We start from the raw sequence: 288,358 nt of genomic DNA, 5'->3' as shown, positions 1-288,358 counted from the left end.
TTTCAGTTCTAGTTAATTTAATTCGTTTGAAATATATTATTTTTGAAAGCAAACAAGTTTTCTTAGCTCTTTGGTCGCAGCGGTTGGCCATATCATGCCCTTTCACGACCCACGCATGAATATTTTAATTCGTCCTAAACCGCTCGTGTTTAATATGAGACACGCCTTTGTGGGATAAATTAATAATATTTTACGACACTATTTTGCATACGAATATATTTTTATATTAATCTATTCAACATGTTCACAGTGTTCGTGGTATTTGTTTTATATCTTTAAACGTATTTATACGTTATAAATAAAGTCCTGCTCAGGACGTTCGTTTATTTTTTTGCAAAAAATATTTATTAAGGGTTATACAGATAATGTTTTTGTTTCTCAATAAAAATACAATTTAAAACACGGAAGCTTTAATAAAAATCTCAGGCCAAAATAAATTATGCCACAATATTAATAAAAGGAAAATAAAGAACTCGCTACATCGTTATCCTAAAGATAATAATAATTTCGTTGTCTTGTTATAATTTACAACTCTCATATTTTTACGTTTCAACAAAGTGGGAGATCAAAAGCCAACCTTTTGTACCTCTATATTTAATAACTCCTTAATTCGGATCCTTTATTTCAAATTTCAAAATCCTTTTAACATTTCTGTGCGACAAAAACATGTTATTAAAACTTGAGCTTATTTTATTATGAAACATGCCCTATTTTATTACAATTTCATTATTGAAATTGGTCTTGATTATTCAAGACCATAAAGCCTTTAATATAATATAATCAAATTGTTTTAGATAATAATCCTTTATTAAAATAAAATTAAACAAAATTAATTATTTCTAACTGAACATTTTGCAACTTTAATCCTGAACCATTTCATAGAAACATGTTAACCCAAAGTAATATTCCTCATCTTCAATCTTTTTTTATTGATTTTAGTCCGCATTTTCCTGTTCAGTGTAACCCCCGCTTACAATTGAAGTTCTTTAGTTAGCGCAGTAGACAGCGGGTAATAGAATTTAAAGGGCGAACTTCAGCAACTATGGAAATTGTTGCCAGAATTGAGTTTCGACTCACGGACTGAGGAGCGTTCCTTTATGCGACTCTTTTAAGCTATTAAACGACATTTTATAGCACCTAGATGTGATTTTTTTGAATGTATTTTTTTTTTTCAAAAACAAAGAATGTGTACTAAACAAAAATTATTAAAATCACATTCTATACGCTTTACCAAGTTTTTTTTCTGTTCTTATAAATATTCTGTGATAACGCGTACAACCTTTGTTGTTGATCTTAATGGTTCAATGTAGTCATCTTATTCGTCTATGGAATTGGAATCAGGTGGTCCAGGTTGATACAAAACCATAAATAGCATAATAAACGCAAAATGGAAACATGACTTCTATTTCTTATTGAATGAATGCTTAAAATCTTTTACAACTAGCAAGTCGGTTGAAAAACTAAATGTTTCAACAGCCCATTAGTTTAACGGTCAATCGTTAAACACTCCAGTTATTCACAATATGAATTTACCATTTCAACATGCATGGCAATAAAAACACATAATAAACTGTGGGTTATCACTACTAGCTGTCTTGTGAACAGTTTATGCCCGCGTTATTTAAGTAAAGCCCGATGTTTATGAGCCATCATTACTATGAAAATTTGGCCCAGCTCCTCCAATTTTCGTGGAATCCACGTTGTAAAATGTTGAAAATATATAGCTTTATCAAAGCCAACGTAAGGCCAAGCCGGCTGTAACGAGCTGAATTTCCTACAAAGGCGCTTGGCGAATGCATTTAAATCGGCCCAGTTATCATTTCTATCGCAAATATATCACAACCTCAAACTTATTGTGCTGTATTTTCTTCTTGAATTTATGTAAACGAATATTTCTAGTAAACGATTTGTATTTTTTTACAATAGCAACGATATCTATAAGATATCGATAAGAACTATGGCTTTGTAAACACATATTATATTTAGGTGTTAGTTATGAAAAAAGTTAACAAAAAGTTAACAATTATGTATTTTAAACAAAAAAATAAAAGTTATGATTAAAAAGCCCAAACTCTATAATTTATCAGGCACGTCATTAATATGTTAATTAATAGGTAGCTATATCAAACACTTTCGACATTTTAAAAGCCATCCATTAACTTAAAAGTATCCTAAAAAAATATCTGAAATTGAATAGCAATTGAAAATTAGCAATCAGTGAACAAATCGATACAATATAAGTCCTTAATCTGGTACGTTTAACTCGCAATGTCCAAAGGGTCCGAGCTCACAAAAACATCATAAAAGTTTCGGCCATAAACTGCCGAGCCACGCGAACGAACACGGACTGAAACTGTAATTTTTCTGTTGACATAAATCCCATCCCTTTGGGAATAGGAAGCGATGCGGAAACACTTCACAAGGCTCTCATGGGTGATGTTATTTATAACCTTCCGCACTGTATCGCGATCAAGTTCATAGCCGCTTCAATTGGTAGACTTAATACGCTATTAATGGGACGCAACTGCATTCCCTTGCTAATTTATGTAGCAGCTTTATCAAGCGATGTTCACTAGTACGTTACACACTAAATTAAATGATCTCACGCTTTGTTAAATAGATATTACACGCTAGCAGCGCCAGAACGTTCACGAAATGATGAAATAATATAAAAGAGGAAATATTATAATAAACAAATACTTTTTATCTATTCCAATGAAAGGACAAAAAATATATTCACATTACACAAGGCCTAAAATAATATAAACAAAAATCAAGTTGCGTTCCTTTACTTACAGGAAATTACAAAAATGACAAGTAAAGAACCTTTTCAATGAAAAAAATAAACTCTTTATCACTGTGTATTATTTGAAACGTATTTGTAATGTATTTATTATGTATTACATATATTACGTGAATAAGGTCCACATAATTATAATAAATATCTACGCACTGTCTCAAGGAGAAGTCGTTAGAATGTTATCAACATTAAGACGCAATTTGCATCCATAACGTAGAGAGTACAACGCATACGCCATTTTGGATGCAAGCCAGTTCAAATAGCACATTAAGGTTGATCGCAAATTTATTTCTTTCACCAACTTAAAGCTAGCTTTATTGTTAGTTAGAACTAAACCAACGCAGTTATTCCCAAAGTTTGTACACAAAATTCTTAATACACCAATGATGTCAAACGTTGAGGAGCCTTAATATTACGCCTTTGTATTCGAGAACTAGCTTTGAGAACTTAATATTCAGTATCTACCTTACACCAGACCTTCTGAAGTAGTATCAAGTTCAGAAAGTCACTCGCCAAGTCAATGTTCGGGAATATTTAACGAGAACTATGTCTTAACTGTTGAAGCAGTGCGTTTAATATTTATATTATTTTGGAAATAGAGAGGCGAGATTGTGGTCAAGCGCTTCCCTATCGACAATAAAAAAAATTATTTGGGTAATAAATTATAAACAATAAACATGCTCTCTAAGGAACTTTGTTCTTTCATCTACGATACGGATACTTGCAAATTATTAGGAAATTGCGACCAAGTATTTTATAATTCTGAATATAAGAAAATTATGGTATCATTATTTTGTATTTAACTCCCATACATTGATATCAGTTTAATTTTTATTTTTATCGTAAACAATGTATAAAAGTATCATATATTTAAATGAGAATGTTTTTCCCGGATATACGAGTGCTCATATTATTATCCTTTACGTACACTATGAATATAATGCAGAGGTTGGGAGGCCAGGAAATTGCTTGAATTTGACAAGTCGAGAGAGGAGCTTTGCGTCAAATGGTACGCGTTATGAAGCGTGATACGTGAAACAGAGTGAGTAGCTACGAATAGAATGTATAAAATTATTTATTTATTTATTATCCTTAAAAAAGGTTCAACGACTGAAACATATTTATTCAAATAAATCTAATCACAATTCCATCTAAAGGTAAAAGAGAAGTACTTTTAAGTACAAAAACATCCATACATTATCATAATACATGAAACAAAATTTGCTTCTAGTTGCTTATGAATTCTATTTCCCAAATTTATAGTAACGAATAACTGTATTACTGAAAATTAGCAGCGATTTATAAATACGTTCAATAATGAATATTACAGTAGCAACTAGCAACACACGTTCGTAATTACCCAATCATTTAATCCGAAAGAACGGAGATTAAAACATCCACTCCCAATTAATACGCGGGATTAACATGACGAAACAAAACAATAGAGTACAAAGGGCTGTTTATGTGATACATTATAGCTTCCCTCCACACTACCGACTCATTTAATCACTGTAACTGTGGCTAATGTGCGACATTATTCCGGACGAAGAAAGCAAGGAAATATGGCGCGGACGTGATGTTATACAAAATATTACATGATTGTTCGCTGGATAACGCGATGTATTCAGATATGTTATCTTCCTTTCAAATTTGTATTAATGGACGCTATTTTTTATGTCGCTTTCAACGTTTATACTGTGTGTAAATATATCTAGACTTTTATATATAAACGTCTTTGTTCACAGAAGATGTCTTGATAAATAAATATTGTATTATTAAGTATAAAGAAAATATAACATGAAATTTATTTATAAAGGTTATTTAGGACTCGTAATTTTCTCTAAAGATATCTAATAAAGTGAGACGATTTACCATCAATCTTTTTTAACGTCACGGACAGCCTTTCTCATTATCGATAAAATAGGTAAACTGCCCACGGACCTAGTTTCACCTGGAATGTACCTTATAGTAATTATGGTGTACCTTATGGTTTATGTCAGGTAAATTCATAAGGGACTGAAGAATTACATTACTCATTGGCTTGTGTTTCATTTTATCTATGTTTTTAGAAAATTTGTCATGGAATCTGCAGTAGCAGTAGAAACATCCCATATCTAAGCCGTGCATAACAACACTGCACTACTACGAAATGCATACAGTAAAAGCTAAATGTGATAACAGCTAAACCGTAAAACGTAGATACACCCCATCAAAAGCAAACAAAGATCAATCATCAATAAGGTGTCCACAATTCACGAGAAATTGATAAAATGGTAATATTTCAATGTTTATGAGGTGCGATGGTGATCGGCATTATGCTCAGGCCGAGCCATGCAAGAGACGGTGTTCGAGCGGCCATTAATTACAACGAACGTACTGTCCCGTGAAATATGAACCTGCAGCGATATCAAGCCACCATTGCACTGATGCCGATGAATTATTTATGAGGATAACAGAAAACGCATATGAATTTAGAACGCAGATCCCTCTCAGTATAGAGAGGGCTTAATTAATTGTTGTTATCCATTGTCCTCGGCTTTGTTTACCCATTTGTTAGCTGAGACTTATAATTATTGTGATATTTGCATGTGTGCAGTGAAATAATATGAAGCAGGAAGAAAAATACATTGTGCTCTACATAAGAATGTAATATCGTACAACGATGAAGCTGATGACCGATATTCCATAATCCCAAGATAACCGATCCCATATTTTAATACGGCTAAAATAACCGCAAATTTTCTTGGATACTTATATGGACGGCATGAAAAAATCCTATGCATATAAATTACACGCATAAACGAAAAACCTCATTACAATATGGAGTCGCACCGAATGTACAGAACTATAAACCCACGAACTTGCGGTTTGGCTTATATTATGTACTTCTTGTGACTTCTTGACTCCGAATTGCCAAGAAAAGCTTTTGAAAACTCCCTCTGGGAAACACTGGAGCCAAAGGCAATGTCGAAACGTGGCAGAACGTATAGCAGTTTGCCGAAAATCGGTAAAACTTTTATGGAAAGATTTATATTTATTATAACTGGATATTTCTGTAGTGAAATATTGTCAGAATTGTCCGAATAGAAAGAAAGTTTTTAGAATAAGCTAGCTGTACCTGAATATTATAATTATACCGCAATATTTCTGTAAAATTAATGAAAGAGAGTCTTCCTAGAAAAATATATACCACTTCGTAGAAATACCAAACAATAAATACATTCACGATTATTGCGGTAAATCTGAGCATCTACTTGTTTTCTTGTATTTAATTAATTTCTAAAATAGGTGCTTCATTAGCGCAATTATACAGGATTTTGAAGAAACCCATCAGAATTGATTAATTTAAATATTAATTAATTACGATTATCCTAAAAAATATAGCTTAAAAAGTCACGAACATTTACTGGGTTAAAATTTATAAAATTTAATTTATAATTTTAGAATACATAAAATTTCAAAATATATATAATTTCTCTATCCTAAATAGCTTCACAATCAACAAAGCTATGGAAAGACTGAATCTTATGAGGCTTAGCGTCTTCTGATATCAAGTTAACTGACTCTAAAGTTTCGCTAGTTGAAGATTAGACGAGACTCGGTTGGGATTACTTCAGTTCAACTATACTTTAACATACGATGTACTATCGCGTTCACAGGTCACTTAATAAATTTATCAATTGGGTAGTGAGTTAAAAGGATAAAAAACTACACTTATCATATTTATCGGCCTAGCTTTCAGGTCAGGCTGTATTTCATGTTATACAACTGCAACCATTACTTAAACTATCTTTCGTTGCACTTAAAAAAAGTTCCATATATTTATATTTTTTGGTTTTTATGGCATTCAATTTCTATTCTTTATAAATTTATAAGTTCCATATATTTATGTTGAAATGAAAACATTTCCCGTAAATACATTGGTAGCTATTAGCATAACTAGCATAACTATGCTATTCTTATAACCACGCTACCTAAAGACAAAGAAAATCGGTTTCTAAATATAAGTTTTTGTAGTGTAGTATTTTATAACCTTTGTCCAGAGGTGCTTTGGGTTATTTAAAATGCATCAGAAAATTATGTCACGCTTGCAAAGAGGAAAATATTCCGTCCTTATAGATGACCAGTGTAATAGTGATACTCTATTTATATCGACAATCTTTATTATAGTTACAGTTATTTACTCTTTTCTATATTACATTAACAACTAAATTATACACGCGTGGATAACTCATTCCTCCATCCCATAGGATATTTATAAACGTCCTTCACCTTACATTAACCAAAAATATGGCTCCTGAATTTGTCAGTATTAACTAAAGCCTCAAATATATTATTATAAATATTTTACATACCACCGTTGTTTCTGTAACAAATTCAAATATTCAACTAAAATGGCAGTACAATTATCTTTATTAAAACAAATCAATAGACCCGAAATTTTAAACAAACCACCCCAGTAATATTTTATGATATCTCTAAGAAACACAACGTTATCCAATAAACAATAATCTTGTAATTAATAACAAGCTGATGCTACAGAAAATTCCTGTTGAACATTCAAAGAAAATACTTTTGGTTATTTCTTGGTAAATATTATGAAGCAACTTAACAGGCAATATTTGCTATAGATATATTATAGATTATAATAAAATCTATTGGCTGAATAGATTATAGATTATAAAAAAAATGTGTGCGTGTACTAGTGTACACACGTAAGAAGTGAAACTTCTTTATGACCTTATTTTTCAAAAAATAATTTACTACTTATATGCAACTTTACAGAAATACGTCGAATCACGCGTGGTAGGGATAAGAAAAAGATGGCGCGTAACGGAAAAATGTCAGGCGTCACGAAAATGAAAAAATGTTACACTAAATTTTTTTCCAACCCCGATAAAGAAGTTTCACTTCAAAAATCGATTGGCTGTATACTCAAGATACGCTTTGTTTGTTTTGTATTTTATTTAAGACAACAATAATGATAATTAAAAGTGAAGTCGTTCCCATTTCGTTTCGCCAAGTTTCATCATAAACCAGCTTTAAAAGTATGCTTCGTAAAGGAACATTTTTAAAGGCGGACACATTCACAAAAAACTTTTCCGCGTTTTCATTAGGGAAAGTTGTGAGTGTTATAAATTTTAATGATTCTTGCAAGCTTGTGTAATGAGCCTCACGATTTCTCGCCCCTCATAAACGAAGCGACTTAGGAGCTGGATTCATCTCTCATAAATATTGATTGTGAAATTTTGGTGATTAGTCTTATTGAATGGTTTAGTCAAGAGATTTATGCGGACTCGTCATTTAAAACCTCTAAGTAAAGCAATAGAAACGTTAAAATATAATGTCTTTAATAAAATATTACGTGAAGTTAATGATTCAAATGAAATGAAAAACATTTATTTATACACACACATAAAGATTGAGACAAGAATTCAAATTTTAATTTTAACATTATCCTTTATTATAATATTGTTTTAACCTAACTAATTATAAGTGAGCTACGTTATTATATATTTAAGTCCATTAATTGTAAACCAAGTCAACACTTGCGCAATAAATTGTAACGTTAATGGTAAAGGCAAATATCTCGTGCTCTTTACACAGTCCCGTCGCAAGCAAAGAACACATTTCATTAGCGGTCAGCTCAGACGTTCCGTTTACTCAAACAATAAATTTTCATTTTTACGAAGGGACAAGTGAAAGAAGAGATAAATAGCGGCAAAGATTTGCGTTACGAGGACATAAAGAAAGGCGCTCATGTGCATTAGCTTTGCTTTGAATCAGGGAATATTTGATTTAGTGGGACTGGCGGTCCGGTTTCCTGGTTACTAGATTTTAGAGAATTATGATACTGTCTGCAGGAAACTATATCGCTTCTGTTTTAGTGCTTCTAGTATAAAGTGGAACAATGGAATTATCGTTTTAAGTGGCTGCTCTGTTATTTAAGACTTTTTTGAATTGCTGATAGTCCACTCATTATATACATTTAAAAAAGAAAGTGAACTTGCGCATCTAATTTTTTGATATATTGTAGGGGATGCCTAGAAAAGCTTAACTTGAGTTTTTCGACCAAAATTTCCTATGAGCGTTCGCCGCCATTTTGAAAAAAGGGGTAAATTTGGTTTTTCGGCAATAACTCGGCTATCCGATGAAATTCGGAAATCACTTATAAGCCACTTTTTGTTCCTTTTTTTATGCTCTACAAATTAAGTCCTGACCATTTTTACCGTATCGTGCATCGTTATCGAGATATCGATCGATAAAGTAAAAAATTCAGGACACATTTGGTTTTTGCTTTATTTTTTTTTGGGACATAATATATTAAAAAAATCATAGAATTCGAATTTGTAGAGAGAATTCGAATTTTCTTTTAGGAGTTTTTTTAAGTCGGACAAAAATTACGATCTCCAGCGCGCCGCAAAGTCAGTGAATTCACGCTCACCGTCGAGCGAGCTGCTCGCTCGGTTGTGTTCGCATGGCGAATCGAATAAAGTATATATTTTATTAAACAAATAATTTGTTTGTGCAGTAAAAAAAAGTTGAACTGTACATTTGAGGGAAAAAAAGTACAAAAAACACGGTAAAATGAATGAAAAATTGTCTTAAGAAAATTTTATAATTGAAAAAATGCAAACACACTCGTCAAAACAGATGCCAGGTCTTTCAATATTTTTTTTAATACAAGATAAACGTGTATGGGAAGAAAATTTTTTTTGTTCACTTGAGACACGAACGATAGACTTTTTTGTGGATCTTGTGGATCTTTGAAAAATAAAAAAAGGAACAAAAAGTGCCTTATAAGTGATTTCCGAATTTCATCGGATAGCCGAGTTATTGCCGAAAAACCAAATTTACCCCTTTTTTCAAGATGGCGGCGAAAGCTCATAGGAAATTTTGGTCGAAAAACTCAAGTTAAGCTTTTCTAGGCATCCCCTACAATATATCAAAAAATTAGATGCGCAAGTTCACTTTCTTTTATTTGCCTTTTTTTCCTACGAAATGAGTGGACTATGACAAATATCCCAAATATAGTTATGTTTCTATGTTTCCATTCTACATATTATATTCATGTGATACATAGTGTTAAATTAAAAAAAAATGTGTGCGTGTACAAGTGTAAACACGTAGGAAGTGAAACTTCTTTATGACCTTATTTTTCAAAAAATAATTTACTTTATGCAACTTTACAGAAATACGCGTGGTAGGGATAAGAAAAAGATGGCGCGTAACGGAAAAATGTCACGCGTAAAGAAAAAATGTTACACAAAATCTTTTCCTACCCCGATAAAGAAGTTTCACTTCAAAAATTAAAGCCATCTTGGATAAAAACCAACCATAACATACACAAAGTTTTTGCTGAACTTAAAAAATCATTTTTAAAAGAGATCATGAACTTCATCGAAGTCATAATAAAAAGGTCTTGCGATTGAACCGTATATCAAAATCCATGCGCTAAAATCGCTTTAAAAATGTAAAGTATTCGATTTGGTTTGGGTCGGTTACACCTTTCAGCGCTGGCCCAAGGGGGCCATCCACAGGCTCCACTGCATTACCCTTCTATGGCCATTATGTATCTTCTACCTTTGTTTTAGCGATTTTTGTCGAGATTGGATCATAAAAGTTTATAACTCTTTGTATTTTTAGTAACCGGTTTTGCATTATGATTAAAAATTATGTATAGTGTTGGAATAGGTGTAGATAGATAGTAGTTACTGAAATACAATGTTTTGTTTGTGGGACCCTAAAAAATACAGATTGTTAAAAAATATTGTTATTCTCAAACAAATTAAGATTTTGATATGATAAACAGAATAGTTGGCAATATAATTCATAGGTACTTACTTACCTACTTTTTTTATGAACTTCGTTTGCAATAAAATTAATAGAACCCTATGTCAACATCAAGAATCTAATTCTATACAAAGACTACTATCACAAATCCATAAATTATAATATCATAGACAAGTGATAACTAACTGCGTTAAAAACAACCGACTTCAAACTTGCACTTGCAAAATTTACAAATACCTACAGACAAAAATGCTCATAAAATAAAAACTACTGGGCCTATCCGAATAAAATTTTTATGGGACCAATTCGACACCATCCCGCATCGAACAAAAAAGAATCACGTCAATCGGTTCAGAAACCTCGGAGTAATCGGTGTACACTCTACATACATAAAAAAAACATACCCGCCGAATTGATAACCCTTTTTTTTGAAGTCGGTTAAAAACAATTAATATCACAAGCGTCATTACATAAGACACTTCCCCGTAATGATTATCCAAATAATTATAGAATGAACGAAGGCGTGAAAACGAGCAAGTCGTCTGCGACATGTTCGATAATTCGTATAACCAATTAAATTACTTGTTCATTAACCACATAATCTCGTGGGGTGGATCTTGAACACATTTACCAATTTGGGGAAGAGGTTTAAAATTATAATATAACTAGCTTCGGGATATAATCAGTAGGTACCATAAATTTCTGGCAAGCTTCCCCAAAAATCTATATGAATATTATAGCTATAGGTATAAAAAACTATGCTTGTTTTGATAATGTTTTTGTCTTATGTTAAATATATATAATATTATATATAAAAATGAATCGCTAAATGTGTTGGTAAGCGCATAACTCGAGAACGGCTGAACCGATTTTGATAATTCTTTTTTATTATATTCCTTGAAGTACGAGGATGGTTTTTATGTAGAGAAAATGTAAATATGTACCACGGGCGAAGCCGGGGCGGACCGCTAGTTGATAAATATAATGTACTAGCGGTCCACCCCGGCTTCGCCCGTGGTACATGTTTCGCAATAAATGGTAACTTATATTCTTTCTCAGGGTCTAAAGATTGTCTGTGCCAAATTTCATCAAAATCGGTCCAGTAGTTTATGCGTGAAACCCATACTTACATACATACAAACCTTTCCTCTTTATAATATTAGTATAGATTAAGAATGATTAAGCTGTACTTTAAGCTCCTATTAAAGGAAATAAATCTCTAATTTTGTTTAATTTCCGAGAGGAAATATTTTAATGACAAAGTTTGTTTGTCTATTCACGTCTCAATGAAGCATTGATTGATGTTATTTTCTGCACTAGGACAGTAAGAAAGATGGAACTATTTTTGGCCTCTTCAACCCGGCCTAGACAGAGTCCCCAGCTGGCTTAATAGATTTTATTATTATTATGTATTCATTAAAGAATATTCAATAAATTTTAAGCTATAGTTCCTTTAAGTCAAATTGATGAATGTTTACTTTGAAGATTATAATATAATAAGTGCCTTTTAACTCCTGACAACTCAATCGTGAACCAAATTCTAACGTCATTTGATATTCAATTCGATACACCGATTTAACTTGGCCGAATTTGCTTTGCTAATGAATTTGCTGATTATCTTTTAAGCCGCTGCCGAAACTTTCACGCTTTTGATAAAGTGTAATATTTTATTTTCCTCTTGCAAAATAAGGGTCTATAAATTAAGTGCTGAATCGGTTAACCTTTGCATTCGATTTCTATAAAATGAATTTTGGCTCGAGGTAAGTAAGGCGTCTCAGTAAATAATTTACGGCATGTAAATTATTCTCAATTTCGTTTGGAGTAAGAAATTCTTAAATCGATTTTATAACGTTTTAACTGTGAACGACGAACGTTTATCTACAGTTAAAGGTATGCTTTCAAATATTTAATTGAATAATATTAAAATTGCCTTTTTTAATGCACATAATATTATATAATAATGTATTCTTCATAATAATTAAGAATCTCCTCAGTTCAGTTAATAATATGGAGTGGGCATTAAACATTAATTTAATAAAGCACATACGTACAGTAAACATAGTGCAGTAGCTAATTACATCTGAGTGGTCTCTAGCAGAACAATGGGCAGCTGGCGCAAGTAACTTAAACTACAATTAAGGGCAACTTGCCAACTAAACAGTTTAGATAAATTAGCGACCCTTTTCTAAAATGTCCGCGTTGGTCATTAAGAGAGACCTTGAAAAGGGTACAACTCTAGGGTAGTAATGTCTTTGTTTATTGAAAGTTGATATTATTATATTATGATGCGGTTGCGATGTGACCCGTAAGTTTGGTGGATCGATCGCGAGGGGTGATTATAGCCAGTGCTTTTTGGATTAGTATTAGCAGTCGTTAGCCGTATTAGCGCGTATAATCGTGTAGTTCAACAGATTTGGTTTGAGGAAAAGGAAGCAATAAGTAGGGATTTGGAAAACTCGTTCTGGGACGTTTCACGTTTTTAATCTATTACCACACACGATAATCCTGAGGTTGAAGCATATTTCAGGAGTAGTTTCATTTGGCAGATTGTTTCAGAAATACTAGATAATCAAAAATTTTTCTTTTATGGTATTCTATAATTTTGACATACACATCTAGGTACATAATATGAAATAGAGTAATTATAAAATACTAGATTTCCGCCCGCGGCTTCGCCCGCGTTTGCAAAGGAAAACCCACATAGTTCCCGTTCCCGTGGGATTTCCGGGATAAAAACTATCCTATGTGTTAATCCAAGTTATCCTCTATATGTGTGCTAAATTTCATTGTAATCGGTTCAGTAGTTTTTACGTGAAAGAGTAACAAACATCCATACATCCATACAAACTTTCGCATTTATAATATTAGTAGGATACTCATACAAGAGTTTATTTGTCAATAAGTTTTCATAAGAATTGAAAATATAATAATGCTCTACTTACTAGATTTATTAGGTATAATATTATAGAATATCCCTCAGCGTTTCCTTACATCGGTGTTGACTCAAAGAACAAACATCTATATTCTATCATTGTGTTTACCGACTTTTCTTACTACTTATATGAAAATATCTTATTCTTATCTATAATAATATTATTTATTTTCAGTTTCGCTAAGTTTCTTTATATGAAGAGATTTGTAAACCCCTTTTTATAAAGCGATGTAGATATCTTGTCACTATAACGTTTACATAATTATTTTAAAAAGTTGAGAAAACTTTAGAGGGAAGCAGTTTTCTTGTACTTTTCTTGTCCCGTTTTAAAATTTCCTTGGATGTAAAATTCATGAAAAAAGTTAGTTGAACATTTTTAGTATGAATCTTTTGCATTAATCTATATATTTTTTATGTTTATAGTATACGTATTTATTTAGCGTTTATACGATTAATCGAAGATATGATTAAAACAAGCGATAACTGCGTTAATAAAAACAACCGACAACGAAAATTTTTATGGGACCAATTCGACACCATCCCGCATCGAACAAAAAAAGAATCACGTAAATCGGTTCAGAAACCTCGGAGTAATCGGTGTACATACATAAAAAACAAAAAACATACCGGCCGAATTGATAACCTCCTCCTTTTTTTGAAGTCGGTTAAAAATATTTGATTAAATTCAAATCTTGATGACACTGAATAATGACTACAATAATATTTATCTCTTATTTTTAACTATACCTATATATTAGGAATCATTAACAATCAATGGTAAACAAGTTTAAAATATCCCAAACTTAATCATAATAAAAAATCCACTAAAGTACTTATCATCTCGTTATATATTATTAGGTACCAATAGATATTAACAAGCTTTTCAGGTAAAGAAAAAGTTCCCTAAGCAAACTCGAGAGATCTCGCAGGCTTATGTTACAGAAAACTTTATAAGAACGGTTAAATTTCAGATCCAATATAAACTGTGTGTAAACTAAAGTTTCGACTTTAATCATACTTGCTGTTTTAATCTTGTTTGTCCACTAAATTGATGGCTTGAAAAACAGGATTTATTCACAAGACCAATCATTATCCAGATATTTTGATACATGGTAATAAAACGGATCAATTCTTCTTAATACTTTGGTATGAGGATAAGACTGTCGATGTTCATTGCGTAGTTCATAACGTGTTCATGTATTTATGTTCGCTAATATTTTTATTTATGTTTTGCTTGAATGATAAATCATAACATTCCTACGACGACGAAATATTCAGATATGGCCAATACTTACAAAATATAGGTGTACCTATACCTGTACTACCTGTACCTATTGGTACATACCTTCATAATTCTTCTGATTTAGAAATTCATTATTTTCACACATGTAATTTTAATAACAATCAAAATCTTAAAACATAGTATTATTATAAGTATAAAATATTTTATTGATAACCAGCGGTCCGCCCCTGCTTTGCCTGTGGTACATATTTACGTTTTCTCTACATAAGAACCATCCTCGTACTTCAAGGAATATTATAAAAAAAGAATTATCGAAATCGGTCCACCCGTTCACACGTGATGCCGTGATAACGCGAAACGGGTTTCATTTTTATAACTATACTAGCAGTCCGCCTCGGCTTCGCCCGTGGTACATATTTACGTTTTCTCTACATAAGAACCATAGTCGTACTTCAAGGAATATAATAAAAAAAAACTAAATAGTTTGGAAAATCCAAAAGTGCACGCCTCATAATCTCATCCTTTACAATAAAATTGATTATTTATAAAGAGTACGTGACTATAAATATAAAAATGAAATAAAATAAAACATTTGGAAAAGTAAAGAAAGCGGTACCGTAATAATTGAGCTATTTTTCTTGTGGCCCCACCTAGAATCCATATAGTGTTAGTACAATTGCGAGCTTACATACTAGTGTTAGTAATAAAGAATGTTTTTTTTTTTAACCTAAAATAAACATAAAGTGGCAGGTCCGGGTGGGCTTCCCGATGATGGCGGCAAATCACTAAACGACTGCGTGCAGCCGTATCCAGCGCGCCAGCATCGGAGAGTCCCACCGGTCCGCCAGCGCGCGCAGGATGGTGTTGGGACTGTCGCGCGTGCGGCGCATGATAGATGCGCACCGTTTACGCATGATGGCCGCAAAGCCGTCTGTGTCAGCCGCCGCGAACATCGCGGAGGCGCTGCAGTGGCGCGGCAGCCCCATCAGCACCCGGAACGCGTTATTGTATTGAACGCGCAGATCGCTGTATGTCCGCTGTGTATAGTTAACCCACAGGCTGCAGGTGTAAAAGGACTGACAGTACGCTTTAAAAAGTGCAACTTTGACAGTCCCCGTGCACCGTGAAAACCTGCGGGCCAACATGTTGCATCGGACAGACAGCGCTCTGCGCTCCCTTTCAATGTCCACACTATCCTTAAGGTCTTCGGTGACCCAGTGGCCCAAATACTTAAATTGCTCGACTTTGTTTAGAGCTGTACCACTCAGAGTGAAATTCGGAACAAATGTGTATCGCTTGTTGTCCGGCCTGAAAATCATTATTTCACTCTTTTTCGCGTTGTATTTGAGCCCATGAGCCACTGCGTAGGATTCACAAATTTTTAAGAGCCTTCGTAAGGCACCAATCGACGGGCTCAGCAGCACCATATCGTCTGCGTAGCTGATGTTATTCATGCAGACTCCATCTATATGACACCCTATGCCGGTGCTGCTGAGCTCATCGATCAGTCGGTTGACGTACAGGCTGAAAAGCATGGGGGAGGTCAACCCCCCCTGCCTCACCCCGCATTCCAGCCCATACTCCCCCGAAAGAGAGCCTGCCCATCTTACAAAATTCTTTTGATTGTTATACCAATGCATAAACAATTTCACAATTTCCCTAGGTAGACAAGTTTCATTCCTTAATTTACCCCATAGAATATCGTACGATACAAGATCGAATGCTTTGGATAAATCGAGGTAACATGCATAGACTGGAGTCTTTCTACTCGTGTAATACTGTACAGTCTGCTTGAGACACAGGATAGCACTCTCGGTGGAAAGCCCGGGCCTGAAACCAAACTGAGCGTCGTTTAACGAGACGTGTTTATCCAGGTGCTGACCAAGCAGACTGTCCAGTACTTTGGCGACCACTGTAGCTAGTGAGATCGGTCTATAGTTGTTTACATCCGATGTATCACCAGTTTTATTTTTGATGATTGGTACAACTATAGTACGCATTAGATTATCGGGCAGATGGGAGTGGCCTAAACACATGGTAAAAAACATAGCAAGCACTCTGGGTAGGTGTACACCTGCGTGCTGCAGGTGCTCGATGCTAAGGCTGTCGTGACCCGGGGATTTACCCCTCACCATGCCTTTGATCACCGCACGCACTTCCTTCGTAGTAAAATAAACACTACGCTCACCACCTTCCTCAGCATCGGGCCCCTGCCGCGCTGGCCCCAGAGGTGAGTCCACCCTGAAATGGTGGGAGAACAAGGTGGCGATCTCACTTGGCTCGTGCACTCCCGCCACGCTGACGGGGAGGCCCGGCTTATGATTCATTTTATTGGTGTTTTTCCAGAACTGACCAAATTTCTTGTTTGAGTGAAGTTCAGCAATAATATCCATTTTTATTTGTTGTTGGTTATTCTGACACCACTTTAATTTTGATTTAAAAGTGCGCCTTGTTTCACACATATCATCATAAAGACGGCCGGCCCCGGGCTTACCCCCATACAACCAAGCCTGAAAACATAGCCGAGCCTTCTCGTGAGCGCCGCGGACGTGCCTATTCCACCCGGTAATGTATTTACATCTACGCTTTTCGGTAACATTATAACTACTAATAGCGGCCTCCGACAGAATAGAAATAATCTCGTCATACATGTTATCTAATAGGATTTTATGATTTTGGTTACGACACATATCATCTGAGCAGCTTCTTAATTCTGAAGGAAAATTAATCTCACGAAGTCTAGAGTGACATACAGTTTTAAATTTCGTTATCTGAGTTGAGTCACGTTCGCCCCAGACTACCCTATTTATACAAGTAGTAGGTATAGAAATCTTAGGTTTAAGCAAATTAAAGTTACATCGTATAGATACAGGGTAATGATCAGACCAATAAGTATTATACAACACACAGGCCGCGGACACGGATTGCCGCGCGGCACTTGTCACAAGACAGTGGTCGAGCCAGCGCCGACAGCCGTGCGCATCACTTACAAATGTATGACTGTCCGCCGGCATAAGTTCCAGGTCTACACAGGACCACGATTGTTCCGCACAAAAAGTTAAAAGTTCGGTAGCAAAAGACTCACCGGGGTGCGCATTGTAGTCCCCTAACATAAACACTGACTGCACATTGTGACTGTCAATTATGGCTGTCATTTCACTGAGACACTCTGTGAATTCCACTAAGTTTTCATTGGATTCAGTAGGCATATACACAGAAAATATCAAGATGGAACGATCACTGAGCTCGATTTTTATCGCGGCGAGCCGCACACTATTGCACTTCACTACGGTCACCGTCGGAAACGCAACCTTTCTCCACAGTAGGGCAACTCCGCCGTAGGGCCTACCGCGTAAGACCCCTGCCGAGGTATCCACTGCAGAGGTACCCGTGCAGGCGAAGTCGTCGTCAATCGCGGCCAGGAAACCGAGGTCGTGCGGCATTAGCCACGTCTCCTGCAGCGCCACAACATCCGCCGAGCGACAAAGCTGCCGCACACATTCCACTGATCTCGTCACGTTTTTGCAGTTAAAACTTATCAAGTTGATGTTATTCATAAATTAGACTTGTCAATATTCTCGCTCGTCACACGGACATTTCCCTTATCACGTCTGATAATGTTGATAAATCGACGATAGGCTACCCCCTTTGGCCAGAAGTCATCATTCAGGAAATTTATTAACGAATGTTTAGGTACGAATATTTTGTATGATTCGTAATCCTTCGCTAACTTCATGCCCATTTTTTCAATTGTAACATCAATGTTAGTCTTCTTCCTTATGTAGGTATGGATGTCACACACGGACACGCCCTTCGCCACATTATAAATGTACATGGGAACCTTAGTTTCCGCTGCCTTAAAATTACTTCCAGGCTCAGACTCCGCTTTTCCTCGCTTCCCAACGAAACGGTTTCGTGATCTTTTGTTTTGGACACGAACCCACTGGTCACTCGGGGCCTGTGTCTTCCATTGGCCTTCTCGAACAATCTCCGCCAGCGATTTAGGAGCGACAGGGCCGGATCCAATTTTTTCGACTGGTGGTGGTAGCGGCTCAGTACATGCGGCCGGACTAGGTAGCATCAGCAGCGGGGCGGGGGACAGGGGAACGCGGCCACCGGCCTGCGCGGGGGACAGCGGCGGCGGCGGCGGCGAAGCTCCGTCGGCCACACCGTGCACCGGCGGGGGAACGGGTGCGGACTGCGCGTGAGGAGTCGCAAGCGACTCGATCAGCTGACCCGCGATGTGCGTCATCGTAGCCGTTTCTCGAAGTTCGACGGTCGAATCGTATTGCATACCTTGCGGCAAAGCTTCACTGCTACCCTCCGCTATTTGATTATTAATAACGGATTTTAGAGGAGATTCTAACGCAGATTTTTGTTGAAAATATTCACTACTGCGTTCATTGCACTCTAACGGCAATCCCATGGGACCACTATCGCACTCATAACTTGTGAGTCTTGCGACATATGCACCTCTTTTGGTGTTTACAATGCGCCATCCTGATGAAAGATATTGCACCTCACTTCTCAACTGGTCCATCTGCTTAACTGTAGCATAGTCTTCTTTTATGCCTATATATTTATATTTATATTTATGCCTTTTGCCAAGTCACAATGTACCTAAATGCAACAAAGGCGTCCGTTACATTAACGTGCAATCAGTCACCATCGCTTATTCATAGATCAGTAAGAGGATTGGCAAACACTAGGCACCACTGCAACACTAGTGCAACTAGCATGTGAACTTCATAAGAAATTTTCTAAAGAATATAAAAAAATCATAACGAGGCGGGATTTGAACTCGCGTCTTTTTGCCATACCGGCGCAACGCCTAGCTTCTCGGCTGCCGTAAGCCCACCTCAGTAATTGTGAACTTCATATTATAAAACGTTTTTTGTGTATATAATAATATTATATAGGATATTCGAGCTGTAAACAAATTCCTTGTGAATTTTTAAAAGTATTTTAATTAAATGTTACGGCGTTTATAGTGAATTCCGCTTCAGGAGGAAATTTAAGTACCTACGACGCAGTTGACACATTTTTTTAAATAACGATTTTTCTAAAGTTCATTATAGTCTATGTTTTCAGTAATTTGGCGTTTTTCTGCAGTATATTTTAAACAATATTTCTTTATACATTTGAATTTTATCATTAAATCTATAAAATATATACTAGAATCTAATAGATCAATTGAAAATGAGAGCAGAAAGGTATGAGAACTATTTTAATATTTTTATTTTACCAGGAGAATATTCAAGAATAACAAATGCCCACGTCTAATTATTACACTTAAAAAATTGCATCCATAAACAAAGCCGCAGCTTCAAAGGCGGTGCAATGTTCACGAGAGCATCATTTGTTATCATACATAAGAGTGGCTAGATTATACGGCGTCATAGAAGGTGAGATGAAAATACTATAAAGTGAGGGCCCTTTGAGTTCGGGTCTTGAGACCCATCTCAAAGCCTTGCGTCTAATGGCCTGTGCTGACGTGTTATCTCACTGAACTACTAAGAGCCCCATGCTATAAACGCGTAATTTTGTACGAGCTTATGAAATATGATTGAATATGACGAGAGCTTAAAAAGTATACGTTGCTATACATGGCATTTTTAATAATATTTAAAAATTACAAAACGCAATGTTACCTACATAACTTATAAATGTAACTTTAAACATAATATAGAAGCAACAACGTTGACAAAAATTCTTGTTGAATTTTTTGACACAGTGTTTCAACGTCGTAGGGTTTGTTTTCCATCCCAGGGTACGATTTTAATACACTCTATGATGAACTTTGTATATAAATGCATAATCTAAATAATTCATAACTTCATCTTATTCAATACGAAGACCTTTTAATAAAAGTTTTCTATTCAGTCTCTATAAATCTTTGTATGAAAAAGATCGGACATGTCACCAACCACATCGCAGACTTTAACCTTAAATTAAGATATATCGCTGTGTCGTGAAATTTTTATTAAAGAAAGAATAAAGGAAAGAAAAATATAGTCACTTGTTATCAAATATCATTAAATGTGACTGTGTGTAGGATGTGACTAATGACTACATGACTTTATAAGGAGCAAAAACGTCGTAATAGCCGCGTAATGTTTTGAAAAGTTTGATATTAAATTACATAATATACTTTTCGCATCGAATAAAAATATCGAATATATTTTAAAATAGTTGATTTAAATCGTTGACTTGGTACTGATGGGTCAGACTCAGACAGTGCGCCAGAAGTTTACAATATTTCAAATATACAGCAAAACGATTTATATTTTGAGGAGTATTGAATATATAAGTTTTGATAAATTTCAAGCGAATCGTATTTCTATGATAAAATCATCCAAGGATTAAAATTACGTATCTCTATTTAGTAGATAAGCTGTGTTGAACCTGTTAAGTGTTTTTTCTTATAAAAACCATTCAACCGTTTATAGTAATGTAGACTATTGAAAACTTTTAGTAATTTATTACAACTATTAAATTCCAATGATAAATTGAAAAGTATAAAAAAATGTTACAATATATGGAAACATTTTCATGAAAACCATGACATCAATCAAATTGATTTTTATAAGGAAGAGAAACGTAATACCCAAATAACAATATATTTTGTCAAACCATAAGATGTGATAGTCATTAATTGATAACCGACTCCGCCCATGACGCATGTTATTTAATGCCATTCTCATATTTCGTAACCCGAGTTTCATTATACATAATATTATAGGCTTAGATTACAAAATAAAGTACAGATGGAGCATGACAACCGCCCGTCGCCCTTGTCAAAGAAAATACGAAATCAAAAACAAATACGTCGCTGCACCAGTGCTATAGCGCATAAAGTGTCATGCAATACGTCAAAGAGGGTTTGTAATTTTGGTAAAAAAATGCCGTCTTGTGATAATAAAACGCTGTAAAATTTGTTCCCGAAAACAAAAAAAAGATAAAACATCGTTTCACAGGTTTTCTGTAGATTATTTGGCTGATTTATTTCTTTAATACGAATAATAATTTTACAGATATGAAGGAATACAAAACTTCAACGTATGTTGCCAGTATTTTGAAAATGAATTTGCCATTTTTATTGGTTAAACGGTAAAATGGTTAAAAGATCTTCAGGGTAATGCTGTTGGATTTTTTGATCGTGAATGTGATTATTTGTATAGTGCACTAAAGGTTCATGATAATTATTAGATTATTTTAATAAGCATAATACATTATTTGGTTACTTTTATAAAGCTTAAAAACGTCATAGTCGTTTTCGCTAGCGATTCAATTTATGTGAACTCCATGATGGATATGATGAAAATAAAATGTCCCGTATTCTCGACTTAAAACTACCGCTATTCGTATTCATATATTATGAAAAATAAAAAATAATATAATTATTATAGTTAATATTGAAACTTTTTTTATGTAATTTATTTAATAAAAAAATGAATACAATTATTTTGTCCATATTATATAACTTTAGTAGGCAGGTACTTTATGTAATAAAAGAATTTAAATAAAAATTAAAACTTGACTTCTCATTTATGTATATAGCCTACGTCACTACCGCCACTAACATAATAATTCAGATCATTGCAATGAAACCTCACAACTCAAAATCGGTCCAACGGTTTATACTGCAGGGCGTGTCAAAGAAATATTATACATACATCCATAAACTCGAAAAACATAACCCTCTTTTTTCCGTAGTCGGGGAAAAATTTGGGAAATTTTTCAATATCTGGCAACATTACACGCACACAGAAGCACCGTGTACATACAGTGCAGCGGCGAAATGACAGCACACATAGCTTTATTGAAAATGACGATAAATTATTCGGTTTAGTTCGGCAACGCTCCATCTGTCTTTTATTTTGTAATCTAAGATTATAGGCTTTATATTTTACCCTAGTCAATGTGACGTAATCAATCTGGGAGTAACATACATACGGAGAAGGACTTGAAAATATGTATTGAAATAATCAAAATCATATTCGCGCTATACTGCATCACACAAGTAATAAGCATATTATAATATTAAGTGAAGTTCATAGAAATGACTCAATATCTCCTTTGGTTTACATTTATATAGAGATTGTTTTGCAAAAAATGTTAAACAAAACACAATGAATACGAACTTGTGAATCTTATTAAGGAAATGCTGCTTTAATCTCTATACACGATAAAAATGACATGTTAACCCGATAAAATTTACAGTGTGCATTAAACTATTCACTAACATTCATAATATTCTTAAACACATATGTGGGGATGAAATAAAAAGCCAAAATCGCCCAATCGATTTATTTTCCAGACACCGGTTACATATCAAAAATACATTTCAACAACCCTCCATTACAATTACATCGTACCAAAAAACACACAGTCAAGTCATAGACAACCAAAAATCTACAGTCTACAGATAACATATCCACAGATTAAATAATAGAAAAACACAGACTAAAAATAAAACTAGTAATCATGAAATACATCTTAATATTTTATCCTATTCCCACACATATTTTATAATAATGCCGATTTCCTCTAAATAGATCCTTTTCTGATAAAAATATGAAAACTAGACACACACTTCTTTCAGGTAAATAATTTAATTAAGTATTAGCTCACATACTAAATCCATTCTTAGAAACACTTATAAGAAGAATACTACAGCATTGTTGACACGTAGAAAACTTAAAACTATGTTATCATACGTTACATCCTCTTGTCTAGTTACAAAGCCGAGTGAACATCTTCAAACAAAGGCGGTTTCAATTTTCAGTGTCTCGTTTTATAATTCACCGGATCCCATCAAGCTGTTAACCTGTGCTCTGGGGTTTAAACATTCACACAGAACACCTTGTAAAGTAATTGTACGACGAAATTATACCAGCTACATTTCCTGGTGTGCAAAACTGAGATGAAGTTTTGCTTGAGAAAGCGAATGTTGTTAATGGCCTTTGAATGAGTCAAAAATATAATATGGAATGTCCCTAAAGTTACTACAGGTTTATCTTTTAAAGGTTTACTATCTATATCTTATACCTACTTACTATCGATATCTTTATATTGTTAATTGAAGTAAAACTTCTTTATCGGGGTTGGAAAAAAAATTAGTGTAAATTTTTTCGTTACGCGTAACATTTTTCCGTTACGCGCCATCTTTTTCTTGTCCCTACCACGTGTGATTCTGTAAAGTTGCATATAGTATTTTTTTTTAAATAAGGTTATAAAGAAGTTTCACTTCTGACGTGTGTACAGGCACACATTTTTTATTTTATGGCTTTAATTCAATTTATCTACAACTATAATTCCTTACGTATTAAAAAAATAAGGTCAATTCGAATGAAATCATAATACGTATCTAGGTAATATATATGATACAAAATAAAAATGAATTGCCAAACATGTTGCTTTCGACCAATTCGCTTTTGTTCATAAGTTGTTTAGGAGAGAAAATACGAAAACGAGATAGTATGGCAGAACAAAGTCTACGGGAGCATATGGTTTTATTATATTTCAAATTCAGTAGATATTTTCAGTAATATATTAAAAATAGTTTGGAAAATCCAAAAGTGCACGCCTCATAATCTCATCCTTTACAATAAAATTGATTATTTATAAAGAGTACGTGACTATAAATATAAAAATGAAATAAAATAAAACATTTGGAAAAGTAAAGAAAGCGGTACCGTAATAATTGAGCTATTTTTCTTGTGGCCCCACCTAGATGTGAAACTGCGCAGGTTTAAGGGACTGACTACCAACTTATTTTTTTAAACCTTGGCTTATAGTATAAAGAATCGAGTTTATAATGGTGAATTTTGAGTACACTATAAAAAAAAATAAAAAAAAAGTCGATATTTTTTTGTTTATTTAATAACAATTAAACCACATCGAATCAGACCCTGAAAAATGAAAGGGTTCTATTCCTGAGCATACTCAAGCGTAAGAGAAAAAAAAGACTCGATTAGTAAAGTATTTCGGTCGCTATCGTGTTAACAAGAAAAAGGATCCGCACATACAGACACACGGACGTCCAAGACAGAACTTTTTTAAACTGTTTTTTAACTAGTTTAAATAACAAAAATGACATCAAAAATATCATGAACGTTAAAAATAGTGTTTTTTCTTAATATGTGTGTGTATGTATTATCTTACAAGTGCAATGTATGATACATAAAGACATTTTAAGTTTGAAAAATCAGATGTTTTGCGCGAAGTGACAGTAGTACCCACCTCAACGCTTCGCTTATGAGGCGTGCAATATATTATTTGTATAAATATATAAAATTAAATATAATTTTTTGTTGATCGAAGACGCAGCGCTAAAACCAAGCTGCAGAGGGTCGTGGCTTATCGTAACGTATCCATCGAACATCGACTTTTTATGTAACATTAAATCATTTTTATAGCGCATTAAGCTTGTTAAGTTACATAAAAACGACAAACAAATGCGTATAGGTATTATATTTTAACATTATATAAAACACTTTTATAGGTCAGTTTTGTAAGCGTAAGGTTTACATAGGATTAATTAAAAATATGTATATTATTAACTAGCTTCCGCCTACGACTTTGTACGTGCATCCCCGTTTTTTCCCGTTCCCGCAAGAATTTCGGGAAATCATTTCTTAGTGGATGCCTACGTCCTAACATCTACCTGCATGCCAATTTTCATTCCGATACGTCCAGTGGTTTGGGCTGTGCGTTGATAGATCACTATATCAGTCACCTTTGAGTTTTATATAAATAGACAACGTCATCGCTATTAAAATGTGTAACTTTTAATAACTTGTTTCTAGTACAAAGATAGAAATTCAAAATGAGTAATGTTTGGTTTTTATGAAATACATTTTCGATCTACCATAATATTTTCTGTAAAAAAGCAACGCGTGTGATTTTGCTACATTTTCGAATTATTCTGTCCAACGTCATAATCCGAGAGGCTTTGGTCATATATCATTTTCTTTGATTCCGCAGATGAAATATTAAATCTATTCTGAGGAAGTAGCGAAAATTCTTTTTCTTTTCATCAAATAGTAACAGTGTCAGAAGGTCAACCCTTGTCATATAAGCCAAGGTGAAACAAAGCAATTCATATATGCAGCTATTTTTTATTTATAGTCTTTTTACTCCCTGAGAAGGTCTTATATTGAATTATGTATTTAAGATATTATATGATTTCTTAATGATATCTGTGTTGATATTTATATACTTATATTAATTTTCGAATTGATTCCTTTATGAAAATAAAGAGTTCCTTAACATAGAGTCGTTTTATTTTATCCCTTACAACATCCTATCTTTTATTTACAGATCCTTTATTCTGAAGAATTGCAATTTGAGAAATCACAAAACTAAACAGCACTATAAAAATATAAATACGAATAACATACATAGAAACAATACTTTACATTGACAAAAATTGCTACATTTAATTCAAATTGTAGAACAGCTAGCCTTTTCCCATTCACTCCATTCAGTGAGACACTAATCAGATTATACATGTGAAGACGCCGTAAACAACAATAATGACGCCTGCACTGCGCCTGTCTCAAAGCAAATTGAATCGAGGTGCCAGTAGTCGGAAGTCCCTCATTTCCTTGTATTTATTGTCGCCCTCGGTAAAGGCATTAAATTTTCTTCAACGCTCCATCTTACAACTGTTTCCGGACGTGAAGTCCGGTCCTATTCGGGACGGCGGGAATATTGTCTCCCTTGTACGAAGTTATCATTTACGACCGTAAATATTACACTGCTTGAATGAATACGCACCAGTGTGTTGTATTTTATCAAATGTTGTCCAAGTTCTCGCAGTTTCGCAGATTATATATGTGTTGAAAAGCTATTTAGATATATCATTCTAAATGGCATCCCAAACAAGATGGAAGTTAATAGAGACAATTTGGGAGATTATTATTATTATTTAATTGGTATTCCCAAATAAAAAAATGTATATATCTCAATTAACATATAACATTAACATAATATGTATATATTATATTCTTAAATATACCACTATACTTGCAGATTTTTTAGAATAACTTACACTTTAAAAAGTGACAACTGCTCAACTGCTATAAAAGATTACGACGCATTCGTACACAAGAGATCGCTGTGCTCTGAACTTATCTTGAATAAATAAACACTGTTTTGACTTCCAACTTTCATCCCAAAGGTGTTCATTTTGTAAGCCAACGAAACCAGCCTTCAAGGATTCTGATAACGTTTAAAAGGTTTATAACCCCCTTAAATAAAGTTAATAGCTCCCAAGAAGTTTTTCGTTGTACCCCTTAGGGCCATTACGAAGCATTACGATACGATTTATTCTTCGTTTATAGACTTAGGGCCGAGCCCGGGATTTGCTTTGCAGAAGGTGTCAACTAAAGTTGTAAGAATCAGATTTATCGGTGCCATAGCCGATAGCGATCTTCAATGTACTTTGTAGCCAATACTCTGGAGAGTTCCACTAACATAGTGACATTTTTAAAACTCATCGATCTTCTTTTGTGAAACATTTAGGCCAACAATGCACTTACTATATTTCGCTACTTGAATGATATACGAGGCGGTGATCACCTATATCGACTTTGTAGTCCCTTCGACTATACTATGGGTAATTTCATATAATATATTTTATTACTATTATTATCTAAGTTATAGTAATAACATCCTAATAGTCACCATGACTGGGATGGTCACGATACATACCGTGTATTGTGTAAATCCTTATAGCTTTTAAAGCATTAAACCATCAGTTAGGGTATTTTTTAATTGAATGTAAAGCTATTAAATATTACACTAACATTATATTTTTCCTATCTAAATTATTCAACGAGTATTACACTAAACACGGCTGATTCTACTCGTCTTAAAATATAATATCATTACACATAACACATTAAACTTAAATAATAACAAGTACCGACTATTAAGCAAAGCCGGCAAATCCTGCGTAATCGTTTACCTATACAATAACAATCTATTCGATTCACCAATAAGGCTTACTGCGCCCATTTGAAATATAAAATTAATTGTCAGCCATTTTTCCGCACTTAACGGGTACAGGTGACGTGATGGATTCCCGCCCGTATTTTTGCTGAGGGGTATTAACCGATTGATTGGCTGTTAAATCGTGTAATGCATGGTCGGTGAGCGTGATCGGACGGATTTTAAATAATTATTTTTCACTGCGTAAAAGAACAATGCTATTGTGTAAATACTGGATGTAATATTATTTTTATGATACATAGATAATGACATTGATGTTGTGAAAATGTATAAATTCGCTGGAACTACACAAAGAAATATTTTCATATAATATTATGTACATGAATATATTTATTTCAAGCCAAAAGTACACATAATACGTTTTATTTCATTTATAATTACTCAGCACTTTTGATTTAAATTTAATTTTTATAACAACTTCAGTGTAGTCACCTAAATATCGTCATGGCATGAACAATTTAGGTTATATGCATAGTATATGCATAGATACGGCTAAGCACAGTATTATTTACAAATATGTACATAATATATTTTAGGCTGCATACCAAAACTGTAACTGTAACTTTGCTTTACAAAGAATATAGCTTGACATAAAAACAAAATAATATTAATTTGAACTCAAGGAAGGATACAACAAAAAATTACGGTTTGCAATCCGTAAAGCAACCTGAAAAAGCCTCTTACATTTTTGGCCTTTGAAGTACGTTTCATTTCCTCCTAAAATATTGCTGACCGACAGTGATACTTCCCCGTCATCGAGATCTCTCTGAAGAATGCTCCACTCCGGTTTTTATCGCCTTGGACGTATTAATTATGTCCTAAGGGCCTGTCCAAGACAATCGGAGAATGGATGTCTCGTACATTGTGGCAAAAAGTCGCTGCTACTTGAATTATTTTTGTATAACTCTCCCCACTGTATGTTGCCTGTCTCATAATTTTGATCAATCTTGAACCAAATTGTAATAGAAATTAAAGTCTTTTTATTTCTTAGGAACAGAGGAAGATTTAATAGAAATTTCATGCAATGCTTTTTTGTCTCAAACTCGACATTATTTGAAGACTTGATAACATACTTAAATAAATTCATTGGTTTTTTTACGAACATTTTTGTTACCTTTTAGGTAAAGGTAACAAAAAAAGTTCCATTCATTTCATTGTTTCTTTTTAAAAACGAGACAATAAGATTGCAGTAGGCACAGTATATGAAATCAAAAAGTTATTGTAACTAAACATTGAAAATATTTGAGCAAAAACATGCTACAAGGTAAATAAAAAGATATTAAAATAAATTAAAGGGTTTACCAGATTATGTAAAAGCATATCCACGAAAATTAAAGAAGGCAAAGGTTTCAATAAAACTTCGTATAAGTCCATGAAATCCGCCTTTGTCAGCTTAATCTCTTGTCCGGATTGAGAAAAATCAAACAGAAAATGTTTAAATTACAGCCAAAAACTCCAGAGGTTCTCTTTGAAAAGTTTAAGAAAAGTTAATGATACAATTATTACATTAACAACTTTCTCATATCCATTCAATATATCTTCCTACGTGAAGCATTTTTGATTTCATGACACTTCTTTAATCATCAACTATTTTTTTACCTCCACACTTATCATCGATGGTTTTAGTAACTCTAAAGGAACCAACATTATATTGAAATTTATAAAAATGGAACCATATTATTATTCCGTTGTTTTATAAAAAAAAACCTTTGAATAGAACATAACAGTCTTTGTACAAATACACTTCCAAGAACACACTCCGTTTATAACTCAATTAGTAATAAATTGTGTTAAATTTACTTGTAATTGTCTAGTAAAATACAAGAGGTTGGTTATAAAATATAGAAGGCTACGCGTGTCCGAGCAATATTGTTCATGAAATACAGCCTGAATCGCTACACGGCACATTTTCTAGACAACGAGTAACTTAATTATTTTCCCAGTAACGAAATAACAACGAAATACGAGACAAATTAATTAATTCAATTTAGATTGTATTTCATATTTCAATTTATGTAAATATTTTTATTTATATTTTTTTACAAAACGAACACAGAAAAGATAATATCATGTAAATGGCTAAATTACGTGTCACATTACTAAAATGCCGAGTCAGGAATCCTTATGTAGCCCCGGGTAACCCTTCATAAATTCAATCGTTATGCTTTTTATATTCATACCACGTTATCTATGATTTATTTACTAAAGATATACTTAGAAAAGGAATTTTATTCTTCCATATTGTCAAAGAGATATCGGCAAGTCACGCTTACCGTCGATCCCCGAAAATAGTCGTTAAATTTTTGTCCATCACTATAGGATAAAAGTAAATTTATTTTCAATAGCGGTCGGCTTTCTGTAAATACCATTATTCATGGCGTATCGCGGACGCCTGAAAGGGATTCGGGCCTTGAATAAGGTGTGACTTCATCATACTTGCTATTTACTGAAATCTCTGGATTAAGCCTTCCAAATATTCCTCCAGTTAAACTTGCCAAAACAATACGACCAAAATAATACTTCGTCGCTCGTATTTATGTAGCTTTTTGAAACAATTAAATAATGAAGTTAAATTTTGCATTTAAAAACTTTTCTTCGCTGAGACTTTTAGATTATAATAATAATATAAACATTTAGGATAAATTAATAATGGGTTGAATTCACATAATATATAAATGTCTAGGTATACACATTCGGTCTATGTGTATATGACTATATGAGATACACATCTCGAAGTTAATCAATTTTTAGCTTTTCATTTATCTGAACATTTGACCCAGTACAACGATTATGAGAATTTATGGCCGTTTATCACAGCAATCTTTTGTGGTTACGCAATATAGGTTTTCGAATTTTTTACTTTCAATATTCGTATAAGCCTTTTCTGATAGCTTTGTGCATTTACTATGATTGTATTATTATTTGTATTAGAGAGTAATATAGGGTGGTAAATACTCAAGAGTTAGTAATCTAATTTTTCCTGAATGCCTCCCATACTCCCACATAAGAAGGGGGTATAGGGGGTTCAAAATATGAAAATTTAACCCGTTTAGCTACGTAGGTAAACTTCTAATAAATACCGAATAAACCCACAAATAAGGAAGTGGCGTGATTATGAGAAAACAAGGAAAATTATGTCGTGATTGATGGGTATCGTTAATATGAAATGATGCAGCAAGTGTGCGCTCGACACCGAGCCCTCGTCTTAACGCATAATCGATGATCATACCTTACTGGAGATTATAATAAATTATACTGAAAAATATAAATATTATGAACGCATAAAAAAGGAAAGGGACGAAGCTTCGTAATCTACGCTACAATCTACGTGGAAAGAGTTAATATGTTTTTATTAAATGTAGCAAAAGGGCGTTCCTAGTAAACGCCTGTCGGCTGTCCCCTTTTGATAGAAAATAACGTGCAATTTAGACCGACTTATGAGCTTAAATAAATTGTCATTAAGGCTTAAACAAACTAGAAATAACAAAGCTAATAAGTAGGAGCGCAATAAATTCACAACACAATAAACGAGGACAGGAGAGCAAATATTAATAAATTACACTTGCAACGTTTGCGTGCTCTGGAGATAATTATTATTGCATTGAATTATTGGAAATTGGCTTTGTAATTGTAATATATCTGCTAAATTTTGCAAACATATTCAAACTTCCGTACACTACGCCACTAACTACCACAATACCGCATAAACAACAAATGAAAGTTTTAATATAAAAATAAAATGAAAAATTTGAAATAATTCATCCATACTAATATTATAAACTAGCTTCCGCCCGCGACTCCGTCCGCGCGGATGTCGGTCTTCGCGTGGATGGTTATTTCTCCATTTTGAGTACCTCTGTCAATAACATCTTATAAATATCTATTGGACCCAATTCCCAAATACGGCTAGGCCTATAATAATACGCAACGTGTGTTCGCGGTTCTACGGAACAACGTCTATGGATAAAACTGAAAAATTAAGATTAATTTTTTTCTACGTATTTTTCCAGGATAAAAAGTATCCTATTTTACGCCCAGGATAATAAGGTATAATTATACCAAGTTTCATCGAAATCGAACCGCTAGTTTTCACGTGATGCCTTCACATACAGACAGACAGACAGACAGACAGACAGACAGACAGACAGACAGACAGACAAAAATTTTTTTAATCACATATTTGGGTTTGGTATCGATCCAGTAACACCCCCTGCTATTTATTTTTTCAATATTTTCAATGTACAGAATTGACCCTTCTACAGATTTATTATATGTATAGATGCGGAAGTAACTCTGTCTGTCTGTCTGTTAGTCAATCACGCCTAAACTACTGAACCAATTTGCATGAAATTTGGTATGGAGATATTTTGATACCCGAGAAAGGACATAGGCTACCTTTTATTGCGAAATATGTACCACGGGCGAAGCCGGAGCGGACCTCTAGTTACCTATAAATTTAATAAAATACTTTCAGTAAATAAACAAGAACTGTTAACATACGACGTGTTATTATATTAGCTCGTTTTACTTGGCTTCAAATACATTCTTACAATCCGTAGTATACTTTCCGATCGGTAATTTTTCCCTTTTACAACTTAATTTTTATATTTTTACATAACATTTTTATTTCTTCACCTCAAAAGTCTCATAAATTTGTTTATTCGTTGTCCGTCGCTTCCGACCATAATCTCATTTACCTGTTTAAAATGTTTTCATAACGAATAGGTTATAAAATTATCAAGGAACTTCGTACATTTCAAATTATCTAATAGAAATCGTTTACGATGGTCGGAAATGCTTCGAGTTTATAGCTGTTTTATTTTATTAGTTCACTGTCTATCTGCGAAACGTTAATATTTTTTATTTTCACTGCAACAATTTCCGTGGAGGCAATGGAATGAAAATTCGCCCACGGCTTTATGGCGCCATAAATTTGAGAATATCATAAGCACGTGGGAAAACATCACTTCGACAACCTAATGGTGTGAGAAATGGAAAGATAGCTAATATCTCTTCAGGCCGCGGGAGACAGAAACGGTTTTTTAATTAAACGACGAATGATGCTTGTAACGAAGTTTTTAATGTTACATTTTTAATGCCAATGACATCTTTACATTAAAATGTATTTTTGCACATGGTATTCGTGATAAAAGGTCAAAGACACCTATGACTAGTAAGTTTTAGTTCATAATTCTACGTAATGCAATCAGTAGAATTATTATATATATAATCGTTTTCTGTGTAAGCATATAATATTTTGTTACTATATGTACAGTTACTCTAAGGTTCTGTGCTAAAAGTACACACTCATAACGAGAGAATAATTTCCTCATAACATTGTATAACCATTTAGCCGGTTTAAAAACAAAAGATCTCAAAGAGCATCGAGGTCGAACCGAACTGTTAGCCACAAACGCGATAAAGAAGGCAATTTCCTAAATAGGGCTTCTGAGGATTTCCCTAATGTCGGACAAAAAATGGATTGCCACTCGCGAGCGATATAAGTTTCCTTGACTTCGCTTCGGCGTCAACTTACAAGCGTCAACAATTACTAAAAGGTTTTTAATGCGATCGAAAGCAATTTTATACGCGACATTTTGTTATAATAACATTTGATCCGAGACAAGCCCCCAGGGCATGCGGGAAACGGGGTTAATGAAGGTTAAGAAGCTATTGTATTCAAAAACTGATGAAAAATGTACATCGTTTTCGCATCCTTGTTTTGAAATTGTTTTTAATAATGTTGTTGTTGCAATTTAAATTAGACTTTATTGGCAGAAATCGTAAATCTGTTCGAACTTAACCTATAATATCGTTGATTTGTTAATACTGTTATGCATTTCGTAGTATAAGCGATCGCTGAAAGCTTAACACATTATTTCAATTCTTCAAATGTAGCAAATAGTTTTAAAAATATTTCTGAAACTTATTGTATGTATTTTATTCTGCTATTAGCTCCGTAAGAAGGAACATATTTGTAAAAGATATTACTGTAATATGAGGCCAAAGTTCACTATCTGCCAATCTCTATTACTCAGTAGCTTTGCGTCTGAAAAAATAAACTTGACTTATAAAACTTCGCGTAACTTTGTCAAAGCTGAAGAAATTCTATCTGAAATATCTTAAGGGAAGCAGACAAATAGCTACAAAATATTTACATCGAATTGACCTTCTTCGGAACGGAACAATCAAGGTCGAATTTTCCGATAGTACAGAGAAAGTGAAGGATATCACGTAGCTTTAGGAATGTCTTGTCGATCGTCTTTGATACCGTTACTTGCAAAAGCTATAAATTGTTTGTATAAAAGCAACACAGGGTAAGCAATATTGAGTACCTATAAAGAATTTTCCTGTTACGATTACACTTATAGGAGGAAAAAGGGAAGATCGAACAAAGTTCGTGAAAATGCGCTGCAACATTACGCCCGATCATGCCTTTTTGTTTCTGTTTCGATTATGTTATTGTAATTTGGTGTGTTTACGCAATAACAAACCTAAAATTAACCAGTTAAAAATTTGTATTCACACACACACAGAATGAATAATATTATTTTTGTTAAATTAATGTTCAGTATAAATATGTCTATTCTCCGTGATAAAATAATTAATTAAAATCAAATTGAGTCTTAAGTAATCAAAAATTTAAAATATAACTTATAATATACAAACATGAACAAGTTTTAATGATTGCGGCATAATTATTTCAAATCCTGAGCTGTAACTTTGATGTGGATTTCGAATGATACAAGTCAATTTAAATTCATAAATCAGTAATGAACTAAGAAAGTTTGTAGTCGATGAGAGCCACAAGTTTAACAAATTACAAGTATTGTACAACTATAAACACTGAAATTGAGCAGCTTAAAATTCGTACATGCATTGAGATAGGTATAATATATTAAATTATCATTTATGTTGTTTAATGTATAAAAATCTCCATCATAATATTATATACCTATATACAAAAATGTACGTATAATTTAAATATGTTAGTTATGTTATATGGAATAAAATATTTCTAGCTTTTCCATATCTGTAATACTTTTTGCTGTACAATTTCGCACTTCACGTATTAAGCGACTGAGCGAATCATGAAGTGTTATAATGATGTACCCTTATATGTGGAATTTAAAATAGGTATATTTATGTACTTTTTAAATTCTTGCTCCTACTTAAACTGTGTAAATCAATTATAACTTTGTAAAAAAATACTAAATCTTAATGTTTAAACTAGACAACATTTAAATACTTAGGAACAACCGGAAGGCACTGGCTTTCACATAAAAAAGGACCATTACAATGGGTAAAAATAATATTAATAAAATACAATGGAATTGCGAATCTCCTCCTTTTTAAGTCGATTGAAAAGAATACCTTAACAGTCATACTCAAAAATACGAATGTTTCACAAAGTGGCATGAAATAAAGTAACCTTAAAAAGGATTGTATCTTTATTCAACCCTCAGTTCAAAGCGATATATCGTGGCACAACACATCAAATTGGATTGAAATGTCCGACTCGCGGCTCCGTGAGGAGGTAATAGTATTATAGAAGGGTAACCTAAAATGATTTACAGTATTGGTGTACTGAGGGAGTTATCTGCGGTTATAGAATATGAATTTATGGACTGTTAAAACGGGGACTTTACCTGGATCATTTTTTTTAAGGTTGTCGAACTAATTTCCGTGAGTAGTTTACGTTTTACGATACGTCCAACTTTTTCTCTTTCAAAAATTATCTATTGTAGTAGAACAGTAGTAGGTAGCAGAGGTAAAATCTTGTATTGTTAAATGTTTAAATAATCTATATCTATATCTAATATTCTAAAAAAAATTATCTTACAAAACATAGTATTGGGATAACATACCACGTTTATGAGTAAAAATTTAAAATGAGCCTGTCCGCAATTTATTCGGATATCTTTATCGATAGATACATATTATTATCGAATCAAAATTTCAATTAAATATACTGTTATATTATATAGTCACCAACATTTCAACTCTCCCTAATTACGCGGGCATTCCTTGTATTACAGGTACAATAGTGACGACCTTGTTTTAAACTCATGCCATCCAACAGATCCAAGTCTATATTTATTTAACTTTAGGTTACCTTTGTATCATTTTACGGTGAAATAATGACATTATCCAAAGTCCGAGGGCGATATTGTAAATTAAGATTTACATAACCAAAAAGTTCTTGAAAACACAATTACAGAAGTTTTCTCTTCGAGTTGTGAGCGAAGTAATCGCATTTGTGAGCGGAGGGTTGCACGGGAAAATTGTCTACGCTGTAACGAAACCACCGACAGCCCTTACTATTATAGCTCTATGTAAGTTCTATTTTTTTTACATTAATATTTACGTAACTAATTAAATATGATATCATTGATTGGTTCTATGTTCATCACTCCGGAAATAATAGCAGCATTAAAAATATTATAAGCATTACCTGAAAAATTAAGTCGCATAAATATGATTTCATGATATTATTTATATAACAGTAATTGTTATTTGTTCTAGATAGTATGTGGCACTTTTTGAAATAAAATTGATTAATTTATCGCAATAATATTGTGTCGTCTTGGGTTTCAATTCTCGATACATTAGTAGGAGTTAAGCTACTTACAAATGAGGTCTCCGAGGTTCCCGATAATCACTTTTATTTATCGAAAAATTGACTTGTCGTTTCATTTGATTTCCTTTTATTCAATATTTTCATAAAATTACTGTACACTCAAGCAAATAGGACAATTGTATTGTTTTTCATGTAACAATGAGAAGAAAGAACGGGTTGTTGTTTATTCAAAATGAGCTTATTTTGTATATTTCTTTGCCTCACCTGTTGATTAGTGCAAAGACATACAATAGACTAATAATTAATGCTACATTATTCAAGGCATAGCTGCTGCATTTATGATGTAAGAAAATCGCGGCTTTAAATTCTACGAGTACAAAAGATGAGGCATATTCTTCAACATTACTTAGTAAAGTTTATTTGTGAAATTATAAAAACAGGTTGCATTGAATATTTTAAACATGTACCTATCTAGAATAACGTTAAATAGAGTGAATACGTGATAAACGAAATAACAAACTTAAAAGAGATACGTTAAATGTTTACCACAAACAGTCATAGGGCACAACGCAATAGTTTGAACCTTCCAACTTTCCGCAAGAGAAATTGCTTTTGAATAGTAAACTATTCAGTCTGTTTTCAATCGCTCTCCAATCGACTCGTCGCCGTGGTGACAAAGGCCTCGGTTACGTGCAATCAGTTGCAATCGCTTATTCATGGCTCAGTGTGGCTCAGTGGCTGGATTGCCTATCTTTGATGTCATTTATATTGAAGTAACAGCGATAAACCGTACGCTGTCGGCTTTGGATGCGTTAATTGATTTCTACTTTTCGTGGTAGTACTTTTTATAATGATGATATAGGTAATTATGAATAGTTTTATTATAGCAAATCACCTGTCACGAATGAGAACTGTAAGTCTACGGGCTACGAGTTTGCTACGTACGTGCTACGGCTACGAGCTACGATTTATAACTCGTTTTCCCACAAACAAATTATTGTTATGTAATTTGATAAATAAATCAAAAGCATATAACTCTCTTATTAAAATAAGGCCACAACCTCGTTGATTTCGTTACAAGTAATTCTGAAACATTTTATTACTAATAGAAAGTTTCCAAAAGATTCATAATACAAATTAGTACACTCACACTTGCATTACACACACAGCAATTTATATGTACCTACAACAAATTCATCCGATATAATGTTCAGTAAACAACGAATAATCACATTTAACGATAACAGCTACATTGATAAATGGCTTCCGATTACAACGATATTTCGAAGCTTTGTTTTGAAGCTCTAACAACATGGACGTTGAAGTTTACATTTACACCAATTTTGTATCTATTCCACTTTTTACTGATAGTCTATGAATGGTATTCTATGAAAAATATTTTTATTCCTCTTTTACATAACTGATCCTTTTAATATGATAAATATGAATAACATTGAAAAGACCTACACAGTTTTGGTGGAATTCCGTATGACAGATTAAAATGATAATATGTAAACTTTAGACTTTTTTAAAAGGGCTTTTTTATACTTCACCATTTACAGCTTGTAAAAAGTTTTACAAGTTATTTTAAAAGTCTTTAACTTATCTGTAGAAATAAGGTTTTACATCAATTACTGACCTCATAACCACTTAACTGTATTCATAAAAGAATTTAGTTTAAAAATGATAATATTATTTACCTCTATTATATTTTTACATTAACTCTTCAAATATTAGTTCATAATATTTTCATTAAAAGAAAAAAACTTATCCCTGTTGGTAAATTTACAATTTTTTTTGTTAAAACTGAACTCCAGGATTAACAGTTGTTCGGTATATTACAAGTAACATAGTTACAAAGTTTCTAAACAAACTTCTACTGAAAACTTCAAAGAGATGGTACTTCGTTATTTTAACCTTCATTTAGCCATGTTTTTGCTTCGTAAAATTCAACGATACAAAATCGTGGACAAACATGGTGATTAGAGTGAACTTTATGATGTTGTATAAATTTTTGTGAAATAATTTTACGAGAATTTTTCTAACAAGCATTACTAGGAAGATTTTTTAACGTTATTTTTTATTGAAATATTTTAATTCCATTGAATATGACATAAAATATTTTTTATTAAATAAACATAATTTCAAAATTCACACATTCACCTAAGAGTTTTCTGAAAGGCGAATTCAAAACGCGTATTTAATCTTTTACAAAATAGATATAAAACGGAAAATAAAACACAAAGAAAAGACAGACAGAGATTAAATATAACTTTAATATAATCTTTCTATTAAACAAACAATACACTTAAAATTTTCTTTGTTCCTGATTCTGAAAGGATTTAAGGTGCTCGACTTTCCATACGGGTCCATAATATTTTCACCGCCGTCATTCACATAGTGACCTATTTAAAATACGTTTGTTTTGACGTACGAGGGGACCATTATTCTCGTCATTTCAAAGAGGCTTTTTGGATATTTCATTTATTATACCGAAAATGCCGTCACCTTCATTAAAATTTTAGTAAAATGAAACAATTTTTTGCAAGAAAATTTCACATTTACACTCCAATTAAAATATGTAACCAATAAAATAGGATGCGCATTTTTTTACGACTTACCTTACACCTATACTACAGACTACGTTAGTTTGATATGTTAAAAAAGATTATTTTTGTAGGGTTTTTCCGCAGTAATATGAGACAAACAGCAACATAATGTAAACAGCTAAGACTAACCCTCTACGTGCCTGATGAAAGGTCCTTGTATTTACTGGTATTTTGAGAATAAACCGAGATCAAATTATTTAAACTCTAAGCCGAAGACCGAAAATATACCTACAGAATATGTAAATTATGTTTACGATTATTAAGTAGTGTTTACTCAACTTGCAAATAAAGTATACATGACACATTATATTGCTTACATTGTTTTAATTATACAACACTGACTATAATGAAAACAATGTATACAAATTCGGAGACTATTAAATTTCAACTAATGCAAATTTTGCGGGTACATAGTTTATCACACAGCGTTAGCTTGACGTGATCTTTAAAATTAATAGCCCTGAAGAATCTTTAGTCGGTGCTAAGATTCACAATGACTAGACAACGTCTGCTTGATAGATTACCCTCTTGTATCCAGACTTTATCTGTTGTTCAATATAATTGCGAGCTCGGGTAGCTTTAAAGCGGACCAGTACATATTTGTATGTAAATTGCATTTACAATCGGGAACAAGTTGAATCGTTAGTCGCATTAATGTCGTCGGGTAGTGAGATTTCAAATCAGTGTTAAATGACCGTATTGAGCGAGACTTTCTTGAGATTATTTGACCGGTGGTTGTTTTAATTGAAGCGTTGCTTGTGATAAGTGCATTAACGTTCACGAAGTAGGTAGTTCGTTTTTGGGCAAAGAGCACTTATAATAACAGTTTTCTAAACAAACATCTTCTGTTATCAATGCAGTTGGTCAACTGTGAAATTCATCTATACTCCGATCTTTGTATATTTTATTTACCATGGCACTAACATTAACTAATTATTTACAAAATAAAATATGTTAACCCCTCAATATCACTCAATTTACGTTCCTTATCTCTGTAGCTTTACTGATTTCCTGGACAAATGTCAATAGCTTATAACACCATGTTTTTATCGGTGCAAAATTATCTCCAAATCACTTGAATGGATCTTGAAAGAAATACAGCATTATTATTCATACCGAGCAAAATACATTCAAAGCCGAAAAATCGGCTTACAAATGAAGACATTAAAGAAATATCACAATGGCGATATAAAAATACACAATTTCCCGCTATCAAGCTTCAAATTAGGCTGCTACGAAAAATGGCTTTCAGTAAACGAAAGCCTTTTCAGAGGAAACATAAATTCTATCAGATTCTTTCCAGTGAAACGCGATCTCGTCTCGTTTTCGGATATAACCTAGGTTATCTTTTACGATGGCTATTTCCCCAAATCTTGGAATACGAGGTCTGCGAAATGTTCTAGGCGAATGCACGTTTGCGAATGACATTTAAATTAATATGCAATTCGTGTAATCAAAACTACATGTGATTTAAATCTGTAAATCGTTTAACGTAATCTGAAAATTATATAGGCTTGAAATCAGTGAAACGTTCATTCAATATAACTGGTTTTGCACAAGCTTCTAATATTGTGAATCTATTCATGGTTATTCAATGTGTAATTGAATCAAAACTGTGTTATTATCCATAACCTACCATCAAAATAGTGTTTTCGGTATTATATTCGCATTTTGTAATTAACAATATTTTGCTCTTTATCTACTGAAAATAATTTATAAAAGAGGAGTTTTAGAAATAAAAATGTAGACCATTTATTAAGTTTCTGATTAAGTTGATAATTTAATAAGGAACATATATTTTCTTTACAAACATATATACCACATTATGTACTAAAAACCTTTTTTCTTCCTTTCCTACTAAGAACCTCCTTGATAACGGTGCTAATTTTCTTATATCCGCGAAATAGTTAATATTTACTGAGATAGATTTACTTAGGATAAAGTATTACGATATAATCAAAGGAAATAAATAGATGTATGATGATAAAATACCATCGGATATACAGACCGTAAATAACATTATTCATAGCATAAGCCTTGCTTCGGATGGATATTTCGTTGAATTATGTATAAAGTTATTTAGGTAAACGTTTGTCGTGCGAAATATTGCTTGTTTTCCATTTTCTTTTAATGTTCTGACGATGTAGTGTTGCCGTCTTCCATAATATATTACTTTACGCATATTAAGTGGAAGTCATAAATAATAATCTATACATATTAATCATATATGCATAATTAAGGCGTTGTAGCTCAGATTTCCAATAAACAGGGTCGCCTCTACATTGTATAATCTTAGGTTATTTTGTTTTTGTTGTAAAATTCTCATTAGACACGACAATATTTTCACATCGTAGAGAGTTGTTATCGACAAGGCGAGTACAATAGCTGGGTATAATTATTCAATTTGTAGCCTCTACGCCTCTTGGCTTAGGTGGAATAGCCCTCATTTGACTTTGCGCCCTTTGTTCGAGAGGACCGCGCTGATTTCAACCTTTGATTGTGCCCTTTTACAAAATTCCCGTGATGTCATAAAGCGGACCCTACAATTGACGACTTTTCACGTTATTACTTGGGTTTCACGCCTTTCTTGTGTGTTTCAAACAAATTGTTACCACTTATTTTGCTACGTTTACCTACCCAAATACACGTATTATACGTTGTAAAATAATAGTTTTTAAATGAAACAAAAAAACTGAGTAAAATATTAATAAAATAAAACTTATTATAATATCTACTCGTAAAATTATATCATTAGTAATAAAAAGTTTACTACAGAAGTTGCCAAGAAGTAAGGAGCACTCCGTATGCTAAAGACTGAAAACATAATAAAATTGTGCAACATCCGCTGTTTTCATTTTTCAAACTCAATTATCAGTTCATCCCTCCGAGATAGAAGACTGTGAGCTTCGTTATCTCGTGGAAAGATTGCATAGTAAGCAACCTGTTGTAAGCGACGTGCAAACATAATCCCTATCCAATAAACTTGCATTACTTACACGGTGGAACAAAATGAAGATAAAAGCAGTCCTCTATTGGGCGTGACGACGTCGTTGTTATAAAATATAGCTCTTCCTTAATTAAAATTCTTTGCGGATAACAATATTCGAGCCCGCAGCTGTTCGATGAAATTAAAAATTAGGTTGTTAGCCGTCTTAAGTGACGTTATTTATACGACCGATTCTTTTCAAGGAATGAATGGACCTTTGTTGTGTGGATATTTGCGAAGCGAATTTTTAAAAATATGCATTTATTATTTAAAAGCATACATAATTATGTTCACAGAGCAGATAAAAGTGGAAATGTCAGTGTAAGTGTGTGTATCCGGTTATCAGAAATCTTGCATCATCACTCTACACAAACAAAAATGAAATCGTATAAAGTTAAAGAAATAATTTTATAGTAAAATTGTTTTACAAATTGTCCTTCTAATCATAAATCATAGCACGTATCTATCGACTATGTCTGCGATTATATTACAACACAACATATAAATATATTGAATAAACATAACGATGTAATAATGTATTACATATCCAAAGATTTCTTTCGTAGCCGGCTCAGAGATCAAGACATGACAAATTTGTTTACAAATTGTAGCCACAACAGAAAAAGGCAGGCACGTAAGATGAATGGGCGGGAAAAACGTTTGCATTTCATTATACCAGAGATACCATCGAGCTTCACCATTAGTTATAAGCATGTATTTTTGTGCAAATGTGATTATATTATCAACTGACTTCAAATGGAACATAATGAATAATGCGTGGTATATTATTGTAAATTCGGAAAAATATTCTTATGCATGTATAGACTCTAATCTTATTAACCGTAAAATTGTAAACAGCGTTAGCTTTCTGAAGTTGTATACTGAATTAGATTTAAGCATTTATTTGATAAAGTACAATTTCTGTTAGAAGTTAAACTATGCAATATAGTACATATTCGTGCCTCCGAAATTATTAAAGCTATTTAAACAACGTGGATATTATTAGAAATATGAATTCGCACTTAAACCAAATTCAATAAATCGTACTAAAATGAAATATACTTGGTATACACTGTCAAAACTTTGTAACAATACTTCACGAACTACTTCACGTAGTGTCAAATAACTTTTCCAATACCATTAGCATTTTTAACTGAAATGTTCTGAAACTTCTTCTATTTAACCAGGCTGTTGATGAATATAATGATTTATGCGTCAAGTTTTAATTATTTCCTAAACTAATATAATTATATACCTTCAGTTATACTCTTACTTTGTAGGTTTGTAGGAATAATCATTTCTGAAAATTATTTCACTAACAGAAAGTGAATAAAACTTAAAATAACATGTTTAATATAAAACGTAAGTAGTAAACGTATTCAGTATAATATACTTAAAAACAAAGCAACCCTTTAAACAACAGAGGTCACCTTTATTGTAATTTGTGTTAAAGTCCTACGAGCCAAAATAAAATAAAAAGAAAAATTTACCGACCACTTCCTATATGTTAATTTAGTATACACTCGGGTCGGGCGACATACGAAATTTCCAGTGCTTGTTTAAAAATATTTTGTCAGCAGAATATTTTTCTTTGATACAAGCCTCCGTTCGCAGTGTTACGTGAAAATAAAATTAAGTGGCGAACGCTGAACACACTCTTGATAAGTCATGAAATTTAATTTGTTGGGTATTTCATAAAATGAAAAGTTATTTGGTTAATGTGAAGTGAGGTACAATCTCCAAGTAGGTCACCCAGTAGTTATTGGTACAACATAATTATACGTTGAACAAATTGAATAATATATGAGGGTAGTTCTAAGCGTTTCTTCAAGTAACATAGTTTATAAACAACCGTTATATTATGTTAATATGCGTAATATTATTAATTCACTGCTTTTTGCGGCTGATTTTTAACCGACTTCAAAAAAAGGAGGAGGTTCTCAATTCGGCCGGTATATTTTTTTAAATTGTCATTCCTACAGTTGACAGATAATAAATTAAATCAAAATTATCTTATAGCACAAAAATCTAACACGTAAGCGTACCTTTATAACATAGAACTGAGATTAGTATAAATAAAGCTTGAACTTTAACTACCTATATAATATGTCTATCTCCATTTCCTGAACCCATTCACGTCTAATCTAATGGGAGTAAGGAGCGTATCGAAGCATTCACAGATGCACTATAAAATCGGCCATGTTGTAGCAAGATGGTACAGATTAATTCATATGCACACGGGCTATGTACTTACTCTCTATACTTATTAGTATTAACAGATCGTAGATATGAAGTTTGCTGGTCGCATGCTTGGGTAGAGGTTTCTAATAGATTGAGTTTACCTGGGGGGTAAATGTATCGTAATTATTTGGATGAGATAGTATTAGGTACCACAGATAATAAATACCTACTAGTAGCATTGCCTACAAACAATTATTATTATTCTTTATTTATTTATTTATTTATTTATTTAAGATTTCCAACAGAGGATACAGATTACATTTGTTACATCTAATTCAAGTACATGATCTTCTGCACCTTTAATTACAGGAAATTACAGCATTCAAAATAATTATTACAATTACAATTCGTCAATCTATTAAAAAATATTAGTTAAAAAAAATTAAAGAAATTTAATAACATTAATTATATAGGTATACCAAGAAAAGTATCACAATAAATTAGAAATTTAAAATTACAATAATATTCGTCAAATTATGAAAAATATTATATAATCAAAATTTAATGAGCACTTAATTATACATACATATTAAATAAATAATTATTATAAAAAAAAATATATCATAATACCGTTCAATAGATATATGTATAACGATTCAATAAATCGAATATTTTAGAGTTGAACTACACATACACACAATTGAAGCAAATATTTTGAAATTCATAACTTACCACATATCCTTTTATTGTCTCGTTTTCACAACCAGCAAAAAATATAGGTAAATAAAATGTTATCCACCCAATTCGAGATAAAACGCTGACTCGATAAGGTTTCAATTACCAAAGATAAAAGGAGGTGAGGGACCTCGTCAGTTGGTCGGTTTACGCGACTTTTATGCAGCTATAGAGAGCAAGTCGCAGCTGGTTCGTTGTTATGGGTTCACTACATATAGAATAGCGACGCGAATAACAATATCTAGTCAAATACAATAATTCTTATCAAAAGCTTTATTGTAGAATGTTATATATATGCATTTTACTTAATATTATGCGTAAACTAGATTTCCGCCCGCGGCTTCGCCCGCGTTTGCAAAGGAAAACCCGCATAGTTCCCGTTCCCGTGGGATTTCCTGGATAAAAACTATCCTATGTGTTAATCCAAGTTACCCTCTATATGTGTGCTAAATTTCATTGTAATCGGTTCAGTAGTTTTTACGTGAAAGAGTAACAAACATCCATACATCCATACAAACTTTCGCATTTATAATATTAGTAGGATATTAGATAGATTGCGCATCATACAGTTTCATTTTCATCCTTTAGGATTTCTCGCAGCCCGCTAACACTCCGCTTCCTACAACCACAGTAACATGCAGAACATGATTTCGTTTCTCGCTCGCTGCGCCGCAGTTCGCGCCGCTCGTGCGCATGGATAGCTAATACCCACCCAACCCGGACACTTGGACTTTTATTGAACCCGTGTACCGACTACTTGACGCTAGAATAGTTTATTGGAACGTGGGAAATCGAATGCAAAAGACTGTAAAGTGTTCGAGATATGTGACCGGGACGCTCGCGGGAATGCAAATAATAGAAATTGCGGAGATGTTTATGCGTAATAGGTAATGCAAATGCAATACTTTTATGTTTCTAGCATCTACCGAGACGTAATTGTGGTAAATATTACTACTGAGTGCAGTTTACTTCACAAGCATGAAGTTAATCTTAATACGTAGGTAAATATCTGTGGTAAATATAATAATGTCATCTATCTTATCTTTCTAATTTTTTATCAAGAAAACAAATCGAAAACGGTTTGCAATATACATTATACATATACACATACAATCTCCTCCTTACTATTGAGTATTGACTAATCAACGGACGCTTTAGTGAGATAACAGCATTACTGCATTCAGTTACAACAATACTCGACCAGAAAAGCACTCTCGACGTACACGAGGCGAATATCGTGCCCCATTCTCAATTAGGATGAAGTTTGGGAGAAATTACATTAACAACAAAGAGGAAACGTTTTAACCTAATGGCTGGCCTACGACGCGTCCCTGTCGTCATTTAGGCGCTGAAATAAAAAGTCCAATCCAATATTGCAGCCTTTATAGGCTTTCCTGACTCGCAAAACGTTTTTACAATAAAAATATCCGACCACATTGGCTAACATGATTCGTAAGTGCTGATTTCTTACAGCTATATATTTCATCGCGAACGATTTAGGTAGAGCTTTCGTGGGATTATTGAGGTATTATCCTGGTAGCAGTGGTGGCTCAGTGGTGAGACCTTGGACTTCGAATCGATAAGTCCGGGGTTCAAGACCAGGCGAGCGCGCAGGAAATAAATTGATTTTTCAATTTATCTGCGCATGTTGTAACATCACCACTGCTCGAACGGTGAAGGAAAACATCGTGAGGAAACCGACATGTCGAAGAATTAAAAAGTTCGACGACATGTGTCATCCGCCAACACGCACTTGGCCAGCGTGGTGGATTATGGCCTGTAGTACCCTCATAGGAGGCCCGTGTCCCAGCAGTGGGAACGTATATGGGCTGATGATGTGATCCTGGTAATTGCTGCTTCATGTGGGAAATAATGGAAATACTTCAAGACGCTTTAACATTGAATGGATTTCTATTTCCGCGAATTATTTACGCTTTAATCTGAGAAAAGACTTTTGAATAATGTTCAAGCAATTATTGATAAAAGATCACGGTGATATTTTCATTTTGACTTTGACTAAACTTACCTTTTTGTATAGCTACTCAATAGTAAATTCAGTTAAATATTTTTCTTTTGTATGGTTCGTGTTGTATAAAAAAAATAATGACGTCGGGCCGTTAGAAGTAAAGTTTTCACTGTTGGAAAATTACATACAATAATTTCTCTTTTAAGTCTCGGAGCTGAGCTGCGAGCTTCATTTAAGTGATAATATTTTCTACCTTTAAAAAAAAAATTAATTGCTTATTATTTCGGAATGTATTAACTATCGTTATAAGAACGTAAAGCAAAATCGATACATCATAGAATTACAAAATCCACAACATTTACAAAACGAGTAAACGAGAACATCAAATAGGAATACATAATGAAATGTGACTCGAATCCCCGAGGGAATTACAAATAGTAAAATAATACAGCCGATCACATACAACCTGTATTGTCAACAACTGTAGCATTCTAAACTGGCCTTTATACAATGTGATGTAGAACACAAAATGCCGTGGACATAAAACATACAAATTAGCATATTATAACAACAGTATAAACGCAACCGAAAGATCAATTACTTGGCTTATTTTAATGGTAATAACAGAGTTAAAATCCGTTCGAAATTGTTGGAAAAATCCTTGCTATTGGCACAAGGGATGGTATTTGCTACCGATTCGAAACACGATTATAAAGGGAGAGATTTATGAATATTCATAGAGTTGATGTTCAGCGCTCAACCCGCACGCCTATCAGCAGGGATCACTTGTCTTAGATTTGTGTATTTCATGCTCAAATGGAATATCTAATATTGATTTTCCTTCGACTGACTTATAATTGTTGGATATCGTATCTTTAATAATTCTTATAAATATAAGAATCATTAAACCAGAATGCTTTCATAATTCTCATATTTATTTAAATCCGAAAGATGAATAAAAACTTTATATATATATATAATATATTGATTGTTTTCTTGTCCTTGCAGTTAGCTGTGTACAAATCAATTATCCCAAAACTTCGTTTTACTTAGCAATAGCTCTTATATTACATTAAACTTCCAAATATAGGAGGTAAATAGTAAGTAACAAATAATGAAGGCCTTGAATTCTTGGCTCACTTCATTAATTTCATGAAGTTTCGAAATCTACTTAAGCAGGCTACGGGGGGTCGCTATAAATCTTCAGTCACGTTTTCTATCTCCCTAGATGCAATTCCTTGCTATTCCGACTACTAAGCGGGAACTGAATAACTCGAGCCGAATATCAACTTAATGAACCGAAAAACATCGATCAAGTACTAATCATTCATGAGGGATTTAAAAATGTAAAGGTTCCTCGCTTTTATAGGGTCTGGAGATGACTTTTGCATTTTATATTTTCTTACAGTTTTATAAAAACTCTATTCAAATAGGAAAAATTGGTAACTTAATGGTAGGTAGTTAGGCATCCATAACATAGAAACGTTACTAACCTAAAGTAGAATAGTTATGATAATGAAGGTAAGACAGACTCCAGACACTATAATTTTAACCTTTTGTACATCAATCAACCATTTATAGAAAGCCACAAACGAGTCCATTGACCTTTTGAATGTATAATTGAAACATTAATTAATAGTATTAAGCTATCACAAGAATTTCACCTTAAAATAACGTTAAAGCTCGCCAGCGGATTAGATCTCTTCATCGCCGTTACAAAATATAGGCGACGGGGGTGCAATGAACAATAAATTTTTTACAAAATATTTTCCACAGCAATTCGAGTTCATGTTACAAATTACGCCTCTCCGTACTAATTGGTAACGCCTAATTGGTAGTCGCTACAGAAAAATTACTTTCATCAACGAGCGAAGAGTTTCATAATTACTGCAATTAGGAGCGATGCGGGGTTTGTTCAGGGGCACGGGTGTCGGACGTGTCGCGTGTACGGAATTATTTTTGTAACGATACACGTTCGTTTCGAATTAATTTCTATTTTTCACATGTTGCGTCCGCCGGCCGCGGGATTCACGCTGTTCGACACGAGGAGTGGCACGTGAAATGAATTCCTATATTTATACGCAAGGGAGTTTTATGAGCTGTACGCTTAGCTCTTATTTTTACTTTTTTTTGGTTTCAGCAAAGTATGAATCTATGCTATCTTAAAAATCTGTAATGTTAGGTACATAACGTGAAGACTAAAGTCGCTAATTTTATCCGGAAGTAACTTCAGAAAACTTCTATTCCTAAATTTTTGAAAGTTAAGCTAACAAAAATTCAAAAAGGTAATTAAAATGAAATTATTATTTATTGATAACATTGAAGTATTTATTGGCAGGTGAACATTGTATATTGGTTGTGATAATACCACTGTGAAACAAACCACTAAACCAAACATTCGCCACTGGATTGTATTTGAATTACATAATATGTCTGAACATTCTTGAAATTCTACTTACACCAAAATTCCAATACCCACTTTAAATGAAACGTAACTGCGATATTTTTATGAATCTATATCAATTTTAATATTGTATTATACCATATATTTCTCCCTCACTGTATCAATATGTCTTCGCGACAACGTAATAAAAGCCATCTACGGAGAAAACGACGAAAGAATACGAGTTGTTCTTGGAGTTTGTGGGTTCTGTATAGAATAATAATAAAAAAATCGAAAACTATATTATTGCTATACGGTCGTAGAGTCAATGATTGTAATCGCAATAATTGCATCGATGTGGGATCAATCGCAGTTAAACATTCCAAGTTAGAAAAAACTGTACATCTTGAACTTTTATAAAGTTGTATTCATCATCATCATAATCAGCCCACATACGTTCCCACTGCTGGGACACGGGCCTTCTATAAGGGTACGTATTAGTAATATTTTATTAAGTTATTCAAAAGACTACAATTAGTCATGACATTATGTCCTTTTGCCCATTCCGAAGCCGTATCTTAAATATAATTTTTCAATTTATTCAGATAATAACTGTCCACTTTCACCTTGTTATTTAGATTTCTATGACTTTCACCATACAAAAATAAAAGAACGTAACAAAAGTTTCAAGTATTCCTTTCAATATTTCAGATTATCTACGATACCCTAAAAATAACTAATATTTATGCGGGATAAATAAAATTAAAGTTATATATCGTAGCGTACTTGTTAGCATAAACATTAATTTCAGCTGTATTATAACTTACGTAGAAAGTTCTACACACAAGAGGGTAGCAAAATTAATGTTTCACGCCAAATGAATTTATAAAGATATTACACATCTAAGTTACACATATTAAAGTTGAATTGCAGTTTTGTGCAGCGAATATAGGTTATGCAGACAGTTGGTTTCTAAATAGTGCTTACGAGATATTTAATTTGTTAAAACTATTTTTCTCTGTAAAACAGTGAAAATCTTTGTTTCCTGTGTGATTATGGGGCATAGGCTTGGGCATAGGCATTGATTAAAAATCTATTTTTTATAGTTTTAGTAAATGGTTGTCTGTTTGTAAGTTTATGTCATGTCACATGTGTTAAGTGTCATTTTACTTGGCAACATTCAGCAACATTATACACTTATAAATATTCATTATGATGAATGTCAAACTGAAACCAATAAATATTAATTCATTTTCTTATTATTATTATATAGAGAATAGAGATCATCGGTTTTCATCATGTTATTTAGATTTCTATGGTTTTCATCCATGTTACGTCACCGGTTCTTTTCTATCACGGTCATATTGTATTTTGATCTCTTTAATAATAATCGTTTATCCTTTCGTTTAAAAGGTAATATGGTAGGAAATATAATTTTCCCTACCCCATTCTTGAATTTATATAGTTTGAAATAACAGACCATAATCTTTTAATATAAAATGCGCATTATAATGTTCTAAAACTAATTCTATAGCGATGGAAAAGCGGTAGGTACTTACAAGTGACCAAATTCATTTCAAAGTATGCCGAACTCCACTTGCCGCTACGTTAAATACTAAGCAAAACTAACTTTCTGTATAATACATGATAATACTACTAATAGAGACACAGCGAAATTAAGAGAAATAGTCCATCCTCTACACAATATACAGAACTAGTTAGAAACCAGATGTCGTCTAGATTTTATTGGCGACGAGTATAAGCTGATAGAAGTAGTATGTACTATGTACCCCTTTTATACATTCATTCGTATTACATAGGTACGTATATTTTAATTTAATATTTTTTTTTATAATAATATGGTGTTAGTTGATAGTTTTATCTGAACTCCCGAGATTTATACGATGACGACGAGTTTTTAGTTACCTACCCGTATAACCTAGATCCTAGACCATAATTTGCTCGCTTCCACTAACCAATATTACTTAGGTAGGTACTGTTTCAAATTTTTTATACGGTATAATTCAAATGTTGCATAACGCCTAATAGTCGGAATCACTTCTTCATAACAGGAACAAAAACGTTGTTCGTTTATGAAACTAAAAGAGAAGTACATGAAAAATGGACGAAACAGCCGAATTGAAAGGCTTCAGGGTAAAATAACAGAGGCTCTTAGCCGCTATTCCATATGCACTGTTTACCCATAGAGCTTTTATAGTGGAGTTAGATATGCTATGAGCGTGGAATGACGTAAAAGGCAAATGGATTAGTGGCTTTTAGCCAGCTGCCAACAGCCACGGGGTGGATGTGGAAGTATGATGATGAATTCTAATGTGGTCGCATCCTTATTTTTTAAACATATACGCCGTATTTCGTTTCTAATATTACTTTCCTTTCTACTTTTTCAGATGATAATTTGATGCCGAATCAAATAGGTAAGTTAGGCACTTGGAAACTTTCGTTTATTAACGTTTTATGTCGCTACCAATTATTCAAGTACATGTTGAAGCAATTTATAACAAAATTAATACCTACCCGTTATATCAGCCAAGTGTGATTAACGATTTATTCATATTATAAGAGATAGGTACATATGAGCATCTAAACTAAAGCACAGCAGCCAAACTATAATGGAATCTGAGTCACTCTAATAACGCGAACGTAAAACAAATATAGTGAGAGATACTAGTTCTGAATGAGTTAGTTAACTCCTTTGTTCAGTCATAACAACTAAATATTACATATCATACTTACAGACTACGTAAACACCATGCAAATATAACTTTAATACTTCGTATTTATGAAATGCTACTTCCAAATACTGTAACGTTTAAGAGGAACAAAATGTTGTTTTAATAGCTTTAAAATAAACTGTTCTATCATAAAGTACGAGTTTAAATAAACTCATTTACAAGTAGCTCAACAGAAACTTTACGGATGCATAACAGAACTTTGCATTCAAGATAAGTCACTGTTGCAAAAGTAAATTGAAAACTAAAACGGGTTGTGCTTTGTTTCAAAATCTTCACTCCACTATTCATATAGCCGGGGAGAGAATAATCAATCTGAAGGGTAGGGTACAATTTGCTTGGCGGTTGCATGAAAGCATCGTGCCCTCCCACGCCTTTCTGAGCCCGACGTAGACAAGTTTCCTCTTGGAACAAGAAGCTAACTAGCCCGAGAATGCTGCTGTAGATAATGTTGTACGATTCGTCTTGTATTCAACCTTCACGTAGGTTCAAATAAGCAAGTTCGATTCAGACGTCGTCGAGCGAGCAGAACGTTTAGACTTTAGATCTGTTCGTCGCAAATAAATATTTCATTTCCTTTAGGCTATATTTATATAATATTATTATACAACAGACTGTGCTGCCTTTTAAGACTATAATTTACTAGCGGTCCGCCCCGGCTTCGCCCGTGGTACATGTTTACGTTTTCTCTACATAAGAACCATCCTCGTACTTCAAGGAATATAATAAAAAAAGAATTATCGAAATCGGTTCAGCCGTTCTCGAGTTATGGAATTACAACGAAAAGTGGCATTGATTTTTATATATTAGATTACACTTGAACGAGGAATATAAATAACTCAAACAAAATAAAGCCTTTATTTAAGCTTGAACAGTATAACGTTTTAAATTTCGTTTTATAGTTGAAACTGCGATTTTTGGTTTGTTTAGAGTATTAAAATATAATTAATATTATTATGAGATATTCATTCCAATAGTATATAGGTAGGTAGTACTCTAGTAGAACCAAAATATAATATGCAAATAGGTATTTTGAGGATCCTTCGTTTACTCTTACCAGTTCTATATCTAAACAGTCGTAATGCTGTAATGTAGAAAAAAATCTTCTCATTATTATTGAAGATCAAACAGAAATTCAGGAATATATACTATACTACAAATTTCATAATCAAAAGACATTTAATTTGTTATAATGACTTGCTAAATATCATACTAATTACTTTCTAATTGCAGTAGCTATCGGCTCTCCTTAATGTGCTATCATTTGTGTTAAAATCTCTTTAAAGTATCATTTGCAAATGCTTGAATAAATAAGACACTTTTTATTGAATCGTGGCTTAAGTAAAGTTGCTTTTCAAAGGGCTGGCGGTAAGTCTCGTTCGCCGATAGATATTATTTCCTGCCCCTCTCGACGTAAAGACCTAGTGGCTTCGGAGTACCGTTCAACGGGAGCAAACTGAATTAGAGACGTTTTTCTCCATTTTGTACCTCCCGCTCTCTAAGGAGCGACGAAGTGTTGAATTATTGGACTTACTTTATTTTATAAAACGATTTCGCCTCGAAGAGATTTCTGTTTACTTTGCCACGAAACGCTTTTCACCATTTCGTTTCATATTCTATTGATACAAATTGATAGTTAAAACGACTTTCATCTGATGTATTTGATCCGCTCGACGAAGTTAATTTGACTTTTTTTATTTGCGTCTTTGATAAATAAAGGATCGAATAATTGAAAATTCGAGAATTACTCTTCTGAAATCAGCAAGTTATTTGTTTTAATTTAACGAAAAATAATTTGAAAGGCCAGCTATTTTCGTTGTTTTTCTTTGCGTGTGCAATTTTGCGGCTGTTTCCTTTTCATTAAGTCGTACGCACAATATTGCTTGCTCGTCGTAAACTTACTCGATGCCCGGCTGAGGCGCAGTTAGGCCCAGATTCACAATCGTGACTTTACTTTAGAGCAAAAGAGTCTTCACAAAGTAAACTTTGTATGGCCGAAGTTTACTTTCAACATATTTAATTTCAGAGAGAATTGCTTGACTTTCCTTAGAAAAGTACGGCCCCAAAGTAAAGTACAGGGTAAGACGTGTAACTGTTACTTTATACGCATAATTTATGTTTTTGAGAACATAATATTATTAAATTAAGTTATATTTTCATAAAAAAACATATTATATAATAATAACATTATTATTTTATATCAAAAATGAAATGTTTAGAAAAAAAACCATTATGTAGGAAGATTATAGTAGAAATATCAAAAACCGGTAGACACCGCAAAATTCGTCAGAAAAATATTATAATAATGTTAAAAGACAAACGAAACAATGCAACGATCAACACATCAACAAAAAAATGTACTCGACATGACGTTTCGATCTATAACCCAACCATATTAAAATGTGTTTCTGTTCTAGGAAATTGGTTTAAAATGAAGGCCTACATGATTTATACGCATAGTCATGTAAAGTTTACTTTGAGACCAAAGTCATGATTATCGGCTCCTTAGCCTTTACTAAGTAAAGTATAGTTTCTGGAAAGTAAAGATGAGCTTGACACGACTAAGAAATATATTTTTGGGTGAAAGTAGATCTTTCCATCAAAGTAAAGTTAAAGTGCGATCTATGAATCTCGGCCTAAGACATCCCTTACCCGAGTAATGAGACCTGCTCAGAAGTACGCTTAATGAAATGAAAGAACTTATACGGGGTTTCTCTGTAATGTACAGGAAATAAGCAAGTCTACTTCATTGCTTTGCAAGATTGCTTAATTTTAAGATCTACTGGTTATCTCCTTTATATGGATATTTGTAAAATTCTCAAATTTAACGAACGAAACGAACTATTAATTATTACACTTTCATCTTGACACATTTTAGGTAGATAATAGATATGTAAACCAAGATGTAAACCTAAGTCTTCAAGAAAAATTGTTATGTAGGTACATTTCCAAAAATTTAAACCAAAAGTGTTTTAAACATTTTTACGCAAACGTTAAACACAATTTAAAAATCTAATATTCAAATAACGTGTACTAAAATTTTTCACAGTGCGGCGAATACGATACAGACAATAGCTTCATCTCCGCGTAAAATTGCGGTTTACACTCCATATCTCAATTTTATTTTGCAGTTGAACACAGTTGCAATGTTTTAGAGGATTTTTATACGAAAACAGCTGAAATAATGAAGCGCAGCCGTCGAGTGAATTAAAACTAATGGAACAGTTAATTTCTCATGAGAATTACTTCCACACCGACACAGAACTTTGCCGACACCCTACTGTTTTGTTGCTCATCGTTTGAGATTTTATGGTACACTCTTAAATCTGAAACGAATGTAAATCATACACTGGGTAGTTCTTTCATAAATGGTACGATATTTTTTTTTACGAAATACGTAAAATTATTTATAACTAGCGTTCCGCTCCCGCTTCGCCCGTAGTACGTGTTTACTTTTTCTCTCCATAAGAATCATCCTCGTACTTCAAGGAATATTAAAAAAAGAATTAACGAAATCGGTTCAGCCGTTCTCGAGATTTGTTGTTGTGTTGTGTTTGTGAAATGAAAAATACTTACTTTACAAACTCTACAAAAAAATCCCAATTAAACCAGGTTCAGATAAATTGAATTTAAATAAATAGAATTTTGAGATATTCACTTTTTTAATAACTCAGGCCCCGGAATCACAGACACAATAGAAAATCTATTGTGTCGTGGACCGATCGGGCCGCTTGGGGCTCAATGGGTCAAAGATACTAATATCGATAAAAACAGGACGAAATCAATGTCAATGATATTAATATATAGGATTATACTACACCTGTAACCAAACATTATAATATCACTTACTCTTCGCTCCAATATTCTCCACAGACTACATTTGCAACAACATACATATTACATACATTATATTAATTTCGCAATCTCATAAGGCTCCGTAGTTGGAGCACAAAATAACCCTGAAACTAAAGCAATATTCAAGGCACGTTCGTTCCAACTATGATAACTGGAGGCTGAGGAAAGGAGAACGGTAACGCAACAAAACTTATATTTTCTTTTCCTATGTTAAGAAACTAGTGCAAGGGTTGAACCGCCTTTGTGAAAATAAGAAAACAACTTTTTTAAACTTGGAAAAACTTGATATTATAAAAAGTTGATTAAAATTTTATATCAAAAATATAATTTTAATTGAATGTATTCTGAATGATTGCATTCCTATATTAATTTTAAATCCTAATTTTTTTTGTAAAATCGTCTTATATTTTGTAGATTGTGATTTTCGTATTTTCTTTTTTTTTTTTAAACGTATAGACCCAAAAGAATGTATAAATCGTATGCACACGCGCCTTGAAATCGTAGTAAATAATATTCGATGGCGCATCTATACATGGGTAGGTATTTTCTCATAAATAAAATTAAAAAAAATCCTTAACTCTTACCGCCAAGAAGAGTTGTAGGTACCTTGATTCTCCTTGGTTATACAGGTAGGTACGTTAGTAGCAGCGATGCTCTCATCAAATCAAGCATGGGAAGCAACAAGCAACTTCGCAACAGAGGTATTAAAATAGCTACGAAGCAAGGAGCAAATGCGAAAAGCTGTTCCCCCCCCCCCCCTTCCCCGTGAAATAAAGCCTAACGGTCATCCCGCGGGGATATGGGCCAGAAAAAGAGGGTTGTGTTAGTCGGTATGGATCACGATTCACGACCGACACACCAGGTCGCAAATCATGACCTGAGATACAGTACTCCCAAACTGATATTGCGCATAGAAAAATTCCTCACTGTTCGGCAACTGTCATATTCCCCGAGCCTCCGAAGATGATATGTATATAGATGAGTTTAGTGGTTAAATGTATTTTCTTCATGCATAGTTTACGGCCGGTAGTTAATAGCGAGGATAAGCCACACGATTTAGAATAGGTATATATTTGTTGTATTGATTTACTCGGAAAATTCTAATAAGTATACTTAGACCTATTTAAGTGTCTTACTGAAGCTGGCGTAATGATGGATGTATGGAATGTTAAAATAAGACAAATTTTATATTAAAAAAAAAATGATTTTCAAACACTGGCTTAACTAGGTACATTTAAATTGTAGAAATCGAAGCATTAAAATCTCAGTTCAAAGGATTTACAGAATCAGGGATTATCTCTATTTCTGATATCGTAGAATGATCAGAACTTTCATTATGCTTTTATTAATTTTCACTTTCCCCACTGCTATCTGCTACCTGTGTAAATAATCATTTTATCGGAAAATTCAACTTTGAAACAAAACTAAGAAGGGTACCTATATAACAGCAGCATGCCATGGGCTCAAGGTGGGGCAACAATAAAAAAATAATATGTAACTAGCAACTGTATGTACCCAAAGTACCATATCCAGGTCTTCGAACCTCAAATGCCGGTGGCACGGCCGGCGGCTGTGCCGCCGGCATTTGCGAAGGCATTTGCGAAGGCATTTGCGAAGGCATTTGCGAAGGCATTTGCGAAGGCATTTGCGAAGGCATTTGCGAAGGCATTTGCGAAGGCATTTGCGAAGGCATTTGCGAAGGCATTTGCGAAGGCATTTGCGAAGGCATTTGCGAAGGCATTTGCGAAGGCATTTGCGAAGGCATTTGCGAAGGCTTTTGCGAAGGCATTTGCGAAGGCATTTGCGAAGGCATTTGCGAAGGCATTTGCGAAGGCATTTGCGAAGGCATTTGCGAAGGCATTTGCGAAGGCATTTGCGAAGGCATTTGCGAAGGCATTTGCGAAGGCATTTGCGAAGGCATTTGCGAAGGCATTTGCGAAGGCATTTGCGAAGGCATTTGCGAAGGCTTTTGCGAAGGCATTTGCGAAGGCATTTGCGAAGGCATTTGCGAAGGCATTTGCGAAGGCATTTGCGAAGGCATTTGCGAAGGCATTTGCGAAGGCATTTGCGAAGGCATTTGCGAAGGCATTTGCGAAGGCATTTGCGAAGGCATTTGCGAAGGCATTTGCGAAGGCATTTGCGAACGCGCTTGCGAACGCGCTTGCGAACGCGCTTGCGAACGCATTTACTTTATTCTGTGTAATATTTTCTGAAAGTTTTTTTTTTCTAAGGCCCATATTTTTTTGAGTTGTAACTCACGTGACACGTTCTATAGAACGTGAAACGTAAAAAAAAGTGAAATTGGATAAGATAGTGGGGTAACTAACTGTACTACACTCATTTTTCTTACAGTTCATGTAACATAGAAGCCTCAGCTATTTTCTTTTTTCGTGTGTAATTCGTTATTCGAATTATTCTTATTCAAAACACCTTATTGTTCACCTACCACATCACGAAATAGATCCAAAATGTGTCCCTATCTCCAGCCGTTTGGTCGCTGGGCGTATGACAATTATTTGTTAATCAGTCATTGTAGAGGTAAATAATACTAATGTTTTGGTCTCATTTTCTGTATCGACTGTCGACTTTCGAGAATCGAGTGTGAATTTTCTTACGGATATCAAGCTTAGTAGTTAGTACCTGGATAATTCAATTTTTAGATTTGGTTAGGTACCTTCCAGGTCAAAGCCTGGGTGGGGCAAGCGCCGCACCCTGCCCCACCGTGGCTACGCCCATGAACAGCAGCTATATTTTATAATTCCATATTATAGAGATAATACGTGCGGTCACCACCAATATATAAAGACGACTGACGGATTTTTGAATTTTTTGAGTTTTTGACTGGCAGGCTACCGTCACATGTCGCCTGAATTGTTTTCGATTGTGTATGACTCTGAATTGACACCTATTTCTTTTGAACAAGGTGCAAGATGCAAGTGCATTGTTTAGGGCACTTGCGATTCAATGATTCGGGGTGATTCGGGTGTTTCTGGAAATACGATGATTAGCGAAGATCTGCATGCGCATTATTAATTTTGGAGTACTGTACTTAATAGTATTTTTCCCTCTATAATAAAAAAACATAGTTTTGGTCGTATGTATTAAAATAACTGTACAGAAAAAAATAATTTATTGCTGCAAATTGGTTCATCTTTACTATTATCTACCTTAAAAATATAAATTTTCACACTTCACATCCACTTGAAACTTATCATAGGAATACTATTAATTTATTACTCTACACCTTGCTCTACACCAACTCTACACGACACTGTTAATAAACACTGTAGACTATAGTGTGTAGGTTTAGGACAAGGTTTAGGATATTTTAAAAATACGACGGTGAGGACTTCAAACCCATGTTCTAAACTACAGCTTTTATCGTATTATGGAACGTAAACTTGACATGAGCGAACTGTCATTACTACAACCGTGTCAACGTCAAGTGTCAACTAAACCAGAACTGAGTTTGAGGAAGAAAAATAAAAACGTATTACTATTTGCGAAGGTCTTAATTGAGGTAATATATTGACGATATACCAGAGATTCATTGTATAAAACGAATATAGTCGACCTTGCAATGTATCTATGAACAGGTTGTATTGTTAATTTGTTAGTGAACATATTATAAATCATTGAACAGTGTAAATATAAAATCTGAAGGATACTTTTAGGTAAGTAGAAAGCCTTGAAAAGCTTTTACTTATTTATTTTAATTGGCATTGTTATTTATTATAGTCACACATTACACAGATTTTAATAAAGAAATACACAGTATTTTTATACAAACATTTGCCACATGTTTTTGACCCGAAGCTCTTATAATACTCGTATTATGATCGCTCATATCCGTGGGAAATTCCAGACTATTACTACAAAGTGCTTTGAATAATAATTATTATTATCTATAAAACATTTCTTGTATTTTTTTGCTTCATGTTATAGGTAACAGCTATAAACTGGTTTTATTTTGAATGTTTATGAGTAAACAACCCAAATAAAAATACTTTATCAGCTTCATGCGGTATTACACAGAGCTTTAATATTTTTTGAATACTGTTAGCCCGGGAAATATATAATACTCAATACATTTGTTTCTATATGAAATTACACTTTAAAATTGTATAAAATGTATAATATACTTATATGCAATATGCAAAAGGTTATATTAATCTTACAGCATGATCTCAAATTGATCCATCCTGTGCTTAACAATGGAAATAACAAATTATTTAATACAAACTCTTGAATATACTAGTTTTAGATTGGCCAATTGTATTTTTATACATCTAACTATATGTACACATATGATTGTGAAGTTATTTTTGGTCAATAGCTAGTAAGTACAGTTACCTACATGATTTTATCATATAATTTTTTTTTCAATCAACATAGATTCATACACTTAATAATCAACATTTATTATAAGAGCTATTTATGATTAGTATATTTAATATTTACAATACTTAAATATGTTTTTCTTTTCACTTATTTGATATGGTTGATTATTCAAATTCCGGGCCATCTAATAGCTGTCAGTGGTTTAATTTTGAATCTGAGTGTTTTGAAGTGATCACCTCACATACGATTCGAGAGCATCACTTCATATCTGTAAAACTGTAACCTTATAACCGTTTTTACATTTATTGTTTACCTGTTTCAATAGATGGTCATTAAAAAAATGGTATAAAAAAAGTCTACATTTTTACGTACTAATATTATATAAAATATTGGGATTGAGATGCTTTTCCATATAGTTATAAGATAATGCTTTAAAGTGTTATCAATGACATTGAAATACTCAAGGCTCATAATATCTTAGTACATTTACGTTGTGAATTTACTTACTCTGTGCTTTTTTCGCACATATCGTTTTCGCTCTTAAATTTCACAAGTGTTAACTGTTGTCATCAAATTAAGTGCTACTAAATAATTTAAAAAAAAAAAAAAAAAAAAAAAAAAAAAAAAAAAAAAAAAAAAAAAAAAAAAAAAAAAAAAAAAAAAAAGTTCGACGACATGTGTCATCCGCCAACACGCACTTGGCCAGCGTGGTGGATTATGGCCTGTACCCTCATAGGAGGCCCGTGTCCCAGCAGTGGGAACGTATATGGGCTGATGATGATGATGATGATGAAATAATTTAAATTAAATTTCAATATATATTATCTGCAAACATAAACAAAGAAATAAGTTATTTACGTAAAATATTATACTGTTCTACATTTGATGTATGATCTCATGTACAAAATACCGAGCCTTATCTATTAAACTCGCTCAGAAACTAAACAACTTTACTTAATTTCATTGTATTATTAGATAAATACGTGAGTGGTCACATCATAATAGTACAGTACAGTGTTATTACGATGTGTAAGAAATACAAGTGAATAGGTGAATCAAGAAATATTTATATAAAAAATACAAAGACCCTTTATAACCCTTCCAGTGAATTCGAGTAGAAGTAAAAACGTGAGTAACCGATGAACATAATTCAAAATAAAACTAGTGAAGTGCAGTAGGTGGTAATTTATTTGGCAGAAGTTCTATTCTAAGCGAAATTTTTATCTAACACCGTTTCGTGAGCATGAAGTGTGAACGTTGAAGATTTCCGTCGATATAAATCCTAGTAACGCGACGCCGTTGCCTTACCTAGCGCTCTCGCGAGAATTTGTGAGGTGTACATGGACTAAGATGCATCGCGTCTGGAATTCGAATATAGGAGATCTCATGAACATGAATCCTACCGTGTTCCTGTGTAACCTTATACCTAACTCTCTGTCGTAATGCGCAGTTCGGAATATTTAAATGTAAAATCGAACGTGTAAACGGCCGAAAAATACACAAAGGTTCGTCAAGAGGTATGGCATGTGAAACGCGGAGTTGACAGGCAGGCCGTTAACGTTACGGACTCGAGTGATATATGAGCTGCGAAGTGGCTTGGTTCCGCATCCGAACTGTGCCTGCAAAAAGATAAAACGATTCCGAAATACGATTCACAAGTGGGGCAGAGGAAATGAAAGTTAGCGAGTGTGACTTTTTATTGCGTCTTCTCTGCGATCTAAGAGTAATTTTTTATCCCACGCCCTGTGTCTACCGTATATGGTCCATTTAACATTTCGGAAATACCACGTCTGAAGGAAAAACAAAGTACAACAGTACAAGATAAGATTCAATAATAAAACAATAAGAAAGGGAAGGAAGGAAAATAAAATATTTTATTTCAATTAAGTATATTCAGTTTTATGGTTCAAATTCTCTTTTTAAAATGGCTTCTATTTGTAACGTTTCAACCAGAAAAATAACCATAATTTGTCTTGCTCCATGTCACGATATAAATGACAACGCAGCATCTCGTGGGTTAACTTGCCAAGACTTTTCCGCAAAATGGTTTAATAAAATTGCACGTTCCCTATTACGAAATTGTTAGAAGTTCCTTAATGTTATATTATGCTTGCTATTTACATACTTTATACGCATTTAATATGTCCAAAGCTTATGCGGTGTATAATCAACGAAAGTAATTTAACTAATTACGAATATAATGGCATTTTAAATTGAATATCTTTAAAATCATTAAATATAATATCCTTTAAAATGTATGAATACGCATACCGTAATGTTTATTTGTCATACCAACAAATAATTGCGTGCAGATAATGGTCTTATGTACTTCACAAATTAAGGGCACAGTCTATTCAGTGTAAAGCTGTGACTGACCTTTTACCTTCGACATTTGACCGCACCCAAATACAACCCCTATCACGAACAACTTGTTTAAGTTAATTTACTTATCGATTCGGTTGGCCACTGGCCTTTAGTAAATTTTTTACTTAGTTGATAATAGATTGGTACCTACCGGTGTCCCTTAGACACATACAACCCAAACGAATAGATTAAATTCTTCGAATAGGATCACGGGCGGCAGTTCGAATCCTTACTCGTGATCGAAATTTTTCTATTCTTTAAAAATTTACAATAGTTAGTTAGTTAAGTACCTATTTAAAATTTTTTAATTAACTTTATATTTTTTTTTAATTATATAACATATTTACGATGTGAAAGCACCCAGCTCCAATATTGTCACGAATTGCAGAACTCCAGATTAGCACAACACAAAGTCCCATCATAGTTTTCAATAAAGAGTAACAACTTTTGCTATAATCCGGCAAACGTTTACTCACCTCACTGCTGCAGTCAGTAACGAGGTTATACGATACACTTTCGGGTGAAATTGCTGAAGGGAATGTAGCTGGGTGTCATAAAGTTGCGAAGCTGCCGCGGAGACGTGTGCAGCGTTGAAATACATGTGTCGACGGCTTTATGGCAACACACTTTGTTTCGTCTTGCCGCATTGATACTCTGCACATGCTTCGTCAATAGCATATTGTGTTAGTTTTCTTATATCTTAAGTAGTCAATACAGATCTATTATGTTAGTAAAAACAATATATTGTTTCCAAAAATGTAGTGCGTAGGTACTTACGAAATCTTTATCTCTAATCGCTACGACATTTGAGAAAGGTCAAATGTAATGGAGATTAATATATCAAATTGGTTGATAATACATAGCCCTTCATAAAACGCAGTTCTATGAAGGCAATTAATCAGAGCTATAAATATAAATATATTCATTCTAACATAAATCACTTGATTGAGCTTATTGTCGCAATCGACAATTGTATTGCAACAAATACTTTATCACTAAACTGCATGATACATTCCCAAAGTATCTATTGCTTACGGAACTTTAGGGAGCACCTAAAATTATAGATTATTAAATGATTACATACTGCATACAATATATTTTATATGAAGCATTAACATTATAATATGTCGCATGTAATATTAACCGAAATGTAACGACTGAACACTAGTAAAATGTATGTGGTTAACGAGCAATTTCTTTCCAGATTAACTATGGACTGGAGGACGGTTTTAATGACGCTGGCGTTACTGTACCATGTTGATGGCTTCTCAAGTAAGTTGCATTTACTGCAAATTTGTAACTCTGCGGAGTCGTTAAAATGTACCCCTGTTATATTCTTAATTGAAGAATGTTGAGTTATATTTCGTCATAATACGATTAACACGACTAGAACGACCGTCGGCACAAAAATTTGATGGTTACATCATTGGAAGCTTTAAGCAGATTACATATTATATTATTAACTTCCTTATTTTCAATACCGTCACGCTTTTATGTTTCAAATATGTATGTACCTACTACTTACATTTTTTTAATAAGAGATATTAGATAAGTAATAAGGATGACATGTTACATCCGTCCATGGGTGGATGTTTCAAGTTTCAGGTAAGATTTTGTAAAAAGTAAGGAACAACGGCTACTTATTTCTCGACTAGGTTTCCGCCCGCGGCTTCGCCCGCGCAGTCAAAGAAAAACCCGCATAGTTCCCGTTCCCGTGGGATTTCCGGGATTGCGTCATTTTCCCGGGATAAAAAGTAGCCTATGTCCTTTCTCGGGTATCAAAATATATGTATACCAAATTTCATGAAAATTGGTTCAGTAGTTTAGGCGTGATTGAGTAACAGACAGACAGACAGACAGAGTTACTTTCGCATTTATAATATTAGTATGGATTTCGTGGAATATCCGTAGAATTTAATTTTACATTAATTATTGTTATACATTTAATATAGTAGACGAACATTTTCTGTAAAAAATAATAATTAGGTCTATGTTAGAAATTCTTCGAAGACGTACCGAAACCATGTGTGATGTGTGTGTGTGAAGTCCCATGTCCCCGAGTGGGGTAAGGGGCAGATGCATTGTTGACTATACATCTGTTTCACTGATCGATTTTCTTTAGAGATAAGTAGGTGATCAGTCTTCTGTGTCCTACCAGACCGAGACATTTTTTTTTTCTTCGTCTCCACCGGGAATCGAACCCAGGACCCCTCGGTGCTACGCTCACGCGTCAACCACTGTACCAAGGAGGCAGTCCGAAACCATAGATCTTTATAAATAATATGTATAATGTCACCATTTTCAATATCTATTGTAATTTTCTTTTCACTTTAAAAAATAATCATATGTTATTGTTTTGCTATATCTATAGGTTCTAAGAATTAATAATTTCCTGTTAGTACCTACGTTTAGGTACTATACATAATACATATACTAGCTACATAATCATTATACACATGGTATGAGGTTGGGTTCGTACTGCTCTCGCGTGACCTCTGCCGCGACCTTCGCGTTTATATCAAACGACTTTGCACTATAAACAACAGTCTAGTTAAAGTTTTAACCGGGAAGTATCTATAAGAATCTTTCAGAGACGTGCTCTTGGCACATGCTCGTGAGATATACTCAGCTCGAATCCATTAAGTAATGCACACATAAACCTAGCTCCTTGAAAGTGTAACAAAACAATGAGTTATGATCCGACCTTATGATATTTTTTATATCTTTTTATGGCCTCTAAAGAAGCACTTGCCGAGTCGCAAATTATATTCCATACCTACGATTCCTCATCCTTGCACTTTGCTTAAAACGTTTTCGTGGTACAGTGTTTGCTTTTTTATGTGGTTATGGGAACGAATTTTATTATTACTGCGAGTGATATTACGTTATCGTAAACTCGTATTATATTCCAAATGGATTACTAAGAAATATATTTGTCATTGATTTACAAAGGAATCGTCTACAGGTAAATTAGCTTGGAGAAATTTTTGCGTTTGTAGTAGTGTATGGTCAGCAAATAAAATAAAACAACATTTTATTTTTAGTTTTTATTTTATATATGTATATATTATATATTATATATATGGGATTTTAAATTAAACTATATGTGTTTCTCCTCTGAAAAAGATGAGACTTTAATTTAATATTTGCACATTTAACATACGTATAACTTTTACAAAATGAACATGATTTTACAAAATGACAATGTTACTAAAATGAAAAATTTACTAACCTGAAAAAGAAACGACATTTAAAGTTTAATTCTTTAGTTTGAGAAGTCAAAGGCTTGCCTCGACCATGTTTTAACACTGGAGCCATTTTGAATAAACAATATAAAGTTACAACACTTACACACAAATTAAACACTTCAACAAATATTATAACAATAATAACAAATAATAACAACAATCAACAAATACAAAAATCGATTAAAATACGTACATAATAATTATAATTTTTGAATGAAATGTGTGCTTTATGTTCTAACGGTACCAAACAACTGCATTTGGCACCTGCGGACAGCGTAAACTGGTTTATTCTGGTTTTGTGCGTGTTTCCACTTTCCACTATCAAGTGTCGATTTATTTATTTGTTTTGTTTCGTAATTATTATGGTCAAATATTAATTATGAAACAAATTATAATGGACACGATATTTTATTGTTTCACGGTAGTCGCCTTGTCGTTTGCTCAAGGACGTGAAATTGAATGATATATTTTTTTTATAAAGTCAAAACCATTTTCTTTCAAATTAAAAGTTGTTTTTATTGAAAACAAAAGTGTTGCTAGGAATAAGTATAAAATTAAATAGTAATGTTAGGATATCGAAACATTTTTTGTATAGGCCAGAACGATATAGTGGAAACGCGCTCTAAGATCTGAGTAATATACACACCACTACATATGCAAAAATTTCTCCAAGCTAATTTACCTGTAGCTTGTGTTTGATGACGAAGTTATAACGTTGCAGTTGTTCGCATTCTTTGAAACGTCATTATGATTGCCTTATACTGTTGCATGAATCATAATAATATATTCTTCCTTATATTGTGAATTTCCGATGAGTTTGAAATACCTTTCACTCATGTAGAATAAAATATATTCGTAAAATACGACATTTTTATACTTTTCTGGCGAATAACATGAATTTAGAATGCATGATAAAAACAAAAGAGCGCAAGTTATTTGTGAATATATTAAAACTATTCGTATGAAGGGCACGTGAAAAACAATTCCACGGCAAAAAGTTTTCTAGTTCGCTTGGCGTATATTACGTGTGATATTGACTCTCGAACATGACGCTACGGTGAACCCAATCTAAGTATATAATCTTGTATATGCAAATGACCTTTTCCCTTTACAACCGAATTCCTTACCCAGTCACGCCTTACGGGTTATAAAAAGGGCAAATTTTTCTCGAGACCACATATAAAATATATTCATGTGGGTCAATGTATTTTTATTCAAACTTGTTGTCACGAAATAATAATATGTTTTAGTGTATCTTAAAATTGCATATTTTTTTACGAATGCAAAAATTAGCATTTACCATCTTCTACCTGCTATCAACGCGAACCTGATTTACATTTGAGGTACAATTGGTATACTATTATCAATTGTATATAAAATATATATTATTTATTTACTCCCGATGCACGTGTTAAATTTAATTTCAAGTAAAAAAATTAAAATCTTTTCCCAGAATATGGTAGAACATGCAGAGACATCGGATGTCTCAATAGCGAAGTTTGCGTGTTAGCTGAAGACCCGTGCTCTTTCGGACACTCTTCAAACTGCGGAACATATCCTACATGCAAGAAAAAGTCTCAAGTCGAAGGTAAATTATTTCTCGCTTTATAAGTCCACATTGACTTAAATTTTTGTTTATTAAATATTTACTGTTGAAACTTTTTCACCAGGAACTCATTCGGAACCGGCGCAACCCAAACCTAAACCGCCACAAACACCGACAAGAGACTTTGACTCAGTGCCCAACTACCCAGCACCCGCACCGCCTCCGTCTAACAACGGGCACGGTGGTAACTCACCATACGGTGGCAACTCGCCTTATGGCGGTAGCTCACCATACGGCGGTAGCTCTTCGAACGGTGGTGGCTCGCCGTACGGCGGTAGCTCTTCGAACGGTGGTGGCTCACCTTACGGCGGTGGCTCACCGTTCGGTGGCAACTCACCATATGGTGGCGGTTCATCTGGTGGAGGCGGCTCGCCGTACGGTGGTCACAATAACCCAAGCTCCCACTTCGGTGGGGGTTCTTCTTACGGGGATCGATCCCCATACGGCGGTAGCTCTCCATACGGCGGCTCTTCGAATACCGGAGGCAATTCCCCATACGGCGGGTCCAGCAGCGGCTCCCTTGGCGGTTTCGGATCGAATGGCAAAAGTCCCATTGATAGCATATTGAACACAATCAACAAGTTCGCAAACGGACAAGGCGGAGCAGGTGGTACCGGAGGTCAAGGTTCCATAGGAAACATCTTGGGAAATATTCTAGGTAATTTTTCTAAAAACGGAGGACTGAGCAGCGTTTTCAACACGAGGCCCATTATGGAGAATCCAAACTACTCATCGTATAGTTCAAATTCGAGGAGTTCTAATGCCCAAACTTATCCATCAGGAAACCAGCCCGGTTATCAGGCGCCCAACCAAAATAAGAATTACGGACAAAACTATGCCCACCGCAGTGGAGCCACAACAAACAAACCAGTGTCTTATGGCTGGAACATCGGGTAAATCTTAAACTCGTTATACACGTTATAATCTTAGTGGTGTGGCTTCACTTGGTGTAATTTTATTTAATACGAAGCATGTACTCTGCTTGATCTTTAATTTGTGCAAATAATGAACTAAGCTATCGCTGTATAATAATCTTTCCACAATCTTATTTCTTGTACACGCTTTTCAAATATTAATAACGCAATTTTACTTGATCCTTCCTTAAATATTTTGTGAATATTTCTCGGTACCAAAAATGTGAAGTTTTTCATGGAAAATGTACTAATCTTATCTTATTTGCTCTTTTTAATCCAGTGACATAATATTGTAAATCTTCGGTTATTTATTAACCTGTTCTGACACAAGATAAATAACCAACTCCAACAAGCATGCCTCATACCGATAGAAGCTGGTAGGATTATAGTGAATTATAATTTAAGCTTTATATTTTAATTTAGTCACAAGCATTTTATATTGATAGTGTAAGGAAAATGTAAATACACAGCAATTATAGAGCACTGTAGTATTGTTTAGTTGCTATACATTAATACTCATTTTGTGAAATATTATTATTAACGTAGGTACTCAATAGTGATGAGATCTTATTATTTTATCCCTAATTATATTTCAGTGTGGCAATGACGTTGACGTACCTGGTACACCTTTACATCAAGAATGTGATATAAAATAATCTCTAATTAATTATTGATAAAAACTCCACTAATTATGTATGAATAAGGTGCTTTAACTCCACTAATTATTATTGTTGTTTGAAATATTTTTTTATAAATCATAATATAGTAAGTATGTATGTTATAACTTCGTTTTATTTTAATCCGTTTTTTATATTCGGTGTGTTTGTGTATGATAGAAATTTAATAGAAATGAAGAATTCTGTATTTGTAACAGAAATGAAACATTCGGTAAAAATGTTTATTGCTGTTTTCTTATACGAAACTAAACTTGCAATTAATATGTTACAATTATTTACATGATGAGTACCGTGATAATGTTGATATTTAATTTAGAGATTCAAGACCTAGTTACATAACAGTAGGTAGATTTCATTGACCTCATATAAGTAAACAAATAGGTATACTGACTATCGCTAAAGAAATTTCATGAGAATGTGTCCGTAATCGCTTATGACCCAATAAGAGATTTGAAAAGATTTCCAACTTTGAAAATGAGGTCCTCGATATCTTTTAGTTTTTACATATTACAAAGTTGCGGCATCTAGGTTTTAAACTGTAGTTAATTTACTACGTCATATCCCATAACTAATTTTAGTATCGCCGAAGACTAGCGCTATGCCAAGTATAACCATAGTATTGTATTAACTAGGTATACTTGCAAGCACTTAGAAAATCAAAATAGTACTTGATTTAAACAATACATGAGTTTTATGGTGACCACTTAATATGTAGATAGGTAAATTACATGCGTAAAATTCTATCTTTGTTTGTTCCCAAGGTAAATATTGTAGGTATCAAGGCACATTCAATACGTGGAATTATTTGATTTACTATAGTTCCGATTCAATACTCGGAAGTATTGTTCTAGCGATAATTATAATAATTAGCGAATGTGACAAAAATAAGTTTACGCGTGACCACCTATACGTGATTCACGATATTAACTCAATATGTGAAGTTTTAAACTGCTCACACTTTGTAGAAGATAAGACTATTTTATAAACAACACGTAAATAAAAACTTACGTAAACACGTACGAACAATGCTTTACACTTTACAGTTTACTCCATTTTAAATTATAGTATATGTGTGTAGTGAATAAATTATACGTAAATGCCCGTTTCCAAATCTTTATTTGAAAATGTATAAATATATACATCACGTATTATTTAAAATACATACCAATGAAGTTATTGATTTGACCAGAATGTTTACATTAATTATTAAATGCAGATAATAATTGATGATTAATAATGTTACGTAATCAAAACTAACCGCGATATTGCGCAGTTTAATTCATAAGATTTAAATAGAAATGCATCACAAATAAATGCATAGAATACACCCCAAAACTTTAAACCCACTTACCAACTAATATCAAACAAATTATTCCATAAATTACCTAATATTCAGACTAATTGGCACTATTTTTTTGTTTGTCATTTTCTCTTGGCTTTTTGGGTTTATTAATTTTATGGAATTGATTTAACATAAGTCCCACTATAAGGAATGCCAGCCATACTCCGTACCAATAGAAATAAACGGAGGAATAGTATATCCAAATACGATCGAAAGTGAGTAAGAGGAATGCCGCCGCTTGGTACGATTCTGAATGTGACCGTAAAAACCACATTATGAAACCGATTATCTTCTTTTTCTGAAACAAAAATATACAAGGTTACGAATATTACTATAAGTATTCATGAAAATCAATTTATTTTAATGAATGTTAAAACTACAATATACAGAAACATCTTCCAGACGCATAACTTGGATGAATTCTAATTATAGTGTTTTATTCTTTAATTAGAGTTTGGAGCATTGTATTTTAACTTTGAAATAATAGTTGTTTAAATTTTACATTACATTTTCAAATATGTTTAACAAAGGATTTAAATGAACTCAGTACATAAATACATACCATCCCTGTAGCTTCCTTATAGTAGAGTTTATAGTAAATGTCTTCCGCCATAAGATAGAATGGACAGAAATAAATGCAGAAGAAGTAGCCAGCATGGTACCCATGCCAAACCACAGATACAAAGAGAGCAGCATGGATTCTGAAAAATTAAATATTATTAAAATAAAATATATTGTTGTCCTAAATGATTATTCAAATGAATAAGTCAATTAAATCTTTGTCACAAATTTAAATTTTAAATCTAGTTAAATAGAATGATAACCATAAATGAAATTATTGTGATGTTGCATTAACAAGAAACTACTAGATATTGCTACTGTAACTAAACTTATTATCTTTCTAATAACATTCCCTGTATGCAATGGGACAATCTTGATATACTAGATTTTTGATAAACATTTTTTTTTCTCAGATTGTTTCAACCATTTAGGAACTATAACAAAAAGATGAACAAATGTTTTTGATTCAAACACATTGCCTTCCTTTTAAATGTGTGCATCCAACTTACTTCAATGGTTTGATAGGAAACCGTTTATAAACCACCATAGCCACCCAGTACTGAACGGCCTTGTTCCATACTTTCATGGAATCCCTCAATGTCACAACAGACTCGCAACCCCACACCTCCATTGATTCAACTGTGTTGAAGTCATATTGCGCTGCTTTTGCCTCATCTTCAGACCTATGATTATTGATATGCATTTTCAAAATCACAATAATGTGTATTTACTTTAATTAATCCATACTAATATTATAAATGAGAAAGTAACTCTGTCTGTCTGTCTGTTACTCAATCACGCCTAAACTACTGAACCAATTTGCATGAAATTTGGTATGGAGCTATTTTTATACCTGAGAAAGGACATAGCCTACCTTTTATTGCAAAATATGTACCACGGGCGAAGCCGGGGCGTACTACTATGTAGTTACAAATAAAATAAAATTTTCTGTCAAATAGAGTATTACTCCTGCTAAAAAAATACTAAAAATATGAAAAAAAAATAGTGTTTATTTAGTATATTTACAATTAAACACACTCACATTTGTTTCAACTTCAAATATCCCACAGTAGGTCCATGGCCAGTTCTGTTCCTTCCTTGCACGGGGTACGCTCCAAGCCCTGCTGAAGTACATACACTTTCCGCTAATGTCATACCAGAGTAAATGCGTTGGCGGAATGCAGCAAACAGTACCCATGGGTACATCATTCTATAGAGAAAGTTTCTGTTATTGTGCTCTTCTGTTAGCACATACTGAAATAAATAGTATTCACTGATTTAAAAGCCTTTTTATGAGTTTTGTATTGCAAGTTATAGTACAAAAATAATATATCATATAGTTAGTTATTATTTGTATAAATTGATTCTTACTTCGAGGGGCCAGATGTTGGAGAAAGCCAAATAAAGTGACACATAAAGAGGTACAGCCTTCAGTGTATTAATTGTGAATCCAAAGCAATCCACATACTTGCTGTATGGTAAGCGGAAATAGTCATCAAATGTGCGATATCTGTAATATGGACCTAAAAAGAATAAGATCAAAATAAATGTCATGATGTATGGGATAGTACATTACCTAGTAAAGAGTAGGGATAATACAATTATTTCTTAAATATGTTCATATTATGCTATCAATTATAAATTTCTGAAGAATAGAACTAGGAACTTCACCTGTCAATAATCCTATATAGTTGAATGCATAATGAAAGAGGTCAATAAAATCAGGATTAATCAATTCAAGGAACTCGTCATCTCTTTCCTTTATTTCCTTAGTTTCAGTATCTTTTTTCTTAGCTTTTGCAACGGCTATCCAAGATCCATTCATTTCAAATGCAACTCCAATAACTCGCAATACAATTATCATTTCAATTAAATTTGTTTGACCCGAGGATAATGCAAAGCCGAATTTGTCAGCCAGGCGGAAGAAGAACAAATAGCCGAACATGAAGAAGAACGTTAGGATGTGACAATATCTGCAGAAAAAACAAAAATATTTAAGAGATACATGTATTAATGTTAGGTGAGATTTAATAAAACATAGTTAACAAAAGTTATTCACAATTATTATGGAAAAAGTATTAGAATAATAAAAATGTACTCACTTTATTGTAGCTGCCTTAATGACAACAATCCCTAGAAAAGCTGAGAGAATAGGGTGAACGGCACTGTAGCCTGACACTATTATTATTAACAACAAACCTAATATTGAACCACCCCATTTTTTGGATTCAACTGTTTTAAGCTTTCTATAATATGGTCCGATTAGGACACTAAAAAGTAGGAGCGATAAATATATAATATCATTTTTATTTTTCTGAATGAACGACCACATTATATTTATTTTAGAATTATTTTATTGTATCCTTATTTATAGTTAGTATTTCATGTTAAAAGACTACACAACAATTTTGTTTATAAAATAAATTTCCAAAACTGTCGATTTACATTAAAAACACTGTTTTGACGGTCAAACTTCAAAATCAAAATCATCAATATTGACAGTATAGTGTGTACACTGTACCACAGAGTAAAACGTGTGTACGGCATAGACTAAACATATAGTGTCCTGTAGTGTCGACTGTCGTACTGAAGAAGCTATATATCTAATGCCTCCTCCACACTACTCGCGAAGTTCCTCGGCGAAGTACTCGGCCGAAGTTGACTGAAGTCCGCGGTGCTACACTACACACTCGTTCAACTTCGCGAGGAGCGCATACAGTGCGAAATAAAAGAGATGAAATTAATTAATTTGGAACTAATTTTTTTTTCATTATCTGGCAACCCTGAATTATCAATGCAGCTGTCAGGGACTTTTTGGCGGGAAGTCAAACTAAGCGGGAGGTTTAATTCTTACTGCGATTAAATTTTTCAACATTTTGTATAAATACTGTAAATAATTGTGTATATAGTTAATTAATACGCACCAAAATATATTTTAATATTATGGGAGTCGATTCTGACGGAGGCGAAAGCCCCGTTGAAAAAGAAACGAAAAAAAGAAAATTGACCACGACGAAGAAAGATCTAGATTTCAAAACTTTTACCAAACCGAATTATACGAGACAGTTTCCAGATAATCATAGCACAGACTGTGTAGTATACGTAGAATCTCTCGACAGTGAAAAAATTGGTAATAAAAATCCAATAGCGCTTACTAAACTCTTCACTGAGCATGTTAAAGGTGTTGCTGGTGTGCACAGAGTCAATGCTTATAAACTTGGTGTTACATTTAAAAAAGCAGTATCAGCTAACAATTTTTTAAAAATGGAGAAATTTCTTTTAAAAAATAAATTAAAAGCATTTGTGCCGGCGCACTTAACAGAATCCACTGGGGTCATAAGACATGTCCCCACAGATTTAACAAATGAAGAGATATACAAGATTATCACTTGTGATGCGGAAGTGATTTCAATAAAACGATTCCAGAGAAAAGTAGATGGAAAACTGACACCATTAGGTACTATTGCAGTAACCTTTGCGACTACGACACTGCCACAATATGCTTATATACAAATGTTCAGATACCCGATCCAGCTGTACATCCCACCCCTGTTACAATGTTATAAATGCCTTAAGTTTAATCACTCAGCAAAAGCTTGTAGAGGTACTCAAATGTGCTCTTCATGTGCTGGACAGCACTCATACAAGGAATGCGATGTTGAAGAAATTATATGCATCAACTGCAGCGGTCATCACTTAGCAATCTCGAGAGACTGCCCAGTAAAACAAAAAAAAATAGAAGAAAAGAAAAGTAAATACATGAACCTCAGTCGATCATATGCCACTGTGGTGAGTACCATACCCACTATCCCTGATAAAAGATTCCCAGCTCTTAATAAACCGGTTAAGAGTGGGCATAAAGACAGAGAATTTCTAAAGTTATGGGCCCCGCCCTAGCGCGCCATGCCGCGCGCAATCATTCTTCCATCATACACGGCTCACCGTACTTACGTAAAGTTCATCGGACGCTAAATTAAACACAATATTCTTCGCGCGTTCAACGCGTATTTTCGGTAGTTAGTATAAGGTGAAGTTGAAATCATGGCAAATTATGTAATATGATAATTTATTATTATTTTTTAATTTTTATTTATAATTATTGATGATAATCTATACGTATATAATAAAACAGTAAAAAAGTGTATACGTATGTAATATATTCAAAAAAACGATATTAGGGAAACAGTATAGAGCACGAATCCGTAAAAAATTCTGTCTGTTTGTTTATGTCTGTTTGTTTGTATGATTTGAATGAATGTTAAATTGTTGTGTTTATACTTTATAATTTATATTATATTTATTATATACTAGCTTTCCGCCCGCGGCATCGCCCGCGCAGTCAAAGAAAAACCCGCATAATTCCCGTTCCCGTGGGATTTCCGCGATAAAACCTATCCTATGTCCTTTCTCGGGTATCTAAATATCTCTATACCAAATTTTATGCAAATTGGTTCAGTAGGCGTGATTGAGAGTTACTTTCACATTTACAATATTAGTACAATATTAGTATAATATTAGTACAAGGTAAATTAGCTTGGAGAAATATTTGCATATCTAGTGGTGTGTATATTACTCAGATCTTAGAGCGCGTTTCCACTATAACGTTCAGGCCTATACAAAAATGTTTCGATATCCTTACATTACTATTTAATTTTATACTTATTCCTAGCAACACTCTGATTTTTGTTTTCAATAAAAACAAGTTTTTATTTGAAAGAAAATGGTTTTGACTTTATAAAAAAAAAATAATTATCATTCAATTTCACGTTCTTGAGCAAACGACAAAACGACTACCGTGAAACAATAAAATATCGTGTCCATAATAATTTGTTTCGTTATTAATATTTGACCATAATAATTACGAAACAAAACAAATGAATAAATCGTCACTTGATAGTTGAAAGTGGAAACACGCACAAAACCAGAATAAACCAGTTTACGCTGTCCGCAGGTACCACGTGCAGTCCGTGAGTCGCTTGGTACCGTTAGAACATAAAGCACACATTTCATTCAAAAGTTATAATTATTACGTAATTGTTAAATTTTGTATTTGTTGATTGTTGTTATTATTTGTTATCATTGTTATAATATTTGTTGAAGTGTTTAATTTGTGTGTAAGTGTTGTAACTTTATATTGTTAATTGTTAATGTAAAAGTTATACGTATGTTAAATGTGCAAATATTAAAATAAAGTTTCATCTTTTTCAGAGGAGAAACACATATAGTTTAATTTAAAATCCCATATACAGGGTTATTTGTAAAACACCGGCAACCTCGCAGGACAAGATAGCTAACATCATAAGTAACATTTGTTCTACGACTTTTGGCTGTTGGCATAACGAAATAAATTATTTTTAAATGATTTTTTAAGCTTTTATTGTACTCTCCTAACGTTTGTAAGTCTATGTTCTACTCATCATCGAAAGGACAACCGCGACGCGACGCCCCCTTTCCCCTCCCGTTCGCTTCTTGTTTACGTAATTTTTGTGATGCGCGTAGAGTTTATAATATTCAAACGGAAAATGAAATGAACATTTATTTTTTTATGAAAATAAAATCTAACAAAATATCAAAAGTCGTAGAACAATTATTAATGTTGTTACTTATGATGTAAGGTATCTTGTCCTGCGAGGTTGCTGGTGTTTTACAAGTAACCCTGTATATATAATAAAAACTAAAAAATAAAATGTTGTTTTTTTATTTGCTGACCATACACTACTATAAACGCAAAAATTTAGCAAAATTAGAAAATCCCCGAATTTGCATTCGCGAGTGTATTCATACTTAGGGTTGCCAAACAGTTTTCTACTGTTTTTCACTAAATTATACTTTTTACTGTTTAACAAATAAAAAGTATTTATACAAAAGACTGTTTTCAGCATCAAAGTGCAGACACATAATATAGACAGATATAATGTGTTACATTTAGACGCTCACAATTTTTTTTTATTTAGTCAGAGGGCACACACTACAATAAATACTGTTTAATATTTTTTTTTACACGGTCGTAAGAGACGCCATGGACCGGTGGAGGCAAATCATCCGCTCCAGATGCAACCCTGATGCTGACCACGATCCTCAGACATGAGGGACCGACAAGAGAGAGAAAGAGACCTGAATAATGAATATACGTACTTTATTTCTTGTAAAAAAAGTTGGCAACCCTATTCATAGTGTTTGTTTATAATATAGGAGTGACAAGGTCGCCGTCGCGTCGCGCGCAATTGCTGCTATCACCGTCGCTTGAAACCGGCGCTCCAAAAATGGATATTCCATCTTTTGATTCACGCGCAGGACTGTCGCGAAATTTCTCTTATTGGATTTCGTATGTAGGCATTGTACTGAATGTTGTTTCATATGAGCGCAATCGAGAGCGCTCCGTTTCGCGTGTTACTTATGAATGATATATGTATTTTATTTGTAACTAGCGGTCCGCCCCGGCTTCGCCCGTACATATTTACGTTTTCTCTACATTGAGAACCATCCTTCATCCTTCAAGGGATACAATAAAAAAAGAATTATCGAAATCGGTTCAGCCGTTCACACGTGATACCGTGACAACGCGAAACGGGTTTCATTTTTATATATACAAATATTTAGACGAGTAAAGTTACTTATTTTATTTAATTTTACGATAGATTTCAAATAATGAGCAGGTATAACTTTATAATTTACTAGAGGTCCGCCCCGGCTTCGCCCGTGGTACATATGTATTTCGCAATAAAAGGTAGCCTATGTCCTTTCTCGGGTATCAAAATATCTCCATACCAAATTTCATGCAAATTGGTTCAGTAGTTTAGGCGTGATTGAGTAACAGACAGACAGACAGAGTTACTTTCGCATTTATAATATTATAGTATGGATTATAATAATTATTTATGGGAGTTCACTGCACCAGTGATTATTATAATACAGATTGTGAATATATTATATTATATATATCTACTATTCACAACCTATTTACGTTATTTACTGGAACAACCATAGGAATCTACAAATAGGTAGTAGGTAGGTAATCATAGTAGTAATGGTAATAAGTAATTAATAAAAAAATATACTAGGTACATATAAATCTTTCTTGATTTTATTGATGTATATGTCTATGAATGAAATATTTGTATCCATATAATATATACCTATATATATGTTTGTATACCTAAGATCGTCGCGTCAATACTCAGCCCACGGAAACGAATTTATGCATTTGCATAAATTCGTGTGAGTGTGATTAGATATTACATATTTATGTAATATCTAAACTCACCTGCATAAAGTTTCTGAAATGAATCGAAAGTCGTATTTTTTATTAATACATATTAATAAATAATAATTATTATTATTTATTATAAATAATAATTAGGTATTTAATATTTATTAATATGATTACAATACTATACTTATCTTCGAAAATTAGTTAGATATCATGTAAATACGAATCTCTTTTAGTTCTCGTTTCTGAAGTTTCAATTTTCTTTTGTTGTTTACCATTTTCAAAAAAACAATATTAAAACAATATTATTAAAAAATCGGCGCGCGGCACAGCAATTTGAGCACAGTCTACTCGTCTCAACGGAGCGATAGCGTCTGATGTATGAAATAGAATTATGTTTGAAGCTCCTAGAACGTGCGATGCAAGATGATTTCTTGCGTAATTAAAAATATAGTAAGCGCCAAAAGTGTTTTATCGTGATTAAATCAAAACTAAAAGTAATTAGACAAAAGTGGTATAACAAAGTTCTCACAAATGTTTCAATATAATTGTTTATGAAAAAAATAACATAATAGGCATAACCATGTCAAGTAAAAAACGTCAAAGTGTGAAATTTAGAGGTAACTTCGTGAATTATTTCTATCGAGTCAATTTCAATATTTTATGTTTTTGATCAAACAGGATAATCGAAAATATCATCAAGTTTTACATATATTTTATTTTTTATATTTGGTCTTGAATATTACACGTATCAACTAAATGTTGATTGGTGATTTGACTTTAGTCGCGTTCTTAAGCCGATTGACACAGCTACTGGCACTAATTCAAAATCACTCAACCTTGAGCAAATTGTAGATAATGAAATAATTATAAATGCATTAGTCAAGTCTCTCATAATGCTTGGTAATAGCAAAAACAGTACTCCAGTAACAAATAAAACAATTAAAGATATTTTATTAAGTAATTTAATAACATAATGGATACATAATATTTAAAGATTTTACAATTTAATATACAAAGCTTACAAAGCAAAAAAGCCTTATTAAAAACATTTCTCTCGGAGCATGATATAGATATTTGTTTATTGAACGAAACCTGGCTTAAAAGTACTAGTATTATTCCTAATTTTACACCATATAACTTTATATATAAAAACTCAGTAAATACGCATAATGGAGTAGGTATATTAATTAAACAAAATTTAAAATACAATATTGTACAAACAACTTTTTATGAAAGCATTCAAAACATTTGCATATCAATTGATACATCTATAGGTAAATTACATATTCTTTGTGTATATGCTCCTCCAAATAGTAACAGATTTGCCACCAACAAAATGAGAAAGGTCTTACTCGAAACTCCTAAGCCGTGTCTTGTCATGGGTGATTTAAATGCACATCACATTTTATTTGGATGTGCGACTAATAATAATAGAGGTAACAGTTTATATAATCTTATTGATGAATTTGATATGTGTATTCTAAATGATGGTCAGGCAACAACTGTTCAATATCCCAATAGAAATGCTTCTGCAATCGATTTATCCCTGGTCACTCCCTCATTGGCTCCTCTGTGTGAATGGCATGTCCACGATGATCCAATGGGTAGTTATCACTATCCAACTATGGTTGTTATGAATGTGAAACCATCTATATATGAAGTACGTCCTGTGGATGAAAAATATATTTATAGCAAGGCAGACTGGTCTAAATACATTGAGATAATATTAATATGGAGCAGACACCACGAACAAAATTTGTGCGCCAAGCGCGGCGGCGCGGGGCGCGCGAATGACGGCTAGACGGTCATAGATTATGCGATGTCACTGACTCACCGCTATAGAGGCGACACTTTGTTTCATTCTGTATATTTTATTGGGTGCCACTCCTTACATGCACGTTGACTTGAAATTTTCTTTGTACTTACTTAATATTTATTTTAGGTATAAACTGACTTTACTACGCGGGGCTAACAATATCTGGCATATAATATAGGATGATGTAAATAGTGACGTCATATGGAATAATTTAATTTTTTTCGTGTTTTAGGTTCAGTCAGGGCTATGGGAAGTTTTATTCCTTACAAATTGAGCCTTTTTAAAAAAAAAAATAATAATTTTTCCGATTCTTCACGGCCCAGACATGGAAACCTTGAATAGAAAAAATATTAATTACTTATCTCTGAACTAGCGGTCCGCCCCGGCTTCGCCCGTGGCACATATTTCGCAATAAAAAGTAGCCTATGTTCTTTCTCAGGGTCTTAAGATTGTCTGTGCCAAAGGAGAATGCCCATGAAAGTATGGACCACAGTACAGTGTTGCGTCAATGCCAGAGTGGTTTTGGAGGGTTCTTCGATATTCAAAAGATTTTTACCAATTGATTTTTTTGTGATAAAAACAGGGGTTTTCAAGATATTGAGAAAAATGTGAAATAACCTCAAAACTTAAATAACCCCGATTTAGTTAGGCTTATGTGTGATTTAGGTAACATTTTATCGTCCAAAGGTTACTTTTCGATTAACATATTTAATCTATGCGTAGAGCTTATGCCTTCAGACAAAGTCTATCTGTTCATCGGCTAGTGTAGGTAGGCACCAGAAATCTTCCGGGACGGATTTCAAGAAAACCTAAATATATACTTAAAAATGCCAATTGAGTTTTTATTCGGTTTACATGTTGTTGTTGTTGTTGTTGTTTGAATCATTTTTTCACTACATATTCGAAGAAAGAAACAAATAAGAAATAACTGGTTACCTACCATGTCATAATAATATTTTTTTTATATATACATATTTATATTATTTTACTTCACTATCTTTGTTAAAACAACCTACAGTGTATAAACAATACCTTAAAGAGTGATTTTATGTTAATTGATTTTTTTTGTAATTCAATGAAAACAATAATCGATATTAATACATTTAGCTATTTACCATAGTAAATGTAATAAGTTACCGCTTGGTTACCGTGGTAACCGGTAATGGACACTAAATCTATAATAACGGATCTAAACAATTACATGTCTTATTAGATTTTACAAAACATTCCCTGTTCAAAATATATTTTCCGATGGTAAGAAGGCCTCTAAATTGCCGAGATTTTTTTTAATAGTATTGTTGTCTTGATGCATGAGAAAAACCAGTACCAAAAATGGGCATTCTCCTTTCATCAAAATCGGTCCAGTAGTTTATGAGCCTATTAATTACAATCAAACAAACAAACAAAGTTTTCCTCTTTATAATATTAGTGCAGATAAATAAATAATAATTCAATTATACGTTCAAGTCAGTAGCTTATACAATATCAATTAAAAACTTGATTAAAATCAATTAACAAAAAGAAATTGGTGATTGAGTAATTGATTTTCATATTTCATGATTTCACCTTTTTTCAATTAACAACCAGTCTATGCTTTTCTAAATATGTAAAATTATTATTTTATACTATAAAAATATACGCCAGCAAATATTACTAACAACACTTATTTCATGCCCAATGTCATATCTTAAATTTTTAATCTATGACAAAATGTCGCCCGCCAAAAATTTTGCTCTAACTAAGTTTTAAAAATTATTATCTAGTTACTTACTGATGAAAAGTTATTCCTTTGCACTTTTCCGTATTCTTTGTATTATTTGTGCAATATCGTAACACACACGTAGGCATATTTGATGCGTTTCACTTTAAAACAAATAAAAAATGAGCGTGACGTTCCCGCCAATGAGCGAGCAAGCGACTGAGTGCAGTTACGCCACATGACGTATGTTGAGTGGAACATATGTGATGTAGGCGGTATCGTCTCCATATTAATATTATCTCAATGTCTAAATATCATGAATTATCAGAAAACTGTTTTTCAAATTTAGATATAGATAACACAGAACCAATTGATTTGTATAATAGTTTTGTAAATATTTTGTATGATATTAGAATGTCAACTGTTCCAAAACAAAAACCCCAACAATCTTTAAAAGTAATGAGGAAACCTGCACCTTGGTGGAATAATAAATGTGAGGATGCAGTCAAAAATTCTAAGTTAGCCCTTAGAGAATATAGACAGTCACCAAGTATTCCTAATTTTATTAAGTATAAAAAACTTGATGGTCAAAAGAAAAGGATATTAAAAGAGGAAAGTATTAATTCATGGCAAAACTTATGTACTAGTTTTAATAGAATGACACCTGTTTCTCAAATATGGAGTTATGTAAAAAGATTTAAAAGAATAGGTTCTTGCCATAATAGGAATTTCAATGATGACTGGATTCCAAGCTTTTTAGATAACATATCAGATTCAACACAGTTAAATGAAGATAGGTTATATGCCATTTTACATAAATCTGTTGAAAACTCTAAAAATGCATTTCTCAATAGCAAATTTACCATCAATGAACTGTACATTTCAATTAAAAGTAGGAAAGATACAACACCAGGGTTAGATAGTATTCCATACTTATTAATTAAAAAGTTACACCCCAATGCGCAAGAAATTTTATTAAATATATACAATAAACTTTGGTTAAATTTAGTAATACCAGACTCATGGAAAACTCAATGTGTAATCCCGATTTTAAAGCCAAATAAACCTGCGAACAATCCTCTATCATATAGACCTATTTCTCTGTCATCATGCTTGGGCAAACTTTTTGAAAATATGTTAAAATTACGTTTAGATTACTTTGCTGAGACACAGCAAAAATTACCAGACATACAGTTTGGATTCAGAAAAGGAAGAAGTTGCTCTGAAAGCTTTGTATCTCTTATATCAGACCTTAAAAAGGCAAAATTGAGTCACAGTAATGTTATATGTGTCTTTTTAGATGTTAAAGGTGCATTTGATAATGTTAATATTGAGAGCTTGATAAATGTATTGCAAGAGTTGGAATTACCAAGACATATTTTAAACTGGATTTTAAACTTTTTATATAAAAGAACTCTATTTGTAAAATACAACAATAAATTACATGGACCTAGAACTGTAAACAAAGGGACAATGCAGGGAGCAACATTATCACCTTTATTGTACAACTTATACACATCTCAGATCCTTAATTTTGTAGACACATCAGAAGTTAAAATATTGCAATTTGCTGATGACTTGCTTTTATATCCACTCAAGTGCGGGATGCCATTTTGCAAAAATCGGGTCATGTGCGGAACCGGCTCCCGGTGCCGCCGCAGTTGGGGTTTTTGGCGGTCCATTATTTTTTTAAAGTCGATTATCTCAGATTCCTTTAACAATAGCACATTTGCAAGTTTATATATTGATAGATAATAAAATACTCTATGCCTTGTCAAAACATGGTAATATTTAAATAAATAAAAAACAACTTGTAAGTCAAAGCAAATGTACCCTTGTAATTTTTGTTACATTTTGTCTGCTAATAAAAAATTAAAACAGCTGTTCAGTGAGATTTTAATATATATTGATCCTTTGTTACACTCTTCTTACGAGAAAATAAAAACATCATACCCTCCCATACATTTTTTTTACACATTCCCTGTTTATTTTTTTGTACAAAAAACTACCTACTCAATGTGTCATCAAAAGTGGGCCACTTAAATCATGTGGTTATGTTGTTATCTTGATTTATAGCTAGCCTGTTTTTTCCTTAACATGTCATATAAGTTAGAAAGAGGAAGGTTATTAGACCGTTTTATAAAGCGAACGCAAAACCAACGACTGTTGATCGACCGGGAGCCGGTCGCAACGCACATGCCCCTGAATGTGGATCGACCGGCTCCCGGTCGTCCCGCACTTGAGTGGATATTGTGAAAATCAAAATCTTAATATAGCTGTTGAAAATATGAATACAGCATTAAGACAATTGCATTATTATTATAGTTACATATTAAAACTTCAAATAAGTTCGGAAAAAAGCAATGTTCTTATTTTTAGTAAAGATCCTTTTGCACACTCTACTGTAAATATTAAATATAATAATGAAATCATTCCTAGTACCAATCAACATAAATTTCTAGGTGTAATACTAGATGATAAATTGAAATTTGATAAGCATATTAATTACATATGTCAGAATGCTATGAGGGGCATAAATATCTTAAGAAGCTTAGCAGGAACTTTTTGGGGATCTGATCCAAAAACATTGAGTATGCTATATAAAAGTATAGTCAGAAGTCATTTTGATTATAGTTCTTTAGCTTATATGAATGTTAGTAATACATTATTAAGAAAATTGGATGTGATACAAAATATGGGTCTGAGAATAATTAGTGGAGCCATGCGCACCACTCCTATTAATTCTATGGAAATTGAGAATTGCATACCTCCATTGTGTCTTCGACGATTACAGCTGGCTGAGAGATTTTGTTTGAAGGTGTTATCTTGTAATAATAATATTGTTCTAAATAATATCATTCATCCAATTCTACAGTCAGCTGGTACTCTCAACATCACGGCTAATACAATTATCTCAGGTAATTTGCCTGAAATTATAACAATAGTGAATTATGTAAAAAATCTAACACAAGATATGTACATTAGCAACAAATGGCCAATTTACAAATTCCCTTATGATACATTACTTAATTTTCTAGATATAAAGTGTGATTTAGATTCTGTTAATAACAAGTTTGAATTCAGACAATATATATCCAATAAAACTGATTTTTACATTGTATATACCGATGGCTCTAAGAGTGATTGTCATGTTAAGGCTGCATTTTATGACCCACAAATGAAAGTAACTAAATGTTTCAGAATGCCAAATAGTTGTAGTATTTTCACAGCAGAAAGTTGGGCCATTCTGGCTGCTTTGACATATGTAAAATGTAATGTAATTAATTTAAATATTTTGATAGTTTCAGATTCCAAAAGTGTGTTATCTGCTTTATGTAATTGCAATTTTGTATATAAACAGAATTATATTTTGTATAGGATTAAGGATTTATTACGAATTATTGGCAAACATATAGAATTTGTATGGGTTCCCTCACACAGTGGCATAACTGGTAACGAAATTGTAGACGAGGCAACACGTCAGGAGCATGATGAAGACCTGACAGGATCTTTCAAAGTTCCTTTCACGGATTATTATCATCACTTTAAAACTTTAATGAAAAATATGTGGCAAGATTACTGGGATTTGACCACAGAAAACAAAGGAAAATGGTATGCAAATTTACAGAGAAACTTACCAGCAACACCTTGGTATAATGATTTCAGATACACTAGTCGAAAGTTTATAACGATCATCAACCGTTTGCGGTTTGGGCATTGCTTGGTTCCAGCGCATCTTTATAGGATGAAAATAATTACAGAAAACATTTGTACCCATTGTTCCCAGGAAAATGCAGACATAAACCATATTATTTTACAGTGTCGAACGTTTGGTATTCAAAGATTGACACTTGTCAGTGAAATAAGTGATATCGCCCAAGAACATTCAATTAGTGTTCCCCGCCGGGTCGAAGATTTATTATCTAACAAAGATTATTTCATTCCATTATATAATTACATTGTTAATACTGTAGAGAAAATTTAATTTCTAATATTGTTTTGAGAAACGATCGAATATATATGTATAATTGTATTGTAAAATTAGTAAATAAGTTAAAATATTAATGTTAGTTCTGTACATATCTTATTATAATTATTTTATTATTTTTTAATGTATGTTTTTATATTATATTGAAATGTATATAACTTTAAGATTGCGACTGAAGGACTTGTATCCATGGTTATGAATAAATTATTAAAAAAAAAAAAAATGCAGCTGTCAAGTTGAATAAAAATTTGTTGTTTATTTGGTGAAGTTGAGATAAAATTGTTATTTTAAACAAGAAATTTACTCAAAAAAGGAGAAATCATGAAAAAGGTTAAACGTAGCGGTGTCCGTGATGCCATATATAAAGTTTTCATTCGGTGTTTCTCATAATTTCAAGCTGAAAAACGAGAAAAATATTTGGAAAACGTTTACAGACGTACAGCAGATTATACCGGTGAGATTCCATTTATTTTTGCTCAGTACTACGTAAAATAGAATATTCCATAAGTGACGAGTGTTTAATGTACGTATCTATGGCGATTATTACGTTTTTGAAATTTAATTTGAGGTTATTTGTATGTAAACAAAAACTAGTTTTTATAGTGCGACCAGCACAATTTGAGTCAAGAAGTTATATCCAATCCAACCAGCCTTAAATAGTATAGTGATAACTATTTTCATACAGCTATCTATGAATCCTTACTTGCTACTTACTAGAGTGGACGCAGGGATCCAAAGTGAGTCTTGGCCTCCGACATAAAAAAAAATAGTTTTAAGCTACTAAATAAATATGTTAAATGTACTATTTGATTTTATTCATCTTAATTCGTTTGTTATAGGGGTTTCTGAAAGCACAGTACGCAGGATAGTGGAGCAAGGGAGTAAAAATGAAGGAGAATATCTACTAAAAATAAATAAAAATATGTAGTTTTCAAATCACCTTGTTTTTTTTTACTTGACGGACCCAGAAGGAGCGTAATGTGTTTGAGCCTTAGGTTTGAGCTGTATGTATGTGTGTTTGTTTGTTCGTATGTTTGATTCTATTTGCGCCTCTGCAGTCTAAATGGCTTGACCGATTTCTATAAACTAATTCCAAATACATTTAAGTAAAATTTGACCTAGGTAGGTCATTTAAAATACTAATGTATTTTTGTCTTAAATTTACACGATGATGAATGAAACAACTTTAAATCGCGGTATTTATTACTTTTTATTTTTTTGATTTTTATTCTATAGTATCAAGATTGCTTGCGTCGCAGTATCAGTGTTGCTATATGAGCGACGGTGGCGCCCTCATTTTTTTGTCATCTCTTTTGTGTCGCACTGTACGTTCATATTCAGAACGAACTTCAGGTAACTTCGTGCCCTTTGACTCGGGCGCAAAAACCGACAACAAACGGAAGTCGGCCGAGGCAAGGTAAAGTTGGACGAAGTAAGCCGAAGTGCCTCTCTACATTATTCTATTCGTCTAACCTCGTTCAACTTCGCGAGTAGTGTGGAGGAGGCATAATACACTGGAGTTTGCACTATGAACGTTGACTTGTCACGGGAAGGTATGACCTTGAATGACGCCTGGTTGTTTTTTTGTCCCTTTCACACCTAACTTGGCAAGTTGCACCGAACTTGGCAATCTCCAGTGTATTAGATATAAGCTTCTTGGTCGTACTGAAAACGCGTTTTTACAAGGTTTTTACTGTTTTGTTATAATTATGTCTGTGGTTCTGTGACTGCAAACAAAGACGTTTAAATATACTAGACTGTGCGCAAATACCGGTCCGAGTGAGAAAGTTTTGACGTGACAACGTTTTATAATTCGATAACCGGCTGCACGCACGAAAAAACATGACTCATGCGGCGTTACCTCGCTCTGAGGCGTTCCATGTAAGGCTTGAAGTGCAAGCGAGAGCGCGGAACGAGCGACAAAGAAGCACAATCGGCTTTAAGACGTTGTCACGTTCAACTATCGCCAGTAAACCGACTACAGACAACCAATTTTTTTGTTCCAACTTTTATCTTTCTAACCTAGGTGGCTCAACAAAATACATGGTATATATCCAGTACATAATAATATTATATTGTTGATGATACTGCTTAATTTAATGTATGTAAATATAAACTAAAACATAGTGTACATAACATAATATTGTACCGTAGAAGTGTAAATACCGTGAGTTATACTTTTCATTCATAGCTGAATAATACAATTTTTATCGTAGCTTTATCTCTTACGTGCTTGAAGATTTTACTTTTAAGTCTTGAATTTAAATATTATATTTTACTAATATATCATTAGTGGGATGGTGCAAAGTCACACAAAATTCATGGTCACCCTACTACCATTTCTAGTTCTCTATCTACTATTTCTAGTGACCCAATGAATAAGGAATCACATGGAAGTGACATACCTACAAAAAAAGTGTGGCCGGCGCCATATTGAATGGAACAAAACATGGCGGTGTTTAGTGCCGAGAATATATCGATAAACATTAATATGTTTATCGATATAAAAATAATCTTTAATATAAAAATGAATCGCAAATTGTGTTGGTAAGCGCATAACTCGAGAACAACTGAACCGATTTCGTTAATTCTTTTTTTATTACATTTCTTGAAGTACGAGGATGGTTCTTATGGAGAGAAAACGTAAAAATGTACCACGGGCGAAGCCGGGGCGGACCGCTAGTATTTATATATACATATTTTTTGAAGTTATACTTCTTTTGGCGCGATGGAGAAAAATAATGAGAATGAAGTATGACGATGAGTGCTCGTGACGGTAACACCTAAACAGGGTTACTTGTAAAACACCAGCAACCTCGCAGGACAAGATAGCTAACCCTGTATAATTTAATAAATCCAGTTCAATTTTGACTTGGATATTGGAATGTAGTATTAACGGAAGCATGCCAGTAAAGAGCAAATGTGGTACAGGAATGCGGTATAAAATCTGTTGCATGCATTTTGCTGCTATGGTATTACAGCCATGCGAGATGGCGCATGCTCCGGAAAAACAGAATAATTTAGTATTCGATTGTTTTATTAAATTACTAGCGGTCCCGGTGAACTTCGTACCACCCAGTCAGTGAATGTGCTGTTTGTTACCTTTTAGCTGAACTAATTTCAGTTTTGAGGAATGTAATATAATGATACAAAATAAATACTAATATAGGTATATAATAGTTTTTTTATTACGATGAACAACACAATATACAGTAGGTAATAGAAAAAAAAAAACAATAATTACTTAATAACAGAGAAAATTATAGAACTAAACTATTTCGTGCAGCCTGTGATGCACTCGGATTCACTCTGTTCATTTTTGAGTTCGGGATTTGAGGCTCAACCGGTACCTGGAAATGAAATGTCACAGTTTACATTAACTAACATTGTTCACTTTACATTTTAACTAACATGCAATACATTTTAATTAAAAGGGCAATGCTGACGCGACGGTTTGAAATTAATATTAACATTAGGGCTTGCAATAGCGGAATTTAAATTTATATTTTTGGTTTTATTTTATGGCATTCAAATGCTTTATAAATATAAATTTATAAAGAATAGAAAAATAAATTAAAACACCCCATGTATTTAAAGTAAATTTCACTTTCCCTCAGTCAATAACATTTCAACAACCAAATATCACCCAAGTTTGTACTCAAAAAATCATATAAGTAAAACCATCTCAGTTTGTTCACAGGCCCTCTTCAAAATAGGAGAAACGTTAGAATATAAATGACAGCCCTAAATCTAAATAAAAAGACCAAAAGTAAATTGGAAGACATCACGTGTCTACAGATAAAAACCTCACCCTGTGTGAATGCAGCGGCAAACATACTGGTATAGCATCATCGTGCAGACTAATCACATCCATTGTTCTATTGAAAGCACTTTCGGGGAAATGTAGGGAACATACTATGATATATCCTTTACATTTGGCTTGATATTTTCAGTTTCAATTGCTTCTAACCATTTTCCTTTTCTATTTTCACTTCTTGGTAACCTATAAAAAATGAATTTTTAGGTTATTATAATTTTAGTCCTGACCTGACTTATTTATAAATACATTTTTAAAGTACTATAAAAGCGACTAATCTTAATCTTACTTAAGTTAAAATTCATATTAGGTAAATTTAAGTGTTTTATTTTTCCTTCTGCTGCTCTTGGCAAAATTAATTTGTTAATTTGGAAGTGTATTCACCAAAGCAACTATTCTTAAGATTAATGACACAGCCTTGGGAGACGCACGTCTTCATCGAACATTTTGCTAATGTCGATATTATAAGCCATCACTAGCACCCAAATTCATTATTTTACTAGAACGAAAATATACAAAATAAAGCTATATTTGGTAACAATTTTGCACTGAACATAGTCTTTGAATACTCCTCAATTCAATATACATGAAAATAACTAAATCAGCAAAGAAATAACTAATATTTCAGTCAAAACGTATACATACCGGTGCAAAGACAAACTTTTCTGGTTTTCATTCTTTCCGGAGCCACATCCCACAATACTGCGCTTTGGCATTATGCCACTATTTGTCCTTGACCACTCTATATGTTTTAGACACAAATGTTTGTCACAATCACAAAAATATTCAATATTTTTCAATGTTTACTACGGAGCAATGACAGAGCATGTACATCGTAATAACGAGAACATAAAATGGCGACCGGCCACAGTAGGTATAATTGCTCTTAGGTATTTGAGCTAACTTCAAATGTCAAGCGGTATAGAATTAGCACTGACTGACGTAGGTATAGCGATATTTTTTCACATATCAGAATATTCATTAGTTAGAAAGAGACAGTATTAGTTTTATTATTTCGGTATCGAAATGCATGATATTTGTATAATCAGTTGTTTGTATAGAACAATATGCCCTGTCCATAGGATTCCTTAGTCATTGTAGTGACCTGAATTATCTGTGTGTGTGACAACTGACAGTGACAGTGATTGATGACTGATGTCGACTAAGAGCAATAAAACTGTCGATGTGTCTTTACAAGGTCTTTAGCTTAGAGTATATATACTATCTATAGAGTGCGAACAACCAAGTGGGAACAGTAGGCACAGGTGGGAACAACACGACGTTCCTGCCGCGAGCGCTCGCAGTCGTGGTTGAGTGCTCACGAAGTGCGTTGCTCTGGATTTTTTTTCATATTACGAATAAACATGGTGAAATGTGCTGTTCTATCTTGCAAAAACGATACTAGAAAATACACAAAATTGAAATCCACTATCACATTCCATCAGTAAGTCGATTGTTATACTTATTTTTATGAAAATAAATCTAGCATCGCGGGGGTGAAGGGTAGGTGAGAGGCGGACACGCGCAGGCTTGCTCGCGCGCCTCACTGCCGCCACGTGATCGTAGTGATGTGACCTGACCAACGCTGTACTCGATATAAAGTTTACTAGAAGAACTATATTTTAACAAATTATTTATTTAACTTAAAATTTAAAACTCTTTTAAAAATGTATTATAAATATATTTGTGGTGTGTTTTGTATGATACACTTTCTAATATTATGAATGCGAATGTAAATGTAAAGTATGTAATGTTACGATATATTTTCTGAACCGCTAAATTGATTTTGAAGATTTTGATAGTAGAATGGATAAAATTAAATAAAAAAATTATTAATATTATTTATTATATTATCATTTTAAATTATTAATTATTTCTTAATATTTTTTACCATTTTTAAAACATTATTATTATGGTTTGATTTATTATTAAAGAAATAGCACTAAACCTGATCTTTTATTTTATTAACTTTATTATTTAAAAAGTACTCACGTTTTTCTGATATTCCAATTAAACATATTTTTTTAAAGTACTTATAATTAATACAAGAAAATTTCATATATAATATTTAATATTCAAATGGAATAAACAAACTTTATTCAGTTGGTAGACAAATTTAAAATTACATATTTATACTTTATTCGTATATTTTTCCTATAATAACTTATTGAACATAAAATTTACTTATGATACATATTTATTTACATAACTTATCGACAGTTCAACACGCAATTGATACCTACCCATCCCTATTTGTCACACACACATCTATATAGTATCTATAGCTCATCTGCCTACGATGCGCAATAAGCAATTTGTGTAATACACTCGCTCTATACTATTGTAATATATACTCTAAGGTCTTTAGTCTTTACCATAGAGTAATATAATATATACGGTCTTTACTCTTTAATCAATATTGTCAAAATAAACAAAATTGAATTTGATAGTGCCAATAAAATTAAAAAAACAATTTAATTAATCTGGAATTGTCCCATAATATATATCGCGAGTAGATGAATTAACATGATAATAGATTTATAAATAATCAAAATGAAATCGAATCTTAAAGAAGAACTGAAAAAAGAAATAATACAGGAATTAAATCTGAAACTTGGGGGAGACATCAATAATTTACAAGCGGCATATGAGTTGGAAAATGACTTAGTTGAAAGGAGGGACCGTCTTGAAAGCTCAGTAAGTAAATAAAATTTTTCCAAATCCTTTTTGACTCAAATGAATATAAATATACATATAATTTCATTTATGGGTATGTTTAGCTTAATGCCGCAAACGATGAAGGTTCTACAAAGCTGTCGTCAGCTATTACCAAAGCAGAGCTCAATTCAAAGCAAATTAATAATTTGAAAATAAAAAGTGAAGAATTTAAGAAAAGAGCTGAAGAATTTCTCAATAAAACACAACCTATGATGAAAGAATTAGACAAAAGGTTTACAGCAATTGGAAAATTAGAAAAGGTGTTAGATTATCTCAAATCTTATGCCAAAATTCAAGATCTAAGGTAATAAACATACATTATTAATTATTATATATTCTGCATATATTCATAAATACATCATTATAAGATAATCTGCATTATTTGCTTTTACATTTCTTCATTCTTAAAGGTCATAATTATAGAAATAGACAAACAAGACCTTACCATTCTAGTCTAATACTAAAATCTTCCTCTTGAATCACCTTATCTATTTAAAAAAACTGCATCTAAATCTGTTGTGTAGCAGGAAGCGACTTTGCTTTATATTATGTAGTAATTTTATGGGCCAAACTTACAGTCAACAGATGAAAAGTTGTAAAGATGATGAGCAACTGGTGCTAATGTATAGTGAAATGAAGAAATTGTGTCTGCAGTACAAGAATTCGCACCAGGCCACTTATGCCAAGGAATATACTCATTACTGGCACAATATTTTAAAAGAGAACTTGACAAAGTAAGTAATAATAAATAGTATTAATACTTAAATTATTAAATATCTGTACATCCTTTTTATACTTATATATTATATAAAAATTTATTTGAATGAGTAAAGTGTAAAAATCAAAATTACAAACTAAACCATAACCATATTTATCTAGCCTAAGTATTTTTTTTCAGGCATTATGATGATGTTTTAAAACAATTGAAGTGGCCATTCACAACGGGTGCTGAAAACTCGCCTGTACCAAAAGAAGTTATGAATAAATTTAAAAATTTAACTAAAAATCTATTTCTAATTCAAGAACCTGAGGATTTAATGGCCAAAGTGACTGTTACTGGAGATTTTTCTGCAGGTAAATTAGATGGATTATAATCATTTTGCGAATTGACATAAAATGTTATTAACTATTTAATTTTGGCAACATTATTGATATTATTGTGTAGTTTTTAAATAAATTTAGGCTTCACTTGTTGCTACTACTTTCATTCTGATTATATGATGTCTTCAATCCGTTCATAACTCAAAGTGCACTCAAATAACTTATAAATAATTATTAAATATATAACTATTTATTTCAGTTCAAGATCCCTGCCTACCAATAAGAGTCCTTCTCCGGCCTTTAAAGAAGCGATTCACGTTCCACTTTACTGGGACACGACAAACTGCAAGGATTGATAGGCCAGAGTGGTTCCTTACTCAAACATTGACTTGGATTAAAGATCATCAGGGCTTTATAAAGAACAATGTACAGCCGATAGCTGATAAACTAGAATTGAAGAATGTTAATGCTGTTGTGAGTGACAATAATAATACCAATTTTAGATATAATTCTAATATCTCAAAAAATTATAATAATGCACATCAAAACCTTCTCTATCTGCCTTAGCATTTGTTTCATATTTTTTGATAACTAATTTCAAATTATTTACGCATGACTGATATATAATAATCTGTATTCAAGCAGACTAAAGATGATGTTTACTGTTAAAATCACTTGTAATTGGCTAAAATCACTACATAGTATAAAACAAAGTCGCTTTTTCTGTCCCTATGTCCCTTTGTATGCTTAAATCTTTAAAACTACGGAACGGATTTTCATGCGGCTTTTTTTAATACATAGAGTGATTCAATAGGAAGGTTTTTTTAGGAAAATTAGTGTATAATTTATTGGGTTTAAAACAAAGCGGGCGAAGCCGCGGGCGGTAAGCTAGTAACGGATATAATATTAATTTATGAACTTTATACATCAAAATATCTTTATACGTACAGGATGAATTCAATGAAGGCTTAGTTGCATTAGCTGCTGAGAGGCTACACACTGTACTAGCACTCTACCATACTCAAGCCGCTAAAGGAGATATTGTTGATGTGGACGCAGCATTTGCTCATGCCGTGGATGAAACTTTGGGTTTTCATAAAGAACTATCGGAGATCACAGGATTTGAGTCAAACAGTGTATTATCGGTATTGACTAAAGCTGAAACATTTGTGCGATGGTTGGCTGTTGAGAAGAAATGTAAGTGTATAATTTTTTTCAGTTTTTAAGTTATCCTAATAAATATATAATATTTTTAAAGACAGCCTTTTCGAATAAGAGAAAAATTAAATATTAATTTATCTTTAGCTTTGTCAGAATAGAGTAGAAGAAAAAAATTTTTTTTATAAGATCCAGTTCTCTGAAAATTTTAAATAGTTCCTAATGCCTTGATCACAGTTGTTACATTTCCAGTAAAACAAATTAACATTGCTTAAACTCTCAAAATACTGCTGTAAATAATCCAATTCAATGTGCCATTATTTTTCTAAAAACAAAACTTTTAACATTACCGCATGTAAAAACAAATTCGGAAATAAATACATATTGAATTATAATTGCAGATGCTCTAACAAAAATGGATGAAATGCTAGACACTGAGCAATGGATAGAACCGGTAGCGGCTGGTGTAGGTGCGGCGGTCGGTTCGCTTGTTTGGGTGCCACGGGGTTCTGATTGGTTCATATCCTTGTTGAAGACTATTGAGGATAGATATGCTACTCTACCGCAGCCGGGACATCGGTAAGTTAACAAAAGATGGAAATTATACTATTATTACAATTGACAATAAAGTAACAGTTATAATAAAACTATGTAGCTGTTCCGCGCAAGTTTAACCGCAGGCAACATATAACATATTCTTATATTATATTATTCTTTCCAAATCCATTCATCGGTCTACTTGTGTAGCATAACAAATATTTTTACTTTCTTACAAACTATTGTGTTTCCGCGCAAACGTACGACATAGATAGTATTTTATACCTACAAACAATTTCTTATTAAATGGCCATATATTATTCTAGCATACAGTTCCTGGAGCTACAACTGGAACTAATAGAAGAGTGGCGTGTACGTCTCACACAAATAATGAGTGCAGCAGCTGACAATCTAACGTCGGATTGCTTCTTGGTGGCTGGACCACACCCCCTCACCGCTATCATAAACGCGGCTCAACATTGCAGGACTGTGCTATTGCAGTGGGAGCATTCCTTGGTAAGTATTATAGAAGTAGAAGAATTTAAGAAGAAAAAGAAGTACAAAAAGGTCTTGTACAAGATATATCATGGAAAATGTGCTGAAGAACTGCACAGCTTGGTGCCGGTTTTTCCTATTTACCATCGCGTGACTCGACGCCAACTGACCTTCAAACCTTCTGTTTCAAATAAAGTTTCTTAATTTTTTAGTTTAATGTTCTTTAACTTATTACTAATCGGATATAATTTACTCATAGGCTTTGATATTAATTTGCCAATAATTACATTGATGTATAAAAAACAACTAGAGTCACAATCACGTTCAAAAATTGTCTGAAGCAAAACTCTGCCTACGCCCTTATTAGCAAGTGTTTTCTACTGACCGATACGATTGAAATTGAACATTACTGTCATCAATACTACATCAATACTATGAAATAAATGTACATTTTCAGCACTACCTCCAACTCTACTACTACAAGCGGCAGTTCCAGCAGTTCACGCAGCAGCAGCACGCCAATGATGAAGGTGACTCCATCACCTCGGATGATGAATACGATGAAGAAAATTATGGGGACTATAGATATGGTGAGTATTTTATTAAAAAAAAATGTGAACTGCTGTAGTCCATATTCCAAATGATTGGCTAAAATAAATATTAAAATGAATATTATTGAAATGTATTAATTTGTGTCACTTTTTTGTTTATATGTTTAAGATGGTGAAAATGATGGTGTTATGTGCTTAGAAGAGGTTGAAACAAGTGCCAAAGATATGGCCATAAAGGAAGTTATCAAAAGACATTCGATCATCGATGCGAATGGATATGATGTGAGTGAAATCATTATTTAATGCTAAAAAAAAAGAAAAATACCGCCAACTAATAAAAACTACTATAAATATTTTCATTTTTTTTCTCGACAATTATGTCAAATGATGCTTTCATTATTTTATATCTTCATCTCTATCTCGTTTAAAGGCAACTTCCTCACAACAACTTAATATTTGATAATTTTATTTGTATGATTCAATTTCGTGTCTTAATTTTTTTTTTAATAACATGCACTCAATTCTCTAGCCACTTTTATTCAATTTTGAAATTAATCAAAATACTTAACTACAATCTTAATTTCATTTCTTTATTTGATTTCAGACGACGCCAATAGCGAACCCCGCAGTAACATTTGATGAGAATGACGTTGGCGTGTTTGGTGACGCACCAGCACTATTGTTGCATCTGCGACAAGCTTCACTCGCGTCGCTCATACATTTTATGATCCTCGAGTTTAGAGCCGACATCCACAGTTATAAGAAGCAGAAGTAAGAATTATATTTATAGAGTTAAGTTTTAAGTGAAAGTTAATTGTAAGTATCTTTCTTTTTAATTTATAAAATTAATGGCAATTTATACTGAAATCCAGTGAAAACAATTAGATGACGCAGTCGTGTTTGATGACGCACCAGCACTATTGTTACATCTGCGACAAGCTTCACTCGCGTCGCTTATACATTTCATGATCCTCGAGTTTAGAGCCGACATCCACAGTTATAAGAAGCAGAAGTAAGAATTTCTTAAAATGTAGAAATTCTTGATAAAGTATTTCTATTCTGATAGGAAATTTGACAGTATATAATAAGTTTAGTGCTAGTCGGACTTGCGACACTAAGGGTTCCTTACAAAATAAGATGCACCAAAAATAGAATGGCTCTCTGTCCAATTTCTGACCGTACATATAGATTATAGACGATGAGGCGGAAAGCTAAGTATAAGGAATAGGGTTCCGATTATCCTTTCGCTACGGAACACTATAAATGACACAAATATAAATAAATACTCTCCTAACAAAAATAAGATTTTTTTTTTGGTATCATTACTTGTTTTTACAAACATTCCCCTCCCTGTATTACTACACAGTACTGTGTGGCTAGTGTGAGTTTTCATCGAGTACGAAACGTTACTATCGCGTCTGCGTCACAGCGAAATTTGTATGGGGAATCAAAGCTTACCCATACGTCCGCTAGGGGCGCTGTTCGATTTCCCATACTAATTCGGCTGTGACGCAGACGCGATAGTAACGTTTCGTACTCGATCAAACTCACACTAGGGGTACTGAACGATTAGTATATGTTTCTAAACCATTATTCATTAATAAGAAATATTACATTTGTCAGATGGCACGCAATGCTAACAGTAGAAGACCGAGCTCTCTCGATGTCGGGTGCTCTGTGCCGGCCGCTGTCTACTCTGTGCACGCGGCTAGTTACAGTCTCTGAAACATTAGCGCCGTCTATAGCACATTTCCTGAAAACTGAGTTGGGTCTGCAAGTTGATGAGTGTTTATTTAAAGTAAGTATTTTTATTCTTTAATTATTTGAAATTTTTTGAAAAAAATACTTATCTGGTTCGGAATTCTATTATATTGTGTGGAATTAACTTTTATTGTTATTTTACAGGTTAAGTTGTTCCGTCAAATTTATAGCATTTATAGTTAAGACGTGACTTTGTTTCCAAGACCCACTATTTTTTTAACTATGCACATAAATATAAGGATATTTTACAGATATATTTATTTTATTTTAAGATATTTCATTGATTAATTACCCGTTCACAGGACGTGGTATTGAACAACTGGTTCAACACGGGCGGCACGTTGCAGTTCACGCACGACGTGACACGGAATATCATACCGGCTTTCTCTTGTGTGGGAGATAAGCCTGTTGATAATAATCCTGTGCCGAGGTTAGTTATTTGATTAATTATGATATAAAATAACATATTCAGATTATGGTATTTTTTTATAAACATTTAATTCAAATTTTTAGGCAAGCATGAAGCAGCATACAGGTTCAAGAAATATATCCGGCCTGTATTGTCAATTTTATTTGGATATTTCATTTAGAATAACCTTACTATAATTTAAATTACAACTTATGGTACTATTGGAACCATTCGAATAGTAATAATGACAAAATATTTATTTGAATTGAGCAACTAGAATATTTTTTAACCAACGCTCCTTATAAAAGCATCCGTAACCTAAGTTTCTAATTTAAAATTTACTAAAATTTTCTCTAATTAGAAAAATTTTAATTAACAGACTAGCCGAATCCTGCACGCTACTAAACTTGGACTACGACGACGCTCGTCGCATACGCACTGGTCTAGCTAAGAACGACCCTGACGTCATTACATCCATCATGGCGATGGGCGTAGTGACTGTAACAACACACGAAGCTTTGCAAATCCTCAACCAGAGGACTGACTTGGCAGATGCGTCAACACCCACTTCGGTTATGGAACTGTTCTAAAGCAGAGAAATTACATATGGCCAAGTCAGTTGATCTTTCTTTTCTCTTTAGTTCTGGATAAACACGATTGACAATTTTGTCAAGATTTGCAAATCCTTAACCAGGGGACTGACTTGGCTGATTTTTCATCACCCAATGTCACTATCATTTACGCCTTTAGTACACCTACGCATTCGTATGCGGCAGCGAATCTCTGCGAAACTACTGCGTAGCGAAATATCTGCGGAACGTTAGTAAACAGCAATGTTTTCGCAACTTTTTCGCAATGCGTCTGTGTAATGGCCATTTCGCAGTTCCTTGCGAAACAATACTGACAAGGACGCAACTATTTCATCTATCTATGTGCTAGAGTGAGACATATCATAAGCGAAATCCTGCCACACTACTGACAGTTTTTTCGTTGCTTCGCTGCCGCACGCGAATACGTAGGTGTACTAACGCCCTTAGTTATTATACTGTTGTAAGGCATGGGGTATTATTTGAATACGAAAATGGTACTTATATTACAAGAAATAAGGTTTTATGGCAAAGAAGTATTAAACTATTAAGCCAAATGTAAGCGAGCGCCCATCATACAATGAGAGGTCTTCATATAAATAATTTTATTGTAATTCATAGTTGTTTTTATTTATATTTTGTACATATTTTTATTTGTAATTATATAAATAGCTGGTGTTTGCTTTCTTGCTATTTTAGCATATATATATTATTTATTTATACGTGGATCATAAATTAGAAGGCAAATGTCTTTGTTTCCACTGTAATTTATTATTTCGAAAAAATGCCAGATGCCAAAGGAATATGTTGGATTTTGGTCAGTTAAAATATTTATATGATAATCTGTTATCGAACTTAAGGAATACTGGGTTATTTGTATAACGACGCATTTACATCAAACGAACATAGAGCTACTGCAAGAGCATTATTTTGTGATCTTTTAGTGTAAACAAAAATTGGTATTCAGTGTTGTTCAGTATAAGAACATTTCATAGAATTTTTTCGAATTCACTAAGAACAACGAAATAATGCTCTACGCCTGTTTACCTATACTAAAATGGGGTAGGTACCGTGAGGTTAATAATAATCTAATGAGCATTCGCTCGTTTGATGTAGATTCACCGTTATATGCGTTCTGGAATTATTTCGATGTATTAGCCAATTTTTTATGTCCTGTATTATTTATTATTATTTAGTTGCTGGTTAAGTATTGCTATTTTAAAAATTTTAATTTTCATAAATGTTAGTGGATGAGGTGAGAATAAAACATATTGGTAAGATTTATTAAAACATTTTTAATGTTCATAAATTATAATGTATTCAGAAATGTCTCTGTATATTTATGTTCTTTAAATATTTAGCTATAGTATTTGTCAGTGTTTACATAAATAGTAAAAATAATATTATTCACAAAATACAGATCTTCAATGGCACAAATGCACTCAGATTAAGTATAGTTTGTGTACATATCTAAATAAAATTTGTTCACAGCCTTTCCTTGTTTTATTTCTGATAAACGTGAACAAAATTAATGAATATTTTAGCAACATATTATAGGAAAAGTTGCATTTACAGGAAGTAGTCTTAATAATTATGATCTAAATAAATTCAATTATTCTAGCTTCGCAAACCAGTATAGATTAATTATTGAATAGTTGTAAATTTATTGTGCTGACAATAATGTTTGTATTAGCATATTTAACAGGAGTTCTAGGCGAAGCATTTATCATAATTTAACATCATCGTAAAAACACGAATTAAACTTATCAAAAAGACTATAATACATCAACGTTATAGATAAATTACAAATATATACATAGGTATATAGTCAACTTTTTCATATTGAACATTAATTTGTTCAACCTTAAAATAATATTAGCAAAGCCAAGTTACACTGACTTTTAACATATAACTATACACAAACAACATTCAAAGCCTTATGTAATACTATTTACAGCCTTAAATATGAATTGCAATTGTAACAAATTGTAAAAAGTTATAGAAAAAATAAATTATTTCACTAATCTATTAACTAGGTGTCGAGAATTATTTATGACGCAACCATGTTTATAGCCTCATCAAAAATCTATAGTTTTTTTTTTAAATCTGCCTTCAATGCCCATAATTCAATAAAGACAATTATAAAATGACAAAATCACTAAATGGGACATCCAAATCTTACAATACAATCCAATTCCTATCATAAATATTACACTAATATTATCACATAGCACTGGCTGTGGATTCAGAGAATCGCCAATTTCAATACTTGTTTTGTACTTGACACTTATTTGAGTCTCAACCACATAAACTTATAGTTTATTATAACTTAATCTCATTCGTGGATGCTGTACCCGCTTCGACCTTGTTGACCTGTTGTTTCTTCGTGTCTTGCGACGAACTATTCCACCATTGCTCATCACCAGACGCCCACGCAACAAACACTAAGTTGGTGACGATAAATACCGCTAAAGTTATCCAGAACACTAAACGCCATTGGATTAGGGTGCTCTGTGAACAAAGAAACAACAATGATACAGGGAATCTTATAAATGGAAAATTACAATTCACGTTAATAAGTCATCTTTTTTTTTAAATAACATGAAAATAACTAAATTTCTACTAGTCTAGAGTTATGCAAAATCGCAACCAAGGATCCTGTAAACTGTTAAAAATCTAGCAGATAATATTGAAATACTTGTTAACTAGTACCTAGATATCTTACAATTAAATTTACAATCTAGCTAATAGTAGGAAATAATCTGATGAACTTCTGCCACTATAGGTACCTACCTACGTATCTTATCTATTATAGGTACGGTATCTTTAGGTATTAAAAATTAAAATGCGTTTTATTCTACTTACATCAGGTGTTAGCAAGCCAACCAGGAACGGTGCTATGATGCCAGTTATCGCTCCTATGCCATTCACAATCGCCATGATTGTACCCGCGTAATTGCTGCTAAGGTCCAACGCATTAACTTTCATCCCTGGATAGAAGGCTCCCATCAACCCCATGGATGCCGTGAAAAGAATGACCACTGTTTCGGTATCGCAACCGGAGTACGAAGCTAGGATCATACAAATTCCAGGACCGACGGATGCTGAAATAAAAATGTTCAAAAATAAATACCTATTGCAAACAGTCAAACATGGAGGCAAAATGAACAGAAATAGTTTAATCGACAAAGCTCTTGTGTTATCGTCAATATACGGGAAATTGTTATTGCAAAGCAGCTGGGTGGTCAAAGCCGAAAAGACAGAGATAGAATTCAGAAGTAAAATATTTCTAGTTATCCGGGGTTGCTTCGTACGTAGTGCTCGTAAATTCATATTAAAAAATAATTCCCATTAGAGATAGAGACCGTTTATAAAACCATTTGTTACGTTCAAGATCTAAAGGACCAACTACTATTAAATTAATGTAACTCATGGCTGTGTTCTAAATCAGTCAGTCAAATCGCATGAAATCAACCTTGTGGGGATAATGAATTATTGCATCTGCCGGAACACATCAAGAGTAAGGTGTTATGACACGCTTTCCCCTTGTGATTAGTATTCCCTGGACATTTGCGGATCTTAAGCATTGCATCGTATGCAATTATAGGAAAAAATTATTAATTTAATTACAATGCGAAGATGCAACTCAATGAAGATTGTGGACATTGAAGAACTTTAAAAGAAAGATAGGTACCTACCATGTTGCGAATAAGATAAATTTCTTGAAAATTCTCTTATTTTTATTTAAAAAATGTTTTAAAGTAAATAAGAAGAATCTTATCTACTGCATAAGCAAATTTCGTATCGATGACTAATTAATATAATATGTTTGGAGTTTGGATTATTTTTATGTTTTACGTAAAAATGTAGGCTCACAGGCTCATTCGAATCAATCATCGACTTACAAGATATGTCTATAATAATTAATAGGTTCCCGGAAAATTATTATTATTATTAACATACCCATTTTAAAAGTTGTTTGAGCTTAATCAACAAGTAGTTCGCCTCAATAAAGGAATTTTAATGTACATTTTATTTACATTCGTTTGCGTCATACTAAGTATTTACTTAGGATTTTGTATTGATAAAATTTGGAAGTAAGTATTTGCTCATTGTAAAGTTCGACTCGACTGTTAAATTAAAAAAAAATGTTATGCTAACATTTGCGGAATAAAATACCTATTTCGTTAAACATTTATCCAAATCTACTTACTTCTCAGTTATCAACAAAGACATACTAAAAATATAATATACTAGCTGTGCCGCGCGGTTTCACCCACGTGGCTCCGCTCCTGTTGGTCTTAGCGTGATAATATATAGCCTATATTACTATTGGATAATGTAGCTTTCAAATGGTGAAAGAATTTTTAAAATCGGTCCAGTAGTTTATGAGCCTATTCATTACAATCAATCAAACAAACAAACAAAGTTTTCCTCTTTATAATAATTAGTGTAGACAAACTGCTTACCGATAGTGGTAAAAGTCTTCCTAGCGTTCGTAACAGTGAGCCATTGCTTCTTGACCATCTTGTCACACATCCACCCAAAGATGATGGAACTTATCCACATGACCAAGTACGGTAAAGCAGCCAATGTACCAGTCCTGTGAATATCGAACTTCAATACTCCAGTCATGTATTTCGGAAGGTCTGTTACCATTGTGAAGTAGCCGTAATCGTGCCCAATCTGAAAATAAAATTTAGTTAAATGACGCACTCGCAGTCAATTTAATTGTTCTAATCACTACGTTTAATACGTAAAACCTTTCTATCTGTCTGTCCTTAAGAATGCTTAAATTTTTAAAGTACGCAAAGGCTTTTGATGAAGTTTTATGTAATAGATAGAGTCAAGAGGAAAATTTTAGTAAATAATTTCTTAAGTTTTAATTAATAATGCGGAAGTCGCGATCGAAGAGCTAGTCTATAAAAATCTCGAATGCAAATATTCTGGAATTCAGGAAATAAATCAAACTAGACGTACAATATAGGCCTTTTAACAATAGTCACGGTTGAACGAGGAAGTGATTGAAATACCAAGTTAATTGAAATTAAACGTTGATTCGACGAAAATAGATTGATCAGAATAGAAAAATCATTGCATGAATATTTCTTTGTGATTTTGCAGTCACTTGAATGATATGGCATGTGAAATATAATCAAAAATTTGGTTGGTTCCTATACTAGTCACTAGGTAGACCGTACCTACAGTCAGAAATAATAAGGCACTCGAAGCTGCTTCTTCTTATTCTTCAAGATCACAAAGGTAATGAGAATAAACAAATTGTATACTGTCTTGTAATTTAACTAATTTTAATTTCCAAAAAACTGCTGATTTCCTGCAGAAAATTTATTTTCTTAACAGCAGATCTCGTCGTAATTATGGAATAATTATTCCATACCAAATTTAATAAGTGGTTACGACATAGCTGTTTAGCTGGCAGATGTTTACCTGTGCACAGACGAGCGCCCAAAGAGGAACGGACGTAAAAATAGCTTTCCAAGGAATCGCAGAGGGTTGAGTGTTGTGGTGTCTTCCCAGAGCTTCTTCTAAATATTTCTTTTCTTTGTCCGAAATATATGGATGGGATTCCGGATCGTTGTAGCATAGTAGTGCCTAAAATTAAGATCAAAAATATCATACCGGTTAAACTTCTTTGAGTAAGTATCTAATAAAAATTGTTAATAAAAACAAAGAGCAAAAATTTTAAACAAGACATTGATTTGATAAACCTTCCTATTTCTTTACTGATTTGAAGTGTAGTGAAAGTTAAATCATTCAAAACATTGTCCCTAAGAATAGTCCTTACCCATAAAATGAACCATAAGATCCCAATACTGCCAAACAAATAGAACACGGATTGCCAATCTCCTGTTTCCTTAATAACTAGGCCTGAGAGGTACGTTCCCGCGATGTTTCCAATTTGCGCTCCTCCAAACACAAGAGAGCCCATTCGACCTCTCTCTGAGACGGGTGCCCATCGCGCTAGCATCGCATTTAAAGCCGGGAAAGTGGTACCCTGTAAAAAGGATTCATTATTATTATTTTTTTAATTTGAGGCTTACGTTTGCTTAAGCGTAGATTAGGAATGAAAAGTGAAGTCAAATTATATTATCGTTTATAATTTTGACTTGGCAAAGCTCTATCTAACTTTTTTGTTCACAAAGGTAGTCTGTTTCTTCTCAGAACCTAACGGAAATTTTTGTTTCTGCTATAGACAGGCAGACAATAGTTGTATATAGGCTAATCCAAGAGGGGAATGTATCGGAGCAAAAACAAATCACACTGTTATCTATAGGATGACTGTGTAGTAGTGTGTTTTATTCAAGATCCATTTACAATATTACCTTAAAACTGTACATAATTGCCTTTCAATGCGATTGCCATAAACTTTTAGGTCGTATCAATAATTATATCAGCATATATTAATATTAAATACCTAATTTCGCATTAAAATTCTCACCTTGACAAATTACACGTAGCATGTTGTAATGCAACAGTTAACTTAAAATAAATGAGTATTAGGGACAGGAAGTTAACGTTCGACTGGTTCGCATAAAGCCTTAGTTCACTAGTGAATTTGCTCTCAAATTCCATTCCAATATCACAACGTTATGATTCATGTAGATATAGCTTCGATTGGCATATATGCTAGTATATTAATATAGTTAGGAAACCCGAAACTATCTAGAAAAAACAATTACCTCGCCGAGTCCTTCAAGAACTCGCAATATAATGAGCCCTGTTGCGCCACCCATATTAACGGTCCAGGGTGTGAGTAAGGTGAACACTGCAGTGCTGAGGACTCCGAATCCTAAAGAGTATTTCCCTCCAAATCGTTCCGCTAACATACCGCCAGGTAAATGCGTCACAATGTAACCATAATAGAAGGAACTAAGAATTATGCCTTGTGTCTCTTCATCCCAATTGTATCCGCTGACTTCCTAAAATAGAATCGCTTTTTAGAAGGTCGTATTGTGTACTTAATTATGTTCTAATACAAGGATTTGGTGTCTAACAAGTAAAAGTTTAATGCATTTAATTGTGCCACATTGTTAATAAACTTTATTAGGACAAAGTACAACAATTTTTATAAAAAGACAATATGTAGAGAAAAATAAAGTTTTAATTAGCGACCCTATAAAAATTAAATGAGAAATAAAGGAATGTCAAACGTAATTAGAATAATACCTACAATTTTTATCATAATATACCTATCCTATACTGTTTTAGATATTATGTAAGTTTTTGATACCTATAAATAAAAATGACACTAACCTACATTACTAAATATTAAATCAAACTTGTTTACACTCGTACTTTGTAAAGACCATTGTACTTTTTTTGTTAATGTCGTTTACAAAGCAAATGTTGCGTTGCAAGTATTGGGTTTAGTAATTGAAGATTGCGTCTAGTTAATTTCGCTTCTTTATAAGCCAGTGTTAGTCACACTCGAGCTTTGTTGGTCAGGGTCGATCGGTGGTTACTTTCAACTTAAAACCGAGATAATTATTAAAATATAGGCTTAAATTTGCAATGTTGATATAATTATAATTTTGCTCTAGATGACTAAATTCAGAGAAAACATAGAATTAATTTTTCCACCATATTATCACATATTATGTTACCAATATTCGTTATTAAACATGCAATTTACCTATAGCATCCCCCACACAAACTATTACACTATGTGATGAGTCCCTAGGAAAAAAACTAAAATAAAAAATAAAATAATAAAATAATAAAATTAGTCCCTAGTCTTTTTTTTTCTTTTACAAACAAAAAAAAAGTATTATGGATAGAAATTTAGCATTCGACTTCTTATCACCTTATTGATCCTTGCCAGGAACTTACCATAGGATCAGTCGTAATATCGTCAACTTCAGCAGGACAAGAACCATCCTCGTACGCTGGTGTGGAGGCATGTCGCCGCACCATTTGGGTGATCGCAATGTTGAGGCAGACTCTCATCGTGTACGCGTTGGCCACAGCCAGGAAACCCATGATTGCCATCACCCATCGTTGTGGTATCACGAAAACTGTATGAAAAAAGGATATTAAAGATATTTATATTTTTTTTAACATTTGGATTTATGTTGCACGTTTATATAGATACATTTGACTTTAACTCGAAAGAGCATATATAATTAATTACATTATGCCCTATAGGTATATGTTTTCTTATGATAATAATATAAATTTATTGTTTATTGAATAAATAGAGAAGTTTTTTTAAGAATTTAATACAATAAAATTCGTTCTTAGATAGAGTTCAGGAGTATGACGTTTTACTCGTGACTTGTCTTACTTATCCTATAAGTTATTTGCGTTGACTATGTTTTAATAATATAATAATTTTAGTAAATGCAATGATTCCACGATTCAAAATTAAATATAACTTACATTATTGTAAATACACTCTGGTTTTAAAAGGCTCTTTTTCTATAGGGTTTTTGTAGTGCAATTTTATATCTACTGAACCACACGCTATGCTCATACATTTTCTTTGTCACAGGAAATTATTATGTAATACTAGTGGTCCGCCCCGGCTTCGCCCGTGGTACCTACATGTTTAAACTATCCTATCTCTCAAGTTGGATCAAACTGCACATGGTGTGCGAATTTTATTATAATCGTTTAAGTGGTTTAGGAGTCCATTGAGGACAAACATTGTGACACGAGATTTATATATATTAAGATTTTACAATTTTTTTTTACTATAGAACCCGCAAGACTTGTAAACTAAAAAATCATGAGATGATTTAATATTTCTAGCTCTATAAGTAGGAAGTAATGATTGATCTTCAAATAATGAAGACCATAAAATATGTCTTCGTCTATGATGTTATCGCTCTGTAATCCTTCTGAATTTGGCTCAAGCAACCGTCTTTCTTCCGTTTTCCTCTTAAATTATAGATATTCAACTCAAGCTCTAGATTGTATGGTCTTCCTTTAATTAATGTGCTATAAATTCTGATAACAGCGTGACTGTTTTAACAATTAAAATATTTTCTTTTGTTTTAGCTTCTGTTTATTGCAATGAATTATTATAAACAATTCTTATACCGAGATCAATCTGGTATCTTCGTAATTATTTGTAGATAACTTAAAATTTAAACAGCATATTTAATTAAATATATTTTATGCGTATCTGTATTTTCTAATCATGTTGTCCAAACACAAGAAAAGTATAATTCAAGTTATCTTAATCAAAATTAGTAGGCCTATTATCTGTGACTTAGAATTTAATGATATAGGTTATATTATGTGCATACTCCACACTTAACATGTCGTCACAGTAGGTATGAGTCTTGCAAATCTATCGACTCTAATACATAATGAATGAAATGCTCTAATACATAATGAATAAGATTCATTCTACGTATCTACACTATTACGGATAAGTAACAAACACGCTTTCAAGTTCTTTAACATAACATTTTTTCAAATTATTCAAGTTACTACGGCTTCGTGAAACAAGGGAAAACTTTTTTTCAGAAGAAATTTATGAATTGGTAATTTTATAACAAGACATGTGTTCAAACATTCATTATTTATCGTTATTCACACATAAACTATAATTTCTTTTGAATGTACGTAGTACCTATATATCTGTCAACTGTGATAAAAATGTATACAGGCGACGCAAAATTTTATTTACATCATACAGGTTTCAGTAATTTAGGTGTCCACATATAATTTATGTAGAGACAATGTCCACTGTCTACAATTTGGGAAAGCGGTCAATCTTATATGTAGTCCAGCAGTTTTTTTTATGACCACATTCATTTTTCCTAATTATGAACCTACCTAATAATATTTAATTTATATTATTTCCAGAGAACCTACTTATAAAGTCTGATATTACTTACGTAAGTTAAAAAAATAATGCACCTGTTCATAAGTATAAAGTCTTATTACTGTCTTAAGTCAAATTACAGGAATTCAATCACAATAGAAGAATAGAAGCGACACAATGCAAAGATTTTGTTATGACCTACATAATTATTGTACGCTTATATGTTATGTTTATGTCAGCGAGAAGAGCCATACCCTGTTCATCCAGCCATAACACATGGGTGCGGATCAAACTTTGTCCTATTATACTGCTTAGAGATGTCAATGGCCTGTTCTTAAATATTTATTACGGAAATAATATTCTACTTTGCAGATTTTGCTATTCAGGAATGCTAGATTTCAAAATATGATGCTTATAAACGTAGAAATCCATCCACTGACTCGAACATAATAAAACCTTTGGTTGTTATCGATAATGGTAATTGTATTTTAAAAGTATAATTAACACGTGCTTAAGCCTAGAGTTAATGTCTTGTATCTGTTGACATACTTATTATAACGCAGTTAAAAATGTAAACACTTTCTTTACGAGATAAGCATACAATTGTATAAAATTTTGTAAGGGATATCAGCTATCGGCATTCAATAGTCTCAATGTTTTGCGAACATTTAGTTGCAATCTATACGCTGTTCTAATAGGTATCATATTTGAAAACAATAGCCTCTTTTGTTAACCGATACACACGAAAATGGACTTAATATTTCCGCTTTTGTTTCGGTTCAGAATAATAAGTTAGTGAATCATAACTCATAACCCCGTTAAAATTCCCGTTGACGTCCAATCAATTTGATATCGCCGAATTGCCGCCGGCATTCGCGTTTAATTTTTTGCTATTGGGAGAGACTGGTCATTTCTGTCGAGTGGGTTACCTAAATTGGCATTGGAATTGAGAAACTCGTTAGAAGTGTTAGTTTTTGTGGTGACCCAAGTAAAGATTTCTATTGAATCGTTCTTGCATTCCGGTGTCGTACGATCCCCGCCGGCCAATGGCTGTGAACCAGTTCCCCTCGGCAGACAGGCTGGCGTTGGTAATTTCGCGTCAACGGAGCTTGCATTGCAATTTTATGGCATAATAACTTTGAAGTTTCCAGGAAGAATCACATGACGTACTGCATTTCTTTATCAAGCTATTACGATAGCGACGTGTGCGGCATGCGCGCTTTGAAATATTGTTTTATTTAAATAGGTGATCTTAAATGAATAGAGCCTTGATTAAACTTGATTAAGGGTATTTTTATAGAACATTTATTGCATTTCTATGACGTCAAAGTTGTATTCACTTTTTGAATTGGAAATTATAGCTGTAATATTGTTATTGTTCTCAAAAGGATTTTAAAATTAATATATGTTTTATTGACGCAAAACGATAATTGCAAAAGAAATAATTTCCTGCATTTCAAATCACAAACCTAATGAGCCACATTCCTATCATTTATTATCTTATACCTAATGTTTACGTTATAGATGCGTTATCCTAAGTATAAATTCCTTTCTCTGATACCTTCAAAGGAAGCTGAAATTAATTGGCAATGAATAAAAAGCGCGGTAACCAGGTATTCCTTCAACGTTGATAAGTTTTTGCAGGAATTGGTCTTGTGTTGTCTAATTGCAAGTTGCACCCGTCTGACTAGATGCAGGTCCCTTTCACCGAGATGCTGTAAATCAACTTGGCATATTTACGTATTTGTGACGTCGTATAGATGGCGTAAATGATAGATTTTCTCATACTTTGGTATCGATATCAAAGAAAGTTTACGCCGAAGAAATTAAACAGCAAAGTATGTAGCTTGAATTTGTTTCCATAAAATCTTTTTTTGTTATCAGGACTATGCAAACACCTGTGATAATTTATTTGCTGGGTAGAGTGGCACGGTGAATAAAGTTCGAGTTCATTTTTAATTAATGATTTACCTAATACCTATTTGCAGAAAAATTCGAAACGGTGTGAGCGTTCATTGACTTGACCTTAAACCAGTCAATGAAGAAATAAATCATGTTGTATAAAATACCTAGAGTGACTCTTATTTATGTGCTTTGTGAATTGTGTAGTCTATTGTTGTTTAGACTAGGTACTAGATAAATTAATTAATATTTATTAAAATTCAAAGACTCAAAAAAACACTATTAAAACCCACTACTAACCAACCATCTAAATAACGTAAATTTTTATAGATTAATTCACCGTTAACTTGATACCCTAATCACTTGAAAGTTGAAACAATATTAACTATAATCCGTTTTAACATGGATATTAGTTACGCGAATTATAATTTATTAGTACATCTGGATAACAATGGAATACATACAAATTTAAATAAGAAAGAGAATATTTTACTGTACAAATAATAAATACACAATCATTGTGTCTTAAAAGTCTGATATATTGATTTAAGTTTTCAATTTTAAGTTTTTGCAAATCTATGTAACAAAAAAATATTATTAAAAAGATAGCTAGAATAAAACATTGCACCTGTCCGTGATGTATGATAAAACTAAGACCAGTCATAGACACTATCTATCAATCAGAAATTACGAAATTTTCATATGAAGAACTAATATTAGTAATCTAATATATATAAAATTCTCGTGTCACAGTTTTCGTTGCCATTCTCCTCCAAAACGGCTGGACCGATTCTCATGAAATTTTCTGTACATATCGGGTAAGTCTGAGAATCGGCCAACATCTATTTTTCATATGTACCACGGGCGAAGCCGGGGCGGGCCGCTAGTACTATATAAATGTTGCTATTGCTAGTGCATGGAATTGTACTACATAGTATGATAATATATAAGAAATAGATAAGATATAAGAAACGAATAAATAACAATATCAATAGTATGTAGTACATACTATTAATATTGTTATTTATTCGTTTATAATTCTTCAGGTACATTGCCGTTTACCCTGCATTCCACGCACATACCTTAAACGCGTAGACCATTGTCTTGTCAAAAGTCGAGTGAGGCAAAATAAGTTCATGTTTACATGAAATAAGAATATTAAAAATAACATAAAAATAAACGGTACTTTGATTTCGTTAGCAATCCAATGTACCTAATTTTCTGCAATGAAATTACTAGATATGTGAAATGAATTCTATTTAATTAACCGTCATAACACTAAACTACAATAATTATCTCTGTGGCAAGCGGCAACAGATAACTGTGTCACCTATCTGCATTACCACAGTTAATTTAACTAATGTTGATAAGGCTAACTAGTTAATATTGCCACGTTCGTAAATTTTCAGTGCTCCACTGGTAGAGAAAAACAAATCTTATTATTATCCTGACCACCTTCATTTTAACTGACGCACCTATGCATTGTTTTTTATTGTAAGTTATTTAGTAACATAATATTGTTTGACATTAAAAATAAATTTATTTCTATTTAAGCGGTAAATAATTTAAAGACTTCATACATTAAAGCGATAAAAAAAGATATAAAATCTATTGAAACATTTTAATGAAAGGCTTAAATGATCATCAATTATGAAAAGTCGTTAAATTTCACGTCAATATATTAAACTCATTAAATACTAAACAAATTGTTTTTTCATTGTAGGTATTCATTGTTCTTTTAGTTAAATTATTCTAAAAAGAAAATAAAAAAACCGCTCAAAATATAGAGTTCGGATACTCGTACTGAAACTTTTGAATGCAATAGGCATTCAATTACATGCATTTGGTGCAATCGTTTAAAAATCTAGCTTATCGTAAAATTGGTGCCGCATCGGAACAAATGTATGCACTTACATAACTTAGATTCCATAGAATGATCAACATAAGTGAAGGCAATGACATACATACCCACATTTGGACACAGATTAAAAACACGCGAAAAAAATTGTTACATGTTACTGTATTATGTAAATTTATTTAAACGATATTTTTTACCAGCATATTCTTCTCTTACTGACTGTGTAGATAAAAAATCGTTAATAATAAATATCAAAAAATAATTTGATATTGACAGATAAATTATCATATTTTAAATTATTATAGTTCTTAATAATGTTGACTAATAATTTAGTTCTAAATATTGTTTACTATTTAATAAAATCTGTAGACAATAAATTATTAGGTAATTCTTGTCTCTTGATAAAACTGGATTGGAGAGCTTATTCCAATTTGTGCGCTTCTATTAAATAAAATGTCCAAATACTCCAGAAAGAATTTAATAAAATTAATCTGAGGTTATCTTTGAATATTCCTTTTACTTACTTATTTAAGAATGATAAACCGCACTAATAAAATATTTGAAACTCACGTTTGGACAAAATTAACTGCCAGCCGGTCAACATTGTGTCTGTTCAAAAAACATACAACAGCACTGAATGTTCTAAGACTGTCTTTCACGTTAACAGATCCTCTGGGAACACAAAACAAAATGTTCGAAATCGATCGTCGAGTTAGAAGCCACGGCGCGTGTCGGCCGTCATACGCGACGACATAGCCTACAATTAAGCGCCCGCGCATAAACCTCGCCTCTATATACTGACTGCTTCCGATCGGCTAACTTGTTCAGTCAACAATTGCACTGAAAATCCGAACTCCTTAGATGACTTCATTAATCGACAATTAATATTGAATTTATCTGCGATCGTTATGTCACTGACACACTTCCGCTCCAAACGGGGCAATATTAGGTAGGTTGCACTTATTAAAACTTGATTTTATGTAATTGAAATGTTCATGTATCTTGAGATTTGAATGTACCCGGACACATGTCGATTTTAAGAAAACAATTGCTAAATTGAAAGGCGACCGTTGTTTTTTTATAGTCTATGATTCCATTTCCTTATTAATAAAACGTAACTGAATGAGGGTATCTAACATGTAATAGTGTTCAAATGAAATTTGATACGTTAAGTTCACTCAAAGTAAGAGTAATCAGTTATCAGATGGAGTGAGTGTCATAATTTTACGACACTAGCGAGTAGAGGCTGCGATAGTAAGTGCCTGTGAAATGATTAATTGTCACAAGCACTAAAGATACGATAATTAACGTGAACTCTACCAGGAGAAACTAAACGAGAGCTGAAAGTTATGGCGCGGAAACTTACACGTAATTTATAATTGTATAGTTACAAAGTCTTACTATTTTTCTATATATTTGACTTTTTATTTCCCAACGTTTTCAGTGAGAAAATTCTAAAATATTATGGAAACATTTTTTTATTTTATAAGTGTAATAATTTAATAGGTAAGTATTTAAAAGTTTTTAATAAATATTTTATACAACAGACTTTTAATATTTATAAATGTAATGGAAATATAATCTCAATTATGATCGTTTTTAAATGTTTCTTGTTGTTAGACAATTAACAGAAAATATATTATTCGAAGAATCGTGATATAATATTATATGAAAGAATAATTATTATTTATAACGCTTTAAAACATGACATTGGCCATATCGTTTCCAAGTTCAAAGAAATACTCGCATTGTAATGTGTATTAAAAACAATAAATTGAACATTGCAATGATAAAAACGTCTCTTCTTTGCTTATAAGGATGTCGTTATTACAAGTTGACATGAAGGCTAACCAAACGGGTCCTTTTAATTTTCAACTCAATGATGATATTTGTTATTACATAATGTAAGCGTATAATATATGTACCATTTATAGTATTATGCAATGTAAACTTGAATAGCAGCCTACACTATGTAAATAAATAAAATTGTATATGAATAAACATTCGTGCGAAAATCCAATACCTACATCGTATTGTATTTATGAAAAACGTGTTTTAAATTAAAACATAAACTAGTTTTGGTACTTTGATTAACTGTTTAATATAAATAGCACATTATTAATATACTTTAGAAAACATTAAAATTAAGTCCGGTTTTTTGGAAGGTCAAAAGTATCTCATAGCTAAATCTCTTTTCTATAAATTTTGTAATATTAATATTACGTAAAGTATCATTTCATCCTGTACATATTAATTTTTTAACCGACTTCAAAAAAAAGGAGGAGGTTATCAATTCGGCCGGTATGTTTTTTTTTTTATGTATGTACACCGATTACTCCGAGGTTTCTGAACCAATTTACGTGATTCTTTTTTTGTTCGATGCGGGATGGTGTCGAATTGGTCCCATAAAAATTTTATTCGGATAGGCCCAGTTTTTATTTTATGAGCATTTTTGTCTGTAGGTATTTGTAAATTTTGCAAGTGCAAGTTTGAAGTCGGTTGTTTTTAACGCAGTTATTACTTGTTTCCCATGATAAATATGGTGTGCAAATTATAAAAAGTACTATTAAACCTTTGGCAATAATATTAGAAACTATAAATGTAACAGTGCTCTACAAATATTGTGACTGAAATATTGCATCACGTTTTTTTCTTATTGTAGAGGTCACGATGTGACAAGTGCATAAAGACTTATGAATAATGTCTCTTCTTATAAATTTTAATTATAGATATATATAATATATTTATAAAGATAGAATAATTGAGCTTTTTACGAGCAAATAAATTCTAAAATCTACAATATTTGTATAAATAAATTGCTATATACCTTCTAGAGGCCAATTAAAATCCAAAAGATGTTTTTTCGGAAAGTGGAGTTCCGAAGTCGAGGTAGAAATTATTTTATTTTACTTTGTGTAATTTGGATTTTATGACCGGTTCATGAAGATTTACAACATTTCAATAGCTAACAACACACTATATTATCGCCTTAACACGTTAGCTGCGAAACAGGGCTTGAAACACCCTGTCCGTGTCTCGTCGTTATAGCGCGAGCGGTAGGAAAAAACTTAAACTTCTCTGTCGTGCGGGAGGCATAACTTCCATCTGGTTCAGTGTAGGAAAGTGATATCTATATATCTGAGATGTGCTTTTGATTCCTAGTTCAATGGTATACCGAACTTAATACCGGGTTTCTTAGACCTCGTGCCGCACTGAACAAATAAAAATTCTAACACAGTGCGGAACGAGGTTGCGAACACCTCGTACCACCACGCACCTCGTACCGCACCCTAAGCTAGCTTCACGCGGTTAGTGTTGTGCAACGCATTCGAGACTATTTGTGGAACAACTTATTGAAGCTTTTACAAAGAAGGACTTGAATGTGGATACAGGTAATTTTCAAACATCCTAATTACTCGTTATAATAAATATCGTTAATAGAATCGTGAATGTGACATGTGGAGTAACTTTCTTCAAATAGGTTGATAATCATGATTACTATTAGTGTGTTTGTTCATTGAATCAACTAGCGGCAAATCCAAAACACCCGGCAATCGGTGTATGGCTCATCAAAATTTAACTCTTGCCCAAGTCAACAAGCCAACAAACAAGGCACATCATCTCTTAAACGGATCAAAGAAGAGTAGATGTGTAGGATGTTACGAAAAACTCCGCACCTTCTTAACAAGTCGTGAGGCCGAAAAAGGTAAAGAAAATTCTCACAGAATGCACTGGTTGCAAACAATATTATTGTTTGGCCTGTTTTAATGAAAAACATCCATATATCCATTTCTATTCTTTATAAATTTATAACATCCATAAGTTTGATAAATAAATACAATTAATTAAAATCGATATTTCTTTTCCCATCAATAAATTATATGAAAAACTGCTATTGTTCAGTGCGGTATGGGGTTACATCAGATCCCACATTTTATTTTACCCCTAGAATCTAAACTAACTAATCTAACCACGGGCGACGGTAGATTTAGGTTAATGAACTCATTGTTAATAATAATCACGACAAAAGCCGCACACTTTGTCTTATTTGGCGCCAAAAAAACGATTTTGGTCTCCTACGGGCGGTGGGGTTTAATATGCCTCGTGCCGCCGCAATCTCTGGTATAGGACAAGGTTTAAAACGACCCGTAACGCAGTAATGGAAAGTACAGATATTTCTGTGCCGCAGTGAACGTGTTAACCTTCTATAAAGATGTATAATGTTTATCGAGATTATTACCAGGAATAAGTGCTTCCTAAAGGCTAAATTGTCAACTAATATAAATGTTTGCATTTATATACAGTATTTTATTAAATTTTGATGATATTATAAACATAAATATCTTCAGAAGGTATTTCGTTTCCATTGGAAAACTTTCATTCATCTCAATTAGAATGAAAAATGGCAATACCTACTTGTAGAGAAACAAAATCAAGATGCACCTTTTAAAAGCGAGAATATAAATTTTCTGTAATTTAATACAACCTGAACTTCTGTTACGGTTTTTTTGACAAAAGCCAATACCTAAACGTTAACGTTTTGGCAAATCGTTTTGGTTTCCTTTGAGAAATCGTGTACACTACAAGGTTGATTATTGACCCTGTAACTTAGTTGCTATTTGCCTCTGGTAAATTTTATATTTTAGTTAAAAATATCAAGTAGGACTTCACTTATGAAGTCCTTGAAAATAAAAAAGGAAATTCAGTATTTAGCTTTGCTTTGATCACTAGGTATATCCATCCAAACATCCGGTTGAAGATCTCATAATGGATGTATTTTATTAAATACACTTAAAGTTGACTTCATAATATATCTTATGTCCACGTATTTCTTTTGTGATAAATTATTTATAAATATTCCATTAAATAAGACGATTAAAAAAACACAAATTTCAAGTAAAACACCTTTTATCTAAATAAAACATGGGAACAGGATTTAAATTATGCTTTCGTGGAATAGATTCTGCAAAACAAATTTGTTTACGTTGTATATAGTCAAATATACTTAATTATGTAAGCACATAAACCGCAGGCGTCCGTCGTTAAAAACACGCACCAATAGGTATTTTTACATGATATTGTCAAATAATATCATGTAAAAATACCTATTGGTGCGTACATAAGTGTGAAGCATCCTTAAGATTTAACACGAATTGCCTCACTATACTGTGGCATAAATATTCTATAATACATGCAGTCAAATACAATCAGTATGAGTAGGCCTTTTCAATTTGATGAAAATAAGACTATATTCCTTGGGCAATCAATAATCAAAGTAATAATAGGTGTCTAAATCCGCTACTTTATAAGAGTATGGTCTATTTATTTACAGTGTCGTGTGTAAAAAAAAATGAAAACTGTGGTATCATAAACAATGAAAATTGGAATGTGATTAAATAATGTGTGAGCTAAAGGTGAGCTACTGAGGTTTTGAGTGAGGGTTTGAGACCTAAAACCCCTTCACACTCACTAATCACTCACGTTTTAAACTGATAGAAGAGCAATGCTTTTCGACAGAATATCGTGTGTAAATATTGTCATATTAATAACAATAGGTATATCCGATATGTCCTACATTCTTAAAAAAAAAAACATTTTTTCGGTTCGGTTCAGAAATGTAAGAATATAATATGTTAGAATATTCTTGGTTAAAATGATCTCAAAAGCAACGCAACTAGTCTGTGACATTGATTGTAATTTCAAGAGGAAATGTCCAAATACGCACGTACAGTACTACGGAAACGAAGATCTCTGTCCGCTGCTCTATTTCCGCCGTATTTAGCATTCGATTAACTCTTATTTCAATTAATACTCGCATGAAAAAGGAAGTACGTGTCTGGAATTTGGTGACACTTAAATTTTACCCGACTGCGAATGGAGGAGGGTTATGTTTTTCGAGTGTGTAAGTATATTTCTTTTGCATGCTCTAGAGCCCAAACTGTTGGACAGATTTTGACTGAGAATTGTGGTAGTGAAGTAGATATTATGTAGCAGTCATACTTCACAGTAACGGTAAATATTTTTATTGTTAGTAGAAAAATATTTTAAACAATTATAAATGAAATATTCGATCTAACCTAACCTAAAGTCATTGTCCGTGCATGTTTTCTTAAATGTATTTGTTTAAATGACTACCTTTTAAATTTTAATCTTATAAAAATATGAGTACCTAAGTTCGATTAGTTCTTAGGTTGTTTGTCCTTTAATGTGAATAACCTCAGTCATACAAATAAAGGAATCAAGTGGGGTACACATGAGTAGAAATAAGTAAAAAACGTAGGTAAGTAGAGTCCCAAGGTATGTATTCGTATTATCATTAAATATTCGACTAATAAAATGTTTGATTATGTTCAATGTCAGCATTTTGAGCTTGAATGAAGTTTTAGATGTAATAAATAGACAATAATAATCATTAAAATTTATTAAAACGAAATTGAATGACAATATAGTAATAAAACCAGCAAACTTATATTAAACGATTGCGTCTGAAATATATGGATTATAAAAAAAAAATTAACTACCAATAATTGTAAGAAGTATTAAATTCCGTTTTTATTAGTATCGCACGTAATAAAGTTTTTGATACATATTTGTATTTGCGTGTACTAGTGGCCTGTCTTTGTATTTGTGTGTACTGATAGAGCCATGTGAATTAACTAGTAACCTGCATTTTAAAATATTTGCCATTACTAAAGCGACCAAGGATAAACCAGATAGTATCCTGTGAATAGCAATCTAGTGAATTAATTAAAGGTGGATAAATTGCTTAATCAAATAGAGGTTAAGTCTACATACTTATTGACATAAAAGTGTAGAGTACACTGACTTTAAATCGTAATATTCACTTTTTATAATAATTGTGATTCGATAATTTGTATTATAATAACTCAAAGAATTATCCCAAAACTTATACGCGTTTTATACCTCTTTAAAAGCGTTAATATAAAAACAAAAACAATGTATCAATACGAAAAAATGTGGTTGGCATTTTGAGATCATATAGAATAAAAGATAACATTCGTGATTGTACCTACATGTTCCCTATAAAGCTTGATTTCTACCAATCATAGTTATTCATAGATAGACTCAAAAAACTGCACAAACATTCTCAATTTCTCACGTTACAGTTTACCTGCACAGGTATACCTGTTCAGGTGGACCTGTCAGATGTACACTAGCGTGTTGCAGTTATTAATATTACTATAATATTTTATAATATTTCAATTGCCTACACACTGTATAGCGTGGCATAGCTACTTCTAAGAAATTCACAATGATGTTTTCAGAAGTAAGTACAATACTATTTATTATTAAGGTGTAAATTGATGTTCTTCACAATGGTAGTTGACGACATGCTAGCTCGTTCTTAATATAACTAAACAAACCCTTTGAAAACCTTGACTTTCGGCCATGAAAATATTACATGTATAATGTATAGGTATTATATACTGTATGTACTTGTTAATTTTTCTTCATACATTTAGATCGTTTTGCAATTTCAGATATTCTTCAGATAATTTGTGTCAGTGTACCAATTAATGATAAAGCCTTGCTTTTAATTTTATATAAAAAAGTATTATTTATTGATTACCTACTTTTGCATCATCAGAATAACATGAATGAAAAAAGGAGTTAGATTGATGTTCGCTGTATTGAAGTCAACAATTTAGTCAAATACATAATATAATATATAAATATTCTGAAACTTAGACTTTCACCATACTTAATGAATAATTTATATAGGAAATACGTAAATCAACTGAAAATCAGCACTGTCTCTAGGTATATTCAGGTTTTGGTTATATTTCGAATTTTCACTACCATAATTCCTTTAACGTTTCTAATAGTTATTCTATATTCGTAATATTTTGTCTAATAAAATATCTTTATTTTCTTACATAAACATTCGTTTCATATATAGGTATTATTTATATGAGGACGTATATAATGTTTCGAAGTAGGTAGCCAAGTTCCGTCTCTATAAGTAGCAATGTTGGGCTTAAATTAAATTCTATTGGCTTGCTAAATGTAATTTAGGGAACCGTTACATTGAGTTTTGCCAAATTTTGATTCCGAACATTCAATCCGTATAACCTATAACTAGTTTATAAAAATCTCTCTGTAGTAACAAAAAAAAAAAAATTTTGTATGTTACCACAGAAAGATAATATACAGGGGTACTTATAGGTAGTAAGGGGTACTACCTATAAGTACTAATATTGTCATAAATTACTCATTTAAAATTTGCTTTTGATAACGCCGTAGTAACAGTATTCAAAATTAAACTATAATGACAAAGTACCTAATAACCATTATGAAATCGATTTGCACAAAATTATCACTTGCCTTGCACTCGTTCATTAGTTTATCAGCTGTTGCACTAGAAATTACCCTGCACTGTATTCAAATGTAATTTTGATTATTAATTATCTTTTATAATTTGACATTGGTCGGTTTCACAATTTCTGGATGTGTTCTGTTTTTTTTTTTCTTTTATTTATTTATCAAAACCATTCCTACCATTATAGTTTACCCAATGCGATAGGGAGGTCAAATTTACAATACAATTTATTCATTAATAAAAAAAAGATTAGTCATTAATTAAGATTATAATATACAACCGCTACAATTACGTTTGATACTCTAGTCAAATATTATAATGATTAATGCATATATAAAACTGAATAATGCATATTTTTTTAATAATGCCAAATTAAAAAATAAATAAATTAAAGGTTAAAAACTAAATTTAATTCAAAAACGCAATATTACTATAACTAATATATATCTATTTGTCAATTCACTCAAATTATCTGAAAAAATATAACAAATGAATTAATATATTTCAAAGCAATAAATTAATTCATTTGTGTACTAATATCCAAATCACATGTCTTAACATGTGATTTGGATATTAGTAGCCTATTTCTTTAAATCCATACCTACTTATCTAATATTATAAATGCGAAAGTAACTCTGTCTGTCTGTCTGTTACTCAATCACGCCTTAACTACTGAACCAATTTGCATGAAATTTGGTATAGAGATATTTTGATACCCGAGAAAGCACATAGGATAGGTTTTATCCCGGAAATCCCATGGGAAGGGAAACTATGCGAGTTTTTCCTTGACTGCGCGGGCGATGCCGCGGGTGGAAAGTTAGTTATTTATAATATTAAAATAAATTAATTGATATAACAGGTTATTTATACATGGCTTTTTCAAATATACATTTATCTTCTAACATCCTATTAGTTAGTGATTTAATTATAAATATATATTATAGTTTCCACTTAAAAGAAACATAAAACCAGTACCTACGTTAAGTTCAATAAACGCATTATAATGAAGAATGGGATTGATCATGTTTCATTAGATATAATTATATTGAACTAAAACTGATAAACGAAAATTTCTTAAACACTATTAGGTTTCATTTATTTAGGTATTTTTGATAATTAAAATTGTTTCAACTGTGCAGTAAAATTTATTTTATGTTAATATGAAGCATCTCTCGTTTTAATTTTTCCATACACAGGTACGTACACGTACACGTTTTCTTAAATACATAATATGCTTAATCAACAATGAAATGATTAAATTATACTGTTCTGTTTATTTCCTTCTTTAGAGAATTTAAACTAAACAATTTATATGCAGAATTGCCCTTGATTTCTTATGCCATTTTGCCGCCCCGAAAATTACGCCCTAGGGCCTGGGCCAATCAGTAGATATAGTGTCTCGGAGGCCTCACTGTTGCACTGTGGATTTACTTAAATAATAAAAAGTTAAAGGAATTGATTTTCTGTAGTTCACTAATTTGTAGATATTATATACCTAATCCTTGTTAACATTAATAACAGATTATATATCCATTTCCAAATATTGACAATACAAGCTAAGGTTAAACGATAAATAGTGAAGTTCACAGATAACTATCCCAACTTTCTAATATGAAAATGTGGTTAACTTAAAGTTACGGAATCACACAGCAATTGAAGGTTTGTGCCGGTACAGTAATGATAGTAGGCGCGGCAGACAGCCTGGCTACACTTTATGGCACTCCTAACTCGTTATTATGGAAACCTGTTCACTCCTTACCTACAAGCGGTTAAATTGCCTTACTACATCTATCTGAACCAACATTAGTAGGCGATAGGGCCCTTACACATGAGATGCTTGATGATGACAATCCTGTCACACTTCTAACAGAAACTTTAAATAAGTGAAAAAAAACAACCCCGACGTATATTTTAGTGTTTAGAATTGAAATCATTTAACCCTAGAACACTAACCTTATTTTTCGACGTTTAATACTAACCTTCGTCGTTTCGACTACGCTGTTTATTGGAGGGGATTTAAGGGTTTAATTAAAAAAAATATATTTGTAGTTATGTTTTATTTTAAGCATAATGTATTAATCTACATATAAAAATATTAAAATATTTATTTTAACATAGTTTTAATTCAAATAGTCATCAAAATGAGATCACAGTTTACACGCTTTATGAACATTCTTAATTTTTTTGAAAAATTCCGTACATATAATATATACCTCTAAATTGCTCGAAATAAACTATTAATTACAAAAATAATGTCTGGAAAATTAATTAAAAATATAATTTTGATAATAGCTTAGGATCTAAAACATTTGTGACACACATCAAGTTTGTGTTCCCCACACAACGATTTTTTGCACCTAGTGCACCTATTTTTGGTCTACCTTTGCTATACGGAGGGACATATAACATATATGTTTATTTTATTTTGTTATGGAGGTACATTAGCAGCATTACTTTGCTCAGTCTCATTATAACTTTCACATTGTTTCTTCCTGGCATGTTTAAAATTTATGTGATTGAGTTCCGCAGAGTATCAGTAATGTCACCAGTAATTATACTTGAAAAACATTGAGGATCTAAAATATCTTGAAAAAAGCGTACAGGCCCACGTACTATATATCTATGTTCTTTGAAGGTCTTCTGCTTTGTGACCTTGACTGTTGTGATGACCATAATATGTGTTTGTCTTTACCACGAAGAATGGTACGCGATGGTCTTATAATCAAATCGCTAGGGTCAGTTGTAGTGCTAGGTGTCTCATCTTCAATAGAACGTGGGGAGATGTATTACTACTTGCCTCATAATCTTGATCTGGAAATTGCTCTTTATTGACAGTAGAAACTTCATCATCACCCTCCGTTTCATGCCTCTTCAGCCTCAATGTGGTCTTCAGGCTCTCTCGCAGATGAATTTTCCTCATCGCTTTAATAACGTATGAATCGTATCTAAAAAATAAAATAATAGGCACCATTATAAAAGATAAAATAACGTAATTTTAACTTAACTAAATATTACGAAAAGTTACGTTAATACTAACCTTCGTCGATGTGACGAGCCATGGTTGCTGGAACAGCGCGTGTGGACCTTCCACGTACAAAGCACTACCGTCCATCGCAAGCGCAACGGGTTGGCTGAGATTAGCTGAAGTCAGAAAACCAAACGGTCGCGCGCGTAAAAGTTATAGCGATTTTTTTGGTGACGCGTCGTCGAATCGACGAAGGGTAGTGATCTAGGGTTAAATGAGAGGAATGGGGAATAAAGGTACAAGTCCGAGACGGGCCGCAGACCGCAAACTGCAACAGCAAACTGCAAGCGACAGCACTTGTTTCTATGAACATCTATGAAATTGATTCCAAGCGCGGCAACACTGCTGCCTGCAGACGCAACGCGCAGCGTGCGGCCGCGGCGCGCAGCGACCGCAGACTGCAGTATGCAAATGCCAATTATTGCCATGGCAACTATTTGTTTATTTATATTTTAATTGGTGAATTCTTGGTCACGGAAGAATTCTACCTATACCCGTGGCCCCGTCGTTTATGTGGCTTGACGGAACACAGTGGGGTTTTGGTCGGTAGGAATCCGACATAACCCGCGGCCCTTTCCCCGGACGCCGTGGGTATCTATGCAAGATTTCCCCACTTAAAAAAAAAAAAAAAAAAAAAAAAAAAAAAGGGTGAATTCTTATGACTTTTGCGTTCTGTGCATTGTGCAGCCACGGCATGCAGCCGCAGTTGGAATAGCGACCGCAGGCAGCATTGCGGTAACCGCAGCCGGTAGCCACAGTGTCGCCTGCAGTTGCGGTCTGCGGCCCGTCTCGGACTTGTACCTTAAGGCTACATAATAAAATCTCCGCATGGCTCTAGCTTTCAATAAAAAATTGTTCATCAAGTCGAAAGTTCTGAATCGCAAAAATATACAGTCGATTCTATTCGACCACCTCCTTATTATGAAGACACTAGATTTCCGCCCGCGGCTTCGCCCGCGTTTGCAAAGGAAAACCCGCATAGTTCCCGTTCCCGTGGGATTTCCGGGATAAAAACTATCCTATGTGTTAATCCAAGTTACCCTCTATATGTGTGCTAAATTTCATTGTAATCGGTTCATTAGTTTTTACGTGAAAGAGTAACAAACATCCATACATCCATACATCCATACAAACTTTCGCCTTTATAATATACTAGACTAGATTTCCGCCCGCGGCTTCGCCCGCGTTTGCAAAGGAAAACCCGCATAATTCCCGTTCCCGTGGGGTTTCCGGGATAAAAACTATCCTATGTGTTAATCCAAGTTACCCTCTATATGTGTGCTAAATTTCATTGTAATCGGTTCTGTAATTTTTACGTGAAAGAGTAACAAACATCCATACATCCATACATCCATACATCCATACTTACAAACTTTCGCCTTTATAATATATATTAAGATATATATTAGATGAAGTCGGTCGAAAAATGCCAGTGTAGACACTTCGTAAGGAGCACTGAAACATTATTAGGTATATATGTATCTATCGTCAACATTTTTCACCCATAATAATTTTAATAAATAATAAATAAGGCATTTATTTGATTTATTCAGTTAGTGGTGGATGCAATAAAAAAATATTTCCTGCTTCTAAAATTATAACTATTGTCGTCCCTCGCCACGGTAAAGTAGAGATAAAAAATATCTAACTATTATAAGAAATATTTACCAGGCTTTACTGGTAAGGTTATTGCTATACAATTTGATAGTTTAATCATCATAATCATATTTTTTAAAATACTTAATCCTTGACTTAAAATTAAGCATGAATAACTATATGAAACAACGAATGAAACTAGAACATAGGATTTTGAGAATAAAAAATCCTAATTAAATTTTATTTTTAATACAACAATTATTAAAATAAACATCTATTGTAATGAAATAATTTACCAATAGTTAATTCTTTTATTTTCATTGTCACGAATCACGAACATTTTACCACACTGCACACATTTTACCTAATGATTACCTATGTCCTTTTTATAAAATACAGATAAGTAATGTTTGGCCTACTTCCAATCCAGGTGGTTATCTTTGAAGTTTATCAACTCTACAAAAGAATGGTTATCGATAACGGCTTACAATATTGTCTGTAACGGTGCTAACTGCTACCTCACTTCAACTAGTGAGCCGTGACGAAAACATAAATAAATGATGCCCTCTTGTTAAATATATTATTTATAATGCTTATTTTTAAAGCAAAGTGTTTTTGCTATAATTTGTTGAAGTGTGTCTTCTAATTATTTTACCAATTGTGTTGTTTCTGAAAAATCTTAATTTAAGAAATAATAGAAATAGCTTATTTTAATGTGGTTTAGTTTTAAGTATCTCTTAAAATTTACAATTATTTTGAATGAAATATTTTTTAAAGGTATGTCTATACCCCTCTACCTTTAATATCATTCAGTAATATATTATACCTATTAGTTAAAAATTGTCTCCAATACAAGGTAGAATAAGTAATTGTCGTTTTGCGTATTTTCATTGAGAAAAACACATTTACGTTCTTGGACTTTCAAACAATACATTTCCGATCTGTTTCCTGGATTATAACTCAAACTATAACAGCGAATCATTAAAACTGATTATTTACTGCGTATTGTATAATAAAACACATCATCTCATAAAATGTTTATGTTTTTCCTCACAGGGAATCCTTTTAAGCGCGACGAAATTCAATTTGGCATGTGACATACAAAAACAAAATTGAATTATACTTACACGAGGAGCCTCCATCAGGTTTTCTTATTAAAGGTGTCCACTCTGAGGAAATTCTGGATGTTTTGCTATAGCTGCTTTCATATGAACTGGACGCCAAAACTATTTTTTCAATGTAATTCATCATTTTGTAACACAACACGTAACATACGTAAGATGAACTAAATAATTAACCACAAATGTATATTATCCTGGCTGCGACACATTAGCGACTGAATGGGTACAGGGACATACAATTTATTAAATTAAATTAATGATACCTACTTAGTGATAAAACTAAAAGGGCATGTTAGATATACCACCGCCTGTTAATAGTTTGTTTACAATCAATTATGTCGTGGAAAAGTACCTTTGTAGTCCCAAAACAATGAAGAAACCATTGTAACTTCCCGGCTTTCCTAATGACATATTTTGTAAATATTTGCCGATTAGTAAAAACTTTCCTTTCGTTTATCCAAAGCAAAAAACAAACTGGGATACAAATTATAGTTATTAGGGTAACATATTTTATTGATGTGTTTATCAATTACAGGATTAATAGAAACAATAATAATTATGCGAGATGTTTCTTTATTGTTAAAATTGGAAAAAAAATCAGAAAATTTAAGTAGTAAATTATAAAAATGATATGAAAAAATATATTATTTTTTATTCTATCGTTCACTATATTCGCTGTGAGGAAAATGGGAACATTATTTATTAACGGCGCCCATCGAATATAATACGCGAAAGCGGTGGAACGGATAGTAGGTAGTGGCCAATTTATTGTATAAACTTATTTACTGTAATGAGAAATGATTTATATAGCCTCCACTGCCTGCTTTACAATATTTCATTTATTTTGCTTTCCATTTTACGCGGGTGTGGAATCATGAAATTTCTCTTCATATTAATTATTTATTATACTTTATACCACGTTGGAAAGACGTTAGGTTTTGTACAAGATAACGACGTAAAGCTTATTTCGGATTTACAAGTACATACTAATCGCTCATCGCTTATATTTCTAACATGTTGGTCTGAAGGTAAGCATTATTTAATAATAAACTGTTTATATACGTGTGAACTAGGTAGGTATCATAAATATCTATCGTTACATTTTTTTAGACGAAAAAGTAAGAATGTATAAGAGTTTAGACACAGAGATAAATAAACCAATTATGATTCAATTTGCAAACTTTGGCGATATTGTTGGCATTAATGATGAGCAACAAAATATATTATTAATAGCAGATCTGAATTGTGATCATGCTTCTTCATCTTTAAAAACGGTACGTACCTATAAAAAACGTAATTGTGCAACTAATTAAATGATTATTCACCCTATTGCGTCTGTTATCAAGTTCATAAATAAAATAAGTATATTTATTTGTTTTTCGGCCCCACACAGTAAAGCAATAACAATATACAATGTGTCATGAATTACATTTCATTCAAGATCACTTCATTGTATTTTTATTTCTTACGTCTTTAGTACGAGGAAAGGAAATTATTCCGATCGCCGTTACAATGGATTTTAATTACAAACGAAGACAAGAATAAAAGTGGAAATATTTTTGACTTTTACAATAACATCGATATTTTATTGGACGTTGAAGTTATTATAGCGCAGAAAATACAGGACAAATACGTTATTGAATACGGTAGATAATAGACACACACTTATAATACAATAATTCTTTTGAATGATAAGAAGTTCTATTACGTTACATTAAAGATAAATTCACCCTTATATTTTGAACCTTTTATTTGTACCTATAAGTGTGTAAAATAATTACACACTCTTAATAAACGAATAAAATTTTTAAAGTAAGAAAGCTGCCAGTATGCAATAATCAATAAAAATAAATTAATTGCAGTCTACAAGATAAGTAATCAATCACGTTGGAGGTCTGAATTTTTCGGAGAATGGAGCTCAGGTCACGGCTTACAAAAACATAAAGATTGGGTCGGAGTGGCTGCAGTTCGGAGGAGAATTCTCGATGAACATATTATCAGTGTCTGTTACGTTCTAACAGATACTGATAGCATAAATCATTTAACAGATGGAGAGTATGTAGCAAATGTTATCTTATGTGACGTGGTGGAAATATCCTTAGAAATTGATAGAAATTTATTAGACTACATTTTGATAAAACTAATTGGCGTATAAAAAAATTATGGTAAATTTCTTACTTATTTTTAAGTATCAGAACTTCTCACCGCTTCTTCAGAATAATATTAAGAAGAAAGAATGTAAGAACTGCAAGATAAGGATTGACGGAATTTTTATAATATAATATTGTCGTCTTATTATTAAGCCAATAAATTAAACCCACGTACAATAAACAATTCGTAAACAAAACATTTATATATCATATCGTATTGACCATAGTATTGACTGTACAATTACGTAGCTTCTATTATGTGCGTCATTTTGTTTATTTCCATCTACGTAAAAAGAATACTAAAAGAATTCGTATACATCTTTTTCTAGGAACGATCATATAGACACGATAACAAAAGTTAATTTTCCCACAACAAATCATCTGTTAGATTTTCTTAACGCGAGCAGGAAATATATCTTTACTGACACATGGGGATATAGAATCAATAATACATGGAATGGAATGACTGGATACTTGCACAGAGGTGAAGTTGAAATTGGAGGTGAGATAAATTAAACAAACAGTTTAATTTTTGTAAAAAGTTTTTAATGAAGGAAAGTTGAAGAAAATATAAATGATCCAAGCAAATGTTTTGTCATTATCTACAATCAAACATAATTTTAATTCTGCTCTACCTTGTGTATTATATGATTTTTGACACAACTACGGGCTGAAAACTAAAGCCAGTATACCAACAGCTATTTGATAATAATACGTGACTTTATAAAATAAAATAATCTGAAGGTAAATTGCACTTTTATTAAATTATATTCTGTTAATAATATTTCATTCCAGGCTCACCCATGTTCTTTACGTCACAACGAATTTCCGTCGTAGAATATATTTCGAGTCCAACACCAACACGATCGAAGTTCGTATTCCGGCAACCAAAACTTTCATATGAAAATAATCTGTTTGTTCTATCTTTTCAAAAGTATCTCTGGTATGGCACGGCAGCTCTGATTGTTCTCCTATTTTTATTCTTATTTATTGTCACTATTTGGGAGTGGAAAATTTCCGGCAAGCATTCATCGGTAGAGTATGAAATTTTATTATAACTTTAGTGCTTAAATCATAACTTTAGCATCTAAACAAGCAATAAATTTACCACACTTATATATTTTAGAGAGTTGGTAATTCGTCCGTGCTTCAGCCTAATGTATTTGATGTTGCATTATTAATATTCGCGGCCTCTTGTCAGCAAGGGACACATGTGGAACTCAAAGGTGTATTTTTATTTTTCGTATAATAGCAGGTTTACTGTACTGTTTAATGTAGGTATCTTTTCGTTAAGTTAATATTAACATTTAAAGGGTCTGAACTTCCACGTTTTAACAAACTTCATACTTTTATAACGGTTACACTTCATAATGTATAAATAATTTATCTATTCTTACAATCAACTCGATAATAAAAACTGTTTAATATCAATTTCTTAAATTCACAATAATTATCTCCCCAAGTAATATAAATCAAACAAGTATTTTCTATGAGAACAAGTTTTCCAGTAATCAGAATATGTGGGATAGCATCTGCCTAATACAGACTAAATGGAATACAAACATGTTCACAGGAAATAATTAAGCTCGGTTTGCCATCATTACAGTCTCTCTGGGTTTCACTGCGTTGTTAACGCCTCAACATCCCATATTTGAATAAAACGATTTGTTTTGTCGACGGTAAAGCTATAAAACTTTCCGATCTTGAACACTTCTGTTTATTTTATGCAATGATTAGCCATTAGCTTTTAAACTAATTTAATAATTTTTGGTTTAGAGAATCATCGTGAATTCCTCTTAGAGTATACAATTAGCAAGTTAGTGAGATGAGATTCCTATAGACCTTTCAGATTAAAAAATAACACACAAATAAATAAGTCTGCAAAGACAGATTTAATATTTAGGTACTCAGTTTTTTTTTCTTAACTATTCCTTTTTCTTTCAGGTTCTTTAGGACGTATTGTGCTACTGCAACTTTTCGTTGCGGTAACATTTCTATACACGTCCTACTCTGCGAATATTGTCGCTCTATTGCAATCCAGCTCCTCCCAGATACGATCCCTAGATGACTTACTACATTCTAGACTTGCATTTGGAGTTCACGATACTGTTTTCAACAGATACTACTTTTCAGTAAATATCTCTTTGCTACATTATTTAACACCAAAAAGACCTGTAAAAGCTTTGCTAAATTATTTTAGGGCACCTGTTAAAGTAAGTGTGGTTAAATATCTACCTATGTTATGTAGGTTGAAACGGAGCCAATTAGGAAAGCGATATATCAAACGAAAATTGCACCAGCTGGAACCAAACCAAGGTTTATGAATATGGAGGAGGGGATTAAGAAAATGCGAAAGGTAGGCTAAAGTTTAGACGATCAGGACACATCACTATAACAATTCTTATGGCAAGATACGGTCTTCTAGTTTTCTAGTCGTTCTCAATTAGGTACATGTCGTATTTTTGCAAAATTTTGCAGGGATTATTTGCTTTTCACATGGAAACTGGGGTAGGTTACAAATTTGTTGGCAAATACTTTCAAGAGGGAGAAAAGTGTGGACTGAAGGAAATCCAATATTTGCAAGTTATAGATCCTTGGCTTGCAGTCAGAAAGGACACGCAATTTATGGAGATCTTTAAAATTGGGTATTAAATATTTCAGTTACATTTCGTTTTATGAATAGTTAAATTTTAACGAGTACGAGTAGCTTATTTTTTCTTATTATTTGAGAATTGTAATATGTGTTATGACCTAATTGGTTTAATACGTTTTTATCTCTTAATTTATTACTTCTAGGACTAAACGCCTCCAAGAACATGGATTACAGCAAAGAGAGAATCGTATGTTGTACGAAAAGCGACCGAAGTGTTTGGGAAGACAAGAGAATTTCGTATCAGTCAGCATGGTAGACTGCTATCCAGCAATTCTGATACTATCTTATGGCTGCCTTTTGGCTGTGATATTGCTAATTCTAGAAATTCTCAATAACAACAGAAATATTTTGAAGAATACATCATGCGTAAAAATATTCAAATAAAGCTTTTTCTTTTACTAAAGTATATACCTACTTAGTTACATATTATCACAGAAAAACAATAGAATAAAATCAAAGCAATTATTTCCTAGAACGTAGATATTAATGCTCAAAAGCCTAGCATTAAAGCTTCAGTTAAAATAGGAAGCAATTAGAAAGCATTAGTTATGTAAACACAATACCCTCCTCTGTGATTAACGTACAGTTCTAGTTAATACGTGTGTAGCAATTATTAAGGAAAGTTACAATTTCTTGGAGTAATTATGCACTAATATTTTATATAAACTTTGCCTATACGAGCACACTCTCCTACCATTCGCAGTTGTTTTGCGGTCTGCAATATGAAGCTTTCAGCCAATATTATTTTATCTGCTTTACTATTAGAATGTATCAATTCTCTAAGTGTTGATGAAATGGATATGGCTGTAGATGTTATCAATTCTTTTCGGAAACCGACAACTGTATTGGCATTCGTTTGTTCAGATGATTGTAAGTATTTTTAAATAAAATATTTATGTACCACACGGTAAGCGTACATCTAATATTATGTATTTTATTAAGTATTATGTTAATAAATTGTATCAAATAAATTTTTGTCAATGTCATGTTGTTTATTTTTATTTATTAAGTTTGGTTTTATTAGGTTAATTATTATTAATCTAAGAAACAAGGATTTTAGAATTTCGTAAATCCATTCATACACACTAATTATTGTTAAGTTAATATTCATAATTGCAAAAATAAGTTAACTAAGAATAATACATAACCTATTTCGGGAAAGCACGCAAAATTTTGTATCATCATACCGTGATTCTTTAAAAATAATATTAACTTATTTTATTTTGAATAATGCATTAAATTCAACTCTAGCAAATAATCTGAAGCTATACCGCAAATTAAATAAAGGCCACTTATCCAAAGTAATGGACTGTATGAAAAATGCATATGAAATTGAAAACGTACCGCATCAGGAATTGATGATTCTAGTGGACGGAAAATGTTTGCAATGCAATCATTTTCTAGAAAAAGTAAGTAGGTAATATATTATCTAAGTATAAATGTTGTGTATGAAATGTATAAAAATTTTACACAAAAGTTCTTCATAACGTTTTGTGTGTCTATAGGCAAACAAAAATAATCTATTTCGTTATCCAACTCGATGGCTAGTAGTCGCTAAAACTGAAGAAATGAAAAATTATAATATGAAAATCGATTCTGAGATTATCGTCGCTGAAAAAGAAATATCTGGGTATAATTTATATATGCGTTAGTATTTTCTCTATACATCAGAGAATAAATAGGGTAAATAAGATTCATAACAAAGTAATTTTCTTTTAGCTTACAAAATATCTGAAAACAGTAATATTAATATCGTAAAAGAATATTTCGGCTCTTGGACAACACAAGGAGGCTTAAACAAAGCTAAGGCTATGATATTATATTCTACTTCAATGAGGCGCAAAAATTTAATGGGCATTCCTATAACAACTTCGAGTGTTATAAGCGAAGAAAATACGAAAAATGAAATAATGAGCTTAAGGTTTTTATTGAACTACTTTTACCTCAACAAAATAATCGAAAACGTTTCTTACAAGAACTCTACCCCGAGCTCTACTTACTGTTTACTGCTTATCCTTGTATTTTTTTTGTGTAATTCACGAAGTTGTAGAATATAGTATAAGTTTTCTGTAACTAGCCGTTACTGAAGCAGAGTTATTTTTTTAAAACATGTACTTAGGCATATAAAATAAATCTATGAATTATTGGCACAACTCATTGGCGAAATGCGTGTTCGCAGTAGTTAACTATGTATATTTCGTTTAGTATTAATTATGATTATTAACATTTCAGGAACATTTTTGTGGACACAGTCGCTAAAACCAGTTATCGGCAAATAATTCCACTTTTCGATTTCATGAATGCCACTATGGTTACAATATTTACTGATACTTGGGGGTATATTATCAATGGATCGTACAATGGTATGGTTGGTGATATAGTTCGTGGGAACGCAGATTTAGCTGGTAAAGTATGCAACAAATACAGCGACAATAAAGTAGAGAATAATAAATTTATTAAAATAAAGAGAAATGGAATACTCTGTGTACAAGATCTCTTTAAGCTTCTTATGCAAAAGAAAATTATAATAGTACACTGTAATAAATGGATTTCGAGCAACTAAATTTTATATCACATTTTAAATATTTAATAGATGCTACTGCGTATACTTAATATTAATATATCATCAGTCGAAGACGTGGACGGGCAGTGGGACAGTCATGGGTGAATAATAATAAATAATCATCAGTTTATTTTATGTCCAGGTACAATCATATTCATAACAAAACCACGACTTGATGTGTTAGAATATCTGGTTTATCCATCGCCCCCTACAACCAAATTTGTCTTTCGTCAGCCATCACTATCATACCAAAATAATCTATTCATATTGCCGTTCAAACCAGTTGTATGGATGTGTATTTTTGCATTGATATTATTACTCACAATTATCCTGTTCATCAATGCTTATTGGGAAAGCATGAAGCTAGATAATAAGAATAATGTAAGTTATTCACGTCTATATTTTGTCTATTTGAATTTCTCTGAGAAAATGATTTCAATGTTTAGCATTAGCATAGTTATGTAAATAAAATCGACAAGGTATGTAATTCATAAATCGATTTGTTATGCATTTCAATGTTATTTTTGAGTGCAAAAATAAACGTTAGAAAACAGAGGGAAAATGTAGAGTTCAAACATAAAATTAGTGTCAAACAATCCTTATGATTAATTAATAGTACGATACTTATACTTATTTTTCTTATAGATATGTAAGTACTTAATATTTATATTTGTTTTCAGCGAGACCAAACAGTACTAAGACCAAGTACGAGCGATATTGTTATAATGATAATAAGTGCTATTTCTCAACAAGGAAGCTCTACTGAATTAAAAGGTTTCAACAAATAATTGAATTTTCCTATTATTAGATTTATAATAATTGGTGATGTTCTAAGGACGATGTTACAAGATAATTGTCTATAACTAAGTACTTCCTCTACACAGGAAAGCGGAAACATTTTGTCATAAATTACCTACTTATTCATAGTTAATACAATAACATTATTTTTAAAACATAGAAAAAAATATTACCTAAAGTCTAAACCTTTAGGAAAATGGATGATTAATATGCATACCGGCACATCATATTATTATGAGATTCGTTTACCCACATCCCATATGGGAAATTTTCCGCATTCCAAATTGCACTAAATCTTTCCCATAATAAAATTTGGTTCAAACTCAAACTCAAACATTTATTTATTCAATTAGACTTCTTCGAGAAGCACTTTTGAAACGTCAATACATATTTTTAACATTTACCACCGATTCGGAAAGCAGTATCTATGGAGAAGAATCGGCAAGAAACTCCATAGTTGCTCTTTTAAATCATTTCAGTATTACAATTTAATTTTACAAAATATGTAAGTAACTGTACGTATATATCATAATATGCCAAAGAACTGTCCTGTGGTTTTTACGCGACAACCCTCCATGGGTTTTTATCTTCCATATATTCCTTAATGCTGTAATAGGCTCTCTGAACTAATACGTTTTTTACATAATTTTTAAATTTAGCACTACTAAACTCTTTAATACTATGAGGAATTCTGTTGTAAAAAAGTATACCTTGGCCCATAAATGAATTTTTAACTTTAGCTAACCGGTAAAATGGCATTTCAATTTTATTTCGGTTCCTTGTGCCATAACGGTGTCTATCTCCTACTCTTGTGTGTAAGTCTGCGTTTTTGTGTACATATAAAATATTATTAAATATATACTGTGATGGTACTGTGAGGATACCAGTATTCTTAAAGAAATCTCTTAGTGAGTCCCTAGCACGTAAATTATATATAGAGCGTATGGCTCTTTTCTGTAATATAAATATAGTTTCTATATCTGCAGCCCTGCCCCATAGCAGAATTCCATAGGACATAATGCTATGAAAGTAGCTAAAATAAACCAATCTAGCCGTGTCTTCATCGGTGAGATGCCTTATTCTTCGAACTGCATATGCAGCTGAACTAAGCTTAGCAGCGGTGGTGGCAACATGGGCCCCCCATTGTAGCTTCTCATCTAGTGTCAAACCAAGAAAAACAGTAGAATCCACAGGGTATAATACCTCCCCGTTTAAAATAATATCCCTTTTCACCTTTTTTACATTTGGAAGGATAAATTCAACACAATTTGTTTTTTTTGCATTTAATAATAAATTATTAGCAGTGAACCATTTGGATATGCGTAAAAGAGCAGAGTTTACTTCGTCAACATTTGTGTCATGTCTATCCACATTAAATATTAATGAGGTATCATCTGCAAACAGTACTATTTCACACATATCCTGCAAATAATAAGGTAGGTCATTAATATATACTAAGAACAAAAACGGTCCTAAGATAGATCCCTGCGGAACACCTATGTTAATCGGCGCACCGCGAGATTTCTCTCCATTAACAACAACGGTTTGTACCCTGTTCTGAAGATATGAAGCTATGAGGTCCTGAGATAAACCTTTAATACCATAAAAATTTAGTTTCCGTAATAGAGTGGTATGTTCTACACAGTCAAAAGCCTTAGAAAGGTCGCAGAATATCCCCAAAGCATTCTTTGAATTTTCCCATGCTTTATATATATGTGACAAAAGAGCTATTCCAGCATCAGTGGTAGAGCGCCCCTTTGTGAAACCAAACTGTTTGGCGTGCAGTAAACCATTTGATACAAAATGACTACATAATTGGTTTAAAATTAATTTCTCGAAGACTTTGCTCAAAGTTGGTAAAATGGAAATTGGCCTATAGTTATTACAGTCTTCTTGGTCACCACTTTTAAATAAAGGAATAACTTTACTTAACTTTAATAAATCAGGGAATATACCACAGTCACAACATTGATTAAATATAAACGCTAAGTGGTTGGCAATGTTTTCTATAATATTATTTACTAGATTTACAGACATTCCCCAGAGATCACATGTTTTTTTTTAAGTTTAATGTTTTAAAAGTTTTAACAATTTCCTCTGCAGTCACATGTCGCAATTCAAATAATACATTACATTCAGCAACATGGTCCCTCAAGTAGGACTCCGCAAGCGCTGATGACGAATTTAATTTTTCGGTAATACTAGCAGGGACACTACTAAAAAAATCTTCAAAAGCAAGCGCAACATCAGCACTTTTGTCAATGACCCTACCAGCATTAACTAGTTTTATGGTACTATTTGATTGGCTTTTGCCCATTTCACCATTAATAATTGCCCAAACCGTTTTAACTTTGTTATCAGAGTTGCGTATTTTATCTCTGACATACAAGCACTTGGCAGTGAAACAAACTTTTTTAAAAGTTTTTGAATAATTTCTAACATAACTAAGAAATGCCAAGTCTTTGTTATATTGCTTCATGCCATATAACTCATATAAAACGTTCCTGCATCTGTGTATACTAGGTGTTGCCCATTGGCTAAATGGTAAATCCTTGGTAATACTTGAAGATTTAACTTTAAAGATTTTTTCAAACTCATTATGAATTAAATTAAAAAGATTTGTAAACATTTCACAAGGATTAGTATGAAAGGATTGATCATTCAGGCCAGGCAATTTATTATTAATATTATCTCTAAATTTATGAATGCCTTTTTTAGTTATAGGCCTAACATCAATTCTTTTAAATGTAGGTATGCAATCCCATTCAAAAACTACTTTCTGGCCACAGTGATCCGAAGTCAGTGTATTGAGAATATTTTTTTCTAAAAAGTTACAATCACAGTAAACATTATCAATACAAGTTGCAGAACTTGGTGTAATTCGTGTGGGTTCATCAAAAAGTTTATGTAAATTAAATGATTGAAATAAATTAACTATTCGTGTTGCCATTTGTGTATGTGAAAGTAAATCAATATTAAAGTCTCCACATACTATAACCTTCTTTTCACTTCTGCTCAAACGCTTTAATATTTCTTCCATGACTGTCTCAAACATATTATAGTCACTGGAAGGAGGCCTATAAACGCAAACAATAATGTAACGCTCAAGTTCAACACAGGACAGTTCAATGGTGCGTTCAAACTAATACATTTATCTTCCAGGTACCCTAGGCCGTGTGGTGATGTTCATATTATTCTTTGCTTTCGTCTTCTTGTATACTTCATATTCAGCTAACATAGTTGCATTGCTACAATCAAACTCGAACCAAATCAGGACTCTCGGTGATCTTTTGAACTCCAGGCTTGAACTAGGCGCCGAAGATACCACGTATAATAGATATCATTTTTCGGTAATAAATTTAATACATAAAATAATGCATCTATATTATTGAATAGGTCATTAAAATATAATAGGTCATTAAAATACTAGATGACAGAGAGATTTATTTGCATAGAGGACGTAAGTAATTATAATGAACCAATAATGCAGGAGTAATATTTTTTATTCCAAAAAATTCGGCTTTTTGGATAACACCTTACATGAAATCATAGATTACATTTTGTAGAGATATCTGTTGTGGTACTTAATTATTGCAAAATACAGATTTTCACAGAGAATTTTACACCAAATTAATAGTATTTTTGCTACATGTACTACCTACATATCAGTTATCTATACTAAGCTGAGTACATTATTCCGTTTTCCACTGTTTTAAATATTTTCCTTGATTCACTGGTAATTGTCATAATGTTTAGCTTTCGAAGATGCTCATGTATTCTTTAAACGCGTCGTTTTACATACTATTAGTCACATTTATTACCATAATATCTTTACAGACGGCCAGTGAGCCCATAAGGAAAGCTATTTATCAAACCAAAATAGCCCCTCAAGGATCGAAAGCAAATTTCATGAGCTTAGAGGAAGGCGTTAAGAAGTTACAAACGGTAATAAAAACATATTTTCGAAGAAAAATATGTAAAACACAACAGGAAGTAGATATTGAACATTTTCCTTACCTTATGTATGCAAATTAGTCGTGAAAATGACGGTAATGATGATTATATTTGTAGATAGGGGAAGGAGGCCTAAAGTGGGCACAGAGCCTAAAGCGGGCACTCAGTATAGTATCGGAATTTTAAATAATGGCGCGCGCGCGACGTGTGAGCACGATCCCCACACCCCTAGCCCACCTCGCGGCAGTCGTTCGATTCGCTTGCGAGCACGCATTTACAAGCTGCAACAAATAAATGTTTTTCGATGATTTTTGAAAAATATTGCAAGGTATGTAATATGTGTTCTTTTTATTTTGGTGTTTACAATCCTTTAACCAACATTTGTAAGTTATTAAGTGGCTATCTGGCCGTATTTTAGTTCCATAAAAATCCACGTGTCTAAAAATTTTGATGTTAGAATTTCGTCTGAACCTTTCATATGTCGAAAAAGGCAAAGCGGGCAGGGTAAAGCGGGCACGCGCCCGCTTTGCCCCGTCCGCTAAAATTCACTTACATTCTTTCATTCATTACACACACATACATTCTTTTGTTAATTTGCTTTTTCCTTTCAGATGGTTAGTAAATATAAGCGTAAAACTTCACAAGCCTCATGGCAACGCTCACCTATGCAGCAAGCAATGCGAGAAGTAGGTTCAAGAGTTAGGAAAACCTGGCAAAAAAGTAGCAACTAAATATGGGATTCCAAGAACGACATTGCAAAGACATCTTAAATCGTTCGTGTAATGAGCTTGGTATTGGTAGGTTTACTACTGTATTTTCTACGGAACAAGATATGGAGCTTTTGGAATACGTGGACTCTTTATTTTACGGGCTGTCTAAACAAGAATTTATGGAACTTGTATACTTACCTATTGGGTACATTATTTTAGGAATTATTTTGTTTAAATACTTGTCGTTCACATGTTATGCCGACCTTTATAATTTGTTTCATCACTAATGACAATTATACATTTATTTTTAATTTTGTAATGAGACTAAGTATATGAGACTTTTATTTTTTTAAGTTCCTTTGTTTCATATATAAATTTAAGAAAAATTGTGTGACTGTTTGAAATACATAACTTATAAAATATTTTTGTCTTTTACTCTATTTATTATATATATTATTTGTGGCTGTATATTTTGAAATCTGCTGTTTAAATCCAGGCCTGCCCGCATTACCCAACTACTGCCCGTTTTGCCCTAAACGAAAGCCCGCTTTAGGCCTCCCCTTCGGGCAAAGCAGGCAATCGTAGGCTTTTAGTAATCTGTTAATAATTATTATATACTTTAATTTTTGACAAATTTAACCACTTAGCATTCAAAAGTATTAAGTAATGGAACTTTTTGCAAAAAAATAAATGGTTTATCTTCTTTTCAAACTTCATTTTTTTTAATTTTCCGGTAAGGTGCCCCCTTTGGGCCCACTTCCCCTAAGCTTTTTAGCTTCAAAAACAATTATTTTCCTATTAACCGTTCTCATTGCATTTCATTTACGAAGTACAAACTGAAATATACATAATATAATATATTAGATCCAGTAAAATATTTAATAAAGTCTGTTCCAGGCAATGAATAAAGGCTTCACTTCAATCCTTCTCCAATCAGATCAACGTTATCTATAAATAAAATTACTTACAAATGTTAAATTAAGTGTTGGATAAATTTGACGTTAAATAGTTGACGTAAATTAGCCACCGTTAGATACTAAAACTATTTCATACACATTTTTAAAATGTTTTACAGAAACCATTTGCATTTAACATGAACCTAGGCACTGGATACAAAATAGTTGAGAGATACTTTCACGAACATGAGAAATGTGGTCTTCAAGAGATTCAATACATTCAAGAAAGCAAAGCCTGGCAAACTTGTCGTAAGAACTCGCCCTATAAGGAAATTTATAAGATTGGGTAATCCTAATTTGATATAGAAGTTAAATAATGTCTTCACTTAAATTATAAAAATGATCAAAAATTCATACTTAGGCGCGCCGCACACCAGGCATACATTTGTATCTCGATAATTGTGGCGCCACATTTGAAACGCGACACATTTATCGCCCCCATATATTTGTACGCGAGCACGCACACCGAGGAAACATTTGTAGCGGGCGCACTTTGTGGCGAGACGGTGTCCGCGCTACACGAATTCAAGATGGAACACGTTCGTTATTTGTGGCGCCACACCAAGAAATCGTCGTCATCAGACGATGATGTCGACATTCTCAAAGCGGTGCCACGCTACAACTGTGCTTCCGATGTGCGCATATACAATACATTTGTAGCAAGCTGAATTGTAGTGCATTGATTGTGGCGACGTAAATGTTCGATGCATGTAGCATGTGGCGCTGGTGTGCGGCGCGCCTTACACTAAAGAGAGACAATGTCACCTAACTGCAGAGCTGTTGGCTGTTTAAATTTTTTGTATTTAATTTAACGGTTATAGAAATAATTATGTACCTACATCAAGTAAATAGTAATTTGACTTATAGATATAGTTACGCTTACGTTGAAGAAATAAATATTATGTAAAGGCTCTATACTGATAATATTGAACATATATTTTCATGATTTTACATAAGATACTCTTCGTACATAAACAATCCATTCCAGCCTCATGAGAAACCAAGAACATGGACTGAATGATCGAGAGAATCGGATGGTCTACGCGAAGAAACCTATGTGTGCTTTCCGTGGCAGCAGTTTCGATTCAGTCAATATGGTTGATTTTTATCCAGCTCTACTTTTGTTGGCATATGGATGTATTTTATCTGTATTATCTCTCTTCATTGAAATTGTGTATTGGTTCAGAGCCACACGTAAATATCATCATAGACTATAAATAACTATAGTATATGGACACAATGTAGTATCTACCTATCTTGAATATTTTAGCTTTTGTCAAAATACAACTGAGCACATTGTAATAATGTAAATGTATATATATATAATATGTTGTAAATAAGTATGGAATGTGTAGTATAAATAATCAATTATTGTTATGTTAATAATCGTTTATTGATCTGATGGAAAACTTGACAGTTGTGCTAATAAAACAGTTTTGCTTGGTTTTTGGCCTTTTGTTTAACCTACCTACTAAATATTAGAGACGATCTCAATCGTGCCAGAAGAAAAAAAAATGTGTGCGTGTACCTACTAGTGTACACACGTAAGAAGTGAAACTTCTTTATGACCTTATTTAAAAAAAATACTATATGCAACTTTACAGAAATACGTCGAATCACGCGTGGTAGGGATAAGAAAAAGATGGCGCGTAACGGAAAAATGTCACGCGTAACGAAAAAATGTTAGGTACACTAAATTTTTTTCCAACCCCGATAAAGAAGTTTCACTTCAAAAAATACCTACTAGTTTAAACAGAAAAAATCAAATTAATCCTATAGTATTCCGAGAGGATGGAATCACAGCAGAAAATATACTAGGCATTTGCTTTAATGAATAAATAATTTCCGACAAAGCTTATCTATTTCGAATCCGATATGGATCAATATCGTGATTTCTGGATTGCTAATGTATAAAGCATTAAATGCCAACTATCGCGCCGATAAGATAATATGAATTCTACGCATTCAACTGCAAAGACAATAACAAATGGTCATGTTGCTTTTGTAATAAAGATACAAAAATGAAGAAAAAATTATTTATTATGGTGTTATTAAATATTTTGTTTCAACAAACGAATGGTAAGTGATAACCATATTTCTTGGAATACTGTGGTACCTAGCTGCTGTGTACACAGTAAAGAAATGTAAATTCAGCATAATAATTAGGTATCGTAGTAAGTTTCTAAATTATCTTAAATACCTACCATTCAGTTTCGACAACCCAAGATATTAATATAAGTACTTTTGAGTTTTGACTGGCATCTTACAATAAATTAAAAGTAAATGAATAGGTTTGTATGTATTTTCAACATTGATTCAATCCTACTACCTACTTAACATGCATTAGTTATAAATGCGACAGTTTGTGAGTTTTTATGTTTGTTATACTTTTATGAAAAAACTGCTGGACGGATATGGATGAAACTTAACAGTAATATAGGTTGTTACATGACGTATAAGAATAACCCATACGCTATAGAAATATGTCCTACTGGATTTGCCCCGCCGCGGCCGTTGAACGCCTCGCTTAACAGCTAGAGTGCTTACCAAATATTTTTTCAGGACAATTACTTTGTTATGTATGTGGATTTTCTTCAGTCGACTCGGACAGATCATGTCTTACAATAACAAACGACACGCAGACTGTTAACTGTTCATATAAATATTGTACAATTATGAGACAGGAGTTTCTGGTGAGTAACACTTTAGATTCGGTACTTAGATATAATATTATAAGTCTAGATAATTTAATGTACAACGAATTATACCTAAATGTGTGATACTTAATATTTTATTTTTAGTTTTTACCTAACTATAATAATATGTGCAAATAATCATAACAAAGTACGTTACCACTAACTACCCTACAGCTGTTTTAATCGAAATAACGATGTTATTTTTACTCAACTTTATAAAAAGAGGAATTACTCTTATCTTACTCAATTACTATCTAACTACTTAGGACATTGTTTGTCGATTTTTTCGATCCATTTTTCTAAATTGTCTTTCTAGGTAGGTACGTTATGAGTCCTAAGTAGTTGCTTATGAAATGGGACCTAAAAAATCGATTTTCTAATCTATTTTTAAATTATAATTTTTAAAAAGTAAAGTTCTTATTTGTCACAGATCTAGGATCTGTGTTATTTGTACCTACTGACTGGTCGGTAAAATATTATTACGTGTGTAAATTACAGGATCCCAGAGGAGTCGTTGCAAGTTTTACGCGAAGTTGTTTACAATCACCGGACTTTTTGAATCATGAAATTACGGATTCTACTTTTCGAACCTTTTATCGAGCGTGTACATCAGATTTATGCAACATAGGTAGGTTACATTAAATTAAATCAATTTAATTAACTAGGTACCTATTTTTCTTTCATAAATTAGTCACACAAAATAAGTAGAGAAATTTTTTTAAATAATAATTTTACAATTTTTACTTCAGGTGATGGAATAGAATCTGTGACTGGCAGTAATTTATATCCAAGACCCCCAAGTAACGTCACCAATTTATTGGTACCTGGAACAGGCAACCTTTAGACGATATAATAATATGTATAGACTACCTATTCTAAATAATTGTTGTGCGAGAAATTTAATTTTACTCAAAATAGTCCAGTTAATTTCAATAAATTCTTTAAAAAATTACTTAAGTTATTTTAATTAAAAAGTATGAGGAAATAAACTATATTGAAAAACTCAACGATTTAGCGATTTTTACCTTTATCAGTTATCTAAAGCATAGGTAGATATTATTATTTGTAAGCAATAGAAAACTTATAAGGGAAATTATTACCACTCCATATAATTAGACATTATACCTACCGGTCAGAATTTAGATGGTTTCTTAATTCATTTGCTAATTTTGTAAATGATGGAGATAAAAACTTAAAAAATTATGTTTACCTTAGGTAGGTACCTACTACCTACTGTACCTACTTACCTACTTATTAGGAAATAATGGAAAGAATGAATCTGGATAAGACCGCCACTTGTAGTTACATAATATTTTTTTCTTATTTTCTGTTCTTTCTATAAATTACTATTAATTAAAGAATATGCGCCGGGAGATCCTTATTTACTTTAATTGGTGGGCCTAATATAGTGTAGAAACGCCTGGTATTAATTGCAAAAATTTTGAAAACAATACTTGTAACAAAATATATCATAGAAGACAGAAGAACAAGCTGTTAATTAAATAGTGAACCAATTGAACCTTATTACATTATACTTATTTTTATTGTAAGAAGACGAAGGTTTCGATATTATGTAATTTCATAATATGCTAATTATTAATAAGATTAATATCTACAAAAAATAGCTAGGTACCATATTTCGCTATTTATTCATAAACCTGATACCTACATAACTGTGTTTATTGAATCATAGTTCTGCAGTGTGGTTGTTCTGAACAACCACACTGTAGAACTATTCAGCAGAACAACTTGTTCAGTGCTTGTTCAGTGTATGGAAATTGAACCTATGACAACCTTATCGATGGTTGCCATGGTGATTGATTCAATTATTTTGTAAACTATGTGTGTTTATCGTTTTGTTTGCTTAAATTACCTACATTAAATAGTCCTATTTTTGAATAACTACAGTTTTTTTATTTATTATTATTCTTTCGTAAATTTTTGAACGTTTTTATAAATCATTACCCACTGAAATGACGTTTTTCCATTCGCGAAATGTCATTTAGAATAAACTTTTAGGTTATGTTTTCTATATTTAGTAAAAATGTAATTAGTAACATAAATTTATTGTCTTAGTGGTTTAAAACCAAAAATGACAACTTCACCTACCAAAGCAAAACAAAAACTCTCGTTGCGAAAACGATTGTTTGTTAAAAAGTCACCAAAAGTTGGCTGCTATGTAGACACCGATTCTAACGATGAATTCAACCAACCAACCTCACGTCCGATGTCCCCAGCAGATCCATTCATAGCACAAAGTGCCCATAATGCTGATTCTAACATGGAAAATAGCCGAAGCTGCAAGAACTCTGGATATGATTCTACCTCTAGTGACGTCCATCCAACTGTATTAGATCATCACAACGACAACGAAAAGAGTTCGAAGTGCTGCAAAACATTTTTCAGGCGTTCACGCCCTAAGAGTTTGGTGGAGGGTCATTCTTTAAAGGACGAATCACATTCTCGACCAGAGAGTCCTAACAATGATTCCAATAATAGTTTAAGTGGCAATAGTTTATCGTGTACAAAAAGTGAGGAAATACCGAAAGCGACAGTTTCTTTCCCGAAAGGTGATGATCCTAAGAAAAGTTTTGAGCATTCAGGTTCCTTTGAAGGCATAAAACCAAAGAGTAAGTTGTTTGTGAAAAGGTTATCGGCAGATCATTTAATTTCAAGTGACACAAAAGCGTTGTACCATTCATCATCACCTGAAAGCGATAGAAGTAATTCATTGGACCGTAAACGGAGGTATGTTTATGTTGCTTAGTGCTGTCTGCATATTTGTTTACAAAAAAATATATTTATGTAATTGTATTTGTTCAGAGCCAAGTCAACTATAACAAGGTCGTCACATGCTGGAAGCACAGATAGCTTGGCTCGTCACTCATTGCTTGCTGCACAAGTGCTGCGTCTCATACCCACTCAAGAGGCAAGGCAAAGGTTGGGCCATTATTTATGTTCATTATTGGTTATTGGTGCTTGTTTTCATTATGAAGTGTAAAACAATTGTTTCTTATTGGAAATTATGAAAAAATCAACTTAACCAGGCAACATTGAATGTTTGTCATGACTAACTACAAAAGCTTTTGTATGTTGATATATCAAAATGTAAAGTGAATTCTATGGAAGTGTTTCATGTATATTACAGTTTTTTTTTTTTTTTAATATTGTTTCATAAAGTATGTTTTTAAAAATAAAATGGTACAATATTGGTGTTAGCAACTAATTCTTTATTAGCTATGCTAATCAAGATTAGCTTTATGCTTATGAGCTCTTGTAGCATTAAAAGATTTATGTGATAGATCACACTTATCTACTTTTTTACAGAAATTATTTATATGGAAGATTAGCGTCTAATTCTTTACTAGGCACAGCAGAGTTAGAACATGTATTCCCAGATAGGGAAGTTAAAATATTTGTGGGTACTTGGAATATGAATGGACAATCTCCACCAAGGTGAGTAGAAAATTATTAAAAAATATGTTAAAATGCTATCTGCGAAAAATTAAAAATCAAAGTATCTTTAAAACAATAGAAATATTTTGTTATTTACAAATAGCAACAGCTCTCTACTAATTTCTTTTAAATTGTTGATGTAGTTAGGATAACGGTAAATTTTTTAAATTTATTTTAATATGTTATTTATAAAATTAATGTATATTAGTAGTGTTTCCAATAACATAATGCTTTTTAATTAATTTTTAGAGAATTAGCTGATTTCATATTCCCAGAAGAAGTGAAGCATGTTCCAGACATATTTGCTATCGGCACACAAGAGTCATATTCAGAAAGAACCGAGTGGGAGATAACTGTGCAAGAAGTTTTGGGTCCATCACATTTACTACTACATTCTTACTACTTAGGTTAGTCACATTTAATTTCTCTTGGGTGTCTTCTTGGAATAAAAATAAATATTGAGTTGTATTAATTATGGAAGATAAATCTATGTACTGCTTCTCATTTTATTGTTAATTAGCTTAACACTAATATAATACTCATGAAAGACATTCTAAAAATATTATTTAAGTCCCAGCAGCTCATACTGAACTTAAGAGATTATATGCTTCTTGAAAATAAATATGAAAAAATAAAGTTATTTGATATATTATATTTTTTATTAAATTTCAGGCACACTTCACTTAACAGTATTCATAAGGAGGGACCTCATATGGTTCTGTTCTCTACCAGAAGATGCTAGTCTGTCTGTCCGTCCAGGAACCGCTTTCCGAACGAAAGGCGCTGTGGCTATATCCTTTGCTCTGTTCGGTTCCACATTTCTTTTTGTTACCGCACATTTGACAGCCCATCAAGAGAAAGTAAAGGAGAGACTGTCGGATATCAAGAGAATAATCCGATCGATAGATTTACCAAAGAACTTGCCATGTAGACATAGAAGTAAAGGTAGGTTTTTTTTTATTGATATTGCTCGTTACAGATTATTTTAAGAAATATTCCTCATTTTTTTATAATTGAGTTACGAAAATCCAGTATTCAAGCTTCTCATAATTGCGTTACGAAAATCTAGTCTTCATTAACGGAAATATACAATGTTCCTCTTTATTTTATAGTATGTCTATTCTTTTTGCAGATGTAACAAATAATTTTGACTATGTGTTTTGGTGTGGTGACTTAAACTTCAGACTTGGCGAACCCAGAGCTGCAGTCTTGAGGTGGATAGAACAAACCCAGGTAAATATCATAGTTCAGGATACATCGCCCATTTTTGCAAGTGACTACTATCAAGCTAATTTTCCGTTTGTAGCTTTATTTTGATGAGACACCGAATAATTTTGTGTACGAAACTCTCGATTGTGGTAGCTAACAGAGATAACAAGGATAAAATTTTTTGATTTGATGGTTCTCAAATATTTATTACGCAATTTGTTGGACAATATGTCTGTTGAATTATATAAACATTAACTAAGTGAAAACAAAAAAATCAGCTTGTTAGTAATCATTTATGATGACCTCGTTATCGATACACTTTGGAAAGGGGGACTCTTTGAACAAACCATTGATTTTGTAGGACAAATATTTTTTCGAATAATTTAGGTAAATCTTGAGATTGAACAAAAAAAAATCATTCAGTTAGTAATAAATATTTGAGAACCATCAAATCAAAAATTTTTATCCTTGTTATCTCTGTTAGCTACCACAATCGAGACTTTCGTACACGAAATTATTGGGCGTCTCATCAAAATAAAGCTACAAACGGAAAATTAGCTTGATAGTAGTCACTTGCAAAAATGGGCGATGTATCCTGAACTATCATTATTTGGTTATTTTAAATACTTGAGCCACTTGTTCTATTATTTGAATATACAAACCAATATTATGATTATCATCTTTTCATGCAGTATGTAATTATGATTAATAGTACAGGATACATCGCCCATTTTTGCAAGTGACTACTATCAAGCTGATTTTCCGTTTGTAGCTTTATTTTGATGAGACACCGAATAATTTCGTGTACGAAACTCTCGATTGTGGTAGCTAACAGAGATAACAAGGATATTTTTTTTTGATTTGATGGTTCTCAAATATTTATTACGCAATTTGTAGGACAATATGTCTGTTGAATTATATAAACATTAAATAAGTGAAAACAAAAAAATCAGCTTGTTAGTAATCATTTATGATGACCTCGTTATCGATACACTTTGGAAAGGGGGACTCTTTGAACCAACCATAGATTTTGTAGGACAAATATTTTTTCGAATAATTTAGGTAATTATCTTGAGATTGAACAAAAAAAAAATTCAGTTAGTAATAAATATTTGAGAACCATCAAATCAAAATTTTTTATCCTTGTTATCTCTGTTAGCTACCACAATCGAGAGTTTCGTACACGAAATTATTGGGCGTCTCATCAAAATAAAGCTACAAACGGAAAATTAGCTTGATAGTAGTCACTTGCAAAAATGGGTGATGTATCCTGAACTATAAGAAATAATCCATACTAATATTATAAATGCGAAAGTAACTCTGTCTGTCTGTCTGTTACTCAATCACGCTTAAACTACTGAACCAATTTGCATGAAATTTGGTATGGAGAATGGAGATATTTGTGATACCCGAGAAAGAACATAGGCTACCTTTTATTGCCAAATATGTACCACGAGCGAAGCCGGGGCGGACCACTAATATTTTATAAATGGATATGTTTTTACAAAATTATGTTATTTATTTTATTATAACTGTAATGTATTGCTTGCAGTTCCCCCTCCCCCCACATTTACCGCACGGGCTCTTGCATGCGGACCAATTGACGGCTGTACTCGAAGATGGTGCCGCGTTTAGGGATTTTAGAGAAGCCCCCATCAGATTTCCGCCTACGTATAAGGTATTTTAAAAACCTTAAAACAATTTGTTGATTATAAAACACATAGGAATGGTTGCAATAACAGTTTATTTATTTATTTTTTGTTAGCTAGAGCTCTAAGGGAAAACTTATTGTTCTATAAGCTATACTTGAGCTAAATTTTTCCAAAGTAAGGAATTAATATATAAAACTTAGATACAACATTAACTGCACTCATATTTTTTACACCGAGTATGTAATTTTCAGTATGACCCAGGCAGTCAAAAGTTCGACACGTCAAGTAAACAACGCGTGCCGGCGTACACAGATCGGATTCTGTTCAAAGCGAAATGTATGACAACTAATACATCTGCACCGTTTGCAGGTAAATCCCTACTTATAATATTATAAATGCGAAAGTATCTCTGTCTGTCTGTCTGTTACGCTTTCCCGCTTAAACCTCTGAACCGATTTTGATGAAATTTGGCACAGACAATCTAGACCCTGAGAAAGAACATGGCTACTTTTTATTGCGAAATACATATGTATCACGGGCGAAGCCGGGGCGGACCGCTAGTTGATAATAATTTCATTATTACGCGTCCTATTGAAAATGAGGATAAAAAATATATTCTATGCTATAGTATTCTATAAATGAGGTTTCTTTTAGTGAAAGAATGTCCGAAATCAAGTCTAAATAAATTTAACAAAAACTTGTGCAATGCATATAAGTTTTTGCAGACTACATAATAATTTTCAAATTGTTATTTCGTTTGCATAACATTAACCGTTAATTATTATCAAACGCTAACTACATCAAATTACGTATAAATCTTCTTATATATAAAAATGAATCGCAAAATGTGTTGGTAAGCGCATAACTCGAGAATGGCTGAACCGATTTCGATAATTCTTTTTTTATTATATTTCTTGAAGTACGAGGATGGATCATATGTAGAGAAAACGTAAACATGTACCACGGGCGAAGCCGGGGCGGACCCCTAGTCATAATTAAATGTATTAGCCATATTATGCTTGATTAGTACCATAAAAGTAGCAATTAGTATGGAAGTCTGCCACTCATTTAAATACCGTTATGTATATTATATCAACCTTTAAATGACTATGTATTAATTACGTCTGGTAAAAAATTAATGAATGTACAGATAATGTCTTCGCAATTAATATCTGTATTCTGAAATAGAAGATGAGAGTTCAAAGGTCCTTTTAAAAAAGCTACATTGAGTGTTGCGTATGACAATACATAATATATTTGTGTGTGTTTTATTAGATGCTTATCCACATCATCCATCCCTTCTTAAAATTATAAATGTAAAAGTAGCATTTGTGCAGTAAAATGTCCGTCGTTTTTCCACCTTAACCACTAAACCGATTTGGATGATATTTGTTACAAAGATAGTTGACCTGAGAAAGTACATAATATTTTTATCCTGAAAATGGCACAGTAACGGGAGTAATGTATTTTTTATTTTACTACGCGGGCGGAAATCTAGTATGTTATACATTTAAATAAACAAATAATTATTTCACCCAGGTCTTCGTCGAGTTAGCACTGTTCCAGTGACATCCGGGTTAAAGTGCCTAGCGTATAACTCAGTACAGTCAATATGTACAAGTGACCATAAGCCGGTGTGGGGATTGTTCTCTGCAGCACTACGGCCGGGGACTGATGTGTATGTATTTGTCTTCTAAATTTATAAATTTGTATGATTAATACAGGCGTATTTATAATAATGATTCATAGAGATATAAACTACTTCCCTAGTTATGTTTTTACTTTTGAAGTCATTTATGAGAACCATTATTTTATAAAAATAAAAGAATGTCAACATTCTTTTATTTTCACTAGTCGGTGAAGAATTATAACATTTAGCATACTTTATTTTAATATGGAGGAGTGCGGAATGCTAATATTTTTCACAAATAATGAAAAGGGCTGATTTTTCAATACTGGGTTAAAACTTATTCATCAAATAACGTATTATACTACCATTTCAAAAATGTATTCTAATTGTATGTATATGACAGTTACCAGGTGAAATTTTAAAATGTTCGTGTAATACTTAAATGGACAGATAAATTTTAACCGAGGATTAAAAAATCGGCCATAAAAGACATAAAATGGGTAAAAATTGCACACTACAATGCATTTGACACTGACACGCACATTCTCTTTTGTTTATGGTTATGGTCGAATTTTGAACACTGGCATAATTCATATTGATACATTCATATTATTACAGGGTTCCATTAGCAGCTGGTCTGTTCAACCGCGAAGTATACCTTGAAGGTATAAAACGACGTAGAGCTCTCCTAGACCATGCGCCAGGAACCTCTGCTGTGTGCAATATACAATAAAATATATAAATAAAAAAATATAAGTCACTCGGTAATGTCAGGAGTAGCTTGAAAAAACAAATTTAAATTATTTCAAAAGTCCGTGGAAGCTTTACATTTGTAATTCTTCTTTTTTTATAATATTTCCATAAAAATTAGATTACCGCCAAAAATTGTCGAAAATTGAGCCAGCTAAACTGGCGACTTCATTGGTATTTTTGCAATACATTGTTATTGTATGTGTAATAAATAACACCACTATATTTATAACTTCGTTCAGACAATAAAAGAACGAAAAAATGCTATCATACATTTATAAGTACACTATTGACGTTAAATGCAGAAATATACGAAAATAATATATTTCTGCATGGTGAGTAAATTTTATTATATTTCAAGCAAAATAAGATATGGTGAAGACATTCAGACCATGTAGTCACGTATATGTGTTCTTAATTCCCATATAATATCAAGTTAGCTATTCTATTCAGCTTTAATTACTATGTTACAAAATATATTTATTCTACTCTTTATACTAACTTCATACATTTCAATATGTAACCTACAAAATAATCAATTTTGTATGTGAATTGAAATTAAAATATTGGCTGTCCAAACGCATAAAAAAGTTAAATTGTTTATAACTTAATGTTTAACTAATTATTTTGTTGAAATAAAAAACAAAGATTTATTCAATGGATCAATTTTATGTTACATACATAAAATATGTTTTGTTTTTAATTTAATTTTATTTATGGATTGAAAATTCATTATTAATAGGTAGTATAGTACCAAAGTATTTGTTAACCAAAAGACATGTCTAGTCAAATGTGAATAAAAAATATTCCATGTTCAATGTGCTTATAACAATAGTCATTAGGTTAATTAGTTTTAGTCATTATCCATAATGTATTCCATTATATTATTAGATTATGTTATATCCCAATTATTTTTAATAATTATTACTTGAACTAAGCTACATTTGTAGTTAGTTCAGAGAGCTTATTTGCTTATAGTTAATGTTATTATTTATTTGTTGTTTTTTGCACTGTGTATGTACTGAGCGCACTTAAGTGTACAATATTTTACTGTGGAATCTAACTAAGAATAGGAATGTCAGGACATTTTTGTGACAAATATCATTTGAAAAATACGATTTTTTTTATAATTTAAGTAAATATTTCTGCTAATAAAAGAGTGTTATTTCGCCTGACTAAATAAAATTCCATGTCTTACTTGGATCGCATAGTATTTGCATTACATTAACCTGGTATTATTTGGTTGTGATATAATATGTATTAACTTTCATAAATGTAATACTATGATTGTAAACATTTTTAGTCTTGGGTAGTTTATTTTTTTTGCTTCGATCTTCAGTATTTTTATCCTAAAGGAGTTAATTTTGAATTGACATATTGGATTCTTAAAAATACTTTAAACTGTTTACTTATTTGAAAGATTTTTTGAAACATAAGACTAAATTTTTGTGTTACGAAAAATATTTTCATATATTTCTCAGTATACGTTTCATGATATTGTAAGAAATATTGTTTATTTTTAAGTAGCAGTTAGTGAAATATTTTTATGTTCAATGTATTAATTTTTTATTTAGTAGGTAACGGTTTATTTGTCTTTGTTTAAAATAATAGATAATTTAAACTTGTTTCATAGTCGTGTGTTTGAGTTAACCATTTTGAGTGCCTGCGTATGCTTATGAAGCCCTAATAAGAAAAAAAAAGATATGTTTCATATTTTCTATCAGACTTCAGAAAAGACAAGAAACATCTTCGTAAGTAATGTGTAACACGATCTATTAAATATGAATTAATCAGCAGATTGGTAAATTTTCGAAAATAATTGCAATCTAATAAACTAAATTTGCCATCTAAATATATCGAGCATAATATACTAGTCGAAGGTAGCCATACTTTAATTAAGCATTGGCGATTGTATAAAAGATGATTAGAGACAAAATATAAGTACCAGTATTAAATTAAGTATTGGAAGTTTCATGTTATATTTGTAACGCCTAGTTCAGTATTACTTTACCGACGGAATATTGTTCTATTAAGTATATAAATATTGTATGACAAGTCTACACGCATTTAGACTTTGGCCAGCCGTCTCAAGAAATGTTTGAAACATTTCCGTGCATAAGTGCTGTGATTTACATTCGTCTAGTCGGTGTTTGTGACTCTTCTAAATGTATATGAACGTTTTAGTCATCAGTAGACGTGGTTTATATCATGATAATATGGAAAATTTGTCCCCTTTCAAGAAAGAGATTTGAACTTTCTAGTAAATTTACTTTTCAAACTTGTACCGCTCATTATAAATATAGTACCAACAATAGTATTAGAACTAATGAAGTTACGTTTCTATGTTTTTTTGTGTGGTATGTAGTAAAAAATAAGTAACTACACTTTTCAGTGTATGGGCTATGAGCTGTCGACAACCAAATACGCACAAAATCTAAACCTATGCGCCTTAGTACATTTTTGTGTTCTAATATTATATAAAACTTGTGTATGTTAATAATGTTATAAATTAGATTGAAAGGAGAAATATATATGTATAGCAGTCATTAAAATCTGAATCATTGTTATTACGTTTTGATTCTACAGAAAATTTTCAATTAAAATCCGAGGATTGAACTTTTATTACTTGATGTCTAAAAAGGTAAATATTTCTTGTTAAACAGTTATCTTACATTAATGTAGATCGAAAACATTCTAGTCTAATTCATTCCAAAAATAGTAATATTAGTTAAGTCTATTGGAGTGGGACCTTTATTGCTACGTATTCGGTATTTATATAGTGAAATATTATAAGTAGATTAGTTACAGTCCAATTTAGTCAAACTAGATACAGATCTAAATTCTTAAAAGGAAACTTTTATGGAGTTTAATACTCCAATAAAATCTTTATAACTAATATGATTTAATATTAATGGAATTGAAGCTTTGAATTGAAATTTGAAGATAATGCTTATTATGTTTCTTAAATTTTTTTATTTGTCGTCAATACAGATATTTAATAATAAGGTAAAAGCACCTAATACGGAGGTATTTCGCAACATTTGAAAGTAAGTATCAAAAATAAGCATTTGTAAGTATTTCTAAAGGTGCCAAACCACTTTATCGTTAAAAGTGGAACTTAAATTTTGTATTGCTGTTGAGTCTATGTTTATTTTCATAATATTTCTTATTTTAAAAAAATATTTAAATAGTCATGTCGATTTTCCCTAATACGGAGGTATGATTTTGGTCAGAGCCTAATACTGCGGTAGGCGGCTCCTAATACGGAGGGTCAGATATTATATACATTGAAGTTCCGTACAAATAATATTTGTTAAATAATAGGAATGTGTTAGTAAAGTAAATTGTAAGTTTTTTATTCATTAACCATTGGTTTGATTACGTTGATTCACTTTTAATGTGTTTCATTTATGCTTTTAGTTTTATCGGAAAAAAAACACGCATATCAAATAAGAATCCACAAAAAAAGACACAAAACTTCTTATTTATTTACGCAACCCTAAATCTGGTAATTTTAAGTTCTATGAAATAGGGCCGTAATAGGAGATCATATATAACCTAATACAGAGTTACCTGGAAATATCTACCACCGTAATAGGAAAACTACTCGTGTTTTTAATAATCCTAATTCTGACCCATCAAAAATTCGATAAACAAGAGAATGTAAATGATTAATCAAATGATAACAGTTTTTTGGCTCAGATGTGTAAAACTCAAATCAACAGTTATACAAAATAAATGATTTGTGATACATTAAAATACACCTTCCTATTTTTACCCCTTCTAAGAAACAAACATTTTGTACTCAACCATTTTCATATTTAACTGGATTTCTAATTAAGAAAACATACCGCAGAATATGGTTTCTAATTTATCAGATTAATAATTATTCCAACTAATCTTGGAATTAATTCAATAAGTAAATAAAATTAAAGTTATAAACAATTAAACATGCCCAGTATTTTTCCTATTTCGGAGTTATGCCACCGTATTAGGATTAATCTATAAAATTTGTATCGTATTACGGCGGTATTTTATTTCTTATTTTTTGGGTAGAAAATGACTTACAAATATGAAACAAGCTATTTAAATAGTGAGTGTAATAGTAGGAAAATGCAATAAACAATACATATACAAACTTGAACGGCTTTTTAATACGAAAAACTTAGTTTATAAATATTAGTGTACTTACTTTTGTTGTTTCGCGTTTGTATGGAAACACCTCTCATGTCGATGCCGTTACACATATTGATTGATCTTGTTGTGTTGTCTATGTGCTATACTTGCAAACGTTAGTTAAGTCATGGAGTAATAAATTTGGAATAAATAGCTTACGTTTTGGTGTACTTAAAATTTATAAAACAGGAATAAAACTCGAAAAAAGAAATACCACCGTATTAGGAAGCGATTTTGACTACCGCCGTATTAGGAGCCTTTACCTTAATACATTCTCAAAATTTCAGTAATATTCCCTTAAGCATAGATTTGTGATTGGAACATTAGTAGCAATTATTTGAGATTGTAAAACAAATAGTGGGAAATAAAACAGTAAATTGTGCGTACAAAACTAGTCATACTTGTTGCCAACTATTTGTGTCAATTACCTTTTTCAATATTCTGATAGGACTACTTAGATACTACAAAATAGTTTGTCTATGTGAAACTAGAAAACACACTTCAATAGAATGGAAGTCAACTAATTTAAATTCTTTTATATGTATTTTGTATTCGAAAAAATGTATTAGGCCAAAGAATAAAGGATTCATTTGGAGAACGTATAAATAAGGAGAAGAAGAGAGCTATAGTTGTGTTCAGTAGAATAATATAGTACGTCCAGTTCATTACTTAAATTTTCGATCTTATTTAAGTACTCATTGGCCATTTCTTATAGTATAAATTTCTAGTTCATGTCCCATCAAAAAGTAGATTTGTTCCGATATAAATATCTAAATGTTTAATTGTCTTCCATTACTTTTTTATGTCCTGATATTCTTTAAGACAGCTTCATAGTATTTGTAAATCAGAACTATACTATAAAGTCAAAAAGCAACTCGTCTCATTGAAAAAAAAATACAAAGCATTTACCGTTCCTTGATTTCCGTTATATTAATTAGAGCAATGTTTTACTAAATATTTTAATGGTTGCTACGTAACACTCATTGTACTGAAAATATAATTCCATTCTAGAAAAAGATCTTTCTAGCAATTCTCAAAACATACAATGTACACAAATATTTCCATATCATTTGATGCACTAGGTATCTATCAGTGGCGTGCCTAGGGTGTAAGGACTGGGCAAGCCCAAATTTTTCGAAGTGTTTGCTGTGTACCCTTTACTTGATTTAGGTATTCTTACTGAGTTACTAAGTAGGTATGTTCGTTATAAAACTTATAAAAAATGTGAACATACCGAACCAAATCTTCTAAATGTTCACGCGCGCCCGCAAACAGTTGAGTCAAACGTTTACCATTACAATCATATTAAAATCTATATCTTTAAATTATATAAACTGTATGAAATTATATTATAAAATTGTACAGATCATTTATATTCTAATTCAAAACGCCGATCTTTCTGAAGGAAATAGGTATAACATCGGAATAGAAGTAGGTACTTAGGTGATTGTTTTAATTCAATTAACAGCTCTTTCTCAATGACAGTCATTGTTAATTCAGAAAGGCGTTCTTGGCCTTGTGTATCTCTTAAATACGATTACCTACCTACCTATGAATTCGATTTAACGCTGAGAAAGCACGCTCCGTGGAAGAACTACCTACTAGCAAGAATCGTAAATACCAAAATATGTACAAGTTTCATCAGAAGGCTTCTTCTAACCAATTCTCATTCATGAAATCGATTAATTCGTAAACATTACAATTAAACTTTCGTTTATGTGACTTACTGCACAAATCGGGAGTTGGTTTTGATAAAAAAAATTATTGTTGTTTTACAGTAAAGTTTAATGATTTTACCTTTCCCCGCTGAGCACAAAGCAAACCATCACAATTTACAATACAATCTGTGTCGCGACACTTATTTCATCACAAAATTCGAAAAACTTAACCTAAATTACACCGGTATAATCACGCGCTCAAACTATAATAACAATAATATTCACGACGTTCGTTCGCGCGACGCGCAATCGTAACTATCTTCACACTGTTAAAGCCCGGCTTCTTTGGCCATAGATATTGCTATAGAATTCTATAGATAGGTATGTAGCTACTTCAACGAAATTCCATACGTTAGAAGAGATAAGCGCAAAGCCCGGTAAAAGCCCACGAGTGCAAGCGAGAAAACTATATGTCACTCAAGAAGGACACCGCACTGTTTATACAAAGTACGACCTTATTTAGATAGCAAGAAGGATGAAATTAAAAAGTTTGACTCGAATTCGACATTGTTTGTAGGTGAGTTTTCATTGAATTTCGGAGCTCGTTGCGCGCGAATATTCAAAAGTGAATTTGGGTATTTTCCTGTCTCGTAGCGAATTCCTAAAGGCAAGCCGGGCTTTTCGGCTTGTATGAAGGTACCGCCACTGGTATCTATAGTTTAATATGTAGTCTGAGATAATCCCTGTATATGACTATGTTAATCAGCATGAATATTGTAGCTTTTTGCTCATTTTAATAATCCTTTTATCGTCTAGCAAGCCTTAAACTAATTGCTATTTGTCTAAGTATATTCCACATTCTGTTGTGTCTAACAAATGTTGTATTTTATATTTTAAATATTATATTCTAGTACCTATATGTTAATCTAAGTCAAGATTATTATTCTCTTAAAATATACTGCGTATGATAATATATGTAGTAGTAAAATTAAATTGAGCATCTGTACAAAGAAAAAAATGCAGTTACTTAAATAGCATACTATTGTAAATTTCGAATAGAAGAAAGATATATATTTTGAAATATATTGTAATATCGGCATATTTTAATAAGTCATGTTGTGCGCAATACTAGTCTTGTTTCTATATATTGTTTCAACATGAAATGTTACGCTGAAATAAACATTTGATGCTAAAATGTAGTTTTTTTTTTTCCTTTTGAGTATTTGTTTTAAGAAGGTACCCTGATAATATTTTAACAGCTATCTTTATTAAAAAAAATATAGAGATTACTTGCTTATTGCACTTTAAATTTTAAGCTCTAGCGTAACCTTTTTTAGGGTCCTATAAAGATTAAGATTAATCTTTGGTTCAATGTAATAACATAATTTAAGTAGTTAAGTACCCGATTTCTCTTAAGAAGATACAGTTTCAATGAGAAATAATAGCAATAAAAAACAATAATGTTTGAAAATGTTATATTGGTACCTCATTGTTATATTGCCATTCTACGCAAGCTTGACCCTTCATACCATTAACTTCAATATCACACCACTTTTCGTAGAACTTTGCTTCTTTGTCTTTTCCAATGAAAAATGTGACTTCGTCCTTAGCTTGAACTTTCACGATATATGATTCTCCACCTTACAAAAAATATAGATATTAAAACATACTAAGAAAATTCGGTTAATTTTGCATTACATTATTTTTATGAAATTATTTGAATATATTTGGTTGATATGAAAAAAGTCAAAAATATGGTATACCGCAAAGTATTTAGGATTACTTGGCAGACGAACATTTAATGGGTCAGTTAGTATCTACATACCTAATAAAGTAGTTATCATTTTCATGTAAACTCACCACATTTAAGTACATTGTTAAATTGAATTTTATTCACAAACAGAGCACGTTTATAAGATTGAACATACCAGCCTCAAAAATAAACCCATAATCCTTGGGTAGTTGTTGATTTTCTCCGTGTTGATACAATTGGAAGTTCGAAGAATCGACCGATATCACTGATTGGTCCGACATTCGGCAGAAGTAGCCAACTGTGAGGCTGAAATTTTTTAAGGAACAGTAAATAATATAAAGAACTGTATAAAGAAACATATTATCGAGACGAATAACTAGAATATTATTTTTTTTTTTAACTTACTGGGATAAAATTGATGGTTGCGATATACTTCCCACGGCTATAAAGTCTCCATTGTCAAGGAATATAAAATGATAAACATAACGATGGAAATTTCGCCACTCCCGCAATGGTCCTAAAAATAATATTTCGTTTATTTTATAATAAGTGTAACTTAAAACATTATTGGGATGACTATTGACCATAACTCTTCTGTCTGGTCTGTGTTCATCTTAACTTCCAAACGAATGAGTTGATTTTATTAAATAGCATTTCTTTATAGAAAAATTTTACCATTAATAGGTAGGTGACTCTATGTGACGTGTGACGATCAGATACCATTAGAATTTATGTCGAAATGTCTCTATAATTTTTTTACCGTAGATATTAAAATTTCGGCTGCATTTCCTATAGTACTATTGTCGGGGGCTTTCAATTTATGCAATTACAATTAATATTATCTTACCGAAACTCCGGTCTCTAACACAAGGCATATTCAATTCGTGTAGTTTATCGTCTACTAATACGGTGCCCTTGATGTATCCCGCCTGCTCGTAGTGAGTTTGGTGAAACCTGAAATATTTATTTTTTACTTATATAATATTAGTAGTTAATTATTTATACAAGAAACACATAGCAGAGGTTGTAAAGCGGTTAATTCTAGGACTTATAACGCGAAAGTATACAATGGCTTTGCCTTATTCTAGTAAAAAAAAGTAAAGGATTGTCTTACTTTTTAAGTAACTTAAAGTAGTCAGCAGACCAGGGTTCCCTTGCCATGTCACTAGCCATGCTTTTAGGAGACATCTGGGAATCGTATTCGAATGGAGGAAAATTAGCACTCCATGTCAAATTAGCCTCTACTCTTATTTTCTTATTTGGATCATTTCGGGGCCTGCGAATCAATATTTATTAGGTCAGAATCGGTGGTGGGTACAAAAAAAAAATCTAAAAGAAAAATCATTAAAATAATAAAATACGATCCTTACTTCATTTCCCCATTATACGATAGTTTCCAAGTACGCATTGGTATAAAATTAGCAACGGATAAACCTTGGACTTCATGACTGTCATCATCTTCACTGGACTTCTTAAGATATGTATCTGGTAGGCTTGGTGTTAATAAAACTTCTTCTCCATCTATCTAGTTTTAAAAGAATACTTCGATATTAGTAAGTTGTGTATTGTTAATAATCTAAATCAGATAAAAATGCAAATGAGAAAGCAAAAATACCTAATATATACACAGAAATTGTCCATTGTGTGGAAGTTTCAGTAGACGTAGAAACGTATCTTCGTAACTTCATTAAAATCGGTTCTGAGTTAGTGCACATGTTGTTTTAAGACGAAAGTTTATGAATTAAATACGATCCTAAGTAATGTAAACAACCCATGTATTTAATGTTACCTTTAAAAACAAAAAAGCATCGCATATCCGTTGAGGTCGTCTTGCTAATCCACAAATAAGAGCTGCTCCAGATTTTGACATGCCATTAAAATATGTTCCATCCACTGCCTTCATATGAAATACAATTAAAAAAGATTTATTTAAAATAACAATTTCTGTAAGCCAAATTAATAAAACAATAAACGAAATATAAATTTAACACCAATTAACTTTTTCTTTTCTTTATTGCATTAAGTAGTTCTTACTAGCCAGTATTACTAGCATTACTTGCTCTGTGCTAATAGTTCCTAGTACAAACTAGCCAGACCATTGTATATTCTATGAAGTAGACTGAAGTAGATATTAAAAACCTACATAAATCTTAGAATTATAATTAAACTTATCTATGTATTTACCTTTGGGTTATCGCCAAGATTATAAAGTTTTTCGAGATTAACGTCGTGGTCTTGAACATGCATTACACCATCGCTGCTTCGACCCAATTCGACGGCAAAAAGTCGTTGTAAATGTACTTTCAACTGAAATAATTATATAGGAATATCAATGGCTATAATGTTTATCTTGTAGGAAATTTATAGCAAAGATGTGTGACACAGAGCCTGTGTCTACCGGCGGATTAAAGCCTGTCCCAGACAGACGCGGCCTGCGGTGGCGATCTGCTGTTGCCTTCTTACTTGACCGTGATAACAATATACTGCCGCGGCCGCGGTGGCGGTCATTCTAACCTACAGCGGCACATTAGCTCTCGATTCTCACCTGCAAGTGGACGTTAGTAATGGCCAATCGTACGAAGTTTTATTGCTTTTATTGCCCATATTTTGTTTTTAATTCTTTTGTTTTTTTAGTATTTATTTATTGATTTATTTGGTCAACCAACATTTGTTTACAATGATTCTTTAATATAATTACATATTATATAACATATAGTTCTTGCGATAAAGTAACAAATAATTAGAGGTTAACACAGCATGCGCCAATTATACAGAGCTATTTCTCAAGAGTACGTAAGAGTAGTAAGTCTTTATGTGATGTATCATACAAAACTGGGTAATTTTGCACTGTTTGAATAAACAACTCAGTGTTTATAGGCATAATTTCACGCGGTACACGCGGCCTGTTGCAAAAATTTACAACTGATCGCGTAATGACCGCCTCATGTCCGCGCGCTCATTCACACAGAAGCGGTGGCGGAGAGGGCGGGACTTGCGGCCGCGGTAAGCCGCGCTGTGACCGCGTCCAGGCCGCGTCTGTCTATGTCGTTCCTAGAACTTTCAAGTCATCCAACTGACCGCAACCGCCACCGCCACCGCAGGCCGCGTCTGTCTGGGACACGCTTAACAGTTTCTAACTTTCTAGCAAGCAGCAAAACAATTTACAAAAGGTATCATAAAATTAGTCCTATAAGTGTAAATATAAATAAATATATAAGATATGTGTATTATGCATCTCTATGATTTTTATCTAATGGTAGGGTGAAGTATTACTTGTTCTGTGGTAAGTATGTATAAAATCAATAATATTATACAGAATTTTAGCATTTTGTAAAATAGAAGAGGTCACAGGGTTCATACTATCAGTTCATGCTATCATGCTATATATGCTATGTATAACATGCATACTATGTATAATGCTATGTATAACATGCATGGGTTTATGCTATCAGTATAAAATTATGTACATGTATAATATGGTTCAAAAAATTTGATTTAATGATTTATTTGACTTAAAAATATCAAATATTTTTCGAGAAAATATATATTTCTTAACTATACTTACTTACCTGTCTTATTTTTAAAATTGTGTACATGAATAGAAACTTGAACCAATAAGTCTTATTCTTCTGCTGGTATACACCGAAAATAGGTGCTTTATTTTTCGTATTTAAAAACCGAAAAATTAACACAAAAAATATTGGTATTAAAATTGAGGTTATTAACACAAGCATTTTACTAATTCACACGTTAACCTATTATAAAATATTATAATGTACTGATTATTTTTTGTTATTTCATAATAATTAGAACCGTTGACATCTTTTATCTTATCACTGTCGTATTGAGCAATTGAACTTTTTACTCAATGATAATAAACTAACTATAATTAATTTAGTTAGTGAAAAGCGTGATTCTAAACAATGTCGCTGCCTACTTTCACAATTCATTAAATTAAAATACAAAATTCTTCTCTAAAATTTCGTCTCTGATCAATGAAACGCATTGTCAGAATTTTTAATATCCGCGAACAACGTTTCCTTAAAATAAAGTTTCGCATTAAAATTAAAAAAGAAACGCCGTTATTATTATGAAATATTTATTCTCTAATCTTATAGAAATACAATAAAAAGTAAGTTTGAGGCGTTCAGAAATAATGAACACATTGCTGATCGAAATACATTTAGTCCACAGTAGCGAGCAGATGTTTATGAACGCATTCCTCTTTGTTGATCAAGTGTGTGGTTTTGTTAACAAGTTGCATCAACGTGTTGAGGTTTTGAGACCATTCGTTCAAACGGTCCGATGAGTCCATGTTCAATCTAAAAGGGAGTAAGACAGTTTAAATGATGAAAACATTCAACAACAAACAAAATGATGAAAAATCTGTGCGCAAAGCGCGGCGGCGCGGGGCGGCTAGTGAGTCATAAATTAAGCGATGTCATCGACTCACCGCCATAGAGGCGAAACTTCGTAAACATTCTGCCTATTACCAATTAAGAACAATCAATGTAACAAAAAAAATTGATACGTTGGTAATTTATTTTCATACCGTAACTTATTTTACGTAATTTATTTTACCGATGAAAAGTTATTTCTTTGCACTTTGCCGCATTACTTAAATTATTAGTGCAATATCGTAATACACTCGAGGGCATATTTGATGAGCTTCATGGTTTTTTGCTTTATAACAAACATGACATGAACGCGACCATCGCGCTAAAGCAACTGAGTGCAGAGAGGCCATTTGACCTATGTTGAGCGGAACATAAGTGATGTGGGCGGTGTCGTCTCCATACGTAGTAATAGTATCTCAATGGATGAAAAATAAATTTTGTTCCATAGTTATAGCATGTAGAAATAATAATTATGCTGAACTTTTGCAACAACTAAGTCAAGTTGTGTCACACAATATCTAATGGGTGACTGTCGAAATATGCGAATTTAGATTTAAATAAATTGCTGTGACGGTTTGCTATTGGTTAATGGTTAGGATAAACCGAATAAGGAGTTAGAATCCCTTTTCACTACGAGTTTTTTTTTTACGTTTTTCTCGTTTCTACCTCAACCTATATCATAATTATTTGCTTACCTAAAGTGCACTACACCAGCTGGACGGTCGATTTTGGCCTTCACCACACTGCTTACAACAAGCTGGCTGAGCGCGTCTTCCGTCTCAGTGACACTTAGGCCTAACAGTTCGCTCATACGTTGAAGCGTTATACGCGTGTAGTACATTGACATTATGCGGATATTCTGTGGAAAGAGAATAAAATTTGAATGTCGGCTTTTAAAAATTTGCATAGATAACATAAATTAAGATAAGTCCATTTCATCCACAGTTATAGATCAACATGAGGTACATATATTAACAAAACACTATTGCTTTATGTTTATGGAATAAAATACTGTTTATTTATTATATGTTTTATTATTTCACCCTTTTTTTAGCAACTAGTTTTACTGTATTCAAATGTGAATAATGTTAAATCGTAAGATATAAACAATAAAGGGGATAATCTTTTAGAATTACTAATTGTTTGTGTGATAATAACTAAAAAAACCAGAAATATTATACCTAATACTTATCTAAAAAAATATTATAAGTACTTACATGTTCTACAACCCTGTTCTTTAGATCGTTCCAGCGTTCTTGTCCTTTTTCATCAGATGGATTAAAATATGGCGTAGCTCTGAGCATCTTCTCGTATGAGGAGCAAAGCATATTCCATCTAATAATCTCTGGGTTGATGAACAGACCCAGGAGTTGTCTATAAAAAAGGAGAAAGTCACAGTTATAAAACGTTTAAAGTATTAAAAATTTAATAATACATTATCTAATTATTTACTTTTTACAATTTTTTCATATTGATTTGGAATATTTTCGTTACAAAAACATTTTTTTTTTCATCATAAAAATATGACTCCAGTTTGATTTTACAAGTTTCCATTAACCTTTTCACTTGATTGTATAAATTAATACCCATTCTATATACCAAAATATACATTCACTTCCAAAGATCTTTTAAATTTAAATCAAACTTACTTGTACTCAGGTAATTTATCCAACTCCTTATCCTCATTTACTCTATGCGTCAAATCAGCTTGTTCATTATCATACGGCGCAAGTACGAGGAATACGACACTACCAATCAGCGCCTCGGAGCCACCCGATTGGCCGAGAGCGCGGAAGTGACGACATACTGATAGGTACGCGGCATTGTGCTGATCTACAGCTATCATGAGCCGATAGAACTTTTCTTTAAGCTCCTGTAATTAATATATTTATTAATATTGTTAAAGAACAGAATTGTGGTAACTGTTTAAAATACAATGACTATTCAAAAGTTCTTCTAAAAGAAGCCTAATTGAATAAATAAATGTTTGAGTTAGAATTGCCTTTTCCATTGCTTAATATTTTTGTTCATCCGTTTTAAGAACCTTATACCACACCAAATACTTTTAATCAGTAATCTTATAATAATGAAAAATTTAAATAATCAACGGTTTACTACTGCTTCAACTTCCCATCAGAGCTTTTGTTAGTAGAGCTTTTTTTAGGGAGTAACCTGTTAAATAACAATATTGATATAAATACCACAAAAAATATCATATTTCTTACCAGTGTATTCTCCTCTTCAAAGAATTTAGTATTAATCTTCTTGGAGATGATTTGAGTTCTGATATAATCTTTTATAGCTAGACAGAGCCTCATTTGCTCCAAGATTAGTTCCACCTTCTCTCTCTTGTCCATAGAGCCATATGTCTCAACTTGCAATTCTTGTATTATCTTTGCTGCTTCTGCAACATTGTCTTCCTCTTCACGAATTTTAGCCAAAATATGGGTGAGACGAGCTCTCTCCACCTCCACATAAATTTTCCCTTCAGTTATTGTTCTCAGTGTTTCTATGAGTTTTATTTTTGTTTCTTTGTCTGGTGTTTTGTCCACATAGGTACAGCACTCTTGGACCATCTTTACAACAGCTTGCTTGAGTTGTGACCTGAAAATATTGAAGTTATTAAAATATGCTGCATGAATTCTTCTCATGTTTTCAACTAATGGTTATTAAATTTACTATATTTATTTTAAAGTAAAGCTATTACAAAGAAGTAGACAACAATCACTTTATCTAATTGTTAAATCCAATTATTTTTTGTGTTCATTAATTTTAAATATTGCCAATTACAAAATAAAAACGCAGAAGAAAGAGAAACAGCATAGTTACTTGTAAGTGATGTCATAATAACAGCTGAAATTTTATTTAATTGAAATTTATCCCTCAATATTCTTACCTTCTCTTTGATAGCAAAATGATGTGGTCATTTAATGCTGTCCAGTTCTTAGCCTCAAAACATATTTGTACTATAGTGACCAAGATCCTTGCTGTTGAAGCCATATCAGCTCCCTGTAAAAATATAATTGGAATTAAGAGAAAATTTCAACAATGGAAATGTAAATATCAGATACCTTCTTGATGTTGGGTAGGTATACAATGCTATATTCAAGAAAAGCCTCTACATGCACACTGTTATATCTTATGACTTAGGAATGAATAGTTAATTACCGTTCTGGTTTGTTTTTCAAGAGCTAAGAGTTGGTCAATAGCTTCTTGAACCTTGCCACTAGCTGCCCATGATTTCCAGATGGGTATCTTTTCATCACACGTAGCACTATAGTCCACCTGAACAAAGAAACAGAGTTATTCCACCGTAACTTACGAGTCATTGTAAGTTTAAACATATCAGACAATATATTATTTTGTAATAATAAACTTACTTCCATTTTTATTATTTTGCCGCTAGCATCGAGGCTTTCGATATCACCGTTGGAAGTCATGTTGAAGGTTTATACTGAAATGTAAAGAAACTCAGTCAGTACCTACTACGTTAATGAAAATGCATATTTGTTTCCATTAGGAATTACTGGATATAATTAGTAATTGACAAGCTACTTACTGGACAACCTTTGCAGAAAGAAAAAAATTAAGTTAAATGAAAGAATGTGTGTAATAACAGAGTTATTTAACTTTAGTTGCAAATTTTAATATTTTGGGCTAAATGCAAGCTCACTGCTAATGACAGGACAACAGACCGATGTCCGATGATCGATGACATTACTTACATTACACTGACAACCAAAGATAATATAAAATAAATGAACCAAATTAACGAGTATTCAGAGAAAATAACTGTGTAAAATAAAAATAAATTACGCTATTGATATTTAAAGGATATAATTAATGAAAAATATTGGTCCGTTGCATGTTTTTGTATTATTTAATGCCTTAATGCCGCAGGAAGTAACGAGGAAAGTAGGCAGAGACATAGTGTGGCCACGTTACTCGTCATTCCACTCGTCATGCTCATCGTCCTGCTCACTGCTCCCTATTTTGTCAGCTTATGCGCGCGAGTCAAAGGACCGGCAATACGAGTGCGAAATTGAAGAGCGTCGTGATTAATCTCGTGAGTAGAGCAGTGTGTGGCCAGGGCAATGTGGCGAATAACGGCAGCGCGATGAGCAGGACGACGAGCAGGACGAGGAGCATAGTGTGGCTGCGGTATAATATTAAGGAAGATGAAATGAAATGCTTATCTCTATTAAAAATAAAAATGTGTGCGTGTACTTACTAGTGTAAGACTAGTGTACACCAGTGTACACACGTAAGAAGTGAAACCTCTTTATGACCTTATTTTTCAGAAAAAAAATACAATTCAACCACAGAACAGTAAATTCAACTTTACAGAAATACGTAAAATCACGCGAGGTAGGGATAAGAAAAAGATGGCGCGTAATGGAAAAATGTCACGCGTAACGAAAAAATGTTACACTAATTTTTTTTCCAACCCCGTTATAGAAGTTTCAACTGTGGTTTCAACTTTCACTTCAAATAGCATTGCATCTTGATTGCATCAATAGTCTCAAGCATTTATTCATGCGACTCTATGCGACTGCAGTGGTTTAGAAGCGCACAGGAAAAAAAACATATTATATTTTATCTGTGCATAAATAATTATATTTACGTTAAGTCGTACTTCGTAGTCTGTGGCACAAATGTAGAAATGGCGTAGCAAAGTGTTGATTTGTTTTTACATTTTGTAAATAATTGTGATTTAAATTAGACGCAAATCCATACGATTTAAGCATTTTTGTATAGGTTTAAGTACTTAACTATTTTAATGTTTGTTGTGTGTAAGTTAATTTTCATATCAACGGTAGCCTACTTTTGATGGCGATTTTGTCCCCGAGTCTATGAATAAAAATATCTATTTTTTGTAATCGTGGTCGATTATGTTTCTACGCACAATGAGTTTAGTACGAGATAATACAGAAATGGGGTCGAAAAGCACTTCAAGCCATCGGAGTCATTCAGCTCAAGGTCTAGCCAGTAATGTTTCTAGTCCTTGCATGAAAATACCGTTGCCACCTCGATTATGGATTACAGGTAACGTTATGCAATGAACATAATATGCTTAAAATTATAAAATAATTTTATTTTAGCGACTTATCATACTATTTAATAAGACAATATTACTTTCCTGCTTCCTGCTATTTTGTATAGATAGGTACTATATTTTTTTATCTTTTTATTGTTTTTAAGAATTGATTGTCATTGTTCCCTTAGATATAGAAGATGAATCGTCAGATGAGATAAGCAGTGTTCGTGAAGATGGGATCTTGCCCGTAGAAAGGTCAAGAGTGAGGTCTCGGTACAGACATCATAAACAGAAAACAACAAATAATATACCTGTTGGAATATTTTGGGATATCGAAAATTGTCAGGTACAAAGATCCTATTAATCCACGTTTTCATGCTTTTTTGCACTTAAATGATTGAACCAGTTTTTTTACCCTTTATTATTAATAATATTTCTTATAGGTTCCCCGTGGCTGTTCAGCAATAGATGTTGTGGCAGCAATTCGAGCCAAGTTTCTTGTTGGACGACGGGAAGCTGACTTTGTTGTTGTCTGTGATGTGCGCAAGGAATCAGTTCATAGACTTCAAGAACTCAATGATTCTCAAGTATGTTTATAATATTTTATTATTTTATAATACTTCATTTAAGAGAAGTATAATTTACAATAATTTATTTATAAATTATTTAGAACTGGTTAAAAATATATTATTTAGTTCTTATGTTATATTGCTGTATATTCATGTTTTAATTATGTATTCAGGTAAGTTTAATACATGTGTGTGGAACACAAAAGAATGCAGCTGATGAAAAACTAAGACAATGCATGAGAAGATTTGGAGAGTTGCATCCTGCACCAGCATCTTTGCTTTTAATATCGGGAGATATTAATTTTGCTGCAGACCTGAGCGATTTTAGACACAGGTTAGTTAGTGTACATTATTTAAAAATTATAACCTCATTGCATAACAATTCATCTCATAATGAACTCTATATTTATCATTTGCCTTCATACAATATTTATGCAACTATTAACATCTTCAAAATTATTTGTGAAATAGTTTGTAATACTTACAATTTGATATTAGGAAATTTTGATAACTTTATGTAAAAAAAAAAACTTGCCTTCACTCACTTCAAATCATGTTCAAATTCATAAAAATCCTTCTACATAATATGATTTCAAAACTTATCTAGTTGATCTGCTATGCATGGAATAATAATTAATTATTTGGAAGTATGTCATTGTTTTTATTTCTGTTGTATAGGGGAAAAATAAACCAATGGTACTTTTTCCTCATGTATTTCAATTAAATGACAATATGTACTGATCATTAGGAAAAATATGGAAGTGATATTGGTGCATAAACAGAATACTTCATCAGCATTAATAGCCTGTGCCTCATCCCACTATTGTTATAATGACTTGACGGCCCACCTTCCAAGGAATCCAAAGGTATATTATTTTACTTTTTATGTGCTCGTTATTAATTTTCTATTATATTATTTATCACAATTAAATAATCATTAAGTATATATAGCTATAACATTACCATATTTACATAATAATTAACATTTATTTATTTTTTCATCATCATTAACCTAAAAAATAGATTATATTTTATTGTTTAATGACACATATTAATAAAAAACTTAGATAAGCCAAACTGAAGATGATGAACCGCCAACTTGTGAAATGGAGGTGCTGAACTTGCCAGTGGATCAGCCTCCGGAGAGAGTATCCAGGAGGCTACGAAGACTTGCCGATAATTGCGGGGGGAAGGTTCTTAGAGTAACAGCGTCTACGGCCATGATGAAGTTCCCAACACCTGATCATGCTTCTAGGTAAGAATGTTCTTTCATACAAAGTGTACAATGTACATTACAGTATTATTATGAGGTTAAAATTGTTAAGGACATGCAACGGCTACAATTGCAGTTGTCTTTTAGAAATTGATGGAGATTTTAAATGAAGATATGGAGATCATAAGTCTTTTGTGTCTTGGTTATTATCTCAACATAGTTATAATATGACTTTGGTTGAGTTATATTTTTTATCACAATTATATTTGTTCTTTTTTAAGGATTTATAAAATCCTTAATGACTTTAATAAAAACAGAACATACTCACCTCCTAAGTTCATTACAATCGAATCTCATTAGAAATTCATATCCAAGTTACAACAAATGAATGGAAAAGTAACAATAGTACTAAAATAAAGCAACTGTTTGCACTTTATCTTTAGCATTTTCATTAATTTGAAAATTTATTTTCTACTAGCTTCCGCCCGCGACTCCGTCCGCGCGGATGTTGGTCTTCGCGTGGATGGTTTATTTATCCATTTTGAGTACCTCTGACAATAACATCTTATAAATATCTATTGGACCCAATTCCCAAATACGGCTAGGCCTATAATAATACGCAACGTGTGTTCGCGGTTCTACGGAACAACATCTATGGATAAAACTGAAAAATTAAGATTATTTTTTTTCTACGTATTTTTCCGGGATAAAAAGTATCCTATTTTACGCCCAGGATAATAAGGTATAATTATACCAAGTTTCATCGAAATCGAACCGTTAGTTTTCACGTGATGCCTTCACATACAGACAGACAGACAGACAGACAGACAAAAATTTTTTTAATCACATATTTGGGTTTGGTATCGATCCAGTAACACCCCCTGCTAGTTATTTTTTCAATATTTTCAATGTACAGAATTGACCCTTCTACAGATTTATTATAATATGTATAGATTCATATTAAAAACGCGAAGTTTGTAAAATTGTATGGATGTATGTTTGATACTTTTATGACAAAACAGCTTAATCATCATCATCAGATCTGTATGTAATTTGGGATAAACATAGATTAGAAGTTAAATTAGAACACATTGTGTCTTTTTTTACAAAACAATCATAACTTTATCTTTAAGTTTTATTTCGTATTTAAAGAGCGTACTTAAATACAAATAATATTAAGTTATTTAAATTTATTCTTTTGTACTTTATTCTTTAGTGATATTCTGAGTAAGATATCAATATAATCTACATCAATATTTGCGAATGACGTATTTCCGCCAGCTGATTGCAAGAGATGGTTAGAAATAGAATATGTAGGGTAGCTAAAAATATTATGTGATATAAAGGCGTGACCATAATAGTATAATTTCAATGCAAATAATTTATATGGCAATAATAAAATTATAATTCAATATAATAATAAACTTCTAGAATAAATAAAATAAAACTTTTAGGATAAATAAATGAAATACATCATTACGCTTTATTCGAGTACGCACTTCTTTTTAATGACGAGTCTTGAAATTCACGAATGTGCTTACGAGTAATCAACTTTTGTTAATAAACAAATATCTTTGTTTTTTTTTTTCATTACCTATCTAAATTTAAATTCCCTGAATATTAAATGTAAACTAATTTCTGCCTTAAATGAATTGTTGAGCTCAAAATCTATCGTCGGTTTTAAAAATCGCTCTATTGTGTGTGTCACTTTATATTCCGTTACAAAAGTTTTTCGGTTTACCCTCTTTGCTTCTATTTAATTTTTGCTCATTCAGTGCCCATTTCAAACGGCCATTGCAATACCGGGCACAAGCAAGAACAGATCGTTTTAGTTTTAATATATTTTATTTTAAAATATAGTTAATATTTATTATTGTAGCTTAGAAAGCAATTAATGTTAAGAAGTGTAGTTTATAATCAAAATGCTGCTAAGCGGGTGAGTATTGCGAATTATTTAGATCGGAAACGGTATGGATAATGGCGACGCGAAATTGTTTTGTCTTTATTTTATTTTATTCTAATTTGGTTTCCTTTGTTTGAATTAACCAATCTTATCTACATAATGTTAAAACAAATGTTATTTGATAAATTTATAATATAGCTGTTTATTAGACAATAGTATCTAACTATATTTTTACGAATCCTTCAAAATTTGAACAGTTATTACATCTTTATCTGTTTTATTGTATATAACATGTATTTATATTAAAATATAATTATTTTAATGGTTAACGTAACCATATTGTGGTTTGACAGTCATATGGTTCATTGATGAGTCATCAGCTGATAACGGTCAGCGAAAGTCCACGTTGCGTAAATTACTTGTATATTTTATTTAAATAAGAAACAACCTGCTACGTGTTGTAAGCTGTTTCAATGATTTAGTTTCTTTGAATATTAGAATACCTAATAGAAAATAAAATAATAGCATTATTTTCTTTTTTCCAAACCATCTCAAGTAAAACGATTTAAGTTTTGGATATGATTCGATTTTATGTGAATTTATGTGTATAATAATATGTTATGCGATAGATAATTGAATCTCAATATTAGTATAATAATACTTTTTAATACAGTCCTATATGCTATGTTTGATATCGATGCCAATCAACCTCGTGTAATATTGATTTCTAATAAGAGACATACCTACAATATGTTAAACGAACTTGAACGGAGAGCTTCTTTAATACAAGTTCCGTATTATTTGTTATAAGTATTATTATCGCGGTTGTCACTACCGGGTGTAAGAACCGGTCGTCACTTCCTTTTGTTGCAACTATAGCATGTATGTACAATGTACACATAACACCACGTTTATTTTTAGTAATAACATCTTAGCATATTCTATAATAATTTAACTAGGTACGTCAATCCCACTGTAACCGTTATTCTTCACGTCTAGGTACAGACCTTTTAACAGATAAAACAATCGGTTAGTTTAAAAATTATTCAGTGACATTGGAGACAAAAAGATTTGAAAACTTCTTCCAATTTATAATATTATGTATATGTCGCAGTCATCTGGTTGAATCTGCTATTTCATTGAATGACTACTATGTACATATTCTATTGTTCCGTTTTCTTAGACCAATATTTCTGATTTATTAGTTGATCAAAACAGACAATTTGATGCCATTAAAAAAATAAATACTCATTTCAATTCAACAAAATGCAATGACGTTTCTATTTTTATTTACAGTTAATTAAACTTCAAAAAGTTTATTTCTTACTTTCCTTTTTGTAAGGCTTGTAGCTGTTTTGTTATTATCCGGCCTCCTTCCGGGAAAAGGTCCATGATATAAATGAAATTAAAATAAATTAATGTGTTGTACAATAAATGGCCTGAATCAAGTGGACATTAATTATTAAAATCTTTCATCTACATATACAATATAGAAGACTATACACATACAACAGTCAACAACGTACTCGGATAAAAAAGTCTATATTTTGTCCAGATTAAAAATAAGTAATACTGTATAAGTATACCTATAGTTTCGTACTATATAATATTTATATTTTATAGTATCAATTTTGAATTTTCATACCATTCCGATCAGATGTTTCTGCGTCTATCCTATGTATTCTTACAAACATATTTTGCTATTATATTAACTATGATAATGGAAAATATGTGTACGTTCGAAGTAATAACATTTCTTCGTCTTTATAATACAAGTGTGGAAGACTGCCTTCTATATATATTCATCCGTTTACAGAGCACTAAAGCGCATGGACGGCGAGGATGTGTTCGGGCGTAAGATCGGCACGCGGTACGTGCGCAGCGCGCTGCAGCCGGCGTACTCGAGCGACGAGGGGTACAGCACCGCGCCGCAGCAGCCCGCGCGCCCGCAGTTCACACCCGTGCAGGTGTGTTATGTGTAGTTTGCGTGTTTGTTTATTAGACATGAATTAACTTATAGAACTTGTTTGAATTTTACAGATCTATGAATCGATTTGTAATTTATTAGAATTTAAAATAGATATAAATAGTAAATACGTTTAAGTAGTTATTGAGTCATATTTTAAGAGGCCATTTCGATTTTTAAAAAGACTATTTCTTTTAATCATATAGTTACCTATATAATGTTTCTAAATTATAACTATACACTTGATATGTTTATTTTATACCTAACTATGTTTGATTTTGAAATATTGAGTCACAAATAAGATTTTAATATTTATTTGTCTGATGTTTTCACCTTTTTACATATACATATTTTATGTTCTCCCCAACAGGTCACGCAAGTGAGCATGGAGGCGGAGCGCACAGCGGCGAGCGAGTGGGCGCTGGCGCTGCAGCAGCTGCCGGCGCCGACTCCGCCGCCGCTCGACTTCTGCCCGCCGCCCGCGCCCAAGCCGAGGAAGATTAGGGGCACGCACGGTAAGCTATAATAGTTTAGATTCGTGATACGTGGTGAACGTGACTTTATCCTTGTTACTAGTGAAAGTCTGTCTTCAAAGTTAAAGCTAGTTTATTTTCGAATAATTTATCTTATTATGTTACACTAGATTTCCGCCCGCGGCTTCGCCCGCGTTTGCAAAAGAAAACCTGCATAGTTCCCGTTCCCGTGGGATTTCCGGGATGAAAACTATCCTATGTGTTAATCCAAGTTACCCTCTATATATGTGCTAAATTTCATTGTAATCGGTTCAGTAGTTTTTACGTGAGAGTAACAAACATCCATACATCCATATAAACTTTCGCATTTATAATATTAGTTATTATGTTACATAAGCCGTGACAATATAGCTGTAGTTAGCAAAGCTGGTCTGTGAGTAGAATAGGGGATGTTGATTACTTTGTCGAAATTGTAAATAAGAAGCAAAATCATGTAGGTAGTTAAACTCCAACATGCTCTGATTTTTTGGTAACTTTATTTTAATTAAGACACTGAAGTTTAAAAATGTTACGTTCAATTATAATTTATTGTTATATTTCATTTTCTACCAGGTTCAGCGTCGCTCGACCGCTCCGCGTGCTCGTCGAGCAACAGCTTCGACGACAGCCGCCGCGAGCTGAGCGCGAGCCGGGCGGTGTCGCCGTGGAACTCGTCGGCCAGCTTCAGCGAGCAAAGCACGGAGGGCGATGAGTGCGCTGCGGAGCTCACAGTGGCCAACCTGCCGCCCTACGAGCCGGTCGTGTTGCAGGTGGGGAAATAATGAAGAATTATGATAAAAATGTTGACTTTAATATTTTCGATATTCGTGGATTTTGCAGCGATTAATCCATACTAATATTATAAATGCGAAAGTAACTCTGTCTGTCTGTCTGTCTGTTACTCAACCACGCCTTAACTACTGAACCAATTTGCATGAAATTTGGTATAGAGATATTTTGATTCCCGAGAAAGGACATAGGATAGGTTTTATCCCGGAAATCCCACGGGAACGGGAACTATGCGGTATTTTCTTTGACTACGCGGGCGATGCCGCGGGTGGAAAGCTAGTTTACTATAAAGAACGATACCACACACATTATATTGATTTGACATTAACATTATATTCATATTGTTATAAATATTTGCTATTAAATTTAAACGAAAATGTAAACAAAAAAAAAAAAAAAACTTATTCTAATAGCGCTTTACAAAAATACAATCATAACTTATTTCTTTATTACAGGAGATGTTAATAAAACTGTTCAATCAGTACGTGCCAGTGGTGCGCGTGTCAGTATGGGCGGCTGGGGACGGGCCGCAAGCCACGGTCGTGCTGCGCTCGGAGGGCGACGCGCGGCTCGCCATAGCGCGCGTGCACAAGCGGCGCCTCGACAACCAGTGGGCGGGGCGCAGGCTCGAACTGTCCCTGGGGAGACCCTCCCCAGCACCCAACCTAGATGTGCTCAGAGCCAGACTCCGCGCAATACTCCTAGATCAAACGAACCACACGCTCCCGCTCCTACGTTTACGTGACGCGTACGCAAGCCGCCACTGCTGCGCCCTAACCACCTCGGACATAGCCAAAGTTAGAGATACAGTCATCATACACGAGGGATACGGCCGTGTAGTGCAATTGGTGGATTTCACGCCCGTCACTAGTACGGAAATGGAGGAGGCACCGTGGAAATGCCACATCCATGCAGTGATGAATACGGGACACGATGATGGCAGCCGCATCTTGCAGCCGGTGTATATTGAAGTAGCAGTGCTGGCTAAGAATACTCAGATGTTGTTGGAGAGTCATGGTGGAATCTTGCCTTTGTTGAGGTAAGACTTAACATATTAATAAATATTATTGACAATAAAAAACCTTTTCATATTATGTAGGGTATTCACATTCAAATACATGTATTTGACACTAGCAGTCCGCCCCGGCTTTGCCCGTGGTACATATTTCGCAATAAAAAGTAGCCTATGTTCTTTCTCAGGGTCTAAAGATTGTCTGTGCCAAATTTCATCAAAATCGGTCCAATAGTTTATGAGCCTATTCATTACAGTCAAACAAAGTTATCCTCTTTATAATATATAAGCGTAGATTGGTCTTTCTACAAGAATTTATTTTATTTAAAATAGAAAGTGATTTTCTTATTATTTTATAAACACATTCTGTTTGTTTTTAGTTTCGTCGAGTGTTACGAAGCAATGTTCCCGCCGCTGCTGTGCGACGCAAGGAATGGAGTTGCCTTGGAACTATTGTTGCGTAGCATTACTGCTGTGGAAGTTAAGGATAGCCCTTCGCGTCATCTCACTTGGGCTTCGGCACCCGCTTGCATTGATAATAGTGAGTTCTAAATTTCATATTATGTGTATATAAATAACACAAATAAAGAATTCGAATTTGAATTTGAAAAATTTATATTAATTCTTTGTGTGTGTTAGAAATTATTATATCAGTTATTAATTATTATATCATAAATAACAAATAATTACAAATTCTGTTTATGAAAACGCTATTTTAAATATGTTAGTCTTATTTTTTCAAGTAAGTTGGATTCCGTGTTCTTGTCTAGGATATTACGTAAATAAAATTAATGGAATAAGACTTGAATTCCGTTCCATGTAACGGTTTTCAATTGTAATGACAATGAGTTTCTAATTTAATTGGGTTAAATACGCGGTTAACAAGGCTTGTTTCGAAATTTATTTATTTGTTGAAACAAAGTCTAATTAAATGTAATAGATACAATATCTATCTACTTGTTCGGATTGTTATATATCTACTTGATTTTCATCTTCCCCAAAACTGTAATCAATTATAATTATCAATATAAACACAAATTTTTAAGTTTAAGGTATATTGTCAATTCTCTTAATTCATCAATTGATTCGCCTGATTATTTATTTACTTGTTTGATTGGTCAGATTGAAATATTTTTTTTATGAAATACATGGCTACTATAAAAAATAAATTGTGCAATTAACACGTGGAAGCCGAACGAAGAAAACCTTCGAAAATTTTTGGCTTCCAGATAATGGGACGAATGTAAACGTTTACGAGTGTATTTATATGGATTTATACGTCCAAAAAATATGAAACAAACTAATAGGTGCATTTTATCATTTTCGTACATTTCCTTTATTTTTATGATTGCCTGGAAGAGATTGTTTCTAAGCAATAAGGCCGATAAACACTTTACAAGTTTATATGTTCATTTCATTTCGATTCCTGATGACAATGCACAATGAAGTATGTCTTAATATTTTCCATGAATAAAATAAAGTGCTTTGTGTGGCAGGCGACGTGTCCCGCTGCAGCGCGGAGCGGGAGCGGGAGCGCGGGCGCACGGCGCAGGCGCTGGAGCCGATGCTGGCGCTGTTCGAGCGCGAGCTCATCGACCTGCTGCGCACCGCGCCCAAGTGCTCCATACCGTTTAGCAAGTATGTATATTATTTATTTATTTTTATTTATAACACTTTACTATGCTAGTTATACAAATTACATAAAACTAAAACTTATAGCTAAACTAGCACAGAGGGCGGCCTTATCACTAGATATTGTTTAGATAGTATGAATGGAAATGATTGATAAAATATAATGTTTGGGGATTAGGCTAGTATACACCAATAGTGTGTTATTGACCTTTAACAATAATAGGTGATTGTTTGGCTGAGAAAAATTACAGCAAATATGGGTTTATAGGTGGAAATTTGATTTCTGTTGTCAATCTCACAATTTATTATAATTTTTATTTTTCTTTCCATGAGGTTAATTCCGGCATTTCACCATCATTTTGGGCGCCAATGCCGCGTTGCTGACTATGGGTTCACTAAGCTGCCGGATTTACTGTCCGCTTTAAGCAAAACTATCGTGGTAATTGTTACTTTGAAACTTATAACATTACTTAAAAATGTACATATATAACAGTTTCTTCGTATTAGTTTATTATAACTAATTTATTTTTATAGGTCCTCGGATCGGGCTCGTATCGCGTGATTACGATATCAGCTGCCGCACAAAATCGCCGCTGGACCTCGGACCTTGTGAAAGTTCTCAAAGCTCAACCGGGTCGCACAATATACGCTCACGACATACCGCAACTGTACCAAGCTACGATCGGACGTCCGTTCACACCCGTCGACTACGGGGTGTGCACGCTCGAAGAGCTGATGGACAGAGTGCTTCCTGGAAGCGTTATCATCAGCTCAGATGGATCAATATCCCTTCCTCGTAGAACACCGACGGCCGAAGAACGCGCCAGAACCGTTCAATTCGCAGCACAAGCAGTGGAACTTCTCTGCCACGCGCCTAATTTCCGCATGGAGTTCTCACGTTTCGTACCCGCCTACCACGCACATTTTGGAAGACAGTTGCGCGTCGCACACTACGGTTGTGTCAAATTGGTGGAGCTCTTCGAATTAATACCAGAGATGGTGACAGTTTACTGCGAATCAACTGGAGAACGCAGTGTGAGATTGGCCACCCCACTAGCACGTTCTGTTATGGCGCAGCGCCTCAGAGATTTCTCCCCGATAGCTTTGTCAGCGCTGTCCGCGCGTTACGTGTCACAGTACGGCGCTCCGATACAACCTGATATTTTGGAAGTGAATTCGCTCGAAGCGCTCGTATACGCCGCTGGAGGTCGTATAGAGGGTGGAGTGATTAGAATGGCGGATGAAAATTGTTCATGGGTGAATGCCGCACTTGCAGCTTGCGCTGTATTATCGGCTGATAGAAGCGTAGCCCGTGGCTCCACTGAAGAGTATTTCGTTAATGCGTTCACTCAGCTGAGTGGTATTGAGCCGGATTTGAAGGAGCTTCTGAGTTCCGGTGTGATCGAGATATCGGAGCGCTATGTACGTTTATCGTCACTGTGGCGTGTGGTGTGGCGCGTCACTACGATCCTGTCGGATCGCTCGCGTCCCATTCCGGCGATGGAAATATTTTTGGAGTACACGAAACGATATGGGCCGTCGTTCCCCAAGGCCGAATTGGGTAGGTTATTTTAAAGTTTTATTATTTTCGTGTTAGAGAAAAATTCATAGCAAAAAAATATATATATAATACACCATATAATTATCAGTATTATGTTTGCTATATTAATGCTTAAACTTTTATCTAAAAGTATATAAATTTAATAACAAAAAATTTCATTCAGTTTAAATTATATCATCAAGCAAATAAATGATGTGCAAATAAATGATTTATTATCTCATCGTAACAGGTGTGGACGCAGTTATCGAGTTCCTCCAATCACAAAGCAGCGTGTTCGCATCGGAAGGCGGTCAGTGGCGCGTGCGTGTGGGCGTGCGCGTGCCGCCGCGACGTGACGTCACACACGCGCGTGCGTTGCCGCAGGAGGACTACTCGGTGTACGACACGCCGCCCGGACAGAAGGTGAGACCTAACTATAATAGTCTTAAACAATTATAAAAGTAATTTTGATCTTAATATCCGCTAATAATAAATCACTTATATTGTCATTAGTGTATAAATAATGTATTATACTACTATAGTACATTATTTATACACTAATGACAGCCATTTTAATAGGCAACATTTGACAGTTCAACAAAATTCAACAACGTAACCTAGTAACGACGAACTAGAATAACATGATATTTCCGTTTGTTAGAACTGCACATTTGCTTAACTTTTTTAAATTACGATTACATATTTATAATAATAATGACCGATACAAGTAATTTTAAAATTTCATTTTACTGATAAACTATACTAAACATAATAAACAATTTCTGAATTGAAGAACTGATGTCGCTACAATTTTGTGTCAATAAACATTTTTTCTTTTTAAATATCACTTTAATCGATGTTTTTAAGCAGGTTACCTCTCTTCGAAGATAAAATTGATAGACGTCAAATGTTGCCTATTAAATTGGCTCGACTATAGATAGCAATATTTCCGCTTTCTTCAAGTGTACACGTAGTTTATTATTATTGTTATTTTATTTAATTTCTCATTATAATTAAAGTGAGATTGTTCCTTCTTAGTTATAAGAGTATGGCCGCCAAAAATTGTACATTCAAGAAAAAAAAAATGTCCTTGTCATTTTATATAGCATCAGATTTTTTTATATAGTAATTATGGTAGTTTTTAAATAGTTTCAGCTTTACTATGTTATATTTATCGTTATATTAATAATTTAAATTAATTTTGAGTGCCTTTAACAAGCTCAATATTTTTTTTTTGAAATGCTTATTTTCCTTTCCATACTAAAATCATGTGTCCCACTTAGTCATCTCACACTTTGAAGTCACAAAATTATGCAAAAATCTATTGATACCTGTAAAATTTTGGTATTTCTAAATTATTCTGTAAACTTGTGGATAGTTTCAACAAGTTCTAATAAAAATAACATAAAAGAAATTAATATAAAACTCACTTAAAACTATGTCTCACTTTTTTTCACGAATGATACTTCACGCACGGTTACCATAAAATAACACCCTAAATAACTAGATATCCAAGCCACAAAAATATTTTTAAGTAGCGACAACACCGATTTACATGTTGGCCAACCTTTAGAAAAAAAATCGCCATTTTGTTACTGTCAAAGTTAATCGAAAGGTAGTCGGCATTTTTGCTTCGCAACATTTTAATAATTTTGAGTGAGAATTATGCAAGGTAAGAATACAAATTTACTATATTATTTAAATTATGTGTGTAGCTTTAGTGTTCTAGTAACAAATCAAACTATGCGGCGTCTTATTACTACAATACTTTGGCGAATAAAGGCTTTTTAGGTTATGTCCAACCATATTTTTATTCACGAATGATACCATGTGTTACTATTGTGTTACGTAACATCCGTGAGCGGCTCTTAGGGGTAGTACTCACTAGAGAATCTAAAGTTAAAAATTTATTTTTTTACATAAAGAGAACCCACTTCAAAAACTATCATGTTTCGGAAGTTAGTAACTTTTTTACTATAATAATTCGTATTCGTAATTAATATCATAAGTTGTGAATGATTCTTGCATTTGTAAGTATTATAGAAATACAAAATTTGAGAAATAAAACTTTTTCTTTAATATTTAAATTTGTTTTATTGAGTTTTAAAGTAATTTAATCAAATAATTTAATTAACAATATAAAACAGAAATGTAAAAAAAATATCCTGCATTATTAGTTGTAATGTACACTAGGCTTAACAAAATCACGTATGTTACTATCAGTCACGTATGTTACGGTGTGTTACGATTTCACTACTGTTATTGTACAATATTTGGCGGCCATACTCATAACTAAACACTGGCAAAAATCGATATATTACTGATATATATCACTTATATAATTTTATTTATATTAAATAATATAAAATATAATAATACAACTAACAACATGTATTTAATATTGAACAGGGGTCGCGCGTTTTCGAATCTCCGAAAACCAATATATGGTCGTCTCCGCCGGCCAGCGCACTACCTCAGCCAACAGCTTTACTTACTCAAGATAAACGTAAGTTTCCTTTTTCTGCTTTATAATTTATAACGTGTTATACGGACTTTTGATCTAAATATTATTAGTAGTCATGTTCAATTTATAACATTTAACTATATATTTTTTCATTATGTTGTGCAGGTCGCACGCGCCTGGCTGCCCAGTTCGATGCGGCGTGATATATCATTCCCAAAGTATTACTATAGTTAAGAGAACGCATTCCCTTCCAGTATGTTTCCTCTGTGTGATGTTTGTATGTGTTCAGTCCACTTTGCCAACGTTTATATTAGAAGGGCTGCAACGAATTTTATCAACAAGACAAATATATGTCCTAAGAATGTGATGTCTATAACAATAACGTTTTAGATTGTGTATATTTTTGTGTGTTTATTTAGGTTAAGTAACGCATTCGAGAGATGTTACAGTGCTACGGGGGATCGATATGAAATTCGAAAATTAGATTTAATGGATTGCATTTTAAAAATATTACATACACCTTTTTATACGATGTTTTACCACTACATTATTATTTTTATTTATAATTTCGTTAATATGTTATTTTACATTTTGACACTGACCCATTTAATAGAAAATAAGTATTTTTTTTGTACATACTATAATTTTATTATTAGTTACTGTATTTTATCAACCGACATATCGTTTAAATCATATGCTCAATGTTTTATATTATACATAAGAAATGAATTTAAAGGGCACTTGTAACATTTAACGAATGCTCACGTAAAGTACAATAATCATACAAAACGTTAATTTAATTTGTAAAAATTATCCTTTGATATATGATCTCCATTATTTCTATAGATGCTTTATTTAATATATTGGCTTTAAATGCGTGACTCGTTTAGAATTTTATTTGGTGACTGTTAAATTATAATAATCGTTATTCCAATTTTCTAATCGAATATAAGGAATATCATAATTCGAATTTATAATTTTAGATAAAAAATGTATATTTTATATATTGTCGAAATGTATACTATACGCCCTGTTGAATAAGTTATAATCCATGTGTTTTGAGCCAATAATTCTCGAAACTTGCGTTAGTATCCGCTTTTATATGTATTACTGCCTGGGTAAGTGTGGCCAATACAACCGAAAGGAATATTATATTGAATTATTCTAACATTAATCAGTTTAAAGTATATAGATTGGCAAAAATATGATAATGAAAAGGCAATACTTTAATAAAATTCACACATTTAAAAGCGGACGCTACACGTGGCTAAAATTAAGTCAATTAAAGATATTCAAAAAAGTATTGAAAACGAATAAATACACTTTAGGCCTCTTTATATTGCTTGTGTCTGTGCAATGGTTATGAGTTTCGATAACTATCTAATGTTCCGTCGTTCCACATTAATATCAAGCGTACATATTATTATATTTTTATATAAATATTTTAATGTAAGATATAGAGTAGAATGTTTTTATTTTAAGGCTTATACATAAAGAAACAGACGGTCTAACATGTGTTACCAAACGACTGTCTGAACAACAAATTAGAATAATGGTTTAGTTAAGTTTTTGACTATCATTAACTTAGCCTAATTAATTGTAAGTAATTTTTTTGTTACTTTTTAAGTATTAACAACCAGTTTATTTATGTATGAGTTGTAAATAAATGTGTTGGAAGAAACAATTGTGAATCGAAACTACATACAATTTATTCTGTGATATTAAAGTACCAACTGTTTGTATCTAACGAGAAATAAAGGTTTATGTATAAAGTGTACATAATATATTCGAATTGGTACATTGTATTTACACATTTATTTACATAGCCATTCTCTTACGATATTAATGTGGAGCAACAAAAATGTAATTTATCTAAAATTGAGATGTTTTGAAATATTAAAATTTCTCTATGTAGGCAGACCCATTGCACGAATTACAATATTGTTGATTAAATAATATATTTATTTATTACACTGCCAGTCTGCATTTTAAAGCCACTATAAAAACGGAGTTATTGTATTAAAAGATAACTTAGTGGCTCTTTATAATATGTATCACATACAAGTATTTTTATAAACACAATAAGTTGTTTCTTCTCCACTCAAATATTTATTAATTCATGAGCTATTTAATAATATCGTACTTTAATTATCGTCAAATGAAATTCTAATATAACTTTTACCAGTTTTATATGTAAGCAAATTTTGAGAATTTTTGCCATCAATGACTCAACAATTTTAAACTATTTAAGATTTTTAGAAATTCATTTATAGAATTAGTAAAATTACCAGTTGTATTTTGAATTTCTTTAAATAGCAAATGAATGTAAGCCAATTTGTTTTTACTTTCGTGACCAATAATTTTAAATATGTATTTAGATTTTAAGATGTTTCAAGTAGTGGTAAGTGAAGATGTTCGTATTTTTTCTACATCTTCGTAATTCTGTGATTATTGATTTTTGTTGTAGTATCTGTGTATGTATGGATATTAAATCCCTTCGTAATTGCATGAAAATGAATGTAGGTTGGAAAATAAATGTTATTTTTTTAGATGATAGTTTTATTTATTGCTTCTGTCCCAATAATCATCATAACGAAATGTTACAATGAAATTAATTATAAAAAAAAAACAAACAGAAAATTGCTTTAACAATTTATTACTGCAATGAATATTATTTAGCTACTTATGGTTTATTTCATTTCTTCGCACTCTCTTCACTTAGTCTGTTCAGACAGGGGTCCGTGACGTCTCTCCCAGATCATGCGATGTTTCTGCTTCATGTAAGCTTTGCGGGCGTCGCCGTATGCGCCCAGGTCACCATCTGTTTAGGGCATTTTATATTTTAACTTGTATTCCCGAATATAATTCCTCGTATTATGTATGGAGTGCTGTTTCTAGTCACTAATTTAATTTAAATGCAGTTCACTTAGGTATGGTAATAAATCAATGTAATTTTTCCTAGAGCTTGCTTTAGATATGGGTCAGTGGTGCTAGGTTTTTTGCACATACAAAACAAGTGAGAGATGTATTCGAGGTATGTTTATTGTTGTATAATTTTGAAAAGGAAATTGAAGACATTTCAGTACTACCTTGCATAGACATCCTCGCAGGACACATTTCCCTAGCACATTATTGGTGGAAAGATGTTTGAATGAATATGTTTGTCAAACACTCAAAGATGCTAGGAACAATTTGGAAAATTCTTATTTTATAGGCATGAATACTGATTCTGTTTGATGATGAGAGATTTGATTTTTATAAGTTATTTGGGAAGCTGAATCTGAAGGCATGGATGATTGAGCATTTAGCAATTTTATAATTGCAACTACTGTCCAGCGCACATTTGGCGTTTTAAATCTACTTTAGAAAAAGGTAAGTTTCTCAATATTTATTTACATACAATATTTATTTCTTTTTTTTACTGCCTTCATTCAGTAAGAAATTAAATCATTACAGTACATAATACTGATGGACATTGATTGAATGAATTTGATTGTTTAGCTTGTTTCGAAGGTTTCGTTTAACAATCTTTATTAACTATTAAACTTACATTTAATAAACCAGGCTTCTTCAGCATCCTTATATTTTTCCCAGAGAGGTTTGCATTTCACTTCATGATCTGGTTTTTCGTATATCATGCAATCTTCAAATCGCATGCGAAGTATGTTTAAAATTTCAGAGTCCACAGCCCTAAAAAATTATTTTATTTGGAGAACACACAGGTACAATTACAAACATAATAATATAGCATTATTGTAACATTCCGTTATTAAATCTAAATTGCACCCTCAACGTCTCACTGTGTACATATTAAATACATAAAACAAATCAGAATAGACTACACCAAACCTATCTTAACAACTCTTGCTATTAATTAATTAAACAACTTCTTTAAATTATTCTTAAAACTAATTTGAGAGCATGAAAACATATCAGTGTCATTAAGTAGAGAATTATGCAAATTACACATTCTATGGAGTGGCGCTCGTTGACTGGCATTAGTTCTTGTGTGCCCTACGTGAAAAAGATTTTTGGAACGACCAGGTCTTGTTGGGGCCCGAAAGTACAATGACTCGAGTAGATATGGAGAATCAATTTCACCCAAGCAAATTTTTCTGAGAGTAAGTGCATCACTTAATGAGCGCCTGTCAGACAGGGACATCATATTGTACCTGACTAACAGACTATCATAAGAACAACGAGGCAAATGTAGACGGAAGTTAAGAGACCGTAAGAATTTTTTTTGAACCATTTCTATTTTACTTTTGTAAATGTCATAGAAGGGATTCCATATGGGCGAAACGTTCTCAAGTTGCGATCTTACTAAACTTTGAAATAGATAAATGAATGTTTCTTTATGCCTGAATTTTTTTGTTATACGGCTGATAAAGCCCAACATACGGTAAGCTCTTTTTATAATGTAGTCTATGAGATTATCTAATATTAGTTTAGTGTCTAGGAAAACACCTAAATCACGTATGCATGTATTACTATTACTATTGATTACTATTGATATAAGTAATTAATTCTTTCTCATTCTTTAATTATTTATATTCTAATTATATTAGCATATTATGTTAATATTATCTAAATAAATATTACTGCAATAGATCGCTAAACAATTTATGAATAGGGTTGCATGGATACTAACCTATCTCTTTTAAATTGAGTGTTCGCTTCGAAGTCACATACAACATCGTCGCTATAGCACTGATCGATAGTCGGTACACGGCGGAACTGTTGGTGATACCACGGATACTTCTTTTGATTAGGTTCGACTACTTTTTCTGCAGATTAGAACAAAATATTAGTCTAGCTTACATAACATTGGAAGCTGTCATTAGAAGAAAACATACCTCTAAACCATGTTACCGGTGCATCTATTGTATTGTACATGGCACTCGCAAAACTCCTTATAAGATTATCATCGGGTTCACCACCGCCTTGAACCATTTTTAAAACAATTCGGATAAAAATCCGCTTCCAAAATCTAAATAGAAAGCAATGACAATGTATTGACAAATTGACAATGACAGACAGATAGTTGACAGATTTTATTTTTTTATTATACTGAGTACAAAAATTAAAATGACCACCAGCCAATTGAGTGCCACAGATGGTATATTATATCCATCTGTCTGTCTGTTACTCAATCACGCCTAAACTACTGAACCAATTTTCATGAAATTTGGTGTGGACATATTTTGATACCCGAGAAAGGACATAGGCTACTTTTTATCCCGGGAAAATGACGCAATCCTGGAAATCCCACGGGAACGGGAACTATGCGGGTTTTTCTTTGACTGCGTGGGCGAAGCCGCGGACGGAAACCTAGTACAATACAATAAGCTTTATTTATTTCCACCATACAATTAATATATTATGATATTTTAGTTATACTAAAGTTCTTTTTAGTCGTTGTTAGGTGGCCACCTATGGGTAAAAGCCTCCTCCATTTTGTACCAAACTTCCCTATCTTGAGCCATACGCAATACGCATCCAGTTTTTGCCTGATAATATGTTCTCTATGTCGTCCGACGTCCACCCACCTCTTCTTCTATCTACCCACTTTCCTTTTGCCGATTGGGCCCTGCCATTTAGTGGTATGGTATGTCCACCCTTTGTCCACCTATCATCTTTATATCTAGACAGGTGTCCTGCCCATTTCCACTTTTGTTTTAAACTAAAATTAAGTGCGTCTGTTAGTTTGGTTTTCTTGCGAATGTCCACATACATCCGTATACTCCGTTCCATAGCATGTTGGCATGATAAAATTTTGTTCTTGACTTGTTCTGTAAAGACCCATGTCTGGCTTGCGTAAATAAGGCTTGGGAGGATACAGGAATCCATTATTGTCTTTTTTATTTTAAGGCTGTAATTTGCTTTTAGAATTTCTTTTTGGGCCCAGTATTTTTTCCAGGCTGTACTTATTCTTCTGTCTACTTCATTTTTGTTGCTTTTTGCATCAAAAGAAACCAACTTTCCAAGGTACACATTCATTTACATAGTCTATTGGGTTTTCCTCTATTTTAATTGATTTCTTTTGACTAATAATTGACATAATTATTTTAGTTAAATAGATGCATTCATATGTAGGCCGATTTTTATGCTTTCAGTATTTAATGTTTGTAGCATTGATTCTTGCCCTGTCGCAGACTCACTGAAAAGAACAATGTCATCAGCAAACCTTAGGTGTGTAATTTTTTTTATTTCGTATCCATATGCCATTATTTTCTCACTTAATGTTTTTAAAAATGTCCTCAATTACGGCTTAGCTTTGGAGACAATGGGTCACCTTTTTTTTATAGTGGGGAAATCTTCCAAAGATACCCACAGCACCCGGGGAAGGAGCCGTGGGTTATGTCGGATTCATACCGACTAAAACCCCACTATGTTCCGTCGAGCCGCTTTAATGATGGGGCCGCGGCCGCGGGTATTGATTAGAATTCTTCCGCGACCACAATGGGTCACCCTGGCGTACTCCTCTTCCAATTGTGAATTCTTCCCCTTGTCTTTCCAGTTTTACTCTGCTTACACTTTTAGCATAAATGTTTTTTATGATATTTATATAATAAATGCTTTGTTAACATTGTTGTTTTGCAAGGCTGTCCAGATGTATGGGTGTATTATGCTGTCGAATGCTTTGGAATAGTCCACGAAGGCAATGTAAAGAGGTTTAAAGGTGTAGAATTCTCTAAATTTCTCTATTGGTCTAAGATCCGAACATAAGTCGACCTGCACCGGCGTGATAATAGAATGAGACCAATTTTATAATAAATTAAGTGTATTAAATTATTAATATTAAATTAAAAATGGGTTGACTGGGAAAATCCTAGACAGGGTATTTTTTAATTAGGTAATTATTAAAAAATCTTTTATTTTCATTTTTTATTAATTGCAGTTTCGAGATAATAAAACAATTTTTCGGATCTAAGACCATATTATGATTTGTTCTATTGTATGGATGTGGTTGTGGATGTGGTCTACTGTTGAGAAGTGATGGCTGATTATTTTTTCTTTGGCTGATTTAAAGTATATTTTGTAGGGGAGCATAATTAATGTTTTACAAAAAAATAATGACAATATTCATGCCTATTATTCAAAATTATTTGATTAGACTTATAACTGTATAGTATCTATGTTTTACTATCGAACTAATTTACCAATTATTTTCGATTGATAAAAATAAGTCCTATATGTAATATGTTGTATTGTTGATCTAAGAAAGACTAAGGTGGTCGCCACGAGGTAGAACACCTTTTGGCCTACCCGAATCACCCATAGATAAAATATTAGGTACGTACGTACATACATCGTCTCAAAATTTTTGGTCTGTGTAGCGCATGTCGCGTACAAATACGATAATTTTTTGTTAAATGTCTATAGTGTGAACAAAAGTTTCACTTTTACCGTGGTTTCATAAAACCACACAACATTTTTTTGTAGATTAGAAGTTTTGATCTTATAAAAGATTCTTCTTTTATTTAAGAGTAGCAAGACAATTATTTCAAAACAAGATAAGACAAAAATTAAACAAAATAAAAATAAAAACAAAAAAAATTAAAAATATCCATTTGACATCGTAGTTTTTCCTATATGGACAAAAACATATCATTAGGTAGAGTCAGATTTTCCTTTTTATTCGAAATAAGTAGTACATATTTTAACGAACCACAAGAGCTGTTACAATCTGTGCCTAATTAAATAAAAAAAGAAATATTTCAAAGAAGTTTCACACACGCCACGATCTGATCCCATACTAGGCTTTCGCTTGTGTTATGCTTATGGTAACCAGATGGCTGATAAACATATTATAAAAATACTTAATACATATATAATTTTAAATATGTAAATACTTATAAAGATAATTAACACCCAGACACAGAGCAAACAATTGCCCTGGGTTTGAATAGAACCCACGACCTCTGGCTTGGAAGGCAGGGTCACTACAAACTAAGTCAACCGGTTAGTCAAAATATCGATTAATGACGAATTATATCGGTATTGATTAATTCGAGTTAATAACTTGCCGAATATTACAAAATAGTTATTGTAAGTACCTATAGTTATATCAAAATTCAACCAGTAGTTTTTGTGTGAAAGCCGCTGTTCCTGAACATCGAGGAAAGTTCTCTCAGAACTTTCGACTTTCTATGAAGATTCTTTTTTTATTTAAAAGTTGGTTATTTTCTCGTGGTTACATTAAAAGTTTGTAGAATAAAATAATTATTGTACATGTATAGGTAGGTACTATGTTGATGAACAAGGATGAATTTCTTATAAACTCCTGCACCATACTGCACGATTCTTCCCATTATAATTAATTGCATGCAATGATTTTCTTCTTTTAATATCGTATTTGGCTTGCGCTGCGACATAGATAAATTATTATTTTTAGTTTGTTTGTATGTTATTGAAGTAAGATTGAAGCCGTACCAAAAATAACCGAGCGATTGAAGCGCGGAAAGCAGTTAAGACATAATTAATAGCTAATAAATAAAATTGAATAATTATTTAGTACCTATATAACATAGATTCCCTCTGAGTACGTCTTGATTGTACTTATATTATGGTAAAGGCGAAAAAATAAATAATCCGAAATTACAAATTATCACATAAGTTGAACCATTCCTTCAATTAAAAAAGCTGGATTTCTTGAAGCTTGAAAAATTAAATGCGAATTTTAAAGATCTAACCACAGTGACAGAAAGACAGACAGTGACCGCTTTTATAATAATACTAGCGGTCCGCCCCGGCTTCGCCCGTGGTACATTTTTACGTTTTCTCTACATAAGAACCATCCTCGTACTTCAAGGAATATAATAAAAAAAGAATTATCGAAATCGGTTCAGCCGTTCTCGAGTTATGCGCTTACCAACACATTTTGCGATTCATTTTTATATATAAGACTAGCGGTCTGCCCCGGCTTCGCCCGTGGTACATATTCACGTTTTCTCTACATAAGAACCATCCTCGTACTTCAAGGAATATAATAAAGAAAGAATTAAAGAAATCGGTTACGCCGTTCTCAAGTTATGTGCTTACCAACACATTTTGGGATTCATTTTTATATATAAGAAGATGTAGTGTACAATAATTTATTTTTATAATATATCGTTAGCTTCACACAATATAATTATTGCTTTAATAGTAATTATACTATACATTACCTGTACCCAAATTTGCGTTAAATTTTTTACGTCAAATGAATTTGCGTTTTTGATCTTACACACCATAAAGCAACAGTCGTTTCTAGATAGCAACAACTAGAGCTTTAAATCTTAAAATCCTCATTTATAGGGTAAAACTTTTTTAATTTTCAAAGTCATTTAGCACGCTCCTCGGATAAAGCAGAAAAGGCTTTTGAATTGTTTTTATCTAATATATAAAAATCAATGCCACTTTTCGTTGTAATTCCATAACTCGAGAACGGCTGAACCGATTTCGATAATTCTTTTTTTATTATATTCCTTGAAGTACGAGGATGGTTCTTATGTAGAGAAAACGTTAATATGTACCACGGGCGAAGCCGGGGCGGACCGCTAGTATAATATGTAAGTAAATGCAAGATAACACTTGCAAAATTTAAAATGGTTGTTTTAATTACCTAATAATTAATAATGGCAAAAATGTAGGTATATCTAAGTATAGCGTTACATAATAATTTAATATCTAATATATAATTTTTTATACAGAAAGTCCACATCTGTTATCGCATTGATATTTTACTCTATGTTAAAATATTATAATAAGCTAAGGAATATTTATATCAGCTGTTTAGGTATATTACTTTCATTTGATTATTTCAGATAAAAATTGTATTTAAATTATTATTTTAAATCGTGCAATCTGAATCCTTTGTTGTTCTTTTGAGTCAATAAAAATGTAACAATAAAAACAACTTTTTACAAAAGGCAAAGTGAGCGTAGTGTCTACATTACTGTGAAATTGAATACAATAATGGTTCATCGAATATAGGTTTGAAGGATTTAGGTCATACGTAGGTATGGTAGGTACTCATATTTTGTTTAGTTTTATTTTATCTCTATATCAACTGAAAGCATGATGAGTATTAAGAATACTATTTCGATTATAATAAATATGCTAGGAATTGTTGTTGAAATGTGAATGATAGAGTGGAATGGGAGTAATCGCTGTAATGGGTGTTGCGAGAAAAGCTTCGGAAATGTTCGCCGTCCAAGCTCTAGCGAGTCATTGAACGGGGGCGGGCGGCGCGCATGCTCAATAATTTCGTCATATTTCTGTGTTGCTATGCTACGAAATACCTACATTTCACGGAAACTTTAAATATCATGTTCAATGTTTTGAATAGATATTTTATTGATAAAAATGATTAACATCTCAATTTTCATTGAAATTAATATTTTGCTGGAAATGTCGTTTGTAGGTATATACACAATAAAGTAAACAACGTTTTAGGATTGTAAAAAGAAATCGTTAAATTTTAATGACCCCGATAATTTAAACACCTTTTTTATCGTTGTATAAATTGTATTGCAAAAAGATGTATTATTGTAAACGAATAGCTTGACATAATATTATATACCTAACCTGTTTTCTGAAATAAAACCAGTAGAGCTCTAGCTCAATATAATATAAAGTCTAAGCCGAATAATACACCATATCAAATTAATTTATTAAATGTAAATAATTCGTGTTTACGGGTATTATACTATACTATAATTTATTCGAAATTACACCGTTGTAAGTTTAACCGGTGTATCTTGCAACCCCGGAACAAGTCCTTCTCGCTGTCATTACGTTGTGCGTCACAGTCAGTGTGTGGAGCGTTGTGTTGTGATGCGCGAACCGCGAGGAAGGACGCCGCAGCCTTGGTGACCAGTGCTCAGTTGTTTTGTCACTCGGAGTGGCACGGGCGTTCGCTCCTGCTCAATGCTCATGCATGCGAGTGCGGAGCCGGCAAGATGCGGTGGCGGGCGCGCGCGGCCCCTTCCCGCGCCAAAGAGCGCGCCAACATCAGCTTCTTCATATTTATCATGTTTTTCGCCGTCTTCGGTGTAATAGTATTGACTGAACTGCTCTTATTAGAACGGCCACCGTCGAATTCACCGCGCTCGCGATATATTGAAAACCTACAGGTGAGCTTATTGATAATTTGGTTCTCATTTACAGACCTTTGCATCTAGTAGAATGAACATCGATTTGTTTACGTTTAACGGTCGGTAACGTGTTATTAATATGCTAATATTAGAAACAATAATACGTTTTATCAAAGATCCTAAGTACATGGTTTATTTTTATGAGTGTAGATAATATATCGCAGTAAAATGAATTAAACATTGAAAGATTACGCCTGTGCTGTGTGTGTAAAGTAAGGTGTTTGAAAATTACATTACCTACTCATAAAATACCTATATTTTTTACGACCTGAAACTCATCGGTATATCTAATATTTTATTTTTTATAAAGTACTAGCTTACCACCCGCGGCTTCGCCCGCTTTGTCTCTAACCTAATAAATTATATATTAAAACCTTCCTCTTGAATCACTCTATCTATGAAAAAAACCGCATCAAAATCTGTTGCGTAGTTTTAAAGATTTAAGCATACAAAGGGACATAGGGACAGAGAAAGCGACTTTGTTTTATACTATTGTACATATTATACAGTGATGTAGGTAATTAATTGACTCTACATAATGCCCATACTCTACTAACATAAAAAAAACCGAACGACGGTTAAATCAGGTATGATAATTATTGATATTGTATACCTATGAAATATATATATATATATAAATTTATAAAGAATAGAAAAAATTCGATCACGAGGCGGGAGTCGGGACTCGATTTTTTTATATTTATACAGCATTTGAATGCCATAAAACCAAAAGTATCAAATTCAATATATGAAATAGGTATGATAACATAATATATTTATAGTGTAATTTTTTGTGTTTGATCGTGAAATCCCTTTAAAATAAAAATGTCTTTAATTTATAATTATAATAGTACGGTACATAATTAACATACCTACGTATGTTAATTATGTACGGTTTGAAAAAAATCACTCACGAATCACTGATTACTATTATAATAATTATGTTTAATACAACAAACAATAATAATGTTTGATTATTTAATGTGTAAATCTATTGTCTTACAAACATAATACATATGTATAGTAAATTAAAACTTTTTCAAAACAAATGTTTTTATTGTTTTTCGTTCAATTTACCTAGTAAAGGGTAATGACCTAAACAGGTGTTAATATTTATGATCAAGCGTGAAAATCAATTCAATTATGACTAGTGACGTGTTATTTTAAACTTATTTGAATAATAAATTGTATTCGCTGCGCTGAAAATAGGTGTTACGCGAAGTTTAAGTTTAAAGACCTTTCTTGCTATTTTTGGCGGAAACACGTACCCTAAGAAGAAAGAGAAGAAAAGTTTGTCTGTTAATTGTTTTATTTACTAAGAGGATTGTTTTGGCGAACTCTTTCATTCTAATCGACAATACAAGTGATTGAAGACACACGACAATAAACCAAAGTAAGCGTTAAAATCAATTTTCCTGAAAGGTTTTCTTTATTTTTTCATCGCAAAAATTTAGCAAGTTTTTTTTTAATATTTTAAATTTATGTATATTTCCTATGGTTAAACTGTGAACAATTTTTTAAATATAAATACATACCAACAATGAACATTTTAGCCAGTTTTATATCAAAAACTGGCATGAATATTATTAATTATCTCTATCGCCGTAATTCTCATCATAAAAATAATATAATATTATGAAATATGAGAAGATAATGAAAGGAATTCAAAAGAGTTGAGATAAGGATGAATACCCGTTCATTTGCGGGTGAGAGACGCAAAATCAGGGTCAGAATCTACTCTCTTTGTCTCCGAATGGTATTTTAAACGCCATTGTTTTTCCTTGTTTTGTGATCTTTTGATTATAATGTTATTTCTCGTTAGATTTAATATTTTACCTCTTTCGTTGATAGGTGTTTTTTTATCTACTTACTACTTAATTCAGAAGCTCTATCCTAAAATACTAAGATCGTGATCTCTATAGTATCTAGTTGGTATCAACCATACATAACAAACATAAAGCGATGCAGAACAACGCGAATAACTCTATCATAAAACTCCTACTGGATAGAATAGAGATTAGATAATAGTAATCAAAAGCTTCTAACTATGAAAAACAATGTTATCAATCACGAATCAATAGATATACTGATATTTTCCGGCATTGTTCTCAAAGTGTTTGGCAAATCTCTATATTTGGAATTTTAGTATGTTTAACTTGCAATGAAAATAGTTCAGTGTAAATTTACTAATTCATATGTGTTACATTAATAATTTAATTCACATCTTGTTTGAATTCGACGATCAAGTTACTTCATCGGGTTGTGGGCTGGAGTTTAATTGTTCTTGCCCTGTAACAGTTGGTTCATTATGTATTTATAATGAAAGCTCTTACTGTTAAACGCTAGTCTTTAGTTTAGTCGAAGCGATTAACGTGCCTCTTGTCTTGTGTCTTTGATTTCGTCTTTTACTTGATACAATGTTTGTGTAATAATCTTACTTCGGTTAAAACGATTTTGTGTGTATTTTGTATTAACTTGATTGTACGATTCGAGAATAGTCAAGTTTCATTTTCATTATTCAGTACCTATTATTACTAGCACTGCTACTACCATATTGTAAAAACATATTATACTTCGATTTCAACAAGAAAATTTTCAGTATTCAAGCGCATTTTTTTAGTTTAACATTATAACAAAGAGAAATGAAATGCAAGAAAGTTGAACAGAAAATGACGAAGATTTTCAACGTCTTTGTTTAAATTTAAGTAATGTACAACTTTATGGATCAAAATCTCGAGCGCTGTTTAAAATAAGGATGACATTTAAATCTCTATCAGAGAGGTACCTACATACCAGAAATGCCAAATGTACACGGCAAAGCAACATGATGGACATTGTTTGTACTCGGCTCGTATTTGTAGTGTCCTATTTGTCGAGATGCAGGAAATCCTAGTACGGGTCAGTGATTATTAAAATGTAGGTAGCGAAATTAATGTAGGGTTTGACCTTGATGGAAATACTTCTATTTTCTGTTAAATGATATTCAAGTTTCGTTTTTTATTTATTTGTTGTTTGTACTTTAAAAGTGACGATAAGAATAAAATAAGTAGGTATGAGATGATATTGTGGATCCGAAAACTGGTAGAATTTTGTGAATTATAATTAAGCTTTAAAAACTTATAGACTCGATTGCAACGACATTTATAAAGAAAGATACATTGATGATAATCTCTATTCTCTACCTACATTTTTCATCATTATAAACTATTCATTAGTAGGATCGTTAAAATTTCCTTTTAGGTTGTTAAAATATTAAAATTACTAAATCTTTCATCCATTTTCCTTTCAAAAAGCTTTTATATAGTGTTATACTTCTTATATTGATGTTAATAGCGTACCAATTATAGCGCAATTTTTTATTGTTTGAAAAATTACAAAAAGTCTTCTTAGAGCAACTGAAAATCCCGTTTGTTGGCTAATCTTATGTTTCACCAGTTCATCGTAAGATTTACCGTTAGCCTAGGCTAGAAGTTAGAACTGTGACCAAAAACCGAGCAAGCGAAGCGAGCGTGCCGCGGCTGTTGCCGGCGAGTGCCAAGACTCTACATCTTTTGAATTGATAAAATATGATAATAATAAGAAAATAAAAATATCTAGCTAGAGTTTGTTTCATGTTTGTTATTGGTGTCATTTGGTGGAATAATTAGGTACACGGTCTATGATTTTTTATAACACATACAACTTTAATTTGTAAAATGTAGAGGTATCAGTTGCCAAACTGCATGTTTGGCATTTTATCATTATAAACTCTACACATAATATATTATAGTAATAAGCAGGCTCTGTTGCATATAAATTCAAAAAATCTTAGATCGCATATACTTTCATAGGTCACAAACTGTGGTCACAAATGTGGCTGACGTCTGAACGAGCTTAGAGCTTAAAAACTTTCTTCCACGATAAATTATAGAAAATTTATGTGATGTAGAGTATGGAAAAGTGACAAGTAAAATACGTGTCCCGCCTTAAGATAAAAGGAAAATGCAATGAGCGCACGCGAGGCGTCCTCCCGCCAACCTTTTGACTCGCATGTCCTACTTAGCCGCCTCGTGGACAAACTTCTTCGGATAATAATCTTGCTTATTAACTAGAAAAGCTTGTTGGTTGGTGCTTTTAAATAAAATATATGCTTGTGGGTCAGTTTCATTTTGAAATATAGTTTTTATGGAAGAGGCTCTAAAATGACAATTAATTAAAATGAGTAGGAGTATGTCAGTTGATAAAAAGTTCCAGGGAATATTATAGATTAAACATACCTGCTCAAGGTAACATTACTCATTTACAACATTGACGCTTTTTTATAATTTTATAGTAGATTTACAATGAATAGTGTAATTTAAAATACTCAAAGCTACAAAACAAATGTGTTGTGTGATGTATGAAATGCATAGGTACGTCATGCAAAGGATTTTGAATACAACAATGGTGCGGACCGAGCCTCATTTACTGCGTGTCACGTACACGACCAATTGCAATGTTTTTGTAGTTAAAAAACGTTTTAAAACAAATTTAATTCAAATATGTTCAACGTGAAGCAATGTTTTTAACAAATGTGTTTTTTTTAACAAAGTAAACAATTTTATATCTAATGTTATCCACCACTCGGAATCCACTTAGTTGTATTAAATGCGGTCGATAAAATAATTAATTTATCGACAGCGGCCTTGCAATTTAAAATGTTAATATTTTATTCTGTTTTCTATTTTGCAAGGTAATTAATTTCATAGACTTGTTCCTAACGAGATCCTGGTATTCAATTCCTTTCATTATTATTTCATTTCTATGCCATTTTAATTAATCAAAAGATCTCATCAAGATGTAATTAAAATTTAAAATAATAAATGAAACGTGAAAATCTCTTTAATTTTATTTATAAATGCTTTTAATCAATCTATTTATTTACATTTTTGTAATAAAATAAAAAGAAAATATAATTTTTAGGTACCTCTCTTGAACCCGAGGTTCAAGAATTAAAAACCTCAACACGGTCAGATTTTGTAATGAGCAAGCTTGTTCTAAATTTAGCTACCTAGTTAAAAGTTCATTTAGTTTAGTTGGCGCGGGTTTGATTCCCAGAGGATTTATTTAAAAGCTTTTGTTTTATTTCCACTCTACCTGAGTACAAATTAATTTCTCCTGATTGAGAAGATAAATCTCAAAAACCACAAAAATATATATAATACGTTCAGTCGTTCTTGAGTTATAAGTAGTATAAATAGAACGCTTTCTTTTGTATGTTTAGTGTTATTTAAATCTAGGTATATAATTTGCTTCTACAGATTTATTACATTATACATATAATAAATATGTAGAAGGGTCAATTCTGTACATTGAAAACATTGAAAAAAAAAATAAATAGCAGGGGGTGTTACTGGATCGATACCAAACTCAAATATGTGATTAAAAAAATTTTTGTCTGTCTGTCTGTATGTTCAGGCATCACGTGAAAAGTAACGGTTCGATTTCGATGAAACTTGGTATAATTATACCTTATTATCCTGGGCATAAAATAGGATACTTTTTATCCCGGAAAAATACGTAGAAAAAAATAAATCTTAATTTTTCCGCGCGGACGGAGTCGCGGGCGGAAGCTAGTATACAATATAATATGTACCTAAAAATAAATAATAATCTGCTCGGCCTCGCTTAATAATGTGTTATAAGTAAAGTGCAACGTGGGTGTAGAAAAAAAATTACGACCTCAAAGTGAAAACTCTGTATTTAAACATTTTTTTTATATTTTACTGTCTGTGTACCTCTGGTTTCTGTGCTACACTTACGAATATTGGTCGTATCAACTTAGAAACCTGCATGGGCTCATGTAACACTTTGCTGAAGATTATTACATAGGTAACTAATTCTTGGTATAAAGTGTTCCTCAAGAACCACGTTAACTATTGATGAAAACAGAATTAATATCGATGCATTTGTTTTTGAGTTTTACGCGAACTAAGAAACAAAAAAACGCAGTGGAGAGCTTTTACGTCGCGTTTTTAAATATAATACTAATGAAGTATAATTATTTATTGTATAAACTAAACTAATAGTAGGTATTTTATGAGCTTAACTTTTAATAACAATACAAAACTTTAAAGCTTTTAAGATTATGAGAAAACTGCATTAAGTCGCAAAATTGTATTCCAATTGTTATCCGCGAATCATAAGTTAAACAATGCTAATTGAAGTTACGTTTAAAGTCCCTGTCGAGTCATAAATTACCAACTGATTGTATTATAAATAGTCAACATTTACTGAACATTCATTTTTTGAATAACTTTTAACGAATACAATTAGTGAAGTTTGAATAATATTGATGTTTCGCAACAAAGAAAGTTCTAATAAGTCCTTTGTCTATAAAGTCTTTTAAAACTGGGAAGATATAAACTCCTCTTTGTAAATTAACGATGTCTTGAAGGATACTTCGTAAGCGACAAAGTTTAAAAAGATATTTTATATGGAACCTGCCACGGATGTACGGACTGGCTATAAGAAATATCTTACTTAAAAGTTTTATTATAACGTATTTTATATTGAGCACGGCCCCTTTGTTATTCCAGAAGCATTTTAGATTTTAATCAAAACATCTCTGAGAATTTTTTATTTAAGCTTTTCGTCATACTTGAGGTTTTAATATCAGTCAACGCTAACGAATATAGTATAATCCCTATTAATCCAGTTTGATCTTCAATTAAAGGTCTCTGGTTGATTAAAATTGTTTATGGAGTTCATTTTTGCAGAAGAGTCATGAAATGAAATATAGGATCTGTATCTTACATGATTGAACTGCTTTAGTGAAAATTCTTGTTACTGAATAATTATGTAGATTATTGCTGATTGAACATGCTATGAATAAGAAGGGATAGGGTAACGCTGTAAGCTTTTTATAAAAAAAAAGTTTTGAGAGAAGACTCCCTCTCCTCGCGAATGAAATATGAACAAAATGATACCCCGTGTCTCCTCGTGGGGTATGGGGCAGATGCATTATACATCTGTTTCGCTGATCGATTTTCCACGGACAAGTAGATGGTCAACTTTTTGCGTCCCGACAGACCGAGACATTTTTTTTGTTCGTTACCACCGGGAATCAAACAAAGTTCCCCTCGGTTCTACGATCATGCCTTGACCACTTCATAGCAGGAGACGGTCAATTAGTAGCAAAAGCATAACTCTGCATTAAATTCAAATATGTATATGAAATTGTTTCACTAAATCCATTTAAAAGCTGAAAAAACTCAGTGCGATTCATCGTTAACAATTGCAACTTTTGAAAACTATTAAAATGATTTAAACTTTCCTTATGAAGTGTTTTGCATTGATGCAATCTTCAATTGTTTTAAATACAAATTTTCTTAAAGAATTTTATAACAAGTTTAATCGAGGGAATATTCGTTGTCTACATAATCTATATACATTTTAACATCGATTTGATTTATACTGTTATTATTTACACTACGAGTAATTAGTGTGAGGATTAAAATAAAATCATCGACATTACCATTGACACAGTTAATTTTTCCTTCTTAGAAAATATAAAAATAAACGTCTAATGAGCACGTTTAAAAAGCTGTTTTGAAAGAAAAGTAAACTAGAGAAACTTCACATCTTGAGTAATTAAAAAATAAACACCGTCGAGTAAAAGTCGGATTTTTATTCTGCACGTAGGTAAAGTGTAGCTTAGTATTTATTAATTTTATGCAATTAATTTTAATATTGATTTGATATAAATTCAAATATGTATCTTTATTTTGAATTGTCCTATTAGGAATACTGCATCATAGGGAAAATACCTATTCGAATACCATTTCGAAACACAGTTATTAAAATAAGGTATTTAACTATTGAATCCTTACTGCAAATAATTAAACATTGTCCACCGTGCCCTACAATATTATAGTCATATAAAATATAGAATCAGTTTCATTTTAAAAATGGTATTGGAATTTTTCACCCGTTGCATTCAATTTGCCGCCTTCCGTGTAGATCTTTCCATTAATTTTATTAGGAAGATGGACGCTTCGAGCCGCTCTCTGCAAAACAAACGGTCGGAATCGATATTGAAAATGGAGCTCTAATAGCGACACATTTATTTAAAATTCGATATAGTGAGTTATTCCATTTATTTATACGTTTACAGTAATGGCTTTTTAAATGGATCTGTTTGGTATGCGACGCTTCTGGATTGAGTAAGTATTTACCTACGATTCAGTTTTGAAGAGACTTCGTTATCAATATATTATGTTAAACACATAATACGAGTATTATTCATAATCTTTATGATAATCCTTGATCTATCTATGAACATTATCTTTCTTTAGAAAGAGATGCATATTAGGTATGTAGTTCACAACATAATTCGCTCATCGTGATCTGATTTGAATTTTCTGGCTTAAATTCTATTTTCACTATTCAGCGTTCCATTTGCCGACGCTCATCAATTCCGCGGCACATTATTCCATCCAGTTCCATTATATCTTGGACACTTATAGCACTGATAATATAATACTATACTTGTAGGTACTTATAGTCCACTGATGAATACGTCTTGTTATTTTATATTCATATTCTGTGAACATAATTCTGACGTGTTTGAAGATCGATTGATTGGAGAATTAAAACTATAACATGGCTGTTACATTTAATATGTCGTCAACAGTGTAGGTCAAAATTACTATTTGCGTGGAGTTTTATTTTTATTAGCTCTTGTTCTTTAACCAGATAAACGTTTTTGGTTCACGGTGAATTAAAAAACATTAACCAAACACAAAGAATTGTCTTTTGTTATAAGACTTGTTGGTTCAAATGTTACTATGGTAACAAATGAAAGAATGTTTATTTATTTTGCTTGCTTTTAAACATTAATTACATTTCCTTTGTTATAATTACTGTATATAGGAGGACAATAATGGCCTTAAACTTCCCTATTGTTTTTAATTTTTGACGACATAAATGTAAGAAAGGAAAAAATATGTATCTACACTAGAAATATCTAAACTGCCCTTCCCTGCCTGCTCAAGAAATGTTACATAGGTACTTTGTAAGACTGAATTTAGTTGAGAAGTTTAAAAAATATCACCATGTTTTTTTTAAATTGCAGCGTACCTAATCGAAGCTCATTTTTATTGCCGCTGAGAATAATATTTTAGTGCTAGCTAATATCTACTCATACTTACGAGCATATTTTTGAAGGCTACGTAACCTATACATGGCTCGCTTCTCAATATTTTTATATACAATTTAATTAAGTCGAACACATGTACAAAGAGGGTTCTATAATGTAATTCTATAAAATGGCTCGAATACAATCTAGATTCATAGTGGCGTTTGAAGAGAAAATTGTGAGTTTCCTACAGTATTGATTCAGGGATAAAACCGTTCTTGGCTCACTGAACATAAGTGTTTGCAAACTTGTGAAGCCAATAAGCTTAGATAAGACGATTTGCCTTTGTAATATTTACACCTAATTGAATCACTTATTTTCATTTAGCGTATCTGATAATTTATTGTTCACATATATTTATTTAAAAATTAGGTAGTAAGGTTTCTAAATTTTTGACTTTATGTAAAGCTTTATTTCTTATAGCAATCTCGTTTAATCCACATTTTATTAAATACAAAACATATCCAGGATCGTTTTATAAGAAAAACATCGTACAGCTGAAACTGTTGGATGCCAAATCCCGTCAATGTTATCACATAAGTCAGACAAGGCAAAAAGAAAATCCTTTATTTAATAAAATGGGATATAAAATTATACGTCGTGTCAACATAAGCCGGGATTGTGGAACGAGGCGTGAAGGAGTGTTGGGATGTAGCCATCACGCCTGGCGAAAATATCTTCTACAAATAAAAATTCTTGACGTTTAACCTTTTTATCATAAGGGATAAAACAAGGCTAGTTTCTATTTATAACTCTCTATTATTATTGTCAGTTCTTTTTTGATATTAGAAATTCTGATTGCGATTGTAATGCGGATAAAAACTCAAAATAGTCTGCAAGTTTCCGAAAATAGTTGGAATTTTTTTGCAACAATGGGAGCTTTTATTTCTATATCATTTAAGGGAAGGCTATCCTTAGGGATAATAAATCGTTTTGGTCAGTTGGACCCCATGTCGTTTCGAGATTAATCTTTCCCTTCACTAAGATTACTTCGGTAAAAAAGGTATTTGATACAAAAACTATTTTCTTCCATTCTTTTAAATTTAAAAGAAACCGGCAAAAATATCAACGGAATAGTTTCATCTCAGTAAGTGTTTCTTAAGTTCTATAGGTACTAAATACGATAGGGAAAAAGGTCAGGATTAGGTAAGATGAATTTTCTTGAAGTTAATCATATGTTAAATAAATAATATCACTGATGATAGATTATTATTTCCGGTATTATATGCCGTTCATTATTTTACTAACAAAGTTCTTAGTCGAACGACAAACTATGTAGGTATGATATACAAAAGCTTGTCAGCTTCTAAAACGTCTATTAAAAGTTACTACAATTACACTAAAGGCTCTAGTTAGGCACAGTTGAAACTAAACATCGGAGTTACCCCGGCAAACTGTTAACGCCCGGTTTCACATTTCTAACTAATCATTGGGTTTGTTGCGGTGTTAGTGTTAATTGCGCTACTATACGTCTATTTTTACTTAACAAAACTGTAACGGGGACAAAAGCTTACAATTCAGGTATTGATTTGTTATAGTAAACTTACTAGTGTTCTAGGTTAATTGCATTCGTGACACGTACGAAGCCAATAGAAATTGATTTTATCGTTTGATTTGTTCTCGTGCTACTATTTGTATAGTTATGGACAGTCGTAGCGAATGAACGCAATTAGCTTCGTTAATTAATTTGCATCACGCTTTTGATTGCTAGCTCTTAAATTGTAACTTGAAAATTCGGAATTAAATCTATAATCAATGATTAACATCATTGTCTGAGGAAGTTTATATCCTGAGCGAGTTTAAATGAACCTTTCGCACGTAAACTATTGAAATGTATAACGTTGACTGTTCTCCAAAACAAAGGGGAAGTTCTGATACAATCATGGACCTCCTGGGTTATAAATATATATATATTATATCTAAACTCTACATTAGCGAGCAAGTTAATTCATGCATATAAGATTTATGTACAATGAATTATTAACAATAATATATATTATTTTTTTAGGGTTGGGAAGGACGCACTGAAAATGGTGGGGAAGGAGCAGAGCCGCCGCCACCCGCGCACGCGCCGCTCGACGCTGTTTGGCAGCCAGTTGCGGGAACCAGGTAAAAAAAATGCTATAAATGTAATATGAATTTATTTTATAATAAACATTATTATTGCATTATCGTGATGTTATCTACTACGAAGACTATTTTCGATACATGACGTTTTCGTATCATTTTGTTATTGAGAATTCTGGGTATTTTATATTGTATGAATATTATGATGGCAAAATAATTACAAGTTTTTAGTATTAAACATATATTCGTGAAAGTAATATCCTTTATTTTAACGCTAAATTTAAATATGTAAATAGGTAATGAATTAGAATCCATAAATAGGTACCATAGGTATCATACCGTAATAAAAACGCCCATGGACTAAGTTGGTATAAAAACCTTAATATTATATTATATTGATAGTTATATTATTACAATTGGTACGGATATAAACTTGGCAATGGATTGCGCTCGTATCTTAATTATACGAGAAATGGCAATAATAATTATTGACATCCGATGCTAAACTAAATCAGACATTAATTGCTCCATTATCTAGCCAATATACTAACCTACCAACTGTTTCCATTCAATAATAATATTTTACGTAGTCATAGAGTTTTATGAAAAAATACAACAATTCACGTTTTACTTATTTCACATACAATTGTTGCATATTTATTTTTGTAACTTTTGTAATTTTTTTTAGTATGACGTAAAACTTATAAGAATAAAGAGAATGTTGTGAGTTTGACTGTTTGATGAAATGTATGTTTTACGAAAAAGTGAAAGTAATTTTTTATACATCATAGAAAATTGTTTTCTTGGTTTGAAAATCAAAACAGAAATCGCCGCACGTAATATTTTGATTGTTTCACATGATCTAGCTTGAGTTGGAATGAACGTTAGTTACGTACTGTCATAAACCATAGGTTTTATTATACCATTGAATCATGAATGAATGTATTATATTATAGGAACGTAGTATTAGAAACTAACTTAGGTTTCCAAAAGTTGAGGTTAACTTTTAAATTCGGAAATACAATCCAGTTTTAACGAAAAAGGAAAACACTTTTTCTCTTATCAGCGGAAATCGAGCTACAATTCCCGTAGCGTGAAGGCTTTAGATAAACGCGAAAATGAGGTTAAGTGTTCATTTGAAATTTAAATATTTTAAATGATTGCGTACCTAAATGTTTGCCTTAGACGTGAGATTTATTATCCGGTGTTTGATATCAGGTTTCCGCGGAACAGAATGGTTGTATTATATGGCTGTATACACTTAAAATTGTGAATTAAAACAGTGAATGAGAATTTACGTTGGGTTACAAAGGCAATAATTTTAGCGCAAGTGCCTACGTTAAATCGAAAAGCTTAAATATTGCTATTAAAACCACCGCCGAACTGTGTTGGCTCGCTGCCAGCCTTTATCCCCGCTTGTCTACGATGCTTATTTGGTGCCTATTCTCTAAAATTTTGAAAAACATTAGCAAATATTTAAACAAATTGGTCTTTTTATAAGATTATATTCATGCCTATTCGCTGATAATCGCACAAAGGAATGCCAATGACTTGTGTTCAGATGTCGACTCTTTTATTATTAAAGGGCTTTAGTTATTTATGGTGTAGAGAGCGCGTCAATATATCATGAGAGCGGCTACTGATATATTAATGAACTGCCCATATCCTTGCTATACTGCAAAATTGAGTAAATGGGATAGCCGTGGGCTGAGCTATTTTAGTGACACTCAATTATAACGACGTGGACGATTTATAACAATAGAGTGAAATTTAACCAAACCTAAACACATTACCAAAGATTGGATGCTTTTCGAATTGAAGTTAAAAATTTAAGAGGTTATAATATGAATTCATATAAAACTACAACAATAAATGTGGGCGCCAAAACATTTCGAATTCCGATGTCTGAATGAAAATATATTGGCAGAAACTTATCGTGGACCGTGGTAGAGCTGTTTAAATGTTCATCAATTGCAATAAACAAAACTCGCGAAATAATATTTATCTTGTAAAAATAAATGTTCATTCCATATCACACGTGGAATACTAAAATAGGGCTATAACAAATAAATCGTATACAATTTTTCACAATATTACTAAGTAAAAATATGAATGATAAATGAAGAAAAAATCTTCCGCAGCAATTTTTTCCTCAAAATTATCGTCGAGCTCGACACACTTTGCTCAATCATTCATAGCGACTAGAATTCCATATTAGAAAGCTCCAATGCATCGGAATTCTACTTTAGTGAATAAGTACATGCTATTGCTTTTTCTGCAGCCTTATGATATAGTATTAATTTCATTTTCATGCATTGAAGATTAACAACACATTTAATGATTTCATTTATAGATGCTAGCGGTCCACCCTGGCTTCGTCCGTGGTACATTCAAAGAATACCTGTTCAGCTGTACTCGAGTTTTGCGCTTACCAACACATTTTGCGATTTATTTTTATTTCAAAGAAGATAAATTAAACTTTGAGATACGTGTAATTTAAACTTTTGTAAAGGTCAGATGATTTAAAAGGCTAAAGTTTAATGGAGAGAGTAATCGATATTTTTGTGTTTTTTGTAGCGAACTCTGGCCTGTTCCGTAAAAATGTTCGTACTTATGCAGGCTCGGTGTGTTACTGAGATAGAAATTTCGCACGTCAGATAGCTTATGACATGGGACACGAGAAATCCATTTGGTTGAATACGAATTTGGCAATTTGGGTTATTTCCAGAAATCGATTTTTTAGCACAAATTGTTCGTGATGTTGGTTTATTGTGGAAGTATATATGTAATAGGTACTTCTTTCCTATACTTATATGAATAATCCACATTTTCAAAAATATGAGCTCAGTTCAGATTGACAATTAAATTACTATTTGGTGGCTAAAACTACTGTTTTAGCCACTATGTTATGATAATAGCAGAATATCGGGTCCTAAATATGTAAGTACTTAAGCTACCTATATATGCTACTAACAGTGCTCTTAGATATAAGTATGAAAAAGGTAGATATGAATACCTTTAAATTATTAATCGTGAAATAATTTTAAACGGTGAAATTTGGAGATAAATCTTTATTTTTTCTCTTATAATAAAGTCAAGTTGAAAAGGTCAATCGTTGTCGAAACTCAAGGCTTAATCGCGTTGTATCGCCGCCTCTACTCATCAATAAAAAAGTTTGGTGTTAATCCAGTTTGAACAAGTATACATGTTACTTCTTATATTAAGGGATTGAATTGATTTTGCCTAGATTTCAAAAAGGAGGTTCTCTAACGATGGATGAAGACGTGAAGTAATTTCATTTCCCAGTAGCTCGGAACGTTCTTTTTCAATAGCTAACTGTTAACCTCGTTTTCAACTTGACGTATGTGACTTTTATTCTTTTGAGTGAGTGTTGAAACTTGAAAGGCAATCTCATGGATATGTATTTTACAATATGGAAGGAAATTTGTACTCATCTTAAGGTGAAAATATAATATTAAGCTCTCTATTTCCTTTTAGTAAATCTGTCACAGATTAAAAAAACAAGATTATGTGAATATCTTACTTTGTAGACGCTCGTGTAAACTGAACATTTTCGGTTAGTACTATAAATGGTATACTCAATGTAAAAGTTTCCTCATTCATGTTTTAAAGACCCCTTTTTAGTCACTGAAGCTTTTTAAACGCAAAGCTTAAATTTTAAAGGGTTCTCTGAGGAATTTATATTTTAAATTCCTAAGAGACTTATTGTCACAGTTATTTCACTATTATAGAGCGGCGAGCGGGGAATTTTCTCCCAAAAGATTTGTATTTATAGTAAACACAGCAGTGAAATTTTTAAATTCCAAATAACAAGAAATATAGGTATGTAAAGTGGGTAATTACAGTGTTCTGTTGCTAGTATGTTCTTAGTTATAATAAAATTTAAACTTCATAATCCTTCGTAATACATAAATACTCGTTATGGCGTGTATATTATGATAGTGGAATGTAAAGCAGCAAATAGAAGATTATTCCACAGTGTCTCGTCTCCCTCCACAGACTAACAGGGGTGCTAATTAAGAATCGCTTGTCATTTGACATTTTTGCGATTCAAACTAGCTTCGTTGTCAAAGGAGAGTTTCTTTGATGTAGACTTGTTTGAACGGAAACATTTTAATTTTGAACAGAAGTTTTTAACTAGAATTCTCATCGATATCTCTGTTATAGTTATTTATAGATTTCGTCATTATGACTTTTAACTGAGTATTTTAATTTGCGCTGTTCGTTGGTTTAAGTATGATGAACAGATGTACTACATCTAGCTACATCATAAAAACTTTTAGATGACTATAAGAAAAAATAAATGATAGGAATAACCAGCCGATTTGGGTTTAAAAAGAGGTGCTCTGACGAGTTAATTGATTGGGGCGAGAGTCTCCTTGGTTATGAAGGGCTCTCGACGAGACCATAGGGCACTCCGCTAACGTGCTTGCAATCAACACCACACAATCTGCAGGGAAACGTTGATTGCCACTCGATTTTGTTCTATTTTGACCTCAGTATTGTTTATTTACTTGAGAGTGGAATCAATTAGCACGATCGTGCGATTGAGGGAATAACGGTGTGTCGAATTGTGTGATAGTGATTCTTATAAGGTACGGTATACTTTAAAGGAATCGTGAGATTATTTTTAGCATCTATTACGCTTGTTAGCATACTATAGCTATTTTTCGAGATAGTTTTATGAATATTATGAAGTCAATACAGTTCATATTCAAAAGACATCCACAATAGATTATTGACCTTATTACCTATAGGTAAACATTGATATATAATTAAAATATATTCAAAGGAACCTTCATAAAAGTTCAATTCATTTGAAATCAAAATATTCAGTCTCAATTTTATTTCATTGTACACAAACCTACATTACCTAGAACAAAAAGCAAGTACAGAAACAAATGATGTGAATATAAATGCGTCTAGAGGATTCAGAGAAACAAAAAGCTTAACGAGTCCAAAACGTTGAAAAAACATTAAACATAAAAGCTGAAATTCATATCTTGCTGGGATTTGCGATCTGTCACGTTAATAAAATGGAATAAAAGTGCGATTGACGCTGCAATTGCTTCCGAATTGAGTTCCATCCTCGTTGAAAAATATGCATCTGAATTCCATTCGGGATTATGAAACGTCCGGCATCTGATCAAACTGCAAACATCATATTGCCGAAGTCGAACATTTGTAGCATTTTTAATAAGCATTAAAGTAGATTACACATGAAAATATACCAACATTGTGTAAATCGTCTATCAATCAATCGATTGTTTAATACTCATTCATATGTAGGTATGGACTACAAGGTTGATAAAGCTTTTAAACTAAGTGCGCTCATACATGCAGTGACATTCTTCGGAAAATGTATTGTTTGAATGAAATTAAATTGGAAAGGTTTCTTTTTATTTAACTTAATTACAGTCGTATATCTTCATTCGATTTGTTGATTTTACGATTGGATGAATACGACATTGATTGCGTATTGCGGTCGTAGCAATTATGTTGTATTTTCGATTGTATTTTTCATAATTATCATTATAGCTATTTAACTTTTTCTTCTATAATATAAAAATGAATCCCAAAATGTGTTGGTAAGCGCATAACTTTAGAACAGCTGAACCGATTTCTTTAATTCTTTTTTTATTATATTCCTTGAAGTACGAGGATGGTTCTTATGTAGAGAAAACGTGAATATGTACCACGGGCGAAGCCGGGGCGGACCGCTAGTATATTCTAATAAAGGTGTCAAACGGTATAATCGAATGGGTTGTTTTTGAATAGAAATATTCTTAAAGTGTTTATTTGAAAAGAATGTCAGTCGTAAAACATTTTATGTTGTGGTTTTAGTCATAAAAACATTCATTATACGGGGTCTCTTCCTGGGCAATAAAATTTGCAACCAGCATGTTGTTGTAGCTTCAAGTGAAAAGACTTAAACAATTGTAGGTAAGTACTTGATTCACTTCTGTTTATTACAAACTAGTGGTCCACCCCGGCTTCGCCCGTGGTACATATTTCGCAATAAAAGGTAGCCTATGTCCTTTCTCGGGTATCAAAATATCTCCATACTAAATTTCATGCAAATTGGTTCAGTAGTTTAGGCGTGATTGAGTAACAGACAGACAGAGTTACTTTCGCATTTATAATATTATAGTATGGATGGCGACCTCGGTACCTATATTTTTCACTTTAAAAATGGTTTGCCGTTTGTACAAGAACACAAAATGAAAATAGAACTGTATGATGAATATTATAAAATGAAATAGAAATGAATATAATCGTAATAAATAGGAAATTAGTCTAGTAGAATAATACTAAGTTAGTGATAAATGGTAAACTCAAACTTCTATTTATTCATTTAAACGTCATCTAGCAGTTTTGAATCGTCATAACATAATTTTAAAATTTATCACCGATTCGGAAAGCAGTATCTATGGAGAAGACCTGGCAAGTAACTTCATAGTTGCTCTTTTAAAATCGAATTAATACTTATTAGGTACAATATTTAATTGTATAAAATAAAATCCTGTAAAAGTCATCAATTCATCATATTCCTGTGGTATAGAACAATGTAAGATCTAAGTTAACATCACTTATCGAATTCATGATAATAATTATACCTAACACCGCCTTACAAAATAATGTGCATCTCGTGTTTATATTAAACCCTAAACGTTTTTATAAACATTGCTACCTACCGCTCTTCTCACGCTTCATCTCTGAAGAAGCTAATTCGAAGCTTATTTTACGCGTTTGTCATTATAACTTCGGATATTTTAATGAATTTATAAGTTGATAAATTGACTGAGGAATTTCTAATCCGTAATATTAATTTGAAGCATTCTCGAGCTAAATTTCTCAAGGGAAAGATTCAAATATCATCCATTGCCACTGCTGGTGCCGTAATGTAATATGCATGTATAAAAGTATCACAGATCACTTTACTTATGAATATAGGTATACGAATATAAAACAAATTGATGAATAATAAACGAGATAGACACAATATCGTTTCTTATTCTTTTGCAACGTAACATTCTGTTTGTATAATATTATGTTGACATAAAGCGAAGCTTGTTAATATTTATGCAACTGTATCATAATAGCGCTCGGCTTACATATTTGATAGCGTCTCTACCTTCATAACGTCGCGATGATGCTGCTTTTGTTGTTGTCTAAAAGAATGGGTGTGTTTCATCTCAGACTATACAAAGATATATTCAGTCGCGGATTAAAACTTGTATTTTTTATTATGGTCTGTGTTGTGATTTGTGAGGTGTGCTCTGGATTGGGAGAAGGTGCTGTGTTTATGTTTTGCTTTTTCTACTTCAAGGGATGTTATATGTATATTCAAATATCAGTAGAATTTTGTTCGTGAGATAATTATTTTATAACTAGCTTTCCGCCCGCGGCATCGCCCGCGCAGTCAAAGAAAACCTCGCATAGTTCCCGTTCCCGTGGGATTTCCGAGATAAAACCTATCCTATATCCTTTCTCGGTTATCAAAGTATCTCTATACCAAATTTCATGCAAATTGGGTCAGTAGTTAAGGCGTGATTGAATAACAGACAGACAGACAGAGTTACTTTCGCATTTATAATATTAAAAATTATGGATTATTAATTACTTTATTTTATGCCAGATTGGCATAAAAATTACGAAATATGTCGCAAATTCTTCAGGTACCTACGTACTATACTGGAATTTAAAGATTTATAGGTATTCTACTATATCAGTAGGTAAACAGTATAAACAAAAATTGTTATGTAAAATTCTTTTGACCCTTCCTGTTTTATGATGGAAAGTGCCCAACAGCACCGCAGTATGCATAATGTCGCTGAATAAAATTATTTACTATGCATAATTGCATATGGTACATCGAGTGTACTAGAGGAAGACGGCGGCGTCTTTAATGGATGATATTTGCTGGCTCGATGGAATTTAATTAGTGTCTCGGAATTTGCATTTAACTTAAGGTACGAACGTTTACAGTTGACGAGATATTGTGCTGCCCTCGCCGTAATAAATTCCGCTGGAATTGCCCGAGGCTCCAATATTTTTCGAATAAATACATCTCGTCACGTGAGATTGATGGCCATCCGCCGTACGGCGATAAATCCTTTTTTTATAAAACCGCAACCTCGATATTGATTTCAGTAGTTTGACGCTTGCACGTACAGCTATTAATATATTGTCGAGTTTTATCAAGTGCGTTTGCTCTCTGAGCCGTGGCGGAGTTTTAATTCAGGCTTATAAGCTCGAGTGGATTCCACCTATGAAACTGACGGTTTAAGCTGTGTGTTTTTGAGTTGTTGGACAGAGTTTAATGAAGTACTAGTGTGCGGATTTTGAATGATCGTTTATCGTATGAAATATAAATCATTTTGTGTTAGAATATGTACCTACCTAGACTTTGAAATAGAGTTAAAAATTCACGTTACTAATTAATTGTTGAAAAATAACTACCTACCTTTAATCAAGACAGGTTGATGTGTAACAGAATGTTGTGAGTGCTACGACAGTTTCTCAACTCAGACGGAGATGGATATTGCTCAGGTGGAATGTGAAACGCCCGAATTTCTACACTTTCGTTGTTAGGTAAATTCCGCGCTTTCCTTAGTTATAAAGTCCCAACTGAAACCTAATTTCTACGTGGAATAGCTCAATGTTATGAATTTTGATTATCAACCTACTAGCTGTGCTCCGCGGTTTCACCCGCATTGCTCCGCTCCTGTTGGTCTAACTTGATGACATATAGCCTATAGCCTTCCTCGATAAATTGGCTATTGGGAACAATGAAACAATTTTTGCAAATCGGACCAATAGTTCCTGAGATTAGCGCGTTCAAACAAACAAACTCTTCGGCTTTATAATATTAGTATAGATTATTGTAAGCGATGACTGTATAGATATAAATGTAGTATAAATGTGTAGTCACAGATTGTTCCAAAAATTGCAAAATATCGTTACCTTACAATGATTTTAAATAATCCATTCAGTACATTTATACCAATAATAAAACGAATCGAACAAATCATTATTTGATATCGTTATGAAGCCCTTAATTGACAAACGATTCCATTCATGTGAAATCAAACACAAAAATATTCTATATTTGTATTATGTTATTCACACAAATAATACGGTCGGTAAAAGAACACTGGGGAACACCAGGAACACCGCTATTTTCCAGCCTCGATATTATGAAAATGCTAGTATAATGTTATCACGAACGACCAAAGGTCCTTTCTTGGCTAATAAGAACAAGCATATTTTGTATGTTTCAAAGTTTATCTCGTGCCTTTTATATCTACGAATCTATGTTGATAATACTGTGATTTCAAAGACTAAAATTGTTACAAGGTTACATTGTAATATTATATTGGTGGTGGTAAGGTGAAATAAATAAAAAAAAAAAAAAATATCTATAATATAAAAATGAATCGCAAAATGTGTTGGTAAGCGCATAACTCGAGAACGGCTGAACCGATTTCGATAATTCTTTTTTTATTATATTCCTTGAAGTAGTTACGAGGATGATTTTTATGTAGAGAAAACGTAAATATGTACGACGGGCGAAGCCGGGGCGGACCGCTAGTTATCTATAAAACTTTACTATACTTACTTACTTATAAATGCGAATATTTTTGAGGAAGTATGGATGTTTGTTACTCTTTCACGCAAATACTACTGAATCGATAACAATTAAATATGGTATGTAGGCAGCTACCCAGAATAGGACGAACGGGAATGTGGGGTTATCTCTGAAAACGCGGGCGAAGCCGCGGGTGGATATTTAGTGCTAAAATAATATTAAAAAAAAAAAACAAAAAAAAAACACATTTTCAGTGTGAGATAATGTGTTCAATTTAGTAAATTACGTAGACAATGGATATTCATAATTACTGTTTATCATACTTGTTCATTTGTTAAATTATTATAATATTATGTTTTTCTTGTTCTTGCTAAAATATTTTTTCTGTCAAAGTGACGTATTGGCAATTGGTTATTTAATAATATGTAGAGAGGTCATAAATTTCAGTAAAAACATACATATTAAAATAAATACAGTAGAATAGGCGCTTCTATCCAATTATATTTCCCTAGCATACTTTTTTCTATGTCCTTTTTACGAGGCTTGCTTGCGTGCACATCAAAGTAACGCGCGACAGCCGTACTTTATACAAAATTTCATCCTTTATTTCACCCTGCAAAAATTGTGTTCCTGGCAAAAACAGGCTAGTTTTATTGCATTTCATTTCATTCATTTCATTTAACAACATACTATAACTGACAGTGAGACAGATAGAGACTATGATATATAAAAGAGCTAGATACGTTACCCGCTCTCTATTTTGGCAAGAAAAAACTCAGGTAAGTGCCCGAGTTTCACTTAGTCACGCACCATTCAGCGTCGTGGCTGGACGTTCTTTTTGTATTTTAATCGGCAGTTGTTATTACGAAGTACATGAGTGAGACATGTATTATGTCTCGTGCGTGAGAGTGAAAGAGAGAACAACTGTATTGGTGATAATGCGTTAGTAAGTAGGTATGTATTAATTACGCTGTTTTTTAGTGCAATGATGTTGGCGTATGCCGCGTCTACTAGTATAATAGGTCATTGGATAGAGAGTATATTTTTAGTACCTAAAGATTTAGTTAACGGGAGACATGGAAGTAATATTAAAAAAGATGCTGATACACCAAACTCCACCACTACTTTGGTAAAATGAGCACATTTCCGAATACTTGTATTTAATATTGCGTTCGATTTCCCTAAAGGTTCGCTTGGCATTTCTCGGTGCTAACACGAGTTCGTACTTAGCTGTGGAGAATGTAGTCTCATGTGGAATAAACGGTGATGTGATTATAACATGCCCGAACCTTACAAGGGAATACTATTTGAGAGTTTTCTGTTATTTTGTATAGACCGTATGAAAAATAAAAGGCATTGGAATAATTGTGAAAATGTAAAGTATTTTCAAGTATCGTATGAGAAATTTCAACAAACAAACGACATAAAATATTTAAAAGACAAAAAAAACATATGTGCGACAAAGTATTCACAATGAACAATAATTTTTTATTTAGTTTTTTATGTAGAGTTAAGTCAAATAGGTATATTTACATTCACCTAGGTATTAGGTAGGTATATCTATTACCTAGGCACTAGTATAATAACAATTAATTAATTTAATTGATCTTAAATTACTCTACAATATTATGGCCGTTGGCACTTGTAATCAATTTCTGCGCTTGTTTGCCTTCCAGTCAATAATAAAATGGTTTGCAATCTGAATTTAATTTGGGATAAGCCGTCACTGAAGGCCTGACAAGTAGCTCATCCATATTCACAGCAATTATTAAATTTTGTGCCCGAAAATAGAATAATATCACCTATAGGTTTTCTTTAAACATTTTACAGGCGGTTTATGTATGTAATGATCAAATCTCGTTCAAGATCGATTCACATAAACTACTTTTTATGTTACAGTGAATTCAAAATGAAACAAAAAAGAATTATTACGCAATTTTGGTTGCTCACTCTTTTCACAAAATATATTTTGGCAGTACCCTTAACAAGCAATTAATTAATCGTTCCACGAATTTTTATAGATATGAACGTTTAAATGGACATCATTGCGACAAAAAGACGATAATTTCAGGCTTTCGTACAAACTGCAAAACATTATTCTCCAATAAACTCCAATTTTGTGTGAAATACGGGTGGTTGACATCGTTTTGCTACCGTAATGACAATATAAATATGGTTGAACAGATCGATGGCTACCATAATTTTCTCCTTTGTGTGACATTGCCGTAATTGGTACAGCTTTTACGTTTACGTGTACAGTGAGAATGTATTATGAAGAACACAATTATCTTGTAGAAATGATAAATTCTTCAACGTTGTTCTTTGAATCCTTAAAGAACCTTCTGAATTCTGATACGTAACTAAGTCCGTAAAAGGGATTTAAAATAGTGAACTTTCTCTAATTAATCTAGATACGTTGGACTTATTCATAGTGCGCTTGCAACCACGTTATCTAGATTTATTTTAAGCATGTCAAATAATTTAGTGTTAGCAAAGTTTTTAGGTCAAAACTGGCAAACCTTAGGCATGTAAGTTGTAACCTTGCGAGCCCACGACTTCTTTCAGGCCAGGCAACGGGGTACTTTTGTTTAAAATTCTCTTTGAATGCTTAAGCAAAAAAGTTACTTACGGCCCAATTCCATATTCCTAAGACATCATTATAGCGAATCCGTGATATGTATAGACATGAATAAAGTCAGATTCCAAGAAAATTCGTGAAAAATATACAAGTAATGTGTTGAATGGTATCTCATTTAATATGATTTATCCCTTACATAAGCTTAGGTACATACGTGTGTTAAAAATTGCTATATCAATATTCTTAAATAAAAAAAACAGCGTAACTGTATAACTTCATTACCTATACCTACACTAGTGAAAGTCCCGTTAATTACGGGACGTAACGTTTTGGAGCTATAGCGGAACAGTCAAATGAAAAGACTGGATTTGTTGTTTTGTTTAAAGTAGCGTTAAGTAATATGCATTCCAACGTTTTTGAATGGATGTACCTGTTATTAATTACCTTATTATAAAGTTCAGATACCAGCCCACAGTACCAGCCGCATCATTAAAAACCACTTTAATATAATTAATTCTCTTTAATAATAATCAATAACACGTCGTTATAACAAGGTTTAATATACCTACATAACTAGCTGTAATGAATAATTGCAAGGTTATTAATTTAAAATTCAACTCTGTTAATCAAGTAGATATTATATTAATTGTAATTTAACATTTCTCTCATCAGATGTATAATCTACTTATGCCTCGCGTGTATGCAATCTTTTCATTTATTTTCATACTAGCTTCCGCCCGCGACTCCGTCCGCGCGGATGTCGGTCTTCGCGTGGATGGTTTATTTCTTCATTTTGAGTAACTCTGACAATGATATCTTATAAATATATATTGGACCCAAATACGGCTAGGCCTAAAATAATACTGATAAAACTGAAAAATTAAGATTATTTTTTTCTACGTATTTTTCCAGGATAAAAAGTATCCTATTTTACGCCCAGGATAATAAGGTATAATTATACCAAGTTTCATCGAAATCGAACCGTTAGTTTTCACGTGATGCCTGAACATACAGACAGACAGACAGACAGACAAAAATTTTTTTAAACACATATTTGGGTTTGGTATCGATCCAGTAACACCCCCTGGTATTTATTTTTTCAATATTTTCAATGTACAGAATTGACCCTTCTACAGATTTATTTAAAATTGACAAAAGGGCTATTTAGGATGTCGCGTTTGAAATATGTCTTTATAATATTATCGTTAATCAATAAGCTTTTGAGAGAAAATTTTTGTCTGATATGATTTGATCAATAATAAATAATAATAACAGCTTAAACATTTGTTACGGTGCATTTACATCAAACGAGCGAATGCTCATTCTAACCCCACTATGTCAAATTCTTCAGTGTAAACAGGCGTGGAGTATTCTTTCGTTGTTCTTAGTCTGATCGAAAAGATTATATGCAACGTTCTAATACTAACACTGAATACGAGTTTTCGTTTGCACTAAAAAATCAAGAAATAATGCTCTTGCTCTATGTTCGTTATATCTAAATGCACTGATAAGCTGATACGGTGCATTTACATCAAACGAACATAGAGCTAGAGCTATTGTTGATCACGAGCTATTGATGTAGACACCTTGTTGACACATTGCCTAAAATACAAACGTTACTCCTTTATCGGAATTTTATGCATTACTAGATTTCCGCCCGCGGCTTCGCCCGCGTTTGCAAAGGAAAACCCGCATAGTTCCCGTTCCCGTGGGATTTCCGGGATAAAAACTATCCTATGTGTTAATCCAAGTTACCCTCTATATGTGTGCTAAATTTCATTGTAATCGGTTCAGTAGTTTTTACGTGAAAGAGTAACAAACATCCACACATCCATACATCCATACATCCATACATCCATACAAACTTTTGCCTTTATAATATATATTAGATTTAAAATTTAAATAGAGTAATTGAATAGATGATAAAAATGTATTTAAACGGTGTTCGAGTCTCATGATGGAACGTGAAATAATAAATAAAATGCAGAATGTGGAAAGAGTTTAATTTTAAAGTATTTTAATAATGCCATTTAAAGGTTGTATCGTTAAAATAAATGGGAGATATTTTTCAAGTAACGATCGCATATTGATATAATATAAGTACTTACTATCTATTATTCTGTGTCAAATGTGTGTATGTGTGTTAAAGTACCTACCTATCAAATGTTCCTGTTAGTATTTCGGTTAAATTATAATTTACCGCTTAAAATGAAGACGTTAATTATTTTATCAAATGTCAGAACACAGTTGCTATGCCGCACTACGATTTAGAGCACGCGGCTAACAAGAGCTTCAGTTATAATGAGACTTGTCTGTTTGCGATTAGCAAACAGTACATTCACTGTCCTACCACTTATGTACGCAGCTTTAATACTATTTACTGTTGTACAAACTAGCGACTAAACTGCGCAGATGTTACATTTACATAGTAGTAATTAAATTGAGAATATTCCTAGTTAATATGACGTGTTTCAAATAAAGGACAAAACACGACACCGCTCTATTAATAGAGCTTTACAGTTCGGTGAATAATTCATTAAAATGTTAATGAAATGCAAACATACAGAACAGCTATTTTCAGGTGCATTCTAGTTATATTAGTACCTATTTCTTCGTTCGTTGTTAACATTATATTAAAACAAATATGGATCGCAAAGTCTTAACGTAAATTCGCTTGAATACATAATGTGTGCTTCTCGTATAAATGATCAAACTTTTAATATAAACTTATGAGTAAAGGAACTGAAATCGCAATTTTATACACTAAACGGAATTAGTAAATGCAATTTAAAATGGAATTCCCCGTGGCGCTTCCCGACTTACAACTTTAATTATAAAGTTTTACTCCGCTAATTCCAATAGAACAGATACTTGAAACGAAACTAAATACTGTTTACGACTCTCTCTTTATGAAATTACTCGAAGGACCACGTGCCTTGAAATTGAACAGCCTTTGTCATATTAAATACGCATTATGTAAATTTGTTTACTGAAAACGAGGATGGGCGGTTGAAGTAAATCCAGTAATATACGGTAAGTGCCACGAATTTGATATTTTCACATTTTGTGAGATGATATGGCAGCTCCATGTCATGGCATGTTGACGCAATATCAATTTCTGTACGAAAGATAAAGATTTGCATATACATCGCATAAATACATTTTTTTGCTGTACGTTTTTTAAAACTCTAGAAAGATAAGTATAGATACAGATACCTGCTAGATATTTACCTATTCAATATAAACATTTTAGAAGCACATTTCCATTAATGCGTCCAAAGAATACCTATACATGACTTATATTTCTGCTATTAGCGCAATTATTTTTATACAAGTAGGTGCACTTTAAAAATGAAGCCAACAGATAGCTTTTCATTCAGTTAGAATTTTCAATTCTTAATTCATGGCCTGTTCATACTATGTAGTATGTATGAACTATGAAGGTATAAATATACTACCTACTTACATGTAAAGGGTCTGTATTTTCTCTGGTCATGTCAAATGTAGAATAGAATGTATCTTTATTGAGATAAAATATATATAATATTATATTATATAATATTATGTATGGCGTATTATATCTATAGGTTTTCATTATGAAGGTCTTGCAATCTGGGTTGGTTACGACGCACGGTAATTTAGTATCAACGATATTAATATTGCACTGATGCCTACGCATAAAATCCATACTAATATTATAAATGCGAAAGTAACTCTGTCTGTCTGTCTGTCTGTTACTCAATCACGCCTAAACTACTGAACCAATTTTCATGAAATTTGGTATGGAGATATTTTGATACCAGAGAAAGGACATAGGCTACCTTTTATTGCGAAATATGTACCACGGGCGAAGCCGGGGCGGACCACTAGTTCATAATAATATGCAAATTATGTATTGTAGGTACCTTATGCCTACTAATGGGATTGTTAACATTCACTCGTCGCAAATATTTGATAGACCAATTTAATCGTGTCCCGGAATTTGAATGATATATTTTGTTTGTGTTTGTGTGGTTTGGGCTATAAAATGAATCCATGTGATTATTGTAAGGCTGTGTTTCCACCAAAGATGTGCGAGGATACGTAGCGAAGAATTTGTTTTTAAAGAACCAATCCTGTCGCTTTATTTATCTTGCCTCGATCAGCACAGCTCTGGTGGAAAAGCACCCTTATTCGACAACCAAAAGGTAATAAATAAAAATTCCATTCCATCCAATTGTTTTATAAATTAATTTGTTGGTATTAAATTGTCTTTAATTTTTAATTACATTATCTGTTAATTTTATACCTTAAAGTTAAGTACAGTGCTTATTCAATACAGATATTATTTATGTTTACCGTAATGTCAATAAATTTCTCGATACATACAATTTTTTTCCATGGTTCACAGTGTATTAGATTTTAAAATGACTAGGTAGGTATTATTGCAATATCAATTTATGGAAATTGAATTGAATGAATCACTCATATTGTGAGTGAGATAAATAAAGTTCTTTACACCGATATTATCTAGTCAATACATATGAAAATTAAAAACATGAAATAAAAATTTATGTATAAACAATGTTCGTATCAGTAAACCATTAAAAGGTAAAAATATTTTACAAAGTATAAGTTGATAGTTAACACATTGTCGTGACTGTTACAACGGAGGCTTTTTGTTGGCATTTTCAGCATTTAAATTACAATAGATATATATTTCCGCTTATTGTGCGTTTTTAATGGCGCGAAAAGTGGAACATTGCATTGTTATTTTGTTAGATTAATCTTGATAAACATTGATGGTATACATTTTATTGAAAACAACATTTGATACTGTTATACAACTATAGTAATAGAAGGTATATTTGAGAACACGTTGTTAATAATCTTCTGTAAATAGACCTGCAGACGTTGAAGCTAAGGGGCTGTGGATAACCTATTGTTTCAACTTAATAAACTGTCAGCTGCATATAAGCTGAATTTTCCAGAATTTTCTTAAGCCAGGACAATATTTTAGGTACCTTATCAAAAATATGTGTGCTAAATAAATAATGTTGATGCTATATTTTTTTCTAGCTACAAAAATTTTGAAAGACGTCGAATTTCCAATTTTCTATCTTTTATTTTTTTATTAAAAGCATTTTACATTATACGACATTTTTAGGTAGGTAGGTATGTGCTAAATAAAATATCCTGTAGGTACTTATCATATCTCTGACAGAAAATACGAACAAATCGTAATCGTCGTGAGTCTTGATCCAAATTCAATTGAAGTGTAAGCGATGATATCTTATGATAAGAAAACTACATACAGAGCACATACTTAGACAATTTGGATAAATTACAGAATAGGAGCGACACCAAGAGCGTGTTCATTTTTAATCAACATCGAAAACAAACTGATACTAAAAATATCAACCTATCAAACATATTATACTAGTAATATACGAAAACCCTAGATAAAGTCATACAATAAGCCATAATAATACATTTTTCCATAGTACATTATAATTTACTGAAGTGCGTGCTTGACCCGAATGAAAAGATGCCGACAATAAGTAAGAATGATTGCTGGATATATGAAAGTTTTTTGTTATGTCTGGCAACTTTCAATGCTTATGTTTTTTCTCATATTCAGAAGTTCATTTCAAGTTGTAAAGAACAATTTCCTTTCCCGTCTTGTTGTGAGCGTCGTGTTTTCCATTTCCTTCTGATCGCTATTCTAGGACTGTCATTTCCGAATAGAAAGTAGTTCAGCCATGAAATTATCCTATCGAATGTAGGATAGGATAGGCGATGACAGAAGCGTCTATGCTATATCGCGTTTTGCTTTGCCGTTTCTATTTACATTTTATAGTTATAAGCTGTGAAGACGTGGTTTCTGACAGCAATATTTTGTACAGTGGATATTAGGTTTATTCTTTAGTTATTTTTTTGCCTCGTGAGTCGTGGCCGTTGTTAAGCTTTTATAATGTAACGTTTTATATACTTTGTGTTACGAGAATCTTAACATGTTCTTGAGTTTGCTATCGAAGTAAAACTGCATTTAACATTGAGTCAATTATCTGTATTATCAAATTTTCTGGACGATATTTTGGTAATATTTCCTTTTTTTACATCATCTTAATTTAATACTAGAATATGAAATATCTACGTAAGTATACTTCTCATAGAAATGTATTTTCTCGGCTTAAGCCAAACATCGATATTTTTCTTTTTATTTATAATATTTTTCTTTTTATTTATAAAAATTCTTTTTATTTATAATAATTTTCCACATCCCCAGTCCCTTTTTTTCAGAAAAGTTATAAATTAAATGTTATTTATGGAAACAAATAGAACAAGTATAAATAAATATCTATAGGTAGGTAGAACAACCAATTGTTTTAGTAATTCGTTTAAGTATTTTGGTACTAATGCATCACATACTTATATTCGGACATTAATGCAAGAGATTCAAGAGATTAATGCAGAGGTGAGTCTTCTTTTTTTAGAAGTGGTTCGCATTTTAACACACCACTTCTCAACAATCAATATTCTTTTCCAGATTCAGATTCTACGTATATTCGGCCTACGTGGAGCGGCGGACGGTGGCGGCGATCCGCGTCATAGCCGCAACGAAGACCCGCGGCGCGGACGCTGTCGTGTGCCGCATCTGGCTGTCAGACAACCGCACACTCACGCTCAAAGCCAGAGTCAAGGTAGCGTCGCCTTTAATATTGTAGCAGGCATTAGGGTATGACTTTGAACTTTAGAGTACCTAGGTCGAACCCACGTCTTTAGCCTTACCGGGGTGATGCCTGCAAAAATAAAAAAATCTCATTAGATAATAAAGCATTTGAATGCTATTTAAAACAAAATATCAAATTGGTTCGCTTAAAGCTCAAAGAGATTGCCAATATGCTTATGTTTCGAAGATTACAAAGAAATTAACTTTACAAATTAAATTACTTTCATTTGTGGTAGGCTCCTGAAATGTCATTTATCTTAGCAGAGTCAATGTATAAAACTAAACCGAATAAAGATTTCATACTCTGTGGAAGTACCTACAAACATTTGCACACACTATAAAATGCGAACCTTCGCTCGGAAACATCGAAACCCTGTGAAAATTGCGACGCGAACTCTTTTATTTTTCAGCCAATCCGCGAGAACTGGAATTTGAAATACAGCGCCACGTACGTCCTCTGTTTACTACGTGACACGGGGGTGAAGCCCCAGGAGACTGTGGGTGCATCTATATCGATAGTGGCGGCCGTGTCGCCCAACCGGGCGCCCACAAACCTGTTAACGGTCCTCGACACGGAGCCAAGGAGCGGCATCGAGGTGAATAATTAATTGCTAACAGCGATAATTGCAACTGCAGTTAGATCCATATGTTGTGTATAACGCGGTGTGGTTTGTTATTGCACCGAATTTGCACCGTAACACTGTGAGATTTATTTTAAAACCGTTAAATATCTATATAGTAAACGGTTGTGACTGGAAATGCTCTAATATCTGTACTAGAACAAGAATAGCGTTTCGTTGAAGAAAGAAAAGCTGTCTAATTAAGCGTAGTATGTATTCAGAGTTTCGTATGCATAGCAGCTATACGAATAATTTTAAAAAGGCATATATAAGGCGGTGTACAATTATTCTAGTTAGGGTTATAAAAGCTTGTTTTATTTCTTGTACATTAGAAAGATGAAAAGTTAAATCTGTTTACCCAATTTTGTTTTTAAAATGCCCGGCACAGAGGCGAAATTAATTGCTAAAATTTATGGTCGAGCTGTTTTTATCCTGTGGTATAAATTACGGACGTACTTTCTAGAATGCAGAATTAAATAATAATACTTAACAAAGTGGCGTGGGTTAACGAGATTACAGATAATATAGTATTGTCATTAAACACCGGAATTTGTTTGTTAGCGTCCCATTATACATACATTACAACCGCTAATTTAAATTAGTTTCACAATGAGCGCTAACTTCCCCTAATAGCTGTAATAATATTATGTCGTGTGATACATACGATACGATGTATTAAACCAATTATTTGATGATTTCATCGTAATAACCTAATTGTTATTGAATAACACTGGCTAAGGTGACCCCACCTATTAGAAACAATATGCGATATTATGTTACATAACATTTTTTTTCATATATTAGGTACCTACTAACGTGTATCATGTATTACTTTGCAGTCCTTACAAACACTGAATTCTGGTATCTAATGAATTGTATGGCCTGATTCGTGTTTAGCCTAAAGTCGTTCCTAGTCGCCAGGTTTAGAATCGCATTGTAAAAACAAAAGGCGCGAGTTTGAAATGCAATGAATTTTGCCATATGTACTGCCATATATACTGTTCTAAAACTAATGGCTCTTCCTACGGATATCAATTATAGAACAGTAAAGTATAAATAATAATAACCCTTTTGTTTTAAATAATCTGATTTTGAAAATTATTTAAAACTTGCTTTCCGCCAGCTTCGCCATAGTAAAAGGAAAATTAGCATACCGTTCATAATTTGTCAAGTCTCAAACTATCTCCGAAGTATCTCCGCATCAAAATTCAACTAAAATGGTTCAGTAGCTTTCGCGTAAAACAGAGACAAACAGACAGAGTATCATTAGCATTTATATAATATTATGTTAAAAATTGTGATGCTATAAATGAAAAACAAAAACGCCGTCTTCATTTTAAAAAAATATTACACACAAAGATAGTTCATTTGTTAATCGCCTAAACAATAATTTCAGGAAACCCTGCACGTATGCGTCAAGCCATTCCACTTCTCCTACTCCCGGGACGAGTGGCTCATGGAATGGTTTGAGCTGAACCGCCTCCTCGGAGCCAGTCACTTCTACATGTACAATGAGTCTTTGAGCGCTCCCGTCGCCTGCCTCCTCGACCATTATAGGAAGCAGGGTCTCGTTACTCTGTTACCATGGAAACTACCGATTGTATCAAAGATTGAAATCAGGTATGTTGTGATATATTATGTAAATTTTGTAAGGATATATGCCTATATTCTTACTAAGAATTCTAGCATTTATCAGACGACATATTTATCGCACATATGCGTGATAAAATTAAGAGTGTTATTTAATGAGGATGTGTACAATTTACATTGAAATTGCATTTTAATGAATTAAGTAGTGTTTATAGCGTTTAGTGTCAAGGTAAACGCCTGTGGTAAACGCCCTATGGGGACTGTTTACTGAGCTTTTATTTGATTAAACCAATTTGTTAAAAATTACATTTCATAAGATTTAAGAGCATAATTTTGGTGAGGTATAAATGTCGAGCAGGATTTTCATATATTTTTAATACAATGAACCTGTAACTATTTTTCCTGAAAAATAATATACTTACCTCTGAAATTTTTAAATTTTTAATTTTAACACACTTGCTATTGAAGCCAAATATAGATACAAAAAATATTAAACTAAGGCGAATTAAAGATTCTGAATGAATCTATATAAACTTTCCAACTTCTGCACAAAAATAAAATTGATAGAGCCATTGTTTGAAACGCGGCCAAAAGTTTATTTCAAGTGAATCTTAATGCATCAATGGGTAGACCTGACTGAGTAAAATTGCGATAATGCAGTACCTATTTCAGCTTTTTTTTACGTAAAATCATCGTAATATAGTGCAATTATATTTATATTATCTAGCACATATTTTTACTTAAGACGTTCCTGACTCCTTCCCCATTATTCCAACATATTATAAGAGGTTGTTTATTAATATTTAGTTTATTAATATAACTCTAACATTCCCCGTGGTCTGAATTAATCTCTTTATGAGTATGCTCTTTTGATCAACACAATCAAAATTAGATGATAATAATGATTATATAACAAATTCTGTACACTATAGAGTTGATAGATATCTACTTTATATAGGTATCCAATTACTTTTTTATTATATTTACAACTGAAAATAGAAGTATGTGATACAATATCTCTTCTCTTTTCTTACAGGACAGAGGGTCAATTCGCAGCATTCAACGACTGTCTCTACCGGTCTATGTCCACCGCCGGTTGGCTGCTAGTGATAGACGTGGACGAAGTGATATTACCGCGGCGGGAACGCACGCTCGTCGCGTTGCTCACCGCATTGCGTGCGGCGTACAACCCGCCGTCGAAAGCGCCATCTGCATTCTTGTTTCGGAACGCTTTCTTTTATCTGCGTTGGGAGGTGAGTGTCTTTGAGTAAATAGAAAATATTTTTACATAGCCATAAATTGATTTGTATAATTTAAGAAACTAAATTTCTTTGGAAAAGTAATACAAAGGCTTATAAGATTTTAAAACAAAAATTGATTTTAAAGGTACACTATTGTAAAAGCATCTACAGACGCTCCGATTTGGTTGGTGCCAACCATATTGGAACCGACATGGCAACCATTCCGACATTGCTACAGATTGTCCGACGGTTGGCCTTCCAGCTGTCAGTTGACCATAGAGTTAATATAATATATGCAGTTGACTTTGTTATGAAGTAGTGAACGGACGTCTTGCCTCATGCCACCGGTATTATCGAAAAATGCTAAAATAGCGTTGGTTGCAGCAACCATTGTTGCTACAGCACCGCTGCAAAAGGAACAAAGGAAAAAACGAAGAGAATGGGCTAAATTCTACTATAGAAATAGAGAAAATTACAGTCATATGCGGCTCCTTAAGGAATTGGATGATGAAGATTTCCGAACATATCTTCGAATGACTCCAGAATCATTCGATGAAATATTAAATCTTTTGAAAAGATATATAGCGAAAACCGATACAGTTATGAGGCAAGCTGTAACTGCCGAAGAAAGATTAGTGGCAACTTTAAAATATCTCGCGTCAGGAAGAGAATATAATGATCTTAAATTAAGCACATGTATATCACCACAACTACTGTCTGAGATAATACCAGAGACCTGCGAAGCTATCATTAGAGTACTCAAAGATTACCTAAAGGTATGTATTCAATAAAACAACTTTAATATATAAAAAATAGTTTATTTATTTTTCTAAAGTAATAGTATACATAGTATAAAACAAAGTGTCTTTCTCTGTCCCTATGTCCCTTTGTATGCTTATATATTTAAAACTACGCAACGGATTTTGACGTGGTTTTTTTTCAAACTCAAATTCTTCTTCTTCTTCTTCTCTTAAATAATGGCTCCTAAAACTCAAACTCAAACATTTATTTATTCAATTAGACTTCTTCGAGAAGCACTTTTGAAACGTCATATTTTTAACATTTACTACCGATTCGGAAAGCAGCATCTATGGAGAAGAACCGGCAAGAAACTCCATAGTTGCTCTTTTTATAGATAGAGCGATTCAGGGGAAGGTTTTAGTACATAATTTATTAGGTTTTAGACAAAGGCGGGCGGAAAGCTAGTAAAAATTAAAATGGAAAAGTACGAATATCACTGAAAAATTACTTTTTAAAAATCAAATATTTTTTTAACTCCTTCCCCTTTCCTCTGACTACCTGTTGTTGATTGCTGCTTATGTAATTAATTAATGAATTGGAATCTAATTGTTGCTGGTATGATGATGGTGGAAGCTGAGGTAATGTTGATGACGTTGATGGCTGACTGAGTTGAAGTGATTGTGATGTATGTGAGTACTTATGTGATGGTGATGGCTGACGATGCTGTGGGGATGGTGATGGTGATGGTGCAAATGGTGACGGCTGGTGATGCTGAGGTGATGGTGATGGTGATGGTGCAAATGGTGACGGCTGGTGATGCTGAGGTGATGGTGATGGTGATGGTGCATATGGTGACGGCTGGTGATGCTGTGGTGATGGTGTTGGTGATGGTGCAAATGGTGACGGCTGGTGATGCTGTGGTGATGGTGTTGGTGATGGTGCAAATGGTGTCGGTTGGTGATGCTGTGGTGATGGTGATGGTGATGGTGCATATGGTGACGGCTGGTGATGCTGAGGTGATGGTGTTGGTGATGGTGCATATGTTTGTGGCACCTGCTGCTGGTACGCGTACCCCTGACCTAAATATTGTACTGATCTTCTTTTAATATTTATTGAGGTTTCAAAAGTAAGCACTCCTAGTTTTGCATAGAACAATGTTTCTCCTATTAATTTTTCGGCGAGGCATCTTTGTACTTTTGGGAGCTCCTTGAGCTGAGAACTCACGGAGTTCCCGAAAGCATCAGCTGATGTGCCGTCACCAGATATTAATATTTTAGCAGACTCTAGTAATTCCGACTGTTTCTTTAAAATGTCATTTTGCTTTCTTCTCGTAACGCGTTCTCTTTTTGTTGCAGGTTCCTGAAACAGAAAATGACTGGTTACAAATAGCTAAAGACTTTGAAATAAAATGGCAATTTAATCATTGCTTGGGTGCTATTGACGGCAAACATTTTATTATCGAGAAGCCGCCAAAATCGGGTACACTGTACTATAATTATAAGGGAACTTTTAGCATAGTCCTGCTTGGTATTGTGAATGCAAATTACGAGTTTATTTATGTAAATATAGGTTCTAATGGCAGTATTTCTGATGGTGGAGTATTCAAACATACAACTTTTCATGAAAAAATGAAATCGAACCAACTAAATTTACCATCACCTTCTATTTTACCGCAATCAAATGTTATCGCCCCATATTGTTTTGTGGCAGATAATGCATTTGCCATTAATGAAAATCTTTTAAAACCATATCCAAGAAGAAATTTGACACATGATCAAAGAATTTTCAATTATAGACTCTCCAGAGCAAGAAGAATTGTAGAAAATGCATTTGGTATTTTAGCTGAACGTTTTAGAGTATTAAAAAGACCAATTCAAATTAATGTTCATAATGTACCCAAAGTTGTAATGGCTTCATGCACACTGCACAATTATTTAAGAAAAAAGTCATCAAACTATATAACAAGAAATTGTGTTGATACCGAGGATACTGAAACATGTACTTTTCGGCCAGGAGACTGGAGATTAAATGACAACTTAGTAGGCCTTAACAGAACAGAAAGGCAACGTACTGCAGATGGTAATTCTGTTAGACAAATATTCACTGAATATTTTAACAATCAGGGCCGGGTACATTTTCAAGAAAGAATGATTAATACTATGAATATTTAAAGCTTACCTCATCATTATGTGACTGGGAAGAATCCGTCTCCATATTATCAATAACCTCTGTCGTCGGCGTGATTTTTTCATCCAAGAATAATAGGTGTTCATAGTACCATAGTGATGGCGTATGCACCTCATCGTTTCCAGCGCCACTAGTCTTGCTAGCTTCCACCTAAAATATGTAAAATATCCAAATTTATTGTTTACTGAAACCCATAGTTGTTTTATTTCTTCAATAAAGTACTTAGAATATATTATAATGATTTTTTTACTTGTTAAGTATTGTCAAAACATGTTTTGATTTACCACTATGTATACTTGCTAGTCTTGCTACATCAAGACATGTTTTGATATTGCGCAGCCGTATATCACTTCATATTTCTCTTGTTATTTAGACTGTAGAAGCCAGTCTAGGGAATGGGCGAAATCCTTTAGCAATCATGTCATCCATACTAATATTATAAATGCTAAAGTAACTCTGTCTGTCTGCCTATTACTCAATCACGCCTAAACTACTGAACCAATTTTCATGAAATTTGGTATGGAGATATTTTGATACCCGAGAAAGGACATAGGCTACTTTTTACCCCGGGAAATAGGATAGATTTTATCCCGGAAATCCCACGGGAACGGGAACTATGCGGGTTTTTCTTTGACTGAAGAGTTCTTTCTTGAAGAGTTTGTTTGTTTGTTTGTTTGAACGCGCTAATCTCGGGAACTACTGGTCCGATTTGAAAAATTCTTTCGGTGTTAGAAAGTTCATTTATCGAGGAAGGCTATAGGCTATATATCATCACGCTAAGACCAACAGGAGCTGAGCCACGCGGGTGAAACCGCGGGGCTCAGCTAGTTCATAATAAAACGCAATAAAAATAACTACGTTAAAAACAACCGACTTGAAAAACGGAGAAGTAAAAAATAAAAAAGATTTGATATTATTAATTACCTACTACATATTATTTAGATGTGCTATTTATTAAATAGGTTTGATATTTATTAAATACTTTTTAGTGAATCAAAGTTTCTACATTTCATTTATATGTCATCGAGATCAGACAAAAATGCTCATAAATTAAAAACATATAAAACACATTATTTATTTATATACATAACAGGATATTTGACTTGAATTTGCTTACCTTTTTTCGCTCCCTCCTATAGGATGTACGCATATTATCTAACTTATTTTTTAATGTTTTTAATGTAGCCCCACTGTCAATTTTTTTTAATAGTTCTAACATAATAATATATGCTTGATTTCGGGCATCTCTGTTTGCGTAATCTTTATTAGTTAAATCCCATAAACAGGGAAAGTCTTTATATACTTCCAGTAATTTTATTATAATATCACGTTCGGTGACTGTAACTCCCTCGGCGTTCATGTTGACACACCGGCGGCGTTGCGAATGCGAATGAGTCAATTACCTATATTACTCTATGGAATGAGCCGATTTGGTCGGAACAAAGCTTACAAACGTTCCAATTTGGTTGGGTCGGATAGGAAGTTGGTTTGGTTGGTATCGCTGGCGCATCCGACCACGTCAAACCAATATTAATAATAATTATGTCGGACCGACCGCTCTCTACACTTTCCGATTTGGTCGTGGTCGGATGGTTGGCACCAACCAAATCGGAGCGTCTGTAGATGCTATAAGTTGTAATTATTTATTTTTTTGCCATAATTATTTGTAATAATACATTAAAAAAAATATTTCTTCTTCTAGGATGACGCGGAAGCCCCTGCACCGCTAGTAACAGCACGCAAGACGCGGCGTTGGGCGGCGCCGCACGCGCTCAAGAACCGCAGCAAGTACGCGTTGCGGCCGCGCGACGCGGTCGAGCTGGGGAACCACTTCCTGTGGGAGCTGGCGCCCGGCGCGAGCTCTGTCGGAGTGCCCACTGAACGCGCCCTGTTGCACCACTATAGAGTGAGTAGAGTTACTGTATTAGTGATTATTCGTATCATTTCATATAGTAGAGGCTGGAAGAGCAAGCTCTGTTGGAGTTGAATGGAGTTAGCACTTACTACGCGGTGCACCTTAGACCAACCGCATGTGTATAAAGTGATTTGGTATAAAGGTGACATTTTTCTGTTACGCGCTATCTTTTTCTTATCCCTACCACGCGTGATTCGACGTTTTTCTGTAAAGTTGCATATATGTAGTAAATTATTTTTTGATAAATAAGGTCATAAAAAAGTTTCACTTCTTACGTGTGTACACTAGTACACGCACACAATTTTTGTTTCTTAAACTAAGTTTTCATCTTAGCTTCGGGTAGCCGGTATATACATATGTAAATATAGACTTTTTAGAATTAATCCTATTGAAAAAATGCGTCTGTAACTTTATAAGTATTTTTTACGTACGCATATGTAAAACTTTAAGTCCCATTCAGCTTAGTACACTTCCTGTTTATATAGATCATCATAGAGTTGATAAACACATAAATATCGAAATACAAACCGCATACAGGCCATTAATGATAGCCTGTTCTCAGATCGCGTGCGAGTACGGCGGCATGCAGTGCCTCACGGTGCCGTCGACGGTGGACCGCACGGCGCACCGCTGGGCCGACGAGCTGATGCAGCGCGTCGCCGCTGAGAAGGAGCTGCTCGCACGCGTTTGTCTCAACTGAACAGTGAACACACCATATCATAACTGCGAAAAATTTGTTCGTATCATAGAGTTATAAATGAACAGATTGTTGTGTTTTTTTTTGTAAGGCCATTGTTGTGATTTTTTTTGTGGGATACTTGAAATATCAGTGAAATTATGATCAGCTGCTATAGGTATTGTTATTTGTTTGGTTTGCGTTTTGATTGTAAATTGCATTAGATTATTTATTGTGGGATACTTCACTGTCATTGTCAGTAAAATGTTCGTTCTGCTACTATACAGACGAGTAAAATATGTAGTTTATTTTTCCGATTTTTCAAATATTAATTATGTTTTACTTACATTGCGTACAAATTGTAGGCAAGGAACGATGTTTTGGATTTAATTTTTATAGATGTTCTAAGTGAGCGTTTTTATTGTTTTACCATTTTTATTTTTTACATTGTTTTCTTTGTAGACCGGGAGATACTGACACAAAATTTCGAGTCATTTTTAACAGGATGGCGGTTCTACAGGGGTCTTAGTACGCAATGACAAAAAGAAAAACGATGGTGTGAACGCTGGTACCGGCAGCTTAGTCGCATGGGCGTTAGTCGAACTCGTCGGAAAAATAGCGAAAGTCAAACGATTTGTAACACAAAAATTTTAGAATTTACCGATAGCCCATAAAAAAGAAGTAGGCGGTAGTGTCATGCCATACTTTTCCGGTGTGACTTACAGCCCGCCATACCGACGCGAATGTGTTGATTTAAATAAAACAATTATTCAACCATTTGTATCAGTCTAACTTTTGCACAGGTAACCATCGTCGTGCAGCCATTTACGAAAATCGCCATGCCATACTTTTCGGACGATTCCAAATGGTCGCCATACCGCCGAAAATCTGCAAAAAATTTTTATTTCGCCAAACTTTTTGTACCAGTATTGCATTTGGATTTTTGGAGAGTATTTGATAAAATGTGACCATTATTATATTTGCCATACTTCTAGTAGGGGGAAAAAATGCTGTCATACTTGAAAAATTAATTTAGTATTAATTTATATAAGTGAAGATTTCCAACACCTAGATCTTTGAAATTTTGTATTTATATTCGTTGATCCTCAAACTTACAGGAAAAATAAGTGCCATACTGTTACAAATCGTTTGACTTTCGCTATTTTCCGACGAGTTCGACTAACGCCCATGCGACTAAGCCGCCGGTACCAGCGTTCACACCATCGTTTTTCTTTTTGTCATTGCGTACTAAGACCCCTGTAGAACCGCCATCCTGTTACAAATGACTCGAAATTTTGTGTCAGTATCTCCCGGTCTATTGTAGGATATTTTTATTTCTAAAATACACGTTCAGAATATCAATTTTAGTCAGATACAAACGATAGATTTATTTAAAATCGCCGTTTAATATATTATAAATAACCGTAAACTATGACTTTTACACAATTTTCACTTTATGAGATATGAAAATATGTAGAGAAAAATTTGATATGAGAGTACTTGAATCTATATCTTTTTTTTCTAATTTTAAGTCTTATATTTGTCTTTGTTGTAAATTTCTGGATTTTTTTTACTAAATTTAAAGTGATGAATATTTTGTAACTTCATTAATTTCAGCATGATAATTTTATTCATAATAATTAGCTAATTTTTAATTTGGTGTCAGTTTTAAGTTCTACGAATTAAGAAGTTTTGATCTATGGTCATTTACATATTTCATCTTTTTACATAGCAAGAAATATCTGGTCATGTTTGATAGTAATCTATATTGTAAATAGGACCTAAGTACACTTCCGCACAGAAAGCACAATCATTGTTATTTATTTACTTACATTAAATATAAATATTAGTCGGTTGTATTGTTTTTATTCTGTAAAAAAAATATTTAAAAGCATTATTGTGTCAGAATTTGAGTTTAATACATAATTTATATTCATTTTTATAGATTTTTTACTTACTTTCGTTTAATTCATGTTTGTAGAGGGGATGCCAAGGTTAGAGTAAGGAACGATCTCGGATAGAATTAAAATAACGTAGATTTCTCGTAAAATGCCAAAGAAATATTTTACAAGTGGAGGTCAATGAAATCTTTAAACATTTATCTAAAGGATGGAACGAATACATAAAAAAATGTATTAAGTACCTGTTATTACTAGTAGGTATCTGGTATATAATCAAATACTTTTTAAGGTCGTAATCTATACTAATATTATAAAGCTGAAGAGTTTGTTTGTTTGTTTGTTTGTACGCGCTAATCTCGGGAACTACTGGACCGATTTGAAAAATTCTTTCGGTGTTAGATAGCTCATTTATCGAGAAAGGCTATACGGTATATATCATCACGCTACGACCAACAGGAGTGGAGCCACGGGGGTGAAACCGCGCGGAGCAGCTAGTTTGAAATAATTTTCATTACGTCTTTCGTAGAAGATTTTAATCTCTAAATTCCGACAATAGTTTTGATAAAACTAAAATTATGTAAAAACTTATTCGTGTTAACTAAATATATCACATTTCGTTCGAAAATTTACTATTATCATAAGAAGATGTAAATATAAAAAAAATCATGTAATTTATCGTACCATTGAATTGTTATGAAATCTAAGGATGGAGAAGGTATTTTTTATTTAATGTTGTTTTAGCTTTAAGTACGTATTTAAAAATAAATTATTGTATTTTATTGATTTTATTGTACGTATTACTAACGGTATAATTTCCTAAAGATTACGCTTATTATTTTTACATCCAAAATAAATAGAGATAATGGCAGAATATTATCATATGCTTTTTTATACTTACTTATAAGTCGATAAGGCCAAATTATGTTCAAATATTGCCCCAATTTTAGTTACATAGACGTTTAGGTATAAAAATATGTTAGATTAAAAGTTTTTTGACAAAAAAATTATTTTGTTTTACCTTTGATATTGTTTTTTCTTTTAAATATTAATGCAAATTGCTCTTGTATGAATACTTTTAGAAAAATGTAGAGTTTCAATTACAATATGAAAATATCAAATTTGATTAAAATAACCAATTTGTAATTAATAAAGTACGTCTATGTAACAATGTCATGGACCATTATATTATTTTTTTATTGTATTTTAACTTAGAGTCTGATGTACTCAATAAAATGTACTGTTGTATATTAAGATACGTGTTTTCTTGAATCGCTTGTAAACCTAAGCTATATGTGTATAATATAGAGTTGTGAAAATCTGTTGTTACTTGCTCAATACTTCAAAACTTACAGTATTATAATAATCTAGTACAAAATATTTAAAATCACTCTAGTAATAAAATAGTTATGCCGGACCAATTGCTTTTATTTTTATTTCAAATTTTTGAGTAATACATGTTTGGATATATCGGCACAACTACATATTAAGATAAATAATACTTACTGTAAATAATGCAATAGAAATTGTAAATAAATATTTATTGTTTATGTTATAATGCGTAAAAAAATTTTATTGTATTAAAGAGCGCAAAAATACAAACTTTGGTGTTTTATTTTATTTTGTTCCTAAGTCGCTAAGCTTTCGACATTCCTCAGATAATTCAACCGCATCAAATTTCTCCTGGCAAAAACTGTCTCATATACTCTCCCAGCTTTACAGTATATACATGAAAACGTAAAAGACAGAGTTACGTTCATTTATTATGGGACTATAAGAATATATGTACAACTTTCTACATACCAATTTCACTGGATCATCTTATACATATTTATTAAGTACAGTTTTGTAACTTGTTTAATCAGTGTTGTAACTTGTAAGCATAAAGTTGAGGAGTCTGCAACATGACACTTAGAAGTGTTTAGATCTAGCTTTCCACTCGCAGCTTCGCCCGTGTTTTCAAAGAAAAACCCGCATTGTTCCGGTTCCCGTGGGATTTCCCAGATAAAACCTATACTATGTGTTAATCCAAGTTACCCTCTGTATGTGTTCTAAATTCCATTATTAGCGTGTGTATGTAGTATATGCCGATATGCGTGAAAGAGTAACAAACATGCATACACATACATCCATCCTAACAAACTTTCGCATTTATAATATTAGTAGGATTGGAGATAACGCCATCTAGAGCACTCTGTATAACGTAACGTAAAATCACGGAATTAGTTCGCAGTGTTTCAAGTACTCAGTCCAAAAAACGTTCAATACTGAAAAAGTTTTCCAAGCCCTCAAGTTACTTGTATCAATGTCAAGATGGCGGTAGTGGACAAATTCATAAATTTAATTCTCATTATGGCGTTAATCACGTCTGACCGCTTTATAATGTATTTTATTACACGTGGTAACCTGAGATTTAATTTGTGATCAAATCTTATTAATTTACTTTATTTGCTACAATTTTTATTAGATTATTTTGTTGTTCCATTTTCTGATTCCATTCTACCTTGAAAGTACGGTAACATTAATTAGTGATGTTTTTGAAATAATATACAAAACATTTTGACCGCTATTAACGTGACTGGCGAAAAAAATATAATTTATATTTTTGGGCCTAACTCATGTTACTTATATTATTGGACGAGTAATTAGAGATAAAACAGTAATAGGTAATTATAAATAAATACATCTAACTAAAACACAAAATATTAGAAGTCGATATTAGGATCAGCAGCATTGAATTTTTAAAGGTGCTTACTGCAGTCGCCAATATCTTTATCGAGGCTCCAAACTAATTGCTTTCACGATAACTTTGATAGATCGCGGTGCCACTCTAACTTTTCAGCCCCGACTTGAGTTCATGCATCATTTAGCAATTCCATTACAATATTATAAAATCTTGCCTATTTTGTGGATAATGAACGCCCATCGATATTTTCCATACAGAAATATCGTTATTATATTGGTAATTTTTTTGAAAACCTTTTCACAGTTAAGCTGCCAAACGAGAACTGATCGAGATCAAATTTATTAAGGGGAATGAGTTTTTCGTGAGGAAAATACGGGCTGTTTTGTTTTACAATCTAGGGCAAATAAGGACATCAGCTAAAATACGTCTCATGGGCTGTCAGTGTCTCGAGATTTTTGTGACTTTTGATAAATATTCCCAATATCCAGCTCCAACATGTTGTGTTATAAGAAAAGAAAATAAAAAACGTGTGTTTGCTTCCGAACCAATATAAATCATCAACATCAACTTTTCGAATTTGACAGAAATTTAATTCATACCGACGATAATATTATATTTAGTAACTTTTTATTGAGATTATCTCGAGGTCTCTGCAAGCAAGAGTGCGCTTTCCACCTTAGTTTTCCACCCACTAAACTTGCAGACTGTCAGAATCTCTAGACAGTCTCTAGGCGATGGTGATTGCATTAAACTGACTATCGAATCGGACTTACGTCAAATTATAATTTCGAATACATCAGCCTTCTAATTAAAACTTTGCTAAATACTGACAATAATTAACATAAGCTTTATCTATTTAACATCATTAAAATAAATGTTACGTTTTGTTTTGCTCCACATAAACTAGGCGGGTATGTTGCGATCGTACTTCACTGTCATTTTTATGTTTAGCTGGCTGTCAGCATAAATTACGAGATTTTGCATAGCTGTCACGATACAAAGGTAAATATATTAAACATTAGATGTATATTTCTGCGGCGTCACAAATCATGTTATGATAACGGGCCAAGTGGCCGTGCAGCGACCCCGTATGACTAATGTGCCCAATTAACTGCCAGGAATTGGGTCGAAACGCCCTTTATGTTTACTTTCAAAATATCTATTTATATAGGTACCTAATATTTTCCCCGTAAGATAAACAGTCCTTACCGAAATTGAGTATTTATAGGAACATCATTTGAGATTCGTTTGTGGATAGGAATGATAATATATGACCATCCCTTCCAGCAAGACTTTTCTCTTTAATATGTTAAATACTGATAAGTACAATAATTTAAATAATATCGGACAGAACATAAGAAATACTATTCAAAAACTTTCATACATTCAGTTCATATAATAATAATGGTGAGATATGATACAATAATTCATAACTTCTATATGACCTCAGAGGAAGGTCGGCGAAATTATACTTGTAAATACGAATATTCAATATCAAAGTCTTCTGTTTAAAGTTTGTTTTACAATTGTAACTTGATCAACGTTACAGAAACGGTTAAGGGAACCCACAAACCGTAGCAAAATGAGATGAACAAACAAAGATCAAAACAATAGGAATGGTGAAATCAGATTCCGAAACAACGGCGATTTAGGGAGCCTTGTGTTTTTGAATTGTTGTAAAACTTTTTGACTTTTCCTAATTTATTCCCATAAGACATAAAGTTTTACTTTGCTCAAGAAATTATTTTCGAAATTGCTTACAAGAGAATACTTTATATTATATTTTATTTCAAAGGTTAATTAATTTTTTTTCGTAACGTACCGTTTATAATATAATATGTTTGTAGTAGCTAGATTTTTCGTGTATGTCGATTCCTATATATATACATTCAAGTTAAACAATAATAAAGTGTATATAATAATCATAATAGTACAATTCACATAATTTAAATAATTCGAAACGAAATATTTATAAGAATGTAGATAGTTTGTAGAAATAAATTAAAGTTACCTCTTAAAGAGAGAAGCGGCCTGGTGCCTAGGTAGGTAGTAGATGCATTCCTCGGAAAGTTTTTAGCAGGCGAAAATAACTTTGTTGCAAACTAAATGGCTTCGGTACACTAACTTTTTGCAAAATGGACGGCTAGCAATCTATCTTTTAAAAAGTATTTTAATTTTTTTAGCATTTAGTGGGAATTTTTTTCTACCTCTAGATTGCACCAAATGCAAGTTAAAAATCCTAATGGAATTGTTAAGTAAAATATAAGTATGCTAAAAGGACGAATGTTATAATCTGCATGTTAGCCGATTTCGACAAATAAATATGCTTCAATTACAAGCCATGTCATTAAATCGTAGGGGTTCTAAAAAGGTTTTTACATCAATTTCCATGATCCAAATCCTCCTATCCTCCCAAAGTATATTTTAGCTCTAACATTAAAGTGAGAATGAAAAAATAAATTCCTCTTGGAAGATATTCGCACAAAATAGATATATTTATATTTTGTATGCTTCGCGTGTACCTGAACACAATATGTTGTATTACATCGCTGTCACGCGTGAAATTGCAGCTTAGAACGTGTTGCTGACACATCCATAACAGCCCCGATAGTTTGCCGCGGTTATCGAATTAAATTTTGGACGTTAAATATTTACCCTTGGTCAGCACCGTTTGAAAATTAATTACTAAACCACACTTGCGCTACAAAAACAATATACCTATGACATAACTCATTCAACGGAATTAAAATATCGACGAAACAACCTCAGCTATAAAATTGTTTTCATAATGAACATTTCATTAAAGTTCTCTCTCCAACTTACTCGACGCAGAAATTTTCCATGCGATGCATTGTAAATGAAAAATGTTATGATTCATGAGTATTCATTAATTTTACCGTGATTTAATAATAATATCAATTTAAAATACAGCATAATATTTTAAAAGGAAATATAAACATTATTTCTATTTAAACGGCGCATAAATAATCGAGTGCCTCTTAGTGCGTAACTATAGATTTAAAGTAAAAATACGTTCAGATTAGTTGAGCAACATCGATTTTGTTTTATTTATTAAGTGAGCGAACGAGTAAACGTGTCATTCAGTAGTGCAACAAAGGCAGCATTCGAAGCTATAATCGTGAAAAACTGTCTATAGAAATAGAATAACAGTTTGCCGTGAAAAATGAAGTTAGATAGAGGATTTGTTTGTATATTCGCCTTTTTCGCATGTAAAAAATGCAGAATAATCTTTAGTGTATAAAGTTGCATAGATTTTGATACCGTGGTTATAATATGATATTCCACATTCCAAATTAATATTTTTTTATTAGGTTTTTTGTTGGATAAAGCAGGCAACACTAGGAATATACATATTTTCGACTCTATAGTAATTTTTTATGTATATTTTTTAAGTGCTTGATAAGCATTTTGTATCTAGTCACTGTAGGTAGTTAAAAAAAGACATAGACAAGACATAACTTTAAGAAACATTTACGTATCAAAATGAAACAATAAAATATCATAGCGGGCAAGTAAGGAAAGTTACAACGAGCTTTACATTGTTTCTTTAAATCAAAGTTTATCCAACAGCACTCAAGGAGATGAGGGTGTTATTGTTCAAATGATTTCAGTAGGACTCTAATAGATTCATAATAATAACTACAATCGTACAATCAAAATAAACGTCTTTTATAACGAGGGCGGATTGTAGCAGGCGGCGAGCATTAAGCGGTAAAGTTGTGGCTTTGGTAACGTTCGTGAAACTTTGACCATAACGCAGGCCGTCCACGATTAAAGTAATATCCCTTAGACAAGTTCCCAAGTGCACCTTCCCGCAGCGCCAGTAATGTCAACCAGATTCGTAAACTACTTGCCAAGTATCGCTATCAGCGCTATATGACACCCGTGACCCTTGTGGACTTTAGCTCGTTTGTAGTTCTTCTCGGTCAGTTGATTTTGGTGGACTTACTTACATATTTTTTTTTTTGAGAAAAGTATGTTAAAAACCATAACCCAATCGGTAAGTTCGATATTGAAAAATAACTATAAAAACCTTTTGCGAGGGACGGAAAAAACATTGATAAATTTATATTTCAACTGAAAAATTTAAATTAGTATTTTATTTTAAAACAGTTAAATTATAAAAGTATTCAATCTTACATTTAAAATTGACCTACATTTTCCATTGTTCTAGCATCCGCAAAAATAAATAGAGCTCTTGATCACTTTTTTCGCTGTGTAGCATTATAATCATTCATACAAAAACGAACAAAGCCGCGGATTAAAACTGGCCAGACAATGATGCGGTATCATTCAACATATCTCCATTAATCGAGCAAACTCTTCTGAAATTATATGTATTGTGGTTTAATAACGCGTAAAGAGCGTTGGGCACTTGAACGCTAAAATATCGGAGCAATTTGACAACGCAACCCGTTTCAGTCAAACGCTCAACAATGCGGAACAAGTGAAATGTTGCCAATAAAAAAGGTCAAACGGGTAGCTAGGGGCTCGGTTTTCAATATCTCACCATAGTAGGTGGGCGGCGGATGAGGTGGGATGTCAGACATATCCCGAATTTATGCGTCAGTGGCATCCTTCTTTCGATGACGTGCAGCGTTGCGGCTGTCCGAATCGACTGTTCGGCTTATTCATCGCAACGCACAAATTGGAATGATATTCAAACAGTGGTAAAAGTTGTTAACATACGAACTTAAATATGCATCTACCTGATTCTGTTGTCCTGATAGAATATATTCCACATTATAATAATATATATCTACCTAGATTGCTACCTACGAAAACTTTACATTAATTAAAACAATTGATCTCTTGATCAAGCAGGTAGTCAATGGTCAGTATTTCTTAATTTTGTATATCTCTATTGGAATATGTCTGCTTTTAAAACTTTGGATAGCATGCATGCATATTATAAGCATGTTACCATCAAATGCCAATTCCTCATTTAATTACTTCCCTCGTAAAAAGCAACTTGTGTATTTTTCATACAATTTCCATGGTGTGACCTAAATAAACCCCCTAATTTATATCGAGTAAGACTTAATCCCAACTGTTGGCCCAATGAGTGATGGCTCTCTTTTCAGACCTTCGATAATCCTACGTAATATCGATTTACAAATAACAATGGATTTTAAACCCTGATAATTGGTTATTTAAGTTGATTACATTATTATAGAACATGGTCTAGTAACCTTAAATATTATAACCACAATCCTATCCTAAATGTTTGTTACTCTTTCACGAAGAAACAACTGGACAGTTTTGGATGCAACTTTATATCGTAATATAATATAGGTAATACACATCAGAATAACGCTTCAGCTATGCTTGATTTTGCCCGGGTTCATCTGCGGGTGAAACCGCGCGACATAGCTAGTACCAAATAATATTAAATCTAACCTCATATATTCCCTTAGGCATTTATAACAAGTCAGGCTCAACTCCCGCCTAGATAGGTACTTATATGTAACAAACAGGCGTAACGAGCGCAACGTTTATTAAATTTTAAATACAGCCGAAGTTAATTACGTGAAAACTAATTGGAACTTAATTTATTTTTGTAGTTTTGAATGTGCTTCTACTGAATAACATTTAATCGATAACGGGAGTATTCTCGGTATTCAAAATCAACGATCAATTTAATTCATTAAAATGTAAAATTTCAATATTTTGTAAGTTTTTAATGGATAATATTGAATGCATTTTTGTATAAAATGGAGTTCTTTAAACTTTCATAGCGTAAGAGGTGTAAGTTACTATTATACGGTAATTAGTGAAATTGTTTGCTTTATTAAAGAAATCATACAATTTTCAAGCACACTCAAATTAATAAATTGAAGATAATTATAAAACTCCTAGTTACATTCCAATTCCCACAAGCGTATTGATATAACAAAAATACGACCTTGTATGTCTTCCTTCAATTCCAATGGCGAGACTTATCCAAGCATTTCAATTTCCAGCATTCAATTTTTGTCCACCCAGACAACTTAGTCTATATGCATCTTTGAAGAAATACATTTGATAGGTATTTCTAGATAATCTGGTCTTAATTGGACAAAAAAAATATGACTTCATTCTCAACTTCATTACTGAAATTGATAGGTTACTCATAATATTATATAACCTAGGTACATTTACAAAATATTTTATCCTCTATATTAATGCAGTAATCTCGCCCACAGCTAAAATTATATTATTTTAATTCCATTTGATGAAATCACTATGGATACCGATCGACAGAATACATATTGCTCATTGGTTCAATCTCTTAAATATTTAACAAACACGAAAATTGAACGACTATTAAACGAGACCAACGGTACTGTTTTTATTTGGAGTTCGGCGATATGAATCGCGAATTTGTTGAGTAAAGCGATCTGACACTATACAGCGTAATCCGATCGGTGACTTTCTGTAAAACCCCTCTCTCATACACTGACTGTCAGTTCCATTAACATACATCAATGCTCTGCGACTTTTATTTACGGCTCCATTTTCTTTCTCCCGAAAAACTTATAAAACTTTCCTTGAATTCTTTCTATTTACCGTGGTCACCTTTGAATTGTAGGTAGTTTTTATACGTCACCCAAACAAAACTTTATCAATAGAACGGTTCCGTAAAGTGCTGAGGCAACTTTATACTGAGGTTAGCTCGCTGTTGAAACCTTATTTTACTTCCTTAGTTAAGTTTGAGGAAGGAATCAATGTAGCATTATTTCCTTTCAACTTAAAAAGGTAGGGTTGACACTGGAATGATTTTTAAACAGACCTTTAGTTTCGAAACGTTTATTTCAGAACGGAGTTAGGTCGTAGCATTCCCGATATCGATACAAATCGTTGCATTTCTAAAGGTTTCTGGGTATTAATTTATCCGGAAATGTGTGCAGAGTTGCCGTGTATCAAGTTTAGTCAGATCTATAAGCGTTTCTCAGAGATACAGGATCTCTTGCAAATTGCACCGTCAGCAAGCGATCGTTGCACATTCTACATAGTTGCCTGTACAATTGTACATTCGTAAATAGTTTGCGATTCACGGTTAAATGCTGCTGCGATGCGACTGACGTTTGATGTTACTTGTTTGCAAACGTCCTGGTTTCTGCGATATACTAGTTCTTAATATTGATAAGAACCGTTTGTCTTATCTTATTTGATGCCATCGCTGGTCGTAAGCTAAATAATTAATATGTATTAGGTTAATACTACTATGTTATTTTTAAGTAATATAGCAAAAAAAAACAATTTATTTAACCTGTGTTTTAATTATACCCCCTGATACATTATTATGTTATGTGTAATGCTATTAAATTATATCCATAATGTTTACTCCTAGGGCCTATTTTATTATTGTAATATATCCTTCACACAAGCCACTGCCTATTGAGCGAATTTTTGTAAGTTGTAACACAATATTATGTCCGTTACACTTAACCCTCTGTTGGAAAGGACGTCTTATCAATGTTCACTTGATTCAAATGGCAATCGGATAGAGGTTCGCAGACACGTACAAGAAAAGCACATTTTACACATATGAATGACGCCCTCGTTTACCTGCAAAACGATATTGAAAATCGGGCGGGCGATCCTTTCTACTCTCTACATTTTTTATTATTGGAACGTTTCACTCGTTCCGCATTGTTGACTCTGCGTTGAGTCATTTTTATTTCTCTGAAATTGAATGACGTATTTATCAAAGAAATTTTTCATGAAAAATATTTTGTTATCCCGGGCCTCGTTATGAACGCTCGATGAGAAAGAGATTCTATAACAAGTGACAAAAGGGAATCCGCACAAATTATTCCCTGTTCGCTTAGTACTAGTTCTAATATTAATTTTATTTTGGCAAGGTATTTCTTAAGAGTAATTGGATCTTACGTAATGACAACTAATTATTTTATTTTTTATAAATAATACGAGTATGTTAATTTTGACACATAAAAATAATTAAAATAACTTTAAATCATTTATGTTTGTACAGCATGTACTTACAACAGTAAGTAGTAGTAATTCATAGAATTATAAAAGCTTTATAAACTAGATAATTGCATAGCTACGCACCTCATAAATGAATTAAAAGTTATAGACTCATCCGGCACTTTATTCCCAGAACAAAATAAAAATGAAACAGCGATCATCCAAACGGTTGTTTGATTTTTAACCGACTTCAAAAAAAGGAGAAGGTTCTCAATACGGCCGATATATTTTGTTATTTTTAAAAAGAGAAGTTATTTTCAAAAGTTATAATTTACTGAAAACACAAAGAAAACACATTTAATAAAATAGAGCGAATTCTCTGACGCATTGAATATTTAATAAAATCATGTCATTTGTTAAAACGTAAAAATGAGTTGTCTCTTCAAATTTAACACTGGCTAAATTCAAGCGCATCTATTATTTAATTAAAAACACACAAACTCCTTGAAAACACACCTAAGTTGCGACTAACAAATAACATAAGCGCCTCAGGAGAAATTCTGCCTCGCAAATTATAAAAGATAACAAGTTAAACTTTGGTCTGACTCCTGTTATCTTTGGGTCTTATGTATATGAATAATTAGTTAACCTGCAAACAATGATATAAACTATATAACTATATATTGACTAAAACCCATCCATTATAAGCAACAGACAATTTTTACCATAGAAATACACGCATAGTAGTTTTATACTTTGCTTTTACTAACAACGAAAAAATTGGATTGTGAGTGGCCTAAAATTGGTCTCCGGGTCGCTACGGTTAAACGGAAGAAGCGGGTTAAAATTCAGCTACACGATCGAATATTTTCTATCGTTTTGCGTTCAAAAAGTTTTTTTTTGACTGGCTCTTAAATATTTTTGAGGTAAACAAGAACGAAGCAATATTTACTAAATATATTTTAAATCGAATGAGAATAAACACGGAATAGAAAAAAAGTGTGTGGCTCCAACTCCATGGAAGCATTACATATTCTGAACGGAATATCCTCTCATAGGAGTATCGGTTATCGGTAGATTACGGCTCCAGATTGAAGGTGATCAAGCGTAACTTTTATGAGCATATAAGAGTGGGTGTACGTGGTTGTAATTTGTGCCGGTAGCTGTTCAGTGGAGTGTAACATCAGTAATTGCTCGGCGGGGGACAGTGACAGTCGCCTGATGAATGGAGCAAGCAGAAAATTCAGTACGCGGAAAAAAGCTCTAGACATTCTGTAAATTAAAACTGGAGCTGGCCTGATCTTGTTATCTATCTAGTTACAGATGTAGGTATACCATTCGTTTTCTAGTTAGTTCAAAGGGGTAAATGGTTTTTGTTTTGGTAGTTCTATGAATTTTTTGAAATGACTGAGAATGATGACCTTCTAAATTACAAATTGAACGCTGAATGCGTTGCGAAGTTCAATTATACATTTTTAGGTTTTGCTCTAGGAAATTAACAGATTATTGAATCAGTAAATCATTGATAATATTTTAACCGCACTATTTCTTTGAAAATGAAAACACAATGGAAATATTTCACTATCACAGTCCTCGTCATCAATTTGTTTATTTAAGCTAATAACAAACTATCAAATGAAATAAATACGATACTTTGTAAATATTTGCAATTCCCATAGATAAGCCCCAGGTATTTATAACAACACTAAAATTATGGCGAATTTATTTACTATCCATAAAAAGGTATCCTGTTTCAATTGATTCGCAATAAAACCGGAATAAATATAATTATCAGTCGAGCAAATGGGAATAAGAAATTTAATGTTCGAAGTGACCTATTACGTTTACGAGATCCTAACACACGGGATAGAAAATATTTTCTCAGGAACTAATAACAAAAGTTAAGATGTGCACATAAAAGAAACTATTGAATGAACACGATTTAGTGTGACCCCTGGAGAGCAATAGATTTTAACTTTTGTATTCGGTTAAACGAATTGCGCGAGGGTAGGGCGGCCTGGGATGTAGTTTAGCTATGTAAAACAGACCAATTTCCTCTGCGAACCGATACATTAACGTCCAATACCTCGGAGCTTAACCACGGAAAGGGTCCATGTGTAATAATTTATTATTCACATACTGCGATATACAACGCCGACGCTAAGTGGTAATATCTGTACATAGAGGCATCTAGTTCCGTGATTAGACCAATCCGATACATTTATGCCTTGCGGCTATCGATTTTGACAAAAATATAGCTGAAATTCTGCTCGGAATCTTCGCAAAACGTTGGATGTGCTGCAGTATAGAATTGGATTTCATTTGAAGATTTTAACTTTGATAACTTTGTCTCTATATTGGACATTTATGACTTTAGCCTAAAACGTAATACTGTATTTATACAGATAATAAGCTTTTCCTTTTATATCAGTTCAAATGAACGAATATTTTGTAAACAGAACACATAATATTTCGCGAGTCAAAGGAGAAATATAAAAAGCAGAAAGAAAACATAATATACATATTGCTTGTATATTTTAAAGGCAAAGGGATCCCAAGAGGCAATACGGTTTAAACAACAAAGGAGGCTGATTATGTAAGATACACATTATCGGAATCTATGTCGTTACTTTTATTATTTATGTAGGCATAAGGCGCGGGTAATCGATGTTTTATGAGCATTGGATAAATTGAATCGTCTTAAGATTAGATTGTTTCTATATAAATTTAGAACTACGAGCATCACAGTAATGTATATATTATACTGTGAGTTGCAACAATTTTGAATTCAAAATTTACTTTGGCATTTAAAATATATTAAAAAACATTCTTATTAATTGATATAAACATATAAAGAAGAACACAAGAAATATAAAATTATATGTTTGATAAAAGTTTAAAAAAGGTGCTTTAATTTTTTGTTATACTTATATTTTATTCATACGATTTTGTTGACACTGTCTTCGACATACCTACAACAAAAAAGACATTATTATTATCAAGGACTAGCTGTGCCCGTGACTTCGTCCGCGTGGAAAATTGACTTTGGATAGTTTTCCCACGATAAAAAGTACCCTATTAGACCAGGGTAGATAATTTTTGAAACAAAAAAAAATCGCAATAGGATGAAAAGGAAAAATAAAAGGAAAAATAAATTACGGTCAATCCGAGTTCGGGAAGTGGGAGGGGGGGAGCTTTTAAGATAAAAAATGGTTTCTCGCGATTTCCGACAAAACTACAAGTCCTACGGAAAAAAGTTCAACGGCAAAGTTGTAGGTAATAAAAAGATCTACAACCTTTGTATTTTCAATTTTTTCACATAACCTCAAAATTTAGGTCAAAAATTGAAAAAAACCGAGTTGTTGGTTTTTTTATTTTAATAAGTTTTTTATTAATTTTTTTATTTTAAAATTTGGTGGAAACTTACTTTATTATGTCCCAAATACACTGTAATTTATTTGATTTAAAATATTTATTTTATCGCCTTATTTTGAATTAATACCAAAAAAACAACCTAATTCTCAATCGAAAACTCACCCGTCAAAATATCGGCTTTTTTCAAAAACTTGGGGAGCCTTTTGTTCATTGAAATCTCTACTTTCATATGGTGTAAAAAATAAACATTACCTTCTTATTCTTATTCTTAAGTGTGCACAGACGATTTTTCCGTAAGTATTACAGATAACAAAAAACTTTAAACTGATATCGAAATTACTTATCAGCCTAATGAGTAAAATGGCCGTAATAAATTTTTAAAAATAAATCGAGAAATATCAAAAAAATTATCTTCAAACCCTCCCATACATTAGGTACTTGTATGAAATATGAATATCCCATATACATTTCATATGAAAGATTTTAGCTTTCTTTTTATTTTTTTGGTTTTCTGCTTTAATTACTTCGCAAATTTGAAGTGGCATTTTCCACGCTTTTCCCGGAAATTTTCACACATTTTCCGGATATTTTTCGGGAATTTTCCAGGCATATACCGGGGATTTTCCGGATATTTTACAGGCATTTCCTAGACATTTTCCGGACATTTCCCTGGCATTTTCCAGGGTTAACCGGGGCATTTTCCGAGGATATCCGAAAAATGCCTGTAAAATATACGGAAAATCCCTGGAAAATGCCCGGGAAATTCCCGAAAAATATCCGGAAAATGCGTGAAAATGTCCAGGAAAATGCCTGGAAAATGTCCGGAAAATGCCTGGAAAATATCAAGAAAATATCCGGAAAATCCCCGTAAATTCCTGGAAAATGCCAGGGAAGAAATGTCCGGAAATTGTCTGGGAAATGCCCGTAAAATATCGGGAAAATTCCTGGGAAAATAACCGGAAAGTCCCCGGAAAATTCCCGGAAAATGTCCAGAAAATGCGTGAAAATGTCCGGTAAAAGCGTGGAAAACGCCTGGGAAAATTTCCGGAAAATGCCTGAAAAATATCCGGAAAATGCCTGGAAAATCCCCGAAAATGTCTGGAAAATTCCAGGGAAGAAACGCCCGGAAAATGTCTGGGAAATGCCTGGAAATACCCCAGAAAATGCCCGGATCATTCCCGGAAAATGCGTAAAAATGTCCGGAAAAAGCGTGGAAAATGCCACTTCAAATTTGCGAAGTAATTAAAGCAGAAAACCAAAAAAAGAAAAAGAAAGCTAAAATCTTTCATATTTAATGTATATGGGATATTCATATAGTAATGTATAAATGGGTTTAAAGATAATTTTTTTGATATTTCCCGATTAATTTTTAAAAATTTATTACGGCCATTTTACTCATTAGGTTAACTGATAAGTACTTTCGATATCAGTTTAAAGTTTTTTGTTATCTGTTGAAAAATCGCCCTTGCACACTGAAAGATTACACCCTGCATATTTTCTCTTGTCTCGGCTTTTCGGTAATATTTCAAAAGAAAAAAAAGCATCTGTTGTAAGCAACGATACAACAAATATTTTACAGCATATTCAAAAGCAGAATGAGGTGAGAGGTCCCAGAAGGGATCTCGAAGTTCGAACTTCGAACCTCGGCTTGGGCTGCAGTCGCTTGTGTGGAGGAGGCCGGAACTCGGAAGGACCCTAGACCCTAGTCGGACGGGGAGTAGGAGCGGATCGATCGGTCTTTATAATATAACCTTTTGCGAACGAAACGATAGCGCGATTCGATAATTCTAATTCGATACTAACGCCATCTAGTTAGGTAAAAGGAAACATTTTTGTATGGTGATAAAATATTATTATGATTTATAATAGAATATATCTGTGGGTGTGTAAAAAAAAATCCAGCTAGTTTCACACTTAAGTTTATAATTAATTTTGCAACACGAAAATATATTAATTACCAAGCAGTACAGATAATAAATACTGAACAAAAGTCAATGTTTATTTCGTACTAACGACATGTTATTGATGAAGAAATGATAACTATCAAAAACTGACTTTTTCTATGATACAATATACATGGCATATTTTTTAAATTATCTTGCTCAAATCTGTTCAAGATAATGATTTATGAGGGTTTTGTTGGAACTTGCAATTGTCAAAACTAAGTATTACATTAAAACTTTTATGCAAAAAATGCACATTACAATTAATAAGATTACAAATTTAACTAACAACAAACAATTTAATTTTATCGAGTTGATTACCTTTTGCCCCGGTTGCCTAGAAGAAATTATTGCTTAGTAATAGGTGGCCTAATAAATATACTGTATTTTTGTATAAAATCGTAATATAATTTCTTTTTTGTATAGTTTGATTAAAATTAAAGAGTTAAATAAATAAATAAAAAAAAAATTATCATTTTCCAATAAGTGATTTTAATAAAATCTCATAGATGGCGCTGTTACAAAATTAACATTATACAACTTCCTTTTTAAAACTATGTTTCTCTTCCCAAGTTACTTAAATGGCATAATTTTTATAGTGTCAATCTAGATATTGTCAAACAACATTTATATAATATGCGTCATTTGATTATTAATTTCCAATAACACTTCATAGATGGCGCTGTTTCAAATTTGTCTTTATACTACTAAGATTCATTAAACTGTTTCTCTGCCAAAATTACGTAAATGACGTAGTTTTTATAGTGTAAAGCTAGATAATAGCGTGGCTTACTCAAAAACAACATTTAAACATGAGTCTTTAGATTGTACGCTGTCGTAATACACGAAATACGTAAGAAAAATAAAGGTTCACAGCTCCTCCCCCGTAGGTGATAGCTTGATAATATGTAGCCTATAGCCTCACCCGACCTGTTAGTAATATTCATGCAAAATTTGAAGTCAATCTATGCAGTACTTTTCGAGATTAGCCCAGACAACCATACAGACAAACAGACAAACAGACAAACAGACAAACAGACAAAAATTCTAAAAACTATGTTTTTGGCTTCTATATCGATTATAGATCACGGCCCAAGTATTCTTTTAAAAAAATATTCAATGTACAGTTTTGACTTTCCTACGATTTTATTATATGTAATAATAGATATGAGATATCGTATCAATTCAAAATCAAATCAACGGAAATTTGAACGTATTCCCTGATGTATTACACGTTACAAATAAGATTTATATCATTTCCATATTTAAAAGAATTTCGGGCATATATGCGAAGAAAGGAAAAATAATTCAGCAAGAACCTATATACATATTTGTATAAAAACATATAATTATTTAAAATCTGGATGATAAATATTAGTTTAACAAAGTAAAATGGTTCCAAATAGCTTCATTCGTACTAAATATAGCGTTAATCATTCAAGAGAAAACTTTGCGTTTTTAATCACTGTCACGAAGTGGAATTCTGTAGCTTAATGTAAGTGGTACTTATACCTTGTGCTTCCATTCGTCTCTATTTTTCATCTAATTTGTTCGAGCTTTGGTTAATGTGATTCCTGATATATATAAATTTTCCTGGATGTTTGCTCGAAGATAATTCACATTAACTGCTTCCATATTGATTGAAAACGGAGCCTTTTAATTTAAAAATACAGTGATAGAGAACAAATACAAAAGTATTTGTAAGAATAAGATATATTATTTTAATGGTGTTCTTTTTTTAGTTGTTCATATTGACTCTAGTTTGTGCCAAAAATTAGCTTGGTTCTGTAACTGGATATTCAATTATTAGATAATACAAAAAGAAATATATTAATGACCGAAAAGATGATAATGACGATAAGGATTAAGCTCGTATATGAATTGTGCGTAAAATAATGTAATATTACGTGGACCATACATACGTGACAAAAATAAAGAAAAAAATATGACAGTATTAATTAATGATAAAATAATTATTGTATTCCATGTAAATATAAATGCTGGAGAACATATTACCATATCATGTTAATTTACTCTAATACATATAAGTACAATAATAAAACCATATAAAAATAATTACTATTAAACTTCAAATTTAAATATTAATTTCCGGTAATGAAAATATAATTATCGATTGTAGGTATGTACATAATATTATGCAAAAAATATGATAATTCATCTCAAGTATCATATTTTGGTATTTATTATGTACTCGTCGACATTAACTATAATATTTTTATAGGCAATTATGAAACCTTATCTTCAAACACATGCTTAATACGATACATAGCGATACTATGTACATGGAATTTATCACTTCCATGATCTGTAATGAAGCACAGATGTACACAATAAAATTAGTACGATTTAACGTAACAAGGGAAATGGACGTACACTGGAAACTGTACTTACTGCTCGTTTTTCAGAAACTTGCCTCGGTGAGAATAAATCACATTTAGCCTTGTTTTCTAAATAAATTGCCAGTTTACCAAGTGTTTTTGTATGGCGTATGTGTAATTACTGCGTCGTTTATCGTTTTTACGAGTAGTTAACTCTGTAGTAAAGTTGTGTTGGAAATTGTCCGTAAACTGTTTTGTAACAATAAATGATATTGAATACCTAAGTATTGTTCTTTGATAGAAACATTAAATTATAACTAATACTGAAGGAACATATTCAACATATATATTATAATACGTTAATAGGCATGAAGTCGATATGTTTTCTTTTATACAGGTTTATTCAGAGAATATACTAACATATACATTGAACGATGGAAACCAAATACCTGCTATAGCATTAGGGACAAGCTTAGGCCACCTGGCCAATGTAAGTATTCATTGTTATTATTCTTCGTAAACAAATCATTTATTTGTGAAAGGAAAAATCGATTGGAAATAATTTAACATAATTGCTTTGTTCGCACCGTTTTTAATCCTCAATTCGAGGTCACAAACAAATTGGAAATCACTGAAAATACAACAGCCGTGGGTGTTTGTATTAATTTATTTTAAGATACAATATTATTCTATAGGAAAGAATGGGAGCTTAGATAATATAAATAATTTTATTATTTAATTAAGTACATGAATTCGTTTCTAGTGCTCTAAATTTGGCCTACAGAAACGTCATATTTAATGTAATTCAAATGTATATGATTTATTGGAATCTGTTAACATAACTTCTATTATACCTACTGAAATTTCCATATTTCAGTAGGTTGCTTGTAAGGCCCAGGTCATGAGAATTTGATATACTACCTGAATACGCATTTTCTAGAGAAGATAGCATAATTTATGAATGGAAATGATTTCAAGTGATTCATGAATAAAGTTATAAAACAAATACTAAGAACTTTTTTTCATGTAGATAAACTACATTAAATAAAATTAAATATGCTGAAATTTCAGTGATTCCCATAAAATATTCCTATAAGATCAATAAGGAAGTGTCACATTAATTTATGAAAATATTTGAGTTCTAGTATTACCATAGTATTACTGAGAATCCACTGTAGTATAGTATGTATTACTTGGAATCATTAAAGTCGAAGCTTCAAGCCAACACAGGTTTGTTAAGAAATAAAATAATAATAATAATAAATAAATCAGTAAAGTAACATTTTAAGTTACAAAAATTTAATGACCCAGGCTCCTAATATAGTTGTAAACTGTTTTTCAGGAGCCTGAATGTTCACCTAATTATTGGAAATGGAATGTAGGTACATATATCACTGTATAATCTATGTAATTTGCGGCGCATGTGTTTACCAGGCGATGTTTGCTCGTTAGCCCTCCTGTCGTAAAGACAAAAAAATATGTGTGTGGATAAGGTTGTAGTACACCATGGTACTTAAATATTCTGTCGTTGTATTACTAATTAAACTATTATCAATAAAAATCAGTATTTACTAATTAAACTATTATCAAACGTTAAATAAATAAATATGTTTATCGAATTTATTTAAAGTTCATTATTATTAATCAAACAATTAACTCTTAATTAGAATAAGTTTAGCACTTTAGCTTTAATTTAGTATTTACGTATTGGATATTTGCTATTTTATCGACGAAGCTTTTTCAATGTGGTGATAGAAAATTGTTAGATCAAAATTAAGAATAATATGATGAAAGAAGACGAATAAGATTCAAATTACCATACATTTTCATCGTACATTTTTCGTATTAATTGGGGTGTGTTACACAAAGCTTAGGTATGTTATTTTACACGAAAATGAGTAGGTAGGGCTTACAGAGATTTATTTCTATACGTATTGAAAACATTCGCTACCTTTCATACATTTTTATATGGGACTAGAGCCTGAAATAAACATGTTTGGTTTCCAAATTTCCAATTAAAAACAAAATTTATTTTACACGCAAAACTTTATGCAATAATACCATCACAACTCCGTTGATCCTATAGCATTTTAATTGAGCGCCATACAAGTTATGTAATACAGGGGACACGAGTGTTGCCTGTGAACCACTCCTTAGCGCGGGCGGTACAATGGGCCCTCGAGGCTGGGTACAGACACATAGACACAGCGACACTTTACCGTGTGGAGGACGAGGTTGGCCTTGGTGTTCGGAACTACGTAGCTAAAAATGGTGATAGACGGGATGTTTATATCACTACGAAGGTAATGTTTATGTATTTATATAAAGAATTTATTAATTTAAATAATAATTCTATTACTATTATTAATGCGAAAGTTTGCAAAGATGGCAGGATGTTTGAACGGATGGATGGATGTGTGCTACTCTTCACGCAAATTTCACGTATATTGGTATGTACGTAGCTATCCCACAAGAACGGGAACTATGCGGGTTTTGATTTGAAAACGCGTGCGAAGCCGCGGGCGGTAATCTAGTATTTAGTAAAAATCATGTTTACGAAATATGTAGTGACGGACGTTATATGAGTATGAAGGTCATAAATATATAGATTTTATAAAACATTAATCGCTTTTTTACGATGAAAACATTGCTCGCTTTGATGTAAGTTAAAAGGTTTATATTAAATATTAATATTATTTTTCCGATAACGTCTCCCTTAAATAAAAAAGAATCATTAAAAGAAATGAAAAGAACACATAATTTTATCGATGTCCTGTAGTTATAAAAAGAAGTCATAAATAAATAACGCTACTTAAAGTTCTACGTAACAGTCAAGTATGATTTGTCCACCTGTATATAAATTCCTAGGTAATTTATTAAACTGAAAGTAGCTTACAACGAAGTTGAAATCAATAAATAATGAGTTCGACTCGAAAGCAATTGGATTGAGTAATAAGTTTCTTTAAAAGAAAAAGCTAAAAATTTACAAGAGATGTTGAAATTATTTGTTTTCCTCATATTATTTTCTTTTTTCGTTTGTATAAAATGATATTTATTTGAAACAATATTGTCATTATAACAAATTATATTCTTTCTTTACATAATATTTGCATTTCATTGATTTTATTATTCCGTAGTTATGGAATGATGCTCACGAAAGAGAAGAAGTAATTCCCGCGCTTAAAAAATCATTGCAAGAGTTAAATATGGATTACGTCGACCTGTATCTAATGCATTTTCCCTTCGGCTATAAGGTAATTATACTAATTTTAGATACAATCATTATAATGATATTCCACAGAATTAATTCAAATATAAAATAAACTCTTTCTTATATCACCTATGAACGGCAGAATGGTAAAACATATTAAAAATAAGAATAAGTTTTAAATTGCGGGGAATATTATATCAATATACGAATACGATACAACGATACGTCTAAAGGCGGCCGTACACGGACCGCTTCAAGCAGTTGAGACCGACCGCTTGAAGCCGCGACCGCGCGGTGAACTATAGGCATTCATTCACCGCCGTACACGTGACGGCTCGAGCCGTCGTGACCGCTTCAAGCCGTCAACTGCATGACGAAATTCCACCGTGCCGTTGACGGCTCGCGAGCGGTCGTGAGGCATACACTGACTGCTCGAGCCGTTGACTGCGCTAGAGCCGTCGACGGCTTCCTCTCCCCCTGAAAATCAATGACGCGACTAGTCAAAAAATCAACGGCTCGAGCGGTTGGTAGCGACGGCTCGAGCAGTCAAGAACCGACGGCTCGAGCCGTCAACGACCGACCGCTCGAGCCGTCCGTGTACGTCGCTCAGCCGTTAACTGCTCGAGCGGTCCGTGTACGGCCGCCCTTACCCTCTGAAAAATAAGCCATTGTGATCAACAAATACATTTTTTAACTTCAAATAAACCAATAAATTAAATTAAATTATGAAATAGTAATTACTATCAAAATAAATGATACTGGCAATTGGATTGCTGTTGATATAAACGTGTTTTTGATTAATTATTATTATTACACTATAAAACGTTGAAATAGCCAAATGTTATACTGAAACAACTATGAAAGCAAAATTCGCAAAATGCGGCTTCTCTATATGTAAAATTTATGAAGCATGGCCGTGTATATTTCATGGCGACTACAAGACTTCTCAACTAAACTAGATAAGGTACTCCACAAAATTGAAATTGTGTCTTATAAATTTCTTAAATTGTTGCAGTATATTTCTACATAGCCACTTTCTATATATTATAATTAAAAAGATATAAAAGTACAAAAAACTTAGACTGTTGTTTAATAGAATGAAACGTTGTTCAAAATTATATTATGAAATTTCCAATATTGTTTGAAATACAATAACTTCTAAAGTATGATTTTTATAACAAGGTGTTAACTTACGACTTTGGCATGAATTTTAGTAACAAAGAGAGCCACGGAGTCTCTATATTTTTGTTGTTCCATTATATTATTTTTTTGGCTCTTACATTATTTTGAACGTCTACAGAAAGATGGTAGTATTAGTATGACCGACTATCTAGAAACGTGGAAAGGCCTAGAAGACGCCAAAGAAGCCAATTTGACGAGGTCGATAGGCGTGTCAAATTTCAACCTGTCTCAGATGGAACGTCTGTGGGAAAACAGCAGGATTAAACCAGCGGTTTTACAAACTGAGGTAATATTTCATTTCTTACGCTTCCTATTCTTTCTAACAAGATTGTATATGAGCTGCAAAATAGAATTATTTTTTAGTTGAATGTGTTTTGAAAGTGAACTAAAATGCGTTTTATGTAAGTGGTTATTTATAAGTTGCTAAAGTAAAACTTACTTATGTACTTACTTACTTCAATACTTCACAATGCTAATGAACTACATATAAAATTAAATAGATTTTATACTACGTACAAAATTAAATAGATTAATTCTGGGAACTGCTAATCTGCTTTATTATGTTTCAGGTAAATCCAAGTATAACAGAAGATGATTTAATAGAATGGTGTCAACAACGTGGCATAGTTGTAATGGCATTTAGTCCCTTCGGAGCTATTCTTGGACGGAAGAAAGACGCTCCACCACCGCACGCAAACCATCCGACACTTATAAATCTTGCTGAAAAATACAATAAGACTGTTCCTCAAACTTTATTGAGATATTTGGTAAGATTCACTTATTTCATCTTATAAAAAAAATATAAAAAGTAGAAATTAAAGATTTTAACGAAATTTAAACTCGATTTCAAATTCTAAATGTATAATACTGGCGTAAAATCAAATACAATAGAATATTAACAACAATAGATTATTAATTCGTAAAAGTTTTATGAAGATGTATTTAGAACAGTACATTCTAGCCACTGCCTAACTTTATTTACGCTAGACCCGGCTAAAAGGAAGCCTACACGTATACTTTTTTATGAAAGATAAATATAATATTAGTTTTGGTGTTTATGTTGGTTGCTTCTCCAATTTCGGTTAAATTTGGTCAGCTGTGTTTCTGAAAAAAGTACTAATAATATTATGAATATCTTCTGTATTGATTAATATATAATTATTATAATATTTATTATTCTATTTTGATACAATGTCTAACCATTTAGCCTTATATTCAGTCTGGGTTCGATCCCCAGTAAGAACAGCAAACATTCCAGAAAAGCTAGTAAAAAGGTTAGAAGTACCCCTTCATTTCACTACTTTGTAGAGGGGTTGTGAACTCAAAGACGATACTGATCGTAATCATTTTATTTTGCACACAATATCCGTATTTATACAAAAATCGATCAAAAACAAAACCAATCAGAATTCTAATGTTGAAATTGAAATTTAGAATGCGCTCTGATTATGAAAAAGAATGCGCCGGCCTGTACACAATATGATATATATAAACTCTATGCATGTCTCCCATAGTGTCCCCCCTCAAGCGAAGCGAACATTTTTCTTGACGACGCGTCCACTTCTTGTAGTGTAGGGACGTGCCTTGTCCGTGTTGTAGTCTGTAGCAGGAACTGACGACGTAGCACTCGTAGGTGTAGGTGTAGATGCTACTGCTGTGCTTGCCATACCTTCAACCTCTTCGTTTAATATGTATGCAGGCTTGAGTCTGTCAATTGATACTACTGTAGTCCGAAGTGGTAACTGTATTTGGTAGTACTTGTCGTAGCGCTTCAGTACTTCATAAGGGAAGCATGTAATCCAGTTCTCGTACAATTCTTTCGCGATGACTTCGGCAGTTATTTCTTGAATTGGAACTGCTTCAGGCCATTTACTAAGACGATCAATGATGGTAACACAGTATCGGTAATCTCTTGAGAGTCGTAGTGGACCGACTATATCTATGTGTATGTGTTCGAAGCGTTGCGAAGGCGGGAACTCTGCTAATGGAGTGACGACGTGCCGGTGAACTTTTGCTCGTTGACAGCTGTTACAAGACTTGGCCCATAACGTAGCGTCTTTATTCATAGCTGGCCAGAAAAACTTCGATGTTATTAGCTTCCGAGTAGCTCTAATACCAGGGTGGCATAGTCCGTGTTGAGCGTTAAATGCCATATAACGGTATGCCTTTGGTAGAAAGGGACGGGGCGATGCGCTTGATAGCTCGCACGAGATTGGTCGATCGAGTCCGTGTAGCGTGACTTCACCGAATGTTAAATTTGTTTGAGTTTTTAATTTTCTGAGCTCTTCGTCGTTACTTTGGTCGATGGCTAACTGCTTGTAGTCGATTACATTAGGGCATTGGATCTCTTCGAAGCGTGACAACGCGTCGGCGACTGTGTTCTCTTCTCCTTTGATGTACTTGATACTCGAACAGAATTGACTTATGTAATACAGCCGCGTATATTGCTAATAATTCGCGAAAATACACGCTGTAGCGACATTGCGTAGCACTCATTGCTTTAAAGAAAAAGGCTAGCGGTTTCCATCAATCTTTTGTTGAAGAACAGCGCCGAAACTATGATCCGAGGCGTCAGTCATGATGGCAAGGGAGCAGCCAGGAATGGGAAAACATAATGTTGTCGCTTCTGTGATGCTTTGTCGGCATTTCTCAAAAGCTTCAATTGCTGCAGTAGTCCATTCGATAGGCGTTTTGTCGTTCTTCATTTTATTATGTAGAAACTTGTTTAATTCATTTTGTAGATGTGCTTGGTTCGGTAGGCAGTCTCTGTTAAAGATGGTAGCAGCCTGGACTGGATGGAGACGGGGGCCAGCTCGCAGTGCTTTTCTTCATGATGTAGTTAGACTTTTTCTTCCATGTTTTCTTTTTGCTCCATCGGAGGTCACCAACTGTAGAGGGGTTGTGAACTCAAAGACGATACTGATCGTAATCATTTTATTTTGCACACAATATACGTATTTATACAAAAATCGATCAAAAACAAAACCAATCAGAATTCTAATGTTGAAATTGAAATTTAGAATGCGCTCTGATTATGAAAAAGAATGCGCCGGCCTGTACACAATATGATATATATAAACTCTATGCATGTCTCCCATAACTTAAACATTTATTTTCAAAAGTAAAGCAAATTGTAACATTGCACACGAATATCGCAAAGTGTTGAAAAAATTATTTTGCTCTTTCCAATTTGAAATCTCGTCTCAACCTCATTTTAAATTCAAGTGCTACGCATTCATACCGGGTTCGAATGAAAAGAAATAAGAAATTTCTAAAAAGTTAAAGAGTTAGGTTTGCATTAAGAAATCACTGAGAAATTCCGGTAATTAAGTATCGTAAAGACTTCGCCGATGGTTAGGTTTTAATGGTGGAGAAATACTTATGATGTACATATTTATATTTTATTTCTATCTAAAAATGGTTCATAGGCACTGCCAATGCAATGTTTCTATTCAAAAGATATGATTTCGAAATTAAATGAAATGCAAAGGGATAAGCTTAAAAAGCTTACCTAAGAAATACCAATAAAATTTGGCTTGGTATTATTGTGTTCTTGAAAAAACAAACAGTTTGTTTTAAAAAATAATTTACAAAGTATAACAATTATATACTTAACATTTATAAAATTAAGCCATTAAAATATTGTCATATATCTCCAAGACAAAAAAGGAGATTAGGATTAATGAGATATGTCTACAAGTAATCGAATAAAATCAAATGAAGCTTACTGCTTATCAAGTAATAATTTATTTCCTCTGAATATTATGTTCACATTCCACATAACCTCGCTACGCATTTACTACGCTACATCATATAAAATGAGATATGTGACAATTTATTTTATCGTACCTTTATGAAACGACGTATGTAACCTAGAACATTAAAAAATGTAATAATAAATTTGCTTTCAGTTGGATCGTAAACTAGTCCCAATTCCACGATCAACGAATAAAGAACGTATTAAACAAAACATCGACGTAATGGATTTTTCACTCACTTCGGAAGAAGTTGAAGAGCTGTCGAGTTTTAACAATAATTACAGACTCAGGACACTGGCTAAGTGGTATCCGCATCCATATTTTCCGTTCGAAAAAAAGAACCTTACCGACGCTGAAATAGAGCACATAATCCATGAAAGGAAAGAAGATTAAACGATAAAATTGAAATTTTTGATTTTCACATCCGAATGATTACAATATTGCGGTTAAGAAGAAAGTTTTGATCGGTGATAATTGAATCCGGAATTTCCATTAAAGAACTCACATTTCTCAAACACAAATATGGGAAAGTTTTAACATCTTAAATTATTCCATTTACCTTTTCTGTTAGCGTTTTTTAAATGCGATGTTATTCACAAAATTTGTAATTAAACTTCGAAAATGTCGATGCTTTTTTCCGATATCCCAATAAATAACAGGTGGAGTATTTCTTCTACTTTGTGTCGTTAAACGTCAACGTCTGAACAATATTCAATTATTGGAAATTTAATTAAGTTACAGCTACGTTTCCAGGGCCAATAAGACATAATAGTTTTTTATTTGTCCTTTGTAAGAGTACTTATTAAATTTGTAGCACATTCTTAGCAGTTACATAAGTGGTTTACGTTGTTAGCGTCAAATAAAAGGACGCTCGTACGAAACATCTGAAAACGTTATTGAGTTTACGCTGAATAGTTCAATGACGTGCTGAACGGATTGCAATATTCTGCATTGTATTACTAGTTGCTTTGATGTTATTATTATAGTATAAGACTTCATCTGTTAACAGTAAACATTCTTTTAATGTACGCTATATACAATAATCATACCTTTTGCTCATGTCTTTTTTTACTTTTCTCTAACTACTTACCTTAGTATAAAATACCTACTGGTAGAAGTAATATTCAAAATTATAACGCATTAAAGTTTTCATTCTAATTCTCACATTAATTCTTAACTACGTTGTATCAATACCATTAAGGAAATTAATTAAAAAAAACGTTCGATTAATCGAAATTCAATTTCATATGCTATCGCTAAGGAAAATTTCTAGAAAACGAAACTGTTCGTTTGAAGTAGCGACAGAATGAGTATAAGATAATTAAATACTTACCTCCATCTTATCTCCGAGAAGCTGACTTAGTCTTTTTAATCTTCTTAGACTATGTACAAACTAATTGAATTCCTTTAACCACGGTTATAAAGGGAGTACCGCTTTCATCTTGGCTCTAAGACTTACGGATCACTTAATTGTTGCGAAAAAAAAAACAAAGGCTTACCTTAATAGTTGCTTTATGAACGATAAATACATGACCGTTAGTTTTTCTTTTGCAGATCAACCTTGGATAACGTTTTTATAAAGCTACATCATTTCCTTTATCAATACAAAACCTCACTAGTGTTTAGTGTTTATTTTAAAGACGCTATAGCGCTTTATGTATTTGTTAGTTTATCTTCTTAATATATATAAATCTCGTGTCACAATGTTTGTCCTCAATGGACTCCTAAACCACTTAACCGATTATAATAAAATTCGCACACCATGTGCAGTTCGATATAACTTGAGAGATTGGATAGTTTTTATGAAAAAAATCGTAAACATGTAGGTACCACGGGCGAAGCCGAGGCGGACCGCTAGTTATTTATAAAGTCTAAATATACGTAAACAAACTACACCTGAAATATGATTAAAACTTTAAAGTATGGCTATTATACTTCTCAAGGTTTATGTTGTTTATTGTTTTAAATAGTTTCCTATTAATAAACGCATATTTAAGCTGGCTTTATATTCTTGTTTCATCCAATGCTGGAAATTCAACACTAGTAAAGTAGCGGGAGATATTCAATACTCAATTTACAGGTGAATTTTATCCTTTTAATGATAGATAATTTTCGCTTGCCTCGATGGGAATAAATGAGAGAGAATATTAGGGATAATTAACCTCATTACCTTCCTATTATGACAAGGATTTATAAAAATGGTAAGTAAACTACCGTAGGTCGTTATTAAAAGCTTAGAGCATGCTATTTAACGTTTTAGAGTTATAAATAAAACTGCAATAAAATCTTTTCTAAGTATCTGTAAATTATTAAAGTACGTTTATTTCACTGAAGATATAGCAAGAAAACAAAAGACATAAATATACACGCTACTAACTACTACAAATTATTGACATAACCATATTTTATATTTAAAGGCAACATTTTCTTACAAACAAACGTTTCGTTCGTTACAAGTCCACATTTCTAAATTGCTTTATAATGCCTTGAGCTATCGCTCCGTTTCTTCACTACGGAGCACTAAAAATACAATTCTTTTAAAGTAACATAAGCTCTTCCGAGGATCCTCAATATGATTCTAGTCGATGTCTTCCGAAGCGATCCGATGTTCGTCTTGTGGAATATTAATGAAAGCAAAATCATTTGGATATTAGTATTCTGAAGGGAATCGATCACATTTTTATTCGTGAGGCGGTGTAAATCCAAGCTGAATTCTTAATGCACATTAATTAGGAGTTTCTTGTTAATGTCTTATAGAGATTGAATGTGATGGCTTGTTATTCTGTTTTGCCTATGAAGCAAAACCTTTACAGTACAGTTTGACACAGTTTATCGGCTCATTAGCCAGGTATTTCTTTTGAAATTAATCAACTTCCATTAATGTTTATTTATTTCAAAGAAAGTACAAAAAGGAACAACGTACTCGTGTTTTAGCATAAAAAGGCAATAGGTCAAAACAATCTCGTCAAAATATCATGAAAATTCCACCCCTTCATTACTGGCATAATTTGATGCTTACGCGTGACGTCAATTACTTGGTATTATGTCATAAAGTGACCTACCTATCCACTTATTAGAAGTTTATTATTACCCACCCTAAAAATAAGGTTGGATTAGCGTACCATATAATCATTTAATATTTTACACTTAGATTTTACAGTAATGTCATAGATCAGAAAAACTTCTTTTTTATTTCTAGGTTATGAAAATATGTCTTCAGAAATGTTCAAGTAGGTATTGTCAAAAACCATCGATTGAAGGAGTAGAATTAAATATACGTTTCCATTTTCGCTCTTACTAGAAAGGTAGATACTAAAAACTTTTTAAATAAAAGAAAAAGAAAACGACACACGCATTTACTATCTACATTACATGCAAGCAATTTTCATGAATGACATAGATTTTTTTTTACAATACACCTACTTGTTACTAGAAACAAAAATTTATAGATATAGCTTGTTCCACATTACGATTGAATCATTTGCCTACTCACGCTCACACCTCAGCAGATGTAATATAATATAACTGCTATAGAAATCATATTTTCTTTCGACAGTATGGCTAATTTACTAAGCTGATCCCTCTTCATATTTCGGGAAAAAATTTATATTGCCTACATATATACACTACACGAGTGTGAGCCGAACTAATGTGTTGCCGGCGGCGGCGGTGCCGGTATTAATGTTGGAGCTCAGCAGAACGCTCCTGCGACCGCCTCTAACACTCGCTGTATAAATGATACACCTACTTGTAGCACATAATCTTCTAAACTAAGCCCCTGTGTAAATTATGTGTGCGAGCGGAATTATTTACAGCTACATTCTGTTTGTTATGAGGACTAAGGTAGTATAGTGCTTATAAATAATGAAAATAAATGAAAATTATAGAGTTCAAATGCTCTGCTGAATCGGTATGCTCTACAAATATATTGTTTTTGAAAATTGATTATTTTATTGCCCAAATACATATTATAATGGTACGAAGTGTTACATTACTGACTTATGTAAGTATACATTTTTATTAGGTTCTGCTTATCTTCGAAACGGACAGTCCAATCAAATAATATTATGCACCCGAAAGATTAAAAGAATATTATGTTTATTCCTCTTCACGTGAAAACCACTAATGGTATGGTTGACACGTCATAAGCTATACAACTTTGCTTGCAGGTTTGTCCGCGGATGAAACCGCGGCACAGCTAGTGTAGGTATGTATTTTCCTATCCATTACCTAATACAAAAGCTTAAAAGCAAAAAAAAAATCATCAAAAAAAATATTATACCTATCATTTTATCTTAAAAATAAAACCTAGATGTTGCACTTGTAAATCTTATATTTTTCCATGTAAATAGAAAAGAAATAAAAGGTGAAAAAAGTGCAGTCACGCTGGTGAAATCTCCGCGTAATTAAGTATTATTTCGCCGAAATGATTAAATTCTTGACCCCTTTAGCGGAAGGGAATTATAAAAATACGAGAGCGTATAATAAATTCTAACAACACCTAGGCAGGGTATAATATATTTGGCTTAATGACACGGCTTTTGGCTACACTGAATATTCGAATAATAATTTAGAATATGAGATTCACAGATCCACATTACGTAGTAAGCTCGTATTATGAATGATGAGTTAGCAAAGAGCACGACTAATGAACGCATAGCACTGGCTAGTTTGGTTTTCCACGTCCACATTCAAATTCAACAAATTATTTTTATACATTCCTGTGAAATTTTTAGCTAACAGATTTTTATGTATCCAATGTGGAATGGCTTTGCATTTATAAGTCTAGTATTGAGAAAAAGAACATTTCTGAGATTTAAGTACAAGATTTTATAAGAATAAGTCGATCATTTACCACCAAGCCTTATTGAGCTGCTAATGAAATTGTTATTTCTTTTCATTTAAATTTTGGCTTATCAGTTTTTTTTTTTATTATATTCTTTCTAGGCAAATACAGCTACTGGGTTCTGTAGCTATCTTCTACGTTAATCAAAAATACTAAAATTGTAATATTTCGCAAGGTAGGTAACAAAGAAACTAACAATACATTATAGATAAAATAAAAATAATTCGAACATTTATTCAATTCATTTCGACTACCTAGTTAATACAAATATAATAACCAAATTTTTGCGATTCGTTTGGAGTACATCATTAGTGAAAGTAAAGTGAAGAAATAAAATAAATTTTCGTCTAAAATAATCTCATACATTTTATTTATTCGCCTATCTGATGTTTGATGTAGCCTATTTTTATATTATTTTTTTATTACCTTAATTTGACGGAGATTTTAATTTTATTACATTTTTAACTCTGATGTACTACAGAAGGAATGTAAATAAAAAGGTCTATAACTTTTCATTCTAACAACATAAGAAATGCTTTAAGTTGCTAGGATACAAAAACATACATTAAATCATACCATAATTATCAATATCGAAAAACAATTAAAGAATTATATTAACCACGTATAATGAATGCGACCCTCCAAACCAAATAGGTCAACATTGATAATGACATTGTAGGCAAGTACTATTGAATATTTCGTAAAACGCATAAAGCATTGAAAGGATACACTATTCAAACAGAATAGTTACCTCCTGATATTCTCTTTATTTCCCGTCGTCTCATTGTGTGTTCGTCAAGAACCTACTCAAAATTCAGGATGCCCTTTGTTTTCGGTTCATCTTCTATTCAAGATTCGCAAGATACTAGATGTAGTGTTGTGAGTTAGAATATTAACGAGGCTATATTTGGGACGACGTCAAAATTTAAATCAGTACTTGGTAATTAGGCTCTATTGTAGAGTAATATTAGATATAAATAGGTATTCGTGAATGTTTCTTCCAATTGTAATCAAATACGGACATATAATTGTGTTCTATTTAAGGGAAAAGTAATATATTTACAATTTCGCTGTACATATTTTATGACGTGTTGGGTAAACGTGAATTAAAGTAGACGAACAATAAAACATATAACTATATGTTATTATCTCTATATAATTTGAAAATAGGACGCCATAATTCATCAATATTTTTGTAAGATTTTCAATAAACAAAAACCGAACCTTACCCTTTCCGAATTATATATCTACACTTTTATAAAAAGGATAAATAAACAGTTAGTGTAAGCCGAAAGCGTATAATATTTAGCGCCATCCTAAATCCCGGACGTCCAATTTCCTTTCTCTTTCCTCAATACTTTCCGACCTCTTTTCAAGCAAAAAACGAAATATTAAACCGCAGAAACGGATATAAATAAACTAACAATCCTATATCATGTGTTAGAGCTTAAAATTTAGTAGGTAACATTTCTAAATCCCGCCCTTTGCGTTGGATCACGTTCGGCAAATGTTTGCCAGACGAACACACAGGGACAGCCCGTAATAGAAAGACAACCGATTCCAAGTTTGACTTCCTATTAATTTCATGGAAATTCCTCTAAGTGCTCGATAGTGCCGGATAACGTGAACTAAGAGTGTGGAGCTTGAATAAGTTGTTGAATATGTATGGGTAAGCTTTTTACAGCTTCCTTCTTTATATTGCTTTCTAATAAAAGTAATTTAATTAACACTTTAATAATAACTTTCAAAGTATTTCAATGTTGATTTTAACAAATGATTTGTTTGAATGTTGATTTTAATTTTCATTTCTCAAGTTTTTTTTTGTAGCCTTTTTCTCTTATAATACATATTAGGTACCCTACATATTAGGTACCTATGCCATAAACCTCATATACTAATCATGATCTATAATAATCTATATACAGAAAATTGGCCTTGAATAATTGATATATGGATGAATTTTTACTGGCAGCCTTAAAATCAAATTGACAAACATGTATTAACTACCTATTATTGTACGTATAAAATATATTCGATGCTTGAGCTACTACAAGGAACACTTACTGCAAGAAAAATGGATAAGGTACCTATAGAGTTGAAGGTGCATTAAAACATAAAAACCTGCCTCTCAGGCTGGCCTTAATAATGGCTGTGCCTATTTATAAGCATAACGGCTACGCTTTGGTCTTAAGTAGGCAACATTCAACAGCACTGTAATAAAAAGGCAAGTTACTCTTTAGCCTAGATTCTATATAAAATTCCCGGAGAATATCCTCCTATACCTATCCTGGTAAAGGCTGCTTAATTAAGTCGTGTCATAAAACTTTATGAAATACACTCAACTTCTCACTTACTTTAAGATAACAAAATTAAGTATGAAAAACTTTACGTTTTACGTTAAAGACTTAAAGGTAAAAGTTGAAACGGGTTGCTTCACACTTTTGAACGGTGACCGAAAGACTTTGTGGACTTTAAAAATTAAATAACGAAAGTTTTCAGCTGCTTACTCCTCCCAAGTGTGCGTTAATGAGGGACTATTTGTGTCACGTGTGCCAAGAGCAGGAGAGCGAGGATTTCATTAGTACTAATTATAGGAAAGTCGATCAAGTAAGCACATGGGATAGGTCTAGGATGTGTTAGTATAATGCCCATTAGTCAAAAGCATTTGACAGGTCACACATGGTTCAACTTGGGAGTGTGGAGTCAGATGTGTTGTAATGTTAATAATTATATTTTAGTATTACGTAATTAAATAATTAAAAAGTGCTGTTATATTCTAAAATCTTGGCTCTAAAAATCCCTTTAATTATATTCTTTAATCTTCATGTTACGTACTCGTTTGAGAAATCTGACTGAATATAACGTTATAACTTTTAAGTTAAGCATAATATAAAGCCTGTTGTCATTACAAATCCTAGAAAATATAAACACATAAAGAAATATGATATACTATCAATAATTTAAATATAAAACATTCAACTGATTTATATCCGGTACCTATAAAAGTCGAAAACATCAAAAACATTGAAATGCTGAAAACTGTCGCATGAATCCTAACAAATATAACATTTTTACAAAGCATCCGTAGAGACTTGACATCGATCGCCGTAAAAGCTGTTCCAATTTATGCAGTGACTGAAATAACATCGTTTATCGTATGTTTTAAATGCACCCACGGAACGATCATGAAAAATCCTTATTCTGTGTTTCTTAAACGTGCTCGTGCTACGGCAGATATTTACTGAAAATCACTGGAGCACTCGGTTTCCGATGAAACGAAACAGTTTGCTCACTTCGCTATAATTATTTCAGAATCTTTATACCTACCATTTTCACGTCGGGAATGTTATATTTTAGCTGTACGTCTCATATTGCATTTATTCCTATTTTATGTAGGAAATATTTAAACTCAGGTAGTAAATTTAAGTGTCTACGATCATCGGAAGTGGTATAACATTGTCATTTTACACGTGCTACTTAACTATTGGATAATATTATATAAACACCTTGTATTTAAATGCAAGCTGTTAAATTCAATTTTACATTTACGTACATTTTTCAATCAATTTTTCTAATTATTATACCTAGTTATCCTGTAGGTTTATTTCTTGGAATTTATTATCATCTTTATATCAAAATGTGCAACCTATAAAACAAAGTCGCTTTCTCTGTCCCTATTTCCCTATGTCCCTTTGTATGCTTAAATTTTTAAAACCACGCAACGGATTTTGATGCGGTTTTTTTTAATAGATAGTGATTCAAGAGGAAGGTTTTAGTATATAATTTATTAGGTTTTAGACAAGCGGGCGGAGCCGCGGGCGGTAAGCTACCTACGTATATATCTCAAATATCATTTTCTAATTAAATGCCAGTAACAAATTGATAAATTTTAATGTAACCTATTATAAAGTTTATTATCACGTTTCACTTTCGATAGCTTTAAATTTTCTAATTACAAACGATCTCTTGTTCCTGCTTTATTTCGGAGTAAGGTTCAAAGGATTTCCTTCCAATTTTCTATTAAAAGGGGCTGTTAGTAATTACTTAGAATATAATTATTTCGTCTTAAAATTTTCGTTTTTCGGGAAAAACCTTTAAAAACATTATACGTACTGAAGTATATCACTATTTTTAATATTTCTGTATTTGTTTTTATTTCTAAAGTGTAGGTAAAGTTTAATACTTATTTAAACACTGAACTGTGCATATAATATTCTTTGTAAATGTGTTGCAGATTGTCAGCATTAATACATATTTAATAACTCTGAAGATGTATTCCTTTTACTTTAAAGAAGGAATATAAAATCTAAAGAATTCAAAGAAATAATAACTTTCATCAAATAAAACTTACTATCATTGTAATAAATTGTAGTATATAAGTAACAAAATAATTTTAAAATATAAGTACTGTGAGAATTTACAACAAGGCTACAATCGAAAACATTCCTAAAAACATAAGTTAATAATTAAACAATGTGTAGGCATTTACCTCTAACAGCAATACTTACACTCATAAAGCTATTTCACTTTACAAGAGGCAGTTTAAGTTCGGGGTATATCACTCTTAAAATATTTCTTTAAAATTGAGAATAGAAATTTCTAGACGTAAGTCAAGAAAATTTCCTAAGTGCTCTCTAGGAGTTTAAAGCGAAACCTCTCTATAAACTCCATTAAGCTAAGCGGGATGCAATGTTTCGATAAAACGTACCGCACCAACTGTCTGCGTTAGATTGAAACTTCGTAAAGTTGCCATTTTTTACGTTAAAAATAACACAAACATGGTACATTAAATAGACATTCATTTTATATTATGCATGCGGTAAAAATTACATTGTTTGTTAAAAAACTTGTTGTATTTATTTGCTTATGTTATGACAATATTTATTTTCAGAATGAATTGAGAATTTTCGTTAAATAGTTTTTGCTTTGCGTTTTTATAATTGTTTATTTTATCAATGAAAAAATATATACTTATCTGCAATTTATTAAATGAAGTATGTTTAAGCTAAACCTGATGCTCGATTAATTTTAAGCTGTCACAAGTTTGAAGGTGATGCAAAAATGTTTCTAATGTGATGTGATTCAAAAATGTTTTTCAGAAGAGACTAGGTATATCTATTCATGTAAATAAAATGTGATAGGAATGTCAGCCAAGTTCAAAAAGAAAATTTATTATAGAGCGGCCATTTGGGAAATTCATACACCAAAAATTGAACCAATTCTAGTTTAAATACGAAAAAAAAACGTATAATGAATTCTTGAATAACATATTTGCAGTCATAAATAACTATAGGTGCTGAAATAAGTAAGAAAGAAGCAAACTATTCCGAATATGTTCACATGAATATTTCAATAAATTTTTAGTCTAGAAAGAAAACGAAGACATTTATTACAGCTAGAAATAATTTTCATATTCCATGACACTAAAAAAGGGACGGAATGTGAATAATTTTAATATTTTCCCATCCTATAATTGGAGCAAACATTAATTACGGGGAGTTGAGCGAGTGTGGTTTGCAGTCGCCGGACCTTAGCTTGCTTTTTGCTTCACGTTGAGCATTATTTTTTAAATACTATCAAACGCTTTTTATTACGTCTTATAAGTTTTATTATTTTCCTTCCGTGATATTCAATACATTGGAGCGTCTGAATATTAGCGTGGAAATCGAATGAACTTAGTGGTAAATAATAGAATATTGACGTATGAAATTTTCATTGCCCCTTTCAACTCTAGTAGCGTTTCAATATAAATATGTATCTAAATATACATTTTTTTTCACCAACCCGCAATCGGCACTTGGCCAGGGACTAGTGAGGCCTGTGTCCCAGCAGTGGGAACGCCGATGATGATGATGATGATGATATTTTTTTCAAATAACTAAATAAGTTTACTTACTCGTATATAGGTACTTACTCGTAATTTAAATATCCTCACTAACATTTAATCAAACTTTTACTAACGATAGAAATAATAATTTACTATAATATAGGTAGGTTCTAGGTGAAGTAGGCATGATATTTTCACCGACCCTCGCCGCTATCCCGGTGTCATATAATAAGGGTATCGTATTGCTGTAACATTATTATGTCTTTCTACTGAAATAACAAGATATGGCAATAATGTACTTTCCATTGTTAATGGATATCTCGTGTATGAAATATAATTTGCGAATAATTCGTTGAAAAGCATACATTGTTTAGTATCTAGATTATATTTTGATGGACATAAACAGATAACTGAAAATTATTTGATGTAGATTCTATAGTCTATACCTACATACACCTTTTACAAATAATTATTTATAAAAGGTGGCCACATTTTGGAAGAAAAAACTGTTTACCGGTTGAACAGTTGATTGAATCAAAATCTGTTCATATAAGTACTATCGAGCTGCAATGAACGCATGAACTCCAAACGCTAATAACTCAAATTAAACGAAAAATTTATTATAATAATAGGTATTATCTACATTGAGGGTGTGGTGACATTAGTGCTGTATGACGAAAATCAAATTCAACGTCCTCATAATCTCAGGTATGTATACCTGTACCTAAAGATTATTAACGTACCTATAATATTTTGAAAGTAGGTAATTTCTTTATTCTAATATTTTTAATGTGAAAAAAATAGCCTATGTATTTGCCTATTCAATAGTTTGTTTGCTTATAAATAATACTTTATCTTTATCTTTAATTTATTTCAATAAAGTTGTTAATTTTTTGTAGTTCTAAGTAAGTATGTGAAATACGATCACATTCGACTTTTCTGATGAAAAGCTTCTGATTCAGGTACATTATTACATCGACTTTGATGTAGTGTACCTGAGCGCTAACCCAAATAATGTATTCAGTCTGAGAAATAAGTTTGTATGTTCTTCTTTTATTTTTCTCAAACTTGGACAGCAACAAATGGATTTAGTGGAAGCGGCGAAACATCGATTCGATTGTCTGTCAACTTTACATTTCAATTCTAAAACTGATGTGTAACTTATGTATTTGAATAAAGTATTTTCATCTTAGATTTTATTTTCATAGCAATTTAAGCATTATTATTCTTTAATACGAATTAAAATTTATTTTTTTGCTCTGCGAGACATAAAAGTTAAATCATTTCAAAAATATGATCTAAATAATAATGTTATTGTTCCTAAAACTAAAACCCATAATAATATATTTGCTATGATAGTTTACTATAAATGTTCATTTTATAATAAATTATAAACAATACACCCAAGGCTTAGACTATTTGTAAAAATAAAACCTCATAACTCAACCGAATGTCGACACCAATACAGAAATTAAATCGGTGAGCGTAAAATTAATTATGAAGGGACGATGAATTTTCAATGTGAGTCAACATTAGACTGTAAAATCGCCTTTACGGTTGGGCTCTCGTGACTATTATCAGGCCATGCCAGTGAGTAACGATAAGTATGTATATGAAGTAACTGTTATTGTTTCCACTGTTTGCCTTAATACGGGATCCGAATTGATGAACTGGAGACAATGGAAGCGAGCGAACTTATGCTAGCAGAAACTTTATTGTGTGAGACAAATGACAATTTTTATCGTAGGAAAAGATGGAGGGCTTCAAATAAAATTGCTCTTTATTATGCCCGGCTTTCGTGGAACGAGTGGATTAAATATTTTCTATGGGAATATGGATATAAATTTTGATTTTGGAAACAGGCACGTTCACACGTAATTTATTAGTTCGTAAAGTGCTTTGCGGTTATTTTCAATAGTGGTAATTCTAATGGTATAAAATTGATATATTATAATAAGTAGATAATGATTGCTGATACATATTTCTACAAACTTATCTACAAGACTTCCAGAAGACTGTTATGTATAACACGAAAATATTTAGGCGGTTCTCCATTACAATTTATAATCTACTAGGTTTCCGCCCGTGGCTTCGCCCGTGCAGTCAAAGTAAAACGGGAACTATGCAGATAGTTCCCGTTCCCGTGGGATTTCCGGGATTGCGTCATTTTCCCGGGATAAAAAGTAGCCTATGTCCTTTCTCGGGTATCAAAATATCTTCATACCAAATTTCATGAAAATTGGTTCAGTAGTTTAGACGTGATTGAGTGACAGACAGACAGAGTTACTGTTATTAATATGGATAAAAGCTTAAATACACACATCTTTTTTGTTTTAATAAGTGAAAAAGTAAAGTTCATAAGTTCTATTACTTCTAGTCTTGACCAAAATTTTCTTTAACTGTTACTAAGAGGTCATCATCAGGTAGGTATCGTCAGTGTTATTATAATTTTCTTTACATTTTACATTTCTTTACACATTCATTCGCGTTTATTTTTAATCATTTTTGCGGCACTAACATGCATCAAAGTTAAATTTCAAAGAATATTTTTATGTGGCATCGCGTAAGGTACTTATATAATAACATATGGACTTTTCCCTGTTGTGCAATGAATATTGAACAATCCGGATCAGACTCTCATAGTTAATCTCCTTTCCGCGGTGTTACAGCCCTTTTTAATTTAGGATTGCCATACGTTATATCACGTCACGTGACCCGAATTCGAATGAACGTTAAGCTGGAAAAGTTCATCGGTTCAACTTTTTATACGGTGAAATTTTTGACATTAAATCAAGGCAAAATTTCATTAATGGTTTGCTGGTTTGAAGCATTTTGCAGCTGTATCAATAAAGAAACAATAATCAAAGAAAAAGTATAAACTCCTTCTAAGTTTGATGCAAAACTTGTATGAGTTAGACGAGTTTAAGAAAGGATTGAAATACAATGGTTTGCATCGCAATATATCGCCTCGGGACTGCAGTCGCCTCTGCAACATTGTTACACGATAACTTATATTCGATTTCGTAATGGAATAAAACAACAAACACAAACATCAAGCTAGGAAATGTAGGTTCCATACTCATTGTTCTTATATAAGATGTTTCTAAGTTATTATTTTATTTTGTTACGATAAAATATTTACATAGTATGCTATGTATATAAGCTATGATATTTACCCCGCAGCTCCATTATGACACGCAATTGATTTTCAAACAGTCAATATCCTACTACTATTATAAAGGCGAAAGTTTGTATGGATGTATGGATGTTTGTTACTCTTTCACGTAAAAAGTACTGAACCGATTACAATGAAATTTAGCACACATATAGAGGGTAACTTGGATTAACACATAGGATAGGTTTTATCCCGGAAATCTCACGGGAACGGGAACTATACGGGTTTTTCTTTGAAAACGCGGGCGAAGCCGCGGGCGGAAAGCTAGTGCACCATATAGATAGGTTTTGGTTATTTTAATGAAATTTTGTATTATTTAAATGATATTTTTGTTTGTGCTTATAATAAAGTAAAAAAAGAAGTCGATAACGCTAGCTTTCTATAAAAGATTTTCAAATGATTTCTAAGGTCCAATCGATACAAAAATTCAAACAATAAAAATCCTTTGCTTTGTACTAGTTAATCTTTGGTTTGACCTTTGTAAGTTGTAATCGATTTTTTATGAAATTAAGTATATAATAAAGCAATTAAAAATAACTGTACGCTTATCGCATTATTTATACCCAAGCTTTAAATTGTTCACCTCTAGTATACATGCGTTTAAACTTAACCCTCAAACGTTTAGATTATAATTATCTAATCAGCCCCAGTAATGCCATATGCACAATATTATCAATTTCCAATCTATAGTTGACAAAAGTATAGTTAATAGTGCCTAATTGCGCATTTAGCATTTCTAATGTTATGTTAGCTATAACAATGATTATATTGCCAGTTGTGTTTGAGTAGATTAGGCTAGAATACCGTAGCTTATTGTTGGATCGCGTGGTTATGCTTAGGTAATTGGCGGCCACGGTAATTATCCCTACAACAGGAGAGATAACGTGCATCCTTATATTTAGGCACAATTTAACATATACTAAAGTTTACAATTAGACGCCTCACAGAATTAATGCTTCGCGAAACTAGTTTCTGTGTCACGCAATTAACAGAAACAAGCTTTTTTAATTAATTTACAGTTCATATTTCGTAGAATTTGCGAATGTAAACGTTTTGTGTTTTAATTATGTGCCATTAGGTTTTGATAGATACTTAATGATAGGTGAAAAATGAAGGGACTACGGGTATCCTCTAGTGAAGAAGTAGTCATTATTATAGTACCTACTATAATGTCTGAAGACTATAGTAGGTACCTATAATTCTAACAGTTTATAATAATTCTCAAATTCTTTATCGAATGTGCCTAAGTAATACTTTTTTATATGTAACGAAATACCTATATTTTCAATTGTATCAATATCAAATACCTATGTCAAAAGCCGTAGATAGATATTGACTCCAATAAGAAATTTATAATATTATGATCATGCGAAGTTAGTCCATACGCAAGTTTAAATATCATCTCGTTAACGTGTTAACAACAAATCGCTGTAACCACGATATGGTCGCCTCGGGCCGAGTTCATTGTTATTGCAATTACGAACCATACTAGTTGTGACCTCGTAATAGACAAACACAGATGCCATTATAGTAATGGCCGTTTTAAGCGCCGACTCGGAGCAAAGCGCTCGAGTTAAAGTTACTTGATGAATATTGAACGTCGCGCTTTCCGTACAATAGTCGCACATAACACTACAAAGATGCGATTTGCAGACTGAAATCAGAGCTGGACGTAACAACTGTCCCCATGGAATCGTCATTTAATTTCATGAGCGCCGCGAGCGGGATGAATCTTAAGTCGCATCTGCAGTCTATCGAGATAAAGATCTTTATTGAATCGCATTTGCATTGCGCAAATCCTTGCAGCGAAATAGACCATATACAGTGAATATCTGATTGCTCTATTTGAATATACTTATCGAGATACGCTCGCCTTAAACGTAATCTACATCGAATCATATTCGAGTCTTAATTTGTTTTGCATGAAATACAATACTACGATTAAATTTCCATGCGCGTTGTGAATTTATATTCATTTCATTTTTCTTTTGATTTAATGCCATTGTTAAATTTATTTCAAATATTCGTAAAACAGTAATTTCATTGCAATTCGTACTTTAACATTCACTATATTGAAATAAATAATTCATAAATTCAATAAGTATCGAGCTTTTAAATGAGTGCCCAAAAAGTACCTAGAATTGCATTTATAGGTTTCATGTATTGTTTGTGAATGGATGTATGTATATTTTTTAATTCTTAAATCACATTCAAATGCTTTAACAGTTAGATATAATACAGGGTACTGTGTTTCCGCCCGCGGCTTCGCCCGCCTAATAAAAGGCATTTATTCGGCGAGATATTTCATTGCAGTAAAAAGTAGCTTACGTCACTCTGTAGCCTCCCAGCTATTTCTAGACACATATCATAAAATGGTTCGGTTGCTACATGAGCGAAATACAAACACACTAACAAATACATGAATGGATTTCGTTGACGTTACAGCTCGTTAGTAGTAAAATACTACCATGAAATGTAAATATTTAAAATATAAACATTTTCTAGCACCAATGTTTCATTAATTCAACGGCGATAATAAACAAAAATGTCTTTCATAAAAAGCAATCTGCATCATTAAAATTAAGGATGATTACTAAGAATACCGAGGCACATTTTTAGCACTCGCGTAGAATAACGAAACGTGGAGCGAAATAAAATAAAAGTGGCTACATAACTATTAAGAAAAAAGAGAAGGCGAAAACGTAATGATGCTTTTATTGAAACGGCTGATGTCTCGGAATCCAATAACGTCGAATGGTATACAACGGGAGAAGGAAAATTGACGTGTTTTGACAAGCGTTTGACATAGCGCTGATCAAAGGCACATCGCGATCGTGACCGCCTGTCCTCACTTTACCATTACAATAAAATTTATTTCTGAAATACTTTCAACGTGTGAGAAATAAGAAAAGGCTAGTTTGACCAAACGCGGAGAACTTTTTGTCAGGATTGCGTCAAATCTTTAAGTTTCATACTAGAAATCTCTCCCTCATATCCTACCTAATATTTTATGACAACACTTGAAGAAAATAATATCATATTTTAAACAACTACACTAATGAAAAAATAATAATATAATATATTATTCCCTTTAATTCTGAAATAATTGGGAATCATAAATCATTACTTTACGAGATTGGATCAGAGATCATTTCAGTATAGCGCGTGTTCATTTTTATGTTTTCATAATATTTAATTTCCAAAATATATTCTTTATGAATAGTAAATATATCTAAGAACAAAAGCAGTTTATTGTGATTATTTTTCCGACACAATTAATATCGACCATTCGATGTCACGTGGTACAACCTACATGGTATTAAGCGTGTCCCAGACAGACGCGGCCTGCGGTGGCGCACTGTGTTTCATTAGATCAAAAAAATTTCCCTGTGCTGTTTATTGTATTTATCGATCAAGGGATGTATTTAAAATGTAAGAGTAGAACACCCACGTGTCAATTTCTTATACTTTTTTTTTGAAAAAATGGCAAACTTTAGGTGAATTTTTCATGAAAAATATTGAAATGTATTCTGAAATCGTAACGGTCTTAGATATTTATTTTAAATAAATATAGACTTATAAAGCATCTTTGGGCGCATATTATCCAGTTTTTATTTTTGGAAAACTACCTCAGAATACCGAGAAATATATTTTTTTCAGATTATCGTTTTTATTTTTTTTCTCCCTAAAAACGCAAAAGTGCGGCTTGTCACTAGCATAGAATTATTGCTCGTAATAAGGCCTATCACTCATAAAAAAACCACGCCACACTATTGCGGTTTTTGGGAATAATACGCAATTTTCAAAAAGGTCAAAAAACACAACATAGGGTTGTCGCAAAAAAGTCAAACAAGTTTTTTTTTTCTAAGTGTGGATATACAAGGAATAAAAAGAGATATAACTTACATACTTATCACATTGCAAGCCCGAATTTATATATTAATTATAAATATAATATTATATTACTTATTTATTTAATTAAATTTAATTTTTTTTTAAATATTAAAAAAGGGTTCCCTCCAGGTCATTAGATTTCATGCCTAAATATCTCATTTATTGTAATATGGTAAAAAAATATAGTATAAAACAAAATAAAAAGAATGATGGTCAAATTTATTGACAACCCTTATACTATGTTTAGAAATTGGATTCCTTCTAAAAACCGCAATAGTGCGGCGTGGTTTTTTTATGAGTGATAGGCCTTATTACGAGCAATAATTCTATGCTAGTGACAAGCCGCACTTTTGCGTTTTAGGGAGAAAAAAAATAAAAACGAAAATCTGAAAAAAATATATTTCTCGGTATTCGGAGGTAGTTTTCCAAAAATAAAAACTGGATAATATGCGCCCAAAGATGCTTTATAAGTCTATATTTATTTAAAATAAATATCTAAGACCGTTACGATTTCAGAATACATTTCAATATTTTTCATGAAAAATTCACCTAAAGTTTGCCATTTTTTCAAAAAAAAAGTATAAGAAATTAACACGTGGGTGTTCTACTCTTACATTTTAAATACATCCCTTGATCGATAAATACAATAAACAGCACAGGGAAATTTTTTTGATGTAATGAAACACAGTGTGGCGGTGGCGGTGGCGGTCAGTTGGATGACTTGAAAGTTCTAGGAACGACATAGACAGACGCGGCCTGGACGCGGTCACAGCGCGGCTTACCGCGGCCGCAAGCCCCGCCCTCTCCGCCACCGCTTCTGTGTGAATGAGCGGGCGGACATGAGGCGGTCATTACGCGATCAGTTGTAAATTTTTGCAACAGGCCGCGTGTACCGCGTGAAATTATGCCTATATAAACATTGAGTTGTTTATTCAAACAGTGCAAAAATTACCCAGTTTTGTATGATACATCACATAAAGACTTACTACTCTTACGTACTCTTAAGAAATAGCTCTGTATAATTGGCGCATGCTGTGTTAACCTCTAATTATTTGTTACTTTATCGCAAGAACTATATTATGTTATATAATAATTATATTAAAGAATCATTGTAAACAAATGTTGGTTGACCAAATAAATAAAGACTAAAAAAACAACAGAATTAAAAACAAAATATGGGCAATAAAAGCAATAAAACTTCGTACGATTGGCCATTACTAACGTCCACTTGCAGGTGAGACTCGAGAGCTAATGTGCCGCTGTAGGTTAGAATGACCGCCACCGCGGCCGCGGCAGTATATTGTTATCACGGTCAAGCAAAAAGGCAACAGCAGATCGCCACCGCAGGCCGCGTCTGTCTGGGACAGGCTTTATACTGATAATTTTTTGAAAATTTTCTCTGGTCGTTGACGTCAAACTGACAGGTTGAATTCAATTGTGAAATTATATTGGCCGACATTTGGGACGGAAAAATAATCTCCCGAATACCACACGAGCTTCAAAATTATCTGGCATTTCCCTCAAGGTTCCCTGCAAACAAATAAAGTCGTCAAGTTTTTCAGGAAAAATCACTCGCGCTTCGCGCTCGTGATTTTTTAACCTTGACTAAAAACTTGACTCCTTCATTTGTTTGCAACGAACCTATCGGAAAATACCCGATAATTTTGAAGCTCTTGTGGTATTATAAGTGAAAAATCACTACCCGCTCTCGATTAGACACCTCAAAATACTGAAATTCTGGGATCATGTTTCAAAAATTTTACCAAACAGGCTAACAATTTGTATATTGCAATTTTAACATGGTAAACTTCATTCGAGTTTAAAAAGCTTGAGAATTTTACACAAAGTACCTTCAAGAAATAATTGTACAGTAAGTATGTACCTTGTAAGTTTAATTCATTGTTTCTGAATGTATAGCATTTGTGTTCAAGTCCCCAAACATTTACATTTTAAACCTAATATATTTCATCTACATAACCCTTACCTGGCATTAGTCCATACACTTAGCTTATGTTATTGTATTCTGAGTTAAGCCTATCTTGTACATACGTAATATTATGTATTTTTACTCATTCGTCTGAATTTTATAAGAACATAAGGATTCTACGGGGATTATGATAAGCTAAATACAATTTATATTTGTACTTCTAGGTATTCTCTTAGCGTGTCGAGAATATTTTATTTTATTCATATCTCAAAAATGTTTAAAAGTATGTTTTATATCGATTATACTATTCAAATGCGTTATAGTACATAAGTTGATAACACAATGTGAATTTTTTTGTTAAGGAACTAATGTGTTCGTAAATTTTAAACGCAAATTGCATACCTACGCAAAGCACATAGGTACTAATGTCAAATTAATCTTTCTACAAAAAATATAGAAAGCATTAAACATGTTTATTGGTATCATAAAAAATGCAATTAATTAATATTCTAATTATTAGTGCAAATCATTATTACGCTAAGTTAGGACTTATTTTCGTTCAAAAGTTATGTATCTGTAATTTATTAGCGATTACGTAGCCCGGATAGCTCAGTTGGTAGAGCATTGGACTTTTAATCCAAGGGTCCAGGGTTCAAGTCCCTGTTCGGGCGGAATGTTTTTTAATTTGCCCAGTTTTCATAAGAATTATTTTAAAGTAAAAATTGTGAATAATAATAAAATTTAACATTGAAAATGTGTGTGTAAAGAAACACTGGTGACTAAGAAACAATCTACCTAATCCTTCTTTTCTATTAGATATTTTGTAATTTTAAAATTTTAATCCGTCCCAATTATTATGGAATGTTCACGTAGTGATTTAACTATAGTAATTCCAGTATTGTTTTATACATCTTATTGGTAATTAGTCCATAATTGCATACCTATCTATTATTACGATTGATTTGCATTATTGGCATGCGCAAACTTGCTGTAATTATCATAAAATATTAATGTACATTAGTAGCACAATTTACATACTTATCAGGCTGATACCTGTATCGGACAGGCCAAGGGCCGCAATCACGCTTGAGAAGGCATTTAATCAGATATACATACTGTCTAAAACACACACTGGGAACATGATGGGCAATCGCATAATCCAATCTTGTTAATATACCCGTGGGTTTTAAGTGGCCATTATCTATACTCACTATAGTATCATTTTTGTTACTTTGATATTTTAGCGTCGTAATATGGTTTTCAATGCAGAGAAGTAGTTTACATATATTATGTTTTTGACTATGCCTTTTTGTTAAGATCTATGCAAAATAAACAATTTATGCTAAACTTTTTACAAACAATTCTTTAAATAACACCTTAATCTAGGTAAGATTAAGGTGTTATTGTACATAAAATTCTGTAGGTTTTGATTTTTTATTAAAACGCGATGTATATAATTAGTCACATTGTTTTAAACCATAGATGATTTTTACAAAGTTAATGCAATTTAAATCCTAACAATACAAAAATGTATGTGTACACATGCACCAAACTTTTTATAAGTTTTTCGTATTCGAATGAATTCAAAACACCCGTTCGATGTACCACTTTCTAAAGTGTCCCTTAAACTTTAAAAACTTTCTTTTTGAGAATAGGTCGAGCATTGCTGCAGGCTGCACCGGAAAAGTATCTCCCACAAAATATCAGCTCAAGAAGTTGAATTTTATGTAAATTAACCTCAAATCGCAAACTCTAGCCTCAACCTTCTTTTGAACACTTTATTTTGCCGCAGTACCTACTTTTGAATTCGGTAAAATACGCGACTTGTGAATTCTGTACGGTGTTTTTTTATTTTCTAAATGAAAATTACAAACCATGATATTTTGTATTTCTATGATATAATATAGAATTAGATAACGAGCAGCGATGATCTGAAATACCTTACCTGGTTTGTCCTTCATCTAAAAATATTAAGTATTCAAATACATATTATATACAAAAATTTATAAGACTTGACTAAAGTTAACGAGAAAAATCTTGATTATATATTTTATCAAAACAGAGAAGAAAATGTAATATAAAAGTTCGATATCCGATGCCTAGTTTTCGTTACAATGAATTGAAGCCTCGAAATCTGCTTTAGGTCAATTCCTTATTCGCAAATTACCTTAGAAGGGAATTCGCTTACAATTTGTATTCAGCTGTAAGCACAATTTGCAATCAGCAAAGCCTATTACGGAGTCGCAGACGAGGTCGCATATTTATAGAACCATTAAGCATATTGTCATAACGAAATTTCATCTTTGGAAACGTTTGCTTCATCACGAGTCCCAAAATCCTTAATGTCATTTGGTATAATTCAAGATTTTGTGTGCTTATAAATTTACCTATAAGTGATTCAGAGGGTTAGGAAGAACATATTTCTTTAAAGCTTCATTTCTCTTCGTGTGTTGGTACATTATAATAGGCACATTATCTATTTATTTTTAATACACATAAAATATATATTTTTTATTTTTTAGCAATTAAGTTTTAAGATGAAAACCTATATTTTTCCTCGTAATTAATTTAAGTACAGATAGTTATATGTACATGATACACATCTATATTATTGTGAAAACAGACTTTACTATGTCAGTAGGTAATAGAGAAGTTTCCAATTTCGTTTTGAGTTTCAGGTAGAATTACAAAAGGGTAAAAGGTCTAGGACCACTTCAATTACGAAACGCGATAATATTTTAACAAATATGCCCGTTGATGATCACTGAATCGCTATTCTATTCTTGTTGCGTTCCACAGCACGCATTGGAGTGAAACCCACATATTTTTATACACACTATTTCTCTGCGGTTTCAAAGATTGACAAAACAATAGCAACAACAGCGAGCCAGTGCTTTAATAAAAAAATTGGGCGAAGTATAGTAGTAAGCTCTTCAAGTTCAACAACTACAACATTTCTTCAAACAATATTTGTACATAATATTTAAGAAGCCACATAACGTTAATATGTACATGTTAAGCCAAGAAGAGGACCTACCGTGCTTATCCATTACCATTTAACACTAGTTATACAAAATATTAATAATTGTAATAAAAAAAAACAAAGATAAATATCGTTTGTTGTATTTTCTGCTATAATTATCTACTATCCTAATATACAAAACGGTAAACCTATTTACGCGTAAACCAAGATCCAATAAGATACAGAATATCTCAATAAACTAATCGCAATAAGGAAACTCGATGCGGATAAGATTTGAGATAATAACATTAATACCTACAATAACAAGAGACTTTGTCTTGTAATTCTGTTTATTTCACTTAACCGGTGCAATGCATTGTAGTTGCTTGTTCAACGAACTGACATAATCAAATTTTGAGGTGGGTACCTATTCCGGCATGACAACAGAATTTAACGACTGCTGCTCAAACAGACGAGAATTGCTTCCTTTGGCTCATAAATGCTTTTTGCAATTTAAGAAAGTCTCCTATTTTACTCAATCATCAATCAATCATCAGCTTTTCGATGTCCACTGCTGGACGTAGGCCTCTCCTAATGCACGCCACTGAGCCCAGTCGTTGGCTCTTTGCCGCCAGTTATGGCCAGCAACCTTGCGTACGTCGTCACTCCACCGTGTAGCAGGGCGTCCTACGCTACGTTTGCCGAGTCGCGGTCTCCACTCTAAGACATGTGTGCCCCAGCGGTTGTCCGTTCTGCGGCACATATGGCCGGCCCACTGCCACTTCAGCTTGCTAATTCGTTGAGCTATGTCGGTTACTTTTGTTCTCTGGCGAATTACTTCGTTTCGGACTTGGTCCCTCAGAGAAATATCGAGCATAGCTCTCTCCATAGCTCGCTGAGCGACTTTGAGTTGGTGGACCAGTCGCACTGTCAGTTTCCACGTCTCCTATTTTACTTACAAACAGTAAAATTAACATTCATTTTGAGATTCGACCAAAGAAAAAATCATTCAAAAACAGTGTGGAAAATGTGCGCCATGTCATACAAATAAATATATATGAAAGTCTAAGTTTAAGTGATCAAAGTCTAAAGCCTTACAGAAGAGTGTCCCTGCATTACAGTGATTACGAATAGAAGCTGATGATTGATGAGTTCGTTCATTTTCAATCGCACGATAATCGATTTTAAATAGATATTATAAATAAATCCATCTCCAACCGAGAATTTGCTAAAACTATTCAAAAATATGACAGGATTAACTGATTTCTCCACCTCTGTTTAATTAACTCCACTGAACAAAACTCTGAATACTGAATTGCCAGTATATGTGAAAAATAAATGTTAGAATACAGTTACACGTGTACTGTGTTGGATTAGAAAAAGCAATTTGGAATGTTCGTTACACGAACTCGACTCGCACTTGACCGGTTTCTGAACGAGATTAAAGACCAGTTTACGAAGTACGAATAGAGCTAGTTGCTAATAAACGTGGAGTTGGCGAATAGTTACTGAGCTATTAAACAAATTTAGTGTGAATATTGGCATAATATTATTGCACTACCCATTTATTTTATACTTATTCCTCTACTGTACCAAAGGTTGTCTGGAAGAAATCGTTCTAAAGCGATAAGACCGCCATTTGTTCTTAGTTTAAGCTATCTTTAAGTGTTTGTGTTTCTTTTTTTTTCTTCTCTATAAGTGCAATAAAGGATTGATAAATAAATAAATAATAAGTAGATTGTATACAGTTCCATTATATTTATTTAACAAAGAAAGTAACAAATCGATATTTAAAAATCTCTGCAATCAAATTAAATATTGTAGAGAGAATTAGATTTCAAATCAAATTACTAACTGGAAATTCATCTTGTGTGACTAATGTAGTACACACATAAGAATATAACTGGTCTGTTATTAAATTATCTGAACAGGGGAAACATCTACTCCCTACTCCCAGTACACATTTAATCAAATTAAAGAAGGTATTCATACATTTTATATGAAACCCAATACCAAGTTTATAATTGCTACTAATAATTAAATTATTTATAATGGCTGATACAAGGTTAAATATATTATGTTCCCCCAAAATATAATCATCCAAAAATACAACGATAACATATTATGAAAAATATTAATAAAGTGAAAATAAGTAACGAAGGACGCAATCTTCTAACGGTGCATTTAGATCAAACGAGCGAATGCTCATTATGTCAAACTATTTTAGTGAAAACAGACGAAGAACATTATTTCGTTGTTCTTAATACGTTCGATTCGAAAATATTCTATACAGTGTTCTAATACTGAACAACACCGAATATGAGTGTTCGTTTATACTAAAAGATCATGAAAGAATGCTCTTGATCTAGCTTTACGTTCGTCCCGTCAAAATGCACCGTAAGAACGCTATGGGGTGTAATATACCGTATAGAAACCTCTCGAAGCGAATTACAAAGTTTCTATATGATAATAGTGTACTTTTTCATTCACAATCATACATTTGCAACTTCCTGCGCGTCAGCGTTCGGCGACAAAACCGCACCGCATCGGCATCGGTAATCATAACAGCTGAGCGTTCATTAGCATTGCTTGTGTGCTATTCACCCACACAATCATTTGCATAGCCATTGTGGGTGTAATAACTGGGCTTTAAGAAGCACGGAGTTGGTCTCTGATTTTAAGCTGTGCCGATTAGGTTTAGAACTGTGAACTTACCTGCTTTGAATATTAGGACGGAAGTTTCATTGCGAATATTTCTATTTGAAATTGAAGTTATAGAATCATGTAGGTAGAGTACTTATCGTGCTGGATATGCTACGAAAAATACATGTCAACAAAAAATAAGCCTACAAGATAATCACTTAATAATTAATGTCTACAAAACTTCCGTAAACATTTCCAAAAATCTGATTATAGCTAGCTCAATTAAATTGACAATAATCATTAATTTTATCACAATTGTGATAGTTAATTTACAAAGAATCACCAATATGCATTCCTATTTAAATTTCATTACTGAAGTTATTTCACATTGAAATGTATAAACTAAGATGTTTCTCTTTCATTTAAGAAAAAGTTAAATAAGATGAGTCATTCATAAACATAAATATTTAAAATGCATTAAGTTTGCTAGATTTCTTTCATAAGATATTAATTAAATAAGTCCCGTCTTAAAGACAGTGTCACAACGTCTTAACTAGAACTCGGAGTATAAGTGGTATAGTTATGTAAAGAAAGCCCGCGGCTTCAAGTTTTTCGTGCAGTTAGAAACATTGCATCGTTTTCTGAATTTATTACGAGCAGCGGTACGTATATCGTGTGCACTCTGTCTAATAAAAGCCTGGCCTTGATGCACGGCTGGTTCAGGTGATTCCCGTAAAGCTAGGCGCTTTGCTTGTTGAATGCTTATTTATTTTATCAAAGCCTCGTTTGCGATATTTACTCGAGAACATTTTATGATTTATCATCTGCAGCTATTCTAACGATCACACACAGTAAACTCTCGACTATACTAAACATTCATTTTATTATTTTATTTGTACATAATTCGTGCGCTTTGTTTTATGTAAACCTAATGTAAACATTAAGATATCTCTAGCTCGGAAATACTGAATCATTAATACGCTCGATAAAGATATTGTTTGTATTGAGTTCATCCAATTATTTAATGGACGCGAACACGTGAATGATTAAATAACTAAAACAAAACAAAGGTAAATTCGTTACCAAACGGTGAATAAATGAGGGTCGTTAACGTGAATAATGTTATAAAAACGTCATGTTTAAAGGCTCATATGAATGACGATTATTGCGTTTAAATCGATGCTTAATATCTCCTTATGGTCATCAATGTTAATATCAATAACAGGTTATAGGTAGATGAAAGTGATATAAGACAAGCGTTATTTGTTTTCAATTCGATCACACTTAAATTAAGAATATTTGTTGTAGCCTAATATAACTACTCGTTTAATTATTAACTAAAATAGGAAGATTATGATTTTCTATAATTTCACGAATTATAGACAAAAGTCTGTAATATAAACTTACAATTTCAATTTATCAATTTTAAGTGAGCATGCAAAATCTATTCCAATATAATATAATCAACATTAAATTTACTTAACTTTGTCTCGGTAACAAACTAATGTTGATATGTTTGTAACAGCGAAGGGGAAGCTTAATAGATTCAATTAGTAATTATTATTCGCTTCGTGTATCCAACTCGAGACAAGTTGCGGAAACAAGAGACAGCACCAACATGGGAATGTGTTCAAACGTTATTGTCCCAGAAGCATGTTTCGCAAATTAATCGGATTTCGCACTACATCACAGTCTTCCGCCTGTCGGAAGATTTCTGGGCGGCCGCAGGAACAATCAACGTAATAGGTGTATCATTAATATAGTGCTTAAGATTGATGAGATGCAAATATAAACAGTAATGGACATAGCGAACTTATAAGGGAAGTGTACGAAATAAGCTTAAATAGCCCTTTATAATGATAACAACCATATAAAAACTTTTTTTTTATTTCATAGGAATACATATCAACTATTTAACTTAATATAAGTAAAGTATTGCCTCCCATCAGATACATAGTACTACTATTCGGAAGCATAAAGGAAGAATGTCTTGTCTTGGGTTTTTTACGACTTATGAATAAATATGATTTCCATTTCATCAAGTCTCGCTACAATAACTTTATCAACTGGTGTTAGTGAAATATCTACCTACCATTTAGATTTTCATACAATACTTAGTATTAACGTCTTCAACATCATAAATTGATATAACACAAACATGTTTCATCGTCAAATATATCACAATATCAGTCATTTGCAACATGGCTCCTTTATAAGATCAAGGTCCCGTACAAAGGGCTGTTTCTTGAGCCCATATGTTTCCGATGACTGCCACCAAATCTATAACAGTGCGATAAATTGCTTGTATTGGGCGGCGTAACGGCTGCACATAATGTGCGTGAGGCCGCACAAACTATATCAACACTGTCGAGGTGAAAAACGTCCCTCTCATAACTTGAAAGG

The 288,358-nt window shown here is 32.7% G+C and overlaps 16 protein-coding genes, 2 long non-coding RNA genes and 1 other non-coding gene across 25 annotated transcripts; 11 read left to right on the top strand and 8 right to left on the bottom strand.

The window, feature by feature from the left end:
• Positions 1-15,482: 15,482 nt before the first annotated feature.
• On the bottom strand, positions 15,483-18,326 carry LOC123695678. Its single transcript, XM_045641584.1, has one exon. It carries the CDS (start codon positions 18,324-18,326, stop codon positions 15,555-15,557), a length of 2,772 nt encoding a protein of 923 aa, XP_045497540.1. The 3' UTR covers positions 15,483-15,554.
• A 40,932-nt stretch (positions 18,327-59,258) lies between these two features.
• Positions 59,259-69,089, top strand: LOC123695858 (loricrin-like). 4 transcript variants are annotated; one of them, XM_045641805.1, is made up of 6 exons: positions 59,287-59,509; positions 63,745-63,812; positions 67,242-67,376; positions 67,459-68,052; positions 68,176-68,287; positions 68,905-69,089. In XM_045641805.1, the coding sequence occupies exons 2-6, from the start codon at positions 63,752-63,754 to the stop codon at positions 68,957-68,959; spliced, it is 957 nt and encodes a 318-aa protein (XP_045497761.1). In that variant the 5' UTR covers positions 59,287-59,509; positions 63,745-63,751; the 3' UTR covers positions 68,960-69,089. The 4 variants fall into 4 exon arrangements, with proteins under 4 accessions (XP_045497760.1, XP_045497761.1, XP_045497758.1 ...); XM_045641804.1 differs by having other exon boundaries at positions 59,259-59,355; positions 67,459-68,287; XM_045641802.1 differs by having other exon boundaries at positions 67,459-68,287.
• A 993-nt stretch (positions 69,090-70,082) lies between these two features.
• On the bottom strand, positions 70,083-73,357 carry LOC123695857 (lysophospholipid acyltransferase 7-like). The gene is made up of 7 exons (XM_045641801.1): positions 72,991-73,357; positions 72,560-72,861; positions 72,260-72,411; positions 71,931-72,142; positions 71,398-71,571; positions 70,890-71,028; positions 70,083-70,625 (listed from the first exon to the last, which is right to left on the bottom strand). Exons 1-7 carry the CDS (start codon positions 73,218-73,220, stop codon positions 70,383-70,385), a joined length of 1,452 nt encoding a protein of 483 aa, XP_045497757.1. The 5' UTR covers positions 73,221-73,357; the 3' UTR covers positions 70,083-70,382.
• Positions 73,358-85,831: 12,474 nt separating this feature from the next.
• Positions 85,832-86,509, top strand: LOC123695860. Its single transcript, XR_006751996.1, has 2 exons — positions 85,832-86,058; positions 86,444-86,509. It is a non-coding gene; the product is annotated as an uncharacterized LOC123695860 (long non-coding RNA).
• Positions 86,510-88,804: 2,295 nt separating this feature from the next.
• Positions 88,805-90,279, bottom strand: LOC123695530. The gene is made up of 3 exons (XR_006751946.1): positions 90,067-90,279; positions 89,416-89,607; positions 88,805-88,954 (listed from the first exon to the last, which is right to left on the bottom strand). It is a non-coding gene; the product is annotated as an uncharacterized LOC123695530 (long non-coding RNA).
• A 1,557-nt stretch (positions 90,280-91,836) lies between these two features.
• On the top strand, positions 91,837-100,171 carry LOC123695877 (RAD50-interacting protein 1). The gene is made up of 14 exons (XM_045641824.1): positions 91,837-92,118; positions 92,202-92,443; positions 92,718-92,873; positions 93,038-93,213; positions 93,440-93,654; positions 94,131-94,377; positions 94,740-94,917; positions 95,202-95,391; positions 95,828-95,960; positions 96,091-96,203; positions 96,526-96,692; positions 97,545-97,719; positions 97,985-98,112; positions 98,471-100,171. Exons 1-14 carry the CDS (start codon positions 91,975-91,977, stop codon positions 98,679-98,681), a joined length of 2,475 nt encoding a protein of 824 aa, XP_045497780.1. The 5' UTR covers positions 91,837-91,974; the 3' UTR covers positions 98,682-100,171.
• LOC123695878 (putative inorganic phosphate cotransporter) lies at positions 99,954-126,525 on the bottom strand. 2 transcript variants are annotated; one of them, XM_045641825.1, is made up of 8 exons: positions 126,324-126,525; positions 106,530-106,714; positions 105,380-105,619; positions 104,485-104,694; positions 104,127-104,291; positions 103,148-103,364; positions 101,544-101,782; positions 99,954-101,189 (listed from the first exon to the last, which is right to left on the bottom strand). In XM_045641825.1, exons 1-8 carry the CDS (start codon positions 126,445-126,447, stop codon positions 101,001-101,003), a joined length of 1,569 nt encoding a protein of 522 aa, XP_045497781.1. In that variant the 5' UTR covers positions 126,448-126,525; the 3' UTR covers positions 99,954-101,000. The 2 variants fall into 2 exon arrangements, with proteins under 2 accessions (XP_045497781.1, XP_045497782.1); XM_045641826.1 differs by lacking the exon at positions 126,324-126,525 and adding an exon at positions 112,805-113,006.
• A 916-nt stretch (positions 126,526-127,441) lies between these two features.
• On the top strand, positions 127,442-141,318 carry LOC123695677 (ionotropic receptor 75a-like). The gene is made up of 17 exons (XM_045641583.1): positions 127,442-127,591; positions 127,795-127,963; positions 128,180-128,372; positions 128,797-128,969; positions 129,263-129,506; positions 129,596-129,693; positions 130,412-130,599; positions 130,716-130,823; positions 130,946-131,112; positions 131,264-131,502; positions 132,372-132,533; positions 132,882-133,041; positions 133,353-133,525; positions 137,644-137,831; positions 138,319-138,426; positions 140,221-140,387; positions 141,090-141,318. Exons 1-17 carry the CDS (start codon positions 127,442-127,444, stop codon positions 141,316-141,318), a joined length of 2,916 nt encoding a protein of 971 aa, XP_045497539.1.
• Positions 141,319-142,049: 731 nt separating this feature from the next.
• Positions 142,050-143,749, top strand: LOC123695573. The gene is made up of 4 exons (XM_045641463.1): positions 142,050-142,180; positions 142,664-142,794; positions 143,296-143,425; positions 143,547-143,749. The coding sequence occupies exons 1-4, from the start codon at positions 142,123-142,125 to the stop codon at positions 143,639-143,641; spliced, it is 414 nt and encodes a 137-aa protein (XP_045497419.1). The 5' UTR covers positions 142,050-142,122; the 3' UTR covers positions 143,642-143,749.
• A 1,035-nt stretch (positions 143,750-144,784) lies between these two features.
• Positions 144,785-152,060, top strand: LOC123695779 (inositol polyphosphate 5-phosphatase E). Its single transcript, XM_045641704.1, has 10 exons — positions 144,785-145,545; positions 145,621-145,737; positions 146,125-146,253; positions 146,503-146,660; positions 146,926-147,198; positions 147,386-147,486; positions 149,015-149,140; positions 149,366-149,483; positions 150,654-150,792; positions 151,363-152,060. Exons 1-10 carry the CDS (start codon positions 144,890-144,892, stop codon positions 151,475-151,477), a joined length of 1,932 nt encoding a protein of 643 aa, XP_045497660.1. The 5' UTR covers positions 144,785-144,889; the 3' UTR covers positions 151,478-152,060.
• A 6,729-nt stretch (positions 152,061-158,789) lies between these two features.
• On the bottom strand, positions 158,790-163,150 carry LOC123695778. Its single transcript, XM_045641703.1, has 9 exons — positions 162,651-163,150; positions 161,266-161,388; positions 160,871-160,978; positions 160,452-160,606; positions 160,196-160,357; positions 159,929-160,035; positions 159,487-159,598; positions 159,257-159,387; positions 158,790-158,968 (listed from the first exon to the last, which is right to left on the bottom strand). The coding sequence occupies exons 1-9, from the start codon at positions 162,813-162,815 to the stop codon at positions 158,802-158,804; spliced, it is 1,230 nt and encodes a 409-aa protein (XP_045497659.1). The 5' UTR covers positions 162,816-163,150; the 3' UTR covers positions 158,790-158,801.
• Positions 163,151-163,166: 16 nt separating this feature from the next.
• Positions 163,167-167,188, bottom strand: LOC123695777 (26S proteasome non-ATPase regulatory subunit 12). The gene is made up of 9 exons (XM_045641702.1): positions 167,038-167,188; positions 166,859-166,932; positions 166,647-166,763; positions 166,375-166,487; positions 165,704-166,082; positions 165,128-165,351; positions 164,696-164,852; positions 164,174-164,337; positions 163,167-163,403 (listed from the first exon to the last, which is right to left on the bottom strand). The coding sequence occupies exons 2-9, from the start codon at positions 166,916-166,918 to the stop codon at positions 163,265-163,267; spliced, it is 1,353 nt and encodes a 450-aa protein (XP_045497658.1). The 5' UTR covers positions 166,919-166,932; positions 167,038-167,188; the 3' UTR covers positions 163,167-163,264.
• Positions 167,189-168,133: 945 nt separating this feature from the next.
• On the top strand, positions 168,134-184,665 carry LOC123695775 (meiosis regulator and mRNA stability factor 1). The gene is made up of 17 exons (XM_045641700.1): positions 168,134-168,524; positions 168,705-168,862; positions 168,960-169,103; positions 169,259-169,419; positions 169,834-169,951; positions 170,153-170,340; positions 174,018-174,168; positions 174,538-174,682; positions 175,253-175,449; positions 175,924-176,507; positions 176,861-177,021; positions 177,977-178,118; positions 178,446-178,551; positions 178,647-179,673; positions 179,903-180,075; positions 182,062-182,158; positions 182,282-184,665. Exons 1-17 carry the CDS (start codon positions 168,371-168,373, stop codon positions 182,317-182,319), a joined length of 3,744 nt encoding a protein of 1,247 aa, XP_045497656.1. The 5' UTR covers positions 168,134-168,370; the 3' UTR covers positions 182,320-184,665.
• A 90-nt stretch (positions 184,666-184,755) lies between these two features.
• On the bottom strand, positions 184,756-187,149 carry LOC123695776 (NADH dehydrogenase [ubiquinone] 1 beta subcomplex subunit 10). Its single transcript, XM_045641701.1, has 4 exons — positions 186,973-187,149; positions 186,768-186,903; positions 185,667-185,806; positions 184,756-184,937 (listed from the first exon to the last, which is right to left on the bottom strand). Exons 1-4 carry the CDS (start codon positions 187,067-187,069, stop codon positions 184,831-184,833), a joined length of 480 nt encoding a protein of 159 aa, XP_045497657.1. The 5' UTR covers positions 187,070-187,149; the 3' UTR covers positions 184,756-184,830.
• A 5,767-nt stretch (positions 187,150-192,916) lies between these two features.
• On the top strand, positions 192,917-232,824 carry LOC123695504. Its single transcript, XM_045641375.1, has 8 exons — positions 192,917-193,236; positions 204,423-204,523; positions 223,202-223,355; positions 223,795-223,980; positions 225,401-225,624; positions 226,631-226,847; positions 231,466-231,669; positions 232,241-232,824. The coding sequence occupies exons 1-8, from the start codon at positions 193,063-193,065 to the stop codon at positions 232,376-232,378; spliced, it is 1,398 nt and encodes a 465-aa protein (XP_045497331.1). The 5' UTR covers positions 192,917-193,062; the 3' UTR covers positions 232,379-232,824.
• On the top strand, positions 227,057-229,763 carry LOC123695505. The gene is made up of 2 exons (XM_045641377.1): positions 227,057-227,611; positions 228,932-229,763. The coding sequence occupies exons 1-2, from the start codon at positions 227,174-227,176 to the stop codon at positions 229,745-229,747; spliced, it is 1,254 nt and encodes a 417-aa protein (XP_045497333.1). The 5' UTR covers positions 227,057-227,173; the 3' UTR covers positions 229,748-229,763.
• On the bottom strand, positions 227,992-229,832 carry LOC123695506 (extensin-like). The gene is made up of 2 exons (XM_045641378.1): positions 229,755-229,832; positions 227,992-228,935 (listed from the first exon to the last, which is right to left on the bottom strand). Exons 1-2 carry the CDS (start codon positions 229,788-229,790, stop codon positions 228,081-228,083), a joined length of 891 nt encoding a protein of 296 aa, XP_045497334.1. The 5' UTR covers positions 229,791-229,832; the 3' UTR covers positions 227,992-228,080.
• A 19,695-nt stretch (positions 232,825-252,519) lies between the features above and the next one.
• LOC123695737 (aldo-keto reductase AKR2E4-like) lies at positions 252,520-261,307 on the top strand. Of its 3 annotated transcripts, XM_045641653.1 has the most exons (8): positions 252,520-252,629; positions 252,928-253,020; positions 253,873-253,908; positions 254,654-254,833; positions 255,668-255,784; positions 257,042-257,209; positions 257,493-257,690; positions 260,835-261,307. In XM_045641653.1, exons 1-8 carry the CDS (start codon positions 252,534-252,536, stop codon positions 261,072-261,074), a joined length of 1,128 nt encoding a protein of 375 aa, XP_045497609.1. In that variant the 5' UTR covers positions 252,520-252,533; the 3' UTR covers positions 261,075-261,307. The 3 variants fall into 3 exon arrangements, with proteins under 3 accessions (XP_045497609.1, XP_045497610.1, XP_045497611.1); XM_045641654.1 differs by lacking the exon at positions 253,873-253,908; XM_045641655.1 differs by lacking the exons at positions 253,873-253,908; positions 254,654-254,833.
• Positions 261,308-280,948: 19,641 nt separating this feature from the next.
• Positions 280,949-281,021, top strand: Trnak-uuu. Its single transcript has one exon. It is a non-coding gene; the product is annotated as a tRNA-Lys (tRNA).
• The last annotated feature ends 7,337 nt before the right edge of the window (positions 281,022-288,358 follow it).

Source organism: Colias croceus, chromosome 11, assembly GCF_905220415.1.
Source record: "Colias croceus chromosome 11, ilColCroc2.1".
NCBI classification, from domain to species: Eukaryota; Metazoa; Arthropoda; class Insecta; order Lepidoptera; family Pieridae; genus Colias; species Colias croceus.
The sequence above is the reverse complement of the archived record's forward strand: the minus strand, read 5'-3'. Positions and strand labels throughout refer to the sequence as shown.

Excerpts from the sequence above, each read along its gene's own strand:
- LOC123695678 (XM_045641584.1), bottom strand. The coding sequence starts at position 18,326 with ATGAATAACATCAACTTGATAAGTTTTAACTGCAAAAACGTGACGAGA.
- LOC123695858 (XM_045641804.1), top strand. The coding sequence starts at position 63,752 with ATGGACTGGAGGACGGTTTTAATGACGCTGGCGTTACTGTACCATGTT. Across the intron at positions 67,377-67,458 it reads GAAAAAGTCTCAAGTCGAAG|GAACTCATTCGGAACCGGCG; the intron begins GTAAATTATTTC and ends CTTTTTCACCAG. Across the intron at positions 68,288-68,904 it reads TCTTATGGCTGGAACATCGG|TGTGGCAATGACGTTGACGT; the intron begins GTAAATCTTAAA and ends ATTATATTTCAG.
- LOC123695857 (XM_045641801.1), bottom strand. The coding sequence starts at position 73,220 with ATGTGGTCGTTCATTCAGAAAAATAAAAATGATATTATATATTTATCG. Across the intron at positions 72,412-72,559 it reads CTATATAGGATTATTGACAG|GTCCATATTACAGATATCGC; the intron begins GTGAAGTTCCTA and ends TATTCTTTTTAG. Across the intron at positions 71,572-71,930 it reads TATTTGAAGTTGAAACAAAT|GTCTGAAGATGAGGCAAAAG; the intron begins GTGAGTGTGTTT and ends CAATAATCATAG.
- LOC123695877 (XM_045641824.1), top strand. The coding sequence starts at position 91,975 with ATGAAATCGAATCTTAAAGAAGAACTGAAAAAAGAAATAATACAGGAA. Across the intron at positions 92,874-93,037 it reads TTAAAAGAGAACTTGACAAA|GCATTATGATGATGTTTTAA; the intron begins GTAAGTAATAAT and ends ATTTTTTTTCAG. Across the intron at positions 94,378-94,739 it reads GTTGGCTGTTGAGAAGAAAT|ATGCTCTAACAAAAATGGAT; the intron begins GTAAGTGTATAA and ends TTATAATTGCAG.
- LOC123695878 (XM_045641825.1), bottom strand. The coding sequence starts at position 126,447 with ATGATGAATTACATTGAAAAAATAGTTTTGGCGTCCAGTTCATATGAA. Across the intron at positions 104,695-105,379 it reads TTCTTGAAGGACTCGGCGAG|GGTACCACTTTCCCGGCTTT; the intron begins GTAATTGTTTTT and ends TCCTTTTTACAG. Across the intron at positions 104,292-104,484 it reads TCTTATGGTTCATTTTATGG|GCACTACTATGCTACAACGA; the intron begins GTAAGGACTATT and ends TCTTAATTTTAG.
- LOC123695677 (XM_045641583.1), top strand. The coding sequence starts at position 127,442 with ATGTATAAGAGTTTAGACACAGAGATAAATAAACCAATTATGATTCAA. Across the intron at positions 127,592-127,794 it reads CTTCTTCATCTTTAAAAACG|TACGAGGAAAGGAAATTATT; the intron begins GTACGTACCTAT and ends TTACGTCTTTAG. Across the intron at positions 129,507-129,595 it reads GGCAAGCATTCATCGGTAGA|AGTTGGTAATTCGTCCGTGC; the intron begins GTATGAAATTTT and ends TATATTTTAGAG.
- LOC123695573 (XM_045641463.1), top strand. The coding sequence starts at position 142,123 with ATGAAGAAAAAATTATTTATTATGGTGTTATTAAATATTTTGTTTCAA. Across the intron at positions 142,795-143,295 it reads TTATGAGACAGGAGTTTCTG|GATCCCAGAGGAGTCGTTGC; the intron begins GTGAGTAACACT and ends TGTAAATTACAG. Across the intron at positions 143,426-143,546 it reads ATCAGATTTATGCAACATAG|GTGATGGAATAGAATCTGTG; the intron begins GTAGGTTACATT and ends TTTTTACTTCAG.
- LOC123695779 (XM_045641704.1), top strand. The coding sequence starts at position 144,890 with ATGACAACTTCACCTACCAAAGCAAAACAAAAACTCTCGTTGCGAAAA. Across the intron at positions 149,141-149,365 it reads GATTTCCGCCTACGTATAAG|TATGACCCAGGCAGTCAAAA; the intron begins GTATTTTAAAAA and ends TGTAATTTTCAG. Across the intron at positions 149,484-150,653 it reads TACATCTGCACCGTTTGCAG|GTCTTCGTCGAGTTAGCACT; the intron begins GTAAATCCCTAC and ends TATTTCACCCAG.
- LOC123695778 (XM_045641703.1), bottom strand. The coding sequence starts at position 162,815 with ATGCTTGTGTTAATAACCTCAATTTTAATACCAATATTTTTTGTGTTA. Across the intron at positions 160,036-160,195 it reads TACTTTAAGTTACTTAAAAA|GTTTCACCAAACTCACTACG; the intron begins GTAAGACAATCC and ends TAAATATTTCAG. Across the intron at positions 158,969-159,256 it reads TGGGTTTATTTTTGAGGCTG|GTGGAGAATCATATATCGTG; the intron begins GTATGTTCAATC and ends ATTTTTTGTAAG.
- LOC123695777 (XM_045641702.1), bottom strand. The coding sequence starts at position 166,918 with ATGACTTCCAACGGTGATATCGAAAGCCTCGATGCTAGCGGCAAAATA. Across the intron at positions 166,083-166,374 it reads ATTTTGCTATCAAAGAGAAG|GTCACAACTCAAGCAAGCTG; the intron begins GTAAGAATATTG and ends CAATATTTTCAG. Across the intron at positions 163,404-164,173 it reads GCTGGTGTAGTGCACTTTAG|ATTGAACATGGACTCATCGG; the intron begins GTAAGCAAATAA and ends ACTCCCTTTTAG.
- LOC123695775 (XM_045641700.1), top strand. The coding sequence starts at position 168,371 with ATGTTTCTACGCACAATGAGTTTAGTACGAGATAATACAGAAATGGGG. Across the intron at positions 175,450-175,923 it reads ACGAGCCGGTCGTGTTGCAG|GAGATGTTAATAAAACTGTT; the intron begins GTGGGGAAATAA and ends TCTTTATTACAG. Across the intron at positions 179,674-179,902 it reads GTTCCCCAAGGCCGAATTGG|GTGTGGACGCAGTTATCGAG; the intron begins GTAGGTTATTTT and ends TCATCGTAACAG.
- LOC123695776 (XM_045641701.1), bottom strand. The coding sequence starts at position 187,069 with ATGGTTCAAGGCGGTGGTGAACCCGATGATAATCTTATAAGGAGTTTT. Across the intron at positions 186,904-186,972 it reads ACCGGTAACATGGTTTAGAG|AAAAAGTAGTCGAACCTAAT; the intron begins GTATGTTTTCTT and ends TCTAATCTGCAG. Across the intron at positions 185,807-186,767 it reads ACTCAATTTAAAAGAGATAG|GGCTGTGGACTCTGAAATTT; the intron begins GTTAGTATCCAT and ends ATAATTTTTTAG.
- LOC123695504 (XM_045641375.1), top strand. The coding sequence starts at position 193,063 with ATGCGGTGGCGGGCGCGCGCGGCCCCTTCCCGCGCCAAAGAGCGCGCC. Across the intron at positions 204,524-223,201 it reads CAGCCAGTTGCGGGAACCAG|ATTCAGATTCTACGTATATT; the intron begins GTAAAAAAAATG and ends ATTCTTTTCCAG. Across the intron at positions 223,981-225,400 it reads AGCCAAGGAGCGGCATCGAG|GAAACCCTGCACGTATGCGT; the intron begins GTGAATAATTAA and ends CAATAATTTCAG.
- LOC123695505 (XM_045641377.1), top strand. The coding sequence starts at position 227,174 with ATGCCACCGGTATTATCGAAAAATGCTAAAATAGCGTTGGTTGCAGCA. Across the intron at positions 227,612-228,931 it reads TACTCAAAGATTACCTAAAG|GTTCCTGAAACAGAAAATGA; the intron begins GTATGTATTCAA and ends TTTTTGTTGCAG.
- LOC123695506 (XM_045641378.1), bottom strand. The coding sequence starts at position 229,790 with ATGGAGACGGATTCTTCCCAGTCACATAATGATGAG. Across the intron at positions 228,936-229,754 it reads CCCAGTCACATAATGATGAG|GAACCTGCAACAAAAAGAGA; the intron begins GTAAGCTTTAAA and ends TTTCTGTTTCAG.
- LOC123695737 (XM_045641653.1), top strand. The coding sequence starts at position 252,534 with ATGTACACAATAAAATTAGTACGATTTAACGTAACAAGGGAAATGGAC. Across the intron at positions 254,834-255,667 it reads ATGTTTATATCACTACGAAG|TTATGGAATGATGCTCACGA; the intron begins GTAATGTTTATG and ends ATTATTCCGTAG. Across the intron at positions 257,691-260,834 it reads AAACTTTATTGAGATATTTG|TTGGATCGTAAACTAGTCCC; the intron begins GTAAGATTCACT and ends ATTTGCTTTCAG.